Source organism: Drosophila eugracilis, unplaced genomic scaffold (genome assembly GCF_018153835.1).
Source record: "Drosophila eugracilis isolate 14026-0451.02 unplaced genomic scaffold, ASM1815383v1 contig_1897, whole genome shotgun sequence".
Taxonomy (NCBI): Eukaryota; Metazoa; Arthropoda; class Insecta; order Diptera; family Drosophilidae; genus Drosophila; species Drosophila eugracilis.
This window is the reverse complement of record NW_024572751.1, coordinates 170082-379093: the sequence shown is the minus strand read 5'-3', so window position 1 is coordinate 379093 and position 209012 is coordinate 170082. Positions and strand designations below refer to the sequence as shown.

At 41.5% G+C, this 209012-nt stretch overlaps 27 protein-coding genes and 1 long non-coding RNA gene across 49 annotated transcripts; 13 read left to right on the top strand and 15 right to left on the bottom strand.

The window, feature by feature from the left end:
• Positions 1 to 4411: 4411 nt before the first annotated feature.
• On the bottom strand, positions 4412 to 7306 carry LOC121529801. The gene has a single exon (XM_041817799.1). It carries the CDS (start codon positions 7304 to 7306, stop codon positions 4412 to 4414), a length of 2895 nt encoding a protein of 964 aa, XP_041673733.1.
• Positions 7307 to 9996: 2690 nt separating this feature from the next.
• LOC121529797 lies at positions 9997 to 10290 on the bottom strand. Its single transcript, XR_005993651.1, has 2 exons — positions 10088 to 10290; positions 9997 to 10032 (listed from the first exon to the last, which is right to left on the bottom strand). It is a non-coding gene; the product is annotated as an uncharacterized LOC121529797 (long non-coding RNA).
• A 10955-nt stretch (positions 10291 to 21245) lies between these two features.
• On the top strand, positions 21246 to 78438 carry LOC108114957. The gene is made up of 14 exons (XM_017226151.2): positions 21246 to 21544; positions 42842 to 43732; positions 46273 to 46697; positions 58009 to 58108; positions 68001 to 68111; positions 68311 to 69103; positions 72755 to 72845; positions 72905 to 73911; positions 74042 to 74218; positions 74281 to 74473; positions 74586 to 74850; positions 74907 to 75084; positions 75381 to 75392; positions 75455 to 78438. Exons 2-14 carry the CDS (start codon positions 43144 to 43146, stop codon positions 76611 to 76613), a joined length of 5100 nt encoding a protein of 1699 aa, XP_017081640.2. The 5' UTR covers positions 21246 to 21544; positions 42842 to 43143; the 3' UTR covers positions 76614 to 78438.
• On the bottom strand, positions 38973 to 40414 carry LOC121529800 (collagen alpha-3(V) chain). Its single transcript, XM_041817798.1, has 2 exons — positions 40390 to 40414; positions 38973 to 40318 (listed from the first exon to the last, which is right to left on the bottom strand). The coding sequence occupies exons 1-2, from the start codon at positions 40412 to 40414 to the stop codon at positions 38973 to 38975; spliced, it is 1371 nt and encodes a 456-aa protein (XP_041673732.1).
• On the top strand, positions 65682 to 67458 carry LOC108114951 (trichohyalin). Its single transcript, XM_017226137.1, has one exon. It carries the CDS (start codon positions 65750 to 65752, stop codon positions 67352 to 67354), a length of 1605 nt encoding a protein of 534 aa, XP_017081626.1. The 5' UTR covers positions 65682 to 65749; the 3' UTR covers positions 67355 to 67458.
• Positions 78439 to 78676: 238 nt separating the features above from the next.
• On the bottom strand, positions 78677 to 81372 carry LOC108114950 (pre-mRNA 3'-end-processing factor FIP1). Its single transcript, XM_017226136.2, has 4 exons — positions 79851 to 81372; positions 79700 to 79792; positions 79461 to 79531; positions 78677 to 79405 (listed from the first exon to the last, which is right to left on the bottom strand). Exons 1-4 carry the CDS (start codon positions 81280 to 81282, stop codon positions 78872 to 78874), a joined length of 2130 nt encoding a protein of 709 aa, XP_017081625.2. The 5' UTR covers positions 81283 to 81372; the 3' UTR covers positions 78677 to 78871.
• Positions 81373 to 81581: 209 nt separating this feature from the next.
• On the top strand, positions 81582 to 85110 carry LOC108114949. The gene is made up of 5 exons (XM_017226135.2): positions 81582 to 82869; positions 82926 to 83636; positions 83777 to 84171; positions 84266 to 84500; positions 84560 to 85110. Exons 1-5 carry the CDS (start codon positions 81889 to 81891, stop codon positions 84851 to 84853), a joined length of 2616 nt encoding a protein of 871 aa, XP_017081624.2. The 5' UTR covers positions 81582 to 81888; the 3' UTR covers positions 84854 to 85110.
• Positions 85111 to 85413: 303 nt separating this feature from the next.
• Positions 85414 to 88788, bottom strand: LOC108114947 (dynein heavy chain 1, axonemal). The gene has a single exon (XM_017226132.1). It carries the CDS (start codon positions 88751 to 88753, stop codon positions 85514 to 85516), a length of 3240 nt encoding a protein of 1079 aa, XP_017081621.1. The 5' UTR covers positions 88754 to 88788; the 3' UTR covers positions 85414 to 85513.
• A 3104-nt stretch (positions 88789 to 91892) lies between these two features.
• Positions 91893 to 105416, top strand: LOC108114955 (elongation of very long chain fatty acids protein). Of its 4 annotated transcripts, none has more exons than XM_017226146.2 (8): positions 91893 to 92345; positions 102288 to 102423; positions 102486 to 102676; positions 102738 to 102818; positions 102877 to 103039; positions 103098 to 103234; positions 103292 to 103570; positions 104008 to 105416. In XM_017226146.2, exons 2-8 carry the CDS (start codon positions 102363 to 102365, stop codon positions 104158 to 104160), a joined length of 1065 nt encoding a protein of 354 aa, XP_017081635.1. In that variant the 5' UTR covers positions 91893 to 92345; positions 102288 to 102362; the 3' UTR covers positions 104161 to 105416. The 4 variants fall into 4 exon arrangements, with proteins under 4 accessions (XP_017081635.1, XP_017081637.1, XP_017081638.1 ...); XM_017226148.2 differs by having other exon boundaries at positions 102263 to 102423; XM_017226149.1 differs by lacking the exon at positions 91893 to 92345 and adding an exon at positions 99156 to 99635.
• A 2383-nt stretch (positions 105417 to 107799) lies between these two features.
• On the top strand, positions 107800 to 129838 carry LOC108114954 (elongation of very long chain fatty acids protein AAEL008004). 6 transcript variants are annotated; one of them, XM_017226145.2, is made up of 11 exons: positions 107800 to 108014; positions 122932 to 123121; positions 124051 to 124133; positions 124344 to 124451; positions 124616 to 124696; positions 125451 to 125534; positions 126357 to 126413; positions 126496 to 126601; positions 126662 to 126798; positions 126854 to 127009; positions 128209 to 129838. In XM_017226145.2, exons 2-11 carry the CDS (start codon positions 123064 to 123066, stop codon positions 128524 to 128526), a joined length of 1188 nt encoding a protein of 395 aa, XP_017081634.1. In that variant the 5' UTR covers positions 107800 to 108014; positions 122932 to 123063; the 3' UTR covers positions 128527 to 129838. The 6 variants fall into 6 exon arrangements, with proteins under 6 accessions (XP_017081634.1, XP_017081630.1, XP_017081629.1 ...); XM_017226141.2 differs by lacking the exon at positions 124616 to 124696 and having other exon boundaries at positions 107803 to 108014; XM_017226140.2 differs by lacking the exons at positions 107800 to 108014; positions 124616 to 124696 and adding an exon at positions 117355 to 117458.
• A 120-nt stretch (positions 129839 to 129958) lies between these two features.
• On the bottom strand, positions 129959 to 133945 carry LOC108114948 (protein kinase 4). 2 transcript variants are annotated; one of them, XM_017226133.2, is made up of 6 exons: positions 131580 to 133943; positions 131363 to 131516; positions 131182 to 131306; positions 131011 to 131113; positions 130665 to 130957; positions 129959 to 130598 (listed from the first exon to the last, which is right to left on the bottom strand). In XM_017226133.2, the coding sequence occupies exons 1-6, from the start codon at positions 133685 to 133687 to the stop codon at positions 130493 to 130495; spliced, it is 2889 nt and encodes a 962-aa protein (XP_017081622.2). In that variant the 5' UTR covers positions 133688 to 133943; the 3' UTR covers positions 129959 to 130492. The 2 variants fall into 2 exon arrangements, with proteins under 2 accessions (XP_017081622.2, XP_017081623.2); XM_017226134.2 differs by having other exon boundaries at positions 130543 to 130614; positions 131580 to 133945.
• A 175-nt stretch (positions 133946 to 134120) lies between these two features.
• LOC108114956 (putative lipoyltransferase 2, mitochondrial) lies at positions 134121 to 135001 on the top strand. Its single transcript, XM_017226150.2, has one exon. It carries the CDS (start codon positions 134209 to 134211, stop codon positions 134911 to 134913), a length of 705 nt encoding a protein of 234 aa, XP_017081639.1. The 5' UTR covers positions 134121 to 134208; the 3' UTR covers positions 134914 to 135001.
• A 267-nt stretch (positions 135002 to 135268) lies between these two features.
• LOC108114953 (tRNA (guanine(10)-N2)-methyltransferase homolog) lies at positions 135269 to 138126 on the bottom strand. Its single transcript, XM_017226138.1, has 3 exons — positions 137861 to 138126; positions 135945 to 136740; positions 135269 to 135890 (listed from the first exon to the last, which is right to left on the bottom strand). Exons 1-3 carry the CDS (start codon positions 138005 to 138007, stop codon positions 135346 to 135348), a joined length of 1488 nt encoding a protein of 495 aa, XP_017081627.1. The 5' UTR covers positions 138008 to 138126; the 3' UTR covers positions 135269 to 135345.
• Positions 138127 to 138831: 705 nt separating this feature from the next.
• On the top strand, positions 138832 to 142880 carry LOC108115000 (eukaryotic translation initiation factor 3 subunit A). Its single transcript, XM_017226240.2, has 4 exons — positions 138832 to 139032; positions 139131 to 140215; positions 140271 to 142542; positions 142602 to 142880. The coding sequence occupies exons 1-4, from the start codon at positions 138984 to 138986 to the stop codon at positions 142649 to 142651; spliced, it is 3456 nt and encodes a 1151-aa protein (XP_017081729.1). The 5' UTR covers positions 138832 to 138983; the 3' UTR covers positions 142652 to 142880.
• Positions 142881 to 143549: 669 nt separating this feature from the next.
• On the top strand, positions 143550 to 149898 carry LOC108115004. The gene is made up of 6 exons (XM_017226245.2): positions 143550 to 143893; positions 145669 to 145791; positions 145844 to 145949; positions 146012 to 148674; positions 148732 to 148877; positions 148932 to 149898. Exons 2-6 carry the CDS (start codon positions 145694 to 145696, stop codon positions 149129 to 149131), a joined length of 3213 nt encoding a protein of 1070 aa, XP_017081734.1. The 5' UTR covers positions 143550 to 143893; positions 145669 to 145693; the 3' UTR covers positions 149132 to 149898.
• Positions 149899 to 152443: 2545 nt separating this feature from the next.
• LOC108114938 lies at positions 152444 to 153639 on the top strand. The gene is made up of 2 exons (XM_017226123.2): positions 152444 to 152610; positions 152692 to 153639. The coding sequence occupies exons 1-2, from the start codon at positions 152505 to 152507 to the stop codon at positions 153582 to 153584; spliced, it is 999 nt and encodes a 332-aa protein (XP_017081612.1). The 5' UTR covers positions 152444 to 152504; the 3' UTR covers positions 153585 to 153639.
• An 8321-nt stretch (positions 153640 to 161960) lies between these two features.
• On the top strand, positions 161961 to 169218 carry LOC108114994 (serine/threonine-protein kinase 32A). Of its 4 annotated transcripts, none has more exons than XM_017226228.2 (9): positions 161961 to 162046; positions 165537 to 165717; positions 166556 to 166611; positions 166666 to 166831; positions 167117 to 167187; positions 167271 to 167397; positions 167941 to 168066; positions 168164 to 168345; positions 168408 to 169218. In XM_017226228.2, exons 2-9 carry the CDS (start codon positions 165663 to 165665, stop codon positions 168951 to 168953), a joined length of 1329 nt encoding a protein of 442 aa, XP_017081717.1. In that variant the 5' UTR covers positions 161961 to 162046; positions 165537 to 165662; the 3' UTR covers positions 168954 to 169218. The 4 variants fall into 4 exon arrangements, with proteins under 4 accessions (XP_017081717.1, XP_017081718.1, XP_041673693.1 ...); XM_017226229.2 differs by lacking the exon at positions 161961 to 162046 and adding an exon at positions 162124 to 162191; XM_041817759.1 differs by lacking the exons at positions 161961 to 162046; positions 166556 to 166611 and adding an exon at positions 162131 to 162191.
• Positions 163794 to 165001, bottom strand: LOC108114996 (ubiquilin-2). The gene has a single exon (XM_017226232.2). It carries the CDS (start codon positions 164876 to 164878, stop codon positions 163856 to 163858), a length of 1023 nt encoding a protein of 340 aa, XP_017081721.1. The 5' UTR covers positions 164879 to 165001; the 3' UTR covers positions 163794 to 163855.
• Positions 169219 to 169445: 227 nt separating the features above from the next.
• LOC108114993 (methenyltetrahydrofolate synthase domain-containing protein) lies at positions 169446 to 173558 on the bottom strand. Its single transcript, XM_017226227.2, has 6 exons — positions 173175 to 173558; positions 171714 to 171884; positions 170937 to 171652; positions 170810 to 170878; positions 170537 to 170756; positions 169446 to 170481 (listed from the first exon to the last, which is right to left on the bottom strand). The coding sequence occupies exons 1-6, from the start codon at positions 173251 to 173253 to the stop codon at positions 170081 to 170083; spliced, it is 1656 nt and encodes a 551-aa protein (XP_017081716.1). The 5' UTR covers positions 173254 to 173558; the 3' UTR covers positions 169446 to 170080.
• Positions 173559 to 174028: 470 nt separating this feature from the next.
• LOC108115019 (BTB/POZ domain-containing protein KCTD9) lies at positions 174029 to 176388 on the bottom strand. The gene is made up of 3 exons (XM_017226261.2): positions 175486 to 176388; positions 174610 to 174741; positions 174029 to 174495 (listed from the first exon to the last, which is right to left on the bottom strand). Exons 1-3 carry the CDS (start codon positions 176044 to 176046, stop codon positions 174181 to 174183), a joined length of 1008 nt encoding a protein of 335 aa, XP_017081750.1. The 5' UTR covers positions 176047 to 176388; the 3' UTR covers positions 174029 to 174180.
• Positions 176389 to 176477: 89 nt separating this feature from the next.
• On the top strand, positions 176478 to 177877 carry LOC108115018 (Golgi to ER traffic protein 4 homolog). The gene is made up of 3 exons (XM_017226260.1): positions 176478 to 176729; positions 176790 to 177024; positions 177084 to 177877. The coding sequence occupies exons 1-3, from the start codon at positions 176578 to 176580 to the stop codon at positions 177714 to 177716; spliced, it is 1020 nt and encodes a 339-aa protein (XP_017081749.1). The 5' UTR covers positions 176478 to 176577; the 3' UTR covers positions 177717 to 177877.
• A 2040-nt stretch (positions 177878 to 179917) lies between these two features.
• LOC108115030 (E3 ubiquitin-protein ligase MARCHF5) lies at positions 179918 to 181873 on the top strand. Of its 2 annotated transcripts, XM_017226277.2 has the most exons (5): positions 179918 to 179979; positions 180040 to 180142; positions 180196 to 180708; positions 180765 to 180961; positions 181018 to 181873. In XM_017226277.2, exons 3-5 carry the CDS (start codon positions 180208 to 180210, stop codon positions 181442 to 181444), a joined length of 1125 nt encoding a protein of 374 aa, XP_017081766.1. In that variant the 5' UTR covers positions 179918 to 179979; positions 180040 to 180142; positions 180196 to 180207; the 3' UTR covers positions 181445 to 181873. The 2 variants fall into 2 exon arrangements, with proteins under 2 accessions (XP_017081766.1, XP_017081764.1); XM_017226275.2 differs by lacking the exon at positions 179918 to 179979 and having other exon boundaries at positions 179990 to 180142.
• Positions 181874 to 182768: 895 nt separating this feature from the next.
• Positions 182769 to 185119, top strand: LOC108115022. Of its 4 annotated transcripts, XM_017226265.1 has the most exons (3): positions 182769 to 183570; positions 184575 to 184721; positions 184807 to 185119. In XM_017226265.1, the coding sequence occupies exons 1-2, from the start codon at positions 183364 to 183366 to the stop codon at positions 184701 to 184703; spliced, it is 336 nt and encodes a 111-aa protein (XP_017081754.1). In that variant the 5' UTR covers positions 182769 to 183363; the 3' UTR covers positions 184704 to 184721; positions 184807 to 185119. The 4 variants fall into 4 exon arrangements, 2 of the variants coding, with proteins under 2 accessions (XP_017081754.1, XP_017081753.1); XM_017226264.1 differs by having other exon boundaries at positions 184575 to 185119; XR_001772776.2 differs by lacking the exon at positions 184807 to 185119 and having other exon boundaries at positions 183364 to 183766; positions 184575 to 184634.
• LOC108115021 (E3 ubiquitin-protein ligase TM129) lies at positions 184876 to 186518 on the bottom strand. Its single transcript, XM_017226263.1, has 2 exons — positions 185801 to 186518; positions 184876 to 185749 (listed from the first exon to the last, which is right to left on the bottom strand). Exons 1-2 carry the CDS (start codon positions 186431 to 186433, stop codon positions 185153 to 185155), a joined length of 1230 nt encoding a protein of 409 aa, XP_017081752.1. The 5' UTR covers positions 186434 to 186518; the 3' UTR covers positions 184876 to 185152.
• A 492-nt stretch (positions 186519 to 187010) lies between these two features.
• Positions 187011 to 189284, bottom strand: LOC108115029 (protein Tube). Its single transcript, XM_017226274.2, has 2 exons — positions 188496 to 189284; positions 187011 to 188445 (listed from the first exon to the last, which is right to left on the bottom strand). Exons 1-2 carry the CDS (start codon positions 188953 to 188955, stop codon positions 187544 to 187546), a joined length of 1362 nt encoding a protein of 453 aa, XP_017081763.1. The 5' UTR covers positions 188956 to 189284; the 3' UTR covers positions 187011 to 187543.
• Positions 189285 to 191726: 2442 nt separating this feature from the next.
• Positions 191727 to 197359, bottom strand: LOC108114975 (contactin). Of its 3 annotated transcripts, none has more exons than XM_017226195.2 (8): positions 197280 to 197359; positions 195859 to 196812; positions 194120 to 195805; positions 193644 to 193810; positions 192709 to 193581; positions 192485 to 192653; positions 192281 to 192414; positions 191727 to 192223 (listed from the first exon to the last, which is right to left on the bottom strand). In XM_017226195.2, exons 2-8 carry the CDS (start codon positions 196718 to 196720, stop codon positions 191936 to 191938), a joined length of 4179 nt encoding a protein of 1392 aa, XP_017081684.1. In that variant the 5' UTR covers positions 196721 to 196812; positions 197280 to 197359; the 3' UTR covers positions 191727 to 191935. The 3 variants fall into 3 exon arrangements, with proteins under 3 accessions (XP_017081684.1, XP_017081687.1, XP_017081686.1); XM_017226198.2 differs by having other exon boundaries at positions 197265 to 197311; XM_017226197.2 differs by lacking the exon at positions 197280 to 197359 and adding an exon at positions 197000 to 197111.
• A 159-nt stretch (positions 197360 to 197518) lies between these two features.
• Positions 197519 to 200254, bottom strand: LOC108114976 (sideroflexin-1-3). Of its 4 annotated transcripts, none has more exons than XM_017226200.1 (7): positions 200236 to 200254; positions 199289 to 199467; positions 199083 to 199232; positions 198863 to 198980; positions 198647 to 198808; positions 198034 to 198161; positions 197519 to 197971 (listed from the first exon to the last, which is right to left on the bottom strand). In XM_017226200.1, the coding sequence occupies exons 2-7, from the start codon at positions 199449 to 199451 to the stop codon at positions 197727 to 197729; spliced, it is 966 nt and encodes a 321-aa protein (XP_017081689.1). In that variant the 5' UTR covers positions 199452 to 199467; positions 200236 to 200254; the 3' UTR covers positions 197519 to 197726. The 4 variants fall into 4 exon arrangements, with proteins under 4 accessions (XP_017081689.1, XP_017081691.1, XP_017081688.1 ...); XM_017226202.1 differs by lacking the exon at positions 200236 to 200254 and adding an exon at positions 199949 to 199998; XM_017226199.1 differs by lacking the exon at positions 200236 to 200254 and adding an exon at positions 199897 to 199988.
• Positions 200255 to 200778: 524 nt separating this feature from the next.
• LOC108114987 (probable sodium/potassium/calcium exchanger CG1090) lies at positions 200779 to 208314 on the bottom strand. The gene is made up of 6 exons (XM_017226219.2): positions 208081 to 208314; positions 207795 to 208023; positions 205501 to 205790; positions 204485 to 205445; positions 204085 to 204273; positions 200779 to 204023 (listed from the first exon to the last, which is right to left on the bottom strand). Exons 1-6 carry the CDS (start codon positions 208282 to 208284, stop codon positions 204013 to 204015), a joined length of 1884 nt encoding a protein of 627 aa, XP_017081708.2. The 5' UTR covers positions 208285 to 208314; the 3' UTR covers positions 200779 to 204012.
• Positions 208315 to 209012: the final 698 nt, after the last annotated feature.

Sequence of the window (209012 nt, the reverse complement as noted above, 5' to 3'; positions counted from 1 at the left end):
GCATCTACTTGTTGCCCCGGGCCAGGACATTGGATCGGAATCAGAAATCTGTTTATTATGCCCAGCGATTTGCAACTCTGGTCGGTTGGGGACACTTTATAGCTGGTTTGGCAAGATTTTTAATGCCTTTTTAATATGCTCTGTTCTGCTGGAGCAGAATGGCTTACGGGGATACGGGGATAATTACCTAGGGAAAAGATAGTCCTGAAATGATTTCTTTCCTAATAGCTCGTAGACTGTTTCCTGGCACTTAGACTAGGTCGCCCTAAAATTTAGTTGTTGTGCAAAAATACATTTTCCGAAAATGTTCCTTTTGTGTTAAGCTGATTGATTGTGTTTATATTGATTGAGAAAGTTGCTTGCATCCGACTTGGCTTTAAAATACTCATCAAAAGTTGGACAAAAGCCACTTGCCTTGAATAAATTTATTCGGATTCACCTTAGTTTATTTAATAATTAAATATTGCATCAATTAATAAACAAAGGAATGCATTTAGCTGCGAAGTTAGAGGATTAAGTGCTTGCAGTAAATCAGAGATAACCCTGGTTGGCACTGACGTTCAGAGTTTTTCTCCGTACAGGTAATCCCTCTACCTGTCAATAACATGAGCAGGATTTTCCTGTGTATATGTGCTTTTGTGCGTTCGTTAGGAATTATTGCACTCGATAATTTTTGTTGACAAAGGGCTCTCCTGAGGGCTTTCTGGCCTGCCTGAATTGAATTGATTGAATTTTGTGTAAATTCTGCACAAGTAATTGAATCTTCTGTGCTCAGCATAATTAGTTTAGCTCGTGCGAAGTGTGTGTATTTGAATTCGGATGCAGCTTAGGGCCCTGTAAAAGCCGCAGCTGCCACAGAAACAAACACTGTGCACCCGATAATTAACTGCGATATTTAACGGGAACGGGGAATGAGCTGTGACAGCTCCAGCTTGTCAGGCTAATAAGCCAGGACACGGAATCGAACGGCCTAACCGACTTTGGCCGTATAAGCCGTCAGTGCGGTGTCACAACTGTCCCGTGAAAATGTGTTGAAGAGTGCAAAAAACGTGATAGTGCCATTGAGGAGCAACTGTGGAAATTGTCAAGTGTGCGGAGGCAGCAAAAAACGCTGGCAATGAAATGAATAATGTATGCGTGGGCGCCACTCTCTTCCCCACCCTCACCTGAACACGCTTTTATGCACAAATTACCTGTCACTTGTGCTTATGTGTGCGTGTAGTGGTGCACATATGTTCGTGTGCGACTTGGCCGAAAGTTTTTTTGGGCTTGCAGGCTCGCAGGCTGGCAGGACCAACGGACCGAAGGACCCAGGGAATGGAGGTGCGAAAGTGGCAAAGTGGAGGGCCCAGGACAGACACTTGTGGCAGCTGCTCTGCCATAAATCTGCACTAACTGAGAGGGATAAATTTATGTTCCGCATTTGCCTTCTGATACTGGACCAGGTCCTTTCCATGTCCAGCCCCAACTGTGCGTGCAAACGCTTAATTAACACGCAATCATCAAAATGCCAGCACCGACAGGTGCAGTTGCACTTAGAAAAGCGAACCGTTTTGAAACTGGCATTACTATGCGATTAAGAAGTGTTCTCATTTCATTTTCATTATTTTCACAGATTTGTTTAGTTTAATTTTATTTAATTAATTTATTCTTTATAAATATCAAAAAATACTCATTAAATCTCTTTTCTCCATAAATAGGTTTCACCTAAAAAGCTCTTATGAAACAAAACCAATTAGTATTTATAGTTATGTTGCAACCTTAATATGGCAAACACATTTCTCCCAGTGCAGAATAATTATGGATGGAAGTAAAAATCCATATAAATACAGGCCAATTAAGTTACCAGAGAGTGTGCGGGAAATGGTCCTTCATGCCGGCCAATTGGTAAGAGTAATGTTTGGCAATGAACCGGACCCTGGTCTCTGCCAACACTCTTCTCAATCAAATGTGCTGGCCAAGTGGCCGGAGTCACAATATGCCCACAAGTGGCTAGTTTGTGCCATAAATAATTATCGGGCTGTGGGCCAGCCTCCCACGTCCGTATCGTACCTAATCAAACACCTGAAAGCCCCTTCGAGAGCCCTTAATACGGATAAGTGATTGGAGGGGTCGGGGAAGTAAATATCCCCATATATAATGAAAATCATTGACCACATGCGGCTGGCCTGGCTTACTTAGTATTTAGAGCTTGGAAAAGTCAAGAAAGTGAGTGCGGGAAATTTGGGGAAGACTTTGAGTAGAAATATGAGGCCTGAAAGCCCCAAATTAAGATTATGATATAAGTTTCCCTTTGACGGTGGTCTTTATTAATTACGAAAGATATACTAATGTATTAAAATGAAACAAAAAATAAAAATTATATTATTAGGCGTAGAGTAGTGATATGACCATATTCATATATGTTGGGTATAGTTATACCCGTTAATCGTAGAGAAAAAGGGTATATTAGATTCGTTGAAAAGTATGTAACAGGTAGAAGGAAGAGTTTCCAACCCTATAAAGTACACAGATTCCTGATCAGGATCAATAGCGATGTCGATTGAGCCACGTCCGTCTGTCCGTCCGTCTGTCCGTATGAACGCTGAGATCTCAGGAACTATAAGAGATACAAAATTGAGGTTAAGCATGAAGATTCTAAAATCGCTGAGATCTCAGGAACTATTAATTAAGATTATGATCTAGAAAGTTGAAATTAAGTGTGCATTATTTTGAGATGTCAGCGCATCTTATGGTGATATCATTATCGGGCCACACCCTCTCTTACGCCCACCAAGCTCGAAAGACGGTTTTCGCATTTTGTAGCATCTCGTTTTTTTGTATATCTCGTTAATTTTATGATGCCCCAAATGCGAATTGTTTTTTTCCCACCTAGCCACGCCCACAAAACCCAGAAAACCAAAAATTCAAAAATGCCACGCCCACAAACCGCGGAAACTGTGGCGTCCATAATATTATATTGAATGTCTTCATTTGACCTTGTATAACATATTTATGGCAATGTCTATCGTTTAAACAAAGATTTTTCAATTCGGAACATTCGCTATTAATGAAGAACTATAGGTTATAACGTATCCATGGACATATCTTATTGGTATCTTATAGTGCCGCAAGCACCCGACTACAGCGTTTCTTCTTGTTTTAGTAATACAACTTGTCTTGCTCGTCCATTACCAATATCCTTATAGCTTGAGCTTTTCACAGGGGAAAACTTTTTATTTTTTACTTAAATATTATATATCCACTTTCTATGCATCGATGCTAGTGAAAGCATTCGCTATTGTTTTTCGCGTTTCGCAGCATATCAAATACAGTTTTACAACTTTTCCATGGCATATTAACCCCGCTTCATGGCTGTAGATTTTAATTTGCAATTTTCCATCTAAAAAGAGCCGAGCAAAAAGTTTCCCCTCCCCCGCAGCGTATGCAACACTTTGCTGCAACTTTGTGCAGCGTGCAATTACATAATTCAATTAAAAAGTTGACAATGTAAACGGGTTGCTAGGGTCTGAAAATGTCAATGAACAATTCAATTAAATTTAACTCACACGCCGATGGCAGGCGGGCAAACTGCAGGAAATATGGAAAGCAAGGCGTCTCGAGGATGGTGTGGCAAGTTCTCCCGAACGAATTCGGATGTGATGGCATACTAATGAAGGCCTATGGGAATCGATGGGAAAGGGAGCCCAGGAAAGAAAACTCCACAGCTGATTGTGAATCAGGAAATAACATTGAACATAATTAATTACGCCTGACGCCGACCGAAAGAGATCCCCTGGGAGTTGCCTTTAACGTTGCTTAGCCAACACCGAAACAAGAAAACCAGTCTTGTAGCGTAGAACAATAGCATAAACAAACGACGATGTTTTATTCTGTATGAAATACATATATCAGATTTAACCTATTTTCACAATCAGTTTTACATACCGCAGTCTCGCCTCCCAGTCTCTTTGATCTCTCCAATCGGAATAAATCTGAGCGGGAGATTCTGGCTTACAATTCACCATTTCGTGTGACCGCATTTAGCTTTACAATATGATCTCTCTAACGATTTACAACATCGATAACAAATACTGAAATACTTGGCGCTACATTTAAATTTACTAAACCTTGAGCGATATGTTAATCCGTTCCACGACATCCCCACCCCGGTGAAGCAACTGCATTCACCACATCCAGGATAGCCAATCTGGAGATGGGACGCATGATTAACTTAGCTCGATCGCCATTGGTAGTGCGTACCGCCGCTCGTCGTGGTACTCCATCCGCTCCTGGGTACACTTCCTCCACGACGCCTTTCCTCCATTCTCGACGAGGGATGGCCGGATCACAGATGTACACGAGATTCCCTGGGCGCATAGGCTCGACATGCTCGCACCATTTCTCCCTGCGAACAAGCGTCGGTAGATACTCATGTACCCAACGTTTCCAAAATCTGTCTCTCATCATCCGTGCGATACGCCACTGCTTCCCTAGTAGCGCACTTGACAGGCTGCTCTCCGCGATCTCCAGGAAGGTCCGGAACATTAGCCACTCCTCTTAGCAGATCGTTGGGCGTTAGCGGTGCCTCCTGATCCACAGTGACTGGAAGGTGGGTAAGCGGACGAGAATTAACAATATTCTCCGCCTCAATAAGAAAGCTCTCCAAGACGTGTTCCTTAGGAGCCACCTCCTTCACAGTATGCGCGAGCACCTTCTTCACACATTGGACCATCCTTTCCCAGATGCCGCCGGCAGCTGGGTTCGCGGGACAGTTAAAGATCCATTCGATTCCTTTGGATGACAGCTCATCCTGGATCTTTTCTGGTTCGAAGACTTCATCGAACTTTCTGGCCTCACGATCTGCTCCAATAAAGTTCTTTCCATTGTCGCTCCTCAATCTGACCACCGGTCCACGGCGGCACATAAAATTCCTCATAGCGATGATGCAGGAATCTGTTGACAAATCGTGGGCTATCTCCAGGTGGACAGCCCTGGTGGTTAGACAAGTAAAGAGTGCGACCCACCTCTTCTCAGTGCGACGTCCAATCGTCACAAACAGCGGACCAAAGTAGTCCAAGCCAGTATACTTGAATGGCCATCCATTCGGCTCCAGCCGGTCCTCTGGCAACGGACCCATCAATGGCGGAATTGGTCGTACTCTCCGGAGTTTGCACAAGTTACAGGTTGCCATAACACTCCGTAAAACTCTCCTTAAATTGGTTATCCAGAACCTGGTCCGGATCTCGCTTATGGTCGCGTCTAGATTCTGGTGCTTCATCTTCCTGTGGTAGTGACGAACTATCATCTCTGCCAGTGCGTGTTTGTGCGACAGTATGATCGGGCGCCGTGCGTTGAATGGGACGCATTCGGCGGCATCAATCCGTCCACGCGCTCGTATGATTCCATCGTGGTCGACGTAAGGGGATAGTCCTCGTAACTGACTGCCTTTCGCCACTGCCTTTCCTTGAACTTCATCTGCGAACGTATCAGCCTGGGCGCGCTGGATCAGTTTCCGTTCTGCCTCCGCGCACTCAGTAGCTGTAATACCGTAGGCCTCACTCTCGTCACTCAATCCACGGCACCGTCGTATGAACCTGAGGATCCACGCTGTGGTCCTGACCAATCGATTATAATTCGAAAATCTCTGCAAAAATATAAACTCGTTGGCAATTACCAGTGTAAACTCACACGGCATCTCTTCTTCTGCGGAGTGTGGACTGTCGCGATCACTTGGAGATGGCTTGGGCCACTGTTCTTCCGACTCCCGCAGAAATGATGGCCCGCTCATCCACCTTGCCCCTTGGCTGAGGTCCACATGGCGCTGTGGCCTCGTCGCGTCATCTGCCACGTTTTCGGCAGACGGTATCCACCTCCATTGAGACACCTCCGTTGACTCTAAGATCTCCGCCACCCGGTTTCCAACGAACTGCTTATACCGCCGGTGGGTGCTGCTTATCCAGTGCAGCACGGTCTTAGAGTCAGTCCATAGCACGCATCTGCTGATCGATACGTCGTGCTCTCGTCTTACGGTGTCCATCAGCCTGGTTCCTAATACAGCTGCTTGGAGCTCCAGGCGCGGGATCGTCATCGTCTTCATCGGGGCGCATTTCGTTTTGGAACACACGAAATAGGACCGCACATCATCGTTGTCATAAGTCGCCCTCCAGAATGCAACTGCTGCGAACGCCGATTGGCTGGAGTCCACAAACACATGTAGCTGCAGTTCACGTACGCATCCCGTGCCAAAGTAGTAGCGTGGACAGCGGAAATCTCTCACGTAATCCATTTCCAGCCTCCAGCTCTCAAACGCTTTGGCTAACTCATCCGGCAACGGCTCGTCCCACTGAACTCCTCTCCGCCAAATCTCACGCATCAATAGTTTGGCGGTTACCATGAAGCAGCTCAAGAATCCTATCGGGTCAAATGTTGACATAACCAGACTTAGGAATTCTCTCTTGGTGGGTGCACGTTCTCCGGTCATCACGCTGCTGGGAACCCTGTGGTACTTTACGCTGAATTTAAAGTCATCCGTCGCTGGGTGCCAGTACATGCCTAATATTTTCTCCTCCGCTTCATTCCATTCAACGTTCTTATTGGATCCTAGTGGGTTCAAAGCCTTGACCACACTTTCCGAACTTGATGAGAAGCGGCACAAATCGAAACCGGCCTCAGCATGAATTTTCCTTACTCGTTCTGATACAGCGATAGCTTCTTTCTCGTCCGAGAAACTATCCACGTAGTCATCTACATAGTGATACTCATTGATGGCCTGAACCGCGCGAGGATCTGCTTGGGCGTATCTTGAAGCGTTTATGGTCTTCACATGATGCGCTGAGCACGGCGAACAAGCGGCTCCGAACGTCATCACAACCATTTCGAACAGATCTGGATCTCGCCGGTCATCTCCATTCCTCCACAGGAATCTCTGGGCGCATCTATCCTGGGGCTGTATCAGCACCTGATGAAACATCTCCTTTATGTCTGCGCAGACCCCGACTGCTCCTTCCCGGAAATGGAAGAGCACGGCTGGCAGGGACTTGAACTGTTGTGGGCCTTTGAGTAGAACTGAGTTCAAAGATGTATTGCCCACTTTGGCTGCGGCATCGAAGACTAGACGGATCTTTCCGGGCTTGTTTGGGTTCTCGACCCCGAAGTGCGGCAGGTACCAGATCTTGTCCCGGTTATCGGCTGCCACTTCCTGCTGCTCCAGGCGTCGTGCGTAACCCTTGTTGACGTAGTCCTCCATGATCGACTTGTAGGCCCGTGCAAAGCTGTCATCCCGTCTCATCTTCCTTTCAATGCCGACAAGTCTTTTGAGTGCCATGTTATAGCTGTCAGGCAGGCTCACTTTATCATCTTTCCACAGCAATCCAGTTTGGTATCGTTCGCCCACTCGCCTAGTCGTCTCGTTCAGGATTCCCAAAGCCCGTGCGTCGCCACTAGCTGCGACTGGTGGCGCCGGCTTCACTCGAAATTCTCTATTTCGAAATAGTCGCTGACCATCTTCTCGAGATGATCATACTGTGGGACGGCTAGGAGGCACGATCTTTGCATTGGTGAACTCATCTGACTTCTTACAGGACCAAAAACCACCCATCCTAGCTTGGTGGCGGCTGCATAGGGGTCCTCCTGCTCCGAAGCTCCTGTTTTGCATAGGTATTCCTAGGTGCGCATGGTCTAGTCCGATTAAAATCCTCGGGACCGCATTACGATACGGTTTCATCGGCAGGCGTGCAGAAGCCTTCGCCGCTTTGACATCTTCCCGACGCAGACTTTGCATCGGAAGATTGAGGTTAGAGACCGCATACACATTTTTCAAAGCATGGCGTTTCGGTCTGCCCGCTTCACTAATCTGGAGGCTGACCATCTTTGTGTTCTCTTTCGCTGACTTGCCACCGAACCATTGAATGTTGAGCTGCCGACTCTCGCCTTTTAGGTTTAGGCTTCGAGTGAGCTCCTCGTCGATCAGGGTCACGGACGAACCTTCGTCGAACAGCGCGTAGGTATCCAGCTGCGTATCCTCCCCGTACAGCGTCACGGGCAAAATACGGAATAGTAAGTGTCCTCCATCCGGATCGACGCAACTTAGGTTCCGATGTGGCAATCCATTACCGTCACTTGGCTGACGGCCTTCGTCCCGCTTGCGCCATGCATCCTGCGTCTGTGCAGATGCCGTAAGTGGACTTCTCTGGGCCAGATCATCTGGCTGATGTACTTGCTTGTCCACCTTCCTCCTGTCAGCGCCCGCATGTACCATGCGACCGCGATCGCTCCTTTCATTTGGCCATGGTCGACCGTGGGGTTGCGATGGCCGTGTGGGGTTGCCCACCCCGTCATGCAGGAGGTAGTGATGCCCCATCTGGCATCCGTAGACGTTGCACTTGCTGTTTCTCTTGCAGAACCTGGACATGTGACCGCTCTCCAGGCACGAGAAACAAATCCGATGCTTTCTTACATACTCCATACGGGCAGTCGGAGTAGCGTAGTTGAAATCCTTACAGTCCTTGATAGTGTGTTGCCCCTCGCAAATTGGGCAACTCCTGGGATGATCTTCAAATAGATCCTGATCCTTCTGACTGGTGCTGGCGTGCAATACCCTACGCTTAGGATCCTTGCTGTTGCTGCTCGTAATAGTGCACACTAATTTAGCGAGTTCGTTTAGCCATTCGCTCAAGTGCGCGACAGTTGGGTAGCACCCTATTACGGCGGCGTGCCTGGCCCAATCCAACCTTTTGCTCAGTGGTAGCTTGGCGATCAGCTCTTCCATCAATGTAGGATTTCCTAGGTGCTGCTCCCCGTTCGGGCTTGACTGTAAAAACGCTGCGAGATTGCTGACCCGTGTTGCAAACGGCACGATCTTTATTATATTGTGTTCTTGGATCGGCTGCACCTCTCGCACGCTTTCCAGTTGGCTACGTATCAGTTGCTCCGGGCGTCCATATCGGAAACGTAGCTGATCCATTACAGCCTGAACGTTATTCGGGTGTATAAGCAGCGACTTGACAGATGCTCGCGCTTCACCCTTCAGGGCTTTCACTAGCCTCTGGTTGTTCTCCAACGCAGTACAATTATACGCCGCCGTCGTCTCCGTGAACGCGCATTGGAATATTGGCCATTCCTCAGGCTGACCTTCGAACTCTGGAAGATCAGGCAGTCTGCGCGGCGTCCATCCAATTAACGTGCTCGGCGAAGCTATTCCGTATGAACCAGTTGATTGCGGGGGTACCATCAGGTTGCGAAGAGGTTCCCGCGTAGCTTGCATGTAGCTTAGTGCTGGCTGCACAGTAGCCGTCACGCAGCATGGTGTGGAATAGCTTAACGTTGTACTGTTTGTACTGAGTGTGACTTGTTGCCCTATTGCCAGATTTCCACTCGATTGTGGCGGCAGGTTTCCACTCAATAATGGCGGCAACTGTTCATGTAAAAATGGCGTCACTGACTCAGCCAAATTCGGTGCCAGATTTCCACTCAACAATGGCGGCAGATTTCCACTCAAGTTCTGCCCTGGCGTTCCGCTCAAACATGGCGGCGCATTCGCCGCACCGCTCGCTCCTATACCGCTTGATCCGTTTCTAACGGGATCCCTCGCGGCTGCATCTTGCCCTTCACCTGACCTCGCCTTTTGAAGCTCCCTTTCCAAGGTAGCGATCCTCTCCATCAGCGCCGCAAACTTGGCGGTTGTGGTGTCCGTATCCTGGCCTGATCTATCAGGCTTTGGAGCACCACTTGGGATTAATTCCGGTTGCTTTGGAGTCCGTGGCCGCTGCAGCTCACCGCCCGATAAGCCCGGCACATTCTTCGGAGTGCCGGCTGATGTGGTCGCGGTGGTCGTAGTTGCAGTTGCGGGAGCTCCCGTCTGTCCAATTCGGGGCTCCGCCGGGGTGAATGTGAAGTCGGCATTGCACGATAAAGGAGTGCGAATAAAAGAAATGACGCCGACCGAAAGAGATCCCCTGGGAGTTGCCTTTAACGTTGCTTAGCCAACACCGAAACAAGAAAACCAGTCTTGTAGCGTAGAACAATAGCATAAACAAACGACGATGTTTTATTCTGTATGAAATACATATATCAGATTTAACCTATTTTCACAATCAGTTTTACATACCGCAGTCTCGCCTCCCAGTCTCTTTGATCTCTCCAATCGGAATAAATCTGAGCGGGAGATTCTGGCTTACAATTCACCATTTCGTGTGACCGCATTTAGCTTTACAATATGATCTCTCTAACGATTTACAACATCGATAACAAATACTGAAATACTTGGCGCTACATTTAAATTTACTAAACCTTGAGCGATATGTTAATCCGTTCCACGACAACGCCAGCAATTACTCGGACAAGGACCTCGACCTGGCACGTGCCGACCCCACTTTAGGTCCACCTGACAGCGTTTCTGTTGTTGACAAATCATTTCGAGGCTCGAACTGAATGCAAATCAATGCTACAACACTCTGCCCAAATCGATCAATGCCCATCAACAATAAATTAGTTGACCTTTTCGATTGGGCCAGGAAGAGCATTGTGCCTTGGATTTGGACAGCATTGTCATCGGCTGGACTGATCCCCGGCTACAGGCATTTCAATTCGCCTAAAAGCTGTGGAAATCCCTTGAAGAATCACAAGAAGAAGTCCCTCTCAAAGCCTGTCTTTGAACTTTCTGTTTTTGTGCTGACTGCCAAAAACTTTTGTAGCTGCGAATTGTCGACAACTTTTTGCCTTCTACCCTTTGTCCTTGCGACTTGGCATTGGCGTAATGAAAGTCTCCGGCAATGAAAATATGTCCGGTCATTGGAAATAAGCCAAAGAATTTGTAACGGCAAAAAATGTTTATAAATGCAATCAGCCAAGTGACAGTGAAAACTTTATGGCCAACTGCTGCTGCTTCGAGAGTGTAGTCTGCACATTTGGTGGCGTCTCCTCGCCTACATGAAGGCAATTGCCAGAACTCCCCGGCTTCCTTGCCCTTCAGTAGTGTCGCGATGACTATTTTGCTGGCTTTTTGCATGGTTTTGCATGGCAGGGGAATTGTTGCGCATTTATTTTCATTGCCTCCGGAAGCCAAACAGGACTTTAAGGAAGTGCACACAATAAAATTCACATCCTATTGAGCTTTATAGGTAACCTTTTGGGTATACAATTATATGAAACATTCATAATGATCTTATATATGATATGGTGAGCTTTGTGAACTACGAACTCTAAACTGCACTTCTTGTTAAATCGGTTCTCTTTTTTTAAAATTTCTACCGTTCTTGTTTTATTTCCATTTCTATTGCTTGAATTCATTCAGTATAACTTAGATAAGTTCCCATGGAATTCCTACATTTTAAAGACAAAATACTTGGACCTTTAAATGCACTGTAATGTCTAAGAATTTTAAATTTTATTTCATAACTTTATTATGTCCCTAATAGGTTGCCTCTTCCACATTGCATTGAAATAACAGTCTCCGGCTGCTGGGTGCTTGCCTTCTTTGAAAGCCAATCAAAATACCCATTTCCCCAGGTAGATTGCGAAAGTTTTCACAAGTCTTGGCAAACATGAAACTGACAGGTATTTTGGGCACACATTCATACATTTAATACGCTGCACATTTGACTTTGAATTTGGCCCGATAAGTGTGGCATAGGAAGCAATTATATCGGGGGCAGCCTCAGAAGCAATCATATAGGCACATAAAAAAAACAGAAATCTTCCAGACTCCATCCTGGACTGAAACCATTAATGTCAAGGACATTTTGTTATTCCTGACAGGCTCATTTCGCACTCTAGCAGCGAAGAAAAAAGATGAACTGCATGAGATTTCCTCCCACAGGCTGAATGTTAGATGGCTGGCCGAACTTTGACCTGACTTTGCTATATCTATTGATCCCCCGCCATCCGCCATCTGATTCAAGTCCTTTGGACACATGGCAAATTATAATCGTCTGCCATTTTGACAAGCCTATCAATTGAGTTCCGTTTGGGCCTCGGAGGCCCCGAAGTATATCTCAATTATAGTGACCTTCTTCTGCTGATTGACCCAATGCAGAAATTACTTCCAAGAGAGGCGCAAATTGTGTTTATTGTTACGCTTATTATGGGGTTCCGCTGCGTCAGTGCTTCGTTTCCCAAAGTTTGTTTGGCGAATTCACACGAGTGTCACAAACATATTGTTAGGATGAAGGGTATACTGATTTCTCCTAATTGGCCAGGGGTCCCATGGCATTATCCTTGTCACGAAGGCAAAGCTAGCTTATGGTTTGAATTCTTGAATTATCTTAACCGTCAATGTTTAAATGGAGTAGGTGTATGGTGGTCTAGCGTTTTTTAGATGAAGAAATATAAATAAGATTTTCAGTTTTTAGTTTAAGTAGTTTTAAATATACAAGATATAAATATTACATAATTTAATACAACTGCATTCCTTATATCGAAAGTAAATATGTGCATATCTTTGGTATTGCAAACCATTACTTTTCAAGTCTGAAAACTCTTGCAGACTAAAGGTTTTTATTATAATAGGGAAAATGTATCCCCTACATGTTGAATGTAGCGTTTCCGATTCTAAAAAGCATACATGTATTATATATTCTTTAACAGGATCGCAGGACTTGAGTACAGCTGAAGCTACTTCGTCTCCTGTCCAACCTTGGCGTTAAATAGAACTCGTGATACTGATAAAGAGGTTGATAGGATAATAGTAACTATCCCATAAAAATAGAGGATAACAGAGGTTTGGCGATGTCTTACTTCCTATAAAAGAGAGAGAAAGTGTACTTAAAAATTAGTTTTATATTAAAGACAGAAGTAGTGACAAGTCACTTTTAAAAGTCGTTAAAAGTTTGGTATGACGGGAAATTCTCTCTTAGTTGGCTACTCTCTTGCCAGAGAAAGCTCTTAAATAATGGTTTAAAATTGTAGGGAAATTTGGATCTCTTGCCAGTGGCTTTAGATTTAATATTTATGAATGGAACTTAACTTTTACGGCTTGCTAAGGGTTATCAAGTTGTTGATTAAATGGATGTTGCTTTATTATTTATTTATCAACAAACTATTACGTACTATTTAAGGTACATTAATACGTAAAATTCAATCACATTTATGGTAAGCCGTTATATTTAAAACATTAATATGAACGTACGTTTAACTCATGTGCTCATTATAAGACACCGACTTATTATAAAGGTATTGAAAAGAGGTTTTCGTTTTCTAAAACATTCAATTTTAAATGTAATTGGCTGGCAAAAAAGGGAGGAAGTTTGATTTCTACGTTCATTTCTTTAACTAGTATTAAAACAACTGTTTATGTTGAGAGCAAAACTGGCATTGTAGATAAATGTTAAACAAAAACAAGTTGTTCAGAAATTTAATTTTAATATCTTACTTTTAACAATGAATATGTTAAAATACTGATGAGTTTTTGAACGCGCGTTTTTTGCGGAGCTCCTTAGCAAAAAGTTTCAATTATAAACGAAAACATAATAAAGTTGTATTCCATTTTGTTTGTTTTTGTCGAACGGCAAGACAATGTCGCTGAATTTTTCGTGCCACCCGAAAACCGCTCAAACACTTTTGGTTCCCCATTTTTATCGCTTGTACAGTTGCAGCTGTTCCAGGCACTAAATTATGGCGTCGTGCAGGAATTTCTGCCTTCTTACGGAAGAGAGGTACTTCGACACCCCTTTGGTATCGTCCTGGCCAACATGGCTCATGTGTAATTACTTGAAGGCCCCGCCATTAAGGCCTGGCCACTGTCTAGCCAAGGACAGAACATTGCCTGTTTTCAGAATGTCCTTTCATTGCTGGGCCGAGTCATAAAAATTCTGCAATGTTGTTTTTAATATACGCTTAATGGGGTCCAATAAAAATAAGTTAATAGATCAAGAAAATTTTCTTTTTGTTGACAATATATTCTCATAATAGGGTATCAAATGTGCCGTCATAAACGTTTGCAACAGGTATATCGATGTCAGCAACATTTTACCTCTTAAAGAAATAAAATCCAATTTAGGGAGAGAATACATACCAACTACTACTATACGTTTTTTCTATTTTAAGGTGATAATTTACCATTTAAAGTAAATTTATATACGAGGTGTGTTCAAAAAGTAAGGTGACTCTTCAAATTTCGCGAATTTCAAATTTTTCGATTATCGATTTTTTTGTTTTGTTATATTGGTACACTCTTCCCTAACATCTGTACCAAGTTTCAATGGAACATTCTCTTTTGTTTGGTTGTGAGAGGCGTAAAGTTACAAGTTGTTTTGCGAGCTCGGCGATTTTTTGCTATCGAAAAATATGGATCAAAGGATTTGGATTTTTTGGCCAAAAACAACACCACAATAATGCCTCAGCCACCATATTCACCGGATTTGGCCCCATGTGACTTTTTCTTGTTCCCAAAACTGAAGATAATCGAAAAATTTGAAAAATTTGAAATTTGAAAAGTCACCTTACTTTTTGAACACACCTCGTATAACTTCTAAAAGGTTTCGATAATCGAAAAATTTGAAATTCGCGAAATTTGAAGAGTCACCTTACTTTTTGAACACACCTCGTATAATATATAAAAATGAATGTAACCATGTACGTCCGCTGTAGACTCGTAAACGAATCGGTCCGATTTTGATGTTTGTTTAGAAATCATTAACGAGGAAAATTCGTGAAAATTTAAAATTGGGAAAATTGATAGAAAATTTGGAAAATTAATTAAAGTTGGCAGCTCCAGCTGTTAACAGCTGAAGGAGTATATGGCAACTCTCTAAAAATTATGCTGGCAGCCCTTTTTTAAACAGTTAAATTTGAAATTTGGTTAATTTTTTTTGAAGTTTTTTTAATGTTAATTTCGAAAAAATTTATGTAAATTGTGAAATTTATCTCATAATTATATATAAAGGAGATGCCACGGGTGGACCCCGAAGGGTGAGGTTCCTAAAAATGAAAAAAGTTTCATTTGTAGACACGTGCAATAAGACTGGCAAACTTATTACCGTTTATTGCAGATGCGTACAGGAATACAGATCGTACGTCAATCGCACTGCGAGTAGGAGGTAGATGGCTTGAAGACGACACTTTCTTAAGGGGCGATATTCATGTAGGTACCTACTGAAGTTACAGATTGTTTTGTGTCTGTGTAGTTTTTTATTAGTACCTGTGATTAAATGTTAGTCTTTATTTTGTTTCTTTTTACGGTTGCGGATGAAACGCTATAGTCGAGTGCTGCGATTTCAAGATACCCGTTACTGTTTTACACAATTTAAAAATTTTAATTTCGCTGGTGGAAGTTCTCAAAGCGCCACCTAATATTCCCTTTTACTCAACGATTATCGGGTATACAAATTGTTGTCAGTGTATGGAATAAAATTTCAAGTTTGGGAGAGTTTTTGTATGACTCTTTTTTTTGTGGCTTTTTTGTGCGATAAAAAATAAACAACAATGTTGAATATTTTGAGTACAATTCATTATAACGTGCTAAATAAAATGAAATATTTTTTATAAAACAATTTTACTTTTTATTGCCATTTAACTTTTTATGAAGATATCTTCTGAATTTCATTTAAGGTTTTCGTTTTCTTCGCATTTGCTTCGAAAAATATGCTCCAAAAGCGAAATGCAATTATACACCTCAAGCGCAAGCCAAAAGGGTAGTTGGGGCCTCAGAATCAGACGAGCAACGAGCAGTAAGGCTAGAAAGTCTTCGAGTGCATGACGCTGAGACCCGTTCGTCTGAATCTCCCGAACGACGGGAAGTCGGTTAGAAAGTTATCGAGTACGCGATGCTCAGGCCCTTTCGTCTGCGATACTTGAGACAGGAAAGTCGCTGACAAAATATTGATTTAAATCTTGCTGCATTCCATTATGACATTAGCGTTGACTACAGTCTTTATCCAGGCATCGTCATTGGAAAAATGGATACAATTTGCACGTATTGCAGCGGATTCAAATTTAAGAACGCAACGCCAGGGACGTGTTGCGCCAGTGGAAAAGTCAAACTGCTAGAATTACATTCACCATCTGAACGTTTGCAGTTCTCGGTGCGACTTGCCTTCGCAATGACTATCAACAAAGCACAAGGACAATCATTGCAAGTGTGTGGACTAAATTTGGAGAATCCGCCCTTCTTACATGGGCAGCTCTATGTGGCCTGCTCGCGCCTCGAAAGATATTCACCTGATGGAAAAACAAAAGACATTGTATAACCTAAAGCACTTCAATAAATGTTGAATATAAACCTAAACGAAAATAATTGTATTTATTTCATTTTGCCCGGATATGGTACGTGGTAAGCCTTAGAAGACTATGTCAAGCTTGAGAAGAGGAGTGAAGCGAGGCGTGCGCGCAAGTTGTGCCGCTCCAAGGCTTGAATTGATTGTCTTTACAATATTTTTTTAAGTCTAATTAAGGCTAAGTCTCATTCCTGTGCTGCTCGCAGGCGGCGGCAGAGAGGCGGCTATCTATGTACTTATGTACCTAATATATAAACATATCCCCTCTTATGTGTGGAGCGCGAGGGGTATGCACATGCGGTCCGTTCATGCAATTATGCCGACGCTAGCACTTTCTGGGTGTGGCCTAGCCATACCGATCGGTTCTTATTTCGGCCACCCTTTAAGTACTCGGTACAGTGGGTATTCAATATTAGTGCATACTACACATGCTAGCAATGTAATGTTAAATCACATTGCATATAACTTTTTACTTAATACAAAACTAATGTACTGGGTGTCGGGAATAGCAGTCAACTTTTGGAAAAAGCACCTACTTTTCAGCGAATGCAGCCCTCACTACAGGGGGTGTAGCGGATATAAAAGTTTCCCAATAATACGGCCAAAGTCAATAAACGGGTTAACCTGTGAAAATAAGTTCAATATTAATGTCCGAGAAAATATACGTTTGAGTAAAAAGGGCTGACACTGGAACTTTTTTATGAAGGTTTTCTCGTCTCTGTACCCTGAGAGAATTCCAACGTTCGAAAAATGGGTATTTGAATAAGGACTTAAAGCCTTTGTAGGCCATTGACATACATGAATACATAGTCATACAAAGACAATTACTGAAGACATTGCTCTGAAATTTATTCCAGAAAGACCTATCCTGAAAGTGGTGTCACTAGCATGTAATAAAAATTTAAATATAATACAAACTAGTAGATCTCAATGTATGGTTTCAACAACAAATAGAGCCAAAAACAAAAATGAAGGAAATTAAAATGGAAAATTAAGGTATTTAACAAAGTGTAGGATTTCCTTCGGTCTGTGATCGGTGTGTTTAGTTACCGACAAGAAGAATAGCACTTTAATTAATTAGGCCACCTCTTTTAATATATTGTTTAATTACTTAACAAAAATAAAATACATATTTATATGTAGTTTGAAAATACCTACAAAAATGTATCTACACAGGGCAAGTTTTAAAATCGCCCTAGAGCTACCCGATGCTTGACCTGAGTTATGTGCCACGATCTGAAGCCAGTTTTAGCAAAACTTTGGCTTGCAGTAAGTGTAAACATGTTTTCAGGTGTTGAAAGGAGAGGCAAGTAAATTTGCTGTTTGAGGCCGCCTCCCAGAACAAAAGGCCACAAACGATATTCAATTTATTTATATATATATTTTTATTATATAAGGATTGGCTGATATGAAGGAATTTTAATCAAGCAGATGGCCGGTTTCTCTCCGTTTAAGTTTGCGGTTTTGGTTAGCCGCATCTGCAAAATAAAAGTGATTTTCATGCATTTTGACCATTGTCGATGGAGTTAAAGAGGTTGCGGCTTCCATTCGTTCTAAACTCAAAATTGTTCAGCTCCTTTTAGAAATTATTCCCCTCTTTCATTGCTGGCAACAAGGTAAATGGCGGTCAAATGGAATTTTTTCACCAACCGAGGAACTTGTCATATTGTTGTGGGCATCTCCAAAATATTTACTTTGACCTGTGAAAACTTTCCGGCCATTGCTGAGGTCTGGGGCACCGCCCATAAAAGGTCAGTTGGCTGTCAAAAAGGCTTCGTGCCGAAAAGTTAAGCAATAAAATTCTGTGAGTGGGTGGAAATGTTGCACAGGAAAGTATGATGGGCTCTTTAAGGGGGTGAGGGTGATTCATTTGTTATTATACCATACTTAAAAGGGGTTTGGAATTTGCAAATGGTTTTGCTGTCAAACAAGTGATCACCGCTCAACTTCTTCTCTGAAAGTGATACACTTTCAAATGGTATCTTCTTAGAAAAGTCTTAAGGAAAACTGTTGCTGACTTGAGTATTGATCTTGATCAGTCTTTTTCAAATAAAAAAAATGTGCCATACGAGTAACATAAGGAAGAAAAGACTGTACTTAGAAAGTGATTAATGAAAAATCTTAAATTGTTTAGGCCCGAAGCTCCGACTAAAAGTCCCTACTTTGGATGGTTCATGTCAATGCTAAAAGCTTTATATGGATTGAAAGCACCTTCTGTTATTCCTTACAAATTTGTGTAGATTTAAGATTTTCTGTTAAAGTTGTTTACGTAACTTTCGTTTAGCTTTTTGCATTTTTTACGAGATCTAATAATTGAGCTATTGATCTAAACAAAATCGAATTGTAAGCTTGATTTAAGTTTCTCCATTAGGTATATACCAAAATGTCTTATTAATAATTGATTTTAACGGAAAAGGTTGGTAAAAAATAGACAATTGCATAGCATACACATCCTGACATGTGGAACTCAAATTAGGCAATGAAGTTTAATATTCCTTATAAAAGCTCAATCACTAAAATGCTTTTATTGTTAATGACTAAGTGGGAAACTCTAAGGAATATATTTAGTCCACGATTTCTTACTTAAATTGAACAGCGAAGTCAAAACAACAAAGCAAAATTTCTTCTTGTGCTTATTCCAATATTTAAATTCCCATCAAATGAAACACTTGACAAACGGCCACGAAAATACTTAGAGAATAATGGCATTTTCAGCGTGCTGTCTATGAAAGGCAGCACGTCGAGTGAGTCCTGACACTGAGAATCAAATTATCAACCTAATGGCATTATCAACATATATATATATTCGTATATATATGCCATATGCGGGCTATATACATACACGGCTTTCTCATTCATAAATATCGTTTTGTGGCGAAGGGGCTGGGACCACGAGTGCTTTTAGTTGCCTAATTGCTTGGGAGACCATTCAGGAATCTTATAAAAGGTATTTACCTAGCTAAGAATAGACGTTTCCATCTTTTAAATGTTATTGAGTTTTTACACTATTTATTTATTTTTTTATTATTATTAAATTATAATTTTTTTATAAGACTCTATTTTAAATTTGAAATTTTAGTAGGGATTTTTTCGTTTTTCTACACAACATAAAACATATATTTTTGTCATTTCAAGACGATATAATTATTAACTAGTATATATACAATTATATGAATGATATCTCATTAAAGTGTATTTAAAATGCCTCCGAACTCTCTCAAACGACTAAGTATCTAATTACACAATCTCCCTCCGCTCATTATCCTATTTCATTCAAGCTCCCATTTGTTTGGTCTGACTATTAAATTGGACATCAACTATCTGCTGGTTTAGCCAGTGATATATTTGGGGAATCTGTTTACCGTGACCTTGGCTATGTCAACAACAGCCGAAATCATTGCACGAATAGTGGTGTAATACAATCAATTACTTAATAATCCCCGAGCTAAACTTTGCATAAACAAAAGTGCTTGGCGAAGGAAAGAGCGGACCCAGGACAACAACAAATCCAGAGGCCGCCCGGCAAGGCGGCGGATTTAATAACAAAAATCAGCTGTTCGGAGTCCTCGCTCTCCCTATTTCCGCTCTGAAAGCTCGCGAAGGGCGAAAGCTTTTGTGCGTCGGCTGGCCATGTGGGGAAGCGGGTCAACGCTGCGTATGCGTTACGTTTCACTTTCTCTGCCGACGAAGTAGCCCAGCTTCTTCCATTTGGCGGCTGCTGCGACCCAATCAGACTCGTTCTGATTCGGTTTCAGTTTCAGTTCCCGTGCAAATCTCGAGTCGTCTGGTTGTGTGTCCGCAGGAAAATTCATCCAAAATTCCGGCGCAAGTCGCGCACTGATTTCGATTTGTGTTACGGCTGCTGCCACCCCGAAAAGTAGGCAACGCGAACTGTGCAAGAAAACCCCACTCAAGTCGTGTGTATCGGTCTTTAAAGTCCAAGCTTTGCTGGTGCGGGAGTTTTTCATGAATGAATCGCTCGGTCGGCAACGGGCTGTGTTCATTCTGGGCGATGAGTGCGCGGTCTGAAAGTCCAGGCGTGCCAAGCCTCATAATGGGCCTTCGATTGGAATTGATGAACATGCCCAATGAAATGAAAACAATGTAGGACGTTCTTTGGGAGGAACGCATCAAGGTGTCTGCTGGGGCAATTGGAAAGCGCTGGCATATTCGAAGACGGCAACTTTAACAGATCTATGAGATGTTAAAATATGATTAATTGTCGCCTACTTTTAGGTAGAGAATATTCATAAGTACTTTGAAGTGAAATCCGCTTGTCCTAATTATTCATTAGAATACTTCCTTTGGGTGATCTGTAAATTTAGTTATTAAATACTGTTTTCGGTTAATACTTTTGATTAACTGAACTAATTTGTCCATATATATGTTCTTAGTGGTAGAACTGCTTAGGGGAACATTTAATTTTCAAGAATCACATACACCTTAAATGAAGTGGATACCGTGTGGGTTTCATTGAAAGCTGTCATCTTCAGCTTCAGTTTTCAATTCGTACTCCCACATGTTTAAATTCAACTCACGTGCTGGACTTTTGGAAGCAGCTCAATAGAAAGCCGCACTGACTCAGAAAGATTATAAAAACTTCCTAGGCCTTTGCCCAAATGTGAAATATATATTTTAGAATGCGTCCCTTGTTAGACCCACAAAGTGTCGTCGTCGTTGTTGCTTTTGGCCCGGCCAATACGTGATCAGATCACACAAAAAACCGCAACACCGACACCAACAACAATCTGTGAGCGGGGGGAAATACCTTTCCATGCTCCTTTGAGTTTGCCGTCGCCATGGCTGCCATTAAAGATGACACACGCCAGCCGGCTGACGCCTGCTTACATTACGAGTACTCTGTAGGCATTCCGGTATCAATTCCAGCACGGTCATCATCGCTCATACGCACCGTATACCGACCGAGCGCGTCCCCGCCCGCTGAGCTTAATTGCCGAATATTTGTGCGCGACACTACAAAGGCGTTCCAGCAATTTGCCAGTCGAAAAAAAAAATGTTTACATTTTCAGGCAAACTTTTTGGCAGTCAAGGATATATGAGCCTAGGAGTTTAAAATTACCAAAAGGCACTAGCTGGAACGCGGATAAAGTCGAATGGTCTACGCGTTTTAATTGCCTCCCGAAGAAGGGGTTTCCTCCTCTCTAAAAGTTTGCGTGTGTGCGCTCGGGCGAAGCGGGCGTGTCACAAGCGAGCCGAGGACCTCCAACAGGACAAATCTCCTGCCAGACAAGCCTTTCGGCTGTCGACAGTCATCAAAGCGGCTTAAAGTTCCAGTATCCAGTGCAAACCGTCTGGGCCAAACAGACGCACTCTCTAGCATTGGGCCCGTGCTGGTAAGTTGCTTTGAAATTGTAGGCCTCTAGCTTATGTTACGTATACGCCAAGTGCAACAGCAGTCAGCTAAGTCAGTTAAGCTCATCGGTACTTTGCTTGCAGTGAAAATCGTATATCGAGAGGAAGTTTTTTCCATGAAATTGCATGTAAATTAGAAAATATTTATAAAGCTTGCTGTGTTCGTCATTACCTAAAAATATAACCTATCAGAATTTAAACTAACTGTATTCTCGACATAGGATTTTTATACCCGTTACTCGTAGAGGGTATATTAGATTCGTTGAAAAGTATGTAAGAGGTCGAAGGAAGCGTTTCCGACCCTATAAAGTATATATAGTCTTGATCAGGATCAATAGCGAAGTTGATTAGGCCATTTCCGTCCGTCCGTCTGTCCGTCTGTCCGTATGAACCCTGAGATCTCAGGATCTGTTGAGATTAAGTAGGCAGATTTTTGAGGTCCCTACGCAGCGCAAGTTCATTTCACCATCCTGTCACGCCCACAAACCGCGGAAAATTGTGGCGTCCAGTTATTTGACAAAAGGTGGCGCTTTGTGTATTGCCATTAGTAAAATGAATATTTTAAAATTTAGTAAAACAGTAACGGGTTTCCTATAGCCGCGGCATTCGACTATAGCGTTTCTTCTTGTTTGGATTAGAAATAAACTATGGAGAATATTGAAAAATTATAAATATTTTATGCGGATGTTTTAACAAAAACCATATCATTACCCTGGATGGGGGAGAAATAAGGAACATAAGTTGATAGGGTAGTAAGTTAATTAAAGTTAAAAGACCCCGTATGGGCAGTGACGTCACAGTCAGTTAATAAATTTTCCTTAGTAGTGGTATTACCAACAGATGATGCCAAGATGATTTTGTAATTTTTTTTTGTATCGGATTCGCAATCGAGATGCTTTATTGTAAACATGACATGACCTAATTGCTGGGGTGTATTAACATTCGATAGGCGAAGCTAGCGTGTTTCTGGTTTTCAAATAAAACGTTTTTTAATAAACCCGATTTAAAGAATAAATTATTTCGAAATTAGGGTAGCTCACAAGTATATTTATTTTGAGGCAAACATAACGCTGGGTTCTCTGACTGGTTTTCTAGATGATTGTTGCTTTCGCAGCGACTTGTTCCCCGAATAACCAGCTTGTCAGGTAAACACTCGTGCTTATCAAATACCAGTAACGACTTGACAAAAAAGAAAATGAAATAAAATTGATACAGGTTAAAAACAAAGCCAGGTGAAGCGAGCTATGCGCGCAAATTGAAGCGTCAAAGTCACACAAAAGTCAGACAGGCACTTTATTAGAAACAACAAATGCTATATCCTTGGGACTGGCTAAGTCGATAAACTTTCTGCAGGAGGACAAACGATGTCCAGAGACATGTGGCAACAGAGTGTAAAGCTCGCTGTATGTCTTTCTGAGGACGAAATGCCAGCGATTTGCATGCCACTTGGCAGTTAATAAAGAACGATGCTGAGTTGGGTCAAAGTAGTGGGCTCTTAAATAAGTGGAAAAGTTAAATAAACGCTGTTGGTTAATAATTTGTTGAGGTGCCAAGATATTTTGACATGTCTGATATGTATGCTATTAGTTTAGACTTTAGACATAACTTTTAACCGACCTCGAACACAAATTCCTTTCAATTCGTTTGAACGGCAAGCATTAGAACTATGATTACTTCAGATTCCTGGCTTCTCCAACATCGCAACCATCCTCAAGGGCGAAGGAACAGTGTATGCTGAAAATTATTCTAAGTTTGCTGTCAGGCTCTTTCAAGTACGCCCAACTTCTTAGAAGAACTTAAGCGGTTCCTAGAACCAGGTTCCATCCGCGTGCTGTCTGCTTGTACTCAAAGTTGGCGAGTTGTCGCATACGCGACATAAATCCAAGCACATACACAAATACTTAGCTATAAGTATGTATACAAGGCCTATCCAGGACATAAAGTTCTGTGGAAGGACACTTTTTGTTGCGGAATTTGGGGGGGTCCTCAAGTTGGAGCGCTTTACGAGAGGCTGTCAAAAAGCCAAGTGAGACGTTTGTCCTCACAGTCTTTACAACTTCCGGCTTGTGGCTTCAGCTTCAGCATTTTGCTTGGCTGCTTCCAAAAGTATTCAACAGGATGGTGGGCTCTAACAAATTTTGAAAAGACAAAACCACGTAGGCTATGTGCTGCAGTCGGTGGCTAGTCACTCGATCTTTATAAATTGTCTTCTGACACAAAACGAACATTGGTAGACCGCATAAAAGGTAGTTTTAAGACATGGGGGGTTAATAGTTATATATCTGTGTATTACCGTATTTGATTGGCGTTAACTTAAAAGCGTAATTAATTAAGACAGCATGAAATGAATATAAACAGGGCTTGATAGCTTTTTGTTTAATCAAAGCAAGATAAATGGGATTAACGTGCAGCTTTCATTGACACAGTGACAAACAGTGCGGCATTGTGATTTTCATTTCCTATACAAAGTTTTACATATGGTAAACAGATTCTCCTCCTGGGAAATGGAAAACTAACTCACTGGCAAGAAATGAGTTTTGCTTGCAACAATCAGTTGCAATCTGTTTGGCTGCAAACTGGGCTTTTCCATGCTATTCTTTTACTTAACTAGATCAGTGAAAGTCCGTTTATTATTACTGCTGAAGAAGTTATTAAGAAACTAAGGTATTACTTTTAGGAAATTTGCTTACCAAGGTTTTACCAAAAGATGCTGCTCTATTAGTTAAAGATGGATTATCAGTTGGTGGAACAGTTGTATGGAATATTATTTTGCTCGTAGGGTTATGGATTATTGATAATGGCGGCACATAGCTACAGCCTTCCTTTCTGTTTTAACATTTAGTCTTCACAAGCTGAGCCAATAGCAAACTAAATCTGCTTTTAGTTTGTAGTAAAATAATTAGGTTTGAGAACATCTTGTAGTTATCTGCCTTAAATATGCCAAATGTATTTACTTAAAGTATGTTTGGCCGTGTTTTTGGAGTTTACAATGAAAAATTGATATGAATTTTCCATTAAATTAGCAATTTTTAGCTGTTTAGGGCTGTGAAAAGAAACTCATCATTGAAATTATGAACCCCCATGGAATGCTAATGAAATGATGGGCGCGGCCCAACCCATTCAGGTTGGCCGCCTTTCACTTAACCTAAGCGGCTTTCCAAAGAACTTATGCTAATTTTTCTCTTTCCATCTGGCTCAAACATCTTTCACGTAAACTTTTAGATACAAATATTTTATTCTTTTATGAGTTTTTACCACTTTTTGGTATCTTTCCTTCTGCGAGCAGGCCGAAAATCTTTTTTAAATGTTTTATAAGCTGCCATTTTCTGCCTTTTTCATTCCCCTTTATGCCAAGAGTTTTTTAGTCTTTAATATTTATTTGTGTTTATGTATGAACTCGAATTAGGGAAATCACTGTCGGGGAATTAGGGTGATGGGCAGAGAATATCACAGCGCTAACTGTGTATTCCTCATTTAATGAATTGGATATTCATTTTTTGCCGCAGGATTGCAAATATTTAAAATAGCCTTTCACATAACATACCCAATTTATGCTGTATTTATTGTATGCGGTTAATTTAAAATATGAATTATTATGTTTATTTGTTAAGCGTATTTAGTATTTTTGTACGGCGGAATATTTCATATTTAATTCCTTTTGTTTTGCCCATTAAATGCGAATCATGAATCAAATTGTTGTTGTGATTTTGTAAATTAATAATCGGAAAAGAGTTGTTTTTTCACTATTTCACTATTAAAGCGAAGGAGCATATTGGATAGAGTAAAAGGGTATATTCGACATATATATTTGTATATTTTATACATTTCATACCTAAATCTGGCTTGCACAAAATCGTTTCCATCAGCTATTGGCCTACTTTTTCTGCATTCTCACTTTTCTCCAACGTGCGTTTGTAGGATGCTGATTTTTGTCTGCAATAGCTATACCCATTTGTTTACCCTGCGGCTCTTCACTAAAATGTTGACTTTCCCAGTCGAAAAGAGAGCGTAAAATCGAAAATTGTTTGCTATTTTGCTGACCCACATATCCGTTTCATATTCGACACCCAGCTGTATCTAACTCGCTGCCACGCATTGTACTGCGAAGCACATTTGTTTACTCCCCACACACACAAACACACACACACACACGCCCCACACACTGCAATCTGCTTTAATGCCATATTAAGGAAAGCTGAATGGAATTGAAAAATGGGAAAATGGAAAAGTGGAAAGAGCGAGAGAGCGCAAGGGGGCGGCGCACATACACACATGAATGCGTAAATAGTCAACAGAAAAAAGGAGGACGGAACAGCGGGAAAACTGAGAGCGGAGCGGAAGCAGAAAAAATTAAAAAATACTACCAGGCTGATGGTAAGTTCGGGTGTGCAAAATAAAATCAGCTACAAATTCTAATGGAGTCCTTTTTGGAATCTGAAATTCGTTGAAGGTGCGGAAGAAAAGTACATAAATTTGGGAACAGAGCGATGGAACATGGATGCATCTCCTTTGCTTTTTGTCTTTGTGCATTTACTCCGAGACACAAACGCGCTCCCAGTGCTAATTTATCATGTCAGATATGATTTAAAGCCCCGCCACGCCCACTTGCACACGCCCTCCCCAACGAGCTGCAAAGTATGAAGGATAGCGGCAGCAATAGCCACAAGCTTAGCGTTTATGGCTGCAGCTCAGCCACACCCCCACAACCCCACAACCCCCGATATTCCAACACTCCAATTCATTTCGAATTTGTTGGTCGTAATGATAAACAACGCTATTTGTTGAATAGCTATGACAGCTTAATCGGTAGAGAAGCACTTCACACACAGAGCATTAGCTTTATTCCTGCCAGTTTATGCGGATACAAAGGTAAATTGACAGTGGGCAACATTTCAGCCACATACTCGGATCAATTATCCAAGCAAATGCCTGTAATTACTGCAACTAATTAAGCGGCTAATCAGGCCGAACCAAATCTGTCTGTATCATTGAATGTACTGACCGAAAGTCCGCAAGCCTCAATGTGCAATTCAAATTAAAAAATCAGGCGTCATTATTATGTAGTGGTTAATCGATTGACGTTGAGTAATAATCATACCTAAAGGGCGATTGTGTCGCAGCGAAAAGTTAAGCCTGTATGCATTTCAATTGCACTTAATTCAATTGCCGTAATTAACTAAAATATGCATTGAAATGTTAATGATGTTTGGGAAACGTTTCGTCAGCAGATGAAGTTGTTTGGCATTGACGCTGGAAAGTTATGTTTCTGAATTAAACAGAAATATTTCCCTGCCTTTATTAATAATGCCCTACTATGCAGCACAAGTTACTTCGCTAGAAAATCACTTTTCTTAATTGTTTATTTCACTAAAGTTGACAATAAATACCTTTAATTACGTATAATTTGCCAGCGCTGTCACCTTGCATTGATTAAATGAGCATTGACAATGATTATGACTCCGAATTGCCGCAAGGAGGCACGAAAAGTTCCCCTCCAGGAACAATTACCAACCTTCAGAGAAATTAGGGTCGCAACCAAGAATAAATTAACGGAGTCCACTCGGTGATTTATGCAGTCTGGGCAGGTGCCAGGCATCCAGCAGACCTCTAATTGTACATAAGTATATACAGCTGCGCTCAAAATAATAGAGCTAACACTCGAAATGTTACCTTTATGCCCATTATATTAGTGTTCAGTAAGCTATAGGCAATATTTAGTAGCTGTCCTTGATACAATCGATTTTTAACATCATTCTGCTTAAGTAACCCTGCCACACACTCTGACTTTTCCATAACTTTTAGGATCTATTATGAACATGTAATTGACAAACAGGCGGGCTCTCAAAATACATTTTATTATAATTATTTACAAGTATTATTACTTTGACTTTAGGTGTTTTAGTGGGGTACATACAGGTTCGTTAGCCAGCCCACCAATCATGGTCAGTTATTTCCAGGACACGACCTGAGGAGGCGACATTCCGTATCCCGCAAGGCGCGGAGGTGGCAAGAAAGAGGCAAGGACTTGCGCTGGAGATGACAATAAATGCGCCTAATTAGCGGAAGGCCCCGAAGGTTGGCTGCTGATGCCGCTGTTTTGGTAGCAACATAAATAAACACGGGCAAATAGATGCCTTTAATTAAAAAACTTTCATGGAATCAAAGTTGCAGTAAGCAGTAAGTCAACCGGAGAGCAGTGCAAACCAGCTGGTTGGGACCAGGGAAAATTACGAAGGCAAACAGCTTAATCCCACCAAGCCGTAAGCAAAAACCAGAGTCAAAGTCGGGTCGAGGGCGCCGTTCCCCAGCAGCTACGTAATAAACAACCGTCGGGAATCAGGACCTAGGAGCAAATCAAGACTCGGAATAGGACAACAAAGGACCCGAGCAATAAATGAACACGTAAATTGGAGAATGCACTAATGGAGGTGGGACAGGAGGTCTTTAAAATATCACAGGCGGGGGCTTGGCCTTTCCCGAAATTCGCTTCTCCTTTGTTTGTTTTTCGGTCCCTTTGGAACCGAGGAAAATTCATTTTCGGCTGACAAGGGAAAGCCCCGAAGAGCGTGTTAGCTGAAAGTGAAAGAGTTAAATGGGAAACTTGGCTGGCCCGAAAGCGTGACACTTGGGCCTGCGAAAGTGCCGAGAAGGGATTTCGGGTTGTTTCTTGCGAGCCAACTTGAAAGAGATATGTGGGATGCAAATGGCAAATGCGAGGTCGAACCTGAATAAAGTTATTTAACAGCATAGAAAGGAGGCTCAAATAGAGTTGTGTTTAGATGGGACATGGGTGGAAAAGGTGTAAGATAAGTGGGACTGCCCACATTAATGGCAGCTTTCTCTTGGAAAATTTCTTAAGAATGAACCAAAAATTAAAGTTAAAAAAATCAGAAACTTATTTATCCGTCACAAGGTTATCAGATTTTAATAAAATTTAAATCATTCCATACAAAATGAAAACAATTTGTTAAGTAAAAAATATCGGCGGAAACTGGTAGTCCTACCATTTAGTCAACCTCACAAAAATAAATTAAACTTCACCAATTTGCAGCTACTAATAATTGTATTATTATTATTTCTGTATTAAGTATAGAATGGAAATAAAATAAAATAAATTAAAACCAGTGTTAGCCTAAAGAGATTTACCAATATGACGCAGATAGGACTTTTTTAATAAATAAGAAGTCGAGCTCGTTACGAACTTCGCCTAAATGCTTCCTTGGCTTGAAAACCATAACTTAACCTGTCAAGGCCGTGAGAGAGTGTTTTCCCTGCATAATTAAAGCAACGCATGCGAGATCAATGACCTCATTAAAACGCTGGGTAAACCACAAGAGGAAGCCGACATGTCAAGGAACGAAAATATTAATGGGGAGTCCTCTTGAGTTCCTGGCACAAAGGCGGAAGACTAAGCCAGAGTGCCGCCAAAAAGTCATAAACTTGTCACCCATTTTGCAATCTGTAAATGCGGTCGGTGGGGTATATCTGAATCCGCCCAGTATCTCTGTAACCGCCAGGCACCTCTCCATTCCTCGACTCTTCCGCTTGGCTAGTTGCCATGGAACGGCGGCCTGATCTCCGCCAAAAAGGGCAGTAAACGAAATTCATTAGGACCACTGTCGCTGGCCGCAATCTTTGCACTCCGATTGTATCCACCAGATACACACATTCTTGGCCATTTGTTATCGCCTGCAATTTGTCAATGTCGCACTCAAATTAATTCATTAAAGCACATTCAAAGTGATTATGGCTGGCTCGTTTCACCACCAGCAATGCCAGTTTCTCGTGGCGAATTAAAAGTTTTCACGCGTTGGCCGGAAATGTGCGACAGTTTGCTCATTTCCATTTTGAATGTAAATGAGCTAGCTGGACGTGGTCGAGCTCGTGGCCCAAATGTGTTGGCGGCAGCAAGCGCAGGCACCTGCAGAAGCAGCGGCAAACCTCTCGTGTTTAACGCTCTCACCACTACTGGCCAACAGCTTTTATTGCATTTGGAACTGTTTTCTGTTTGGAGGGCACCAAAAAGTTTGCTCAACAACTTTCACGCATAGTTTGGTGGCATTTCAATTAGAAAACGAGGCGGGTGTACGTTGCATCAACAATCTAGCGTGCACATAATATCTCAAAGGGAAAAAACACCATTTCCAATTTTTAGACTCGAAGGCTTTATCCCACAGCTAGGAATGCAACCACACACGAAAGGCGTGCCAAATTAAATTAGTTGACAGCCAGATTGCCGCAGTAAGCCATCACCCGAAGTGAGCCGGAGAAGTTCTTGGCCAGTAAATTGATAAACAGCAACAGAGCGATGAGGAAGAAGCCTGAGTAAGCGCTCGAATGAAAATTCAATTAATCCAATCGGCGCAGGGTGGCAGGCACTACACCTTTCCGCTCCGTATAATAATAAAACCAAAGAGTAGCCGGTTTGAGCCAAGACCGCAATTAATGCATTGCGGAAAATCCTGGTTAAAAGGGTTGCCTTCTTCACACAAAAAGTCATTAAAGACCCGCCCGGCAAATCCAAAAGGGGAATAAAACGGCAAAAGCCGGAAAAGGAAAACTAATAGCAAATGCAAAGAGACAGCAAGCCAAGGAAAAATAAAAGGAAACTGGGAAACAGCTGAGGAAGAAAATCAATTTGTTGCGTGCGCATAATTAAATTTCCCCGACAGCGAGTGAGAATGTAAGAATATTTTGTGAATCCGCAGTGAAATTTCAAAATGTTTCGGGCTCGTGGAAAGGGAGGACTTCGGATCCATCCGCTGAAGACTTAGGCCCAGGCCGCGCTCTGCAGACAAACAAGCAATTTCGGCTGCATAAACTTCTCGGCGCTAGCAAAAATTTGGTCTTGTAGTTGCTGACCAACTAAAGAGGTGGCAAAGAAAAACTCTTATTCGGGTTTTTTTGAGTTCGTGGCTGTTGGCCCCTTGACAAGTCACTTGAATTAGTTATACGGTCGAAAAAGAGGCGCTGCCTAGCCAAAATACCAACTGAGAGCTTGTAATGGGAGAGATTTTTTGGATGTTCACCACAAATGTATTAACTCTTTTGACCCAGCTTAAATATTAACTTGGAAAATTAATTTTTAAGTTTAAACTAATGCTGTTACTTTAAAGTCGACATGTAAAGGCATGTATTCGAAGGAAAGGCTCAATAAAAACGTGAAGTCTTTAAAGTCACGTTTGGCCTACAATAGCTGCTTTTTGTAAGAATTGGTAAAGATTTCCGAGCAAACTGGCTTGATTCGTCTAGCACTCACACATCGATCTATGAAAATGGAAAAGCGAAAGCGATTCGAATGACGAATCCAGTTGATTTCCCTCCTTTATTGCCTTTTCACGCTTTAAGTGCCGAACTCTTTGTTTTTCGGATCACACAAGTTTCCGACTTAGATAGCCAGGCAAAGGGAGAGTAATACACGCTTGTATATAAAGGGGAGCACCCACACACATATACCCAATGGAAGGGGAAAGACACCGAAAATCAAATAAAATCCGAATAAAAACGTTAAGAAGCGAATAGCTTGCAAGTTTCGTTAAAATGCAAATAGCTTTTAACGTTGATTTTGTTTAATGTTGAAGCGAGAAGTCCCCGAGGCAAGTTTAGGGAACCAACAAAAACCAAAGAAAAAGTTAGATTTCTATTTTACTAAAATGTTCATTACATCTTTAAATCGTTTATTTATCCGATCTAATATATATATAATTTTAAACGAATGTGTTTTTATTTTAGTAAGTCATCTTAAGGTAGAACAAGGAATTGTTATTTAGCAATGCAGACCGTGTGCCGCCTTCTGCCTTTCTGAGTATTATTAACATTAAATCGTAATGTTTTGGAAATATTTATGCTACCTTGAAACTTTTTTTCAAGTACGCTCACACACACATATATTTGTATTTTACTTGAATTTTAATGATGAATGCAAACTTACAACACAGAAAGTTCTAAGCTCTTTCATATCCCAATGTATACTTGTGAAAGTGTGTATGCGTTGATGGAGCACAACAAAATTTGCATAAATTCGTGCAAACAAGGCGATGGAAATTGTTTTAGACTTTGGTTGCCTGGGCTGTCTTAGCTTTTTTCGAAATTACATTTTCCCTCAGGCATGAACAAAAAAACATGACAGCCGAGATGAGAGCCAAAAATCGAGAGGGCTCGACAGAGGAGGACTAGTCTTAAACGACTTTGGCACAAAACAGAATTCAATGGATGTCAAAATCAAAAAGAACTTTTTCATGATTGCATTAGAAATCATTATGCCCCATGGCAAACTTTCTGTAATAGCTGTAATGAGTTATGCTGAAGAAAACATCTTCAAAATACCAGAATGGAAGCAGATCCATTTTTCTTTAGGTCATTGCTATAGGAGTATGAACTCTTTACAATCTGATTCGGTCCCTTTATGTCTTGCCAAGTATAATCATTACCTTCACCGCCCTACGAATGTTATTAGTAAGTAATTCAACAATTTTGATCAATTTGCTTTATTAGCCCAACATCAAGGTTTGGCCTTCGACTTTGGCGATGCCTTATGGACCTTAAAATCTCAAACAAGTCCTTGGAACTCACAACTAATCCACATGTCTGCAATTGAGTTAAGCCAAGGCTATGCTAACAAAACTCATTAATGTCAATCGGCATTTAGGGCAATCAAAAGCACAAGCAACGGTATCAGTCAGAACCCGAAAAAGTTGTGCCAAACTAACGACCTTGTTGCCTACAATTACGACACTCAAACACAACAACAACAGAAGAAATAAGAACAAGAGGAAACGCTATAGTCGGGTGCCGCGACTATAAGATACCCGTTACTGTTTTACAAAATTTTAAAATATTATTTTGCTAGTGGAAATTCACAATGCGCCACCTATTGTCAGAGGAAGTTTATAGGATGCTTATAGTGACGTTACTGCCCATGTAAGGCCTTATAACTTAATTTCTTTATAAACAGCGAAATAATGTTCCGATTTAAGGCATTCATAATAATATTATAGACGCCACAGTTTTCCGCGGTTTGTGGGCGTTAGAGTGGGCGTGGCTGGGTGCAATTTCGTGGCAAGTTGCAGAGGCATCTCCTTAATACGTGCTCCTAAGCAAAATTGTGTAGCTCTTATAGTTTTTGAGATTTTTGCATTTTTGGTTTTTCGGGTTTTGTGGGCGTTAGAGTGGGCGTGGCTTGATCGGAAGAAAACAATTTGCATTGGGAGCATCATAAAAACCTACATGCTTAATCCGAACTTTCTATCTTTTATAGTTACCGAGATATTAGCTTTTCTAGAAAATCCGAAAACCGGCTTTTGAGCCTTGTGGGCGTATGGGTGGGTGTGGCCGGATAGTAGTACCACTATAAGATGCGCTGGCATCTGAAGATTATACTTTTTGAATTTCAACATTCTAACTCCAATAGTTCCTGAGATTTCAGCAATTTTAGTTTTTTGCGATTTGTGGGCGTTAGAGTGGGCGTGGCAGGATGCTGTAATAAACTTGCGCTGTCCCGGGACCTCAAGAATCTTCATGCTTAATCTCAACGTTGAATCTGCTATAGTTCCTGAGATCTCAGCGTTCATACGGACGGACGGACGGACGGACGGACGGACGGACGGACGGACGGACGGACGGACGGACGGACGGACGGACGGACGGACGGACAGACGGACATGCCTCAATCGACTTCGCTATTGATCCTGATCAAGAATATATATACTTTATAGGGTCGCAAACGCTTCCTTCTATCTGTTACATACTTTTCAACGAATCTAGTATACCCTTTTACTCTACGAGTAACGGGTATAAAAATCAACTTTTCCGGCTCAAATGTTGCGAGTTTTCTTAAGGCTCCCTCAAGGTTATGTTTTTGCTTTGTCGCTGGCGACTAATTTTTGCACAAACAACGAGCGACACGCAAGGAAAAAACAAACCACCCACGCCAGCACCAGCACCAACACTGACACACACGACCACCAGCTGTAACGGTAATAAACAACAGGCCATCAGCGAAAACAAAAATAACAACTTTGGCAAAGCACAGTGGTTGCAGGCTCGGTCCAAAAGATAAAGAAATCTAACTATTTCGAAATTCAATGAGATTTTAATTTAAGTTAAAACAGTGAATATGTATTGATACTTCCCTAGTTATAGACTTCGTTATTCCCATTTATCAAGCCTTCGCTGTGGGTTACTGTAAGACCGTCCTCCTCCCATTCCAAGTCGTTCTCTCTTTTTCGCTCTTCCACAAATTACGCAAGCAGTTTCTGTCGCCAAAAGTAGACAAATTCGAGTATCCGGACTTATTGTTATCCCGTCGCTGAGATCAAGGACAAAACGAGAAATTGAGCAATAACTGAAGTTCCAGAAAGTAACAGATTATACATTTAATCCCATAAAGTGGAATATGTTGTTAATTGAATACAATAAATTGGCAAACATGCGCTAAGAAAGCAAAAACAATGTAAGAATGGTAGTGAGGTGCGAAAGAAAATACATGTTCAGCACAGCCTCTGGTAAGCCGACTCTCTTTCTTGTCCTGCGAGTTTTTCCCTCTCTACAATATGCCACAAAAAATAGCACCATTTCCTACGCGAATCCAGTGAAAAAGCGCACAATAATACAAGCCCAACAAAAAGGACAAAATCGCAAGGCGAAAGATAAAAGAGCGCGAATGCTGAAATTTTTTGTTCGACGCTGCAAGCGTTACATGTGTCACACACCCAGCCTTCCCTTCTCCTCCCCACCCCTGACCGTAAAACCAGACATGAATAACTGCCGGCGTTGCGAAAAAAATAGAACAGAAAAGATAACCAACCCAAAAAGCGGGCCCTCACGGCGGCCAAAACAAGCTTCGAGAGCGGTGGCACAGAAGTTCGAACAGCGACTTCCCTCCGGCGGATTTTGGCGCAGGTTTCGCCGCATAAAACTCGAAAATCATCAGCTACTGTGCCCAGAGTCGAAATCAGTCACAGATATTCTGCCACGCAGAATACAAAGACCAATTAAAAGCTTCAGTTTGCCACAAGATTTATGCGGCAGCAGTCACTGAGGGGTTCTTCTGTTTGCCCAGGACTCCTGCTCTGGGCCAATTTTTTAGCTTAACGCAAAGTTTATGCTGTGCGATACAAGTGTATTTGTCCGATTACAATAAGACTAACTAACTTAACAATCATGTTATTATTACCTATTTTAAATTTAACCTAAGAAGTAAAGGCTTAAGAATGTGTTCATCAACTGCTGTCTCGGACTATCAAAACAAAGGGGGTCGATGTTTTCTTTCCATCAACCATCGCTTCAAGTTAGAACGACGGACCGTTTGATTGCAAGACCCCGCTCCGACTCAGAATCAAACTAATGCCGGGACTGAGGTGAAAAGCCTCCTCTAACCGCAATCCAGGTGACAAACATTGTCTGCGGCGACGACAGTCGGTTAGCCGAACTTAACGCGCCACTCTTTTCGGGGGAGTAGCAGCAATTTAAATTGAAACAAGAAGAAAAGCAATATCAAATAATATTTTGCTAGTGGAAATGGACAAAGCCCCATCTTTTGTCAGAAAAAGCATGTTGAGTAACTGACGGTGACGTCACTTTCCATGCGAGGCCTTCTAACATAAATTTCTTCATCAATAGCGAAATAATGTTCCGATTTGAAAAATCTTTCGATAGATATTGACAAAAATATGGAAGGTATACACTATAATATTATGGACGGACAGACAGACCGTCAGACGGACATGTTTTAATCGATTTCGCTATTGAAACTGATCAAGAATGTATACACATTATAGGGTTTGGAAATGCTTCCTTCTACCTGTTACATGCTATTCAACGAATCTAGTATACCCTTTTACTCTACGAGTAACGGGTAAACCAATTACGAGTACAGGATCTCAGTAAATAGGTGGGTGTGACTGGGACCTCCAGATCGGACACCCAACAGATAAAGCACTCAGAACAAAGGCATCCCCAGGAGGAAAGGGACGAGATGTAACGCTTTTCACTGCAACCAGGGTAACCACATAATTGAGTTATTACACTCACTGACAACACTGCCAGGGCTCATATAAATTTCCACCAACGAGCAGCCACAAAAACTAACAGAAACACAGAAAAACTAAACAAAGACTTGGGCGGGACAGGCGTATATGGCCGAAAGCAAATGCACGACAATTTATGGAATCTTTCCCTGAGCTACATCGAGAATAAAAAGCGACAAAAGGTAATAATTAGACTGTTCTTGAAATTTAAATCCGATCTTTTTAGGTTTAGCCCACCTAGCTTACAAGCTATTCTCAACCGGCCCTTTTCTTATAAATTGCTTTCAAAACTTTCAAATAATTTAAAAACTTCTCTTCTTCCAAATGGTTTTATTATTAAGCCTAAAACCTTTTTAGCATTCGCCTTGTCAAAGAAAGAATAATTAGATATATAAATAAAAGAAATATAATTAAGCCAAATAAAAGAAAATGGTATCGTCTTGCAGTGTAGGTCTAACAGAAGGCGTTCATAACCCAGAGCATATGATAAATAACGCAAACACACACCCCCAGCCACGTAAAGACCCTTCTGAGATGTGTGTGTGTGTGTGTCTATGAGGGTTTGTCCCAAGTGCCACTCCCCTGATCCACTCCTCAGGCTGCCCCGAATACACCGCGCACATCGTTAGTACGGCGAAGAAGACGTCGACGATTCTACCGCTGAACTACGACCTCAAGTCACGGCTCAATGCATATGTATGCGTATTAAGGATGCTCCAGATACACACACAGTCGCACACAGACACAGCACTAACTGCCGTTTGGCCTGTGTCAATATGTATGTAAATAAGCGGGAAAACAAGTGGTTATAAATTTCCAAGGATGATGCCGCCGGGCGAATGAGCATACGACATTGCGTATACGCACCATCGACGGAAAACGCCGTCAACCGAATATAAACCCATGCATACAGACTCCTGTCTGTATGAGGGCATACCCTAATTACATTTTCCTTAGGAAAGGAGCCGCCGATACAAACTCAATAACAAAAAGGGATCAGGATAATATGAAAAATGGGATAGAGGAAAACCATATCAAAATAAAAGTACGAGGTGTGTTCAAAAAGTAAGGTGACTTTTCAAATTTCGCGGGCAACATATTTTCGATTATCGATTTTTTTGTTTTGTTATATTGGTACACTCTTCCCTAACATCTGTACCAAGTTTCAATGGAACATCCTCTTTTGTTTGGTTGTGAGAGGCGTAAAGTTACAAGTTATTTTGCGAGCTCGGCGATTTTTTGCTATCGAAAAATATGGATCAAAGGATTTGCATCAAATTTTGTGTAAAAAATAAAATTAAGTGCTCTGAAACACTTGAAATGTTGACAGTGGCATACGGTGAAACTGTTCTGAGTAAAAAAAATGTGTACAAGTGGTACAAACTCTTCCAAGATGGCCGGGAAGATGCCAATGACCAGCCTCGCTCTGGACGCCCAAGCACGTCAACAACTGATGAAAACGTTCAAGCAGTGACGAAAATTGTTTTGGAAAATCGTCGAATCACTATCAGAGAAGTTGCTGAAGATGTCGGTATATCGCTTGGCTCGTGCCATGAAATTTTTTCAAACGTTTTGGGTATGAGTCGTGTGTCAGCGAAGTTTGTTCCGAAATTGCTGAATTTTGACCAAAAGAACCGTCGCATGAGCATCGCTCAAGAGCTGTTGAATGACGTCAACGACGACCCAGATTTACTCAAAAGGGTCATAACTGGTGACGAATCATGGGTATATGGTTATGATATCGAAACCAAAGCCCAATCGTCCCAATGGAAGAGCCCAGGCGAGCCAAGACCGAAAAAAGCACGCCAAGTTCGATCAAATGTCAAAGTTTTGATCACTGTTTTCTTCGATTACCATGGCGTGGTGCATCAGGAGTTCTTACCATATGGTCGTACGGTCAATAAACAGTATTATCTGGAAGTTATGCGCCGTTTGCGAGAAGCAATACGAAAGAAACGTCCAGAATTGTGGAAAAACAATTCATGGCTTTTGCATCCACGATAATGCCCCTGCTCACTCATCTTTGCTTGTGAGAGATTTTTTGGCCAAAAACAACACCACAATAATGCCTCAGCCACCATATTCACCGGATTTGGCCCCATGTGACTTTTTCTTGTTCCCAAAACTGAAGAGACCTATGAAAGGACGGAGATTTGCAACGATTGAAGAGATAAAGACTGCATCGCTGCAAGAGCTCAAGGCTATACCGAAAAGTGCTTATGGGAAGTGCTTTGAGGATTGGAAAAACCGTTGGCATAAGTGTATTGTATCTGAGGGGGATTACTTTGAAGGGGACAACATAAATATTGATAAATAAATTAATAGTTTTTCTTGAAAATACAAAGTCACCTTACTTTTTGAACACACCTCGTAAACATAAACAAGGAGTATCTAGAACTAATGAAGCGTGTTAAGGAGAGAGGAATCGCCGTGGCAAAAGATCTATTAACTATGATATAAAATTAAAGCTCATTTTGTACACACCAAACTGACCCTGCCTGTGTGATGACCACCATCCTTGAAAGTTTTTAATATGTTTATTTCTGTAAACGCCACCGTTTCGTCGTCAATGTCTTTTATTACTGCTGCTGTTGTTGTTTATTATTCGCTCCAGTCCGACCCCCTTCGGTCTCATGAAACCATTTTATCACCAACCTCATGGAGGGGTTGTCCACTACAAGTTTGCAGCTTTATTACACTTCTCATAGAACCCCATAAAATTAAAAGCAATTTTGTCGCTGCAATACTTTAACTTTTGTTCGTTTCCCTGTTGGGTTGAAAGTTTTTCTTATTTATCTTCGATTGCACTATCACTTATAACTTGTTTTTCAACATAAGTAGTATCCACACCTCAGCTACTGTCAATATCTCTGATAAATTGGTGATTAATTACATCCATTACTAGTAATCTAAAAGTGTATACGGTATCAGTTGAAAAGCGACGGTAGAAGAAAATATTGTTACCGCTTCTACTCTTCTCTGTAATCGAAATATATATTTTTTGTCTATAATTTGTTAAGAAATTAGGGTTAATAAGCCTTTTATAGGCATTCGGTAACGCCAGTTAAGACATTAGTCCATTGTTTACCCAAAAGGTGGCTTTTTAAAATTACACAGACAGGTTTTCGCTGCTGGCATATATTTCAGTTGTAGTTTATTTGCAAGCAGTTGCTTGAATTTGTAACCATTCAAAAAAGATTTCCTAATTTAATTCGAATAGAAGTTTGCTTACGTTTTGTGTTCCGGTTGAGCCATATGACAGATAAACTTAGTTGTAGGACCTCCTTTACAAGATCCTTCAAATATTTATAGGCATCATTGAATAGCAGCTCGCTACTACTACTATAAAAAGGTTTCTTGAATGTACCTAGGCAAGCCTTTCCTATCTTCTTTTAACTTCCTCATTGAACGACTTAAGAACATGTGCCACGATGCATTTGTCAGCTGTTTTTCTGAATATCGTCAAATCAATTTTTTTGTGGCTTGGAATTTTCCAGTTCATGCCACCTAGGAATGTTCTTGAGTGAACAACGGATCCCTTCTTATGGTCAGACATGTCCATCTTCGGCGACTTTCTTCCTGGATAGCTTCTGCCAAAAGTCGTAGCCCGTCCAGCATCGTCATATTTTGCAGGATCTGGTATACCGCCTTTAACATTGGAGGTCCGCTTTGTCAGGTGCTCCTGTCCATGCGGACCTTTTGGTAAGTGAACTCTATGCCGGTGACTACCATGTTTTGGTTTGCAACATTTTCGCTTTGGAGGTTTCTTTTTTCCTATCTTTTCACATCCCCACCTGCATGGTCCTCCAGGTCCTCCCGGGCCGCCCGGTCCCCCGGGTCCACCCGGACCACCGGGTCCATCTGGACCACCAGGCCCACCAGGTCCTCCAGGACCCCAAGGCATTCCGGGCCCGCCAGGTCCACCAGGGCCTCCGGGACCGCCAGGCCCCATGGGACCACCAGGCCCACCTGGACCCATCGGACCGCCTGGACCATTTGGTCCACCTGGTGCTCCTGGTCTTCCACACTCGCCGGGCTCACTGTTCTTTGCAGTTGAGCTATTTGGAATAACTTTCGTAGTTGTCCTTTCGGTTGGAATGGCCTTTGTAGAAGATGTTTCCGTGGGAGTAATTTTCGTAGTTGTCCTTTCGGTTGGAATGACCCTCATAGAAGTTGTTTCCGTGGAAATAAAAGTGATCGGAATTTCTGTAGTTTTAATTTCTGTCGCTTTTGTGGACTCCTGGCCTTGCGGTGATGATGGGAGAGGAGGGCAACTGCTTCCTGGCTTACACCAGCCACTTCCTTTGCAATATGCTCCTAAGGGCAACGGGCAGTGCTCACCTGGGTCAAGCCAACACTTCTTTTCCGGGATGGGAACATTGCACTCCGGTTTCCAAGGAGGGCATATTTCCGCTGGCGGTCGGTTGTAACAACCTGGTCTCCAGGAGGGGCACGATTCGGCCTGCAGAATCTCACAAGGATCTCTTTTGATCATGTCGCAAATCTCCAATAGGTGACTTTGCAGGCGGTCCATGGACATCATTTCCGGGCTTAACTCGGCGCTAACTATCCTCTTCTTTGCCTCGGCTAACTGGGAAACGGATATCGGGTCAACGACTTTGTTGTTAGCCTGAACCGCAACCTCATGAAAAATTCGGTATTTTAGCCTCCTCTCATCTTTGCCAAACAATCCCATAGCCATGAGCATCATCGTCCCCGCTAGGAGCCCTTTTGAAGCAATATATGTGGAGGTTGTAAAAGTCAGTATCTTCTTTAAATCAGAGCTGGTTCTGACATACCATAGAAAAGCAGAGCGCGAGCCATCTTAGTCGCATGTATCCCTAGAACTGGTGTTTTGCTTTAATACATTTTATTTATTTATTTTTGGAAAGTGCGCGATAATCGAGTGATGCGACCATAAGATACCCATTACTCGGTTCACCCATTCATTCCCATTGTATGCTACCAGCAAAAACTCTTATTTTTATTTTATATAGAGCCCTCCGTTGGCATAACCATACACTGAGGCATAATACAAAATGCGGTGACGTCGTTGCCCATTTATGACTTCGGCGGTGCGAAGGTATTCATAGGATCTGCATGCTTTTTTCGAACTTTCTAGCTCTTATAGCTTATAATTAATGAAAGAAAAAATATGTACATAAATTATATTTTAACCACAGGTTCTGTTAAATACTTTTGGAGAAATACAAAATGCCGCCAGCTCTAGGAGTAAAGGGTATAAAAATAAATTTTATCGATTCGATCCACTAGATTTGCTAGCAAGGCGCTATGCCACGGTGAATGTACGAGTATAAAATGAATATTTTTCTTCAACATAAATGAATTATTCTAGTACGGTGGCAGTTTAATTTCCCTTCCTTTACTAACTGTCAGTTGGTTTATTGCCTGTATTATCAGTGTACAAATCCACTTGGTCTTAAGTCACTATTTAAGTGAGGCAACAAACTTTGATCCTGTCATAAGACATAATGCCATCCATCATTAAAAAGACCGCCCAGGGGCCGATGTGTGCCGCCACGGCAACAGCCATCAGATCATTGGCATTGTCACTTCGAGGCAAATCGCGTTGCCATGCCATCTCAGAAATTTCCGAATTTTCCAGGCCGATTATTTATGTGGGCCCGGCGACAACAAAACAGGAGCATCAATCATTTCCGGGCAATCGGATGACATTGCCCCGGGACCTGCCAGAAGGTGAAGGCCCCAACGAAGCATATTTTTAATATATAAATGAAAGTTTAGACTGTCATGTTGATGAATTGAAATATTGCCGCACGAATGCGTTACGCAGGTAATCAAGCATCAAATTGCCGGGGGCTGAGTCGGAAGGAAAAAATGATCCAGGAATAGCTGGGGCACAGCCTGAGCTTTACGCTTTAAATGCCTCCAAAGTGGATGTGCTGTTTACGTGGGATTGGGTGGCTCTTCAAATGAAGTAATCAAAGAAGGGAGAGCTCCCAAAGTAAACAAAGTCGGAACGAGTTGGCGGCCCCACAGGGAGTACCACGTGTTAGCCTACAATATATTTATTTAGTCAAATCAATTTTATGGCTTCCCCGTTTTTATAGCGCCAAACGTAGCTGAAAAATCCCGGCAGAGGTTGTCATTTCCACTTCCTCTACCTCTAAATTTGCAGTCGATAAACGCGTACAGAGAAAGAGTTCTAAAAAAACCACAAAATTCAGCGGAGAAGCTATTTCAGTTGGTACCTCCTGAAATTTATATCTCAAGAATATTATATACTGTCTGCAAAAGATTTTTAATTTGACATTTATCATTTTTAAGTATGTTTTTAGTTTTTTAATTCATAGACGCATAATGAAACATTTCATTGGTTATATAAAGCCTGAGGTCACTCTAATTTAAAGAGGAGTTATAAAAGGATTTATCAACGAACTCCTGCCCTCAAGTAGCAACACCTGATATATCTAAGCCTGAAAAAGTAATAATAAATTTAAAAATATGATATCATATTAAGAAAAAAATCTATACATTGAGGAACCTATAACCTAGCATTTGGCATTCTCACTGCAGTGTATGGATGTACGGGTGATTAAGTGCGGGGGTGTTTGTGTGTAGAAAAACGATAGGGGAAGCAGCACCAGAGAGCCAAACCTCTGCTCTGGCTGTGTGCTTGGCTGTTGATGCCGATTCGCAGGTGCGTGTGTGTGGCCCATCTGAACTTTTAAGCTAATTTGAAATGTTAATTTAATTAATTTGGGTGCGTAGTTCTTAATGAAAATGTCAGGAAGTCAAAAAAATCCATTGCTTGTGGGCCAGGAAAATGGGCAAATAAAGGTTATAAGTATGTCATGATGGCAGGTCTCTGTATTGTTAACGATACTGACAAGAGCTGTCATCTAAATTTTAAAACTTAAATAGATTTTAAAGTCTAACATAGAGATGGCATCAGTAAAATTATAACAATTAGTGATTAGTTTTAAGCATTCTTGTTGTAAATTTGGTTTCGTACAGTCTGAGCAGAGTATCTTTGAAAATGCTAGAAACTATGTAAATTTAAATTATAAACGTAAAATACTGGAAAAATAAATTAACTTAAAAACCTCCAGAAGAAGAAGACGGGAAGCATTATGTATAAAACAAAAAGCGCTCAGAATGATTCCCTCGAAGTACCGATTAAACGGCCTAGTTATATATTCAAACTTACTGTTTCCACTGAAAACTTTTAATGAGAAATGAAATTATTTGTGCATCCCTCTTTCGCAGGCAGGAACTACAATTTTCCAGCAATAGAAACACAATTATGGCGAATTCGAACAAAGCTCCGTCAAAGTTCGTTAACAACAATAATAGGGAAGGGCGCAAGAAACGCAGCTGCAACCACGGCATCAGTAGGGGCCACAAAATGTAATCGGCCAAGGACGCAGATCTGAAAAGGGCCCACTCAGTGAGCAGTGGGCAACGGTCAACGGAAACAGCAATAGCCACCTCTGCATCGCAACAATCGACAACAAGCGCAACCACAACAGCAGCAACATTAAGAAACCACACAAAAATACGCAACATAAATGAAGTTAACAATCTGTCAAGTTGCTAAATTATTGCTGCTGCTGACAGCCTTCTTCTTTCTCGATTCCCCCGGCGCTGCCTCTTTAGCCTTCGGCTTGAATCCTGCCTCCTCCCCTTCCTCCTCCTCCTACCACCCAGAAACCACCAACCTCCCGGCATCGGGTGTCCTTGTCCTGCATGCGGCCAAGATAGAAACAGATTTCACAACAACGCCAGCTACAAAATCGAATGCGGCTACGCGGACTTCCCTTGCGACAGCGACGGCAGCAACACTTAGCAGCAATTCAATTTGGCCGACAGCAACACAGCCAAAGAGTCCACGTAATGCGCGTGAGTCTGAACGTCAGAAACGTCAAAAGCAACAGCCCGCAACCCAGCATCAGCAACAGCAACAGCAACAGCAACAGCAACAGCAGAAACATCAGCGCCCGCAGCGGCAACAGGAGCAGCAACGTCAACGAATGGCCGTTTTAATACCTTCCTCGCTGCACGTTGATATGACGCATGTGCAACAGGGGTTCCAGAATTTCCTCGACTTTTTCCAACTGCATTTATCTAATGTCAGCGTCGACTTCCTACGTGATGTGGGTGAGTAAACACAAACCGAAAAACAAACCCATCAGAAACAGGCCAAGCATCCTTGTTTGCCTTGTTTGTTGCCACAGCCCTGAAAATCCCTGCCAACATGCATTTAGACATCGTGTTTTATCGATGATTTGTGTGTGCCTGATGCTCAAGTTTCCTCTTTTTTCCGTTCAAGCCATTCCGCACGAGACGGAGGCTGAAGGTGGCAGTTTATGAAGATGAATTGGCCGGCTGTTTGCTGGGGGTAAATGTTTGCCGGCAGCCAACAGAGTGGAAGTTATGGGAAACTTTGCTAATTGAGTGAGGAAATACAAATCAAGCGAATGAATTAAAGTTGATGTTATCAAGGCTGGCAAATCTCTGCTCGGGATGTCTTAACTTTTTCAGCTTTCGAAGACATTGCTTTCCGACCCTCTGCAAACTCATTTTGCATGCATTATGCTTTGATTTCTTTTCCCTCCTTTTCCAGACCTTTCCTTTTCCATAAATATCCATCGTTTTTCCAAGCAAATTTAAACTAATTCAAGCACGTCCTGCCTCTGATTCCTTTTAGAGTTGGAGGAGAGATGGGAAATAGACAGCCAGCTTTTACGCATTTCCCAGCAAAAGTTATAGCTTTAATTACGGAAACTTCCCTTCCTACTTTAAGCTATCTTTCGTAGTCGTTGACATCGTAAATATTTATGCTCCCTGCCGGTGACAACTTACAATTTCCTTTCTCAAACCTGCCGCTTTTTTGCGAGGAGACCTTTTAGTTTTGCGATTCTCGCTGAGTCGCAGAGAAGGAGCTCGAGCTTTAAAACTGACTAGGAGCTGTCACTGCTGGAATATCAATTTGCAGAATAATTGGACAACATGGCGACTGGCAATTTCACCGCACAGACATTCGCAGAGGCTTACACAACAGCAACATGTGTAAGCATCCAATCAATCCACAACACCCTGTGTGAGCTTTTTATATAATACAATTATCCAACTATTTCCCCGGCAAGGTCCCGTTTTATTTTGTCCTGAGGTAGGAGGTAAAAACCAGTCTACGAGCCTCTCGTTTTAGCCTCTTTTGTGCCGTTGCCAACGTTGGTCAGCATATAAACTTGCAGCCTTTTCTCCGGACATGAACTGCAACTGGGGACATATGCAACTAGAACCCATTTCAATATTTTGCAGAACATTAAAACCTGCAGTGCAGTAAGACAGCCAAGTTAAATTACGGCAAATGGAATTTATTTGTACGGATTGAAAACGTTACGTTAGTTTGGTTTGCAAATTGAATTTCGTTGTCGGGCACTTAAATCAATTTAGATGGCTGTGGGAGGAGGCAAGTTTCACCTGTTATTTATGACACCTTCGAGGCAGTCCCCTAAATTAAAGATATCAAACTTGGACTTTGTGAACAACAAACAACAAAAAATTGTTCCACTCAGCAAAAACTTTGGCGCCAAATGATTGAGCCAAAAAGTTGGCATGTGTAGGTGCGCGTTTGTACTCTGAAAATAACTAAAGGAACTGAGCACGGATAAAGAAAGTTAAAATAATAAGTCGAATAGCCAGAAGAGGAATGACCTGGCCGGGGATGAAACTTTTCTAAATGGAAGTGCCACCGAGAGTCCGAATACACATTCAGCTTATCGCGATCTATGGCCAAACCCATTTAAATAGCTTATCACTTGAGCAAACCTAATTCGACATAAATATTCACGAACGTAAGTTGGGATTTTTCAATGGCAAAGTTTTAATTTACAGAGACTGTTATTCACCAAGAAAAGTTCTTAAGCTGCGGGCGGAAAGAAGTCAGCGCATGGATCGGATCTGCCAGATATTTTTATTTACCATTTCTTACCTCAGTCGTAACACCCGGGGTATTGCTCCCCTGTCAAGGCCCTTCGGTGCCCAGGCATGTGAATCTCTGGCATTCATAACTCTGTCCACTTGTCGGATACTTGGCCAGTTGCCTGCGATGGCAGCCGGCAGACGTCAGCCGTTAGCAGGTCATGCTGAGAATCCACAGATAGGCACTTGGACCCTACAGTAGGGCCTTTCTCTTCAAGAGCAATGACAGTTTGGCTATTATAAAGCCAAATGCGAAGAAGAATTTTTCTAGAGGTGTTATATTGCCCAACCCAACACATATTTATTGCATTTGCTTAGGATTTAATGTAGGAGTAATTATAGACCAAATTATTATTTATTTTATTTCTGTTTAGCTTATTTATCATCTCCAGATTTCACATTTTTTGAGAAAAATATGTTTACTTATAGTACTTTCGAGTGACTATACTTTATTTTTATTCCTGAGTTTGCATCACTGATCAGGGAGCAGGGGCAACAACTGCTGCCGGTGCAGACAGATTTGCTATGGGCACGGCTGCCTTCATCAGCAGTAACAGTTACTACACCGCTTGAGCACATACCCACATACACTCGCAGAAAATCCTCCACCGAGTCAGCTCAAATATGCAGAACTTTTTTATATGCCTCATAAAATGTTTCTCTTTCTTTCTGCCCTTTCTGATGATGACTACCATGTCGACGACGGCGCACAGATTTAAGTGGCTTCATTAAATTACTCGAGCTGCCCAAATACAAGAGCGTTGTAAAGACTTTAAATGCGGGCATTAACGTAGACACCGACGTGGACCTCAGCGTGGATGTGAACAAGTTTGCGAATATGGACATTGACCCGCCCAGCCAGCCACGTCAGCAACATCACCAGCATCAGCAAAATTTGCAGCAGCGAGGGCGAGGGCGGGGGCAGGAGAAGGAGCAGGAGCCACATCCTCGTCAACAGCAGGACTCCAAAGCGAAGCAGTTGTCAGCGGACCAGGAGGCCTCCTTATCTTTCGGCGGGAATGGGGAAAAACTGTGGAACGACGCCCGCAGCTTCTCTGGTCACTGTCATCAGCTGGCTGAGCAACTGGCCCTCGATTTTAATAAGACCATCGTCCTGTGGCCCTGTCCGCGAATGAAAGTGAGTACGTCCTAACTTTAAGACCACTGACATGCAAAGGGAAATCTCGGGGTGAGTGCTGGAGGGTGGGCTATCGTCCGTTAGCACTTTAGTGAGAGAACGAATTGAGGTGCTAGAAATAACTTATTGTCAAGTTAGTACCCTAGGCATCTATCCGATTTTTATAATACTAAAGTTTTCTATATAAAAAGTGTGGTAAACCAACATCTTCTGTACAAAATTCTGTACTTCCGATTTAATAATTTGGATTGAAGTCAACGCAAAACATAATTACTATGTTATCTTTTGGAAATAATTTGTTATACCCTAACTGAGTGAGTTCCCACATTCTGATAAAATGTTAGTAATGCAGTGAATGGGACATTTTCGAAATCTCGTATCAGTCTGTCTGTTTCACTACCTTTTGCGAACCTAGCTTATTGGTTTGAAACCTTCTCGAAAGTCTTAGGATACGTCAACGAAGCTTTAGTAGGAAAACAGACGTCTATATCATAAACCTCCAATAGAAAGATCCTAATTTGATAAAATCAGACTGTGTGAATCGTTATTTTAGAGAAGATATAATGATTACCGATTAGAGAGAGAAAGAAAGTGAACCCTTATTTTTGTGAAAAAGAATAGCATTTATTTATTTAATTTTATATTTTCTAAAGCGTAGTAGGTGTGAAAGGTAGTAGGTGTCTCAGAAATGGCACTGTGTTATGAATGACTTTTATAATTTTTACTTGGGGATATTAAAGCTTAGGAAAACATATGTGAAGGGAAGCTTTTTGAGTGGTATGTAGTTATTATTATGTGGATAATTGAGTAGGAATTGAAACTATAAATCGCTCTGCACACGGTGTTCTTCTCCAGTTTTCTTCTAGCTCTTTCCATCGTCCCTTGGCAACACTACTAACTAGGCGTTTCTCAACACTATCGGGCTATCGATAGGGATGCGAATTAGGCACTGTTCACACATACAATTTTAAATGTGGCTTAGCAAAGAGAAAATTAAAACATAGTTGCAACAAATAATTAAACAGTTCCTATAGGTATTAGCTAAATCTGAATGGTTACAGATTTTGAAGTTTATGTGTGTTTTAAATTCATTTGCGGTCTACTCGGTATAGCAACATGCATTTATATTTATGGGTTATCTAACATGTAAAACCCTCCAGCAGAATTTTGTGTGTTAATTAAGCATGGCCTGGAACAGCCGCAGGCATTTTGCAGCAGCAGTTTGCTATTTCCCAAACAATCTCGAAACAGAGCAAGGAGACAGTTCGCACCACAAAAGTTCATCAAGTCAACTCCGTGGCTGTGCGCTGAGGGTTGCAGGCAAACAGGCAATGGAAAACCGAGCCAAAGGCTGACGGCAGAACAGTTTTGGGGGCGGTTAGAGCCGAGAAAGCGGGAAGCATCCAAAATATGCTGGAAAATTGCTGGATGAAAATCGACGCTGGCATGAAATTACTTTTTGCGGCAAGTGTTGCCCTAGTTCCACCTTTCCTCCCAACCCTTGCCCACCTCGTAGTTTAGCTGCAGACCAACAAGTGCCCAGAAGGATATCTGGCTTAATCCCGCTTGCCTTTCCTACTTTGGCCAACTGTCACATAAAGTTGCGCAACATAAAGTTCTGCTCGCTTCTTTTGCATTTTTTTATGGGCATGGCATACGTCTGGGTGACACCCAATTTTTTGTTGACAATTGATTGACAAGTGCTTGGCGGAAGGCTTCCAAAAGTTTGTTAACTTGTTGAGAATGTCAGCAAAGTTATTAATGAAAAGCTGTGTGGCATGAAAGGCCCTGACAAGTCGTAAGAAAATGACAACTGGTATGGATAGCGAACAATTGGCAATGCCCAAATAATAGACTGATGGCTTAAAGGCCACCGCTGGTAGCATCTGGGCAAGCTTTGAATAGGTTATTATCGTTGCTTGCCAATAGCCCGGATTCCTGACATTCCATCCTCTTTTCATCTGCATCTTTCGTCGTTTATCCTTGTAAGGACTCATCTCGGTAGAATCGTGAACAATAATGCTGCAGCCTTGACATCTACTTTTTTATGGATATGTATGTTTTTATAAGCTCAGCAGCACTGAGCTGAGCTCAGATTCGGTTTATTATAGGCACGTATGCGGATGCATGGATCCACACTGCATGTAAAGAGCAGCTTGGCTAAGAAGCACGCTGTGCCATAAATCTAAAACTCACAGCTCGTCAAAACAACTAGCATCTGCCATAAAAGCGACCCCTACCTGGGCGAAAGTGCACACTCAGCAATAGGTAAACACACTAATAGCACATCCCTTTGGCCAGACTCTAACCTTTAATACTACCTTCAGTCGCCAGTAAAGAAATGCCGTAAAGCATATAAATTGACTAATTCATATTTTTATTATTATTTTTTTGCAATACAGATGTTTATGTGACGTCTAGTACTTGAAATTTCAAATGTTTATAGAATCCGCGTGGACTGTAGAAAATAGTATTGAGAAGCTTACCTAGCAGTATAAAAATCAATCGTTGTTATTTTTGATAAAATCCAAATCCAATGGGCAACACGACTAACAGCTAAAACACACTTTTTGGAAAATAAAAGTATTAGGAACAGCCCAAGTAGTCACCGCGAACTCTTTACCGGCAACAGCCGGTAGTAAAGGCCAAGGCAACAGCGACAAAGTTACAAAACGTGCAATTAAGTGTGATGCGCTGTAAGTGCAACAAAATACGCCTACCCACGCTGTTGCCGGTGGAACCGCCCCTAAATCAGCGGCACAAATGCCGCACAAAAGTTGCAATTGATGCGATTTGCCCTCTCCGAGTCCTTTGCCAGCAACTGCGAAAATTTGCAACTGCCGGCAACTTGGGAATGCGATCCCACTGGGTTTAAAGCGCGCACATCGACTGCCATTGTTATATCGTTTGGCTGTGGAGAGAAGCGTAGCGCAGTGGGAACCTTTGATTCCTCCTATTTTAAATTAAGTCTCCTTATTACATTTAATGGCTCCCCCTAAAAGTCCATATACAAGTTAAACTGTCAATAAAACTTTAAGAAAATGAAAAAGAATATGGATTGTTGATTTTTTCAAATTAGAGATAATGTGAAAGTAACTTAAAGGAAAGAAAATGTGAAATGAAATTTTTAAATAGTGGAGAAACAACTCCTTTTAATGGACTTTTCATTTGTTTTCTATTCTTTAGAATCGATTCAATGACATTTCTTTGTTATTACAGTTAACATACAACCTTCAAGTCCCTTAGGTGGAACATGAAATCCGCCTAATGAAGATAAATGCCACATCTCAATTGAATGCGGTTCTTGGCGGGTGATGGCTTATATCTGAAATCCCTGGGATACAACTTAAAACAATAAAAGAAGCGTCCCTCGGCACCTATGTATTGCCAATCTGGAACGGTTTTGCCATTTATCTCAGTCAGTCGACTGAATGATTCAGTCCATCGAGTCAAAGATGGGACAGTCAGTCAGTCATTCATCCAGTGAGTCACTCATTCAGTCCGTCAGCCGGCAGTGCAAAAGTGTGGACTCAAACACTTGCAACACCACCACCCCTAGCATCAACCATCCCTTGTCCCACTGAGCATTTGCCTTTCACTCAATCAGTTTGACAATGGACAATTGCAAAGCAAGCTGAGAGCTGCATCAATGATAACGATGACATCCGTTCTGGCTAGCAATGATATGGCCAACTGGGAACGCTTTTAACGGAGGGATTGTGGGATGCAGTCCCAACAGTTCCCAGTCATTTTACTTGTTACCCGTTACTTGTAGAGTATAAGCTATGTATATTTTTGATCAGGATGAATAGCGAAGTCGAGCCATGTCGGTCTGTCCGTCTGACCGTCCATCCGTCCGTATCAACGCTGAGATCTGAGGAACTATAATATACATATATATTTATATTTATATATTATTATTATTATTATTATTATTATATATATTATTAGGAACTATTAGAGCTAGAAAGTTGAAATTAAGTCTGCATTATCTTGAGATGCCAGCGCATCTTATGGTGGTCCCATTATCTGGCCACACCCACCCTTACTATCACCAAACTCGAAAGACGGGTTTCGGATTTCGTAGAAAAGCTGATATCTGGGTAACTATAACCGATAGAAAGTTCGGATTAGGCATTTTGGTTTTTATGATGCCCACAATGCGAAATGTTTTTTTCCCATCTAACCCGCCAACCCTGACGCCCACAAAACCCGGAATATTGTGGCGTCCATAATTTTATGGTGAAAGATTTTTCAAATCGGAACATTATTTCGCTATTTATGAAGAAATGTAGGTTATAAGGTATCACAAGAGCAGTGACGTCCCTATCAGTTACTCAACATGCTTTCTCCGACAATAGGTGGAGCTTTGTGTAAAACTGTAAGGGGTATCTTATAGTCGTGGCACTTGACTATAGTGTTTCTTCTTGTTATACCCGTTACTCGTAGAATAAAGAAGTATATTAGAGTCGTTGGAAAGTATGCAACAGGTAGAAAGAAGCGTTTTCGACCCTATAAAGTATACATATTCTTGATCAATATCAATAGCGAAATCGATTACGCCATGTCCGTCTGTCCGTATAAACGCTGAGATCTCAGGAACTATAAGAGATCAACTCTTTAAGAACAACTCTTTGGGGATAGCTGAATGTGGAAATAACACAAAAACCAAAAAGAGTTTGAAGCTTAAATATCATTTTCGTTCTGTAAAAGCATTTTAAATTCAACCAATTTTCAGTTTTAAGAAAAGGTTAAATTTAGTATAGATATAAACATAACGACTCTTAATCTAAAGTCCTATAACCTACTAAAGGACGGGACAGAGTTTTACAATTATCGCATTTTTTCTTCCTTCGTTTTGTTGTTACCCACACGCTTGCCGCATGTGGCGGATTACAAAGGGACGGGGCACATCAGACGGTGCATTGACCTGAACATGGCACCATCATAATAAATAAGCCAATTCAACATCCTCCTCCGTCTACCGAGCTTATGATGCTGCTGCTTTTGATGATGATGCAGGCAAACAAAGCTCCATTTTCTTTGCAATTTACTGCAAAATATTACGTATACGTCGGGTGGGTAATGGCACGACAAAGCTTTTAGAAAACTGCAATCAATCGGGCAAGTTGCAGTAGGTTAAAGAGATGTGTTTCGTAGGACATTCTGACAGATGTTGAGAGTTCCGAAAACTAAACAAAGGGAAATGCCGTTGACTCTCAATTCAGATTATTTTTCTATGACTTTGAAATGAAAGTCAACTTAGAATTTCATTAGCTAGCTCCATTTTTGACCGTATGGAAGGGTTTACCTGGCTTACACGGAAGGCACATGTAGAACTGAAATTCCGTCAATGCAAACGCAGCCAAATCGAATTACAGGAGTGCCAAAAACGAAAGCAGGACGAGCGAACGGGATTCAGCCAAGTGCCAAAATTCAATTTTAACACTTCCCTCCAGGGCATAGTCATCCCACGAAAACCCACTGATGGGCGTGGCAGAAGCGCGTAAACAATCAATCAATCATTGACGTCCAACGACGGGGGATTGCAGTTCGAACTGAACCAAAGGCTCGATGAAGACAAAAGGAGCAGTAAGCAAAAACAGGTGGAAAATCAATGACTAGCGTAACAGACAGGCGGACGTTCAGGATGCAAAGAATGGCTTTTAAAAGTCTTTATACCCTCGCAGATATAACAAAACAAATAATAAATTATAACAAAAGATGCCAAACACTTCTAGCTTATTCTGATTTGTTAATTATTTAACTGAAACCCTAAAGTAGTTCTTTATAACAAATAAAATCTTAAAACTATTTCGGATTATTTAAAATTTTCAGCAAATTAAGTCTACTTGCATTCCGAATAAGCTAACCAACAATTTAGTAACCTGCCTTTACGTAATTTGCTGTTTTCCCACTAACCTATATTTGGCCAGCATACCGGTTAGCATGCTGGTTCAAAAGGTAAAGTGTTTGCAGGAATGAACTTCCTTAAGTTCTAATATGGTTATAATATTCAAATCGCCGAAAATATATAAATAATATATGTAACATAACATAAAATAAAAATCTTGGACTTACATAAAAAGCGATAATAATAAGCAATGCGACATTTTTGCAGACTTCAACTGCTGCCCACACCACGTCCAAGCCTTTTAATCGCTCATGGTCAAGTTTTAAGGTTATATATGTGCAAGCACGAAGCTGTGAATTTGTGGCACTGGTTGACTCTCCGTGTGACTGCAGCTCTGGATATTGATTTTAAATTTGCGGTATTCATTGATTTTTGATTCGCCTGCCACAAATAAAGAACGATTTCATTTAAATCCGCGTGACTGCCTGCGTCCGTGGTGAATATTTGATTCACCTGTGGCAGGAAGTTAAGTGGCTAGGACGCCACCCACGCAGCAGCAGACAAACAATTATAATGGGGCTTCATTGGTCACGTTGAAAACAATTTAAAATTTTGCCACTGGACTGTATATGAAGATAATTGGTATGAAGTCTTAAGTCTTGGATATACCCAATTAAATACTCAATAATATTGCATTATTTAGGGTTACAGAATCTAAGAAGGCTATGATGGTGAATGAAATTTCTTCTAACTTTTAGGATTCTCTTTTATTATACATCAATATAACTTAAGATAAAATAAGCTAAGTAACAAAATTCACGTTACTTTGTTATAATTCTTCCCAGCCGTTGCAATATGTTGAGCATATTTTTGCCAATCTGCTGTTCCATTTACCATTAAGACTCAGCAAATATTGTTTTTAGTGACCATTTCCTTCGGCTTCTTTTGGGCAAACCGATTTCCAGCTATGTCAGGTGGCAATTAGCGGAATAGAAATATATATAAAAGGAAAATCGGGGAAAGCTTAATGTGGCCTTTCAGGCAATCTGGTAACAGCCCTTCGTTAGGCTAAGTGGCAGGGACATAAAACCTTTTCGCCTCGCTTTCCACATTAATTACATTCATCGCCCGCCCTTTGGGGATGCAGCAATTTGCATAAAAATCATAATAAATTCAATGATGCTTATTTTGCAAGAAACCTCTCGCTTCGCACACTTTCTCCAACATTTTGAGTCCTTTATTTCGCCGAGAGAGACTTGCTCATAAAAGGCTCGTGGCCCAAAGAGGTTGCCACTTAGGTCCCGCTCAATTATTCATAAAGATAGCCCAACAAAGTACTGCACATACGTGGCCCAAAGTCGAGGGATTAATGGTCAAATATAGCGTGCCAGGGCACGAGGGCCTTCAGGAATTAAATGGTTTAGCAAGCAGTCAAATTACTTTATAATCCTCCACCAGGTGGCCAAAGCAAGCCCTCCAAATTCTGGCAGCTTTCCATCTTTATTGCCTTTGTGGTCGTAAAATGTTATGAACTGTCTTCAGCTGCCACAATAATTTGACTTCGTAAAGGCTGAGCTGACACATAATGCAACATTAAAGTCAAATATTTTTATATCGTCTTACCAAAACATAACTATAAATTTCAAATGCAAGCCAAGAACATATAAGTTTGGCTCAGTTATGAACGAATTACAGCTGAGGTCAAAACTCAAGCACTAGATGTGTCTGAAAATGTATAACATCTTATTTATTAACTTTTGAATTAAGCTGAAGCACTTTTGGCTAAGTATTTAGACGTAATATTTTATGGCTTGGGCCCCATTTTCCAACTCTTTCCCACGTTTCATGCAGACTAATAGTGTATAGCGATTATTAGCAATTTATTAAACCGAAATAAAAAAACTGGAAAAATAACAAGTTACTGTTACTCAGTAACTGAAGCCTCTTGTTGCAAAGACGGAAAGAGAAGAGACTTGTTCCTAAACGGCGCTATTGGTGCGGCCATATGTGAGGACATTCAGAATAGTTGCCTGGCATTAAAAAGCAATTTCCCCGGCAGAAGCAAGTAAAACGAAACAGAATCCATCAAGCAAGCATTCCGCATTTCAAATCGTATTCAATTTGGCCTAAGACAGCTGAAGACAGGAATAAAGTGCATAAATTTGCCATGTGTTTAGGGAAAAGTGGAAACAATTTGGCAATGGCAGCACGTGCGGGCGCGATTTGCATCCGTGTGTTTGGCTGAGTGTGTGTTGGCCAAGATGACAGCCGTTGTAGGCAGACAGAGGTCTCCACCTTGTGCTGTGTAACCTTATAGCACCTCAATGCTGGTTGCCGGAAAAAAGAACCGTCCGATGTAGGCCCAAAACTTCATCGTTCGTTTGCTCCTGCTGCGGCGTCCTAATGGGTTTGTTGCAGCCACATGTCCTGGCCATTAATCCTTGGTTAAATGACAGCAAATTAAGTGGCCGTCTCCGAAGTTTTGCCTTTCTGTTATTGTATATTGATAATAATGACGGCCCTCACAACAGAAGCAATTTCCCCCATTAATTTTTATCTCGTAAGGCCAGCTGTTGGTCATTTCTTATTGAAAATGAATAAACATCCGAAGTATGCCACCTGCCGCTGCAAGAGGTCCTAAAGGGAACTGTATTTGATTGAGGACATCATTTTGAGAAAGTTTTTAGAAAAGATTTGGTGAGAGGATCAGAAGATGGAAGTTCCCTTCTTAAGACTCTTTCTTCTCCAGGACTAAAAACTTATTTAAATAGTAACGGCTTTCAGTGTCAACAGAAGAATATCCAATAAGCCCACAGAAATAATTTCATCCGCATCAAGCTGATATAGAAGTCGCCACAAAGGACCAATTGAAATGTTTCGAATAGATATGCACATGCCCCTAACTAAATTATTAACATGTGAATAAGTTTACAAAGCTGCTATGTGTAGCGAATTGTAAAGCAGCAAATAATATTCACGGCAAAATATATAAAATGCGGCAACAAAAGAGGTCGCTTGAGTTGAATGGGGATAAGCCAAACATCGGATTCTCCACAGGGGGAGGCGGCAGTATCTTTCCTCCCCCTTCTTGCTTGAGAATCTGCCAAAGAGGCTGGCAAATGTCAAATGTTTGAGCTGTGATTAATGTTGATTCTTTTTTTGGCTCCTGGCTCTTGGCTCCTTTGCATAGCATTTCCGCTGAGGGCCATCGGCAATTCACCTGTGAGTAAATGCCAAGGAACAAAAAATAAATCATGCAAACGGAAAAGGAAAAGCGCAAGGAAAACTCATTTTCCGCCTGCTTGACAAAAATAATATATACGCATTTCCCCCTGCCTGGCAAATTAATTAAATTGATTGGACGTTAAACAATTTGTCCGAGCCATAAAACAAAGCCCCAACAATGAAACTAAAACGAAGTCCAACATCCCCACAATGCCCTGTAGTTTCCCAAGTGCTCTTAGCAGCCAGGGGCTTAGAGGGGAAAGTGGCACAAGGGGCTTCCGAAGGGGTGTAATGCCAGTAAATGCTTCGTGTACGATGGCCGGTCACGTTGTGCCAATAGACATCCGAAATGCACTTCGATGCCAAATTGTTGCAATTGTTTTAACAATTTGCTGCATTTACCCAAGTTCCCCGATGCCACCGAAACAATCTCCGCCTTCTCCCTAGCACGGTTGGAAAAGTTTTTCGAAATGTGGCACAGCTTATTGATGGCCAAAGGATCGTAAAAGGAGTCCCTATGCCATTCTTTTATTTGTAATGGCTTAATTATTATATAAGTTTAAGTATATATTGCCTTTCCATTATAAAGAGTCATCTGTTGCTGGCACATTTATTTTTTAAATGTAAGAACAGAGTATTTTGCAGTCAAAGTCGTCGACTACACCGCTCCTTCTTGTTTACATTGTTTTCCTAACTGGCGTTCTGTCAGGATTTATTTGAAAAATCACTGCTCCATAAACCAGAAGTCCTCCTTTTATTTTCAAAATGGCCACCATTCGCTTCTACTTTTGGCCAAAAGTTAATTCTCATTGTGCTCAATATTTATCTGTCCATTTTGGCGGAATAAAATAACGAAAGTGAAAACAAGAAAATGTGGAAAATCATGAAGAGCCTTTCAATTTAGAAGCCGTCCCCAATGATTGCTTCCGGCGGTGATAATGCTGCTTCTCTTGTTGCTGCTCAAATTTAATTTTGTAGAAAATTGTATGTGTCCAGCTGCCTACTAGTATTTCCTTGAACGCTTTCCCATTTATTTCGACTGCCAATATAATGAAGGAGCCAAACGGCCGTACATCAGGCAGCAGTCCTGCTTAACTCAAACTCAAATCAAGTCGACAAATGAGTCTCTAAACAGATGAAAAACAAGCTAACCAAATGCCGTCCGATGAAAAAGGTCAAAAAGGTACAAAAGCATCTTAAAGCTAGGTCCCTCCCACAATCGACTAAACCGAACCCCCGAATAACTCGTACCCCAACAAAACAGCCCCTTATCAATGCCAATGGAAAATCGAATTTCTTTCACCAACTGCCAACGAGCAAGGACCTTTTATGCTCCAGCACGACGATGATTGTGATGATTGAGGGATCGCAGGGAAAGAGGCTGGAATACATAGGAGTCAGGCGCGATTATTGATTAGAGTCGGTTGTCTGCGTATGGACCTCTCAAAGTCTTTGATTAACGTGTATGAATTGTCTACGGTCACGTTGCGGATTTATCTGTGCCTCAGACCTGACAACACGCCATCAACAAATGGTGTCATGTAATCATAGTTTCTAGTGCATATTAGTTAATTTGGGAAACTATAAACAAATGCACTGGGAGAACTCTTCTGTTTCATTCAACAACATTAAAAGCATTAATAATAATCATGACATCTACCAAAATCATTACTCTTAAGTTGAGTATTTTAGATCAAAAGTTCAAGACTTAAAGTTGTTTTGTTTGCAGCACCAGTCGTAGGTTCACATACTCCCTACATCCTTTAATCCACAAGGCTATACAACATTGAAGTACCAAGCAGGTCCACACTCCAGCTTACCTGTCACAAGAAAAACCCCACACGGACTTTCCCACTGTCGGCTGCCAAGTGGACATCCTCCTTGGTGTCCTGCCCATTCTTCTCTCTATTCTTTAATTGCTCGAGCATTTAATTTGTTTCACTTTAACAAACAAGGCAGCTGAGCACCAGAGTTCGTGTTTAGATTTTCATTTGCAGCCCACAGAGACAAAGGGTGATTGTGAAGTGTGGGATGGCAAGCAGGGCAAGGCACGGCAGGACACGGCAGGGCAGAGAGTAAACACAATAGAAATCCGGGGTCGGGGCACTGAGGAGTTATGTTAATAGAGCTGCCAGGGGTATGGAGCTGCTAGTTGTTCATTTATGCGACTTTAGTGCAAGTTACTTGGCAGCAAATCTCTGGTCTAACATTGAACTTATCTCTGTTTCACAGATCTCCAGCAATTTCCTTCCATCATTCGAAGCAATTTCCCAAGCCGTGCAGAGCATTTCCACCAAGTTGAACTGGTCGCAAGTTGACATCTACGTCGGCGGTAAGTAGTTCTCTTTTCTTTTGCGTATTTCCTTAAGTTTAAAGCAACTTTTTAACCATTTTCTTATTGCCCTTTAACTATTAATTTTTTCTTTTTATACCCGGTACTCTTAGAGTAAAAGACTAAAGACTAATAGATTCGGTGAAAAGTATACAACACGTAGATGGAAGCGATTCCGACCCTATAAAGTATATATATTCTTGATCAGAATCAATAGCGAAGTCGATTAAGCCATGTCCGTCAGTCCGTCTGTCCGTCTGACCGTATGAACTCTGAGATCTCAGGAACTATAACAGATACAAAGTTGAGATTAAGCATGAAGATTCTTGAGATCCCTACGCAGCGCAAGTTTATCTCAGCATCCTACCATGCCAACTCGCACGCCCACAAATCACGAAAAACAAAAATCACTGAAATCAAAAATCTCGGGAACTATAAGAGCTAGAAAGTTGTGCTTAAGAATACGTATTCCAGTGATGCCACTGCAACTTGCCACGAGTTTTTATCATCATCATCAACCACGCCCACTCTACCGCCCACAAACCGAAGAAAACTGTGGCGTCCATAATATTATAGTGTATGTCTTAGTTTGACCTTATATAACATATTTTCGTCAATATCTATCGATTAGCCAAAGATTTTTCAAATCGCAACATTATTTCGCTATTTATGAAGAAATTTAGGTTATAAGGCCCCACATGGGCGTCACTATCATATACTCAACATGCTTTCTCTGACAATAGGCGGAGCTTTGTGTATATCCACTAGCTAAATAAATATTTTAAAATTGTGTAAAACAGTAGCGGGTATATTATCAGTCTATGATAATTACTAGTACAGGCGAAATAAATAATTTGTAAAACTTTACTCACTTCTCTTTGAGCTCTTATGACCATTCTCCGAGGCTCAGTATCATGCCCCAACACTGTTGCTATTCCAATTATGAGTACACTTTTATATAGATCTCCCTCATCACTTTCGATACTGCGGTCGATTGCCCCAATCCCCGTTTTATGTTTAAGGGTAAAAGCTGGTTGGCCAAATGTTAAATAAGCACAGTTACTCGAGAGCTCAAAGAGCGATGGCTGGAGGCGGGAGCAAGACGTGGCATGGCGAGACTCGCGCCCACGTAATGCCAAATTATGGGGTCATCAGGCATAAGGGGTGGGCGAGAATAAGAGCGGGGGTAGCTGCTTGTAGCCAACTCTCAGTACACGTGTGCGTATACGCAATGCAATTAGTGGTGACATTATTATGATTAACGCTGTGTGGCTCTGTTGGCTGAGTGTTTGCACAAACGCTGACAGGAACAGAAAGATAGCAAAGCACTGGTAATGCAGGGGCACGTCGGGCGGAGGGAAGGGCAAACAGAGCGCCATTAAGTTGACACTGCTGCATTTGAAATTTAATTAGGTGGCCGCGCTAATCAGGCGAACCATCAGCCAGTGCCGTTCTGTTTAAATACCTCGCCTGCCGCCCATTTAGTAACAGGGGTAATCAAACGTAGGCCTTTAAGAGACCCTCGCTGGCCATTGAGCTCAGATTAATTGAAGACAGAAATCAGTGCCAACCGGCCTGTTTTTCCCATTTAAGCCTTTTAGATATATTTATTATGAGCCAATTGAACATGTTTTATTTATTTATTCATTTATGTAAGGCTAACAATTAGTTAAAACTTAGAGCTAATATTTGGCTAGGAGCATCAGCAATAGAGTATACAAAATATTACTAGGGCTCACTATTTACACTATATTTACAAATTATGTGATTTACTTAAATTCGGGAGGTGATCCGGGAGTTTTCCAGGAACTTAAGAATGTTTAAGGAGTTTGTATCTGTGGGGTTAGCTATTGTGGTGATTGGATCTGGATTTTGGAGGAATAGGGATCTTTGCGTGGAGAGGCAGGTCCAAAAGATATGATGGTGTGATGACGTTGCACAATGAGCACAAGCTGTTCTTTGATCTGTCGAGATAGTGGGAGTATGTTAGGTATGTGTGTCCTAGTCTGAGACAGGTGATGATGATTTGTTCTCTTCTGTTTAGCGAAGAGTTTTTAAGGGGTTTGGTAGTCTTTGACAGGTTGAGTAAGTCTTGATACCAGGCAGAGGTACGCAGTTGTGACTGTTTTTCTAGAAGGAGTGATTTTAAAAAATGGAATACGTCCTCTATATGAGGAAATTCTGTTTTCGGGCTCCTTGGTTTAACTATGGGAAGGGCAAGGCTAAGTTTAAATTATTGGGGGATGTGGGAAGAGAGAATTCTGTTAACGTCGTTGACTATTCTAAGTTTTACAGGGATTTTTAAATGGGTTTTTGATCATGTATTAGAAAATTCTGTCGAGGCCTGGGGTGTAGAAGATATTTTTACGTCCCTAACAGTCCTTTTGATTTTTGCCTTTGCTACACTTCAGGATACTCCATTTAATGGATTTATCCCATTTGAGGAGAGTTAGTTTCTTATTCCACCAAGGAACTGTGCGATGGAGGGGGAAGTGGTTTTTTGGGGTATTGAGTAGTGGGCACTTTGAATAAATCACCAAAGACAAATTTGTATATCTTATCGACGGCTTCAACCTTCTGAGACTTAAGGTTTTCGAGAATCTTAGTCTCGTCAATTCCCCTCAGGTCGTTAGAATAGATAAATCCTTTGGTGAAATTGAGTCTCCAGTGTTCTGTTATTGTTATCTTGATGTTGTGGACCCCCTGTTGGTCGGCATTTGTTCCAGTTTCCAAAGTTTTTCGGCTTGTACTTTGTTTTTTGCCTTAATTATTAGATTGCCATCCTTTGTTTTTTACAGCTGGTGACCTCAACTTGGATTGCGTTGTCAATAGTTTTCTTGACAATGAAAGGTGATATCTCGATATTGATTTAAAGAGTGAGTCAGCGACTAGGTACATCCGACCGTCGGGGTCAACGAACGTTAAACTTTCTTAAACTTGCCGAAATCGTCACTGCTATGCACGAAATCTAACAGATCTTTTTTTCTATATTGTGGTTTTGTTTTAGTTATGATTTTCGCTTGCGCTTGGCCGCTGCACTGCGTGACGTTTCGCGGAAGAAAACAACCGATGGCTTTGGCGGTCGAAGGTGAAATGAAAAATTGAACATTTATTTTATTTAATGTCTACAATAATTCTAACTTGCCTTTCAAACTAATTTATTGAATACATTCTAATCGGCTTCATCTTACTTTTATCTTCCTGATTCAAGTCAATAAACATTTTGCAGCGAGACCGATATTTCGAACTAAAAGTATTCGAATGGAGAATTCTGTATTGAACTTTTTCTTTTCTATTACTCATTCTTAAGTGGCCGCCATTTCCCAACTGGTTAAGTTTGTTAACCTGTCTCCTCCTCAGCGTTTTCCAGTGGCAAAACAAATCAGAAGAAAGTAAAAAGTGCAAATTATGTGGCAGTCGCTGAGCAACTGAGAAATGGCATAAAAACAAGCTATAAAATAGAAAGCAACGTAGACCACATAGCAGAGACCAGTAAGCCCAGACCGAAAAACTCCAGAACCTTACGCAAATTTAGATGTCATCGCTACCATAAAAACAAAGGATAACGCGGCAGAAAGGAGTGGAGAGGAGAGCAGAAGCAAATGCCAGCTAATAAAATCAGCCAGACAACCGTTAAAGTGCTATAACGGAACCTTGGATCCACGAAAAAATAAGGAAACTTGAAGGGTTCTCCAGAACTTGGACCACGACATACGGTAGTTTGAGCTGTAACTCTGCATAAAAATTATTTGCAGTTGGGCATGGGCACTCCCAAATAAATATACGTTTTGTTAAGACTTTAATTGCTAGGACCTTTGTAAGCAAACACATTTTCTCATCTTTACTTTGCTCCTTGCAAATATGTATGTATATATTTTGATATTCTTAAAAGCTGTGCTGCAACTACCGCTTGCACACATTAAGTTTATTACGAATCTGCAGGACGTGACCCAGTCAAATTCGCACGACGGACACGCACATAATAGGAGCAGTTAAGGGAGGTTGCTGAAAGATGGGAGTTTCCGGCCCAGGATAGCCTCTTGGCTAGAAAAGTGGGGAGAGGCCCTTAGGTACTTCCCTTGATTTATGCATTCATGTGTGCTACTGAGACTTTACACAGTTTTATGAATAATGCTGCAGCATCTTTGTCTATAAATAGGCCATCATCCGCAAGCAGACATTAATCTCAAGTGTTTAACAATTAACTTGATGGACCGGGATGGCCGTACTTTTGGGCAGCGCCCATCAGCATTTGGTTTTATGACAGCCTAATTAACGGGAGCTACTGTGCTGTCATGTTTATGATTTGTTTTACCCTAAGTGACAGCTAATGGAGTTGAGGACCATAAAAAGGTGACCTTCAGAAAAGCCATGTGCCGTTTATTTATTGGACAAGCTTTTCGGCTGATTTTGGATACAAAAAAGGAACTCATGCAATGTTTATTCCAAGGTTTTCTCGTCTGAATCTTTGAGCTCTTAGCGAAGAAACTGTTGAAGAAAACGATGACTATACTAAGGATCCAATCAATGGACTCTTCGAAAGTTTTCCGCCCAAAGATTTTATCGACCGCATTATGTAAATTGTGTGTACGAACAAAAGCAATTTGCATCTTTAATTGCATTTCGATACACTGCACCAAGTTTTCCCACGCCCCCCATCAACGGGGAAAACTGTTAAGAGTACAGCTGCAAAGTATGCCAAAACTTTTCCCAGCAACAACACCCCACGAACGAATGTTAACTTAATTATGATAAAGTTCTGAGTTTTTCATGGCGCCTGACGCCGTGCTGATAACACCTGAAAATTCGCAATTAAATACAAAGAATGTGTTGCCCATCTTTTGGGCGGGAATGCCGAGTAAATTGTGGATTTATTATTAATGTGCCCCTGTTGGCGAGTAATGTGTGAATATCTAAACCACTACAGGAAAAAGTTTGTGTATCTCTGGGTTAGCTTGAGTGCCGTTTGATGGGACATGTGTGCGGAACCATCTGCAAGCTCAAAGTTATTTTTGCCGAATGGACAAGTTTATGATGATCATTTAATATCCACGGCTTGGGGATCAACTTGGACTGCTACGTGAGATCTGCCCAGGCTGAAGCTCAGTAATTTCCAATCGATTATAAACTTTTAAGCTTTCGAGTCCTGGTTGCAATAACAATACAAATTACTCGAACAATTGAAGCGTTGGGCATCATCCTCTCGGCCTATGCCTATGCAAATGATGTATTGTCCACATGCGGCATGCGTTGGTTGCATTTCCGTGCAGCAAGAAGAGGCGTTGGCTTAGATAAATGAATGCGGTTCCAGAAAGGACCCGCAGCCGGCTACCATTTATCCTCCCGCTCTTTTATAGCGCTGGCCAATTTATCTACCTTCGTATTTTTAGCTACCATTTTTTGCTTCACTTCCGTCTTTTCTGGCGGCCAACAAGCAGAATGAACAAAAAACAAGAAATAATCTAAACTGAGGTTAAAGCGCAGCACGATTATTTCATTTCATTTCATTTACCCACCTAAAAATTTGATGTTTGGCAAGGACGAATTTGTGTGGCTTCTGGTGTATTTTGAAGTATTCAATGCCGCTTTCCCATTTCCTCTTCACTCTTTGGTCGTTGCATTTTTTATTTGCTCTTTTTTGTACCACTTTTGGTGAGTTGATTGTAAATAACAACGCTTGACTGACCAAACTCGCTGGCTAACCCACACAAACAGCATCCAGTGCACTCGGATGCGCTGTACATACTCACTTTTCACAGCTGAGGTCATGACAAAAGCAGTGACTTTTAAAAAATTAAATTAATACTTTCTATTAGGAATTTTATTTTATTTACAAGTCAGGAAAAGCTAACGTCAGTCAACCAGTTTGATCGATTGATAAAATGAATGTATTCCTGGCCATCTTGTAATGCTTTTGGGTTCTTGAGTATATATATATATGAGGAAATGAAATGCATTCTTCATTTGTAAACACACCATTTGACGCCATTTAAGAGCAATCCACAAATATCTGATATGATTCATTTAGTTCCAAAAATATAAATATTAAACAAAAACGAAAAGATTATTATTTTTAGGTGAACATGTGTAGGAAATCACACATACGCCAGCAACTACGAGCGAACGCGCCGCAATTTAAATTTTGAGTCAAGCGCATGAATATTAAAATGCATAAAATGAAAAGCACAAATGCAAATACGCGCTGGAAGAGCACTCTTCTGTGTTCGCATGCGAGTGCCTTGCAAGTGTGAATGTGAATGGGAATAGGATTGTGAATGCAGCTGAGAGTTGGCATTAAGACGGCGTTTCCCTTAGTCATACGTACTATGTGCTTAAAAACCGGGCATTGCAGAAACTGCTGTGAAATGAACCTTAGAAGAACCAAGATCGCGGGTGTAGTAATACTTAACAGACTTCTGCTCCAAGGATTTCAAGTTAAAAAGAGCAGCTGCAACTGCTTATCACACAACGCACGCGAATTAGTTATCTTTGCGCAGCAGTTATGACATTTTGTTATTGTTCGAGGGGAACTATGCAAATTGCCTGAAAATTCAACCACATAACTTTGTCTTGAGTGCGGCACTGCCGGGATGGAAACAAAAAGAAAATCCCAGGCGGAGTGCATATGGCTAAGGCTCCCGCTGAGGCATTGCAGGATATGCTTCAGCCTCCGCGTCCATCTCCACTTCCAACCCCATCGTATTCTACGTCCTTCCAGTTTCTGCTGCGATGCGTAATTGCACAATTTTGCACTTGGGCAAACATGAACTTGCCAATCGCAGGAGAACCAACTCTGCCACTCCGCGCTTCCATCGCAGCATTAAGGTTGCATGATACACTTTGCCAAAAATATACGAATAAAAAGAGTTTTGTGTACCCGTGACTCGTCTCCAAAAAGTTGGGTCTTATTCTCCAATGTATAGACATATATTCTGTAGCATATGATTATAATCTTTAAGATTATTTAAGAAAATAATTTTATTTACTTAACTTACATAATAACTCATTTTGAAAATAAGTAGTCTTCCTCAAGCAATCTTCATAACATATTTAGGTTTTATTTAGATATTTCAGCAAGGTGTTCCAGCTGGTATTCTTCTTAATTAGCCAGTTTTCAGCTGCGGAGGTAATTAAGTTAATAAAGAAATGTTAATTAAATCTAAATTTATTCAAAAGCGGTTTTAATAAATAACTAATTAATTTGAGGGGCATAGTGATTCATTTGACAAAATCGTTACAAATACAAACTAGCTCTGCATATAATAGGTTTTATATGTTTTCCCTTTCTCAAAAAAGAATGACATTTTTTATTTATTTTCATTCATTTATTATGATAGTAATATGTCGCCAAGTAATCAACTTTTTTTCTTGTTAACACTATTTTAATGGGCATTTGATGCCGCGAAAAGACTCAGAATTTCAAAGACTATCTACATTATTAAAGCTTGCTACCCATCCTGGGAGATATATAATAATAAGTTTGTCACGGGACATCTGAGAATTATTCTCACGAAATAAAAATCGGTACTTGGTGCCTTGACATTTCCGTTTTCTCGAAGCAGAACCCGAAATTATTAGAGAATTTGCACTACGTGCATTATATACATTTTTTTGTAAGTTAATCTCGATAGCCTCGACAAGATGCAAAACTCCGGACGCGGTGAAGACCACTTTAACTTTATCACGAGGACTGACCGAAAAAGTCTGCACACGCAGATCGGTCTCTTGGTGACCAAGGCGAAGCAGGTGGCCGCAGCCGAGTTGCAGGAACGCAGCCAAAGGCTGAAGAAAATGTTGGATGAGGAGGACAAGCGCTATGAAGAGGAGTTCTCAAATACTGTGAAGACCCGGATAGACCAGGACATCAAGGAGCGGAAGGAGCATCTGCATGCCATCAAAGAACAGGTGGCCAAGCAGCAGAAAAAGTTCCTTGAGGAGAAGCACGTCCAGCAGGTCATGCTCGACTGCTATGAGATTCGGGAGGCACTGCGGCAACAGGATCTCGTCGAGACTAAGATTGTTCAGGAGGAGCAAATTCTGGAGAACCAGCGGAAAAAACGGCGTGATTGCCAGCAGGATCTGAAATGGCTGGAGCTAAATCGCCGTCGGTGGGCCCAGTTTGACTGCAATCAGGCAGAGGAAAAGCTTAGACGCCATCAGATGCAGGAGCAAGTGAATCATGTCCTGTCCATCCAAGTAGCCGAGCACGAGGAGAAGCGCAAGGAGGTGGAGGCTGAGAAAAAGAATGAGGAGCGGGTGATAAATGCTCTTTTGGAGGAGATCCGCCTAGAGGAGTTCGAAAAGGAACATCAGCCCGCTCCACAGGATCAGCTGGCGTATCAGGCCGAGCTGCTCAAGGAGATCGATCGAAAGCGGTGCGCCCGTCTCGCAGAGTGGGAAGCGGAGAAGGCCGACCACCTTGCTTTCTGCAGGGAGACGCAACGTCTAGAGGCCGAGGCTTATGTCAGAATCGCGCAGTCCAAAAAGGACCTTAACCGAGCAACCCTGGAATACCTGGCCTACCTACGCCGCATGCAGGCACTCGAACTTGGAATTGAGAAGATGATGGACGAGCGCACCGCTGATCTCTACCAACTGGACATGTGCACCAAAGTTAATATCACAGAAAGGGTAAGGGTAAAGCGGGAGGCTGCGGAGAAGTGCTACGAAATCCTACGGAAACAGATCTGCGAGGACTACGAACGCAGAATCCGGTCTGATGCTGAACTTAGGGAGAACAAAATGATGGAGAACCGGTTTGTTCATCCGGAGGTCACTCATGAAATGATTGTGTGCCGGCAGATACGGTACAAAGCCGATTTGGATGCACAAATCAAAGAGATGAAGCGTATCCAAGCAGAAGAGGAGAAAAGATTCGAGAGTCACTTAATGGACGCTGTTGATAATCCCGTGGTCTGCAAGAGATTAGCTAAGGAGATTCTGGAAAAGGGCATCGACTACCTTGCTCCGCATCCCAACTGGCGAATTATGGCCTGCAATCCCAATAAGTACATTCTCAGACCTCCAACCACCGAGGAGGAGTTCAATGCCAGAGTAGCTGGTGCCAGTGTAGACAAGTGTCCCTGCCCCAAAGCAGCGCGAAAGCACTGTGGCTTCATGGCCGAGGTGGGAAATCTGGATGTACCTCCCGAGGGTGCAAAGACTGATGTGGCCGAAGGTGCGATTCAGCCCGCACAGAAACCACAAAAATCTGGATTCCGAAACTGCCGCTGTAAATTCTATTAGTTATTCACTATGAAATATTTTCAAATCGTTATGAAATTGTGTTGGAAGTTAAAATCTGAAGGCTATCGAAACTAAAAATGTCAGAATAAATACACCCTAAACTCGCGTAACTATAAGCATAGTTTAAGGTAGACTACTGTAAAGTAAGTTATCGGAAGAGTGGCTTTCGTTGAATAATTTTATTTTTTAATATTTATTAAAAGATGGTTAGTTTATTTATATTTTGCTGCTGTAAGCTTAAGAAAGAAAAAAGAAGACACAACATATTTTATCCTAAGGCAATTACAGTCCCCTAATTCACAAATCAGTGATCAGATTCACAGCGTAGTCGAGAGGTACAGTCGTGACGGCTTGCCATACATTATTTTGCTGTAAATATTAATGATTCTGGGTAGTTGATCTAGATTCTTTGTGCCTGGTTTCCATTATATTATGGCGAAGTCAGGTGCATATCCACTTTCAGTGGGTAGAACTTTATAAGAGAACAGCAGACAAGACTGCGATTAAGATGCTCATTATGACCCCACAGGGAATGTAGGAGCCAAAAGAGGTGCAACAGCCAGAACGCACATGACACCAGCTCTTTACGTGCCACAAAAACGCAATTTAATTTCGACATCCACCGCCTTCTGCTTGTATTTTTCAGACGACAATTGGGGTCTAGGACTGGCCATTGCAGCCAACTTGCATGTGCCGTATCGCATCGAAATTGGCAGGACAATACGTGACCTGCATTCGCTGGATAAACCGAGCAAAGGTGAATATCACATCCGCTGGTCACTGGACCCTCTACACTCTACTCTATATTTTGAAAAGTGCATACATTCCAAAACACAGTCTTGCGAAGCAGTTTGCCTTTGTAAATAGTTTAAAGAATATTAAATCAAAATTTGGCTGATCAGTAATTAAAAAACTAAGATAAAGGTTAATTTAATTTTACTTTTTCTAACTTTCAGCAATTGTTATCACTGCTCCGCTGAACGATGAGAGCACCACAAGCCTGCTGACCAACATCGAGCAGGAGTGGGCACGGCAGGTGAAGGATTCAAGGCCCAAAAGGCAGCACATCAAAGTTCTCCTCATCGACATGGCGGCCAGTTCATTCGACACCCAGCATAGATTCTACAAATATTTGGCACGGATGAGTGGGCCCCAAAGGGGCAACTTCGGAGCCAACGCCAGTTCCCCGAACGCAATGGTCAGCAGCAATCTTTTGGTGTTGACTCTGCTAAGCGATAGACATCGACACTTTCTGAATGCGGCCGGATTGATGGCAGCAATGCAGAATTTTCGCACGCCCCTCGGAAGCGATAAAAATGGAAACAACACGGAGTATCGCCCCACTGGCCATCGCAATGCCAGCCTGGTCAAACTCTTACCGTACCGCAACCTTTTCCAACTCTACGATACGGTTGTGACCACTGCCAACCAAGCGGGCACATCGGAAGGTGGTCCCAAATATGATTTCGTGGTTCTTGACATCGTTAGGGACTTGCAGGCGGCCAGTTACAAGTGGCGACCCCTGCTTATCCTGGAGCGCAATAGAGGAAGGGAACAGAGTGAATCAGAGGACAACAAGGGTGGCTCCTATATTACCCACTCCGTGCAACCTGGCTACGACGAGTGGCTGCTGGTCAGTAGTGTCCTCCTGTGGCAGTGCGGCGCCATCTGCTGGACCATCGCGGTTATCTGTGTCGCCCTACTGATCATCATCGTGGCGGGCATTGTAGCTGCAGGAATTGGCATGAGGTGAGTCGCTTGAGGTACATTCGCTTTTGCTTTGAATGTTCTAGTGGGAAACTTCGGGCTAGGGAAGGCCTATAGCTTTGGCTCAGTAGAGTCTTTAAGCATTAGGATGTACTCTTACTAATCAGGTTTATGTACAACTCAAGATGACGGCTCGGAAACTCTTCATAAATATTTCGGCTGATTAGTAATTAAAAACTGATTACAATTCCGGCCTGTTTATGCATTTTTTTTTAACAAATCAATTAGCAAGCCTAAAAAGCTGCAGCTTGTCCATCTTTTTAAAAATCCCCTTCCCCGGGAATGTCCTAGTAATCATTGGATTGGGCAAACCGTATTTCTGGGCACGGCCATTTCCATTTAAGCCGCAGTTTTTATTTCCTTTTTCCTTGCTAATTGTTTTGAATAGCCGACCATCACGCAGATTGTTTGGACTGCATCTCCCCCTGCGAGCAAAAATTTAATTAAATTTGTACATTTATTTAATTCAGCATCATCCTGCATAATGTATAACATAACTGTTCTAAAAGGTTTAGCTAAAAGTAAACAAAGTTAAGTGTTGAATTGAAAAAATAAACTTGCATGAATGTTTGAATGCATGAAAACTGATACTATTTCATACTGCGTACTAACTATTACTGACGGTAATTGTTAGCCTTTGCTCTTATTTTGAGTAAGCATACCCCATATGAAATGTGTATACTTCAGTACCTCAATCAAGTGACTAGTTTCGTAACTTTAATTAAAGAGTGTCAAAAAGGTAAAGGCCATAGATTAAGAGAGATAGTTGATAAGGTATGGCGGACCATATTGAACAATTATTGCCATATACTCAAAAGTATATATTCATTGCTCAAGTCAACGCCCAGGGAAATGAATTGGAAATTATGCGTGGAAAATCGATACCCGACCACAAAACTCACACCTCCCCTCCATTCAGTCACTCGCAACAGTAGGGCCATTAAAGCAAGCATTTAATTATTTAATTGCCTTCAACAAAGCGTGTCTTTAGCTGCATATTAGCTGTCTGGTATTTGACATTCATATAAAAACACGCCAAGTGCGGTTAAGCAAATCATTTACTGTATTACATGCCGCCAACATATCCTGTAGAACACTGATCAACCCACCCCACATTAAGTGCATCCAAACTTTTTGATTTAAACTAGTTAACATGTCTGGCAATATAAGCCGCAATGAGCAGGGATATTTTTTTTGCCCGTCAACCATGAATGCAACTGATGAAGTTTTAATTAGCGAGAGCGACACGAAACAAAGCGGCACAAAAAATAAACCAACCAAACTAAAAGACCACGTGTGCGGAAAAACGAGTAAAACAAACTGGAAAAAGGAGGATTGACACAACTTAAATACACTCGGAAGTCTTGTTCGTTGTTATTTGGGTAAACTTTTAGACGTTTAATATTAAAAATGATATTCGTCATAGATTAAAGGATACATATCTGGCCATATTATATTATATTATATATTATATACATTCACTCTTTATCAGGATCACCAGTTAAGTCGACTGCTATAGCTGTGCTCGTCTGTTCATCTGCCCAAAGAACGATGAGACCTAGTTAGTTTAGATTGCACGTTTAGCTTAATTCTAACCTCTAACGATAACAGAGGCCATCTGAAAGCCGGAGCGGGCTACTATAGTGGTTCCTTTTCTTTACCCTTCAATTATTTTTGATAGTTTTTAATTAACTTTCCGATATTGGTATGAATATTTTATTGTCTATGCAGTCTCATCTTCAGACTCTCAAACAGCGTCAAAGTTTTTTTTAATTTGAAAAGGTGATATTCGAAAAATATACGCCTAATAACCTTCTTATAGAAGTCGGAAAATTCCTACTAAGCAAGTGCTTAAAGCAACAGCGTTTATAAGTTTTCAAACAAAACTGAAAATATATATTATATGTTTATACACATAATGTAGTTATAATAAATTAGTTTAAAAATATTTTTAATTTACGGTCGCTGATTAACTTACACAACCTCATCATACAGTGCCGATTTTTCCCGTTTTAATGTAACTAATCACTTTCTTCACTTAGCCGGTTTAGCTTATCTTTAAAAACAGTCATAAATGTGATTAAATAATTTGCTTTGGCTATAATCAGATGAGCTTATGTAAACCAACTTAAAAATATAGTTATAATTGAAAAATTTCCTTATTTCTTAAAATGGGAAAGTCTTCAGAAAAAAGAAGCTGATTTACGATTATCCAGGCTGATTTAACTTTCCTAATACATCCGGCATATTATGGTATGAGCAGAGAATGGTAAGCTCTACTATGCTCCTGTTATGTTTTGATAACAAAGTTACTAGTTATCAAGCGGAACACGTGTGTTCTAAGAGCTTTTTTCTTAAAACACCGAACAGCCCATTAATGCCCCTTAATACACTTAACCCAACTTGGCTCTGTCCACGTGGTAAACTTTTGGCATAACAATTGCTGCATGAATTTGTGGTTTTTCAGGCTCCTCCTCAGTCATCTAGTTTCTTGCCAGAAGCAGGACAAAGAGAACTGCTGGGCGCCATTAAGTGGGCTATAGTGCAAAGTTTTTATGGCCCTAACCGCAATGACCCAAGGTCCACCTTTTTGGGGTAATGCGTAAACGGTTGGGGGTTAATGTGTGCAGATTGCATTGGTCGAAGGCTAAAGATCATATTGCATGAATGTTGCGGCAGAGTGTTAATAAAAGTGTAGGCCTTAAAGTTTTAACCTTCCACTAAGCCGTTGTGGACTGGAAGTTGAAAAAGCTAAAATATATACCAAATGTCTCTCAGTGATAGACAATATTAGGAGAGTATAATATTTTTGTTGAAAAGTGGATAACAGGCAGAACGAAGAATTTTCGACCTATTTTAAAATCAGGCCACGCCAGGGGTCGTCTATAATATTAATATTCTATTTACCAATTATTTTTCAAATTTGAACATCATTTCACACTTTTTTTAAAAACGTTAGAGTACTGTCACTGTCAGTTATTGAATATGATTATACTTGTTACTCGTAGAGTAAAAGCGTATACTAGATTCGTTGAAAAGTATGTAACAGATAGAAGGAAGCGTTTCCGACCCTTTAATGTACACATATTCTTTATCAATAGCGAAGTCGATTGAGCCATGTCCGTCTGTCCGTCCGTCCGAAAAAAACGCTGAGATATCAGGAACTATAACAGATACAAAGTTGAAATTAACCATGAAGATTCTTGAGGTCCATTACTTCCGCATCCTGCCACGCCCACTCTAACGCCCACAAATCACGAAAAACTAAAATCGCTGAAATCTCGGGAACTATAAGAGCTAGAAAGATGTAATTCAGTATGTATAACCTATGGATGCCAGCGCATCTTATGGTGGTACTGTTACTTTTCAACGAATCTAGAATACCCTTTTACTCAACTAGTAAGCGGTATAAAATCCATTGGAATGTCAATAGGTATTGATAAAATTAATTTAATCATATTACTGATTACTATTACAGATTAAATATTTGAAACTTCAGGCTTTTGTGGTTAACCCTCAATCTTATCTCAATGTGATTGTATTGAATTAATTAATAATTAATTAATTAAATGATTTGTGAATATTAAAAATTTTAACATATTATAATTTTTTTTATTATTACAACTCGTTTAGAAACTACTTCTTAAGGAAGCGTCTCTCCAAGGGACCCAACAAGATAGTCCTTTCAGCCAGCGACTTTGTCTTTCCCGTAGACTCTCGAAGGGTGAGCACCCAATCCTATCTTCCCTTAAAGGTTTTGAAATATATCCCATTCGATTTTAGGTTGATGAGGGCATAGAGGCCATGCTTTGCTGTTGGCTGCAGCAGTTGCAAGAGTTTGGTGGCCCCGAAGTAGATAAACCGGATCTCCTCAAAGGCTCTATTGGGTCTCTAAAGAATCTTGGATTCGTCATACCAGGTGCTGCTGCTCCAGGTAGTTCAGCTGGAACAGTCACAGCCACGACGAATGGGAAAGGCACATCCACCACCACGGGCAGCTTGGCCAGACATAATCCCGCCCATCTGGACATGAGAGCTCGATACAATGGTGATCTCGTGCAGCTAAAGGAGGTTCATATGAACGGTTCCAGTGAGTTGCGCACCAAAGCGATGGATCTACTCGTTATGGCCCATGGCCTAAGACATGAAAACATCAACCCACTAATTGGGTGGCTGTCAGACCCCAATCGCACAGCCATGGTCTTCGATTACTGCTCCAGGGGGTCGCTGCAGGATGTGCTGATCATGGATGAGATTAAACTGGACTGGTCATTTCGGTTGAGCTTACTCACCGATCTGGTGAGGGGTATGCGCTACCTGCACACCTCACCCTTGAGGGTGCATGGGGCTTTGACTTCCAGGAACTGCGTAGTAGATGCACGATGGGTCTTGAAAATCACCGACTACGGCTTAAGCTCATTTTACGAATCACAGGGACTGGCGCCAAGGCCCAGAAGTGCCAAGGAACTCTTGTGGACAGCTCCGGAACTCCTTCGGAGCATGAAGCATCAACAGCAGCACCACCACCATCACCACCAGCACGGACGTATTCAGTTGGGAACACAGCTCGGTGACGTCTACTCTTTCGGAATCATCATGCAGGAAGTGGTTGTGAGAGGAGAGCCATACTGCATGCTTTCTCTTGCCCCAGAGGAAATAATAGCAAAAATCAAAAAGCCTCCGCCCCTTATAAGGCCCTCCGTTTCCAAAGGAGCTGCTCCGCCGGAGGCTATCAATATAATGCGCCAATGCTGGGCTGAGCAGCCCGATATGCGTCCCGATTTTAACTCGTAAGTAGACATTGTAGATCGTCACTATAGAATTTTTATTTTTAAACTGGTGAAGGGTTAACGGTTAAGTTATAATCGCAGTTGTTCCGATTTTAGTTTTGTGAATTTCTACATATTTTACGCTTCACAGAGTTTATGAACGCTTCAAGATGCTGAACCATGGACGCAAGGTGAACTTTGTGGACACCATGTTTCAGATGTTAGAGAAGTACTCGAACAACCTGGAGGAGTTGATCCGGGAACGCACCGAACAACTAGACATTGAACGAAAGAAGACTGAACAGCTGCTGAATCGCATGTTGCCAAGGTGAGATCTCATTACTAATCAATGAAAACTTTATATATAATTCAAATGTCATCTTTCCACAGTTCGGTTGCTGAGAAGCTGAAAATGGGCTTGGCCGTCGACCCCGAAGAATTTTCCGACGTAACCATATACTTTAGCGACATTGTTGGTTTTACAACAATCGCAGCCCATTGCAGTCCCGTGCAGGTTGTGGATTTGCTTAACGATCTCTATACGATATTCGATGCCACAATCAATGCCTACAATGTGTATAAGGTAGGAGGCTCCTTTCAATGAAACAAAACAAATGTCTTGTAGTACTACTTACGAAAACATGACTAGTCGATGCCAGCACTGACTACAACTATTCGTTGACTATGGTTTTCAGGTGGAGACCATTGGCGATGCCTATATGGTAGTGAGCGGGCTGCCCGTGAAAATACCCGACCATGCCGAGCAGATAGCTACTATGGCCTTGGACCTGCTGCACCAGAGTGGTCGCTTCAATGTGAAACATCTACCCGGAGTTCCACTCCAACTGAGAATTGGCCTCCACACGGGTCCCTGTTGTGCCGGAGTGGTCGGCCTCACAATGCCCAGGTACTGTTTATTTGGGGACACAGTGAATACGGCATCGCGAATGGAGTCCACCGGTAATTGCAGAATGAAATATGTTCGCACATTTACTTGAACTATCGTCATATCGTAGGATCCTCCTGGCGAATCCATATGTCCCAGGAGACAAGGGATCGACTAGAGGCTCGTGGTGGCTATGCCATCGAACCAAGAGGCCTCATCGACATCAAGGGCAAGGGCATGATGAACACCTTCTGGCTTCTGGGGAAAAAGGGATTTGAAAAGCCACTGCCGGCACCACCGCCTATTGGGTGAGAATATAATAATATATGTTTATTTTTATGGGGATTTCATATACATTACATTATACATTATATAAATCAATAATATCCGATTAGATTTAGCCATGTCCGCTTTTCTACCTTTCCGTCCGCATGATCGCTGAGATTTCGGGAACTGCAAGAGCTAGCATGTTGGGAAAAGTGAAATGTCCAATAATTGTAATAACTAGGTGTTACCAATTATAATAAATCGATTACTAATTATGATCAAACTGTATAATTTATCTATTTAACTCCAAACAACTGCATTCCATCCACTTCGTTAGAGAGTCGCATGGGTACGTTGAAGATCTATTACTATCTGCCTTTATAGTAATACTATTTTGTGAATCCTCCACAGCTTGGATGAATCATTAATTCGCAACTCGATAACCATGAAGGCTCAGGCCACCAAATCTCGGACAAGTACGAATCCTTCCTCGTCGCAGAGTTCATCGCTGGCTGGGGAATCCGTAGAGGTAAAGGTCGAGATAACGCCACCTACGAACGCGGATTTGGGTTCCGGGGCCAATCTACCCAACTCATATTCCTTGGACTCCAATTCCACCAACACAATTAGCCCGAATGCTACCCTCTGTCCTGAGCTACCGGGAAAGACGACCCCAAGCAGTACAAGTCCACAATCGCGGAAGCTCTCAGAACTGACACCGGATAATCTTCTGAACCCGAACAGCTTTAATCGGCAGCCAAATTCAACGGGAGGATCCAGCTCACGCCTGTACAAAAAGATCGAGGAGATGATGGACCTCAGTTCGCCGTACAACCACTACAAATGCCTCAGTCCCAGTGAAAGTAATCTTACGCAGTTTTACGATGGAAAGTACCTTTACGGTAATGCGGGGGGCGGAGCGGGAAGCGGAAAGGGGGGCGGCGGCGCCTGCTCTTCCGTAGTCGGAACCGGAAGTGGTTGTGGAGGAGGAGCCGCTCGATTCGATAGTAAGCCCGGCTCCAGTCGCCTGCTGCGTCGGCAGTTCAGCTTAGATCGAGACGACCAGCAGGCGAAGGGAGAGCAGCAACACCACCAGCACTCCTTGCAGGCCACCACTTACTCCGCCTTGGTAGGGGGTGGTGGTGGGGGAGTTAAGAGCTCAATGTTGGACATACCCTTTTTGCACGACACCTCCCGAAGTCCCAAGGGAACGTTGACGAGGGCCCACAAGCAGAACTCTGCCTCGATCACCCAGGATCTGGAGAAGATCGAAGAGATCCCGCTATCGCCGGCCTCCTCACAGCACCATAGTAGCCTAGACAGTAATCTCAACCGCAGCCCGCCCTCGACACTGGAGGCGCAGTCGCCGCCGTTGCCGCCCCTGACTCCGCCCCAGCTATCCGCCCCAACATCGCCAGCTCCATCCAGGACACTGAATGGGATCTTTGCCCACAGCAGCAATAGTACGAACAACAGCAGCTCGCATTCCCATGGGTCGGCCAACAACAATAATGGCAACCATTCCGGCCCAGAGCTGACCCTCAACGTGATGCAGCTGCTGAGCAGGTAGGGCACAATCTAAGGTCCTAAGGAAAGGGCGCCGATTAAAGCTTTAAGTCTCATACGAACCCAGTTTGAATGTTTGACTGTATGAGTTGTCGAGGTATCGGAAGTGGGAAATGTCTTCTATTTTCCTTACTCTAATAAATTTTCGTTTTTTCTCCTCGTGTGAATGTGTCAGTTAAGCCCCCCTCTGTACCATAATGTAAAAGGTCATACAGACTTATACATCTCTCCAGAAGAGTATGTCCCTTGTCAAGCAAAGGTGGTTCTAGAACGTTAATAAATATTTAAAACTTTTTATTTTTACTGGTTTTTTAAATTTATCACTCTGAAAGACTGTATTTAAAATGGTAGTTTTGTGCGTAATTAAAAATCCGAGTTTTGAATTAACTTTGTGAAAATTGTCAACGGATTACATTTCCCCAACGTTTTACCCAAACCCAGAGATTAGACTAAGCCTGGGAATGTTAATGATTTGAGTATGTTGTGATGTGAAAAGTAAAGTACCTAGAGAATGCTAGCTTGGTTCTAGCTGAAACTAAAAGTACAGATAAGGTGAGCAATTCTATGTGCGACTAATACCAAGGTCACTGTCCATTATCCATAGGAACAATCTTCGTTACGCAAAATCCCCTAGCCAAATCTTATACCCAAATCATTTTTATATTACAATAAAATTCCGATAAGACTTTGCGGAACTCTTAAAAACATTTTCTTTTAATTTAAATGATTAGTTTAAATAAAGGTTTTCGTATATATTACTCATTACGTAGTATATACTTTATCGAATCGCTTCCTCCTATTTTTTAAATACTTTCCAACGAATACTCTTAGGCATTCACATACTACTATTTTGAGCAACATATGATAATATTAAAAGCAAAATTTATCTTTTGTATTTTTCTATTTGTTTATTAACAAATGCGTTTCATGATGTTGATCAAACTACATATATCTGATCCGAAAATTCGGCCTATTTTTGGTTCATATCCGACTGGTTTTTTAATTAAACTCCATGAAGGGAATATACCTAGTAAGATATATGTGTACACGATGTTCCTTTTAAAAATCAAAGAAATAATTAGAACAAATGTAAATTATGTGGGAATATAAATAAATATAGCGAACTATAAATCGTATTTATGAAATAAGCATCGGATACGTGAATTTAGTTTTCTAAAGACAATCGTTGTTACTTTTAAAAGAAAACCAACTACATGAATAAGGAAAACCCCATAAAACCGATAAGGGTTTGTCTCCATGTCTATGAAATATAATATATTTTGTAACCGCTCTACGAAAGCCTAGTAATCTACTCTCATCAAGTGCGTGTGTGTCGTACATATACTAAAAATATCCACATAAAGGACATTGAGATAAAATATCAGTTCTAATATATACATACTTTTAGACTGTAGTCTCTATATAATTCCAGCGGAATATAATTCAGAGCCAAATAAAACTATCTCACAAAATTTTGTAACCAATTATAGCTCTAAGAATAATCAGATTGCTTCAAACAAATTTTTATTTTCCCTGTATTTATTGGTTTCATATTCAGTGGAGCTCAAATTTAGGGCAATTACTAGTCAATTAAGGCCATAAAAACTCAGCAGATCAATAAAATGTGTTCCTTTCCTGCCACGTTCCTTCATCTGGGAGTAAACCATTATTTTGCATTACGACGGCCCTGTATATGCCGCCGCAGTCACTTATTTTTTAAACAGTATTTTATTTTTAGTGCGTATTTAAGCCCCGACAGAGACCACTCATTAATTAATGGGTGTACAAAGAAATAAATAAATTCATTAATAAATTTAATATAACCTGGATTGGTCTTTGATGTGGTAATTTGGTAACTTACTTACATACTTGTTCAGCAGTAAAAGCTGATTATAGTTGAACCTATTTCAGGTATTACATATATTAGTATGTATCAGAATACTATAACATTCAGTAGCCATAACGGTAATGGGGAAAAAGAAACGGTTTAGTGTAGCAATTCAGAACAAAAAAAGTGCTCCGATCCTTACAAAACGCGTAACTAAAAAAATAATAAGACCACTCAGATTATCTATACAGTACATAAAGTGTATTTATCTTCACTCTACATTTTCATCTCTCCCAACAGTTGTCCACATTCGTTTTGTCTCTTTTTTATTAAAAATTTTAGAAAGTTTTCGTTTATCTTGGATCTTTTTTTAATTATATATGGTGGGCAAATCAAGCAGTTGCATTTCGTTCGTTTACCATATAGTACCCACGTTATTCTTCCTCTTCTTTATCCTTGCGATGTGATTTTTTCTTCTCACTGCGACTGGAGGATCCTGCTGTATTGCTGCTGCTGCTCTTGCTGCTCCGATCGCTTCGTTCTTTCTCGCGTGACTTGGACTTGCGACGACTGGACTTTTCGCGGGACCTGGAGCGTTCTCTCCGAGAGCTTTCTTTTTCCTTGTCCTTCTCCTTATCTTTTTCTTTATCCTTGTCTTTGTCCTTTTCTTTATCTTTGTCTTTGTCTTTATCTTTTTCTTTTTCCTTTTCCTTATCCTTATCCTTTTCTTTTTCCTTGTCTCGAGATCTCTCCTTATCGCGATGACGCTCGCGTTCCTTCAGGTCGCGCTCTTTGCGCTTCTCCTCCTTTAGCAGGTGCAGATAGTCCTCAAAGTACTCCTCGCGGTAAGACGAGTCAAGGGCACGGTACCTAGCATCCGCTTCGAACTTTTTCTTGATGTCGTACCACCTAGTGTGCCTCTCGATGTCATGCCGCTCCCGCAACATGTCTATGAAGTCTTTTCGCAACTGTATGAAAAAATGGTAATTATCGCATATATTCCTTTTTATTTTCAAAACCCACCTGATCTTTTTTTAAGAGTTTGTCCTTCTCGCGCCGTCTTCGGTCACGATCATCCTCGTAGCCGCCGCGATCTGAAATGAAATAGTCAAAACTAAAATGTTAAAGTCCTAATTATAACATGATAACAACAAAAATTTGTATGTTGCATTTTACTCCCGCATATCTCATATTTCATAGAATGAACTCGTAATGTTTAAACTTTAAAGCGAATTTATATTACAGTTTTGCCCTGATCTTACCGCTCACGCCCATTCGCTGTGGCGGTGCCATGCCCATTCGCATCTGTGGTGGTCCATTACCCCCCATCATCATTACAGGTGGCGGCCCCATGTCTGCCAGAGATAACCAGGATTAGTTACATACAAGTAAATCTAATTGTCGACAACTCACTCATATTTGGTGGCATGCGCATGTTTGGCGGCATCATGCCGCGTAAATTGGGTGGCGGACCGCCCATCTGTGGCGGCGGCACGCTCATCCCAGGAGGTGGCATTCCAGGTGGCGGTTGTTGCATGTGGGCGTGACCCGGAGTCAGTTCCTTGATCCCGCTCGGAACCCATCCAGCATTGTCGCTGCCCCACTGCGACTCCTGGGTGGGCTCATAGCCATAGTCGAAGGGTTCTGGCTCGTGGAAGAAGGGTTCCTCAGAAGCACCTGGTAACGGGAAATTCGGCGCCATGGGTCCCAAGCCCCCACGTGAGTACTCACGGCACTCGGCGGTCATCACCTGTATCGCGTTCTCCTTAACGCCTCTCTCCCGGTCACCGCCTCTTTCCCCTCCCGTTGTTGAGATGGGCCTTGGGGGACGTTGCATTAGCCCCATTCCGGATCGCGACTGATGCTGCATCATTGGCGGCGGCATTCCTAGCGGTGGCATCTGCATACCAGCCTCCCCACCCATTCCTACCATGGACTGGATGGTGTGCATTCCGGGTGGACCCAGACCCATGCCACTGTCTGTGAGAATTCCAATGGGAGCATTCTGGTTTACGTTCTGCGTAAGACTAGCCAGGCCCACGCCGCTCTCCGCCACACGAAAGCGTTTCTGTCGCTCGCAATAGGCTCTCCACGTTTCCTCGTTGAATCCGTAGTTAAAATAATCCGTAATATCTGCTCCCGGCTTGCGCCACGGCTTCTCCTCCAACGAATCGATACTGAACTCGTGCACGGCCACCCCGTTTATAGTCCCGGCGCCCTCAAAGTCTTCGATGCTGAACTTGCCTGCTTGGCCAGCTGGCTTGACCTTTTCTCCGGCAACTCCAGTACCTCCGGCCAAGAGATTGGCTCGCTGCTTAATATTGTATGTGCTGGGGGCTTGCTTAATGTCTCCGATGACCACGTTGATATCGTCGTCAGAGTCATCGTCATCGTCTTCATCAGACCCAGAGCCGTTTCTCTCCCTTCTGGAGCTTGGGCCATCTGCCATTTCGTCGTCCTCTGGATCTGCAGAGGATCTGGCACTGGCCCGATCCGCAAATCGTCCACCATCCCGATCCCTATCTCTATCGCGCTCCCTCCTGCTCCTGCTGTCCGTGGTATCGGGTAAGGCCTCCTCATCCTCCTCCATTTCTTCCGCCGGATCGTCAAACTCGGAGTACTCAGCCACCTCCTCCTTAGGAAAGCGCGGCGAGCCTGTGTCGGACTCGACTCCGGTCGAGGAGCCGGTCTTCTCACCGGCTACCACAGCGGCCAGTGCCTGAGCCTCTGCCGCAGCCTCATGCTCCGCAGTCAGTGCGTCCTCGCCATTGCCAAGCTCGCCGGTCGTCGAGTCCGGATTTGAGGTACCATAGAGCCAGCTGTCTTCGTTAGTGTCATCAGCCATATTCTTGTTTTATGGAAATTCTTAAGCGACCAAAAAATCCAATGCCTTTGGAAGTGTTGCCGGATAGCGAAATGTGAAAAAACTTACGCTATTACTGTAATAAATTTACTAACAAATCAGTCCCAAAATGATCTGGTAACACTGTAACTTTTATAGAGGTAACACTAATAAAGGAATGCATTCATTGGAAAGTATAAAATAGCATGTTAAATGTATACATATACTGGTGATCAGAGTTAGAAGTCGATTTAGCTTTCAATAATAAACTTGGTCAGGTCTTTTTTTTCATATGTTGCACTAGACTAAATATAGAGATACAGACCAAATTCTAATTTAACTTTTAGGTAATATAATATTACATATACTTAAAATCGAAAAGTATTTTAACCGCTTGACCGTTTCAAATAAAGTTTAAATACTTTGTGGTATTTCGCGACACTAATAGGTTTTGCCCACCGACCAGGGCTGCAATTACTTGACAATCGATATCACCGTATATAATCTATCCGTTTAGCGGCAAGCAATCGCTAATTTTCGAAATTTATTTTTGGTTGACGCTTGTTTGTTTTTAAGTCAAGGCTTAACTTAAGTTTGAAACGGAGCCTTATGGCTACGCTACGGAACCACACATCAGCCGTTAGCGGCAACCACAGCAGCAATGGTCAGGACTCGCCACAGGCTCTCCAAGACGCGGGTGCCACTCTGGCTATTGGTTATGTGCGTGAATTCAGGGCGCGGACGGCTAGCTTCCAGATGCAGCGATCCGAGGAGTCGCTAGTTTATGTACAGCGCAGCGTGGCTTTGCTGGGCACCAAGGTGCATCCGATCCATTTTGCTCCTACGTCAGGAAACATAGAGCTGGCCCGCTTTTACGTCGATTTGCACGCCCTAATGGGCGCGTTGGAGAATGATGGTGCCGAGGGCGATGTGTTGTGGGCCTGCGTTGGACTAGTTCAGCACTGCAGCCGGAATCTGGAGGCTCGGAACGCGATCGTCGAGAAATTCTGTTTCGTACCTCTGCTGGGAGTGCTAATACGACGTACCCGGCGAGTGGAGCGGGTGCATAGGCTGCTAGTGCTGCTACAGGACCTCACATACGGTATTCACATCGCCTGGGAAGAGCCCTATCTGGCAGCTCTGATCGAGCATCTGGCGGAGATCGTGCTCGGGACAGAAGACAGCTCTAGTGCCACGAATAGCGGTTCTGCTCGTGTCGACGACGACTCCCATTGCCTGCTCGCTCTCTCAGTGTTGGTAAACCTATGCTACAATAACTTTGCCGTGCTGTTCCTCTTTCTACGCAGTGTCAACATATCATCCTTCTGTAAAAGAATTCAAAATTATGGCCTGTTGGCCTACAAGATGCTCATCATTCTCTCAGAGGATGTATACGCCTTCGAGCTGCCCGAACTGTACACCTTTCTGCGCATGTCCTTTGCTGGCATCGAGGATTGCCTAAAGCACTGGAACGTGGCGCAGTTGCGGCACATCGTCGACTTCCTGCTAGACTCTCAATGTCACGCCGGTCTTCATCGGGCAATGGTATCACACAAACACTTCTGCGAGGATGTGGAAAAGCTGCTTGACGTAAATTACCGTTTATATTCTGCGGACAGAATTTCTAACAGATTCCTTAATTTCAGCAAATTGACGCTCGCACCGGCATGGACGACTCACAGGAGGAGACGCGGAAACACCATCAGATTTGCCTGGGCCTGGTTTTTCGCCTTGTAAGCTACATTTTGCAGCTTTCTGAGGACGGCTGCAGCTCAATCAGTCTGGACTCCATTACGCCGCGCCTGTACGAGATGGTTGGCGAGTGGCTATCCTCGGATCTGTGCGGCGTGGCTGCCATTGAGTTGCTCTGCATGCTGTTGCGCTTGGGCAAACGGGCGGCAGTGGCCCAGCTTGTTGCTCGCGATCCTTCGCATGTGGTCAATATAGTGGCCAGCGCCGAGCGACCGGAAACAAAGCCCGCGCAAGTATTATCCACTCTACGCCTACTGATCCAACTGCTTCAGGAGCCGAAGACCGAGAAACTGGTCCTCTCCAAGATATCAGAGTCATACTTCGACAAAATCTTGGCGGCTCCACTTGCGCTTGTTCCCCAGTTTCTCAGCACACAGAGTCTGGCGCAGAGTGAGGTGGAAAAGGCTTGCTTTTGCCTGCTTCTTCTTGTCAACGTCGCAGGCATCGCAAAGAAGGCCTACCTGGATAAATGCTGCACTTTACTAGAGCAGACTCAGCTGCAATACTGCTTGGCTCGCGGGATGGTCAGCAAAAGCGAATCGCTGGTGGCCGCCGTCCTTCAAATTGCCCAGTTCGAGGACTTTCCTAAGTCGGCTGTAGCCAAGGTGAGCATTATTCTCCTAGTCTATTCTTTTCAATCCAATAAAATAGTTTTAGTTCATATTGTTAAACCTTTAAGAATCTTTGGAACTCTTAATATATATAAGCTCTAAATTAAAGAATGACTTCATATTTTCTCATAAAGCACGTGGCTGGTATCAGGAATGATTCTTGCGGGTCGATGGCAGGAACTTCAGTAGTCTGCACCGACAATGCTGAGCAGTGGCGCAACCTCAGCTCTATTTTAAAAGGCCACCGCACATTTACTGACAAGGAAATGGCTCAGCGTGTCAACGCACTTCTAGACAGCATAGGAGGGATCGTGCGCCGAAACGAACTGGCATCAGCGCCTGTATCCCAGGTTATAGAGCTGTATAACCACCGCATCGATAGTCTCAACGGCGCCGTGCTTAGCCTGGAACAGCGCCTGGAGCAGGCCGGACAGCAACTAGCCAGTGGAACACAACTGGCCCACGTACAGAGCGCCGAACTTGAACGTTTCCAAGCTACCAACTTTGAGCTGCTCATCAGCCAAGAACGGTGAGTGAAGTTAGAACCATGAACATTTGGTATTAATTGATTTGTACAAGTTTTCTTAGTATACTTAAATTTTATTGAAACCTCTATCAATTAGTCTGCAATCCCAGTGCAAAGATCTCAAGCAACAGACAGTCGAGCTGAAGAGCAACATGACTAACCTACTTAAACAGATGTCCGAGAACTCCGTTCACTTGCAGGCCAACGAACGTCGATTGCTTGTGAAGAAGTCGGAGATTGCAGACCTGCAAAGAGACTGCGACGAGCTTAGAACGAACCTGAACGCCAAGAGCGAGGAACTTACTAGGATGGAGGCTCTCAACAAGGAAAACGTAAGTACATGAGATTTAAATTCCAAAAAAACCCTTTTTTTAAATTAATCCTCTTGCAGACTTCTCGCATAGACAAGCTTAAGAAGTCCATGGTAGCATACGAGCAGGATATGAAAGAGAAGCTACGCACCATAGAAGAGCGCGATAGGGAGCTGGCCAAGACGCACAAGTCCTTGGAGGAGCAACGGGAGGCAGGAAAGAAGTCTGAAGACCTAATTTCCGTGCTGGAGACACAGCTACAGGAACGAAAGGATCAAATTGAACACCTTGAGATGGAGCAGAAGGAGACAGAGGACTTGCGCAAGACCATTATGAGCCTCATGGAAAGCAAAAAGCCAAAACGGAAGGCTTAAGATTCATTTTAAAATTGTTTTTAAATCAGTTAGGACCAGCAATCTAGAGGAAAATTTTTAACCGGCTTCAAAACATTATTTATATACATTTATTGCGTATAAATTGCATCAATTTATTGTAGCCGTGCAAGATTTTTATTCAATTGCACTAAAAAATACAAAACAATTTAGTAAGTCAAGTTTACTTTATTATATTATATGATCAATCTTTGGCTATTGTGCAGTCTGTGTAATAAAGAGTACTACTAAAACAAGAATGCATGCCCAATACACATTATATACAAGCAGCCTACGGAAGAGGAGCCAGAATGGAAAACACGAAATAATACACTGCAGGTAGTAGCGTAATTATTATGAATAATGTGTAATAATTATGAACTGTGGTCGTTGGTAAAGGACTGAGCAATGGCTATAAACTGCTTCACTCCTCCAGAGTACCACTAAGCTCTTTAATGGACAGGTATAGATCGACTGGGTTAGTGATCCTATTAAAGAAAACACACACATACTTCCTTTTACTTGTCAACGACTACAATATACCCTATCTCTCAATGAGAAAAGGGTATAGCAGTACCAAATAAAGTTTTTCTTTTTCAATTATAATGCATCTGTTAAACAATGCAAATATTCAGTACACGACGAAGATTAAGTATAACCAACCTATAGTATGTCCCTGCGGCACTTGCGCAGCTGTTTGCGCAACAAAAGAGCGTCGAGCTCGGCCTGCTTCCGCCTCTCTTCCTCCTCCATCGCGCGTAAGATTTCCTCCGCCTCGTTGTTGGCCTTCTCAGAGATAAGGTGCACCTCTGGTAGGAAGTCTAAGATGCCCTTCCGTATGAGGTACTGATAGTTCATCGCAACGGTGTACTTGATTTCTTGGCCGGTTACCAGGCTAAGTTCTTGCCAGTGAATATACATCCAGTTCTCATTTCGAAGGTCCCTTATGCTATTGTAAACTGGAACAAAGTCGTCAATTTTCCCAATGAACGTCTTGGCCACCTCCATAATCTCGATTTTTTCATTAAATATTTGCATAGATTCAGTTAATTCGTCGCGGAGTTTCATCATATTATTCCACACATCTTCCAGGTCTAGCTGAGCTATCGGGTTGCCCAAAGTGGCTTCCTCGAGTTTTAAGAAGTTGGCACAGCCGTACCATAAGTTCTTGTAAGGGGTGAAACTCTCGACAATGCTCTCCAGAAACTCGACAGAGAGTGGTTCCAGCTCAAAAAGTTCTTGCCGAAATTGTAGGGTTTGGCTGACTTTCTCTAGTTCTTTGATCAGCGCCCACGTCTTTTTAATATCCACAGACGTTTCCTGGGCACGGTTAGGATTAAAAGCCAGCGAGTAAGCCTGCACTTCGTCGTTCAGGGACTCTAGACGCTCCTCAAATGCTTGGCATTCGCTGGAGTGGAGCCGCAGGAATTCCTCAATATCCACCTTCTGTTCATCTTTCAGCGTCGATAATCTCACCATTATCTGGTGCGGCCAGGCGTAAACGTTCCACTTCATGGTAAACTGATGGTCACTCAGGTTGTAAAAGAAGCTGTCTAGTAGGTCATATTCTAACCACATGACCTGTATATCCGCCTTTAGCTCATCCACCAGGTCTGGGACCGTCAATGCAAAGTCGCGAATTTCGTAGAGGTGCTCAATGCTGATAGGTCGCTCGGCGATTCTGCGGAACATCTCCAGGCAGCGATCCAATAGAGCTTCATTCGACTCATACATTCGGTCAACATAATACTCAAAGATCCGCCTAACGATATCGATGCGTTTCTTAATCATAAACTGTTTTAATATGTCCACGTTAATATAGAATGGCCCGATCGTGATAAAACCAGGCAAAATTTCGCGGACCTCCTCCTTCAGCCGTTTGTGCTCGAGGATGTCTCGCTTGACCTCGGAGGACGGTTTGTGGGCCTGAGCATAGGCCTGCATGTAGGTGTTGATATTCAAGAGGTAGAAATCAATAAACCTTTCGTAGAGTCGGGCGTAGGCTTTGAGAGGCAGCACTGCCTTGCCATAGCAGTTCTTCAAAAGCTCATTCTCCCTCAGGAAGCTCTCCTCGATAAGCTCCACCGTCAGGATGTACAGGTTAGGGGCGAATTTTAGAAAACTCATGACAGCGGCATCTATGCATCTAACTCCAGCGGTTTTTTCCAGACACTTCTTAAAAATCTCTACCAGGCTCGGCTGAAATTCATCTGGATCAGTGGAGTAAAAGACCTTGCGATCTTCGCTAATTCCAAGGGTCATGGCGAACACAGGCTTATGAAAGGGAAATTCAGTGTCAATGTAGTTGTTGGTCCATTTGTAGTTGGACTTCAGTTGGAGAAACTGTAGGCACGGATCGCAAACGAAGTGTGAGAAGTTATGCAGAGACGTCTCCAGCAGCACCTCCATTGACTCTTGCATGCGGAACTTGACCTGTAGTATAAACCGCGAAATTTTGCACATGAGATAGACTGTCCAGGTGTTTAGGGAGATGTCTAACCAACCCTTACCTAGGGCTCGAAGTACTACAGTGATGACCGTTGTAAGCTGTTGGGGCCAATAGACCTTGAGAAACGTAGCCACGTTGTCGCTGTGCGCCTCTTGGGCCTGAAGAAAGTCTACCAGCGCCAATGGCTTGCTGAAGCTGCAGACGAAGATCGAAAGCGTCTCGATATACTGACACTCAATGGCCACTCCGGCCATAGCCTCGATGCCACCTCCGCAGTAGAAGAGGCTCGCTTTCAAATAGTCATAGCGCTTCTCCTTCATGGTGATGCCAAGGGCCTGCAGTTCCCCGCGCTCCTTCCCTGAGACATCGACGGCAAAAGAGCGCGGCAGAAACTCCTTAAGGTTGATGTTCCGAAACTGGGGGAACTCCTTGGGCATCTTCAGAATAAACTGCTCCAATTCGTAGAGAGCCATCAGACGCTCAAACACCAAGTTAACTTCCGAACGCAATCGCCGCTTGCACTGCTCAGAAACCTTGGCCCCCAAAAGCACCGCTTCGATGGGCTTGAAGCTGTAGAACACAGTGGACTCAATGTCCTCATGAAGGACACAGTCCACAATAAGCTCCATCAACATCAGCTGCTCACCCTTGTGCCGCTCATGAACGGCGGCCTGAAGCCGCTTTATGTACTTATGAGGGTCTTCGGCCATGAACATGAATTGAAGCTTGGGCACCGTGTAGGTGCATCCGTCCTCCAACGACAGAAGCGTCCAGAGGTCAGAGTCCTCGTGATGCGCAGTAACAGCTGCCATGCCCCACTGACAATTAAGGAGGCTCTGGTTATATGGGAGGTATGCCTTTGCCGGAAGCGGGTAGTGAGTATCGCCGACCACTCCAAGGTCAAACCAAGCCGCCGGGGAGTTTATGTCAAAGTTGCTGTCGTCAAAGTAGCTAAGGGGAAACTTGTGCGGAAAGGCAAATTCGGACATTACATTGTACTGCTCCTCTGTAGGCTGAAGTACGTCGTCAGTGAGTCCCGCTTTATCTAGCTCCTCCACCAGGTTGATTTTCTGGTACTGTCGACGCCTGCGGTCCACTTCGACATCCTTGGGAAGATGTCGCTTTGGCACGTAGCGAGTCTGGATCACTTTTGGCAGAATCGTGGGCAGCGGAAATCGATGTGGCTTCCCCATCTTGTCCATCAATGTGAGCCAGCGCTGCGCCTCCTGAATGGGGTAATATATGTCGGTAAGCTGGTTTCTTGGAATGTAAAGCTCCTGATAGTTCATCACAGCTGTTCCTGGTCGAGGCGGCATGATGCATATGGCCTGCTCGACCTCCCGCTTAAATTGAGGGTCATCCTGTTGCTTGATGCTAACAGAGCTGAGGATTGTTGTTTCAGAATCCTGGGATTCGTCATCATTGCGTCCCACCTCTAAGTTTTCCGGATCCATATGAAATATATAGTGAATATGAATTTAATAGTGAATGTGGCATTCTTTCCAAAGCAAGCTATTTAATTACTAAGAAAAATACAAACTACCTTCAAGGGTTTGAGAATTCTAAATTTAATAGGCAAAACATGTAGAACAAAACTATGATCTTACATGCCGAAGATTATAAATTTTTTTGTGGTTTATTGACTAACTCGACGACAACAGTTAACTAAAAGATAATCTCAGCAAACATCTTATTATTATCGAAGGCCTTTCTTCAACTAAATACAATACCAAAGCTTATTATATCCGTTTCTCGTAGAGTAAAAGGGTATACTAGATTCCTTGAAAAGTATGTAACAAACAGAAGGAAGTGCTTCCGACCCTATAAAGTAAATATATATTCTTGATCAGGATTAATAGCGAAGTCGATTGAGCCATGTCCTTTTGTCCGTCCGTCCGTATCAACGCTTAGATCTCAGGAACTATAACAGATACACTATAACGCCCACAAATCACGATCAGTTACTCAAAATGCTTTCTCTGACAATAGGTGGCGCATTCGACTATAGCGTTTCCTCTTGTTATACCCGTTACTCGTAGAGTAAAAGGGTATACTAGATTCGTTGAAAAGTATGTAACAGATAGCAGGAAGCGTTTGCGACCCTATAAAATATATATATTCTTCATCAGGATCAATAGCGAAGTCGATTGAGCCATGTCCGTCTGTCCGTCCGTCCGTCCGTCCGTCCGTCCGTATGAACGCTGAGATCTCAGGAACTATAGCATATACAAAGTTGAGATTAAGCATGAAGATTCTTGAGGTCCCGGGACAGCGCAAGTTTATTACAGCATCCTGCTACGCCCACTCTAACGCCCACAAATCGTAATAAACTAAAATTGCTGAAATCTCAGGAACTATTGCAGTTAGAAACTTGAAATTCAAAAAGTATAATCTGTAGATGGCAGCGCATCTTATAGTGGTAACACTATCCGGCCACACCCACCCATACGCCCACAAGGGCTTTCGGATTTTCTAGAAAAGCTGATATCTCGGTAACTATAAGAGATAGAAAGTTCGGATAAGGCATGTGGGTTTCTATGATGCTCCCAATGCGAATTGTTTTTTTCCGATCAAGCAACGCCCACTCTAACGCCCACAAAACCCGAAAAACCAAAAATGCATAAACCTCAAAAACTATAAAAGCTACAAAACTTTGAATAAAAACACGCATTTAAGAGATGCTTCTGCAACTTTCCACGAAGTTGCATCTGGCCACGCCCACTCTAACGCCCACAAACCGCGGAGAACTGTGGCGTCTATACTATTATTATGAATGCCTTCGATTGACTTTGTACAACTTATTTCTGTTAATATCTATCGATTTGCCAAAGGATTTTTCAAATCGGAACATTATTTCTCTATTTATAAAGAAATTAAGGTTTTAAGGCCTCACATGGGCAGTGACGTCACTATAAGCATACTCAACATACTTCCTCTGACAATAGGTCGCGCCTCGTGAATTTGCACTAGCAAAATAATATTTTAAAATTTTGTAAAACGGTAACGGGTATCTTATAGTCGTGGCACTCGACTATAGCGTTTCCTCTTGTTTTTATATTCAAACGATGAAACCCATTTAAATCTAATTGATTGATACTTCACCTCCTTAGGAATGGAATTCCAATAAAAAATCCAACCTGGAAACAATACAATAAGAACTAGTTTATCACAATCACATCAAATGAACCACTTCTATATCTAGATAAATGCTGTGTGTGTGTCGCGTCTGTACATTGCAATTTTAAAAGGTAGAAGGATGCGTTTCTGACCCTATAATGTATACATATATATTCTTGATCAGGATCAATAGCGAAGTCGTTGTCTCGTCCTTAAAAGAGACAAGGTTGAGGTTAAGCATGAAGATTCTTGAGGTCTATACGCAGCGCCAGTTTATTTCTGGCGAAAAACTAAAATCGCTGAAATCTCAGGAACTATTAGAGCTAGAAAGTTGAAATTCAGCATGTACAATCTTGAGATGCCAGCGCATCTTATCATTATCCGGCCATACCCACTCTTACGCCCACCAAGCTCAAAAGACGGTTTTTGGATTTTCTAGAAAAGGTGATATCTCGGTAACTATTAATGCTAGAAAGTTCAGATTAAACATGTATGTTTTTATGATGCCCCTTATGCGAATTGTTTTTTCTGATCAATCCACGCCTACTCTAACGCCCACAAAACTCGAAAAACCAAGAATGTGAAAATCCCGGGAACTATAAGAGCTAGAAAATTGTGCGTAAGAATACATATTTAGAATATGCCACTACAACTTTCCAGGAGTTTTCATCCGGCAAAACTGTGGCGTCCATAATATTATATTAAATGTCTTCGTTTGACCTTGTATAACATATTTTCGTCAATATCTCTATTACCAAAGATTTTGCAAATCGGAACATTATTTTGCTATTTATAAAGAAATTTAAGTTATAAGGCCTCACATGGGCAGTAACGTCACTGTCAGTTTCTCAACATGTTTCCTCCGACAATAAGTGGCGCTTTGGGAATTTTATGAATGAATTTTTTGAATGAATATTTTAAAATTTAGTAAAACAGTAACGGTTATCTTATAGTCGCGGCACTCGACTATAGCGCTTCAACTTGTTTAGTATGTGGTTATAGCCATAAGTCGTCCAACTATCAGCTGTTAGGCAATAGACAAAAAAATACTTCACTTCCTTTCCTAGGAAGTATATCCTTTATTTGACTAGTAATATTCTGGGCTCAAACCTACATATGGCCAGAACCAAAACCGAGGTCGGTAGCAAAACGTATTTCACCGGCGTTGCGTCGAACCCAATCAAACACGTTTGAAATTGAGAGAGCGGTTGAAGAGCAGCGTAAAATCGAGGCTAGCGACAATAATACAAGGTATCTCCAACCGTTCGGTTAGAAAAATAATGCTTTTAACCTCTTTCTTGTACTAGCGCCAATACGGCCGAAAAGGAAAAGAAATAAATGTTGTCAAATGTAGAAACTATAGGAAGTAAGAGCACGAGTTCTCTCTCCTCAAACACGTTGGAACGCGTTCGAACTTGAGAGAGCAGTAAAAAAATCTATTTAAGCAACTCGCAAAACGCGCTCTTTGTTATTGCACGATTTCACTCACTGAAACCCAAAAATATGGCTAGTTGACTAAAAAGTATATATTGTTTTAGGAAAGCAACATATTTTTTTTGTATTTAAAGCACATTTTCTGCATGGTGAAGTCCGTTGCGTTTTGTTGTCGGATATATTTTTTGTGCGATAATTTTCGATGCAGTGCGTGTGTGTGTGTGCCTGTGCGAGCTAATTTAGTGAAACATCGTTATTGTTGCTGTTGTGTCGTGCCATCGCATCCACAGCGAAGTAATATCGAAGTATCGTAGTATCGGCATCCAGTCCAAACCCAAAAAAGGTCGATTGTTTAATTCCAAAAGCGCGGGCCAAACTTGTTCTCTTTCGCGAGTGCTTACTGACCGTGCACGTATGCATTGGTGTGTGTACATTTCGAATTCCTCTTCTAATTGGAGCTTCATCTGTCTACTACTCATCTTTCCCGAAAACCAGGTGAGTGTGCCACAGGCATAGAGGAACATTTCAGTCACTTCACCTCCGACATCCGATTCTGGTGATATTAGTCATCATCGCCATTTCCAGTAGGTTCATGGGTTTAATTAAAAAAGTGGCGGCAGAGTCGTCTCCTGGATCTGCTTCCCGCCGCACCCATTCGCTGGCGGTACCGAAGAGAACCTGTGCGGAAGCAACAGCCAACTAAGAGATGCCAGAGAGTCAAAGAGTTCACACGTGAGGGCTCTGGTGGACGCTAAGAGAGAGCGGACAGCGAGAGCCCAGCACACAGGGTCGGCGCAGCCCTTTTCAAGGGGGATCGGTATACATACATATATTCCGTACTTTTAAAATTGAAGAGGGACACGTTTATTTTTCTTATCCTAGGCAAATTAATACAATTCGAATTGAATTTATTTATTTATTGAAAAATTACATTTTTAATTTAATAATGATGAAGAATTGCCGAGGTAAAGATTAATTCGTGAGCATTTGCTCCTTTGAAAAACATAAGGGAAAACATTGTTTCGAAATTAAACATCAAATAGTAAGGTTGCCTCTACCAAAGGCATTTCGCGAAGCTTAGTTCGATTTGGAGTGCGGTGGTGTCGCATATGTCAGTCAATCAAGAAAGTTTCACCTGTCGGACAATGCGGAAGCGCGGAGAAATACTGTTGCAATCGCATTTTTACATGTTTTGCAGGGTCAGCAACTTAATGCGCTAAATACTTGGATATGTAATTCCATTTAGAATGTGTCATGACATTAATTAGCGCTGGCTGGTGGTAAGAAAATATAGCCCGAAGGTACTTGTGGAGTCAAGGGCCTACGTCTATGTAAATAGACAGCAAAAATGCAGTTCTAAACTGCTAATTGATAACTTTGCACCTTGCCCCTGGTATAAAGTAACAGCTGGGAGATTGGCTACCCCGAGTGGCTAAAAGCAAAGTAAATAAATGGTTTAGTTCGATTAGAAAACAAATAAAAGCTGCTGCGTTTATCAAGCAGGAGCGAGGGGTCTGGCCACATTCCCATATTGCAATAGAGCCCGTATCTTATCACCGTGCTCTGATTCTCTTAGAAGTAATCGTAAGTGAGGAGATACATATCTATTGGCTGTATGGGTCACACCCACAACAGCGGACACACGCATATTCATCGGGCCAAAAAGAAATTTCATCTTCATGCGTCCAAAGTCCAAAAGAATTTCGCTGTACGAGTTATATGTGTTGGTTCTCGGAGTGATAGATGCTCGCTGATATATGTTTTAGCAGGGCATGCTTAATAAGCACTTTTGCCCACTGTCATTATGCTGAAAGTTCTTTAACCGGTTTGCCTCTCCAGCAAAAAGATCAATGTCTTTGGCTGGGTTCTCTGGGCCATTGAGACTCTCGTTTGGTAAGCTTGGCCCCGATCTCGGTACTATATTCGATGTACCCAGGCCCCGCCACTGATACACAGTGCGTAGGCATTTGATTGACCACAAGCATTTCAATGGAACCCCATCAAGCATCGACAGCATCGTTAGAGTCTAGGAAACTAGCCTCACCACCTGTTGCTGTGATATAGAAATACATATAAAACAAGAAGAAGCTTTATATTCGAGAGTGTCGCGACTATAAGATACCCGTTACTATTTTACACAATTTTAAAATATTAATTTTTTTAGTGGAAATACACAAAGCGCGACCTATTGTCAGAGAAAGCATTGAGTAACTGATAGAGACGTTACTTTCCACGAGAGGCCTTATAACCAATATTTTTTCATAAATAGCGAAATAATTTTCCGATTTGAAAAATCTGTGATAATTTGATAGATATTGACCAAAATATGTTATACAAGGTTAAATGAAGACATTCAATATAATATTATGGACGCCACAGCTTTCCGCGGCTTGTGAGCGTTAGAGTGGGCGTGTATCTCTTATATGTAGTTCCTGATATCTCAGAGTTTATACGGACAGACGTGCAGGGCTCAATCGACTTCGTTATTGATCCTGATTAAGAATATATATATTTTATAGGGTCGGAAACGCTTCCTTCTACCTGTTACATACTTTTCAACGACTCTAGTATAAGCTTTTATTCTACGAGTAACGGATATAAACATGCCGTTAGCTGCGAAGCGATGAAGATCTTCCAATTCTAAACAGTAATGCGAATTCAGTGGATTCTCAGTCGAAACTAGCTGTCATTAAGTATGAGAAAGCATATTTCAGTCTCCGAGTTTCACAAGATATCACTCTAAATAATTCCTTTGCGAAATATATGTATTCACTTGTTCGGCATCACCATAGCCCTGTTATCAACATTGGTTATTAGACATCGTGAAACAATGCCAATTGCTTTATTGTTGTATTCTTTTTAAAGGTGAAAGAGTATATACACTTCGGCTGTCTTTGGAATTGAATTCACGATTTTTGTTTCAATACTGACAACGTTCAACTTTCGCCGAATAATGATATCTTATGATTACATTAAAAATCACTCCAGTAATTTACATAAGTTTCAGAAAAAACTAACTTAATATGCGACTTTAAAATGCCCGATGTTCAATATAAAATGTAGAGGCGATATTTTTTAATATTATATAATCATCCCATCATCAGGAAGGACTAATAATCAATAAACTTAAAATGTATATATGATTGCCCTTTAACCGAAAAATGTAGTTTTGCTTATTTTACCATATTAATAATTTAACCTAGGTTTAATTCTGTAATTGGATAACATCTTTCGCACCTTTGGTCTTCGGCAAGGGTGTACGGAATTCGGTTTGTTCAAGTCAGTTACCACTCTCGCTTCTTTTCACATTGACGGGATATGTACATATCCGCAAATTAATTGCTCCCCCTTTGGAGACTTTTCTTGCCGCTTGCTGTTCTCAGTTGTTTGTTGTGGTCTCCTCTCGTTCGTTTCTCTCAGCCCTTATATTGGCATGAATGTTTGTGCGTTTTTAGGTATTTTACCTTTTTATTGCTTTCGAAATGCAGACGAGTTTTCGGTATTTTTAGCAAACTTACCGCGCAAGTTTTATGTAACTTTGACTCTCAAAATCAGTGGTTTCTCCTCGATTCAGAATGCTAATGGCAGAGGCACTGCACAGAAAATTCAATCTCCAATAAACAACACCTACAGACCCGACATCAGTAACCTATGCATCCGGATTTATGCATGGTATGTACATACATACATACATATTTAGGCATTTAAATATTATTTACGCCGTCCGCGACCACTAGTGAAACTTTCATCAAAAGTGTCAGCAAGCTGGTCAGGTTTTGTCGGGCTTGACCTTCCCGCCGAGCAACCAAACAAATTACATGAGCACATAATTCGGACGCGCGATCTGGAGTCAGGTGGGAGCGGTCCGATATTCACTTGCGCTTTCATTTCAATTTTGCCGACCATGCTTCTGGCAATATAAGTCGCAGCGATCGAGGGGCCGACGCCTTTATTTGCTTACGAGGAGTTCGGAATTCCAACAATGTTACTGCGCCTTGGCTCAATATTTTAATTATGTACACTTCAAAAAATTAATAGCGGTGAGATTTAAAAGATCACCATTAAAATATAACAATTTAAAACGGTTTATTCTAAAATTTATGAAAATTAAATATTTTACAATTTATTGTTGGTTCTAAAATTAAATCTTAGGAAACTACTTGGGAACAATGTGTGATAATAAACAAAAGCTAAAGTCTTTTAATACCGCGACCATATTTAAAGTGTAAAAAAAGTATAAATATTTTTAATAAAAATAGGTTTTTAGGTTGGAATTATGGTAATTGTACATATAGTTCGGATAATTGGACCACTGCATTGTTCGAGAGTGCCATGTTTTAGATCAAAGAGATCGTACAGTGATATACATATACATATGGTTAACTATTCATATTTATCCCTTTTTTTTGCTCTAATAGAAAATGCATTTTTACCATTTTTTTGGTTAGTTTCAACATTTCACAGTCCTTTATGGAATTACTGACACACTGACAATCTCGAAAGCATCAATAATAACAATAACAATAATAACGCACTTAACAAGAAATTAGTACTGCGATTAGTACTAGTGTACGTGTTATTTCAGTATTGAAGGTGTTTCATACGCCACTGTGATCTCCCCGAAATGTGTGCACAAGTGTGTCCATCCATATACTTACATGTAGGTAAACAGTAGTGTGCAGCACCCATTCATAAATTCAAAAATTTAAATAAATGTATCGGGTCCGTGTTCCACATCTACTAGTCATGTGGGCGGTATTTGTGGGCATGGACCGCCGTTTACCCATGCAATCGGCTCTATCTGGTGCTAATCAGATGCGTCCACAAAAGTCACACATATAGACGAACGTTTGAGTCGGGGAATCTGTAGAGTTGCACAGAGTCCACCTATATATTCATGATAAATCATACGTCTATAGTAGCTGCGCAACTTGACCATGAAATCCATTTCGGACTACGTGTTGCTATTTCCGTTTTGTAAGCGAGTTAATTGGCGTTGTTTTTCAGCGATTATTGCCGTAATTTCACCGTACTCCACAAGACCGTCAATACCAGTAACTGACTTTGACCCGATTAGAGTAGGTGTGTACTTTTCGGGCCACTTTGTTTATTTACATATCATATTCGTTTTCGCGCCTAAATGTTTAAAGGTGTAATAAGCTTTTAATTTCTGGTGGTCTTCACCAGCGAAATCATATGTGAAATGCTCTGAAGAGTAAAAACATTGTTATATAAGTATTTACCTAATGAACCATGGAAAATAATTATTTTGCATAAGGTCAGTGTATTGGTAATACAATGCACTTTTTATAGGATCTTTACCATATGATTAAGAGCTTTAAAAACGCCATACCTCATGGCACACCTGACCTTTGTAAGGAAATATTTTTTGTCACTAATTACTTTGTCTAAAGAAAATCACTCAACCAACAAATGCCGCACATTGAACCTATCGAACATCGAGAATCGGGAAATAGCAAATCTCCTCAGCCCCGGTCACTTTACGCCGCCGAAGCAGGCTTATGAGGAATTGTCGACCGGGAAAGGGTTGCATTTAATTGCGAGAGAACAGAAATCAAATGAAAAGAAAGTAGCGAGCGCTTAGAATATAAAAACGTATTTCCAGTTGGCCAAGTTTTGGGGCAGACTGGCTGGTTGACTGACCAGTCCAAAAATTAGGCCTCGAGCATGCAGGTAACGGTTTCTCGACTTCGAGCCATTCTCTCTCTGCATCGATCCGGGTTTTTTTCTCGTTTACCGTTCGCCTGGCCGGGGATTTCCGCGCACTTGTTGCATGCGGCACAGTTTTGCAAGCGACAAAAGCTTCCGACGCTCCAGTCGACAAGGTGTCTGCCGCATACCGCCTGACGCCTCCCAGGTAGCTGCTTCACGGGGTGACCCATCCACATACGTATCAAGCCACCCGCTAACACACAGAAGCCCGGGAAGCGAAAGTGGTTTTGGCGGCACTCTAATGGCCCACATCCAACTAGTCAGCTAGCCAAATCCATTGCACGGGTAAAAATGGCTAACTGGTCAACGAGCTGTCGCGTCAGTCGCTGTTACATCAGAATGCCAACAGTTGCCGCAGAAGATGGCGACTTGCCACGGAAAGCAGAGAAGCAGAAAACAGAAAACCCCGCTTCCATCTCCCTGCATGGTTTTCTCTCGTTCTCCGCTTCCACTCGCATACAGCTGCGGTCAAAAAACCATGTTGTATCAAGTAGGGTTTTATCTTTTTTCCGATTTGTCTTAAGGTAGTTTTACCGGAAAGTGTTTGTTTTTTTTTTTTTTAATTTTTATAGACTTACTAACATATTTTTAATATTGTATAGCGCTAAACCGTAAACATAGAGGAATACAATTCTAATCCAGAGTGAGTAACAGGGCTGAGTTCTTAAGTAGCGACGAAGAGCACCTGTTACTATACACAAAAACGGGAACAGTCCGATCGCAAAGAGCAATTCACCAACCGAAAGTATTCTTAATATTTTTGTAGTAATTACATGAGTATTTTATCCTCTTCCAAAGCGTTCTTTTAAAAGCTGTTTTAAAATAGAGAGAGAGCTATCCATTATTGCATTACAAAAAAATTAGACCTTGTTCGCAATATAATCACTATATACATGCAATTAATTGCTATCATGACATTGTCGATCTATAGTATACTAGTAAAAATGTATATTTATATTACATTTCTATCAATTAATTAAAAGTAAGAGTAAAAATGTAAAGACAGCAGAGTTGATAATTTTTTAGTATGCGCTACTTTTAAAGCACATACATTTTTATTGTTATTTAAATAAGCAGCTTCGTATAACTTTCTAGATAAAAAATAAAAAGAACATACATATTTTAATCTTTATTAGGTATATTTTCTAAAAATGCTGCGCGGAGGTGGCTGAAACTTGATTTACCTTTTTTTAAATGGCATTGTACATGAGGCCTTGAAGCATTAAATTTGTAAGCAACCCTCTGATGAATTAAAATACTATCCTGCTTAATTACGGGGCTCTGTTGTGGCCTCGGCACTTCTCTATCAAATTATTGAGCAGTGTTTCCTAGTGGTACTTGCTTGAACTTGCGCTTGGAGGTTCACTATTTGCCTATCCACCGAAGTGGACTCTGCCATTTAGGTGCAGCACGGCACTAGTTTCTTCACCGGCGCTGTGTATAAACACATAATTTGCAATGTAAGCGAGGCTCGGCCACAAACATGAGCCACGACGAAGCTCGACCAGGCCATCATTGATCGACGGAGCGGACCGCCGAGTCAGTTGTATTTCTGGCACGCTGGCCAACGGTTCACATAGCGGCTTGTGTCTGCCTCTGGGCTCTCGACCGCTCTCGCGCCGCTTTTGACATTGTGCCTGTGATAAACCCTGCAAGCGGGGACTTGTAAACGATACTGGATACTGGGCCACTGAACACTGGATACTGGATACCCGATAACTGACCGATACTCGATACCTTACCCCTTCCGCCCAGTAGGTACTTCGCGTGATTCACAGTTTAGCCATATAATCGTTTTACTCGTGCGCGCACTGATCGATTTAACTTCGTCGAGTCGCCGAGGTTCCGATGTTGACAGTTGTCGCCACCGCTGCCTGATAAGGTTCAGACGCACATCCGACCAGCCGTCAGTTGGCTTAAAAGCGTGTGAGGCGGAGCATCGCGTAAACGGAACAGCCGATCGACCCATTCAGTTTCCAGTAAGCTGATTCCGATTCCAAAACCGATACGAGCAGACCGGCCAAAAAGGCGAAACCCATGCGGATTGACCAAGTGAGTGCTGGCCGAGTATGTGCGTGGCCTTGCCGAGTGACTGTGATTAGATAACAAACACCCTCCTAATTAGAAACCCAAGCAGCAAGTGCTGAGCCCAAAGAGCAAACTTTATAGTGCTGGCTCGAAAGCGAAACTCTAATCGGAAACAAAGTAAATAAATATAAGAGACAAAATAAATATAGACGAAATAGGGGGCATGTGCGTGGCCCAAAATAATGAACTTCGGCCCGCGCCTTCCGCATTGTATAATCGCTCCAAGTGCGCCCAGAAACGTGACGGGACTTCCAGCGATATAGCTTCCACAGGTTAATCCGCCACGAAAGATGAGTGCATATCTTTTGGCCGGCTTATCATCAAATTCAATTACCCTATCCGATCGTCCAGTTGAATTTGGCCGAAATAAGTTCTGTCTGGCCCGTTGATAAGGGGCCAACTGGTTGATTCATTCCGGGATTGGCCCTCCTGATTGCCAGCTATCATCGTTATGGGCCCACTTCAAAGAAATTGGTCTCTATCTTGCCAAAGATTATAACTCCTGGCCAGTGACTCAATTTTGGTTAGACCCTTGATTCAGCATGGTGGTGGGCGCTTATCATCCAAGAATGCGTCACCCATGCTTTCGTTGAAAATCTCTTGGTACGTTGGTTTTGTTGCTCTGGCACATCGATTTACCACTTAATTAGGTTTTCTATGCGAGATACAGCTATGGATAACCCGGTCATTGTCGTGTAATCTACATACACACCCGCCCCTAAGGTGAACGGCGATAAAATTAGCAATGTCATCAAACTATTTACGCCGTTTCTGCTGTTCCGTTCCGTTCTGTTGTTGCTGCACCGCTTGTTGCACTAGCTCGAGGGCGTATCCACTCTAATTGATTTCGGAAGTGCAGCCCAAGCCCCAGAACAAGCAGAACCAAGTCGTGTTAACAATAGCGTGCAGGCACCTAGCTTCCAAGCCCAAAACAAACCTCCAAGCCCCCATCGCTGGCGATTACAAACCCAATCTGTTGGCACACGGCCTTCAGGGCAGGGCGGTAGTAGTTGTGCAGATATTGCGGCCGGAACAGCAACAGGCGGCTCTTGATGGCTCAATGTTTACTCGCCACTAAACCTGGGCGACACTCGGGCAGGGCGTGTGCTCAAACACAAGTTCCCGGCTTGTTTGTTTGCCGATTTGTTTCCCGTATCTTGCATCTTCTGGGCACTCGGCCACGTCGAGCCGATTACAAAAATGAAGACGACGATTCCCATTTCGTGGTAGGTGGCTGGATGGTGGCTGATGGGCTCGGTCCCATCCCTCGGCGGAAGCGTCATCGCAGGCGTTTCATAATTTATGCAAATCAAACAGCGAAATCGCAAGTTAACCGCCCGACGTCGCCGCGCCTCGCGGATGCTGTGCCTCCAGGCAAGGCTGGCTCGGAAAGCGAAGCGTGCCACTGACCCACACAACGAAGAGCTAACAGCTCCAACTACCACACACCGGTTGCGACAGACGTGAATTTCGCGATGGCTGATGGCTGATGGCTGCTGGCTGAGGCAACGGCTGCGGCAATAAAGCGGCACATTTTTGTCAACGGTTATTGAGCCAGTTGCCCAACTCTTACGTCTCCATCAGCATCGTCACCGCCATCGCTATTGCAAGTTTATTGTTCATGACATTCAAAAAACAACCTGAATTGGCCACAACTTACCCGTTCAGATACCTTAGGCCAGTGATGCGAGGCATCTTGAAAATGGGGTCCGCAACCAAGGCTGTCATAGCTATGTAATTTTAATTCAGTCTAAATAGTTAACAGAAAGTTTAAGTTATCTAAACGGAATATTGAAACTCTTAAATTGATAATTGATAAATGCAATGAAATGAAAACAAAGTATTCGGCGACTAATCATCAAAATATAAACATCCTTTAAAAAGACACCTTACTAGCTTACACAATGCTACTTTAGGGATCGACGACTTTTCTCAGAGCTAAAAGAGGGGAAGAGGGAGTCCAATAATCTGCTTTCGCTGAATGTCGTGCGATGACCTGGCAGACAAATCAATTGAAATTCAAAAGACAGGGCAGCGAGAACCAGTAACCAGCCCGTGTCGGTAGAGTGCTTGAACTCGATTTTATTTCGATTAGATCGAAATCAGAATGGCTTACGCCCACTGTGCTGGAATCTGGAATCCGCTTGGCCGGTACAAAGTGCACTCTTTGTCCAGTTAGCGGCGTCTTAATTGCTCCGACCAGTAAATAGCAGTTCGCATTGTGCAAGTGGCCAAGTCACGCCCCTGATTACCGCCTCCGCTGGGTCGTCGTGCCTGTCTATAATTTCCTGATCTGAAGTGTTGATTAACGGGCGAATTGTTAATTTCATGAATCTCACTTTTTAATTTGTTTTGCCTCTAAAGCATTGGCAATTATACTGTTGTGTGCTAAGAGTACTGACACTAAGATATGCATATATATTTATATATATATTTAAACCTATTCTCAGAGACAGTCGTTCCGCGGTTTACGTCAAGTTCACTGCTATTACCCTTTGTAAGTTCTATGGCCTGGGTCATCAGTTGGCTATGATTTAAACATAGCTCGAACTGTCATTATTTTACATTCTACTAATATATATTTCTTATAGACAGTGCAATTTAAACTCATTACAGTTCGACTCATAATCAAAAACTGGACCAATCCCATTGTAAGCATCACGAAATAAACAAATTAAGAGCGGCAACAAAATGGCAATCATACTTCAAGAAGCCCAGGAGTGGTATCGGGACCTCATGGATAACAAGAGTGGTACGACAGATCCAGAAGACTTGATTGATTGGCACTCCTCTGATAGCGGTTTTATTTTCCAGATCCCCGCGTTAACAACTTCTTCCTGCTGTCCTCACCACTGCCCACACTCGGTATGTGCATATTCTATGCATACTTCAGTAAATTTCTGGGACCAAAGCTAATGGCCAAGCGGAAACCAATGGAATTGCGTTCAGTGTTAGTCATTTACAATGCTATACAGACAATATTTAGCGCGTGGATTTTCTATGAGGTAAGTGACTCCTGGCTTTTTTCTCTATTCTCTTCTTAATCCACGTTACGGTTCTTTTCAGTACTTAATGAGCGGATGGTGGGGTCATTACAGCTTAAAGTGTCAGCCCGTCGACTATAGCACCAGCGGTCTGGCTATGCGGGTAAATTCGATCAAGAATTGTCTTGTGAAATTTAACTTAAACTCTATCCGCCGTCTAGATGGTCAACATTTGCTGGTGGTACTACATTTCGAAGTTCACCGAGTTCTTCGATACACTCTTCTTCATTCTGCGAAAAAAGAACGAACACGTCTCCACACTTCATGTCATCCATCACGGCTGCATGCCGTTCTCGGTCTGGATGGGTCTTAAGTTTGCTCCAGGTACCTGTAACCAGCACCTTTTTAGGAATGGCAAATTTATTAATTTATTCATTCGCAGGCGGTCACAGCACCTTCTTTGCCCTCCTCAACTCGTTTGTGCACATTGTGATGTATTTCTACTACATGATCGCCGCTATGGGTCCAAAGTACCAGAAATACATCTGGTGGAAGAAGTACCTGACAACCTTCCAAATGGTAGAATAAACAATCTTCCCCATTACAATTCTATAAAGGATTTCCCATGTCTTTCAGGTTCAATTCGTGGCCATTTTCACGCACCAGTTCCAACTGCTGTTCCGCGACTGTGACTACCCGAAGGGCTTCATGGTTTGGATTGGGCTACACGGCGTCATGTTCCTGTTCCTTTTCTCTGACTTCTACAAAGCCAAATATTTGAACGCAGCTCGACGACGCAGGCAGGCGGTCAAGGCCAATGGCAATGCCAACGGCTTGCATTCAAATGGGCACACCAAGCACATCGGAGAGGGAGACGCACTTGTCACCAACGGCAGCAACACGGGGGCTTGCATGGTAGGTCATCGCGTCACCCATCGGCTCTGTGTCGCATTTGGGGGACATTTGGGCAACCCTTGAGTGCCATTAGTCGGGGCTGTGCAAACACAAACATATAAACAAGGCCCTGACGACTCGGCTCAAATCAACCAAGTTGCGAAGCAAGTTCTGGAGAGTTCAGCCGTTGTTGATCAACTTAAAATTCTAACTAGCTAAGTTAAGCAAACAACACTTGCGAACTCTCAGCACAGGGGGGCGTTTCAATTAGCGCTCAGATGTGAAGCCGGATGCGAAGGCCTAAGCCCAAGCCCGGACCCAGTCCAGTCCCCATCGCAATCCCAATCTGCTGCCCATTAGAAAAGCACACAAATGAGCATTTGCTATCGGCACACACGTGCCAATGTCCATTGGAGTCTGAACCCGAACTCATAAAGCAATCTGTGTTCTCTTTGCAGCCTGTGATGGAGGAGGAGTACGTAAAGATAAACGGGCATGCCAATGGTGCCTACAAGGACGGCTTTTTCAAGGAGGGCGTGTTATCCAACAACGATGCCATCTTCAACCCGGACAGCAGTAGTTCTAGTCTGCACCAGCGCAAAGTCAAATAACTACTGATTAGGTGTACTACGATGATATTCATTATGTTTATGTTAAGTGTTTAGCGTGTAACTGAACCAGATTGAAGAACAAGACAAACAAGAAGCTTGGCAAAAGTAGCAGATGCAGTAAAAGAATTGGCACCCCAGCGGAAAGGGAATATTAAGAGAGCTCGGTTTATGGAAAGATTTTAAAAATTTATATTTTGAATACGGATAATAGAAAATAACAGCTCTGCCGAAAGTCATTCGGATAAGCCGAAACGTACCGAACAATCGCCACCTACAACCAACTGTGCCCACCCACCCGAACCGTCAACTAAAGTAGGAAATGCAGCGTCAGCACAAACTAAGAGATAATTAAACCCCTTTTTTATTAGACTTTAAAGGCACGTCACCCGTTTTCAAATCTCTATTGAACTACAGATACATTCACTGCTTATATGCAGAGGAAGTTATTTTTTGATCGATATTTATATAGCCATAGATATTGAAGCGTGTTCTAAACTGGCGTCAAATACAAATTATAATTTTTAGTGCAGCTTCTTGGATACGAACACGCCTGCAGAAACACTTAGTCACTCTAGGTGTAGACTTTTTATGTCAATTTTTGATAACAACTTGAGGCGTTTTGATATCGATAGGTAAACATGCTCTCTTTAAGTCTGCTTAAAACTTAATGACCACGTTATACTATTTGTAGCTTGTTTTGTATATTGAGAGAAAGTCATGATTGTTGCAATACTTTGTAAAGGTCTAATAGTAAAACTTATTTATATAATGTAGCTAGCTAGCCAATTGCAAAATGTAACAAGAACCAGAACCTTCCTATCGCCTCACTGGGCAACGTAACGATTTAACGGACGACCGGACGGATCAACACACTATAGTCAGGCGAAACGGAGCAACAAAGAATTCATGAAGATAAAGCTTTTATACTGTAAGTGAAAACGGCTTAGGGAGCAGACAATCAGTTTAGGCGTTGGTTGTCAACATACAATAATCTAAACAAAAGTTGACCACTATTCACAAATCATGAACCTTTGGTGGGGGTCATTATCATACTTTATTACTACTTATACAATATCCCCTTGTTCCCACTTATGGTTTGAAGTTGTTAAACGGTTTTATTTCGAATTATTTGTAAGTGTAATTCTGTCTGTTAACCTGTGCGTATTGGTTTCATTGTTAAGTTATGTGGCTTAAGCTGACAAGTTCAAAAAACTATGGAAAACCTGAATAAAGCTTATTAATTTATATTAAAAGTATAAGAAAATATTTTAATAATATTCAAAGAAACGTTCCACATTACTTAGATAATTGGGTAGGGTCGTTGTCCTAAGGAGCCTTTCAAATAGTATAGTCTACCTTGTAAAGCGCTTTACACGGTAATTGTTAATAAATGAATACATTTTTGACGGATTGTTTAATTAGAGTCAACTTTTCCTGGCTAATGTGGCAAAACATCCCATGCCGTGAACTATCACTTTTGGGAGTATAAACCATTCCTAACCATAATGCAGACACACTTATTATTTTCTATAATTAATATAAATATTAAAGTTAAAAGTCCGCTTTTCTTATTTTACGCGTATCAGATATCCGTAGCTCTGTAAACCAATTGACAAGAAATAATACATAATTTTAGTGGCGCCATCTGTTGCCACAATTCGAGTTTATTAAATGACTATCATACTGACCCTCTATTTCTTGATTTCTTCATTAGTGAAAACCTGTTTGTGGTAAATGAAAACAATTTTAGAATATCCCGAAATAACATTGGAATATATATTTCAAATAAGCCAGAAAAGACTTCGATACATATGTATCTGAATAGATATGTATTTACGCATACATACATTTTTAAGTGTGTTAACTATATCATTATTTTCGTTGAAAAGTAGAATTTAAATTAGACTTTATACTTTTTATTAAATCAAAAACTAGAAGAGCTGGAATGTTGTAGTTAAGCATACAGATTTCGGGGACCACGAGAATTCTTATTTCAAAAGCTTTCCTCGCTTCCCTATAAAGCCCAAGATCCGCGAAATTCGAAAATAAAAATTCTATTTTCAAAAAGAGAGGTTGTATACTTTGACCTATCAAAACAATTTTAAGACAAGACCCAAATTTAAAGAGACCTTATCTTCGATGTCCCAAAAACATTTGACATTGTTTATCAGAGGAACAAGTATCTTACAGTCGCGGAACTCGACAAAAGCGTTCTTTATTTTTTCTATAAACATAGCACTTTTAACGGCGCCCAAATAGTGTCTGTGCCTAACGCTCGGCTGTTCAAAAGTGCAGGAGCGTGCCAAACAATCGAAAAAAAACTAATAACAATGCAGTTTGCCACTGGACTAACATGGAAACTGGCAATTACCTAATACACTAATTATGGGCAAACAAAGCTCACCAGTAGGTGGCGACAGCTGGGCTGCGCGGGCTAATATTTGATAGCCACTTGACCTTGTCGGTTCTGGACACTAACAGCAGCGGGGAGAAGAGGGCAAGACGTTGGAGAAGTTGACATAACTAAATGCATCGCAATGCACGAGGAGTTTCTCAGGCGTTTGTGGAGCTACGACGTGGCTCCTTGAGGGCACTCCAGGCTATTGTTAGGTAATTCTCAGCCCACTTTAGTGCTTGCCCTTTTGAAGTGGTAAAGTACTTAAGCCCGATCAATTGTCTTTTATTATTAAGGGATTGTCTTTTCCTAATCTAGATACAACGATGTCTTTAATTCGTCTCTAAGATTTAACCCGATTTGCTGATTCCCCTTTATGTAACCTGTATTTGTAATGACTTATCTTTAGATTTACGAAACCCATATTTTAAACCGAATAAATAGTTTAGGCAATTCCACCAGGCAGAAATTAAAGTTCTTAAGATTTTATTTATTATTCTCTTACAAAAATTAAATGGAAAAAGTAAATAAAATGGAAAATCGAAATAAAATGTTAAAAATTTTGAAAAATATTTCCTCCATTCCGTCAAAATGTTTAAACTTGTTTAAAGCTTACGCGAAACAACAGTTGCTATTACTATAAGTACATAGTTATTAGGCTTTCATTAACACAAAATAAGCACTGTAATAAAAATCGAGACGTCAAAAGCCCCTCCTGTCTTAAACAACTTTGTCATTAAAAGAATAGTGAATTTAGGAACCTCCACACTTGAAATATTATATGTAAATTACACTGATGACCAAAAGTCATTAATCCCAAGCAAATCCCAGGTAATTTTAATTCATATTACTGATTACATATTTTGCCGCCACCTGCACTTGGACCTTGCCTCCGCCGCTGACATCAGGTATTAACAGGAGCACAAATGACCGGGCTAGGGTTAGGGTTCAGATTTGGGATTGAGTCGAATTCCCGGGGACCAGTGCCCGGGGCAATTAGAATGTTTACTTTGTTTCGTCCACTGCACTTGACGTCTCGAGCGCGGAAAGTTTTCGCACTGCACTTGGTGCTGACCGTAAAGTTTCCACAGTGGCAGCTTTTGGGTTCTCTGCCATTGCGCCTGCGCAGCGTCGGCGTCGGGGCCGGCGTCGACAATCTGCGTTTTTGCGTCGCCGCGTCGAGCCGTTCGCGTTTAATCAGCCCCACCGAGCGATCGCAGCTCAGTTTTCATTCAGAAGTCAAGCGCGCGCTAATCGCTGTCGAGTCTCGATTCGCTCGTGTGCGAAAAGCCGAAAGCCATTGCGAAAATAATTATTTTACAAAGTTCTTTGGCAACACTTTGTGAAATAGTTCGGGCCCGTGCAATTTGTGTGTTGTGGTTTTTGCAGTTTTCGGTTTTTAGCGATTTACCAACCGATCTACTGCTGGCTGCCTTCGGTTGTGGATTTTGAGTTGCTGGTAAGTTGGCCGCACATGTGATTTCCGCGCTCTTTTGCAACTGTTCGCTTGGTTCGTTCACAACATCCATTTTGGCCTGGACGGCGCTCTCAACGCCAAGACAACAACACCAACTGGGCTATATGGCGCAGATAATCGATTTGCCTGGCGATCGCCGTTCGATCCGGTACCAGCAGTGTGGCAACCCTGATGTCCGCACTTGCCCAAGCTCAGCAATATTTGTACATATGTACATACATACATATGTACATAAACATTTACATAGACGAAATGGAACTAGTCAATTCTAGCCTGATACTCCGATTCCAGAAGGAATCCCTTAAGATCAGGATAGAGTCTACAGTAAGTAGAAAAGACTGTTCCATTATCCGGTCAGCTGGGCTTTATTTACTTTTGGGACAGTTGTTGATGAGGCGTTTCCCTCGGGTCCCTCAAGGTAATGTATGCAAGCGATAATTTTCCCAACGAACTCGTGACATTGGTCCGAAGTTCAAGCTTCACAATTAACACGCCCCAGGCGAGTAATTGGTAGAGTTTTTCTTGCGCCATAAATATTAATGCAACTGCACACAAAACAAGTGCGGAAATGATTCGTTCGAAACCGGATCACAATAACCCGATTTTAGCCTTGGACTTCTCGCAGAGCATCCTGCCCTCAGCAAAAAATTCCCTTGGGGTTTCCCCTGTCATACCACTTTGAGAACAACTTTCGAGGACTTATACATATGTGTATGAAGAATGCCGTCACCCTATATCGATAATAAAAGAGCATACTTTTAGATCGATGATCGCTTCCGCGTTGGCAGTTAATTGGAGTGTAGTCAGAAGGTCTAGTTCACTGCTGTGGCACAGAACGGAGCCACCTTTTTTAAGGCAAGTGCCGCTGGGCTGACAAATCTTTTTAAATCCGCAGCTGGGATTTTCGCTTTTGATATTTACATATGCAAACCATCCGGGTTTCTTCGCGCTTGCCTTTCTTTGAATGCCACGCACGTAGTCCGCATTTCAATTTACAGGCTACACGCCAATCCCCTCAGATCGCAGATCCGAGATCTCAGGCCCGACTCTGGAGGAGCCTCCCTAGTTTGTCAGCTAAAGTTTTCCCAAAACATTAAATAGTTAGGAACTGACGGCGTGGCCGAGACTTTGGCTCAGAACCGCTCACTTTCTTTAAATAATTCAAAAACTCGGTTTGTCTAGAACAGGATCTTACTTCACGTCGATTGGCTTTCAATGATGGAGCGTGCTGCGAACAGCGATTTCGGGCAGCCCGTAGAAGGAAAATATATTCTAAGAAATATGCATACAATACGTGCAGGTGTTTACATATAAAGAGAGATTCGACTAGATCTTAGGATCGTGCCATTTAAGAGTGGAAAATCAATCTTACCTTCTCGTTCGTTTATCAGCCAGAGCTGCTTTTATAGTCGAAAATTGTATTTAGTTTAAATGCGATTTTTTTATATTATTGTAGTATTAGTATTATTATATTACGACAGTATTAGTATTACTATACCAAGACTGGTCGGAAATATAAGTGTTCTTGATCAGTATAGATCCTATATAACAACAATTTTAGTAATTTGGATGAGCTGTGCCAATCTTTTAGTTGAATAAATGCACTTGGACCTAGAAAAGACAGTCTGTAGTGTTATAATAGCGGAATATATTTCCATTAACACATAGGTATAAGTCCCTACTTATAATTTCAGTTGGCCGACAGCTGGTGACTAATGAAAACAATTAACAGAATTTCGTCCGCCGATGTCTGCTACGTGAGCGGGATTTCAAATTAACAAGAAGCAGCAATACAATCGGCTACATCTTCGCAATTTAGAAAAAAGATATTGGCAGTAAGTTGTTCGTGAGACTGAGACTGAGACTGAAACTGAGACTGAAACTGAGACTGAGACTGAAACTGAGACTGAGACTGAGACTGAGACTGAGACTGAGACTGAGACTGAGACTGAGACTGAGACTGAGACTGAGACTGAGACTGAGACTGAGACTGAGACTGAGACTGAGACTGAGACTGAGACTGAGACTGAGACTGAGACTGAGACTGAGACTGAGACTGAGACTGAGACTGAGACTGAGACTGAGACTGAGACTGAGACTGAGACTGAGACTGAGACTGAGACTGAGACTGAGACTGAGACTGAGACTGAGTCTGAGACTGAGACTGAGACTGAGACTGAGACTGAGACAGAGACTGAGACTGAGACTGAGACTGAGACTGAGACTGAGACTGAGACTGAGACAGAGACTGAGACTGAGACTGAGACTGAGACTGAGACTGAGACTGAGACTGAGACTGAGACTGAGACTGAGACTGAGACTGAGACTGAGACTGAGACTGAGACTGAGACTGAGACTGAGACTGAGACTGAGACTGAGACTGAGACTGAGACTGAGACTGAGACTGAGACTGAGACTGAGACTGAGACTGAGACTGAGACTGAGACTGAGACTGAGACTGAGACTGAGACTGAGACTGAGACTGAGACTGAGACTGAGACTGAGACTGAGACTGAGACTGAGACTGAGACTGAGACTGAGACTGAGACAGAGACTGAGACTGAGACTGAGACTGAGACTGAGACTGAGACTGAGACTGAGACTGAGACTGAGACTGAGACTGAGACTGAGACTGAGACTGAGACTGAGACTGAGACTGAGACTGAGACTGAGATTGAGACTGAGACTGAGACTGAGACTGAGGCTGAGACTGAAACCCATGTGCTACGGATTCAGTTTATCCCAGTTTAGAGACAATAACACAGTGAATGTATTCAGGCGGAGCTCGCTAAAAATCTTGCCAGTTAATTGCCGTAATTAGCGAGCCGAAGCGCAAACAACAAACCGAAAAACAGCAACAACACCCAATAAGAGATGTGTAAAACAAATTGATCATTACAAAATGTTCCGTAACTTAGTCGGGGTTGCACATGTTTCCTAAAGTCTTCTGTATTGCAGAAGAGAAACTAAATCCCTTTTCTAAGTATATAGTATTTATTCTTTCCTACCAATCTTGAATAGTTTATGTTTGTATTACAATGTATTATTAGTAGTGCTGCCAAAAACTTAAAAAGGTGAATTAAATTCCATCCACTGAATCTTAATTAGTTGAATTTCAGCCAATAGAATTGAAATAATATACCGAAACCTATTCGGGATATATACTTATTGTTTATGCTCTTAATAAGTTCAGTTAAACTACATGTTCGGTGAATAGCTTTACTTTTGAAGTAACAGGTAACAGGCAACTGTTTGCTTACCATTCAAGGCTTAAATATTAATATTCTCCGCTGTTCTAAGTTGCGGATAACGTAGCACTTGAATGCGCTTTTCACATGCCAATTATTTCCGCAAGGAATGCAGTCGCGTTTCATGCAATCCAAATTCATTAGTTGGATGAGAGTCTCGAGCGAAAATCAAGATGCCCCGGAAGCCAGCGACCAGGAAGAAGTAACACTTAGATCGTGCTTTGCCTTGACATGGCGAAAATAAAAGTGATCGGACCTACCCAAATTAGTGACTAATATGTCCAAGACAAAAGGCAATTGTACTCGTATACGACGCACTTGCGCTGCTTCTTTTTAATGAACAATTTGCTCGTTTTCGCGGTTACTTTACTCGCTATAAATCTGTCAACAAAGCGCTGACTTCTCACTTTTGGATATTGACATTGAGAGGCGGCAAAAGCTGGAGCCGGAGATGGCGATGAAGACCCACCAAGCGGGGATGATTGAGCTGTCGAGAGTAAACAACAAAGTAGTTTCAAAATGATGTTTTTCCTCCCATCCCTACTACATACCTGGTCTTGGCCGAGTTGGGATTCTCCAGCCAATTTCGGCCGTAAACGCTCGGTTCGTAAACGCTCATTTGCGGTTTATGCGCCGCAAGATGAGTACACGGTCATCTTGTTGTGTCTATATAGGCCGATGCTGGTGTTGGTTTGAACAGACATTAGTGGCTATTAGCGGAGTTACCTTGGGGTGGACGAGATGAGAAAGGTCCCCCAAGACTAGGCCTTCGGCCATTTTTATTCGCCTTTCGTATTGCTGACAAAGATCATAATAGAGTTGTATCTTTCAGGTGTGACGGGGTTCTTTTCCTGATTCACGCCCAGTATTAGACGATATTAGCAATGGGTAATAATCTTCGGAATGCTACTATGAAATTACGGGCCTAAAAACATATCGTAACCTAGCGACTGTCAAACCACTTTTATTGGCATACAAATTTCGAATTGCCTTCTCACGGAACGTTTTGAGGAACCTAATGATAGGCTAACCGAGTGCAGGTGTCATACTGTTTCTTTCCTAATTCACGCCCAGCATTGGGTAATTATCTGTGGAATGCCATCATGAAGCTGCAGTTTACAGGCACTCGAATAATCAATGCCTTCGCCTTCGAGACTTAACTGCTGATTAACAACTCGTAATCGCAAAGGTGCCAAAGTGCACCGGAGGCAGGCCCTTTATCCCGCCCCGAGGCAATACTTACCAATATTTGACTTTCGGTGGCTGGTAGACAAAGTTGGATATTAGAAGCTAACTTAATATTTTCTTGAGAAAAATCGAGTGTTTCGGCTCAATGGTCCCCAAGGTGGACTTTGTTTATTTATTGTGGATACTTAAAGCAAATACGCTACAAATTGCGCCATGTGAGGTCACCGGAAAAAACAATTTTCGATTACATTCTCGCACTCCTGGTGGTCAAAACAGAAATACTACCTCTACTCGAATATCGGGCAGCGATAGATGCCTTAAGCAGCCCTCTTGAAACGCCGAATAAGCTTATTGGCTTTGCTGGGTGTGTTTGGGACAAATAAGGCGTCTGGGAAGCGTTGATATTACAGCTGAGTAGCTCCCGATCTGGGCAAATAGCCGAAGATCGAGCTGTGGCGTGATTATCATGTCACCAGCGAAGTCGAGTCGCACGATCCCCGTGAAAATCTCTGCTTGGGTGTGCGCAGCACTGGATTTGTGAAAGGTTAAGAAGCCACCACAGACTTTGGCCCGACGTCCCAGCACCATTTCGATAATTTCCATACACCTATTGTGTTTACTTGGCAATTGCGACCGCCTAACGCTTGACTGACTTTTATTTTCAGCCTCTAGATGACAGTTGCCTTAGCGGCAACTCATCTGTCATTAAGCCTAAGAGGTGGACCAGTACACATTCGGGTGCGCGTGGTGCTACTCATTATCAGTTGGCACAATTTTAGCCGAATTTCTCGGGCTTATCGGGGTGCAGAACGCTGGCACAGGTTTTAATGGCTTACACGTCCAGTGGAGCAGTGGCGAGGACAGCAGATTTTATGGCCCAAAGAATTGTCAATCGAGTCTCTGGTGTGGAACGTCGAGAAAGTGACAGCCAGGGCCGAGATTTGGCTTTCATTGGGCCATCGCTGGCTGTCACTTTCGATGGCGTTTACCAAGCCAAGCCAAGAGTCTGAGTCTGAGTGTTGAGTCTGGGATCCGCCGAGGCCGTTGGCGATGCATATTTGGCGTTTGGGGTATTTGCCAAGCTTAATCATTATCATTACCGCACATTAGATAACTAAGCCTTCAATTTGAAAGGTGGCTTTGTGTTTTGTCTATTGCGGTGACGTGACCATTGTGCAATGGCCCAAGTGTCTAACTTTTCCCCTTGCCTTCATTCCCCAAAAAGTGAAGTCGAGCTTAAGCCCAATTTAAATAGATTTCTTTTTGTCTTTCGTGTCGTTGCCATTGTCTTTGCTTTGCCATTGCTCTTTGGTCTCCGTGCAGCGTACTTAATTATTTTATTATTGCTTTTAGCTGAGAACTAAATCCAATGGTGTTTTTAAACAACCTAGTGGGCATTAGGAATGCTTGGAACCAGAAACTTATTTACTCCAGATAATTGACAGCTTGGATCAAGTTTTCCTTAACAATGAGTCTAATTTACATTTAGAAGTGGCAAAAACCAAGTTGAAAGAGTCACAAATCGCTAGATAACCATCCGTTGAATTACACATATTTTTACTTTATTAAAATATTTCAGGGATAAAACATAGTAAGTGTAGCAGTAAAGCAAGTACATTTATAGTAAGTTGCGGATTCATGTAGCTATTATTACTGTGCAATGCACTAAATCCGATGCTAATAAAAATTCGTACAATACCTATGATGTTATAACCGAGCCCGGCAGTAATAGAATGGTTTATTGCGAAAGTCGGTTTTTCTTCCAGAGTGCTAACATCGCAAGAAGCTGTATGTTAAATCCCAACACTTCATGTAGGATAAACGATCAAACTTTCATGTTAAGGCTGGATAAATTTCACAATTCAATCACAGCCACAGTGTAAATTTATTTTGGACTGAAATGCTAATATTGTTTAAAACTCTAGTAGCAGGAAGCTCCTACGCCTGTAAAAATCAACATCCGTATGTCCATGTTCTGTTTATAGAAGTGTTTGCAAAGTGTATGGGCGGTATTTGCCGCCCATGAAAATCATTATTATGTTAATTGTTTAAGAGCTTCTTAAATAATGGCCAGATTGCGCAGATCACAGCCTTTAAACAGAGGGACTTCGGACGAACGGATAGCCGAACTTGATTATATATGTACTTTGTAGAGTCGGTAATTCTTCCTTATTTCTGTTACTTTTAAACCAATACACAACTTCTTATAGCCATCGAGTAAGTGATATAATTAACCCGGCTTGGCTTAGATGTCGGGCAACAAACTTGTGAGTATTCTCAATCTTACTGACTAAGAGCCCATTATTGCTATTACTATTGCACACCTGCAGAGGTGGCTCGATTAAAACATTTTTAAACATCCAATTAATATTTCATTATTGCGCAACATAAATAGCCAATAAATAAATAAAAAGCCGGCATAAATAACCATAACGAACTTGTGGAGGCAGACAATCGATGGCAGGGGAGAAGATATTAACAAAGCGCAGCTACGCATGCGCAAAAGCTTTTCCGACGACGCAGGTTTCGTAAGAAAACAACGAAAACAACGCCCACGTTCAATTGGCCCAACTTTATCGCTGGCCAGTGTCCACAATTTTTTGGGCTTTGGTTTGACCATGTCAAAATTAAACGTGTCAAGCTCAAGCCAAATGGCTCCGTTCCACAAGTTAAGTCTACTCTAAGGGTTTCAGATTCCGATACCCCCATATCCAAGCTTAAGGTTCTGGTAAAATGATTCGCATTTAGAATTCTCTTTTCTGGACAATATAGAAAACTTTTACAAATCCGGGAAGTTTAGGAAATTGTATTTAAAATGTAGAATCGAATGAAAGCTACGATCCTCCCAACTCCTACCGGTAGGATCCAGTAGGAGCTGATTAAGACTTATATAAAAAGTATGCTTCAGCTTTAATGAGGACCGCAAAAAAGCATTGTTCAGTTCTAGCTTACATTTGGTGTTGGGTTAAAGTTCTTAATTGATTTGGGCAGATCCCCAAAAACGTTTATCTCTCATATAGAGAAACCATTCTATTGAAGGTGTTGTGTGCTTCTAATTTCTCAGGTGGCCAGACTTGGGTCGCTAAGGCTACTGGTGTGCCGGCGCATATAAATCGATTATTAAGATTCGTAAATGAAATGACAGTGGTGTTACAGTGTTGCCACAGTCGAGTAACTGTAACGGCGGCGTCGAAATCAGAGCCAGATATTACGATGACGCCTGCACAACTCCAACGGTTGCTTCAGCATCAACATCATCAACTTCATTAGTTGGGGCCACAAAGCCGGCAATTAAAGCTAGCTTATAACCCGGCGGATGATGAATTAAATTAGCGAGTCTGTCCGATCTGTGGGCGGACGCGACATTCTCTCAGAAGCCCTATAATGGCAATCCTAATGATAGGCAGCCCCCCAATCCCATTCGAAGCCCGTCCCAACGGCCACTGACTGTTCAGTCGCCATATGTATTCCGTGCATGCTTTTGGCCAGGCCAACACAAGTGAGTCAAGGGCGCAGGCGCTGCTGTCCATCGCGTAATTTAAGCATCCCAATCACGTAGAGTAGCAATTCGGCTTCTTCGACTTGAATAGCTTTGAATTTGGGCTACAGTACCAATACGTACGGCCAGGGCAATCGAGGAGCAACTAGAAATGGGATGTCATTGTCGAAAATGTTTTGCAATATGGCAAATATCTTCTCTATACAACCAAAATTGCTGAAAAAATTGCCAAAAATGCTGAGCAATCCTACAGGAAATCAAAGAAAAATCATAAAATATATACAGTTTCAGTTGAAAAGAAACTACTGCATTTCTGTATTTATTTAAAAGACACTACACACTTCTCCAGAAAATGCTTCGAATTAAACAAGTTTTCCGAATCAATGGACATGTGTTTTAGCAATGTTGGAGGGGTAACATCATATCCGGTTCAGTACCTTGGAAAGTAGCACCAAAAGAAAGAAACTAAACACTGTGACCCATGTCCCTTTCGCCTCTCTGTGTTGGTGGTGCTGCTCGTAAGTCTAGTTAAGGGGTGGCTTTAAACACAAATCGAGAGCAGGCGAAAACCGAAAATTGAATCCAAAAACGAAATGCTAAAGCACTAGCAGAATCAAAGTGAGGGAAGGAGGTGGTTTTGTTTAGCCTCTCCTATTCGTGATGACATAATGCAATCACCTACATTACATATGTAGCTAGACAGTGCTAGCTGTTCTTTTTGAGCCGTGCCTCACTCACGTCAGTTACTTAATTTGGCGGCAGCTGTCTGGGTTAGTAAACACTAGTGTTGACAACCCTGGTAGCAAAACAATAAAGAGAGCTCTGAAGAGGGGCTCGCGCATTCGTTATCAGCAGCGTAAGAGAAAGTTAAAGTAGCAATGGTAGCCGGTATTTTTTTTCGCCAATCTATGTACAAATGTATCTGGCCGGTTCAAAAAGAGAGAGTGAACTCTTTTGCTGTTTTTCGCTGGACGGCGCGTGACGCAACACTGAGCGCGTAAATGGCGATGCGAAAGCTGGTGCTTCTTCTTGCCCGCTTGGTCATTTCACTGGCTGTCTGCTTCTTGTCGCTTGCCATCCACATTTAGCAGATACACATACACAGCAGACCGGCTCTCTTTGACTCTTTCGGGGTTTGCCCACTCTTCGCTAGAGCAACGTACCACAGTTCGCATTTCGCTTTGGGTTGCCATTGTTAGAAAAGAGTTGTATCTTAACATTTCTGTTAAAAAGAGCGGGAGAACGTAAAAGAGAACGGCACACATTTTTTACGACGCTGTGTTTTTTATCTATGCATGCATGAATAGTGGTTGTATCTTAACATTTTCATTGAAAGAGAGCGACGCTGTATTATATCTGTGTACCGCACGAACTTCAAACCTCGTTTCTCTGTCGCTGTTATGTGGTTCGCTTTTTGGGTCAGCCAGAGCGATTTCCACACCGAATTCCTAGTCTGCTGCCGAGATACGACCACTGCAAAACGAATTCAAAGTAAAGTGTTATTCCGTTTAGATTGGGATTCGATTCGATTCGATTCAACTGGAGTGTCTGTCTTTGGCTTTCCGAGCGAAGCGGAGTGTTTGGTGCGTGCTTTTCCTTGTGTCCTTGTGCCTCGCGTCGGTTGTTCCCAGCAGAAACCACGTAACCGTCGTTGAGTGTCGCCTTACGTCCCTAAAAGTTCGCAGTGTTTATCTCATCCCCCGCCCAATGAAAACAACGGTTCACCATTAATACTCACTTTCTCGTGCAACCCATGATAAATCAGCCATGTCAGGCGGAATCAGTTAATGGAGCACCCTTTCCTCGGTTCCCACCATCTTGCTCTCAATTATAAGCCCCGCTGCACGGCTTTTCCACTTTAATTGACCTAAGTGCTAGCATGAAAAAATAAAAACCATAGTGTTGTCCCGTTCCCGCTCCCGTTCTCGTTCTCGCCGCGGCACCTGCGGTTATCAGTTACCCTTACCTGCGACATAGTCTGTTTTTCGGACAGGAAAGGCAAACTAAACAGCTAATCAAGGGCGATAACGGACCATCCCAGATTAGGTCGCCCCAGGGCAGTACAAACAGAACAGAAAGCAGAAACTATTAGACATCGGATATGAAAAGTACGACGCGCCGAGTATCGTCACGTTGGTGTAACGCATGTGTGTAAAGATATGACATAATTCCAAGACATTCCGCTCGCACCCAAAAGCAGGAAACGCTCTCTCTCTCACTCTCTCTTATTCTGGCTAGCACCCCCGCTCTTAGTCGGAATAGGAAGAGAGCGGTCGCGAAAGCGCATAGAAGCAGAGAAAGTGACCCCTCAACAAGTCACCGTCGCATCTGGTGTTTTCGAATCAATCAGTTTAGCGGAAACGCTCGTCCCGTACCACCCACCTCCGATGCGGTATATGTTTGAATACGCCGCATTCGAGGCGCCATAACCCACTCGATCCACCCACAAGATCGATACGAATTTATGATAATGCAACATTTTCAGAAGTAAATTAATTTTGGGTGTTTTCCCAACGATGTATACAAAAATTTTGAAATCAAGCAGGTAGAAGTGCTCAAAATTTGCTAAAAGTTGAAAACTCAAAGAAAGTGCGGGAACTTCAAATGACCAAACATTTAAACATCAGATTTGTTATTATTTATTTATTCATATACACTCCGAGACCCCGAATGCATACATTCAAATACATGTATAAAACATGAGTTTATTAAATGCACTAAGTTTTGCCATTGAGATTAAAGCTCTCATTATATCTTAAAGTGTGTTAACACAAAGCTAAGCAACCAACGCACGCATCCAGTATGCTTGAGCAACGTAGATTGATTTCAATCAACTGCCTCTTCGTTGCGCGAATGCTGTTTTTCAAGACGAATTCGGACTAAAAGGTAGTAGAGGAAGGTCGCACTGTGGGGACATAAAAACACAGCAAACTTGAATTCCAGTTGGAAAATGAGGAAAGTTTGAGTTTATTTATATATTTTCTTGGACTGTGTGGGCTGCTTAGAAAACGGAGGCAGCTACGTTTCGAAATTATGAAATGACATTCTTCTCAGTTGGGCGACCCAATAAATAACAAAGGCCGAAATAAATGATTGCGTCAAAATACAAATCGCGTTTCAATTTCCATTTCATCAGGTCAACCTGTTGTTGGCCGATGCCTTCGTTACCCCGTTGTTTGCTGCTGCGTTTTTTTTTTGGCGACACATATTCGTAAACAGTTTGACCATGAATTCGATTTTGAGCGCAAAAGTCCCAAAAGCAAAAGAGAAACGTGAAATGAAAACCCGAAAGCCATAAAAAACCCAGTCCATCCCGTTGCGCGTATGTGTGAAGTGCCGCAATAATTAATTGATCGACAAGTGCGGAGCTTTAATTTTGTATGCGAGCCATCACCTGCCACTGAAATCGATCATGATCAAGCAGCGGCCCTTGCCTCATTCGAAGCCGAGCGGCGCTCCGTTCTTGCGACAGCGCCTTTGGCTGTTAGCTCTTTTTCGAATAGCGGGCTTTCCCAATCGAAGGGAGTGGTTCCGCTGGGAGTCTACCAGTCAACGCACTGCCAATTCCACCTGCAGACGGAGTCGCTGTCTATTAAATGCTCGAATAGAGCTCCAAACGGTCCACATCTTACGGTCATCTCACCTCTCTCCAGTTCACAAAGGAAATCTATGCAAAGAAATGTAAATTAATTCGTAATGGCCCACCAGCATCAACATAAACGTGAGCGTCAACGCCAACGCCAATGCCTCTGCCCGCTTCACAAGCTCAGCTCGTCGAGCGTCAACTGAGACTTAGACATCGACTGCGACTGAGCCACAGCGGCCTTAGCTCGTCAGTCGCCGTGACAGCCAGTTAGTCGTTCTCCACTAGTCGTTGTCGACGGTCACCTCTGTCTCGCTCGTTGCCCACTTCCACCACTCGCCCCGTCGCAAAAACCGAGTTTCCAAAAAAGCCCGATCCCAGCTCCAGCCTTGTTTCAAAGGACTCATTTTAGAGCCATTCGTATACACTCAAGACTCGGTGGCAATCCGGAATGCAAGCCCCAATAAGTCGAGCAATGGGCGCAGCTCTACAACAATTACAGCAATAATTGTTGAACACTAATTCGCGTTTTAGACGGGCTTTCCCGGAGTAACGCCCGGTACTCTCCTCTAGTTGTTGGCCTGGCCTTTTGAAATCCAGCACAAAGCCATCAAGAGCCGCAAACAAGGTAAATACATCGCACATTTTACTTAATCGATCGTTTGTCTGGATACAAGATTAATTTGAATGGTTTATCTTCGATGAGATGAAGTGAAATGAAAAATTGGTCGTAATATATTCGGTTTCCTGCGATCCGAGCTGGAGTATACAAATATTTCGGAAACCCTATCGTATCTCACAAAGAGAGCAGCAACCGTTGAGCAGCGTTTTTGGAACAACTCGAAGTTTACATAGTATATTTGATAATTAATTATGATTTAATTGTATGCAAATATGCGACGCGATTCATTTTGTTTTCGTGAAAGTGATTGAACCTTTTATCGGAATTCAAATTTTAGTGACTGCCAAATGCGCATACAAATGAGTATTTGTAAGATTTACCGAACTGAAAAGCCATTTATTTCAATTTGGCATTCAAGAATCGACTGTACTGATGCAATCTCCACACACGCGACTGTTTGGAGAGGCAATCCCCAGCCATCAAAAGTTCGATCTACAAATGTCAAAGTTTGTTATTGCTGGCTAAACCTTGGGGTCAACATCACTTAACCATTGACATCAATTACTTACGTGCCAATTTGCCAATCTGACAAGCCTGTCTTTAAGCCAAGTTGCTGAGAGTTGATAAGGTGTGGGTAAAAAAGTCCGTTAGATGCGAAAATCAATATCCGATATCAGGAGCCTAGCTACACCTTCTTCAATGTAGTTTAAGGGGGCTGTGTAGGGGGGTATGATGAACATACCGCCCTCCTTCAAAAATTATTGTGTCAACAACTGTGACAACTACCGAGCGTCATGCGCCTCTTCGGCGTCATTCATGGCGTGTTGGGCGGGCATTAAGCGCTCTTTTCTCGGCGGCGTTTTTGGCCCGGCCAAGAAGTCGGAGGTGCGTCGAGTGAGTCACGCAACCCCGGACAACATTCGCCGCCCGTATCGCCTCCACCCAAACCACATGCCTGCTACCAACTCCCAACTACCCCGGAGGGCCACAAATCGGGTAGTTTGCTCTCGTGGCTGCGTTTTTCATTCAATAAACGCGTTACGAGCCTTTGCGCAGGAGAGAAGGGAAAAGCTCGAGGCAAAGAGAAACCTTAGTCGACATCACGTGATGAGATTGGGGTAACGTGGCGCCTAGGCTGACGCCGGTTTAGCGGCGTGTTGCTGAATGGCCCAGCTTTGGGGATGGGATGCGATGGTCGGATCTGGTGTCGCATTACATGCTCATATAGTATATGTGCAGTGTTGCTTCATGCTTTCCGGAACAGCTCATGTGTGGGCGTACGTCGAGGAGAAGCAACAGAAAACAACAAAACCAGGTCAATGAAACAGCAATATTTTGGCATAGCTTTAAGTCGCTGCTGTTGGAATCGTTTCGACGGGTTTGCGTTTTCTGCTATTCCCAGGGGTGGCCGACTACTCTGAGCCCTTTTAAATCAGAAGAAGCAAAGCGCAGCCATTGCAAGACCTTGTCCACCTGCTATTCTCTACCCCTTTTCAGCTTTAATTATTGACAGCGTTTTACGCTGGCGTTACCTTGTTTTGACTTTGAATTAGTTTAAATTTGGCTTTTCGGTGGCGTCGACTTGGTTTACTTTCTTGTCGCTGTTGTTGCTATTATTTGGCAAATGTGTTTGTTTGTTTGTTTCGCTTGCTGGTAAGGAACGATGGACCCGCCTTCAGTTTAGGTAGACAATGTTGTTTGCCACTTAATGTTAAATAAATTCATCATTACCTTTCGATTGGGAAATTTCCCTATCCTGATTACCAGTCGATGGAGTGAGCTAATTGCGATTTATGGTGTCCTGCCTTTTTGCGAGAAACCCCATTACAATGTTATTAGTTTTTGTAATTATCACCTGCATTTCAGTGACCAACAAGACAACAAGCTGTCGAGCTTTACTAAACATGTATTAAAAATTTACGATTCTCTTGCATAGCGTACCAGGAGGCGAATGAGTAATGTGCACATGAAGCTCAGCACTTGAAATTCTTCTATAATGAGTATATGCGGATTAATTGAGACGAACGATGTACTTCGAAATGTTTATAGCATAAATTGATTATTATCATATTATTGATACTTTCGGTAATTCAGTCGCTCCAACAATCTGCAGCTCATATTTGGGCAGTAATCGTCAACAGTTTCGAAGTACTTCCGAAAACTTCCGACAAAGAGAGAAATATATAGAAAGACTGGTCAAGTGCTAAGTGTTCGTTTGACGACCTTGAACTTTTTGGGCAAAACACTTCCACGAATATTACTCATACACCACATACTATAGTACTGACGTTCACTGTTCTAGCTAGTGCTTTCACAAAAATTTTCGATTTGAGATAACTGCTCCACCGATAAGAGTTATGAATTCCGCTTGCCCAAAAAAATAAATGAAAACAAAATGCGAAGCCCAAAACGAGAACGTTCAATTATAAACAAGATGTAAATTTGCCGATCAAATGCTGACAGAGCAGCTTTTGGCTTTAGTTTATTAACCTCATTGAGCTTCTGTCTCCGACATGGATTCTTCTGGTTGGGTATGTGGGGCTTATTCAAAGGTGTATGATGTTAAATGAGGGCTGAGGTCGACTGATATGGGACGCCGTTGGGTACAATTTTAATTGGAATTGGTAGAGAAAAAAAATAGATCCCCATACTTTTTTGTACATCTATTATTGAAAAGTGAAGTGGGAGCGATAGTGTGCAATACAATTTACAATTACAACAATTTATTAACAATTTTCCGACTTCTGCTCCTTTTTCAGATCTGAAAGTCAAGACTTTATAGACCACCAAACCATTTGTACAATCAGCAAGGAACACCAACTACAAAGTAAACGGACAGAAACACTCTACTGTCAACAGGACAGAAGCATAAATCACTACACAGCAACACAATGGCCTTAATTATGAAATACATCGACAGCATAAGCAGATACATAGACTCACATAGTGGTAAGTACTTCTTTGGGGGAGGGGCGATTCGCTAATTTGACCAACCTTGATTTTGGTGGACTGTGACCAGCAGCAGCCGCTACATGGGAAACAATTCAATGTCGCGTCTCTTCCTCTATTTTCTCTCTGAAAACTGCAAAGGGCTCAGCAGATAAATAATTTTTGACACCACTTCACTAATTGGCCAAGAGCGATTGGCAGTGCTGCCAAAAAATGTTTGAACGAGACACAGGGGCTCTTCCAATCGTCAAGATTCCCAGCTAAATTTCTCTTAAGATTTAATATTATACCATTCACGTGCTGAAACACCTTATGAATTGTGCATGTATGTGTGAATATATCTACACATTTACACAATTTGTTATAACTCCGACCCAACTGAGACTGTTATGACAAATCCTATGCAATTTCAGACGACTGCGCGAAACATGCTAAAATTATGTTTCAACATTAGTTATTCGCTGTCTATGCATAGTTATATTCAGGTTTTTTTGAGGACACCCGGTATATGTTTCTAAAAAATATGTGATTTTGATATTAACTAAATGGTAAGGTACTTATAAAGTGAATTTGCTCCAAAGCTATTACTATATAGCTGAATTGAATTGTTGAATTCTTTTCTTATTAGTTTCGATATTTAGTTAGATAAAAATTAGTTTTATATCTGCGATTATGTAGCTTAGGGCGAATTCTGTGTTCAACAGATGGTAGTTAGAAAGTCCATGAGGATACTATCTAAGTGTTATTGCCAAGTTGCCAGCGGATGACATATGGGTCAATAGCAACTGTGAGTGATAAGAAAACGGGAGCTGCTTATCCTACATGTAGGTGCTTGCACGAGTTGCTGATGACCCTGTTTTTAGTACTAGACGAGGGCAACCGCGAAACAATAGTAACTTATTTAACTATTTGCCTTTACTTTGTTACAGACTCGAGGACGAAAGGCTGGCCCATGATGTCGTCCCCGTTCCCCACACTGGCCGTTTGCCTCACATACGTCTATCTGGTCAAGGTGCGTATCTAATTGCTAATTTACCAAAATATGGCTGACACATTTTGGTTCTCTGAAGTAGTAGCCGCCCTCAAAGATAAGAAGGTGGGCTGACCAGGCCATAAGATCGCTTTACGATACTATTGCTTATCACAAACCGACTTATCAATAAGTGATAACAAGAACAAAGTTTGCCGCCGATCATATAACAGCTGATTTTCTCGCCCTCAGGTGCTAGGACCCCGATTAATGGAGAATCGAAAACCGCTGCATCTGCAGAACACACTAGTCATGTACAATGCCATACAGGTTGTTTTCAGCGCGTGGCTCTTTTACGAGGTAGGTATTCCAAACCCAACCCATCCATATCCTCTTCCAACATTCTAGCAGACTCATTTAACGCATGGCATCGTCGCTGGACGGAACCGTGGAACAGCGCGCTCTTGGATGCTGCTTCTTACTCGAATTTAACTTACTATTTGCTACTAATGTCTCTGTTCTAGTGCTTGATGGGCGGCTGGTGGGGCTCGTACAGCTTCCGGTGCCAGCCGGTGGACTACACAGATAGTCCAACATCCCGGAGAGTAAGTGTCCTGAACGGCATTGCGCTAGAGTACTTTTAAGTGTCTGCGATCCCAATATTGACCCAACCACTTCAGAGCAATCGCTAATTCCCGCAGTCATTAGCGTAGCATTCTATATCTTCATTAAAGGCAATTCAGCGCGGCTTTTGCTTAATCTAACCCTAATTTATTGTTATTGATTCGGTCACTGACCTTGCCAAAGCTTTTGGAGTATTAACCAGCCACGCCTCGCCTTGTAGTCGTTTCCATTATATTAACTACGTATTGTCCACAGCATATACTCGTACAAATAACTCTCGGCGGCCCAAGACGCTGCCGCCAGATGTGTGCGACTGGCTTTAACTAATATGAACAACCAAGTACCCTAACGTACCTCATGTACAGGATTCACCTGTCCTGACCCGTTATGGCTGCTGATCTGTATTGTATATAAATGCTAGACAAAAACATAAGTGCTACAGCTAAGACCGGTGATTAATTTTGCTTTAAATAATCATTTTATCGCGGTTAGCATAAGTTGATACCATCTAAGTGCTGTTCTACTCACACTAACACCGCACATAGCCAAACATGCACCTGTACAATTAGCCAACAGCTGAGTGAGCTTTCAACAAACGATCGACCTGAACGAGCATGGTAGTACAGCCAATATCCGGTGACGATGCCAATACCAATACCATGAATCACGAACCATCCAAGAAAATCAGAGCGGAGCGATGATATAAATGTGTCTTTTTGTGCTCTACATTTGCAGATAGGCATTTCCGGTTGGCTAACTGGACATTATAGCTTCCGATGTCAGCCAGTCGACTATAGTAATAATCCTAGAACGTTAAGGGTATGTGTTAACCGCCACGAGCAGTAAGATAACGATTACGATAACAAAATAACGATAAGCATTCTGGTGACGTTTTATTTGAATTGTGGTGTGAGTGCACGAATTATTATAGATAATCATAAACATACGCACATTTACTCATAGATATACATAGAAATTGCATGGCAAGGAATCATAATATCACCAATTGCCCAATTTACAATGTGGTGGGGTTAAGGGCTGTTGCTTGCGTCCTAGAAAAACGATTGCTAACAGTGAAACCTGTTGGATGCTAACCCAGATCTTAGCATGTACATATAAACCGTGCATAACGTGTCAACGTTTCCATTATCAGTGAACTAAAGCTCTTATTTTGATATAATTCCATACAGATATCTATCTCTAACATTCCTATCATTTCAATCGAACTGAATGAAATTTCTTTTCTATTAAGTGTTATTACCCCTTTCTTTCGTTTATCCTTAACTAAAAATCAGATTGACAATCTATAAAGACCTCTAAGACTTTTACATAATGGCTTAGGATTCTGAATGAACTTTGATTATTATTTAACAGTGCTCATAAAAAGATCAATAATGAGTGCTTCAGAGATTTGCTGAGATCTGTTGCCGGTCGAATCGGCACGCCTGCGCCCCTCTTCAATATGTAATGAATTTTAACTTCCAAACAGATTTAACAATGAAAATCCGATTATAGTTACTACTATTCCTCGGATTGAATAGGGTGGCGCAACTCTAAGTTCAAACAAATTTTATAAACAACAGCTAGCACCAATACAACCCCGCTAATTTAAATATTTCCTTTCCCATGCTCCGGAATTAGATGGTTCATGCTTGCTGGTGGTACTACTTCTCAAAGTTCACCGAATTCATGGATACGGTGAGTGACAGATCAAAGCGCCGCCTGAGAGTCTGCGCTCGGTAATGGTATTAATAAATCAACGTGTTGTGCTTCGCCACAGATTTTCTTCGTGTTGCGTAAGAAGACCAGCCAGGTTACCACGTTGCATGTCATCCATCACGGCTGCATGCCCATGTCGGTTTGGTTCGGCGTTAAATTCACCCCGGGTGAGTCTCAATGACGGGATAAGCTCCAGTCCATCTCCTGACTATCGAAATTTCCTCCAGGTGGCCACAGCACCTTCTTCGGTCTACTGAACACCTTCGTCCACATTGTGATGTACACCTACTACATGTTCTCTGCCATGGGTCCACAGTACCAGAAGTACCTCTGGTGGAAGAAGTACCTAACCACCCTGCAGATGGTAAGCTGCGATGCAAAATTCCATAACGTCCTATATTAACCATCTGCCATAACAGGTCCAGTTCATCCTGATCATGGTGCACGCCTTCCAGTTGCTTTTCATCGACTGCAACTACCCGAAGGCGTTCGTCTGGTGGATTGGCATGCACGCTGTTATGTTCTTCTTCCTGTTCAACGAGTTCTACAAAGCAGCTTACAGGAGCCGCATGATGGTAAGTGCGCCCCGGAAATGAGGTCTAAGTTCACCTCATAGTACGACTCTAAAGAGTACAAACACTTTCCCACATTAGTGGCCCTAACGGGCCTTTTATCGCTGACCGAGGTCACCAAAGAGCCGCAAAGCGTCCCCTCCGTCATTATGAGTCGGATATTCGGGGCTCGAGCTTCCCACATTGCGGAGTGGTATGACGCGACCAGCGTTTGAGATTCCGGTCTGTGTTAATGAAATTGAAAACGAATAGCTAATCTGAGCACCGCGATTCGAAGCTGTGAGGCAAATACGGTTATATCATCATTGCCTGTACTGCACCTTGCGGTCTGGCAATTACAAATGCGCGATATGCGAGATGCTGTGATCCAAATTCATTAACAAGATTTCGTCAAGTATGTATGTAGGTCTCTGGGAATTTGGGAGCCGGTCTCGAAGCAGCTGCTCCAGCCCTGAGTAGAGGTAAATACCGCTAACTGGCAGCGTTTCGACACACAGCATCAGAGCTCACAGTTTTGAAGCCCGCGAGTGAAAGTTAAACGAAAGACAATACCAACCAAGGCAACAAAAGAGGGACAAAGCCAGAGAAACGAACAAAGATTCAGTCAAGATGCCCATCATTGCATAATTACAGTTGAGGGCTGCTTGGGGCTATCCAAGATCATTTCAAAGAACCAGATTAGTCAGCTAAAATTAATAAACTTTTTTTTACAACTGTACCTATACTGTCCTTTTAAAAATAACTACAGAAGTGCCCTCACAATGCAATAATCGTTAGTACTAAATTCGTTTTGACTTAATAATATCATTACGCTTTTGGGCAGTGTCTAGACTGCGCGCTTTAAAATGTTTAAGGTTTGATCACAAGGGCATAGCACTTTTATCTTATCATTCCATTTTCATTTCTATTTCATTTCCGTTGAAAAGTATGCCGGATCAGATAGACCCCGAAGCAAATAAAAAAGGTTTGAATTGAATTACGAACTAATTTAGCCCAAGGCTAATTTGTAATTGCACCATCTTTAGTAGAGGAAAACTTCCTGCGAAGAGAGTTCTACTAACTAACTCCCTTATTTGCATTCAATCAACACTAATTGGGATTAAGAACGTGTTAGTTAGTTTTAACTTAAAACTAATAATAATGATCGCAAATTTTAAGAAACTATGCTAATCGGTGTGGCTTATCCATCTTACCTCTTCCAGAAAAAAAATGGAGTGCTAGCCAACGGACACGCCAAGCCCAACGGCTACTGCAAGAGCATCAACGCCCATGACGACCTCGCCATGCCACAGCCGGTGGAGGCGGCGGCTGCCGCTACCGTGGCGCCTGTATCAAAGTCCAACGGGAGCACCTCCCCACTGAGCAATGGTCATGCAAATGGGCTGTCTAATGGATATAAGCAGCTGGCTAACGGCAATGCGCATAAGGGGACAAACGGCGGGCTTTTAACAAATGGATATGCCACTAAGCTCTTGGACGATGCCTCCCAAGATCTGAAACAGCGGAAGACGCCGAAATAATATCGGAGCAATATGGGGCGGCGCCAGCACAGAGCTTAGGAGCCAGAATCGCCAGGAGGTTCCTGGGAAAAGCAGAGCTCCAGAGTCATTTCCACAGCCACACACATATTCATTAACTTCAACTCACTTCACACCGCAGTTCATCCACACTTCTACGCAAGAATCCACGTTCAAAAGCGTTTGGAAAATGCTGAGTAAGCGAAGATAGCGAAAAGTGAAACATATACAACTACCACGCTTATTCCGTACTTTTGCGGACATTCTCCCACAGCTACAGCTCCATGCACCCGAACATAAAAAAATATGCTAAAAGTATGCTCCAGACATACTGAAGCATAAGCATATGTATAGGCATTGCGATTGCATATGCACCCATTCTTATAGCGTACTATTTCAAATATGTTTTGTTGCTTCTTTTTCTTTAATCTACTTTAGTTGTACAAAGCTTACTTATCATAAGTACCCCAGCGGATTGTATAATAAAAAGCCAGCATACAAATGAAGATTTCAACTAACCAGCAACATAAACAGAAGTCCAGCATAAACAATTTAAAAACTAAAGCTTATGTTTAATACAGCTAGTTTGTGTGCGAGCAAGGAATTCAACTACGTATTTAAGCCTAGAATTTAAAATATACCTAGGTGTATAAACCACATGCATATATTAAAAAATAAAAAAAAGAGCTAACGGCAAGTTTTGTAACTGTATAAAGCAAAAACAAATGTAATTTAAAATTAGACACAATAATTGTTAAAAATAAATGTCATTCAAAATTAGCCGAAATCAATTTACGTTAAACAGCAAACTACAACCGCAAGTATTCGACAGATTATGTAAAACGTTTAAAAGGATTAAAAAAATAAAACGAAATTTACGAAGACATTAAGAAATCACCGCCTAAAATTTCATTAATTTATTACAAATAAATGATGCCGCTAAACTAAATCCGAAGACGGGAAATAAATGTGCATTGACCCTTAAAGACGGTGCATGCCCAAAAGCATACACACTTCATCAATATTAATAGCAAAGGGAACACAAATAGGAATAAACATAAGGTCGATCCATTTGAAACCGAGCATAAAATTCTGAAAATGGTTGGAATCAAAAACAAAATAGACTGTAAGTCCCACACTTTAGGTATGCAATTTCAATACGTTTTGTATGTGTAATACCCATTTTTGTGGAGCAGTGTGTAAACATTACCTATGTAACTATTATTATACAAAAACAAAAAAAAAAAACATTTGTAGAAAATTAGGTGAAAATGGAGTGGAGCATTTTTTCAATAAAAATACTGAACTAAATTAACTTTCTACGTGTTATATTTCAGCCCATCAGTACTTTCGTAAAATCATTAACTTTACTTGAATTTCGCAAACACCTCTTTTGGACTTTAAATCGAATATTAAAAATATGTGAAACCAAACATAAGCGTTAAATATTTTTTTATTAACATTAATGTTTGTTTAAGTTGAATGTGTTAAATTTTACATGTGTGCCGTCGCATACAAATTGACGGGTACAATAAACTTAAAGCTTAGAACTAATGTATTGCTAAGAGCTGGGCGTGATAAGCAGATAATAAAGAACGTTGGAGGGGGTGGAGAGAGGGAGGGGGCGAGGGGGGTGTTTGAGGGTTTGGTGTGTGTGTGTGTGCGTGTGTGTGTGTGTGGTTGGTGTAACAAAAGTATAAAACCTATAGTTGCTTATACAATTCAATGTGTCATTTAAAAGAATTGTAAGATCTTTAAAGCAATGCTCGGAAGTTATAATGGCTTATATACTTGACAACTTAACATCTGAACGATAGTCGTGTTGTAAGTCAATGCGGTTAGAATAGGAGGGATAAGAGGCCAGCTGGTGCTGACGTGCAGTAAAGACCAATCAGCCATGGCCATGCATTTGTTGAACTATAACTGTAGATTAGAGATTTTAAAACACTTAAGACTATGCTAAAGATGCTTAGTTACGTCGCGTTCGCCGACGCGTATTTCCCGCGAAGGTATTGGGGGCCCCCGGATGCTGGCCGCTATACAAATTATCTAAGAACTCGTGCAATGTAGCCTCACTAAGGGAAATAATATCTATTCAGTTTTAAATTTTTTTGTTAAAGCTATACAATTTCCCAACTTACCTAACCCCACTGACTCCCCCACTGGGATGATGAACACCCCGATCGTGATGTTGTTGTTGTTGTTGCTGGTGGTGGTGGTGGTGGTGCTGCTGCTGCTGCTGCTGCTGCTGTTGTTGTTGTTGCTGAGCACCGCGTACTATGCGATACTGCACCATATGAGAGTTGGGTTCCAAATGTGATAGGGCTCCTTTTTGGCAGTTGGCCCACTCGGTAATGTCGTAGACCTTTCCGTCCATTAGCGCCAAATATTTCCATCGTAAGCCCATCATGCTGGTTTCAGCCCAAATGTCGCCCTATAAAGAATAGGAAAACTTCAACATAAATAACTCACTTTTGGCCCACTTACATCTTTGGCAGAGTGTCGAATTTTACATGACGCACATTCGCGAGCTGCATAATGAGGACGCTCGGTTAGCTTGCGAGGATGACGCTGTGCACAGGTGCTACACCTGTTTCGTAGGATAAATAAAAGGTAAGAGTTTTGCTATATAGTTAGACTCAATTAACAAATACGCACCTTATAGTATTTGCTGCCTCAGCCATTTTAGTTTGCAATTGGGAAAGCAGATCATGCAACTCCGTCCACGCCTTTTCAGTGTGCAGAGTCTCTGCAATGCTTTGGTCATATATAAGTCGATTTTCCTGCAACATTAAACTTTTAAGTAGCCGACCCTTGCTTTAAATTTGCAACTTTTTACCGGTTCTCCAATTAACTCAAAAGCCCGCTGTAGCACCTTAAAAGCCTCCTCAGCACCAGCCTGTTTGTTTTTGTCGGGATGTACAAGCACAGCAATTTTTTTGTAATGCTTCCGGATCTGCTCCTGTGAGCTATCTGGTGGAACTCCAAGTATGCTGGAATATACAAAAAAAAAAATTTGAGAACACGTTGATTAATAGTTAATAAGCTAAGTTTACCTGTATGCATCTTTTCCCTTGCAATTGAGCAGAGAGTACATTGCCTCCTCGCCGGTTTGTGGCAAGCGTCCAGTTTTGACCTGATCTGATGTGGGCTCAGGGGGTTTACGTTTATAGAAATGTCGCCACACGGCCCAGTAAGAGTGCTTGGCAAAATGTGCGTCGAATCGACGCCAGTAACTTCGCCACCAGATACTCGGTTTTCCAGAATTCTGTTTTAGTTCCTTGTGTAACTGCCACGCATAGGCTAATCCCGACACGTAGGCCAGTTTCATGCGCTCGTAGCCCATGCTGAAACCTAGCACAACAATGTCATAGACCAAGTAGAACAGCCAGGTTAATAGTTTCAGGGTGTAGATCCACCAAGTGTGCAGAATACGTTTAGCCAACTCGTAATTACGATTACTGGAGAAGCTTTTAGGATGGGTGGGTGAGTTTGATGATGAGTAGGCACTGCTTCGATTGCGCTTCGAAGAGTAAGAGTAGCCAGAACTGTTATTCGAGTTAAAATTCGAGGAATACCGCTTTGACGAGGAGGAACTAACATTATTATTGTTAGAGTAATTGATGCTGCTATTGTTATTGCCACTACCAAAATTGGAGCTTGACCCAGTGTAATTCGAGTGAGTTGCATTGGAGTTTATCTTGTTATTGCCAGATTTACGGGATGAGATGCTGAAACTGGGGACTTGAGTCAAATTGCTGCCATTACTGTGCAAGGTGCTGTTGGTAAGGATTGTTGCAGAAGTTGTCTTTTGCTCCGATGTCTTGAGGATGTGGCTGCTACAGTTTTTGGGCAGCAGAAGCCGCTTCTTTTCCTGATTAATCAGCTTGCTTTGTTTAATCTGTGCCTGTGCAGAGGGCTGTTGAATGGGCTGTTGCACCTTGGTTGTAGCAGCTTGGTTGGTTTGACCTCGCTTCTTCCCTCGACTGGCGTGCGCATGACCACTTGCCACCACTGAACCCATCTCCTTGGCATCGTGCAACGGCGAGCGCTTTGCCGTACGTATCTCGCGCGTTCCATTTCCATCCTCCTTTCCCTGTCTCCGCTGCTGCTGAGTAGAACCTTTGTCAAGTCCATTGCCTGCGCGCATCTCTCCCGCTACTGTGGTTGACTTCGTACCCTGGCTGAGTACATCGGAGTACGACATGGGCATGGGTTTCACCTCGGCCACGATACGCTTTTTACCCTCGGGATGGCCTGGCCCGACCCCCGACTTGTTAATGGCATTTGCTGAGACACTGGCAGTCGCCAAATGCACTTTCAGAGTCCTGGCAGGTTTGGAGGGCGCGGGCGATGGGCTGACGGATTGGGACAGTGGCTCCGGCGGCTGCTGCATTTGGTTGGGCACCTGCTTCTGAACTGATGGAGGGTCAGCTTGTTGAATATCATTCTCGTTGGAATCGTCACTGAATTGTATGTAGCTTCCTCCAGTCAGGTTCGGCGACCAATTGTTCACCAAGTTGTTGATTAGCAGGTTGGCACTGCTTGTTGAATGAATGACTTGGGGGTTAGTTGTAGCCTGATTTATAGTCTGCTGAGGCTGGCGCTGGTGGGCTTCTTGTTGCTGGGCTTGCGGCAAAGTCAAAGGATTCGTGGCAAATAGTTCGTAAAGTGGAGTGGGCTGCTGCGAAGAAGGCGTAGGCGTAGCAGGAGCGGCCTGGTGGGGGTGCTGCAGTTGATGGTTATTCAGCGAGGCCATGTTGATATGCGTAAAGAGTGGAGCACTAGCCTCGTTGACCGAATTCTCCGGGCAGTGGTACACTTTAAGGAAGTTTCCGTGACCAACGGGCAGCACCGAGTAAGTCTCCGTCTGTCCGGACTGCCCTGAATAGGTGAGGTTGTACAGATACTCGTTGTACATATGCGGTTGCTGCTGGAGATGAGGCGCAAACTGGGGAGTGGCCAGGTGGGGCGGCGGTGTCCAAATCATTGGACCGGGTGGCTGTCCGTGTTGCTGCTGATGTATCAGGTAGTTTTGGTTTTGCTGCTGATGCTGTTGCTGCTGGACCAAGATATTGGCCACGTCTTCCGTGTGGGGCAGGACGCGAAAGAGGGCCCGCTCGGGTCCGCCGCTCCCGACCTCGTCGTCCTGATGAGTCGCCATGTCCTGCGAAGAAGCCTATGCTGTTAACGCACCAGCTCCTTTCTCCTATTGGAATTTCATACGTGCCTACGTGTGTCTACCGACTGCAAGTTTTTCCCAAATCAGCTGAAACTCCAGCGAGAGGTTCACCAGAGTCGGTTTTAAGTGGCTAGGGCTCACTTTTCACGCCAAACTCCAAATAATTCCCGAAGCGTGCGTGTAAATCTTTTTATCTTCTTTTTGCAAACGTCAAATTGTTGCGAGCACCCGTGAATGTCAATAGCGACTCGCAATCTTAAACAAAACATCGATAAAAGATTGCGATCTCGGAAAAACAACTACAAAACTTTCTATTAGAAACTGATTAGTTTAAAAAATCGAGAATGAACGCTAAAATATATTTTTCCCGTTGCAACAAGTCTATATATCGTGCCGATACATATATCGACCAATTAATCGATAAGTCCATATAATTATTTGGCCCTGGTTATTATTTATTACATTTAAACTAAACTGGCAAATGTTTGTTGGACAAACTAAACATGTCTGTGAGCCGACCGCTGGTGACTGTGGTACAGGCTGGACGCCAAAGCTTTTCAAAGGGACTGCAGTTGCAGCAAAATCTTGCAAAGTCTACTCAGACCCTGGATCCGCCCTCAGAGTTCCGAAACTACCTTGTGCTGCAAGAGCACAATCCAGTCTACACAGTCGGCCTGAGAACGAAGGACTACACGGCTGCGGATGAGGATCGGCTCCGCAAGCTGGGCGCGGACTTCCATCGGACAGATCGTGGCGGCCTAATAACTTTTCACGGACCCGGCCAGTTGGTAGTTTATCCTATTTTGCATCTACGCCAGTTCAAACCTAGCATGCGCTGGTATGTGGCAACACTGGAGAGAATGGTCATCGAGACCTGTCATCAGCTGGGTATTTCCGGAGCCACTACCACCAAGGACACTGGCATCTGGGTGGGCGAACTGAAGATCTGCGCTATCGGTGTCCATGGCTCGCGTTACGTCACAACGCACGGAATCGCCTTAAATTGTTGCACGGATCTACGATGGTTCGATCATATTGTGCCCTGTGGAATCGAGGGTAAGGGAGTGACCTCGCTCAGCAAGGAGCTGAACCGGCACGTGTCCGTTCAGATGGCTAGTGACGCACTAATCAGCAGCTTCGCCAGCGTGTTTGAGTGCGGAGTGCAGAATCTTAACGAATCTAAACTGGGTAGAGCTACGGAAATGTAGCTAACTAAATCGATTTTTCTGATTTGACGCAATTTGACTTTCACAGAATATTTTCTAGTAAAGTGAAAACCTTTTTTTTTAAACAATACCTCTCGAATTTGGGACTCCATTAGTTTCTCGAAACTCTGTTGGGTATCGTTGTCTCTCCATGAGAAACTAAAGTTGAATTAATAAGAGTATAGGGTAAATTAAGTAAGTGGCTAGAAACGGAATTTGATTTTGTTACAACGATTACGGTCTATGTAGTAGTGGTCTTAAATCAACTTGTTAGGCTTTCTATTTTTAGAGTTTTACAATTCGAAGGAAGAAAGGAAGATCTTGATAAGTAAAAATGTTATATGGTAATAACTGAAGCTAAATTTTCAAGCATTATCTACTTGATAAAATATAATTCAAATTAGTATTATATCAGCAGTTATGAAATCGACAGTTTCATTTAAATCGAGCCTTGTTCAGGTCACACTTTTTTGAGCGTCCATCTGTAGGAATCTTTCCTCGTGCTTCCATCTCAACACGGCCTAGTTCCCGCTGTTCTGCCTTTCGTATACGACGCTCTTTGCGAGGCTCCAAAGCGCTGTTAAAATAGCGATCCCTGAAATCCTGCGAGTGTGAGGATATTTTGGTTGCGATGGCCAAAGACGGATCCACTGGACTGTACTCAGAACTCTTTTCGTATGTGAGCAGGCGTCGTGCAGTGTTTCCAGTTAAGAGCTGCTCAGAGTTGGCCACCAGATCCAGATGGTCATTCCGTGGCAGAATTATTTGATCGTAATCCTCACGATGGAAGGGAAGCCAACAGACAAGACGTCCTCCCAGCCTCAAATGTCTTGCAGCGAATTCCAGTAAATCCCCGTACAGGCATTGCAGGGAATAATGTGATGTTGAAGGATAATGCACCATGTCCTCTCTCCTAATGTTGTCCTTCGAGACGCTTTTCGATTCCACCTTTTCCATGGCTTCGCGGATTCCATATGGGGCTGAAAATAAACCTGTTGTAGATATTTTAAGAGCTCCTGAAAGGTGCTACCTACGATCTGTTATGATGCTGTCGAAAGATATGCGAGGATGCCACAACGGGTTGGAAAAGTCAGCTACCACGACATCCATGTAGCGGTCAGCGCATCCGTACTGCTTTAGATTGGCGCGGATGCTCTCATCCTTATCTCGAACCTTCTGGGTTATGCGGCTGGGTCGACACCGGGCATGCAGCATCATGTAATCAATGTCCGCTCCCAGGACATAAGCACCCCACTTGGCGGCGCTTACTAGGAGTGAGCCTGTCCCAACAAAGGGATCGAAGACCAAATCCCCTTCACGCACCATGGCCTGGTTGGCCATCAGTAGACTCAATTGGGCATCCATACTTGTATTGCCGATAAACTTACGCTCCTTCAGCGACAGCTCCTTGATTAGATGACGCTGTCCATAGGCTACCAGTCTGCCAAACATAATGTCTTCAGGTTCGGACGGCACAGCCGTGGGATCAAGGCCCCAAAACTCGATATAGCACCACTCCACCTTTGGATTTTTCAGGTTGACAGGACCCTCTAAGGGCAGGTAATCCATTGTCTCAATTTTCTCCACCTTCTCTCGTTGGCTAAAGTGCTTGTTGTAGGTCTCCACCGTGATCTTGAAGCTGGTATCTGCCCGAAAGAATCTTTCCATCACGTGCCGGTTCGCATCTATATGACTCCGAAGCCTTTTGTGAAACTCGGGCAAACTGGTGGCATGGGCGTAGAGCTCGAACATGGCGCGAAGGGAAATGGATCGTGATGCGTATTGTTTGGCAGTCTTTTTGTCACAGAACTCTACCAGCCAAAATGGTTTCTGTAATAGCGAAACATATGTATATTTTACGTAATATGACCCTATAGTAATGAAAAGGCAAGAAGATACGCTATTGTCAAATGCCACGACTAGAAAATACCCGTTACTGTTTTATATAATTTTAAAGCATGTTGAGTAACTGATGGTGAAGTCACTGTCTATGTATGTTTTATAACCTATGAATGAATATTGATCAAGAGTATATGTAATTTATAGGGTCGGAAACGCTTGATTCTACCTGTTACATACTGTTCAACGAATCTAAAATACCGTTTTACTCTTTACGATACTGTACTGACCAATTAAAAAAAAAAAATTTTATAGTAGAAATTGATCCTTTGTATACTTTTATTAGCTACTTGCCCCTTATTGTCCATATAAAACATATTTAATAACTAACTGCCACTGACTAATTAAAAATTAAATAATAATAAATTCATTTTAATTTAATTTTTAAATAAATTACTAAGAAATATTGATATGATTTTTGAGATTGGTACATATGTACTTATGTATTTTATGTATGGTCAACCCAAAACATAAACCCAATTCTGATCTGATCGAAGTGTTACATCAGCGTGTTACTTATTATTTAACAAATACATTACAGTGGGATGATTACACCCTTTTACTTTAAGAGTAACGGATAAAACCTGTATGGTATTGCATGAGTTTTTAGTTATTTTCTGGTTACATTTATTACAAATTCAATAACAAAGTGTTTTAAGGTTTATTATAAATGGAGACCTTTATATTATAACGTATTTTTGTATGGCACATACATATGCATTTACATGGACAGTTTTCTGGAAAACGGCTATAATAATGTTTTTTAATTAATTGATCTTAGACTGTATAACTCTTACTGTTTAAAGCTTCTCGTTGGTCTATATATAAAGGCCAAATCCCAGAACAGTATTCTATTGTATGGTACATACATATGTATTTACATGGACAATTTTCTGGAAAACGGCTATAATAATGTTTTTTAATTAATTGATCTTAGACTGTATAACTCTTACTGTTTAAAGCTTCTCGGTGGTCTATATATAAAGGCCAAATACCAGAACAGTATTCTAATTTATATAATATTATTTTAATTTATGTTATATTATTTTACCAATGTTTGTTCAGTCAGCCGCCGAACTTGGAGTCCAAACATTTTTATGAGCGAGTCGAACTCGTAAAGCCGAAAGTCAACGTGCTCCTGGGCGAACCATAAGATGTAGATAACACCTTTATCACAAGTCTTCCTGCAATTGGTCATGTTGTCAGATTAGTTTAAGTCGAGTTTTCCCCAAAATTCCACACGATTCATTATATGTACGTATCCGCGTGTTTTTGTTTACATCGGGTAGGGTTTAGAGCTGTAAGCAATTCGATTTTTAAATCGACTTAATCGATCTTTTTGGATGAGCGAAAAAATCGATTCTTTATTTAGGGAATCTCTCAATCGACAAGTTTGCTCACCAAAAAAAAAAATTAGATAAAATTAAAGTAATATAACTTAAGTAAACTAATAAATATTTATCACTTCCAGAATCAGTGTGTGTTATAGAGCTGTAAACAATTATACTTTTTGAGGATCGATTCTTTTCCATTCAACTCTTGAAAAGATCGATTAAATCGATTTAAAATCGAAACGAAAAAAAAATTTTAATGAAAAAGGCACTTTTTGCTTAAAAATGGTAAGAAAAACACCGATTATACAGTTGCAAACAAAAGTAAAATTTGTTAAAAAAAATTGTTTGAGATCAATGTTTCTGGTTATTTATTTAAAATCCATTGGTTTTTATTTGTGAGTATAAGCTTGTCTACGTTTTTGGTTTTCAAGGACGCTCTGCGATTGGTGACTGTGCATTCAGCGCGGACAACAATCTACATTATTTATTTGAAAAACGAACATAGTTATCAATCTCTCGTTATTTTCCTTGTTCGTTTTTTCGATCTTTTCAAAAATTGAATCGATTCTCAACAAGTAGAATTGTTTACAGCTCTAGTAGGGTTGTTGTTCAGCGACTCAACATCGGCAACTACCGACTGCCGAACTGTACTATCGATAAAATAGGCACGGTGCAGCCCTGCGCAACGTCATCTCGGCCATTTTGCATAAATCTCGCAGGCCCACACGTAGACCAGCCGAAGATTTCAACGATTTTCTGCAGCTCCAGGTTTCAGAACCATTCAGAGCCGTTAATAAAGTCAAATTTGAGTGCTACCGCAAGTAATTCAATTAAACGAAGATGGCACGTTACACCCAACGCCCGGAAAACGCCTTAAAAAGAGCCAATGGTGAGTGGATTGAAAATTTTCCATGCGGTCGCAAAAGAGAACCTCTCCGGCTTCGCGAAACAGTCACTCTCTTAACCTAACGTTTCTCTTTGCTACAGAGTTTATCGAAGTGGGAAAGCCGTTGAGGGCACTGGACACACTGCAGGAAGTGTTCCGAAACAAGCGATGGAACTACGCCTACTCGGAGACAGTCATAGAGCCTCTAATGTTCAAGTACCTGTACCTATGCGTGGAGCTAAAGAAGTCACACATCGCCAAGGAGGGACTCTTCCAATACCGGAACATGTTCCAGTTGGTCAACGTGAACTCGCTGGAAAACGTGATCCGCGGATACCTGAAGATGGCCGAGGAGCACACGGAGGCCGCCCAAGCGCAATCATCGGCGGCCGTCGCCGTTCTGGAACTGGACGATTTGGACAATATCGCCACGCCCGAAAGTATCTTAATGAGTGCCGTGTGCGGCGAGGACGCCCAGGACCGTTCGGACCGCACCATACTGCTGCCGTGGGTGAAGTTCCTCTGGGAGTCCTACTGCCAATGCCTGGAGCTGCTCCGCGTCAACACTCACTGCGAGGCACTGTACCATGACATTGCTCGGATGGCTTTCCAGTTTTGTCTTAAGTACAACCGTAAGAGCGAGTTCCGGCGCCTGTGTGACAAGCTGCGCAAACACTTGGAAGACATCTGCAAAAGTAGCAACCAGACCACCGGTGTTTCAATCAACAAAGTGGAGACGCAGCAGCTCTGTCTGGACACCAGGCTGCACCTACTCGACTCGGCGATCCAGATGGAGCTGTGGCAGGAGGCTTATAAGGCTATCGAAGACATCCACGGCCTGATGGCCCTGTCGAAGAAGACCCCTGTGCCCAAAACTATGGCCAACTACTATCAAAAGCTGGCCATGGTCTTCAGTAAGGCGGGCAACCAACTTTTCCACGCTGCAGCCCTACTGAAGCTCTTTCAGCTAACGCGCGAGCTCAAAAAGAACCTGACAAAGGATGATCTGCAGCGCATGGCCGCTCATGTTCTCCTGGCTACCCTATCTATTCCGCTGCCGTCAGCCCATCCGGAGTTTGACAGGTTTATCGAAGCGGACAAAAGCCCCTTGGAAAAAGCCCAGAAGTTGGCTGTTCTCCTGGGACTACCACAGCCGCCCACTCGTGTGTCGCTTATACGAGAAGTGGTAAGTATCCTTTTTAATAAAAATGACATGCCACTAATATATGGAAATCAAACAGGTACGTTTGAGTGTACCTCAACTGGTGTCGGAGGACTTTCGCAATTTGTATAACTGGCTGGAGGTGGATTTCAACCCACTGAACCTGTGCAAGCGCATTCAGTCCATTGTGGACGTTATAGAGAGTGGGCCAGAAAACACTCTGCTAACTCCCTATATTCAGTCGCTAAAGGACGTGACCATCATGCGTTTGATTCGTCAGATCTCTCAGGTTTATGAAAGCATCCAATTCCAACGTTTGTTGCAACTTGCAAGCTTTTGCAATATTTTTGAATTGGAAAAGCTGCTGGTCGAGTCAGTCCGTCATAATGATATGCAAATTCGCATTGACCACAAGAAAAATAGCATCTACTTCGGCACTGATCTTACCGAAAGTCAGCGCGAGTACAGACCCGATGGGCCCGCTCTGCAGTCCATGCCGTCGGAACAGATTCGTTCTCAATTAGTCAACATGTCTACCGTGCTAACAAGGGCTGTTTCCATAGTCTATCCGAACCGGGAACGTGACCAGCGAGCCAAGCTGCGTACACAAATGGTGCATCACTATCACGAGATCAAGGATCGCGAACACCAACGTATTCTTCAACGCCAGAAAATCATTGAGGATCGAAAGGAGTATATCGAAAAGCAGAACAATGCGCGTGAGGAGGAAGAGGCAAGACGACATGAGGAGGAATCACGCAAAGCCAAATTGGCAGAACAAAAGCGTCTCGAGCAAGAGCAGGAAGAACGTGAGCGTAAACGCCACCAGAACGAAATCCAAGCCATCCGGGAGAAGAGTCTGAAGGAGAAGGTGCAGCAAATTTCGCAGACGGCTCACGGAAAAAAGATGCTTTCTAAACTAGACGAGGAAGGTATCAAGAAGTTGGACGCCGAGCAGATCGCTAAGCGGGAGAGTGAGGAATTGCAGCGCGAAGCCAAGGAACTTCAGTCAAAACTTAAGTCGCAGGAAAAGAAAATAGACTATTTTGAACGTGCCAAGCGCTTGGAGGAGATCCCACTTTTCGAAAAATACTTGGCCGAGAAACAGGTTAAGGACAAAGAGTTCTGGGAGGCCACTGAGAAGACGCGCATCGAGAATGCTATTACCGAACGGAAAGACGCCGTTAGCCAGCAGGAGCGTCTTAAGCGCATGTATCCCGACCGGGATGAATTTCTCGAGGCCCTCAAAAAGGAACGTGCTTCGCTCTATGTCGAAAAGCTCAAGAAGTTCGAGCTTGCCCTGGAGGCAGAGCGCAAAAAGCGCCTGGCTGACCGGATTGTTCGTCGTCGCGAGGAACGCCGCCAGGCCTTTATTCGTGAAAAAGAGGAGGAGCGACTTCGCAAGGAGGAGGAAATTCGTTTGGCGCAGGCTGCCGAGGAACGCGCTGCCGCAGAGGCGCGACGTTTGGAGCGGGAAGCCGAAGACGAGAAACGACGCGCACAGTACGAAAAGCAACGTGCCAAGGAGGAGGAGGCCGAACGCAAAATCAAGGAAGACCGTGAACGTATGGCACGAGAGGTGGCCGTGGAGCGCGAACGTACCGAGAAGGAGCGGGACACATGGCGTCCCCGTGGTGGCGACCGTCCAAGCGCACCGGCCGGCGGACCCGGAGAGTGGCGTCGAGCTGCGCCTGCAGCAAGCGACCGCAATGAGCGTGGCGGTGAACGAATCGAACGTGGGGGAGAACGTATCGAGCGCGGAGGAGATCGTGTTGAGCGGGGCGGAGATCGCATTGAGCGCGGAGACCGCATTGAACGCGGTGGAGAACGCATGGAACGAGGCGGAGACCGCGACCGCAAAGACAACGAAGGAGCGGACTCATCGTGGCGTGTACGACGGGAGCCAGATTCCCAGCGTACTGTTGCGCCTAAGGACAGTGGCGCTCCCCAATCACGCGAAGACAAGTGGCGACGTGGCGGCGACCGTGATTTCCGCAATGATGGACCTCGTCGTGACCGTGACGATGGACCTCGTCGTGATCGTGATGATGGACCGCGCCGGGAGCGTGATGAAGAACGCGGTGCCTTCCGCCGGAATGACGGTCCACGACGTACGGAAGAGCCACAACGCGAGACGGGTGGTAACTGGCGCGACGCCCCACGTCAGGGGGATCGAGAGAATCGACGTCCAGCTGGCGAAAGACGCGATCGGGACTTACGTGACGCTCGTGGCGATCGCGGACCTGCTCCTAAAGAATCAGCAAGTGGTGGCGGAGGTGGCAATTGGCGTACGGCTGCAGCTCCTCGCGAGGAAAAGCCTGCAGTCAAGCGTGATCAACCACAGGACAAGGGTGAGTAGTCCAAGTACCAGGTCAAAGTGACGCCTTTATAAAGCAATATCATATTTCAGAAAACAAAACTGGGGATGATGGTGAATGGACCAGCGTTAAGCGACGTTGAACTGCTACCAATCTTCGTGGCTTGATTCGTAGTATTTTCGCATTTTCGTGTCTACGCAAAATAGTAACATAGTTTTAATTTTATCCGATTTATACTCTATTGGAATACAGCTTAGTCAACGCCGTATATTACATCTATCCAATAATGCTTGCGGCAGATAGTATAAAATAAGTTGGTCATCGGTCATCGACTCACTAAAGTACTATCGAATAAAATAACCATGTTCTAACTTATTGTAGTTTTTCTATTTATCTTTCTTACCTAATATTCATTAAAAAAAAAGCTTTAACCTGCTTTTAGGGAGGTTTATTTATTTTAACGTTTTTACTATATTGATTTATTTTATCGGGTCAGAAAGACCTTTTGAAGGCAGTCTGAACGAAAATACCTAATTTTTAAGGTATCTATCGGTTAAAGAAACCATAAATTCGTTTTATGATTGGAAGAGCTATAGTCAAACAAATAAATTATCTTCTCAGCAATGAAAGGTCATGAAAGGTACTACAGTGAGGAAATTTTATTTCTTGATTAAAACTTAAGTTTCAAAATACCAAAAATTTGCAAGATACTTTTTTATTGTCAAGCGATCAAGCAAGCTTAATCCTCGAAAATGTACGAATTTTTTTATGAAATGCATAATAATATAAGGAATATATTATATGAGTTTTGAGGCCCGATGACTTTATTTAATTTTAAAATTTATATTGTTTAAATGGTAGAACAAAAGAGTTTTTCCATGTTAATATGTTAATAATTTTTTTTAATGACATATTTCCAAATTGAAGTAATTATGTGGCAAAGCTCAAACTGTATTAACTCGACAACTCTTCCAGCATCGAATTGGTATTTTCGATGGAACTTAGCGTTACTACTGCGTGTCCCAATACCATCACCTGCATCTGGCCACACTGCTTTTGTCGCTGCCGCGAAACTGCGTCCACGTGAACATCTTTTGGGCAATGTGCGATTCCCGACTGATGAGATAAATAGTTAGAGGAGTGCATTGAAGTGAAGTGATTTTGGTCCGCCTAAAATCGCGGTTGATTTACGAGTGGAATAATCTGGGTGAGGACCCACAAAGACCCTTTTGGAGATTGGACCTGTGCTTGTGTTTGTGCTGCAGACGCGGCGCTCAACATGTGAGGTTAAAGCAGACGGACAAAAAGACGGCGACAACAAATCTAAAAACTTTTTGGGTATCTGGGCTTATAGAAATTGTGAACCACAGCTGCTATTCAGAAGGTAATGTTGCAAGACCTACGCCACACATGATCTCAGTTTCCGAATTCGACAGGGAATCCGGCTTTTGGCAGAAAGCAGCTTTCCATAAAAAAAAAGTTTTAAACAAATGAAAAAAAATGTCAAAGGTGATAGTGGAGTGTTTTGTTCTATTGATACTCCTGACGCAGCTAAAGCACATGGCATGGCGGCGGCATTTACGTACGCTTCTATCGCGGTCTCACATACACGTGGTTGGAGCAACACATGTACGGGCGCTTCTTCTTTCTATCGTCGTTGTGTGCCCATGTTTGTTATGGTCGGCAGCCAGGGCTTTGGCTCGAACTTGTGTTGTCTTTGGTTCCGATTGGATGTATGTATGTAAGCCCAGAGTTTTGGTCAAAATCCGCTGATAACGTGTTGCTCTGAGGCTGAAGGTGGTTTTGAATGAAAGGATGAGGCAGGGGAGGAAATTTCAGCAAGCATGCCCCTCGAAATATCTTTTTTGCCTGATTAAACTGAAAAACTCCAGTCAATTTCTTTTCTAAGTTAAAAAAAACGTATTCTTTTTATAGCGCTTTCATTCACTGGGTGATATCGAGAACTACCATATATGTACGTACATATCCTATCACAACACGTGCTCGAAAAGTTAGCCTTAAACTTTTTGCTTTAATATAATTGTATAATTTTATGCTTTTGTGCAAATGACAGAAGCCTTAATTTGTTCATTGTTAACAAAAACTTATTTAAAGGTGATAAAAATGCGACACCGAAAATGTATGCTTACCTGCGGGCAAATATACCCACACATTTAATCCACGATTTCTCCTTCTTTCTATGCTGGAAACTCTAAATTTGTTTCAATCATATTCATCATTCATCATCACACTTGCTTAAGCTAAAAACCTTGTTGAATATAAGTTGGGAAATATACATATGTAAGTTTGTGGCTTTTTAGACCAAGTTTAGATTCCAGTACATTGATTTTAAAGTAATTTTAAGAAAACCTGTAATTTTTTTTTTTGATCGATATAAGATCTTGTTATATGTTTGCTTACATTCTTTGAAATCTTTATTCCAGTTATAATATTTAATGACGTCTTTAAAAGTACTTCTGTGCTTTCTCTTTCTCGATTTTATTATGTTTTTTCTCTCGAGGAACTCGAGGTTGTGCCAGAGTTGCGTGCTTGCCAGCGATATTTTCCAGAATTTGTTAACGGTTCTTTTCTAGCCTTCGAACCCTGTTAATTGGCCGTTATTGAGCCTTGAAAAGTGGTTTTATTATCGTGGTCATACCAGCTAATAGTGTTATTCAGACCACTTTCGAAGTTCGGAGCACTTGTTTTAATCGCTGATAAGAATGATTTTTGAGTTTTTTTCACATAGCTGAACGTTCTCAGACCCGACGTTGTCTGGCATCGAAGACGACAATCCTTTCGTTTTTGGAAAACGTAGCTTCGGCTATCTCTTTAACCTTTTTATTTACCAAAACATCTGTTGTTGTGCAGTAACTTCACTTAAGATTGGATCAATGTGTTTGGAAGCTTTGTTCTTTGTTTCGTCAACTTTACCTATATCATTGTTTGGCAGGGGTCCATTCTGATTTGCTTTTTCGTGGGATCTTCGTTTGGGCTGTGCACCTCTGAGCTGACGACTTTTTATTACCCTATTAGGCATTTTCAGTTCCTTGTTTTTTAAATGGGCACCTGATGGAGACAGAAAATTAAGGGATGTCTCTGTTTGATTTATGCACTCTGAACTCCCAAACTAATGTGTACATATTTGTTAATTTGCAGTTAATGGGATCCCTTTTGACCTATAATGGATTCCCGACTACTGAATGTTTTTCAGGAAGATCCCTTTGAGGGGAACTACGCTAAATACGAATCAGACCCGAATTTTTGGTCATCTAATGATGAGTAAGTGCAAGTTGTTTAAAAAATAATCAAAAACTAATTCAGTACTTTCCAGTCTACAACTGACAGAAACACTTAACGGTATTCTACCCATCGCACCTACAGATGAATCACTGCTGACCCATAACCGGGAGGAAGATCTGCAAAACAGAAAGAACCTGGTAGGTTTTTACTTGAGGGAATTCAAGTGGTCAGGCTCTATCGCTATTGATTCTTTGAACAGCTGAGCTACAGTGACTTCGTGGAGCAGGAGCTGTGTGACCAGGATGCCAATGTGCTTAATGCCCAAGTCTACAGAGCAATCACCGACAGCGAGATCGACGTAGCCCATGAGCAACAGCGACAGATTCGCGCTATTGTGGAGTATAACAGAGAAGACATGGTAATTGATGGTCTTATAGAGGAAGAGGACATACAGAGCCAGTGTAGCGACACCACGTTTCGAACACGCACAGACAGCTCCTCGATCGCTGACTATGAGTCGCATTCAAGCGACTACGAAGACGAATACGACATTGTCGACGATGAGCAGGACGAAGACCTGATCGGCCAAAATATCGCAACTTTGCAGAGCTCCAGTGACCGCAAGGGTCGAACACTGAGCACAAACACTATAATCTCAGAAGCTGATGCACTTGGACTAAATATCGACGTTAATAACTTTGACTTAGCTGAATTTATAACCAAAGATGATTTTGCCGAGAATCTAAACGCCTGTCGCGTAAAAGAGTGTCTGCCAACACTGGATATCAATAAAAATACTGCTGAAACAGCAGTAACCTCAGTTCTTGCACCATCCGCGAAACCGATTGCGGCAATACCGAAAGCTCTTTCTTCCAAGGCGAGGGACTCTGATTATGACTCGGACTCAATTATTGACGTTGAAACTGTCGACGTTATCGACGTGGATGAGACTTCCTGGGTAACAGCTTATTCGACAGAAGTTGTCTTAACTTCCGATGATTTGCGTTATGTGGACAATGTGAAGGCAGATCCTTCCTGGTCTCCCAAGCCCACAAAGAAGACCATTCCTATCGTTGAAGACGTTAGTAATAAGACCGGTTCCACTCAAAATAAACCCGTGCAGGCGGGCACCAACCAAACCATAGCACCAGCTTTGACCAAATCTAAGCCTGCAAGCATTTGCTTGGTGCCTAACAAAAAGCAGTGTGACTTTCTTAAACGTAAGGTCGGATCTTCATTTTCGAAGCCAACTAAAGTGGCAACGAAGAAAGCTATAGAGGCTACAAAAATAATTAGTAACAAACTTCCGCCAGCAAATCGTAACCCATGCATAGGTCTAGGGCTGGGCGGGAAAAATCTTTCGCTTCTGAAGCAGGAAAGAGATACCGCAATAACACCATGTGCGGCAGAAATTTCGGCGAAAGCACCGTCCGTGATCCCACAGACAGCCACGCCGACGACGGTCCCAAAGCGAAAGCTTAACCTTGAAGAGTACAAACAGCGTCGTTGCGGCGGGGGTGTCGTTTTAAAAACCAACTCTTCGCCAAAGCAGGCGAAACAAGAAATTTCAAGCAAATTTTCCACCCCTGTTCCAATTTTGAAGCCTACGCCGTCGCCCCAGAAAGCTACAATTGTCAATATAGTGAATAGCCTGAAGTGTCCAAGTAATGGACAAGCCTCGCTGCCCATGGATCCGATTACTGTGGCCAAAAACAAAGTTCTGCGCATGCTAGAGATAAAACGTGCACAGCAATTAAAGATAATTGATTCTCGGGTATCAGCTAAAGTGCCTCGAGTAACTAAGTTACCCCCTCTTAAAGACATAGTTAAAGACACCTACTGCATGCAAAATGAGATTCCGATTCCAGTGGTGGCCCCACACAGTAATAAACTCCACCCGGATTATGAAGAGATTATAATAGTTTCAGTTAGTTGCAATACAGACATAACTATACCGCCAAATCAACTCAGCAAAGCTTCCCCCCGCTCTCTTCTAAAATCCTCAGTTTTGCTGTACAACATTTCGAACGGTCAAGATGGCAATAAGAACATAAGCAACTCCTTAATAGCCAGCATACAAAGTGAAGTCGTCAGACAAACCAGTAGCACTGCTCTCGCGGCGATGCCGTCCAATGGCTCACAGCATACGACTTCAACTGACCAAAATTTTCAACACGGCGAGGATATGATCATCATGCATTTGCCAAAAGATCGGGTGCGCAAAACTCTTGTAAGCATTTCCACCCAAACTGATCTGCAACCCGAATTTCCACTCTTGTCGCTGCGCCCTTCACGACAGTCTCGAGAACGTAAGTTAAGAAACTTCCACAAGCGACGAAACCGACGTTCAAGCTCAAATTCTTCGAGTGGCTCCTCGTCGGACTGCAGCAGTTTGGTGTCCTACAGATCTCGCTCTCGGTCGGATTCTATCGAGCAATTGCGTAACTTGGATGCAGAGGCAACATGTGGGGGAGGAAGTATTGTGAACGGTGGTTATTCTTCTCGCAGCACACACCGCCATCGCAGCTCTGTAAGCTCTTCATCTTACTCTGAAGCAGGCAAGTATGAACGTAGACAACGACGCACTAGCTACAACAAGCGACGTTCCAAAAACCACACGCGCACCAACTTTTCCTCGTCCTGCTCCGGCTCAGAGAAAAGTGATCGAGAACGTAGCCGCAGTCCGAATAACTTGGCCCGCTCACGTTCAAGGTTAGACCCGCGGTATCCTAATAGTAGCTGTCCTAGTAACAACAATAGGCGCGGTTTTATGGATCGGAATGTTTCGCAACCGGCAGTGGAGGAGCGGCGAATCGTTTATGTCGGTCGCATTGAACAGGAAACTACCAAGGAACTGTTGCGCCGTAAATTTTTGCCTTATGGAAGCATTAAACAGATAACAATACACTACAAAGAAAACGGGTAAGCATAAACGGCAAAGTTATAAAAAAAAATTTAGTTCATCATATATAATTTCAGAATGAAGTATGGGTTTGTTACATACGAAAGAGCGCAGGACGCTTTCACGGCCATCGATACGAGTCCCAGAGACTCGCAGATAAACATGTATGATATTAGCTTCGGAGGTAGGCGTGCATTCTGTCGTGCATCCTACGCTGACTTGGGTTAGTAAACTGTTTTTATCTCAATTTACAGACTAACCTTAATTTTTGTTGCAGACAATGCTGGTATAAATAATTACCACTCATATGTGTTCCCCAAGGAGGCACCAGTGCAGAAAGTACAAGAGGACTCCTTCGAAGCATTGTTGCTTAAAGTAAAGGCAAAGTTAAAATCTGGCAAGCCATCACCATCAACACCATCTCTAAAGGAACCATCCGACCCAAACGCTGGGCCCCAAAACCACAATCAGACTTGACATTTTGGCAAGAACATTACTTTCGTAGTTTTAGTTTATTTGAGGATTCGAAGTATGTTTGTAGACCAATCTACAAAGTTTATATCTGTATAACTAAAGAGCCTGATTATAATTCATAATTTCATTTCAAACAAAAGTTGACAGAGCTATGCATTGCAAACAATATAACTATTGCAATATACGCTAGGATAAATCAAATGACCTAGAATGAAAACTATTAAAATAACAAGAAATGGAAACAAAATGGAATTGTGATAACTGCGTAATGCATACAAAGTCATTTATTGCATGTAAGTTAGAAGAAGATTCATAGAAATAGTTAAAATTATCAAAAAAAATTGTAAAAATCGATTAAACCTTCCAACCAATGGAACTGAAAAACAACCAGCCACCACTACAATAATAAATCAAATGCATTACAAAATATCAAATATATAATAATTATGTATTTTGAGAGAGCAAGAAACGCGCGTGCAGCATGCGCTGGCCACGAATCAAACTGTTGATAACTAAACTTTGATATTAGTTTGTAAATTGATTATTTTGTATGTACCTAATTTTAATTTAATGAGTAATTTTTTATGAGCAAGCACAAAAAAATCCACTTAAGCTGTTGGGAGAACTCAGTTAAAGTTGTTTGGAAATCAATTAATTTCAATAGTTCTAACCATAGTAAGTCTGAGCACTGACTTTCTTATATGTATTTACTAATGGAATTTTTTTCGACGAAAGTAATTTTTGGAATAAATTCGACCAAAAAAAACTAATTAATTATTTAAAATCATTTTTTTTTTTAACAGTTAAATTTTTCTTTTATATGATTTTCCTCTTGACCATTTAATACAGGGGGCTCAAAATCGTCTTACGGCAGAGAATTTACTCACACAAATAAAAGAAGGCGTGATCATATTTAGAAACGTTTTTGTGTTGGTATGCAGCTGGGAACTCAGAAAAAAATTTATCAATTTACTAACCCGCCAAATGCGAAATATGCTCTATATTGCAAACAGAAGGTACATACATATAAAGAATAAAGTGTTCGAAGATGTTCCAGGAAAAAATACGAACAAAATATATTATGTTTGGCGACGGAATGAGGTGGAATGAATAAAACGAAAAATTGTTAGTGTAATATCGCCGCGAGCGCTGAAAGCTTATGGGCGACCAACCCCCTATGCACCTCTGATTTAATAAATCCTTGCTAGTGTACGAAAGTGTATTTTATTTAAACATAAATTATTCTAAATCTACCACAAGCCTTACTGGAATATTTGTTGACATTTGGCCAGCGACCTCTTTTCATTACGATTAAATGTGGGTCTAAGCGTCCAGTGTCTTAAGATTCCTGTGCAGCCCGCTTTTGTTTCAGCAGCCTCATACGCTCACAAATCACGAAAAACTAAAATTGCATAGTTCTCAGGACTTATAGGGTGGCCCATGTAGTGTTTGCCAATATCGACACACCCATGTTTCGGGGTGAGTGATTCGAGTGTCTTCAACAGATCTTAGTGTTTCGGGTATCTTCAACTGTTTTGCATGTGCAGGTCATTGAGGATTGCCGAATAATTTTACATAAAAGGAAGGAAGTCCCAATAATTTTACATGAAAAGGATTTTCCGTGTACCACACCCCAAAGCACCAGATCAGTTGAAGAAACCCAAATCCCTCATCCCGAAACTTCGGTGTTTTAGACTCTTTCTTCGTTTTTTTTGGGTGTCTGTGCCATAGAATTGAGTGAGTGACAAAAAGGCAAATACACAAAACACCCAAAGCGATTTGTGCGTTTGGGTGTGTTACTCTTTTCTTGCTGTTCGTGTGTGCGACAAACACTCGAAATGTATAACGTTCTCTGGTGGTTATGTTAATAAACAAAACTGTCGCATTTGGGGTTCAGAAAATCCACACGTCGTCTTGGAGAAGCCAATGCATCCACAACGGGTGACTGTTGGTGTGGTATGTGATCGGGTGACATTATTGGGCCGTTTTTTTTTTTGAAAACGAGGAAGGAGCCGCCGTAACCGTTAATGGCACGTTGGAAGACTTTTACTTTCCCCGAATAGAAGAGGAAGACATAGACGACATATGGTTCCAGCAGGACGGGGCGACGAGCCACACAGCCAACGTCACAATTGATATAGATATAGATGATAGAAATTGGGAATAATCAGACGAAGAGTGAAAAATAACATTAGCGTCGAAATCCGAGAAATTGCAAAAACGTTTGCCAGATATTTTGAGAACTCCGAAAAGTGCGTGGTGTGCCAAATTATCGAAATCGATAGATCGACCTCTGTATTTGAGCTATATCTACTGCAATTAGTACTCACTTTTTTCTGTATAGGTAAAACGGAAATTGAAATGTATTCAGTGAAATCATATCCAACTTGGAATAAGTTGTTGCTACCAAAACGTATTATTCTTTTTTTTTTTTGCTTCTGAACACTCTTCTTCTAACGCCCATAAAACGTGAGATTTAAATTCTCCGAAACAATAACGCCGAAACTGTAACGCAATCAAACCGCGAAAAACTGTGGCCTTATATATAATTTTTTGTCAATACCTATAGATAAATATTTTTGAGCCTGAATATTATTTCATAATTTTTGCTTGCTATATTATTAATTTTATATTAAATAAAACTGTAACAGGTAAATACGGCTTATGTTTCCAATTGGAAACAAGAAGAAAACCTACAGTCGATTACTTGATTATCAGATACCCATTTCTCTGCTAACCAATAATCTAATCAGATGGTCTTATAACAGCATGTTTATTAAGTGACGGGGATGTTAGTTCCCATTCATACCAAAATTGGTGAAAAATTGGTGAATCGATGGATATGGAATAAAATGAACGTTAAAGTCAATTACAATTTTACCTGTGTTTTGGGAAGGACATTAATTTATGCCACCTGTTTCTAGATTTGTTTTACAAGTTATAGTTTTACAAAAAAATGAGATACCGTGAACGGTGATAAAGAAAAGGCCGAGAGATTTTTTCTACGATTTATTTTGGCAGCGCTGTGACTGCGTGTTGATAGCGATAGAGCAATCGGCGACTCTCTAGCGCTTATCTCGGCTTGTCTTATAGATAAAAGAGATAACTCAGCATCAGTGATGCTGAACGAATTGTAAGCCATAATTCTGGTATTAGCTAGATGACTGCTCCCGACAACCTGTTTTCGGAAATATATGCTGGTACAAATGAGATCCCATTAACTGCACATTAACATATATAATATGTACACATTAGTTTGAAAGTTCAGAATGCATAAATCAAACAGAGACATCCTTTAGTTTTCTGTCTCCATCAGGTGCTAGCCTGTTGTCCAATCAAAATTTGTAATTCCCATTTAAAAAAAAAGGAACTGAAAATGCCGAAAAGGGTTATAAAAAGTCGTCAGCGCAGAGCTGCACAGCCCAAACGAAGAACCCACGAAAAAGCAAATCAGAATGGACCCCTGCCAAACAATGATATAGGTAAAGTTGACGAAACAAAGAACAAAGCTTCCAAACACATTGATCCAATCTCAAGTGAAGTTACTGCACACCCACCAACAGATGTTTTGGTAAATAAAAAGGTTAAAGAGATAGCCGAGGCTACGTTTTCCAAAAGCGAAAAGGATTACAAACCCCTAATGTCGTCTTCGATGCCAGCCAACGACGGGTCCGAGAACGTTCAGCTATGTGATGCTCTGCAAAAAACTCGAAAATCATTCTTATCAGCGATCAAAACAAGTGCTCCGAACTTGGAAAGGGGTCTAAATAACACTATTAGCTGGTATGACCACGATACTAAAACCAATTTTCAAGGCTCAATAACAGCCAACAAAGCGACAGAAACTTATAATGTTAGAACTACTACAAACTCTATTTTGCCATTGGTGTCGAAAATTTGCAAGCAAATTAAGTCACAATTTGATATAGTCCTTCCAAAGGGAAATGTGTGTGTCGTGTCAAACAACAATTCTCAAAAACTGAAGAACATAGGACTCAGGATTACTCCAGATTTTAGGTTAACGGTCAATGTGGATAAGAGTTTTGACCATGACTCCATCGAGTTCGAACCAACTACCAAAACTGGTCAGATCTTCAGAGCGGAATGCTTAAAGCCTGAAGTAACCCCTAAAGATCAGAAATCGGTGCCAAATGTAAGCTGCGATCTCGAGTCCTTCATTAAGGTTTTAGGCAACAGTGGCTATTTCGTTCTGACTGGCACTAATGCTCAGTTGAAACATCAGTTTTCCGAACTAGCAGCCAGAAACGTTGTTGTCCAATCATATACACGTCTGCCTTCCGAGATGGTGGAAAAGTTGGAGGGACAGTTCGTGGGGCTAGAAAGGAACCGACAACAAATTCTGGAAAATATCGCTGGCAAGCACGCAACTCTGGCACAACAACGAGTTCCTAGAGAGAAAAAACATCGTAAAATCGAGAAGAAGAAGTACTTTTAAAGACGTCATTAAATACTATAACTGGAATAAAGATTTCAAAGAGTGTAAGCAAGCATATAATAAGATATTAAATCAATTTAGTTCAAAAGATATTATACTATAAAGCCTTTTTTAAAACTAATTTTAAATAAATTTACTGTACTCTTAACTTGGTCTGAGAGCCGAGTGGTTGGGAACACCAAATTTACTTTAATCTTATTTGTTATTATACCCGTTACTCGTAGAGTAAAAGGGTACACTAGATTTGTTGAAAAGTATGTAACAGATAGAAGGAAGCGTTTCCGACCCAATAAAGTATATATATTCTTGATCAGGTTAAATAGCGAAGGCGATAGAGCCATGCCCGTCTGTCCGTCCGTCCGTATGAACGCTGAGATCTCAGGAACTATAACAGATACAAAGTAGAGATTAAGCATGCAGATTCTTGAGGTCCATACGCATCGCAAGTAGGATGCATCAGCATCCTACCACGCCCACTCTAACTGAAAATCGCTGAAATCTTAGGAATTCTTAGAGCTAGGAAGTTGAAAATCAGCATTTACAATCTTGAGATGCCAGCGCATCTTATAGTGGTATCAATATCCGGCACACCCACTCTTACTCCCACCAAGTTTTTTTCCGTTCAAGCCACGCCCCCTCTATCGCCTACCAAGCCCAAAAAACCAAAAATGCTAAAATATCGGGAACTATGAGCTAGAAAGTTCTGCTTAAGAATACGTATTTAAGAAATGCCACTGCAACTAGCTACGATTTTTCATCGGGCCACTCATACTCTAACGCCCACAAACCGCGGAAAACTGTGGCGTCCATAATATTATAGTGTATGTCTTCGTTTGACCTTTTATAACATGTTTTTATCCATTTACCAACGATTTCTTAAAGGGAACGGGCAATGACGTCGTTATCAGTTACTCAGCATGCTTTCTCCGACAATAGGTGGCGCTTTGGGAATTTCCACTAGCAAAAAGATTATTTTAAAATTGTGTAATACAGTAACGGGCACTCGACTATATCGTTTCCTCTTGTTTATTTTAAGGACACGTGGGGGAGGCCAGTTATTGGGAGGAATATATTGTTATTTTTGAAATTAAACAATTATAACAAGAGAAAAATGCCTTAAAAACAGATTGCCTTATTATTTAAAGAATGAATGAATTAAATTATTTGCTGGTAATAAATTTAATATTCCAGGCTCACATTAACGAGGTTCTGCAGCCAAGGGCAGTTAAGCCGGGATCCGTTGCAACTCTTCGGGAGTTATCCGACCGATTCATTGGTTATATGCCGGCCCTCGTGAGTTCCAGGACGGCGGACGAAATTCAAAGATGCCTCATCATCCAGATCATTTTTCAAAAGCACGACCCTGCCACAAAGGCGAAGTGGAAAGAGTCTCTCGCAGGAATTATTGCTGATAGCCTGATCAACCTGGTTTGAACATAGATGTCTCCATTCCTGCCAATGCGGTTCTGGCAGATCCCAACTTCCACAGAGCGCAGCGTGTGGATTTGCTGATTGGAGCCAGACTGTTTTTTGATCTGCTCTCAGTTGCGTAAATCCAACTAGGAGACGGTCTGCATCTTGTGCAGAAGACGCGCTTTGTATGGGTAGTTTCTGGAGATGATTTCACCCCAGGAAAGCCTCGTTTGGCCGCGTCATCGACAACCTCCAGCCCCCTGAGCCCCACCCGCTACTTTCGCGTGGCTGAGAAGTTTGAGCTGAAGAACCTGAACAATAGTCTGGCCACCTATATTGACCGGGTGCGTAATGTGGAGACAGAGAATTCCCGCCTCAGCATCGAGATGAGACCACTAGGGCCACGTTCACCTGCGGGACGACCAATATCAAGTACATTTTCGTGGCTGAGCTGCTGGAGAGGCTTCGTGTTTTGGATGATGGCGAGATCGATATCAAGCGTCTGTGGGAGGAGAACGAGGAGCTGAAAATCCGACTGGACAAGAAAACCAAGGAGTGCAGCACTGCAGATTCAGTGCATGCCCGCATGCACGAGTCGCGAGCCAATGAGCTGAGCAACCAATTCAACACGACCAATGCCGATCGGAATAAGATCACTGATGTCCTGAACGATGTGTCAAGGGAGTTGAATAGTCTGCTGAAGCAGTTAGACAACAAGCGCAAGACTCTAGAGCAGGAGACACTGTCGAGCGTTGACTTGGAAAATACCATTTAGAGCCTGCGTGAGGAGCTGTCATTCAAAGATCACATCCACTCACAGGAGATCAGTAACTCGCGCCGCATCCGCCAGACGGAGTAAAGCCAAATCGGCGGACCCCTCAAAGCGCAAGCGTACTGTGGTCGATGAATCTGAAGATCGCAGCAAAATCGATCTATATGTTCTATATGTACTGTAAGCCTAGAGCCAAATTAGAAATCTATAAAAACCTATCATCATCATAAACACTTCACTTCTCTTTCAAAGCAAACGGTTGTGTTTTTGGCTTTTGCGTGTTCTCGAGCGATTTAATCTTTGAATTTATTCCCGAATCACCTCGTTTTTGCTACTTTTTGCAAACGTTTATACATATACTTGAAAAATCCGTTTTCGATTCCGTCTCGTTCAGTGCATTTATTGTAATCTGTTTGCATAAAGCATTTATTGCAAGCAAATATGAACAACTGTGGTCTGCATTCTAATATATTTTTTACTTTTCTTTGTGTATTAGTAACGGAACTTTCACCGCTTACCTCTCCAGCACAACATCTGTAGATCTCTTTTCTGTATCTCCCACCGGCTTCAGCTCTGGAAAACACACTCTCTCTCCCTCTCTTATTACAACTTGTACTCTCTTATAACGCCTCGTAGCTCTCGCTAACACTCTCTCGCTCACTCTCTTGCCCCTAACTGTTTCTCTCAAGCTCCCTTTCTTCTTCCCTATAATATTATTCTGGCACAGTGGTTTACATTTGATTAATTATTTGCCAAAATGTCCGATATTATTTGTTGCATTAAAAAATTCAATAAAATTGTGCCGGTTGACCAAGTAAGTGTCCACTGTTGGCTGTGTAATAACATTGCGCACTCCAAGTGTGCAGGGTTTAAGTCAGCCACCATTCCGGATGCTTTGGGTCGTTCCGACTCTGGCTTACACTACTGTTGTGACAGATGTCGTGAGGCCCAGAAGGAAATTAGATCGTTTATGCGGCAGACTAAAAATGTCAGGTATTGGTTGCTTTTCGCAAAGCTAACGACCTGTTTTCTGCGCTGGACACTCAGTTCAACAATTTACAACTGTTGAATGAGTCTCCTAAGCGCAAAAAAACGTCCCGTTTGCCGCCGGCGGTTACCGCCAGTAATGCAAATAACTCCCTTTTCCCTCCATCTGATGTTCAACAGTCTCCTTCATTGTCACGGCTGCCGTCCACCACTCCAATCGTGACGACACCGGTAACAGCCCATATTTCGGATCCCGAAAATGTTGCTAAGATACGTAGGCATTTGTCCGATGAGCAGTCCGAGGTAGTCGCATTGGACCCCCCTTGACTCACCAGAGGAACTTACGGTCCGGTTTACCGGCACCCAATGGTAGCGTGGGTAAACCACCCGCCCCGCCAAAGACCTTGATTGGTATTCCTCTAGAGAAACACATTTTTGTTTCCCAGCTTTCCCCTGATACGTCCGAATCGGACATCTTAGCTTACATTCAAGCAAAGCTTAAAGTCGATATTAGGGTGGAAAATATCACTAAGTATAAATATTCCTACGCTAGGAACTTGGCATCTTTCAAGATCCGTGTTCCTCCGATGACTTTTGACGATATCTGTTCGACCAATTTCTGGCCGCAACATATTTTCGTTCAAGAACATCAGCCTAAAAATAAAAAGAAGAAAAAAGTAGCCACAAGTAAACGCTCCTGCCAACATAAAAAACTAACATCATCCATTATTCTTTCGTACCAGAACACAAGAGGCTTACGCTCTAAGCTTTCTAATTTGTTCTCGGTAAGCTTCTCGTTTGCATTCCAGGTCATTGTGTTTACCGAAACCTGGCTAACTCCAGAAATTCTTAATTCTAAAGTTTTCCCCAGTAGTTACACAATATATAGGCTTGACCGATCCCTCGGAAATGGTGGTAGAGTCTTTCTCTCTGATACGGACGCCGTATACAGAGCTCCACCTCTCACACACCCTGAATATCCTTATCATCCAACGATCGATATGGGGCTATGTACTAAGGAAATAAGAAAATTCGATGATTTCGTAAAGCCGACTTTAAAAAAATTAATAACTTTATTTCAGAATTTGACTGGTCCGATTTTTACGCATATACCGATATGTCGACTGATCTAGATATATTTTATAGTATATAAACCTAATTTTTGATCGCTTTATTCCGTTGCGGTATCCGGCTATGGCGGATAAACCCCCTTGGTATACAAGGCACCTTTCTAATCTAAAAAATATCAAATTAAGATTCTTTAAAAAATACTTAAGAACTAATAGCAATGACTGTTATGTGCATTATATGGTGGCTCGGTCTAACTTTAGCGTGCATAACACTCAGTGTTATAAGAACTATTTAGCTCGATGTAAGAACCAGTTTGCTCTGGATCCGAAGCAGTTCTATAGTTTTGTTAACACTAAGCGTAAATCTAAAACCTTTCCGTCTTTGCTATCGTTTGGAAAATCTAATGCAAGCACGGATCAGGAAATTGCCGATCTTTTTGCACAGTTTTTTCAAACCACCTATTCACCTTTGTTAATAAACGCGCAGACTTACGCTTATGATATCCCCCGGTCTAACTTAATTTCCCGACCCACCTTGTCGAAATGTGGGGTTATAAAGGATCTTCAGAATGTGAAGCCAGTCTTTTCGCCAGGTCCAGACTGGGTACTGGGCGGTGTGCTTAGGTACTGCTCTGCTACCCTGGCCAAACCCCTTTTAAAATTTTTTAACCTTTCCCTGGAGACGTCCACGTTTCCCGCTATCTAGAAAGAGTCCCTTATTATTCCCCTTCACAAGAAGGGGAAAAAATCGGATGCTGAAAATTACAGAGGTACATATATCTAAACTATCAGCAATTCCGAAACTTTACGAAAAAATTCTTGTGCCTCACTTGCAGCACCAGTGTAGATCTGTCATATATCCATGCCAGCATGGCTTTATGAACCAACGGTCTACCATTACCAATCTTCTGGAACTAACATCCTTCGTGATCACTGGTTTCCAAAATAAACTTCAGACGGATGTTATTTACACTGACTTCAGTAAAGCATTTGACTCCGTGAATCACGGCCTTCTTTTAGAAAAACTCGATCTTATCGGTTTTCCTACTGATCTCCTGGGTTGGATTAGCAGTTACCTCACAGGTAGAACGCAACGAGTTATTTTTAAAAATTCAGTGTCTGCTTTAGTCTATGCTTCCTCCGGGGTCCCTCAGGGGAGTCACCTTGGTCCGTTACTTTTTACTTTATTCATTAATGACCTTCCCTTGGTTGTTAATGACTCCCTAGTACTTATGTATGCAGATGATGTCAAACTCTGTCTGCAATATACCGATGCCTCCTACCAGGTGAAACTGCAATCTGACCTTAATCATTTTCAAAACTGGTGCTCTGCAAACTTATTAAATCTTAATGGCTCTAAGTGCAAAGCAATGACCTTCTGTCGCCTATGACCTAAAGTTACCACTCTCTGGAAAGAATTAATGTAGTTGAAGATCTTGGCATCATACTCGATGCAAAACTATAGTTTTCCGTCTATATTTTTTCTATGGTTAATAAAGCTAGAGGAGTGCTTGGTTTCATAAAAAGGTGGTCGAAGGAATTTAACGACCCCTATGTTACCAAAACATTTTGTATTTCTTTAGTTCGTCCGATTCTGGAATATGGATCATGTATCTGGGACCCCCAGTATGGGATTCACCAGTGCCTTATTGAATCAATCCAAAAGAATTTTTTAATATTTGCCCTCCGCGGTCTCAACTGGGATGCAAACATACACCTTCCCTCTTATAAAAGTAGACTCTTACTAATCAATTTGCCATCCCTCGCTAATCGTAGGACGATGCTTGGTGTCGTCTTTATCCATAATCTTCTTAAGGGTGAAATTGATAGCCAGACCCTTCTAGGCCGCTTGAATATCCATGTACCCCTTAGGATTACTAGAAACTATATTCCTCTATTCTTAGAGCATTGTAGTTCGAACTTTGCCCAACAGGAACCATTTCGGGCACTATGCTCAAACTACAATGATCTTTATAACATTTCTTCTTCTTCTAACACTTTGAAAGTTTCGATACTAATCCATTTAGCACAAAACTAACTTTTCTCGTATCTTTACTAATCCACTCGGGTCTATCCCCGTGTTCCGAGCCGTACGTCAGACGGCAGCGCCCCTCGGTCGGTTGGGCGGGAGATGGGTTGCACGTCAAGCAACGGGAGTCGGGAAAAAAAACAAGAGGAAACGCTATAGTCGAGTGCCGCGACAACAAGATACCCGTTACTGTTTTACACAATTTTAAAATATTAATTTTGCTAGTGGAAATTCACAAGGCGCCACCTATAGTCAGAGGAAGTATGTTGAGTATGCTTATAGTGACGTCACTGCCCATGTGAGCCCTTAAAACCTTAATTTCTTTATAAATAGCGAAATAATGTTCCGATTTGAAAAATCTTTGGTAAATCGATAGATATTAACAGAAATAAGTTATACAAGGTCAAACAAAGGCATTCAGAATAATATTATAGACGCCGTAGTTTTCCGGGGTTTGTGGGCGTTAGAGTAGGCGTGGCCGGATGCAACTTCGTGGAAAGTTGCAGAGGCATCTATTATATACGTGTTCCTAAGCAAAATTTTGTAGCTTTTAGAGTTTTCGAGATTTTTGCAGATTTTAAGCATACATGCTTAATCCGAACTTTCTATCTCTTATAGTTACCGAGATATTAGCTTTTCTAGAAAATCCGAGCCTTGTTGGCGTTGGCCGGATAATAGTACCACCATAAGATGCGCTTTGTATCTTTTATAGTTCCTGAGATCTCAGCGTTCATACGGACAGACGGACATGGCTCATTCGTCTTCGCTATTCATCCTGATCAAGAATATATATACTTTTTAAAGTCGGAAACGCTTCCTTCCACCTGTTACATACTTTTCAACGAATCTAGTATACCCTTTTACTCTACGAATAACGGGTATAAAAATATTAATAATATTGTTCAAAAATAACTTTACACCTATTGAATCGATTTGATAAATGGCTAAGTACGCAAAAGGACGAATTATCCGCCAGCCGAACATAAAAACAGGACTATTGTTCTCCGCTTTTTTTTTTCAGTTTAAGAACTATTCTGTGGTCGATAGGTATAGAATATAAATTAATAAATTTATATTTCAAAGGGACAACTGCGGACTCTGCCTAATTTTTATTTTTGTCAGTTAGTTGCTTGGAATAATTGGCACCCACCTACTAACAAACCAGTCTTCTTTTAGCCATGGGTCAAAACAAGGTCAGTCACACGCACAAATTTACGAGAATCAGTAATCGATTCCTACCACCCATCAAAGATTTTCCCTAAGGGTAAAACGAGTTAAAATGCCTACCCGGCCGACAAAAGCCGTCGTAAGGACATACGTTGATATTGATGTGGATGGTCTGCATATAAAATTGGGAAAACACCGAACGACCAACATTGCGGTCATAACACGGCTTTGTTGTACAACTTTGCTGTATTTTATGGTCGTTGGGCCAAATGACAGTGAATTATCATTGCATATGTTATGACCAGCTTTGGCACCTTATAACGAGTACCTACGACCATCAAAACCCGACCATGGCTTTTCGCTTTAACCTTTATTTGCCTTCGGATTTTGACAGCAGCGGAAAGCATTCTGATTTCATACATACTAAAGTTTTCAGTCGGTCGACGATGGTACCGATAGTATTATATATAGTCACGAACGGTCAAAACGCGCATCCCACTTTATTTCTGGATAATATTAGATATTTTTATTGGATAATTTAAATCGGCTGAAAGTATGATATTGTAAAGTATAAAAGTATGATATTTTTGATGCCGGATGTGAGCTGATTCAGTCGGGGAAGAAGGATAGTCCCGGTAACTGGGGAAATATGTGATCAATAAATTTATGGTCATGATGGTGCGCCTCCTTTCCGGTGCCCCAAAGAGTAGGCTATATAATCGGGGCCATAGCATACCCCATCGCAGCAAAAGTAACCAAATTATACAGAATAGCTAGCCATGTTAGCTATTTCGCATTCATTCATAACGCTGTGCTCAAAAGCGCTTTGAATCCATCCTGACACTCTCTGCAGGACGGCGCCTGCGCTGAATCTCTCTTTGAGACCAAGTTTGCAGCATGGCAGAGCAGAGTGCCAGTCTGTAAACAAAACAGTTTCAGTCCCAGTCTCGCAGAGGTAGAACTCGGTGTTTCGACAGTCAAACGAGGATTACGGCACTCTGCTCCTGCTTCGCCGACGGCGAAGGTAAAGGCACAGCTAGCTGTAACAGCTAAGCATTTCTAAGTGTTGTGACAATCGCGTGTCTTTTCGCCTTTGCAAGTTACACATAAAATATACAGGAATCAAAAGAGCAATAGGAACAATTGCCTTGTTCATTTCATCAGTACAGGTACAAAAACACGCATACACACCTGCCTGGCAAGAGCCGGGCCATGTAGTGCCATGTATGCGGAGATGTGCCATGTTTTGAGGGACTTCTTAAGACCGCTGCACGAATATGTGGGTCCGACTTTAATACGCCATGCATGTATAGGCAGGAACAACATTTCGTTTATGATGACAATCGATAAGTTCAAAGGAATCGAAGAGCTAACCTTAAGAACGTTACGGCGATTACCATCGCTTCCATAACTCCGGAGTAGGCGTTTTAAGGCCGTTGTGTGGCAGAGGCAATGTCAATGAACTATATTTTAGTTCGTTCGCATTGAATATAGCTGTCAACTTGATTTCCGAGTGCCCTCAGAAGCACATACTTCTGGTGCTCTTTTCTCTGTTCCCTGTGTCCTACCTTTCGGCAGTTACATGCGATTGCAATAATGTCTTATCTATGCTAATACGACACCAACTCTCGTTTTGATTTGGATTATGCAAAGCAGGTGACAACTGCTGCTTATACATATGAACATACTCGTACATAAATTAAAAGGCCCTTTACCACTTGTCTCAACAGTGCGGTCGCAAACATGAATCGCGGATCCATCGATTATAGATTTTTCCCTGCGCCGGAGAAGAATATGATGTCATCTTTCCTATGGTTTAATTGACGTGAACTAGGATTTTACACATACAGATGGGTAGTGGTAGTAATTAATTCAATTCAAAGCTAATCTAATCCGTTCTCATTTATGTTCTTCGTCAACTCGGCTTTGATCAACTTTGCTGTTAGGAATTCAAGAGCAATACTACAGGTGCTATTTATAGTGTTTGCTATAAATTTCATACCCTCATAAAGAGTTCGTTAAAAAGTATGTAACAGATAGAAGAAAGCTTTTTTGTCCGTCTAAAGGGTATAAGCTCTAGATAAGAATATATAGAACTTATTAAGTAATTGCTGTTAATAATCCTTAAAGAAACAGTGACGTCAGTATATTAGATTCGTTGAAAAGAAAGTAAGAGATATAAGGAAGCGTTTCCGACCCTATTCTTCATCAGTATCAATAGCGAAGTCGATAAGGCCATGTCCGTCTGTCACCCACTCTTACGCCAACCATCCTCGAAAACGGTTTTCGCTTTTTGTAACAAAGTTGATATCTCGGTAACTATAAGTGATAGAAATGTGGCCGAAGTGGAATGTGGAGAATCCTTATAACATACATTTCTTCAAAAATAGCAAAATTGTGTTCCGATTTGAAAAATCTGGACGCCACAGTTTTCCGCGGCGTGTGGGCGTTAGAGTGGGCGTGGCCGGATTAAAACTTAAATCGAGCTGCAGTGGCATCTCTAAAGCACTTATTCCTAAGCCTATCATTCTAGCTCTTATAGTTCCCCCAGATTATCGAATTTTTTGAGTTTTCTGTGTTTTTGTTGGTGTTAGAGTGGGCCTGGCTAGATGGGAAAACAATGATTCGCTTTGGAGGAGAGTTATAGTAAGGGTGGCTGGATGGTGAAATAAAGAATTTCAAATATTATAGATCTGGTAACACACCACTCTCCATTCTGAGATTTAAGAACAATATTGAAATACTTTAGTGTTTTATCGTGCACATTTGAATTGGGATGCAGTCACGGACTTTAAGCCAAAAATAAACATAACAAAAGTGTTACAAACGGATCTTATTCTTCCCTAGACCGATCCCAGTGGTCCAATAGTCTGATAGCGCTATTAACGTCGCCCAGAGAGATCAGCAGAGCTCGTTTGTTTCGATTGCGGTTCCTGTAACCCATCTGAAACAGCTGTTCCAGCTGGACACGATAATATTGCATCCAGCGAACCTGTTTGCGGGCACGAAGGTCGACTCGCTTGACCTGTGGTTCAGTAGAAGCCTCCTGCTTCAAGGGGCTGTTTTTGGTAAAAGTTTCGTGTTGGGTAGCGGAAGCCCGTCCTGCGAGAATGCGTCTGGCCAGAACGCCAATTCTTTTAAGGTCGATTCTGCTTGCTGTGCGGCGCCAAGGATTAGGAAGTGGGTCTTTGACTTCGCGACCTCGCTGGGGATTTGAGCCTTCTTCGGCGCCATATGATGCTTGCTGAAAGGACATGGCGACACTGTCTTCGTAAGCCTGAAGCATGCAATAGTTCAGGCGACCCAACATCTCATAGCCGCCGGGAATAAGCTCCATGCGCGATATGTGGAGGTCACGGCGACGTCCCAATTCCTGCTTGGCCGAACTAAAAGCCAACGAGAGCATCTCACGTAGGTTTTGATCGCTGTTTAAAAAGTGGCGCATGGCTACATTCTCTTCCAGAAGGTTCCGTATCCGAGGATCAGACTGCAAAAGGTTTCTTATCAGACCGGGCTCATGGTTAAGATAGGAAATGTTGGCTGATTTCAAAGACAAAGAGCGTTCGCTCGATTTGGAAGCCTTGATGCCAAGGCTTGACTTCAGAAATCTACAGCTAGGAACTTCAGCACGACAAACCACGTGCACGGTGACTCCGGGCACAATGCCCTTACTGTCAATGGTACCCTCGTCACTTAGCATCTGGCCAGCGAAGACCAGAATAATCCTAGGAATAGCCCGTTCAAAACGCACAGCCACTAGTGCACGCAGATTCCGGATCAGTTCGTTACGGCGCAGGGTCACAAGTGCCTCGTGACCACAGCCCTTTGCTCTGATGTCTATTGACTCTTGGCTCATGCTGTCGCCCGGTGCAACAAGCCCGGGTGTGTGTTTCCTTTGATTCCGAGCAAAACTTATAAAATAGAAATGACTGATAGCATCTATGTACTTGCGTCACCTTGTCAGAATCCCAAAAGGTTTCATGTGACTTATGTGTTATGTATTTTGGGGTAACAAGTTTTTTTCAGAACGTGTGAACGTCGGAATCTCAAATACTTTTGAAACAAAAAATGGTTGGTTTTGGAATTGTAATTAAAGCATTTTTTATGATTGGATGTAAAATACCTTGTTTGGTGCATCATTTTTTTTTACCCTGAAAACTATTGACTTTAATTTTCAATTAGGTTAGGTTAATTGGGTTACAGATACTAGCACTAAATATTACCGAAAAATTTAATTATAGTTATAGTTAATTTTTCTTTTAAAGCATTCTGATTATTCTTCTTGATCGGTAAATAAAAATCTCGTTATTTTTTGATAACGTTGAAAAATGCAAAATTTAAGATAATAAAATTAGAAACCCGATTTAAATAAATTCAATGTTCTCATATAAGGTATCAACACAATATTTTTCTTTTTTTTTAAAGTGGTTACGAATTGTAAGCTAAAATTAATATCCATTTTATTATTCTTATAGCTTACATTTATCTTACCTATCCTTTATTCCCTTCAATAGGAAGTACATGTACACGTACGGAAACAGTGAGCAATTACTAAAAGTTTCAATTCGATTTGGGGAAGATTCCGAGAAAGGATCCTGGTGCTTCAAATTGACCTAGGATCTACCCATTAATGTAGCACCATGGGCGCCAACACATCGAGCAGATCTAACTCTAGTCTGCTCGGCGATGAGGATGGTATGTATACACTATCTCCAACGGGATAAAGCTTATATTCACTTATTTTAAGTTATCATAGTTAACATTAGCAAAAAAAATAGTTTGTTTTCAATTTTTAATTTTTTTGTTTGCCTAAAAATATTTATAAAATGACAAAAACACACATTAACACACTTTATTTTCTAAAAACGGAGTAGTCCGGGTATAGAAAGACATGTACAAATTCTACAGGTCATACATGTATAGCTCACACATCCTAGGTGAACCGGGGATAATGGATTCAGTAGACGACCTGTGCCTGTCGAGAATATTGGGACTCCTAGAGCTGCCTGACCAGATTGCTATGCTGCAGAGCTACAAGCGCTGTCGGCCACTCCTCGGTAGCATATGGCGCCACCAGCTTACCAAGATCTCACTGAACCTTCTTGAGGTGGCCCTGCACGGTGATGACTTCAAACTCCTCTTAGCGAGCACCTGCAACCGACTGCTCGAATTAAGGTTTAGCTACTTGGGGAGGGATCACTTCGAAGCGCTGATCGTTCACCATTTTCCCAAGCTGTGGCTACTGCAAGTGGACGTTCTACCTCCATTTTTCCTGTGCCCCAGGCAAAGAATTCAGTTGAGTCGGATTTTTCCAAAATCCTGTCACCTAGACTTCTCTTCCAGAATGGCCTCTATGCTATGTTGCCAAAATATGGGCACGAATTAGATGCTTTTGGATGTGTGGGTAGCTGGAAATAGAATATAAACTTTATATTATAAAGTATATATGTACATAGAAATGGCACGGTTTTTTTAGGATCGGGGGTAATATAACGATCGTCACATATTTACACCAATTTTCACATTATTACAGTAAATTTTGATCACTTCCAAATACTTCGTGCCATTGGCAAAGGAAGTTTCGGAAAGGTAGGATCTGTTTTTAGATATTGCAAGAAAAACTATTTAGAAGATTCTTTTTAGGTTTGCATTGTTCAAAAGCGGGATAGCGGAATTCTTTACGCCATGAAATATGTGAGCCGCTCTGCCTGCGAACTGCGTGGAGCTCTCGGCGGTGTCATCAAGGAGGTCGAACTGCTATCATCATTGGAGCATCCATTTCTCGTCAATTTATGGTTCTCGTTTCAGGGTAAGGGTTTTACATTAATTATTTTGCAATTATATAATTCCATGCCCTTTATGCTGATTATATTAAAAAGTTACATTTCATTAATAATAGTTAATTTAATTCTAAATATATCTAATATATATAGTTATATACATTTGGCGAAGCTTTTCAGCTTCTTACTCTTAACTTTGCCTCTTTTTGTCTTTTTCGTTATTTGTCTACCTGTCTGTTGCTGTTTGTGATCAGTGGCAATCGAAAAGAAAATGAACTCAAGGTATTCTCACATTTGTATTTTTCCGTTAACAGATGAGGAGGACTTATTCATGGTCTGCGACCTCTTGACTGGAGGTGACTTAAGATATCATTTACAGAACCGGGTAAGTTCGTCTATATTATAGACTATATAAGAACTCCTTTTCCTATACCTTCCTATACATGCCTTGTTTTATGTTCCCCTAAGGTGGAATTTTCCGAGCAGAGTGTGGCCTTATTAGTGTGCGAGCTTGGCAGTGCATTGGAGTACTTGCAAACGCACCGAGTGGTTCACAGGGACATTAAACCCGATAATATTTTATTGGACGATGCCGGTAAGTTTTTGTTTCGGGATCACTAGCTTATGAAATATGGCATCTGTTCAATACGTCTGCCCTTAGGAAGGGCCGAGATCTCATCTCGAAATCTACACAAGGCACACTGAAATTAGAATATCTGCATAGCGATTTAAAAAAAAAAACTGAACCCCTTAAACTTGAAATTATATTAACGACATTTTGTTAACTGCTTATATATTCCCAATATGGACTTATAACTTCAGACTATTATGTAAGATATTATTATACCCGTAAAAGGGTGTAACAGGTTGAATGAAGCTAGATAAACACTTGGGATTAGGAGTGCAGATTAATGGGCGTCAATTTATGCTGAAATAATTTTTTTTTAAATTGTATAAGGCAGTAACGGGTATCTAAATCGCTACACTCGATTGTACTTGTAAATTGGTTTACAGAGTTTTTTAATCGCGGCACTCAACTGTAGCATTGCTTCTCATTTTATAGCTAATTTATTCGATTTGTATGTGTGCGCACATTTTTGAGAGGTTACAGAAACAAAATTTAAAAAAATCTTTTCAGGGCATGCTCATTTGACTGATTTTAATATTGCGACGAAGTTGCAAAAAGATGCCTTGGCGTGTAGCATGTCGGGGACTTTATGTTATATGGCTCCTGAGGTGTTTCTGTGTGCCCTGGACGAATTGGGTGAGTGAAAGAGTCTGCTTAAGCGCGATCTTTAATACGGGCGAAAACTAGGATTAACCTAATTAATAGCATTACAATTTTATAAATTTTATTTTAGCCGGGTACAGTTACCCAGTGGACTGGTGGTCCCTTGGCGTCGTGGCCTATGAAATGCGGGGAAGCAACCGTCCCTTTGTAGTGCACTCAAACACCCCCCTGACGGAGATTAAAAATATTTTAAACACACCCGTGCACTACCCGCGCTACTGGAGCAGCAACTTTGTCGATCTGCTTCAGAGAGTGGGTTTAATAAGATAATCTTAAGAAACTTTGTAATAATAAATAGTTATTTATTCTGGCAGCTACTCTCCACCTATCCTGGCGCTAGGATCAGCACACAACAAGAGCTGCATCAGACAGCATTGCTTCGCAACATCGACTTCCAGAAGGTGCTCGAGAAAAAGATGCAGCCTATCTATAAGCCCCCCGAAGACCACCTCAACTGTGATCCCTGCCTGGAGCTGGAGGAAATGATTGTAGAATCGCGGCCACTTCATAAAAAGAAGAAGCGTTTAGCCAAACAACGGTCCGCGCAACGGGACAGTGATCCAGAGACCACGTTAGTAAAAGAGTTCATCGTTTATAACCGCTACAAGGAGCTAAAGCGAAAGGCCATGGAACAGAAGGAAAACGATTGGCAGCGTGAACTGGAGCTTGCCATGGCCAACTCGATAGTAAACAGCTTGGCGCCCATTCAGGAGAAACCTGGCCCTTCCATCGTGCACACAATTGACTGCGTGACCGCATCTTCTGCATCCGCCCAATCAAAGAATGACAGCATAGAATTCATTGATCGGACTCCATCGCCGCTATTCAAAGAATTCGCCCCATTCAAAAATAGTACATAAACCAAGTTGATACACGGCAAGCAAAAGGTTTCAGTGTGCATTATTTCCAGACCCACTTGGCCAACGATGACTTTGACAGACATCCACACACAAAGTATAAAAAACCTATTTTTCGAACTCCGCTGAATTTCAATTTTTATACACGTCTTGAACTATAATATTTTATATGTTTTAGACTACTTTAATTGAATAAGATAGGGTTAAGCACCTTTGTACATATAAATTGATGCCCCTCATTCGATAAAATAAACGGGTAAATTCCAAATTGAGTATGTTTCTTTTTTTTTTTATTATTATTTTTATTTCAAGTTATATTTCATTCATGTTTCACATTTTTTTTTTGTATAATTCCTTTTTTTTTGTTTAAAAAAAAGAGTAAATTATGTTCTGCCTTGTATGGTGTTTTCACACTTGTTTTGATCTTTCGTTAAAGTATATAATTAAAGTTTTTGCCATGAGAGTACGGAAACACCAACCAAATTATAATTGTAATTTCTTTATATAATTTTCTCGGCGAAAAATGCGACAAGTGTTTATTTTATTTTCGCTCTTTGATTCTTATTACATGTTTGAATATTTATTTAAATTCGGCCACAGATGCTAGCCCTTTAATTGCAGCTCAACTGCTTAATAGAGCAACCGATCTTAGTGCTGGGGCGTGAATTCAAAATGAAAAAATATTAAGAAGTACCTCAGAAATACTCAAAATTGTAACAAGTTACAAGAAGTTAGTAAGGGATTATTTGGAAGAAATTTTGTTCCACTCTATTTGTGGAACGAGTATTTATGCAATCATTTCATTATATAATTCAACGATTCATTGGTAAAAACAAATGCATTTGTTTAGAAAAAGCGTCAATGGTTTGGGTTCTCGTAAGAAAAGGTTGAATTTGATCTTGATAGAGTAATGAAGGAGAAGAAGAAACTACAAGCTGCAAAATGTTGTGTGTATGTTGAGTGTATTTTGTGTTTGTGTCCGGAGTTCGCTTTCTATTCATTTTTTGTTTGATATTTTTCGATTTTTGTTCTAAACAAAATGTTACTTTTTTTCGTTGAACTCCGAACGTTGCGCTGCCGGCGGGAATCCGCTGCGACCGTTTTGTGGCTGCGCCAAGCGCGTAGTCATACTATACTGTGGTGGTGTCGACAGCCTCGATACGTGTACCACCCACATCGCTGCCACCTACAGTTCCTGCTTCGCCCCCATTTTGCGTGCCACCGGCAGCATTTCCGTCCTCGCCTGCACTAGCATTGGCACCAGTGGAGATGGCACTCTTTTTGGCGCCAAACTGAATCAGCTCGACGTTAACGTTTATAGTCTTTGTCTGTATAGGCGCCGCAGACTCAGCTGGCTCCGTTTTGACGGCGGCGTTGCCCTCAGTTGATGCGCCGACTGGGGCAGTCTCGCCACCTGTGGTGATGGTTAACGAGAGATCATTAAGGGACTTTAAAACTTTGTCCACGTCGTCCTGGGTGCTAGGTATACCCTTGCGGTTTCCAAAATGCAGAAAACACTTTCCAAAATGACCTACCAAAACGCACCGTTGATTGAAATTATTTTAAACCTTATATAAGTTGCTTACCCTTCCAAGAAATCGCCATCGGATTGCATTCACGTTTGCGAAGTTCCGACTTTAGGTCCTTGACGCGAATGTCACGTGTCAAATTCGTCAACTTAATACAAAAATCGCTAGGTCCACGATTCTTGTTCTTCTTTGGACGACGCTCACCAGTGCCAACCTCATCGAATTTACGATCCTCACTCTTAGCACCGACCTCAACTCCAGACTGATCTCCCTCAGACTAAAATAAACAAAATGATTATGACTGCTTTTACTCAGAATTTAGTTGTTCACCTTAGCTGTGCGCCTTCGGCGAGTGACAAAACGACCTTTGCGACGCGGAGTGCGTTTCTGGGTAGTCTCCTTCATAATGGAGTTAAGAGTTACTCAAAAGTGCTGGTTATTGTGCAATTATACTTACGCCATGTTGTTCGTTGTCAGTCTGTGAGGTGGTGCGTCCCGGGTTACCTCGTTGGAAGCGACGACGCACGGGCCCCCGGCGGCGTCGGTTATTCTGATGCTGCTCTACGTCGGTATCTTCCTCTTTTAAGGATATCGACTTTCCGGCCTTTTCCTCTCGCTCTTTAAGCTGCTGCAGTACAGGCAATATCTTCAGGCGTCGTTCGGACAGAATCTCCCAGAAGACTCCTTTAGGACGGGGCAAGCGCTTTGACACCCGGATTACTTCTGTGGGGGTGACAATGATGTCCACGGGCGCATCATACTTCTGGAACAAGTTCAGAGGCAGCGAATCCACCACCTGCACGTCGTGGACGATTGTGACAATAACTGTTTGCGGTGTGATGGCCCCCAGTTCAATGAGGAGCCCGATATCCAGATCGGCGAACCCATTTCCGCGTCCAATACGGTAGCCTTCGCGCGAAACGACGACTGAACCAATCACAACAATGTCAAGCTTAAGACCACTGTCCAGTCCGATTTCCTTGCGGAACTTCTGGATGTCCTGAACGCGCAAAGCATCCTTTTTCTGCTCTTCAGTAGCATCGGCTGAAACATCTACTTTGAGGCACAACGCTGTAGAATCCCTAGTGCTGGGCAAGTAAACAGACTTGTCGGCCAGTAACGCCTGTTCCTTAAACTCGTGCAAAGCGCGATCGATGTTTACCTTGATGTGCTCTACAAAGCGGGGGAGGACAATATAAGGTAGGTGAAACAACAAGCTGTAGGAGCCACATACGTGCTTTCTTGAACTCCTCCTCGTTAATAAGCAAGGCAACAGCCTTATCGGCATCCACAAAAGAGGGAATTCGGTTAAATATGTTGTTGAATCCAATGCCAACCTTTCCCTCCTGTATCTTTTTCCATGTTTGGACGCGCAATGAGCGCTTTGTGGGCTCTATGGTTTGAGCTGCAAAAATACAAAAGCAATTTTATTAGAATTTGAAAAATGATTCCATCAGGCCTCTTCCAATCTTGCTCAAAGGGTAACCGAAACTGGTTGGAATTTGTTTCATTGACATTATATTTGCTTTTCGAATACTCCAATTGCAACTTAATTCTGATTTAAATTTAATTTAAGGAAGCCTATTGAATGCACTCAATCAGTAAGTCTTGTCTTATCGTCTGTAATGAACGCGTGTTATCACGCCAATTTTGCGTTTGACTGAATATGATACTAAGCCTGACAACCGTTTCCACATCCAGCAATCAGATGTGAAATAGCTCAAGCGGAGACCGGCCATTATCGTTCATAACAACAATCAGCATACAAAAATATGGTCGGCAGAGTTGCCACCTGTGCGAATTCTGATACACGCCTATGTTCATATATACGCTTGTATGAAGAGTTTGTGCAGAAATGAAAATATTAATAGAAAAATATGTTTAGCATAAGTCTTGCCGGCCTTTTTACTGCAATTGTCTCAAACGCAGAGAAGAACTCGCAACAGAGAATCTAAATATCGAAATGGACGCATGACCATTAAGTTGGCAACGCTCCGGCACACAGGCGCACATATGTACGCTGGTACGCACAAACATTTCTCAGCGATGACCGCATCAAATCGCAAATTTCTCAATTAATATGTATGCATGATGTTGTAGTTGTGTGCAACTACGGGAAAGTAGGCGGTCGGAGAGCAGTGTGCACAGAAAGCAGTGACAGTACCAAGCTCAGAATTACTCAAAATCGGCCAGGAGCAACCAAAAATGATTCATATCGTACTATTTACGGGCGCAATTGTAACCGAGCACAAAATGCGCGCAAAGGTGACGTAATTAATGTCAACAACACAGCTTTAGATCGCCGACAAACATTAAAAAGCGGGCATGTAAGTTTCGGGCACACACATACACCCGTTCCTATTTTCACTGTTTTGTGCTTTGGCGTTTTGGCAACTCTTATTTACAGCTAGGGTGCACTAGAAATAAATATGGCGGAATTCTGACAACCTTTTTGCTTCTGGCTTGGTAAAATGGCCGAGCGGACTGCGATCCCTTTTTTAAATAAACCTACACACATGCATATATACGTATGAACAGTCAATCTTACAAAATACATACATATTTACAAAAGCTGGCAAAACGCGACGCAAAATATTTATGATAATATTCTCACACTCACGCAAGGAACATATGTATATATTTTTGTTATAAACGTTTTAACACAAACCAGGATAAGGGAGGGGTTGTAACTTACTTGTCGAAGATACCTCCTGCGCGGTGTTTGTACCGTTCTCCGCGGCTGCAACGGGAGCTGCGTTGCTTTGATCTTCCATCGTTTCGAGTTTATAAGTTGTGTATCAAACCGTCGCTGGTTTTCCTCCGCTCAACAATTTCTTCTCTGAATTTACACAATTTCGCACAAGAGCAACGTCTTCTTCTCCGGCTGGCTTCCAACAAACCACGTTTCTCACTCGAAGAAATTTAGCGATGAGCGCTCGAGCTATCGATGAATTGCCCACTCTTACACGCGAAACTAAAGGGGAGCACGAGCCTCTATAACAGAACCAAAAATAAGTTAACACAATTTCTAAGAACAACCAGTCTCGGTAAAAATCAAACGCAAGTGAAATATCTCCTTTGACTTTGACGTTGACAAGTAATCAATGGGACCTTGTAGTGTGTTATTAATATACCAAAAACATCGTTGCGGTGATTGTATCGTTATCGGTATGACCCATCCGCCTATCAATTTCGATCTTTGGCGGAGGGCGTTTATGAATCTAACAATATATCAATTCAATTTTTTTTTATCCAACTCTACTCGAAATTAACTTTTTTTAAAACACGAAAACTCTGGAAAGGAACGCCAGTTTCAGAAAACTTGGTTTTATACTACTTAAATTTGGTCCCATGTTAGGTGTGGAATTTAATATTTCGTATTTCGTTAAACAGAAAAGTAGAATATCCCCTAGTTTTGGTTGATTCAAAATTTTTTCTGCTTTGATAAGCATCTATAAATAATTGATTTTCTGTTCGAACGCCAAAATCCTGCTAAAATCTACACTTTTTTAAAATAAAACTTTTTTGAGACGTCTTAACACTAAGAAATTTTAGGAATTGTAATCCTAATACTGTTTATTTTAAATACTATAGTCAAATTCAGAAATATTTACACTCATATAACTTAAACTTATTAGGTATAATCATTTGAAGCCATGACATGATATGTAATTGCACAAGAGACCGTCCCGTCATATAATTTATCGTATGGCTTGTGACATGTGTAACGGCGTCACCATTAGAGTAAGCTCTGCGTCCTTTAAATTTGCACCACGCAAATTTGCCTCTTGTAAGTCGCTGCCTGAAAGATTGCACTTTTCCAAGTCTGCTCCTGCTAAGACAGCAGCTCGCAAATTACAGTTTTTCATATTTGCGTTCTTCAAATTTGCTACACGCAAATTAACGCCTGCCATGTTGCTGCTTTCGAGGCACGCTCCTTTGAGGTTAACACCTTCTAAATTGGTTCGAACTCCTGTTGGATCTTCAAAGTTACACCCACGCAAATTGGCACCTTCCTAAAATATTGGCAAATTTAGTTTTGGTTCAGAGCTTGTTTTGTGTTATATAACAAAATGTATGTTTTTTGATTAGTTTTATGATCACAGAGCTGAAATTCTAATTCCTCTTACCATGTTAGCGCAAAGTCCGCGCACGGATACTAGTTGTGCACATTCCAAATTGGCGTACTGCAGATCAGCTCGCTCTAGGCAACAGTAGTTAAGATTGGTGTGTGACAAATTGCAGTGCGACATGTTTGCGTACTGTGGATTAAAATGGAAGGTTGTTTATGGGTATTTATATTTTAATTACTACGTTTATATGTACGCTACTACCAAAAAATATCTTTTCAGTTTTTATAACTAGCAATTTTTATACATCTTTAATCTGAGCGGTCGTATTTCTTATATAAAAATGTCTTCTTATTAATAACTGACTCGGATGTTATTGCTATTCAAGAATTTCTAGTTTATAATTTATTGTTTGGCTCGCGCTGAGATCTTCTAGTATAGGCCATCTACATACGGAGGAACATATGCGAACAATTGTAATGCGAATGAGCAATTAAGTTAATTAAGTAAGTAATTAATAAGTAAATATATAATTTTGAGTTATTTAGGGCTTGCAATATCGAATGAATGAAACATTGTTGGGTCGCATAAAAGAGCAATAATGCTTAATATAAATTAAGCGAAAAGGATATTCTCTTCCAAATTTAGAATATTGTGCTGAAACTAGGCTGAAATTAACTACATATATATTTGTTATAATATAAAATAATAAGATAAAATTATTACATACATATATACAAATACATATACATATGTATGTATATATAATTCTGGATAAATTCATAAACTTTTATGATGAGAATAAATCTCAAAAAGTATGTCTTTATTCTACATTATCTATTTTAATAAAGTTAAATAAAACCTTTTAAAATGAAGAAGGGGTAGACAATATTTATATAATGCTTACAGAATATTAAATTTTAGGAACACTCATACCTTAAAGTTGATATTGCGAAAATCCAGCTTTCGAAGATCAGCCCCTGAAAGATTGACACCCTGAAAGCGAAGCTCCGTAATCACGGAGGTCTGAATGATGGCTTTGACGACGTCGTTACGCGTAAGTGGCTTGTCTTCCAATGACGCATCCTGCTGCCCCATGCGCTCCTCCAAGTGAGTGACGAGAGAGAAGATGCCAAAGAATCGAGCTTCCTCCAGAACGCCCAGCACACTGATGTTTGAGTCGCAGACGAATTGACCATGGCGGAGGTAGTTGATAATAGGCTCGAAATATCGAGGACTCCGATCAATTAGATATGCTCCTTGTTCGTCCCGTTCACTGGGCATCATGCGGCCATCTTGTAGAAACATCCGTGCCAGCATCGAGTCCGGCTCCCTGCCTACCAGAGTGTCAATAGTGGTGGCGTATACCTGACCACCAACATTCAACTTTACCCAGCGATTGGGTGCAAAGTTGCTGACATTGCCAAGAGAACCGCCAGCCGAGTTGGACTTCTCCTTTCCTGCATCGGAACCGCCCTTTTTCGGTTCACTGTCCATTTATTTGGGTTTGTCAATAGCTATACAACCTTATGATGCCGATTGTCAGCTGTTTTAACTATATACAATCTTCCTCTTTTTTTTGCGCCCATAAGGGCTGTTTACACAGGGTTGCATCAGCACACGAATTGTGATAAATGCGGTTCATCATAACCGTTGCAGTTTCTTATTAAACTTGCAATTCCCAAGATACGAAACGAAAATCATTCAATCAGAGGAAAAGAATGAGCGATGTAATATCCTCAACTCCAACTTCTTCAACACGAAAAATAGCTCTAAAAATTAATTCACTAAAGTAAATACATATCCTTGAGTTATTACTAAGCTAAGTGAGAATTTTAGTTACGATTACCAATCAGCTGTTTCAAGGTTTAACGGTTGTGTGAAAAGAGTGTTAGTTTAGATAAGTTCGATTTCGATAGTTTCGTCATCGAGATGTGTGTATATGTAAACATAAAATTATAAAATTAAGCTTACCAATCATCGGAAAAATCGCTTCCAAGCGTTGAATTTAACAAAGAGAACAGGGAAATGGCTGCTGCCGAGACAGGTGGCATAGCTAGCAGCAGTGCAGTGTCCTCCGGGCAACGAGGCGTCAGCCGAGTTCTTGCCAAGTTGTCCGAATCTTTAGCCCGTGGTGAGTTCTACGAGGCGCACATGATGTACAGGACGCTTTATTTTCGGTAACCTATTACAGAGAAATGTGCTCTAAAATGTGAACAATAAAATTTCTTTTTAATCAGCTATACAGCACAGAAGCGCTATCAAGACTGTCTGGATCTGCTCCATGATGGGGCACAGCAGTTAATTGCAAAAGAGCAAGAAAGCAGCGCGGCAGACCTGTGTCTTCTGCTAGTGGACACTCTGGAGAAGCAAGGACAACATGTTGAGGGCACAGAAAACTTTTTGTGGGTGCCACGCCTCGGAGCCTTGATTCGCAGTCTTAACGCAGCGACTGTGGAACGCGAAACGCTTATTGTGAGTATGACTGTGTTATTCGCAATATGTCGCAATAACCAGATTAATGTTTTCATCAGCAACGGACCATTAAGTGGAGCACTGCCCTGCACGGTCAGTACGGCCACCCGGTGCTACACAAGTTAATAGCGCACTTGTTTTGGACCGAGGGCAACATAGAGTCGGCTCGCCACCACTACCTGCTCTGCCAGGACGGCAGCCTTTGCGGCAGAGTTCTGATTGAGATCAGTCAGAGCAGAGGTTTCCATGGTGAGGTCGACTTGTTCTTAGTGCAGGCAGTGCTTCAACAGCTGTCGCTTAAAGATCGCAAGACCGCCGAGGACACGTTCACCGAGTATACACGCTACCACGCCAAACTTGTCAGGCACGATTTCCCGTACAAGGAACCGTTGGTCAATTTCCTGTACTTCCTTTTTCGCCTCATCGATACGAAGTGTGTAGCTGGGTTTCGAGCCCTGCGCAAACTTTACGATCCGTCACTAAGGCGCGACACATCTTTCCAGAAAAACGTGGACAAGATTGGAGTGATATATTTCGACGAGCAGCCAGAAGCTGGCCATGTTGGTTCATCAGGATTGGGTGGAATGTTTGGAGATATATTCAATCGTCTTATGGCTGGCTTTGATGAAGAGGACGCGGATGATCAGCGAGCGCCACAAAGTCGTCAATCCGTAAATAATGAGCTGGACTAACATCAATTACCATGCATCTGTCGAACTCAATGAAGTTATTTAATATTTTTGTTATAATTTTAATAAGCTGTATGCGACATTTTTTAACATAAGCGTATATCCGCGATAAAGGCAGTGTAATGTTTTAAATGGAAATTATACAAAAATGTATGTCACCATGATCATCTAGCTTTATTAATCTGGTGATAATTCTGCAATTCGAAACGTGTTCTTGAGACCTCGTTTGGGCATAGTTATACTATAAATACATCTTTTGTTAAAGATGTAAGAAGACAACCCTCCTTCTATCGGTCGCCTCCAGCAAATAATTTTATCGTCACTTTTAATAGGGACTTCTTTTGAAAGATCTACACACTAAAGCATACTTCTCAATTTTTTAATAAATATGTAACGAAAAAAGATAAGTTATTATAGGGTCAGAAACGGATGTAGTATATATTTGTAAGTCTAGGTATGAAACTACTTTTTTCTATAATTAGACAAAATAATTGAAATCATAATCACTAAATTCTTCATTTAATTAGTTAACGTATATATATATACATAACTATAAACTGTGTATATAAGTGAGTGGATACCTTTAATTAAATTCAAAAGATAAATAACTTCAATAATTGGGAAACAAATTTTATGTTTTAAATTTGGCTTGTTTAATTTAGCTTACTCCCACTGCCTTTCAGCTAGACCGATGGTAATTATCTTATGTAAATTGATTTGTAAATATTTATTTATGGTTATAAAAACCATACCCAACAAATGGAAAATTAACACGTTCACCCCTATTTATACCGTTTACTAGTAAAGTAAAAGGGTTTAAAGTATTCGTTACATACGTACGTTACGTTCGTACATATGTACTAGGTAAATGGAAGCTTTTCCGACCCTTTAAAGTAAATATATTCTTGATTAGGATTAACATCCGAGTCGCTTTAGCCATCTCCGTCTTCCTGTACATCTGTCCGCATGAACGCTGAGATCTCAGGAAATATAAAAGATACAAGCCGAAGACTCAGCATGTTGATTCCAAATGCTAATCCTACCACTCTTGGCGCCTACAAAGCACGAAAAACTAAAATCGCTGATATTTTGAGAACTAAAAGAGCTAGAAAGTTAGATTTAATTATGTATACTTCCACAATGCCAGCGCAGATTCCGCTTTCGATGGACCGATCAGTTCTCGAGAACTACATATAAGTGATAGAAAGGGGATTAAGAATACATCGGCGATGCATCCGCATTTGGCCACGCGCACTCTAACGCGCACAAAACGCCAAAATATGTAATTTTCTAATCAGAAAAAAATTTTCAAATTGTTTGTATATTAGGCCTTACATAGGCAGTGGCGTCACCGTCTGTTACTAACCATATGGTGGCTCTAGTAAAATTGTTCGTCTTCTTAAGAACATACATAGCCCCATCAATTCCATTATGATGATATTAAAATGTGACATTTTTACATTTTAAACTAACCGACATCTTTTAAGTAGTTTCTAATTTGTTGTAATAAACTGATAATTTAAATCTCTTTTTATTTGTTATAGAGAGCTTTTTAGAAGATCGACTTTATTTTTACAACTTTGTGGTTACAAATTGGAAAACATAAGATTTTCTGCATGTGAAAATATGCGCTACATTGCTCAGATTTGGCGACTATGTCATTTTCATAATATCGACCATATTTTAGAATATTTAATCTGAATAAAAATGATTCAGAATGTTTTCCGTATTTTATTATTAGTCAATACCAAGAGACCAATTTCTTGTTACTTAAAACAAGGAGTAAAAGGTTGTGATTTATGTACATATGCTTTGAGATTTACCCTGAACAAAACAAATACAAAATTATTATCACTGAATGTTTGTACTCGTGATTTATTTTATTACGGTTTAATGTTCAGTAAAACTTAATTAAAGATAAGCTTACGCGATTTTTCGAACAAAAATGAGCTCTTTTGGAATCTTCAAAATCCAATTACATTATATTTATGTATGTAAATGAACTTTAAAAAATCAAAATAATGATCTGGTTATCAATATACATATATTAAAGACTTATATTAACTTTAAAAAATGAAAATAATGATCTTGTTATCAATATACACAGATGTAAGATTTCAGAAACGACCCAAAAAATATTTGCAATTTTTACCATATTTGTAAAACGTAACCTGAAAAGTAAAAGGTCACACCAACCAAATTCAAGACAGACACCATCATGAAATGGCAAATATTCGATATATCGATAAGAGAAGGCATCGAATTGGTAAGTGTTGTAAGTCAGAATAAATAAATTGGATTCATTTAGTTATTTTATTTTGTTAAGTCGCTCCAAAAATAAAGTTATCATACGCCTTATTGCAAAAGTGAGAGTATTAGCTTAGCCTAACAAAGGCCCACCAGCGCACTGTAAGGAGAGCGTGAGCTAAGTAAGCAGTAATGAAAGTTCTAGACGAGGGCTGCCGATTAACAAATATAGTAGAATTACAGAGAAATGGCCGACGAAGGTGCAGCACTACCTGCCGACCATGTTCCACCTGCAGATGTAGCCGGTATACACACCACTTTGACTGTGCCGCCTGCAGTGGATAAAGTGCACACAGATGCCTCAACTTCTACCACTGTCCAGGTGGACAGTGATGTAGCTGAATCTGACCGCTGCTGCTGGATCTGTTTCGCCACGGACGAGGACAACCGCCTGGCAGCGTGGGTGAAACCCTGTCAGTGTCGTGGTACCACGAAGTGGGTGCACCAGAGCTGCCTTTACCGCTGGATCGATGAAAAGACACAAAAGGGCAACGCCCTACGCTCAGTGTCTTGTCCGCAGTGCCAGACGGAGTACATAATTGTTTTCCCGCAAATGGGCAAGTTCGGTGGTGCTTTAGAAGCGATGGATAATTTCATAAAGCGTCTAAGTCCATTCTTGGCAGCTGGTTTTTTTGTGGGCTCTCTATACTGGACAGCAGTTACATATGGAGCCGTAACATTTTTACAGGTATTTCGCTCTTAATTTCACCTTGTTTCCTCGTTAAGAAAGTGTACTCTTGATAGATCGTTGGCTATGAGCACGGCATGTCCATCATGGAGGCCGGCGACCCGCTAGTTCTCCTTATTGGACTACCGGCGATTCCAGTAGGGTTGGTGCTTGGTCGCTTGATTCGCTGGGAGGAGGCCCTTTTACGCCTGATTCGAAACCGCGGGATGGTAGTGAGAAAATTTCCGTTTGTAAGCCTTATTTATCCGAGCCTGTAAGTGTACACACTCCTGATAGACATGCTCTTAATTCCCTAAATTTATTGAACAGTAACCAGGAAGAAGACCAGCCAAGCTCCAGCAATCCGGCTACACCTGCTCTCTCAGACCCAGTGTCGGCTACGCGAGTCTTTTGTGGGGCCCTACTGCTGCCCACCATATCATCTATCGTGGGACGGATTTTTTTTGACTCCGTTGATAACACGTTGCACAGGACTTTGCTTGGAGGGCTCACCTTTATAACAGTTAAGGGAATCTTGAAGATTTACCTAAAGCAGAAACAATATGGCCGCCGTAAAAAGCGTAGAATCGTTGACTACACAGAGGAGAACATTCGCAACTTCATGCATCGTAACAATAACAATTCCGCAGAGCCAGCACGTCCAGATCAGCAGCCACAGCAGCGTCCAGTGCCACCGGTACAACGTATGGACGCGGTGATCTCTCGCCATCGCGATAGTGGCGGTAGCGTTGTCTAGAAGGTATTGGAGTGAATACCAAATTATAGGGCCAATTGTTTTCTACGCGTTTCTTGTTTTTTCAGTTAATTGTTTTACCTCTTGCTCTTGCAAAGACACACCACAAGCCCAATTATTTTAGGTTGCTAAAACTGGCAATGTCTGCAGGTAACAAAGCTAAATTTATTGTTAAAATACACAATGTGTATCGGTCGGAAAATAAATGTATACTCAACCTATACACCAACTATTCTTGGAAAATATCTTGTTAACGATTGCGATAAATCCGCCATGTCTTTGATATAATTTTGATATAGTACATAATAGATTTGTTTGTATATGCTTCCACACACTTAAATTTATACGTAACCAATTTTGTAAATTAAAAGTTGCCCCTGTAAATAAAAGAAATTCCTCAGCGGTGGGTAAGCTTTATCCACAAACATAGTATACATATCTACAGTTTATAATATTATTAAAAGGAATGAGGGCTACGAATATTGCAATCATTCCGTGTCAATTGCACATGCTGGAGCTATTTCCAAAGGCGGGGAAGTAAGAATTTGTAAGTAATCCTAGCCCTTCCCCGTGCTGAGTCATTAAAAGTATGCCCATCTGTACCGCTCGCGGATTATTCACATTTTTAGTTTGGTGTCTACACAGCAAAAAGTAAATGTACTGTTCAAGAAATGTCCAAAGTGGACGCTTCAAAAAGCGACCTAATCATTTATAATTGCTGACAAGTTGTATGTTAGTTTTGTCTATTTCCACTTATCATCGGGAGCACAGTTGAGATATGTGTGTGGACGATCATTCCAATATATTGACAAGTTTATGCCCTTTAGGACATTAATTAAATGTTTTTATTTTACTTGACAAAGTTATGTTATGTTTATGTTTTAATTCAATTATATAAAATAAATAAATTAAATACGTATGCTGAAAATAATTTCCAAAATTGTCGGACAAACAAAGACTTTGTAAAGGGTATTAAAAAGGTTTATTTATTTGGTTTCAGTTGGTATCTTACACACCTGTGACATATACCTGTGACCTGTGATGCCTTTTTAGCTTTTGTCTGCGACTGAATGAAGCTTATTTTTGTAATCACTTTTTAACTCGGTAGAGTTTGGAAATACTTCAAACTGGAAAAATGTTTTATTTAAACATTTACAAGAAATTTGTAAATCTGAATTGTGAACACAATTGAGGGGTTCGATAACATTAAAGTAAAAATGATTTATTTTGAATGTTTTTATTACTTATAAATATAAATAAATATATATCAAATGTAACGTTTAAAATTAGGGACTTTTGTGCACATGAGCTAATAAATGTAGGCCATGAAATACGAAAATCACACACGGAGCGTCCATAAAGGCGAATCACATATGTACAAATATTTCGTATGAAAATGATTAGGTAAATATTTAGGTATTTGTATGTATGCACGTTTAAATGGGATTCAAGGATGCCTGCAGCTCAAGATTTCCGGTTTATGCTGTGAATTCGGTCAGTACTGGTAGCAGAACGCACCGCAAATGCAGTTCACTGGCTCACTTATTTTGGTCTTCAGGAACCAAATCACGAAATCACAAATCTGGAGCCAATGTGGAAAGAGTTTTCACTGGCTCCAACGGGCGTTTCTTCATAATGACGCAGCGCTGTAGGTGGAATCTTTGTCAACGCCGTTGTCGAGTGGTCGGTAGCAGCAACGCAGGGAACTTGTCTGCAGTCATAGACCACACGCTCTGCGGGAAACACGAGCGGCAGTATTGGATTCGGATTGCCTTTCGGACGAACTCTGTCCACGAAGACAATCAAAACAAAAGATCCCGTGGAAGTGTCAGTTTGGCTATCGACCTGTATTTGTCGTTATCATCGTTGGAAACACCAGCGAAAACTGGCAAAAAAAAAAGATAAAAGCTTCACCGGGAACAATGAGTAAAGCCGTGACTGCCGCCCACGAGCCTACGATTCACTACCTCGATAGTGTTCTCAGTGAAGAGGAGAAACGGTGCGACTACAACCACCAATGGCGCAACTTCTCCATCTCTCGATCGGGACGTTTCCGGTCGAAGGTCAAGAAGCGGGACGCCGTTGACTGCAAGCTCTTTGACGCTGGATCTCCACAGGAAAAAGAAAAGGTGCGGCCCTCGCGCGTTTTGGACAAACTTTATAAAATAAGCAGTCCATATTGCAAATAACGTTTGTGATTTTTGTGAGCAGGGTATTCTGCATTGCGTCCGTTAGTGTGTAGATCAATGTAAGAGTGGTAATACTACCTCAATACCACAGAAACTATAACGGAAAGTGTTGACATTTAAACAAGACTTACACTTTGTAAATTTATATTTTAAGTCCCAAATCTTTACGGCCATTCAGTATATTTCAATCAAAGCTTAAGTGATTTTTGTTTTGCCCTTTTCTTTTGCAAAGATTTATATATGTATGTACATACATATGTATGTATGCATACATATGTAAGTACTCCACAAGTGATGATTAGATTAGATTGTAAAGGGAACTCATAGCTATCCGCCTTTAAAACAATTTACTTTCAAAATTAGAAATTTAATTATGACGAAAAATTTTTAATAATAATAAAAACAGCTGTATATATTTACGGACAACTGAAGAGGGAAGGGGAAGGTTTCTGAAATTTTCCTTATCGATATACTTATGTACATATTTACATACGTATGTATGTATGTACACAAAGTATGAGCAGTCATATTTAAACCAGAAAGGAATTTGGTTGTGGGACTTAAAAGTTTTTATGACCTTCTATTCCAATATTGTTGTTAAATTTTAATAGCGTGCTAGCATATACATATACATACATACATATATACGTACATATGTATGGTCAACTGGGTATTCAACGTTTGGCCATTATGAAGGTACAGCTTGCATAGTTGGTGACATTCAAATAAACTAATTTTGGCAATAGCATTTCGAAATTTAGTCATAATTTTTTAATGTATTGGATAGATCTCCGACCCAATAATGAATATTTATCGTTTATTTGGTGATAAATCCTTGCCAATCAAGCGATTTATCGTAATGTTTCCAACCACTAATCGGTTTAAATATGACACATTTTGCTTTGTTTTGAATGTTAAATTGTATAACTAACAATTGGTTTTAGATCTCAAGTCGCTGTTTGTTAAACGGATTGCCCCCGACGAAAGGACCGATGACGGCTCCAGGAACACATACGAGAAGCGAACGTGAACATACGGAGAACTTTAAAAGTTTTTACGAAACGAATTTATAGATAATTACGCTCTGTAAAGTAGGTGGCTTTATTGACTATGTATTTCCTTATAATATTTACCTTGCATATGTATATTATTTACTACGGCGCTTTATTTTATCAGATTGGGAGGATAAAAAAGGGAAACTGGTTAAAAAATGGGACGTTGGCTGCGCAGCGCAGTGAAGACGAGTACACTTTGTGTGGCTTTATTAACCGTGATTAAGTGTTTAGTAAGGCAGATTTAATACATCGTCACTTTCTTTATGCTTAGATCAATTAGACTAATTAAAATTATTATATACTGCATTCCAGTTTGCTTATATTGTTAATGTATTAAAAAGTGATAACTGTACCTAAAAATATGCCCTTAAGCTTATAGTTATATCATTTAAATCAGTTTAAATCAGACCAATAAAGAACCAAGTTCGATTAAAGAGTCATTTAGTTGTATCTTTAACAGTCGAAAATCACGTAGCATCATTAGCCCCATCTTCGGAATTGCGATATGGCGTGTTTGATCTTATATTGGCTGGGGGCCTGATGTAGCTAACATCAAGCACACAAAACTTGGCCCGGCACATGGGACAAGTGCACTTCTGCTCGAGCCACACCTCGCGATCGACGTCGGTTTGGCGAGCGGCGAACCACCGCGCTAGACACTCTACGCACCACATGGGGCGGCAGTAGCAATTCGAGCAGCAGGACCCTTCTGCAAGGGGAGCACCATTGCGATCCAAGTCAGCACACTGCTTGTTAATCTTGGTATTTGGCTCGTTTAGCATGCAGGCGAAACATTTATCCGTAATGGAGTTCGCATGAAATATAGGATTTTTAGCCACTTGTGCCTTGAACACGTCCACAAACCGGTCGATTACATTACGGTGGAACTGGATATTGGATGGAATTACAATAGGCCGCCTGACACGGTCCTCCAGGTTCTTAAACTCTAAGGCGTTAATTCGTATGTGAAAGTCTGTTACACCATGTCTCATTGGTTTAACCATAATGCTAATCATTTGAAGGGTGTCGTTCTGGTCATGATGCGATATATTGTATGTTTCCGCCTGCAGAACAGATATATTAGCACCGCAACGTAAGGGTTCCAGCCTACTCACTTTAGCAACGCTGAGCGATGTGTTGCTTTGATGAGCGAAATGAACATTGTACAGGGTAGTTTTGATTATCCAGTTCTGAGTTGCAATCACTGTGCTTATAGAGTTAAGCTTTTTTTTGTAAACTTCTGGTCGCCGAAACTCGGTACCAATGTCGCCAGCCACGGAACTATAGTTTTCTAGCGAATTGGAGTACTTCAAGAGGGCCTTGCTGATCGGGTGCCGGCGCCAGTTATGTTGATGCCAATTGAAGATGAGGGCAGGCACCGCCAGAACTGCCAGCACACTGAACCGCTGGGCAGTCTTCCACGTAAGCGTTTTAAACGCCACCGCCTCCTGGGGCATTGGAAAATCCGGGTCAAGATCAGAGTCCTCCAGGGGCTCCTGGGTGGCAAAAACGGAGAACTTGAGCCTGTGGATGAAAAAGTAGGAGAACGGCAGGCAAGAGTGTACGAAAAGGTTCAGCGAGGTACGGCGTAGGTGGTAGCCCACAAAGTCTAGGTACTCCTCGCCCAGAAACCGAGAAAACAACTGCTCAATTGTGAAGCCCATGCGCTGAAACTCCTCTGGTGGGTATATAATGACCATACAAAGCAGGAAGTAGAAGAGGTTAAAAAGCAATTCTGACTCGTCCATGTTGCGAATAATTTTGGATTTGTGGTTTTGTTAGCTGAAGTGCCCAAATATAAGATTTCCCAGTTTCGATAGTTAGTATTAATATATCGCCAGCCCTTTCGTTAGATTTATCTACAAACCCAGGGATGCAGAGCCAGTTCGCCCAGATTCAAATTCAAATGGATTAAATGTTGGCCCGTGGTATGTTAACCTTGAAAGAAAGAGCTTGCACCGGAGCATTTTTTATGATTATTCGAGGTCCGACTATCAGGTGCTCGTTACTTTGGTAACAAATTTCAAAATGATTACGTCAACAAAAAATTTATGCCGTCTACTGCTTTACTACCGCCATCTATGTCTCCAAATATTTAATAACTGACCGTGACGTTCACCGCCTATGTAGAGCCAAATACCGAAATGTGTTAATAAATTGTAGTAATTGTAAAGTTTCGAATTGAAAATTATTATTATGACTCAGCAAAAACAATTTTTCGCAGCTTGTAAGCGTGGCCTGAGATTTTGGCACTTTTTGGCCGTATGCTGAAACAAACTTGGGCTGCGAGGTATCTATAAAATCATCTAGGATCGCAACATTCTGTTTACATATGTATGTATGTATAAATGTTTTATTGTTACGGAGTTCTTAGTTTTCATACGGACAGAATTATGATTAATTAAAGTTTGTGAAGATATATAATTTTATTTCATCGTTTTAATAATTTGGACCCACTACATTGAAAATCATTCCATAAAAACCTTTTTTTTAGGTATATTTATTCTAGAAAATTAAATTACTTTGTAAGACATACAAACTTTTTAAGAGTCGGTTATTTGGTAAAATATATATGGCTTTCTCGAAACGAAAATATTTAATATTGTCGCCGTTGTCATGGACTGGGTCAGTAGCCGTGATATGGACAACGAAACAATAGAATGTTGAAAGCTTGGACCGAATCTCAGATTCTAGTTGGACTGTACACAGAATACATATTATAAAGGGTTCACATTAACATGTCGATGTCGACAAGCATTAAAATCCATGTGGTGTGTAAAAGTCAAACTAAAGCTTAAGCGACAATCGGAATGTTCGGCTCGAGGAAACTCATAACCGTAGATGGACGTCGCATTTTCCTACTGCTGCAGCTCACTCAAATTCGGAATGTTGCCGGGGTAATCGTCGTTCGATGTTGAGCTGGAGTCGTTGGTCAGCTCAAAGCTATTATCACCGCTGGTGCCAGTGACTGTTGTCAGACTGGAGTCATTGTTAGAGTTCTGTTGCTCTGAGTTCCTTAGGTTTGGCAGGGAGGCTTCCGCAAACTCTCCTTCCCCCTCGCAGTCAATCTCATCGTCGTCATCATCGTTGCTCAAACTATTTGTGCTGCTGCTGCTGCTGGCTGGACGTGGAGTCACCCCGTTTTCATTACTTATATTCAAAGCACTTATCATTGGCAAGTTACTTGAGGTCGCCGGCGGCGTTGAATGTTCTTCAGCTTTCACTGATGCATGAGCTGTACTAGGGCTTATCTTTGCGGAGTTATCGATTAAAAGAGTAATTTGCGGTATATTCGGCGGTTCCGTGGAGCTTGTTGAATTGATTGTCGTTGAAGCAAAAGAGCTTGTGATGAGTATAGATAGATTGGGGATGTTTTGCGGTCGGGGCTCCAGCAGCTGCTCATGAATTTGTTCGCTGGGATTGAGAATTGTCAGATTGGGTACATTCGGAGTGGTCGCTGACGACAAGCCGGTGCCATTCGAAGTGGCAGAGCTGGAACTGACCCTAAGCTGGCGCCGAGGTGGAGCCACGGGTGGTACTTCCCCGGATGGCTGTGGCACACTCTTGTGCTGCGCTAACATGTCCTTCTCAAAGGTGTTCAGGTTTAGTCCAATGCTGCCCTGAGCAGCCGCCTCCAGGGTTGCATTACATGGCTGGTAGCTGAGACACAGACCCTCATTGTCCACATCCATGTCCTCATCTATCAACTCCAGACTAATCAGTGCACCAGGGCCATCAACCGGGCGAACCGGAGTGGTTTCTAAGATAAATGGAATATAATTTTTTTTTTTAATAACGAGGCCTACTTACCATTTAAGAAGTCCAGTGCCACAAAGTCCGCCGCGCTAAAGAGCTCCGCCTGCACCAGCAGTTGGAGCAGCACACCCACAGTGGGACGCTCGTTGAGCTTGCCTGAAGTCTTCCACTCGTCGATCATCATCTGTGACTTGCTTTGATCTGGCGGAAGTCTGTTCGCAGCCTCGTCAATCTGGAAAACGTCTTGAGCCGTGTACTTGAATCCTTTTTTTACGGCAAGTGGAAAGTTCAGGCATCCAGCGGCGCTGCAAGCCTCCACATCCATACCCTTGGGTATGATCGACATAAGCTTCCGCCAGCAGGCATTTTCGTCTAGAATCTTTGCCAGCCGGTAAATATCGTTGTCCTCAACGCGCCGCAGCTCCGTACTTCGGGTATACTTTGAGGAGGAGCAAATAGATGGGCTGCTTCCGTTCACTTGAACACCCTTTCCGCAGCCGTTCTCCTTGGCCATGTTACTTACCAGTTACCAGTTGACTTTACGGAAGACGTGGACTTTTGGGAAGTCAGTAGTTCAATTAACTATATGTCCAATGTGGATGGCTATGCATTATAAAGCCATGTTTGCACCTACTCTAGACTTTTGCTGGCACGCAGTGTTCTCCCATTAACATATAAATACGCTGCGTAACAAAAATAAAATTGCCTAAAAAGTATATTTTCCATAGCCAGTATATTTTCTCGCGGTCACACTGATTACAGGGCTCAAACGTGGATTTTTATTCATAGATTTGGTCTCACACGATTTCTTAAACAAGTTAGTTAAGCAGCTGCCAGCTAGAGCTGTAAACAATTCTACTTTTTGAGAATCGATTCTTTTCGATTCAATTCTTGAAAACATCGATTAAATCCATTTAAAATTTTATACCCGTTACTCGTAAAGTAAAAGGGTATACTAGATTCGTTGAAAAGTATGTAACAGGTAGAAGGAAGCGTTTCCGACCCTATAAAGTATATATATTCTTAATCAGGATGAATAGCGAAGACGAATAAGCCATGTCCGTCTGTCTGTCCGTCTGTCCGTATGAACGCTGAGATCTCAGGAACTATAAGAGATACAAAATTGAGATTAACCATAAAGATTCTTGAGGTCCCTACGCAGAGCAAGCTTATTACAGCATCCTGCCACGCCCACAAACCGCCGAAAACTGTGGCGTCTATAATATTATAATGAATGCGTTCGTTTGACCTTGTATAACTTATTTCTGTTAATATCTATCGATTTACCAAAATTTTTCAAATCGGAACATTATTTCTCTATTTATAAAGAAATTAAGGTTTTAAGGCCTCACATGGGCAGTGACGTCACTATAAGCATACTCAACATACTTACTCTGACAATAGGTGGCGCCTTGTGAATTTCCACTAGCAAAATAATATTTTAAAATTTTGTAAAACAGTAACGGGTATCTTATAGTCGCGGCACTCGACTATAGCGTTTCTTTTTGTTTTTTTTTTAGTTAAGCAAATTTGTTGATGCTTCGATTCCCTAAGAAAAGAATCGATATTTTCGCTCATCCAAAAAGATCGATTAAATCGATTTAAAAATCGAATTGTTTACAGCTCTACTGCCAGCTGGCTCTTGATAGGAACAAAATGTTGAGACCAACAGTAATTTTTATATAAAAAACTTTATTTTTTTGAACATAGATGATGTGAAATTTTCGTAATCTGCATCTAGCTCTCACCTACTGATGCTGTTCTATGATTAAATGTAGTTGCATTCAACATATATAGCCAGAACTTGTAGGGTAACGGATTTGCTAAATAAGCAACATAAGCTTTTTTTTCTGCTGGGATGTACTTAGTCTGAACGCTGAGATCTCAGGAACTATAAGAGATACAAAGTTGAGATTAACCATTAAGATTCTTGAGGTCCCTACGCAGCTTATTACAGCATCCTGCCGCGCCCACAAATCGCTGAAATCTCAGGAACTATTAGAGCTAGAAATTCAGTATGTATAATATTTAGATGCCAGCGCATCTTATAGTGGTACAATTATCCGGCCACACCCACCCATACGCCCGCAAGACTCAAAAGACGGTTTTCGTATTAGCATAGCGTTTTCTCTTGTTTTTTGTTAATTGCCTGCAAATTGATCAACGGCACATAATGTTCTATTAAAAGGCAATTAATCAGCAAGGATATGGAGATTTTTAACCACTTAAAATTGGTTGTCCCAAAGAAAATGTTTGATAAAAAGAAAAATCTGTGGGTCTATATGTATTATATATTAAATGTCTACACCTAGTTTATAGATACATTTTAGTTAAAAATAAATTGTTTTAACTTAATGTTGCACTAAAATGGATTGAATCCGATATATTTTGCTATTATACAACAACAATAAAAATTAAAAATATAAATGTAAAATAATATCCGACATTGGTCATTTTCATTGTATAATCATAAAAATGTTTGAATTTGATAAGAAGTTAAATTTTTATAAAATTAAAAAAAAAAATTTGGCATAAAGAAATATATTTCTACACACCACAAAGTAATATTTATCAAACAGATGGTTCTTTTTAAATAAAATTAGAAATAAATTAATAATACTTTCGGTAGAGATACAATTAAAAGTTGCACAATATATAAACTAATAAAACTCTTTTATATTTTTAAAGGAATAATAGAAATTGTCTTGATTTGAAAACAACAAGATATACTGTTTGTAGAGAAAGTTTTTTCTCGAAAATAATACACCAATACACAAAAAGCACTTGCTTATGCCTTTGTTGATCGTATTATAATTTTTAGAATCCTTTTTCGAATTCTTTGCCTAAAGTGTCGCGTTCGATACTATTTAAAGAGAAAAAACATTTAGAAAAATTATTTATTTCAAATAAAGATTAATCTTAATGCCCTTAATTAGCATTTAATTTACAACTTATTATAATTTTGTTTAAACTTATTTTTGTTTAGAAATAATTGCAAAAATTAAAAAAATTGTACGATTGAATAAATGAACGAATTTATATATATATGTTTTCATAAAACAGAAAAAGTTTCTAAAATCCACCTTAGCTCTATATAGCTTTCAGTATAACCTTTTCTGGTTTTTTTAAGGTTCAATTTTCGCCATAGAATTCATATCATATTAATGAATATTCTGTCTGTTTCCATATCGCTTCCAAGCTCAGCTATTAGTTTGTAACCTCTCCAACCCTTATATAACGTTGTCCAAAGTTGTTACCAACTCAAACTCAAAACGGTTTTGAATATATTGTTCAAAATATTGGAAAGATAAAAGTTTATTTTTTTAAAAGTCTATAAAATGGACGGAATTCAAAGATTTCAAAGATTTATGAAAAAGAACGGCTGGAATGTTTTCGTGGTTTGCCGCTGTACTACTTATTCCTATATAAGGTCACTTCTTAGTATTGAATATACTCCTACTCCTACTACTTATGCATCTTGATTTGTGCTGCAATCAGTAGCTTGAATAGAAAACGATGGCGATGAGTGTGCTTGAAATAAATGCCAATTTGACATTGTGGCCATATTGGGAGCTTGCAGCATTGCGCGTCGTTTTACCCATTTGGAAGCGCAGAGTGGGACTGGACATGCGACCGTCACCTCCGTTGCTGTATGCAAGGACTCGCATGTTGTAGCTTTTTCCCGGCGTAAGGGTATTGATGTAGGACTCAAGTTTCTGTCCAATAGGTACAATGGTATTGTTAGCTGTGATCATGTTCTGGTCCGTTTCCCAAATGCGAACCTAAAGATTTCAAGACGTTAATAATAAGTTTATTTTTCGCTGAGCCTTGTGTATTACCTTATAGCCCTCGACTGGTTCCTCGTCCTGCGAGGGGGAAACGTATCGCCAAACGACTCGCACAGTTGACGGATTTATTCCATAGACATGAACTGAAGACGGAGGCTTTTGAGGAGCCTTTCGATATGTGCGTTCTGGAAAGAATTAAATGATTACGAATAATCTATTTTCGCTTTATTTTTTCTAAAATTGTCTTCAGCTCACCTTCAAACCGTTCGCTTTCCGGTCCTTCTCCAGCAGCATTGTATGCCATGACCTTCACAAAGTAGTAGGTGTCTGGCTGCAGACCTACTATCAAGGCCCAATTCCTTGTGGTTCGTGACAGGTAGTATACGGAGTCTTCTTCTTGGTGCGTTGTTTTCCAGTACTTCAACTAAACAGAAACCTTTTATAACCCAAAAATATAAAATTTATATAATCAGTCTTACCCTGTGGCCAATGAGTTTTCCTCGAATGTTCTCCCGAGACATGTCAATCGGTTGCCAGGTGACATTAAAGCATGTTGAGTTAAAGGCAATCGCAATGGGCTTTTGAGGAGCAACCTGTGGCATGTCCTCGGCGGAGTGGATGACAGCAATTCCGCTTTCCGGTCCCTTGCCGATGCTGTTAATGGCCTGCACTTTGACCTCGTATTCCGTATAGTAGTTGTTGAGAGGAATATTAACCACAGCTACACCCATATGGTCCTGTTTCTTTATCTCACCCGATGCCCATTCAATAGCTCCCTTTAACTTCCAAAACACTTTGTAGTATATACCGTGGCTATGTTGTTCTTGGGGCAACAGGGGGTCCCAGGTAATCGTAAGGTCGCCGATCTTTCCACCACCACCTCCCACATTCCTTGGTGCTATATATGGCTTATCCTCATAGGTACTGTATATTGGCGATGGTGCTGATGGCGTACCAATTCCCAGATCGTTTACGGCGGTCACACTAAACTCGTAAGCGGACCACGGCGTTAGATTCACAACCTCGGCTTGTTGACGTGAAGTGTAGCGGTCTACTTCCCGCGCTTGCACATGAGTGGATACATTAACCCAAGTTCGATTCCAGTTTGTCCGGCCTAATATGTTGTAGTAGCGAATTGCGCGACCGTTGCTAGCTCCATCCACCCACTCAATTATGGCTTTCGTTTTACTGATTTGTATGACTTGTACCCCTCCTGGGGCGCCAGGTGCTCCTTCAATGGACACACTTGTCTTGCTGCTTATTTCGTTAACCGCGGACTTTACTACACACTCGTAATCGCCTGCATCACGCATGGTGGTGTTATGAACTGTCAATCTGTTCCAGTCAACAACCTGAAATGCGTATTTTCTAGTAATTACAGTGGTCAGAGATGAAATTATAGGAGACAGCTTACAATACGCCCGGTGCCGTCATGGTTGTTTTTTAAGGTTTCGCCATTGTGCTTCCAAACGTAAGCAATATCCAACAGCTCATCAAAGGCAGCCTCGCAATGCAAAAATATTAAATCATGTTCTCTAGAAACAATACGTTGCGGAGGAGTCTCAATAAAACGAATTTCCTCTGAAATTGAATAAAAGAATATTAAGAAAAAAGTATTGGTTTGTAAGTATTAATTTGTTTTCAAATGCTTTAGAAATTCTCCAATTGAAGCTTTGCGTTAGATGTCTATAAAGAATGATTTTAATAAAATATTGTATTATCTTCAATACAACTATTTTAATCCTTAAACGCAATAATTTACGATACGAAAATTATAAAAATAATTTTTAAAACCTACATTTGAAATTATCAAACCGAAATTTTCAGCAGCAATCTACTTTTGGAAGTGTAGTAAATTTTTTTTTATAATTTAACATATTTTCATCTTACGCAAAACAATAACTCGGGCGTGGGATTCATCGGTTCCAGCTTGATTCGATGCAATGCATGTGTAGACGCCCTCATCATCGCGCGACGTGGGTGCAATGGTAAGGGTACCGCTTGGCAGGATGCGCCGGTGGCCTCCCGAGCCTATAACCTGGCCGTCTTTCTTCCATTGGAATTTGGGGCGTGGAGCGGCTTCCGGATTGCAAACAATAGTTGTATTGCCGTTGTAAACAGCATACACTTCAGATTCGAGCGGATGCTTTTTAAAGGACGGTTTCATTGACAGCACTCTGAGTTGAGCTGACGAGAAGGAAGTCTTCAGTTGATTTTGGGCTCCGCATTGGTACATTGCTTCATCCTTATCTTTTTCCAGAAACTTAATTGTTAGAACATTGTCCTGAATAATGTATCGATCACGATTTACAGTCTTGGGATCGAGACGTTCGGCATTTTTATACCAAGTATAGTTCGCATCCGGAATGGCGAAGGCCTCGCATATGAAAGTTACGTCGCTGTTGTAGTCTTTGATCATGTCTTTTAAAGGAATAGTAAACTGTGGTCTCATTTGGATGTTTATATAGATGCTTTTTAACAGCGTCTTGCGGGGATTTGTAATTGTACAAGAGTACTCGCCGTTGTCGTTCGTTGTTGCATTTTGGATGATTAACACCCGTCCATAGTTAATGGTGTAAGCGTTGCGTTGAAGAGGTAGCCCTTGCCGAGTCCAATTGTACGACGGGATCGGGTAACCAAAGGCCATGCACTCTAGCCGGATCTCGTCACCAGCCACTGGCGCCTCCGGAAACACTTTTGGAAAGGTATTAGCGAATATAAGTGCCTGATAGTTGCTATTGGGAGTTACGCGCAGAGGAAAAAAGGGTCCATTGCGGCCAGTATCCGACACAAGGGTCTGTACAGTGCACGAGTAATTGGCTCTGTCTACGGTTTCAATAAAGGAGAAATAAAGAGCGCCATCTCGGGAGACAAACACACGTTGGTCCTCCTCCACAAAGTTAGGAAAATAATCGCGAGCCCAGTAATAGCGAACGTCAGGATAGTGTTGTGGTGGGTCGCAGAATATGGATTTTCCCCAGTTCATCTCGCTCGTCTCTGCAGAGCGTTTTAGGTTGAACTCCATGATGAATCCAAAGTTGAGATGCGCGCTTTCAGAACGAATGCGTCCAAATTTGTTTTCTGCCACGCAATGATATGCGCCCTGATCGAGTGCCTGCTTTGGCTCATAGATAATCAGGTTCCCTCCAGATATAGTGTATCGGTCCTGTTGAAGGGGATCGATCTTATGGTACTCAAGGGTGTCGTCTACGTATGCCTCTCTGTACCATTGGTACGACGGTGTTGGAAAACCGCCGGCCAAACAGCTCAGAGTTACATCGTTGATCAGACGATTCTTGTTCACATCGAAAGTAGTGTCGTTTGGTTGCTTTACGAAAAAAGGACCCCGCGGAATGCGTTCCATATCGGTAATATCGAGTCCATAATGGTAGGGCCGCTTGTCATCCAACTTTATGTTGACATTGTCTGGGTTGTATAATACCTTTGACTCGCAGATAAAAAGATTCAGTTCAATTTCGTAAGCCGGCATAAACATCCATCGATCCCTCTTTTTGGAGAAGGCGTAGACAACGCGATCGCGCACATAACCGTTATCTCCGTACAGCTGATTCGGACCTAAGGAAGTAAACAAGATTAGAAAAGCACTAGTTTTAGAAGATATAACATGCCTAAAAATCCGCGCAAATTATTTTGATTTCGCTGATTTATAGTGCCCGGCAGCGAGTTGTAAAACTGATTTGGATTATTGATGTTTCGGTTATTCAGGTCGTTTTGCACAAGGAATCGGTTGTCATGCAGGTCTTCGTTTTCTAGGGGAACTTGCTCGTCCAAGGAAAAGGAGTCCTCGATCTGCACCAGCTGGGTGTTGTCATCGTTAACCCAATTCAACGGTCCTGTCTGGCGCGCCGAAATAAAGAACCGATTCTGTCGTTGATTTTGAAGTATGAGGTTTTTGAGAATAAACGAGTGCTTCTCGACGTTCTCCACATTTATCAGATCGGCATTGTAGGCCTTGCAGATTTTCTTTGCCTCCGCCCAGTTGCGCTTAGGCGAACGAATAAAGCGATAGCAAGTCTGCCGAAACGAGACCCAATGCTCCGGGCAGAAGTTGTCCTCATTACTGTATTCATCGCGGTAACTGACTCCCACCGACCCAATGCTGTTCCGATTAAAGGGGTCGTATTGCGGCCCAACACCGCCTAGGTTGTTACCTGGCCCAACCACGTTGCCGCCAAGTGCTCCAGCTCCCGCCCTGCCATCATAGTACCCCTTGTAGGTGCTGGGACTCTGGCCGTCATGCAGGGGATTATCAAACTGACTTTGGTCTGAGCTCTGTTGCTGTCCAGTATACAAAGGATTATACCGCGGCAAGTAATCCTTGTTGTAGCTGGGTTGATAGTTCGTAGGTTGCTGCCCGGACTGCGCCGGATCCGTTTTGCCCAGAGGCGTGTCTCCGGGCGATTGGGGCGTGACCAGGCCAATTAAATAGAACGCAAAAAGGGCGACCTGGAGGCACCTTTTGGGGAACATATTGGTATTTATTTCTGAATAGCTCGTCTACTGCTTCAGGTGTCGTCACTCAGCAGACTAAAGGCACATTTTTCTATGGAACTCGGTTGTTTCTAAAAGCACAAGAAGAATATAAATACATGCTTAAATATATATTAAGTAAACAAATCTAAGGAATTGTGGTCAAATGAATTAGTTTGAATTACTGATACGTTGCAACAACCCGTAGACGTGAGAGTGTGTGTGTTAGGCGTGGTCGGATGCCGCGATAAATACCTATGTTACTTTATAAATAATTACATTTTTGTTTTTGAGCTTTCCTATAGGCAATATCTGAAAGACAGTGAGTAACGAAGTTGCTTTAATTAAAGAGGCCCGTTCTAGCCTAATTGATGTCTCCCTTAGGTAAATATCTAACCACACCTTAATTGTTTTTACATACAGAATTCAAACAAAAACGATTAAAACACGCACTTAAAAGGCTCGGTCTTTTGCAATGTTATTTTCAATATATCACGGTTTTGGTAAAAAAAAAAAAAATAAATTGTTATATTACTATATTTACAGCTATCTCAATTACTTGTTATACAAATAAAAAACCAAGATTAAAATATGAATCTAGTTAGGTATGAGCAAGCCACGATTGTGCGTTGTAGCGATAACGATAACCCAATTTCTGTATTTTCCAGCACAAATTTAAGAACTCCCTATTGTGCGCAGTGTGACCGCACGAGAGCCCGGATGCATTTGCGCGATTGTGAGCAACGCCACTCATTAAGAAATTACTTTCGTGCAGTTATTTCGTAAACGAAGTTTAAATTTAACAGTTAACATGATTTATTTTGATATCTTTTACATTTACGCTGTGTAACTCAATCCCTACCGCCTTGCTCTGAACGGTTAAAATTGTGCGTTCAAAAAAAACATGAGTATTTCATACGAAACTCAATAGGCAAAATACTAATAAATGCAAGGTGAGTAAATAAATAACAATATTGTCTTCGTTAAGCTCGAAAAATTCAAAGGCTCACAGGCCCTTGTTGAACCAGACGGTTTCCAAATCCGGACGTTTCTTCTTGATGCTGTCACGCACCTCCGACTCCAGACTGTCCACCTTGATGGCTGCTCGCTGTTTAAAGAATGCGCAGCCGAGGGGCGTGGCGAAAATCAACACGAAACCGCAAAATAGCGTTTGAATAGGGGCGTTGGACCTGGGGTATTTGGCCAAAAATCCCCTCTTCTCGAGCGTATTCATAAGCACCGGCGTTAGAGCTGAAATTTTGGAAAGATATTAAGGGTATTCGTCATTGTCAAATGTCCTACAATGCCCTTACTCATTCCTGGTATAGCCATGGCGATTCGACTAAGGATAACGGCCGAGATACCCAGAACAGCAGCTTTTTTGGAGACGCCCATTTCGTTGTTGCCCTCATCCAGTAACGTAACACCGTTCCGCAACTCCCTTTAATAAAGGAATATTTTCATTAAAAATTTGCTTAATATTAATAGCATTTTTGATTAAAACTTTCATTTTTGTTAAATTTTAAAATATACATATAAATTTTATAAATATATTTAAAATAAATATATATTAAACAATACCCGACATTTCATTTTTTCAATAAATTCTATATTGATTATTAAAATTATTACGAACTATATTTACTAGGCCTTATGTTATAATATAATCCTTCATAATGTCATCAATTTATATGCTTACAGTATAATTATTTAAAAATTTATGAATACAGCAACGTATCGTCAAAGAATATTTTTTACATGGCGAGAAGTTAATCAATGTACGTTTTACATATGCATGTGCACTTTACTTATTAATCATTTGAGCTTAGTTTATCTTAAGTGCAGCAAGATACCTACTATTCTATTATCAAAATAGTTTAAAGAATCCTTCACTATTTTTCAAAACATATAATAAAAGGTACTTACTGCATTCTCATACATGGGATGTTGATGCAGTTTGCCGCTCCGACTGCCACTAAGGGGACCAGGCGGCCCAATAGTGGATTCATATTTTTCACCGCCCTGTTTAGAGACAGGGCCGTGACCAAGGCTCCGCTGGTCGCCAGGCAATAAGAGGTGATCAGTTGTCTAGGCGGGAGATGAACTTATTAATGGTGGCTACGGCTACGGATCGGTACATACGGCTGACTGATGGGCGAGGTGCCCGAACGGTTCGTGTAGTTTACTATAGCGTTAAATGTCTGATTGAACCACTGCCAGAAGACAACAGAGGCAGTGCTCTTGTAGAATGCCATCATTCCTAGATAAAAGTTTCGCTATTATTATGCTTAAGTTAATTAGCAGCGCCGAAACGAATAGTACAAATGGCGTCAATTGAGCCCGAAAACATCGCCACACTTACCGCCGGTGATTATGGTGTTCATGGGCATCTGCGCAGCCATGCGCCCTATGACTATCTGCTTCTCGCCCGTCTCCGGGTGGAAAGCGGAATCGTACAGGTACTTGGCGCGCCACACGTCGTCAATTGTCTTACACTCCGGAACATCCTTGCCTTGAATAAGTTAGTATTAGATTTACCATCTTGGCTGATTACTTTTTATTCCTTACCAGCGCGATACTTCAGCACGATCTGGCGAGCTTCTTCCAATTTAGAGGCGGAGGCCAGAACATTCAGCGGGTTGGTCAGCAGGAAGAAGTGCTTGACCCTTCCCAAATACGCATTCTGATCATATTTCGGTTCGTCTATGTTGACTCGGGGTAGGGGGCTCATGGTCAGGTCTAATATGCTGTGGTTGCAAAGTATCTTATCAGTATGGAATTGAATTGATTACTAAATCTATCCCCGAAGCGAAATCGTCAACAAAGCAGACTTTTTATGTCTCCCGGACGCGTTTGAAAAAGTTCTTATCAGCCCGATGCTAGTGACCTAACTATTTCGCCTTATCGCTCGTAAACAACGCTTCTTAGCGCATACATACATATGTATGTAACCATAAGAAAACACTGTATATAGGCATATATGTACATAGGTTTATGACATAGGGAGGAATTTAAAATTGTATTTCTAGCGGTTTGTGGCCATGCCTTTTGCGAGTATGTATTCAAGGGTATTGAGCGTTATATAATTCCTTTGCGACAAGTATTGACAAATCAACAATTATTATCGGAGGAAACGCTCAGCAAACAAAAGAACAGGTAGCACAGCACACACGCACAGTCCAGAGTGTATTTTCAGCCGGAGCAGCTTTTGCCAGCTTACGCTGCTACCTTTTGCTGTGAACTGACGGCTGCTGGTGACTGAGCGGAAGATATCGAAAACGGCTGGAGCTCCAAAGAGCTTTCCCCGCTCTTGACTCGGAGACTTTGTATGCGTAACGGTTATTGCGGATGGCACTGTGACGAGAAAGCTGGAAGGCGGCAAATGGGCAAGAGAGTGAGAGAGCTTTAGTGCGTGCGCGGTATTTAACAGCTGGGCTTGCCAGGTTGACATTCATACGAAGTTCCAAGTATAGAAAACACTTCCTTCTGATTTTGTTGACCACTGTTGTTATTACCTATATATTTGCTTCCGCTTTAAGAGCCCATATGTAACGAGGAATTTGGAATGAAAAGAAAAATTTAATAAAGAAATGTCAATGTACTTAAATGATATTAAAAACATAGCATACTTCCATTATTATCAAATTTCCCTTTTGCATTTTTATATAACGTGGATAGTTTTTATACGTGTTAACATATGTACATATATGTACTATGAAATGATAAACAGTATATATGTATATATATGTTTTTAAAAAACTTTAATTAAGCACCAGCTTCAATCGTACAAATATATACATATGTTTAAGAAGGAAATGTGTACCTTTAGCGCATACAGGATGTTTGTTTGTGCTTGCTACTGTAAGTAAAACAAACTCCATGCATATGTCTTTGGTACAAATACTCTTTCTGAAGTCATAAGTACCTCCATGCGTACCTTATTGGTACAAATAATCTTTCTTAAGTCATCAATTTTTAATAAATTAATATATATTTAAAAACATGCTCAAATTTGCGAAATATATGACCCACACACCGGGCATAACTCAAATTGTATGTTTTGTTTCTATGCTTTTATTTTCGGAATTCATTTTAAGACTAAACATAACAATAACAGTTTTCTATATTAGCAATAGTTTTTATGGTTTTGTTTGCAATCTTACTGACAAGAATAGGTTGCCGGCCGAAGTTAATTTTTAAACTGCGTTAGTCCACACAAATTTCAGGCGTAAACATTTATTGTATTGGGTTGGTATAGTACTTTTAATTTTTTTTTAATGTAAATTGAAGTAACAATTATTGCACATTGTATTTGTTGTAAAGGGGAGTTTTAATTAATTGTTAGTATTCTGTCTACCTTTGCTGCAAACCTGGATCCTTCTCAGTAATAGTTATAGTTAACAGTTAAAGGTAACACGAAATATGTATATCGAATTTAAAACTAACAAATATGTTAATTTTGAATTCATTCGAATTTTTTTAAATAATAATAATAAACAAAAATAATAATTATATATTCAAATCAAATCTGTGTTTGTATGTATTACTGATATAACTGCTTGCTGTGTGACATACATAAGTATATGAATTTATATATATATTCTCAAACACTTTCTGGATACGTTTTTTTTGTAGAATAGGGAAGAACCTTGCACTTGGCAAGAAGAACAACATATTTATGTTAAGTGAGTATATTTAACAGGAGATTGTTCTTATTTATTGTTTTGTAACGTTGATTTTTATACATATATGCATATGATAAAAACTGTAGTACCACCTCTTTTCAATTTTGAAATCTCGAATTATTAAATAAAGAGTTGCTGGAGCTCTTTAATTTAATATTTTTGGAATTGGCTAAAAACGTTTTCACCTATTTAAAGGAAATAATTTGTTTTTTTTAATATTTGATTTTTTTAAGGTTTACTATTTTTGCGGCATTTTACTAATAGAAGGATTCAATATATTTAATAGAGCAACACTAACGTATAAAGGGAAACCACCAACATACATATTTATATCAGACATAAACGGATTTACTTTTGTAGTTATTATTAGGTTCCAAGAGTGACATATTTACTTTATCCTTGGAAACCTTTGTTTAAAATAATTTGTTGAAAATACATATTTATTTTGAAATTAACAAAATTGTTATACGTTTTTGATTTAATACTACTGGATTATAGAGGACCTCAATAGAACATAAATGTTGAAGGAAGGTAGCACTACAATTCTTTTAAATAAGGCTGTGTTTTTTAGTTTGAGATTAATTTATTTTGGTTTTGAACTTGGGTTGCTAATATAATAATTTTTCAAAGGCTATTTAATCCCTTTAAATTTGTTTAAGCATAATCCTCGAATCAGAATTTGTATATGTATATATGTAAGTTCTTTTTTGTAATATGTATGTATGTGTATATATGCCGGTTTTGTATTATTTCACTATTACTTGAGCGCGCCCATATTACAGTGCTCACTTCGTTAGTATCGGTGTGCTGTATGTGTATATTTTGGTATATACATATGTATATATTCTAGGTGTACACTATATATTTCAGACATTGCTTGTTTCGTGCAATGTTAACCCACCAGCTTCAACGTCACTATTCTGGGATGTAAAGTTTGATTTAAATTGCCATAGCATAAAATGAAATATCATTTTGAATCCATAATGCTAGCCCTTTCTGATGCTTTATTCTAAGCAATATAAACTAATATGTTCCATACAAAAAATGTTTTAAGTTACCCAGAAAGAGTTATTGAAACCTTCGAAATAATAGTTTTGTAATGACGAACCGTGTATTATATCAGATTGAAAATTCCATAAAACTGGAACGGGAAAGGGCTTGTTCTGAACATAAATTACAGCACGAATTGACATGAATAGTTTACTCTGCGTTAAATAGAATAATTAATATTTTATATCTGCATCTTATTTACAATAAAAAATTGACACTATTAATTGCCATCGTTATACATTTCTTAGAATTTATATCAAAATCAAGTTTGAGTTTTTTACTTGTTATTCTTGAATCATGAAATGTTAATACTTTTTTTAATATGATAAAAAAAAACATAAATTCTTGATACAAAAAATGCAACAAAATTCGTTGTCCTTGTTCCACAGTTTATAACTTTGCATATCTGGTCAATTTTAAAATTTTCGTTTGCTTTATCAAAACTGAGACCGGGAAATATTTCTACGACCGCGTATGTCATAGTTAATAAAACATTTTACAATAAACCGTAAAATTATGGTTTGTAATTAATTAAACTCTTAGAATGCGACTTTTCAAAAGTATATACAAACAACTTAAAAATAGCAAAACTATTTGATTGTGATATAGGGCATTTTACATTGCTATATTTAATCGTTAGCAACAATATCATATTTTTAATGTTTTATTGTTCTTAATTACATACATTTGTCTCCCTATCTACAGTGGCTACACTTGCTCTAGGTTTACTTTTCTTTTATGTATGCAATTCTCTCTGAATTGGGAAACTTTTTCCTTATCTTATACGTAATTACTTACCACCTTTTATTGAAAACATTTGTAAATTCATCTTTATTTTAGTAAGACGAGAATGCTTCATTATGAAACGATACGTTTTTTTTAAAATATATTCCATAAAAATTAAAAAATGTTTGAAACAAAATTTTATTAATGGGAAGAAATGGAAAATAGCAGATTAGGGATATTAACATTTTATGTTTGAGCATAATAGGATTAGTTTTAAATTAATAACAAAACTATAGTTTTTTGAAGACAACTACGTTGACCAACGCTAACGAAAAATGCTTATTAATTAAGCTTACTTCAAATTAAAATTAAAATAAAGCCTAATCGATCTAGTCATGAGAGCCTATCTGTTTGAACGCTGAGATCGCGGGAGCTATCAGAGTCAGATAGTTAAGACTAACTCCACGTCTGTGGAATGTGAAATATTCCAAATAGAACAAAATAGTTTCTCAATTTAGAGAGAATCACCGTTGTTAGTTACCTAAGTATTATATAAATACGTATTACATAATATTGTAATATTGTATTCATGTACATTCATATAATTTATCTTTTTGGTTTGGTGCAATGTAAAAATCCATGTAAAACGCCATTAAGGTATTATTTTTTCCTCTAATTATGGTTTTGTAAATGTTACTCATAATCATTGTGTCTGGTTTGGTTTTGTTGGTTTTAGCTGCGGTTATGAACAACTCTACATGTACGTTTATATATAAACAATACGTAGTGCTGCTAATGAAAATATACGTGCTTTGCTGACATTCTGAGTTTTTAGTAAGTACCTGAAATGGATCAGTCTGGTTAAAGAGGGGACAAACGATAGTACCCATAGAGCATACTCACTGAGACATTCGGGTGGGTTCATGTAGCCGAAGACATTTAATTCATAGAGCGACGCCAGGGTAATAAAGAACAAGTACCAAATCATCAAGATAATTCCCAGTCTCTTGTCCAGCTTCCACCCATTTAGGTGCGTCGAAAGGATTAAGAAGACGACGGTGGAGAAGAGTGACAGAGTAGAGTAGGCTAGTCCTGATATCGATATAGGGAAGAAAGCCAGAAGGAGTAAGGGAGAAAGAGAACTGAGATATTAAACTTTAAAAAGCACATCGTGTGCTGCTATTTTAGCTATGGGAATGACTAGGACACTCATGCCAGACATACCAAAAGTTGAACATAGATCGAGTATTACAAGGTAGACAAAAACTCAAGCAGGTAGGTGAATATCTGGAATAGTACATACCCTTGGAAATTACGTTGACGTGGGAGCCGGGCTTTATGATAGCCGTTTGTATGAACCAGGGAAGACCTAAGCACACTAGGATATCAAAGACATTGGAACCAATTGCATTCGAAACGGCCATATCGCCGAAACCTTCTTTGATAACGGCTATTGAGCTTAGGGCATCCGGGACAGACACGCCAGCGGCCACAAACGTTAGACCCATCACGGTGTCCGGGATGGCCAGCGTGGACCCTATCACGGTAATCATCCACACCATAAAGTAGGAGTAGAATGATATCCATACCATTGACATCAGGAATGTGAACGGGTACCAGTTGCGATACTGCTCCTGTCGGCAGTCAGGCATAGTTTTCTTGCAGAGGAAGTGGATAGGGTAGACCACGTACCAAGAAATTACAGCTGGCAGCCCACCTTCCGTGGGCCTGATTAGGGGATCACGGCGTTGCTCTCGCTGCTTGTCTGTCGACTTATAGTAGTCAGATGACTGAGTGGACACCACCTGGCCACCACTTTTGGGAACGACCGCAGCCGCTTCGCCAGTGATCACAGACTCGGGATGGTCGGCGTTGTAGCCCATGTTCTCCTGCCCACTTTGGCCTATCCCCCAATCGTCAAGTGGCGGGGGATTGGTGACTTGGTTTGACTGGCCGTCCTCTCCCCAGGCAGCGTTCGGGTCCCAGCTCGCATTGGGATCGCTGTAGTTCTGGTAGTCGTTTTGTGGATCTGCTTGTCTGGTATCGATGTTTTTTGGGACTTGTTGTTCCTTTGCCTGGGTAGCACTTTCTTGTGTGTAGGAGCTTTCCGGCACGTTCTTGTAAGTGACCAGAGCCGATTGTTCTTCCTTGCTGGGCAGCTTAAAGGGAAGGTTAAGACCCAGTGCCCATCGTTCTAGTTCAGTGTTGAAGTGGAGAGCTACGCAGTATCCTACATAGCAAAGAAGCATAACCACGGACTCAAACTGAAAGAATAGAGAAGGGTAGTACGAAAATGGTTTATTTATCCTCTAAACTTACGCAAGATATGACGTCGTTGAAGATAATTATCAGCATAACCAGAATGGAGACGCAGTAGAAAAAACAGTCCCGCACGAGGGGCCACCAGTTCAGCTGGCAAACGGTGCCCGAGCACAGAGCGCAGACGGATATCACGAACATGATATTAAATACAGCTGAGCCGATGACCCCACTTATACCGATGTCGTCCTTGGCAAAGAACACTCCTATTACAACAGTCGCTAACTCAGGTGCCGAGCTCCCGGCAGCCATAAACGTGGCTCCCGCCACATCTGGCGAAAGCTTTAACTCTATAAATTAATCATAATGAATAGTACTAATTGACAGCCCCAGTTTTTTATTTTAAAATGTATAAATATATATAACAACTATTGCGATTCTGATTAGATTTCTCAATGACCTTTTCAGTACCATCAGTATTGACAATAGTTACAAAAAAGGATGCTTGCCTTGGAAAGCAGAAGTATTAATATCCTTACAGTAAAACCTACCCTCTTTCGACCCTATGAAGATACAAATGGTAAATGGATCCTGATCATCAATAGCCAAAATCTCGATCACGATCAATATATAATGTTATCGTCGTGATCGTGATCGAGCCATTTGTTGGTATTTGTGAACTGGTGGTAAGCTCATTGACTATTTAAAACCGCATTAATCTCATAATAATTTTGAAGTATTTCCACGGCGCCAGACGACGAAAGATTAAAGATAACGCGACAGATCGCCACGAGCTGCACCAAATCACCCTCTGTATGATTGTCAGCAGCTTTTCGATGAAAATGCGCTGCGGAGGCCATTCTTTAATGAAGATGAAATTGTTGTAGAACAGACGCCTCACTTCATTCTTCCTACTCACAATTGTGAGTAGTAAAAATATTCTATTATAGGGGGCAAATAGGCTACTCAACTTGCAAGATAATTATACCCGTTACTCATAGAGTAAAAGAGTATACTAGATTCGTTGAAAAGTACGTAACAGATAGAAGGAAGCGTTTCCGAGTCTATAAAGTATATATTATATATTCTTGATAAGGATCAATAGCGAAGGCGATAGAGCCATGCCCGTCTGTCCGTCTGTCCGTCCGTGTGAACGCTGAGATCTCAGGAACTATAACAGATATAAAGTTGAGATTAAGAATGAAGATTCTTGAGGTCCCTGGACAGCGCAAGTTTATTTCGGCATCCTTCCACGCCCACTCTAATGCCCACAAATCTCGAAAAATTAAAATCGCTGAAATCTCAGAAACTATTAGAGCTAGAAAGTTAAAATTCAGTATCTATAATCTTTGGATGTCAGCGCATCTTGAAGTGGTATTATCCGGCCACACCCACCCATACGCCCACCAAGCTCAAAAGACGGTTTTCGCATTTTTAAGAAAACCTGATATCTCGGTAACTATAAGTGTTAGAACATTCGGATTAAGCATGTATGTTTTTATGATGCCCCAAAAGCGAATTGTGTTTTTTCCATCTAGCCACGCTCACCATAACGCCTACAAAACGCGAAAAACCAAAAATTCAAAAATCTCGGAAACTATAAGAGCTAGAAAGTTAGGCTTAGGAATATGTATTTTAGAGATGACACTGCAACTTGCCACGAGTTTTCATCCGGCCAACGCCCACAAACCGCGGAAAACTGTGGCGCCTATAATAATATTATGAATGCCTTCGATTGACCTTGTATAACTTATTTTCGTTAATGTCTATCGATTTACCAAAGATTTTTCAAATCGGAATATTATTTCGCTACTTGGGAATTTCCATTAGCAAAATGAATATTTTAAAATTGTGTAAAACAGTAACGGGTATCTTATAGTCGCGGCACTCGACTATAGCGTTTCCTCTTTTATTGCAGTCAATGAAACTAAAAATTGTTTTTATATTTGCTTAGACTAGATATGTACCTCCGGTATGTAAATATGTCAAGCAAAAAAGTAATACATATTTTCGAATTTTATCAAGACCTGCTCCTTGACCGTTAAGTATGATATGATATTTATCCGACTTTCATAATTCTTAAAAATAACTTTAATCTTATATAAAAAGCTAAGTTCAAGTTTTTTGTTTAAAAATGACAAGGAAGCTTAAGATATCAATCTGGCTTATTCTGAAAACATTAAAACCAAGATCACTTTGAAAATTGCTTTTTGTTTTGTACAGACGGACATAGATATATGACTCGGGCTATTGATGCTGCAATAAATTTAAATACTGAATATTAATACCGAAATCATTCTGGGGTTTAAGAGAATAGCCCTGGAAATGTCTGTGAAACAGGGTTTTAAGCTCACCCTCGCAGAGGCGATCCAGACTGGCCACAAAGTACTCATCGCATACGATTGCCAGGCCAAAGAAGGTGAAGACGGCAACCAAAATGTGCAAGATGAGACCACCGTGTTGCCGCGCCCACTTGTTCATCAGCGGTTGCGGAAACTGTTCGATCGCTGGGGGGGTGCAGTTCTCCCGCTTCGGGCGCCAAGTTGGTATAGCACCATGGATGGGAGTGGATTGTGTAGACGCCTGTCGGTAACGAAGTGGGTCTTGAGTGATTTAGAAATTTGTGAATTTAATACTTACCTCAAACGCAGGAGTGGTGTTCAGGACAGAGTTTTCCTGTGTGTTGCCTTCTACTGCATCCACTTCGTTAGTCTCCACGTCGCCAGCGTCTTCGGCCAGACTGCCTACATCCAGTGGCAGGGGCTGTCCTTCTTTGGAGTCTCCTTTGGCGGAGTAGATGCTCACGCAGTAGTAGATTAGGAACAATAGTCCCATGTTCCACATGCGGGCGCGGCGCGATCGACGACGTACAATCTGAAAAATAGAGGTTTAAATAAATGGTTATACTAAACGGATCAGTTATTCTGCAAAGTCAATGTGCAAATTATCTTAGCTCGTGTCTCCAGCGCAGATAGCTTATATTAAAGAAATATGTCAGCATCTTAATATTAAAACTAAAAAACGCTATATTCTGTGGTCCCGTCAATCAGATACCCGTTCCTGTGTTATCCGAATTTAAATAATGATTTTACTAACAAAAATTGACGCCGTGTAAAATTGTACTATTAATGTAAATGAAGGTGATGTCTTTGATGTCTTTCTTGATACAAAGACGACATAATAATAAGATGCCATGATCACTCTCGCAATTTTCTAGAAGAGCAAGAACAAGCAACACAATACAAGATATTTTGCTTTCGATTGACCGATGGTGCGGCTTTAAACACACTGAGGCTTTACCTGCAACATGAAATTTGACACCAGCTTAAGGTGCGCACAGTCTGCAGCTAGCAAACCAAAAAAAGTCATACAAGTATTTACTTAAAGTTCAATGGTTGATTGTATTTTTCATAGGGTAAACGAAAGGAACATGGAAAAGCGCTCAACTATGGTTACCTATGTTATTTTAACTATTGTTAACAGAAGCTATGAGTTTGAGAAAACTATAACACCGGTTGTGCAGACCGGTTAATTGACAAATGTTCTTTACGGGATCTTGTACGTTGTGACGA

What these genes read in the sequence shown, in the direction of transcription:
- LOC108114996 (XM_017226232.2), bottom strand. Translation starts at nt 164,878, where the DNA reads ATGAGCCAAGAGTCAATAGACATCAGAGCAAAGGGCTGTGGTCACGAG.
- LOC108115019 (XM_017226261.2), bottom strand. Translation starts at nt 176,046, where the DNA reads ATGGACAGTGAACCGAAAAAGGGCGGTTCCGATGCAGGAAAGGAGAAG. An exon ending in TTCGCAATATCAACTTTAAG is followed by an intron (nt 174,742 to 175,485) that starts GTATGAGTGTTC and finishes TTTAATCCACAG; the next exon opens with TACGCAAACATGTCGCACTG. An exon ending in GCGGACTTTGCGCTAACATG is followed by an intron (nt 174,496 to 174,609) that starts GTAAGAGGAATT and finishes CCAATATTTTAG; the next exon opens with GAAGGTGCCAATTTGCGTGG.
- LOC108114953 (XM_017226138.1), bottom strand. Translation starts at nt 138,007, where the DNA reads ATGACCAATTGCAGGAAGACTTGTGATAAAGGTGTTATCTACATCTTA. An exon ending in GGCTGACTGAACAAACATTG is followed by an intron (nt 136,741 to 137,860) that starts GTAAAATAATAT and finishes TCGCTATTACAG; the next exon opens with AAACCATTTTGGCTGGTAGA. An exon ending in CGACAGCATCATAACAGATC is followed by an intron (nt 135,891 to 135,944) that starts GTAGGTAGCACC and finishes GTTTATTTTCAG; the next exon opens with CCCCATATGGAATCCGCGAA.
- LOC108114954 (XM_017226145.2), top strand. Translation starts at nt 123,064, where the DNA reads ATGGCCTTAATTATGAAATACATCGACAGCATAAGCAGATACATAGAC. An exon ending in ATAGTCCAACATCCCGGAGA is followed by an intron (nt 124,697 to 125,450) that starts GTAAGTGTCCTG and finishes CTACATTTGCAG; the next exon opens with ATAGGCATTTCCGGTTGGCT. An exon ending in CGGCGTTAAATTCACCCCGG is followed by an intron (nt 126,602 to 126,661) that starts GTGAGTCTCAAT and finishes AATTTCCTCCAG; the next exon opens with GTGGCCACAGCACCTTCTTC.
- LOC108114950 (XM_017226136.2), bottom strand. Translation starts at nt 81,282, where the DNA reads ATGGCTGATGACACTAACGAAGACAGCTGGCTCTATGGTACCTCAAAT. An exon ending in ACAGCGAATGGGCGTGAGCG is followed by an intron (nt 79,532 to 79,699) that starts GTAAGATCAGGG and finishes ATTTCATTTCAG; the next exon opens with ATCGCGGCGGCTACGAGGAT. An exon ending in AACTCTTAAAAAAAGATCAG is followed by an intron (nt 79,406 to 79,460) that starts GTGGGTTTTGAA and finishes TTTTTCATACAG; the next exon opens with TTGCGAAAAGACTTCATAGA.
- LOC108114976 (XM_017226200.1), bottom strand. Translation starts at nt 199,451, where the DNA reads ATGAGCCCCCTACCCCGAGTCAACATAGACGAACCGAAATATGATCAG. An exon ending in ACCTCGCCCATCAGTCAGCC is followed by an intron (nt 198,809 to 198,862) that starts GTATGTACCGAT and finishes TCTCCCGCCTAG; the next exon opens with ACAACTGATCACCTCTTATT. An exon ending in CATGGCTATACCAGGAATGA is followed by an intron (nt 197,972 to 198,033) that starts GTAAGGGCATTG and finishes CCAAAATTTCAG; the next exon opens with CTCTAACGCCGGTGCTTATG.
- LOC108114987 (XM_017226219.2), bottom strand. Translation starts at nt 208,284, where the DNA reads ATGTGGAACATGGGACTATTGTTCCTAATCTACTACTGCGTGAGCATC. An exon ending in ACACCACTCCTGCGTTTGAG is followed by an intron (nt 208,024 to 208,080) that starts GTAAGTATTAAA and finishes CGTTACCGACAG; the next exon opens with GCGTCTACACAATCCACTCC. An exon ending in TCTGGATCGCCTCTGCGAGG is followed by an intron (nt 205,791 to 207,794) that starts GTGAGCTTAAAA and finishes ATTAATTTATAG; the next exon opens with AGTTAAAGCTTTCGCCAGAT.
- LOC121529800 (XM_041817798.1), bottom strand. Translation starts at nt 40,414, where the DNA reads ATGGCTCGCGCTCTGCTTTTCTATG. An exon ending in TCGCGCTCTGCTTTTCTATG is followed by an intron (nt 40,319 to 40,389) that starts GTATGTCAGAAC and finishes TTGCTTCAAAAG; the next exon opens with GGCTCCTAGCGGGGACGATG.
- LOC108114956 (XM_017226150.2), top strand. Translation starts at nt 134,209, where the DNA reads ATGTCTGTGAGCCGACCGCTGGTGACTGTGGTACAGGCTGGACGCCAA.
- LOC108114975 (XM_017226195.2), bottom strand. Translation starts at nt 196,720, where the DNA reads ATGTTCCCCAAAAGGTGCCTCCAGGTCGCCCTTTTTGCGTTCTATTTA. An exon ending in TAATTTGCGCGGATTTTTAG is followed by an intron (nt 195,806 to 195,858) that starts GCATGTTATATC and finishes TTACTTCCTTAG; the next exon opens with GTCCGAATCAGCTGTACGGA. An exon ending in GAAAACTCATTGGCCACAGG is followed by an intron (nt 192,654 to 192,708) that starts GTAAGACTGATT and finishes GTTTCTGTTTAG; the next exon opens with TTGAAGTACTGGAAAACAAC.
- LOC108115021 (XM_017226263.1), bottom strand. Translation starts at nt 186,433, where the DNA reads ATGGACGAGTCAGAATTGCTTTTTAACCTCTTCTACTTCCTGCTTTGT. An exon ending in CATCGCTCAGCGTTGCTAAA is followed by an intron (nt 185,750 to 185,800) that starts GTGAGTAGGCTG and finishes TCTGTTCTGCAG; the next exon opens with GCGGAAACATACAATATATC.
- LOC108114948 (XM_017226133.2), bottom strand. Translation starts at nt 133,687, where the DNA reads ATGGCGACTCATCAGGACGACGAGGTCGGGAGCGGCGGACCCGAGCGG. An exon ending in GAGGCAGCAAATACTATAAG is followed by an intron (nt 131,114 to 131,181) that starts GTGCGTATTTGT and finishes CCTACGAAACAG; the next exon opens with GTGTAGCACCTGTGCACAGC. An exon ending in TTCGACACTCTGCCAAAGAT is followed by an intron (nt 130,958 to 131,010) that starts GTAAGTGGGCCA and finishes TATTCTTTATAG; the next exon opens with GGCGACATTTGGGCTGAAAC.
- LOC121529801 (XM_041817799.1), bottom strand. Translation starts at nt 7,306, where the DNA reads ATGGCACTCAAAAGACTTGTCGGCATTGAAAGGAAGATGAGACGGGAT.
- LOC108114949 (XM_017226135.2), top strand. Translation starts at nt 81,889, where the DNA reads ATGGCTACGCTACGGAACCACACATCAGCCGTTAGCGGCAACCACAGC. An exon ending in ATGTGGAAAAGCTGCTTGAC is followed by an intron (nt 82,870 to 82,925) that starts GTAAATTACCGT and finishes CCTTAATTTCAG; the next exon opens with CAAATTGACGCTCGCACCGG. An exon ending in CTGCTCATCAGCCAAGAACG is followed by an intron (nt 84,172 to 84,265) that starts GTGAGTGAAGTT and finishes TCTATCAATTAG; the next exon opens with TCTGCAATCCCAGTGCAAAG.
- LOC108114947 (XM_017226132.1), bottom strand. Translation starts at nt 88,753, where the DNA reads ATGGATCCGGAAAACTTAGAGGTGGGACGCAATGATGACGAATCCCAG.
- LOC108115029 (XM_017226274.2), bottom strand. Translation starts at nt 188,955, where the DNA reads ATGGCCAAGGAGAACGGCTGCGGAAAGGGTGTTCAAGTGAACGGAAGC. An exon ending in GGCACTGGACTTCTTAAATG is followed by an intron (nt 188,446 to 188,495) that starts GTAAGTAGGCCT and finishes CATTTATCTTAG; the next exon opens with AAACCACTCCGGTTCGCCCG.
- LOC108114951 (XM_017226137.1), top strand. Translation starts at nt 65,750, where the DNA reads ATGCAAAACTCCGGACGCGGTGAAGACCACTTTAACTTTATCACGAGG.
- LOC108114957 (XM_017226151.2), top strand. Translation starts at nt 43,144, where the DNA reads ATGAAGTTAACAATCTGTCAAGTTGCTAAATTATTGCTGCTGCTGACA. An exon ending in GGCCCTGTCCGCGAATGAAA is followed by an intron (nt 46,698 to 58,008) that starts GTGAGTACGTCC and finishes TCTGTTTCACAG; the next exon opens with ATCTCCAGCAATTTCCTTCC. An exon ending in TTCCCGTAGACTCTCGAAGG is followed by an intron (nt 72,846 to 72,904) that starts GTGAGCACCCAA and finishes ATTCGATTTTAG; the next exon opens with GTTGATGAGGGCATAGAGGC.
- LOC108114955 (XM_017226146.2), top strand. Translation starts at nt 102,363, where the DNA reads ATGGCAATCATACTTCAAGAAGCCCAGGAGTGGTATCGGGACCTCATG. An exon ending in CCTCATGGATAACAAGAGTG is followed by an intron (nt 102,424 to 102,485) that starts GTACGACAGATC and finishes TTTATTTTCCAG; the next exon opens with ATCCCCGCGTTAACAACTTC. An exon ending in GCGCGTGGATTTTCTATGAG is followed by an intron (nt 102,677 to 102,737) that starts GTAAGTGACTCC and finishes GGTTCTTTTCAG; the next exon opens with TACTTAATGAGCGGATGGTG.
- LOC108115018 (XM_017226260.1), top strand. Translation starts at nt 176,578, where the DNA reads ATGGCTGCTGCCGAGACAGGTGGCATAGCTAGCAGCAGTGCAGTGTCC. An exon ending in TACAGGACGCTTTATTTTCG is followed by an intron (nt 176,730 to 176,789) that starts GTAACCTATTAC and finishes CTTTTTAATCAG; the next exon opens with CTATACAGCACAGAAGCGCT. An exon ending in TGGAACGCGAAACGCTTATT is followed by an intron (nt 177,025 to 177,083) that starts GTGAGTATGACT and finishes TGTTTTCATCAG; the next exon opens with CAACGGACCATTAAGTGGAG.
- LOC108115022 (XM_017226265.1), top strand. Translation starts at nt 183,364, where the DNA reads ATGAGTAAAGCCGTGACTGCCGCCCACGAGCCTACGATTCACTACCTC. An exon ending in CTCCACAGGAAAAAGAAAAG is followed by an intron (nt 183,571 to 184,574) that starts GTGCGGCCCTCG and finishes AATTGGTTTTAG; the next exon opens with ATCTCAAGTCGCTGTTTGTT.
- LOC108115004 (XM_017226245.2), top strand. Translation starts at nt 145,694, where the DNA reads ATGGATTCCCGACTACTGAATGTTTTTCAGGAAGATCCCTTTGAGGGG. An exon ending in TTTTGGTCATCTAATGATGA is followed by an intron (nt 145,792 to 145,843) that starts GTAAGTGCAAGT and finishes AGTACTTTCCAG; the next exon opens with TCTACAACTGACAGAAACAC. An exon ending in TGCATCCTACGCTGACTTGG is followed by an intron (nt 148,878 to 148,931) that starts GTTAGTAAACTG and finishes TTTTTGTTGCAG; the next exon opens with ACAATGCTGGTATAAATAAT.
- LOC108115000 (XM_017226240.2), top strand. Translation starts at nt 138,984, where the DNA reads ATGGCACGTTACACCCAACGCCCGGAAAACGCCTTAAAAAGAGCCAAT. An exon ending in TGTCGCTTATACGAGAAGTG is followed by an intron (nt 140,216 to 140,270) that starts GTAAGTATCCTT and finishes GAAATCAAACAG; the next exon opens with GTACGTTTGAGTGTACCTCA. An exon ending in TGATCAACCACAGGACAAGG is followed by an intron (nt 142,543 to 142,601) that starts GTGAGTAGTCCA and finishes ATCATATTTCAG; the next exon opens with AAAACAAAACTGGGGATGAT.
- LOC108114994 (XM_017226231.2), top strand. Translation starts at nt 165,914, where the DNA reads ATGTACAAATTCTACAGGTCATACATGTATAGCTCACACATCCTAGGT. An exon ending in CTATGCTATGTTGCCAAAAT is followed by an intron (nt 166,394 to 166,545) that starts ATGGGCACGAAT and finishes ACCAATTTTCAC; the next exon opens with ATTATTACAGTAAATTTTGA. An exon ending in TATTTTATTGGACGATGCCG is followed by an intron (nt 167,398 to 167,940) that starts GTAAGTTTTTGT and finishes AAATCTTTTCAG; the next exon opens with GGCATGCTCATTTGACTGAT.
- LOC108114993 (XM_017226227.2), bottom strand. Translation starts at nt 173,253, where the DNA reads ATGGAAGATCAAAGCAACGCAGCTCCCGTTGCAGCCGCGGAGAACGGT. An exon ending in GCAGGAGGTATCTTCGACAA is followed by an intron (nt 171,885 to 173,174) that starts GTAAGTTACAAC and finishes GTATTTTTGCAG; the next exon opens with CTCAAACCATAGAGCCCACA. An exon ending in CTGACAACGAACAACATGGC is followed by an intron (nt 170,879 to 170,936) that starts GTAAGTATAATT and finishes TCCATTATGAAG; the next exon opens with GAGACTACCCAGAAACGCAC.
- LOC108114938 (XM_017226123.2), top strand. Translation starts at nt 152,505, where the DNA reads ATGCCGAAAAGGGTTATAAAAAGTCGTCAGCGCAGAGCTGCACAGCCC. An exon ending in CCTGCCAAACAATGATATAG is followed by an intron (nt 152,611 to 152,691) that starts GTAAAGTTGACG and finishes ACCCACCAACAG; the next exon opens with ATGTTTTGGTAAATAAAAAG.
- LOC108115030 (XM_017226277.2), top strand. Translation starts at nt 180,208, where the DNA reads ATGGCCGACGAAGGTGCAGCACTACCTGCCGACCATGTTCCACCTGCA. An exon ending in GAGCCGTAACATTTTTACAG is followed by an intron (nt 180,709 to 180,764) that starts GTATTTCGCTCT and finishes TACTCTTGATAG; the next exon opens with ATCGTTGGCTATGAGCACGG. An exon ending in AGCCTTATTTATCCGAGCCT is followed by an intron (nt 180,962 to 181,017) that starts GTAAGTGTACAC and finishes TTTATTGAACAG; the next exon opens with TAACCAGGAAGAAGACCAGC.